At 40.0% G+C, this 288,358-nt stretch overlaps 1 protein-coding gene across 6 annotated transcripts; it reads right to left on the bottom strand.

Annotated features, from left to right (window-relative positions):
* Positions 1–46,545: 46,545 nt before the first annotated feature.
* On the bottom strand, positions 46,546–280,690 carry znf536 (zinc finger protein 536). Of its 6 annotated transcripts, none has more exons than XM_035952004.2 (8): positions 280,148–280,690; positions 254,611–254,692; positions 233,970–234,085; positions 199,705–199,804; positions 165,812–168,108; positions 127,841–127,999; positions 118,607–120,388; positions 46,546–50,090 (listed from the first exon to the last, which is right to left on the bottom strand). In XM_035952004.2, the coding sequence occupies exons 5-8, from the start codon at positions 168,105–168,107 to the stop codon at positions 49,813–49,815; spliced, it is 4,515 nt and encodes a 1,504-aa protein (XP_035807897.2). In that variant the 5' UTR covers position 168,108; positions 199,705–199,804; positions 233,970–234,085; positions 254,611–254,692; positions 280,148–280,690; the 3' UTR covers positions 46,546–49,812. The 6 variants fall into 6 exon arrangements, with proteins under 6 accessions (XP_035807897.2, XP_035807894.2, XP_035807895.2 ...); XM_035952001.2 differs by having other exon boundaries at positions 233,983–234,085; XM_035952002.2 differs by lacking the exon at positions 280,148–280,690 and adding an exon at positions 279,406–280,011 and having other exon boundaries at positions 233,983–234,085.
* Between the last annotated feature and the right edge of the window lie 7,668 nt (positions 280,691–288,358).

The raw sequence follows: 288,358 nt of genomic DNA, 5'->3' as shown, positions 1-288,358 counted from the left end.
TATTATTTATATATGGTATATTTATTTATTTCTGTCTTTCCTTGCTCGCTGCTGAAAGCCTGTAACCTTTTCAGTGCAATATCCGCCTGTGTTTTGAGGTTTTGATAATGATATCTGGTTGTATGTATGGAGGCTTACTGAGAGGACAGTCACCAGTGGGAAGGTCAGGGGATGGTGGTCGCTGAATTTGCTGTGGTGAGAGTATACTAATGCAGCAGTGGACAGGCAGTTAAAGACTGACAGCTATTGACAGCGGTGAGGGGAGGAAGCCTCAACACGGCCCCTAACAGTGGAAGGATGGCGCTTATTTTGCCTTTGACTGAGGCCAGTTCAGTCGATGGTTATCTCCTTCCTCTGCACCGCTCATTACTGCTCCAACCATCTCCACTGGCCTCCTCCCTCCCTCTTTTTTAGCATTCACACTTTAATCATTGCCGCTGAGATGTTGTTTGCTGTCACCTCCACCGAATTTACAACACCATCAACAGCATTTGCATATTGCCTAATATGGATATTTCCAATTGAGGCTGTCCCTCAGCTGATGCTGGCTTCTGTGTGACGCTGCTGTTATTTCCCCAGTACCACCATCTCCCCCATCACTGCAACAATGTCCAGATAAAAGCAATGAAGTTAATTCCTGACCACCCAGTTGATTGATAGTAATTTGCTTTGTATCAGCAGAGGTTACAACACAAACTGCATTGCTTGGCCCTTAACCACTGCAATGCACATCCAATCTGGAAAATGAATGCAGTTGCTTTTTCCAAACTTTAGTAATTTGTATTATAAATTAATTGTTGTTTAATTTGTTTTTTCAAATGGCTGCCAGAAAATGGTAAGCTTCACATAAAGAACAGAACCAGGGGGAAACAGCTAGTTGGTCCTCCTTTTAAAAAAATGCAAAAACTCACAGATTTACCTCTTAGGCCTTTCCCAGTACACCAAGTACTGGTTTGCATTCTTGGGTTTCTTGGAACTTGTTCAGCTTCAACTATTTGCAGTTATAGCAGTGTTTCTGTCACCAGCTCAGCTCAGTTCAAGGAGAGCAGCTTTTCTCACCTGGTAGGCAGAACTTCAAACCTTTGAAAATAGGCATTAAAGGACCACACACTTGAAATGTAGAAGGTTACGTTCTGCATTCCCTGAACAAATATCACAAATTTAATAAAGTAGTGACATAATAGCAGTTCTAGGATGAAAAACAGCTCTGTCTGCTTCAAAATGTCTGTCTAGCCATTGCCACTGATTGGTCTAAACTGCTTTCTGGTATTTGGCTCTCCCAGGTCCCCACAATTTGGCTCTTAAAGTATCCTTGTAAATGGTAGCACTTTTTTATTATCTAATCTGACCTTTGCTGAATGCAGACTCTGAAATTAAATAGAACATAGGCTGTTATCATGAACGTTATAAATGCAAGGGAAGTGGATGTTGGAACTTTTGCCCAAAACACGATTGTCATGCCACTTTTTTGTCGGAATAAATAAAACTAAACACAAAAATTATTCTAAACTGGGAGTTCTGTGTCTGCAAAGATGCGCACAGACAGACGTTAAGTTAGATTAATTAAACAGACATCTAGCCAATCAAGAAACTACACAGAGTGGGGTTAAATTAGGTCAGAACCCAACAGAGCTAAACTCCACCTCTTGATATTGAAATTGCATCCTGCAGAAGATCAATTTACTTTAAATATCACAGCATCAACAACTCATACCACTTTTGAAATCTCCTTTCTGACAGCAATTTCCACTGAACATGCAAATGTAGAATTTTGCATTCTTTTCTTCAAAAAAAAAAAGTTTGCATCAGGCAGAGATCGATCCATACTGTCTCCAAGCTGAGAGGGCCTGGATGCAATTTACGCAGGTGTATTTTCAGTTTTTGTGTCTTCTGAAGGGTCATTGTGATTGTCGTCAACCAATGAGGTCAAAAAATGACTGCCTACTCCAGCTTTAATTAAGATGGTATTACTCTCTCCCCCGAACCTGCAGCCTTTAAAAAGGTTATTTTCATCTGGCTATATTTCACAAGTCCAAAAACAAAGTTTAGATTTTATTTATTCTCATATCATTCTGTATACGGTATATGTAAGTTTAATCCGAAGTCAAAAATCTTCAGGTTGCGGTTTTACAAGGGACCCTGCAGTGATTTTCTGATGAATTATCACTTGTAAGACTTCAACCTATTGTTAGTTTCCCATGGATTAAACAAATAAGACACGACATGTTTATTAGTGAGCTCTCCACCTGCTTTCCCTCTTTATGCAAACCTAGTTGTACTCCTAGGCATTACAGCTAAAATATTACATCATATCTACATTCTTGATGAGAGTCAGAAGGAAAGAGTGATACCATTCTGCTGTCAATAGGGTCAATTTATAGCTGGAGCCATTAGCAATTCTCAATGGGCAAACAGCGTAATCAGCTCTGTCCAACAGTTACACACTAGCACTTTTATAGTCACTATATCACATAGCTTGTTTTGTTTCATGAATTCATACACCAATGTGTAAAAACTACAATTGCCATTTTACAAGAAGTTAGCTGGAACCTGTAACCCAGGTTGTTTGGGAAGGGCTAAGAAAAGTATAAAGTGTTAATGTACACGAACATTGAAAAGTTTGGAGTCACTTAGAAATGTCCTTATTTTTGAAAGAAAAGCAGTTTTTTTTCCAATGAAGATGACATTAAATTAATCAGAAATACAGTCTAGATGCTGTTAATGTGATAAATGACTATTCTAGCTGGCTAAATAGCTGATTTTTAATGGAATATCTGCATAGGGGTACAGAGGAACATTTCCAGCAACCATCACTCCTGTGTTCTAATGTTACATTGTGTTAGCTAATCGTGTTGAAAGGCTCATTGATGATTATAAAACCCTTGTGCTGTTATGGTAGCACATGAATAAAAGTGTGAGTTTTCATGCAAAACATGAAATTGTCTGGGTGACCCCAAACTTTTGAGTGGTAGTGTGGGTGTAGAGGTAGTGGAATGCAGATTTGGACAGAGGCAGAGTAGCTTTTCTGTTACAGTTTACAGACATGAATGTGTCTCTTAACTCACAGCAATAAAGCAAACACGCTCATTTTTCATGAGGTCAGAATATTCCTCTGATATATGTATACGCATATTGTATACATTTGTATTTTTATTGATTTATTTATTTCATTGTATCAGTATAATCATGTTCAGTGAGGTATATATATACCACTAAAGGATCTTTATCCTGCTCCAACACTCCTCTCCTCCTCTTGTCCTTAGCTGCATGTTGTTTTGATACACAGCTGCCATCTGTGTGAAATATTAATGCAGTGGGCTGATTTGGGGTGTCGAGCAGTGTCACTCATTTGGCTTTTAATCATGCGGCAGCTTGAGAAAAAAGGAGGGAAAATAACTTCCCTTCCTGGGTGGCTGTCAAAGTCTTCCCAAAGTCATCCAGCACGTAGGGCGTCATGCCTGTCGCCTGTCTCTCCTCTCATTGACAGCTGCATTTTTGGCTCATCTTTGAGTGGCTGAGCGCTTTCACGTCTAGCCCCTCTTTCACCCAAAACAAGGACGCCCCTCATGAAAATTTAAATACAAGCCCATCTTATTGCTTATCCCTTCCGTAGGCCTTCTGTCTTGAAAGGGACAAATTAACAAGATACTCAATTTTTCAGTGAGTTTTAGTGAGATCAGTTGCACTCGGAACAATATTTGTGATCTTGATGCATTACAGACTGCTGACGATGATAAACGAGTTTGTCTGATCCTGGGATGTTAAATGGCTACATTGTGGGTGTATACTATGTGAAGGTCACATCATGGGCTGTCTCACACAACTGGCAATGGAACATCATCCTGAGCTAAATACATTTCTCAAAACTCTATAAGTATTTTCAGTTTTTATGTAATATGTAATAAAAAAAAGTTCCGTGTACAGTATGTTGCTGCAATTTCCCTTATAGAAAATACTGCTTTAAAGGCACGAAGGGTCATATCTATGATTAATGTGATTGCATCTAGAATGCCGGTTAAAACAATAAGCATACTTTTCTATGTATAATCAGCAGACTCCATTGGAAGCATTAATGTTTTAATAATTTTAATGTGGTCAACTCCTAGGATGACTTTGTAGCTCTACATGTTTGTCCAAAGCAAACGACGGAGAAGCTTTTTGGGAAGCAGATACCTATTTAAAATGAAAAAGTGACAAGTGAGATTCATACATCTCACTTTTCTTTAAAATAAAACTTATCACCCCGATGGCCCATTATCTGGGTTTTTAACAAGGGCATCTAATTAATATTTATAGCCTAATTGCCTTCTACTTTATTTTCTTGAGAAAGAAGAAACAAGGCTAAAATACTGTTGTTGTTAATTAAGACAAATGCATTAATTATTAAAGACGCAAACATGTCAGGCAAGCATAACTAATTATTCTAGCGTGTTAACAGTTGTTTAATGTTAGCAGCAGCTGAATTATTTAGAGCACACGTGCCATATTTGGATTGTTTGAAATGTGGTGTGGTAAATGGGGTGAAGAAAGTCGCAGCAGGATTTCAGAGAAACTGAGAGGAAAAAAGAAACACACAGGAAAAAAAAAACTTTTACAGATGGGGCCTTCCTAACTGTAATTGCTCATTACAGGTGGAAGTGAACGGGATGAGGAGGTGGAAGGAAGTGTTGGTGTTAATTTAATGCGCTACGAACACCGTCAGGTTTTGACTGAGGTAATGCAGAAGATTTGTGTGTAGCATGTGTTTTGTGTGTGTGTTTCTTTTTTCGGATTGGAGGGAAATGCGTCAGGGAATGAAGGTAACTGGATGTGACAGCAGACAATTTATGTTGTTATGTCTTAATTGTCACCTGATGTGCATGCAATCTGGAACGCTGTCAAAAAAAGACTCTTCCTCACAGTGCAGTTCTAGGATGAGGAGCGAAGGCAAACAAGTTGGATCTGATCAAACCCGCAATGAAGTGGATTATATAAATGTATGCCTCATAACCAAGTCTGAACATGAGTCTGTCTGTTTAGTCTGTGACTTTAGAGTCACTGGACTGGACAACCTGTCACTGAAGTTATGCCACCTACATAACAGGATCATGCAACACATGACACCTCACACAAATACCTGCATCCGTACGCTCACAGATCTTAATGCAGAGTCCAATTAAGCCATTTTAATGGAAATCACTACCGTACTGATGATTTTAGCCCATAAAAACTGTCATATGGAAATTGTCAATTAGTTGAGAGCTGAAATAGTTGACAGGTTTAATCATTCTGTGGCTGTTGTTTAGCACTTCACTTCCATTCCAAACATTGTGATATCTGTCAAGTGTGATGATCTCTGTTAAAGTAATTAAACCAAACTCAATATAATCATAATTATATAAATCATGATATAAACCTCCATATGGTCTGCTCTCCACTAGGTACATATAAGACTGCACATTAAACCACACACAAAGAATAAAACATCTGAAATATCTCTGAAAAATGTTCGTCACTGCTTTAGATTTTTAGTGAGTCTATGATCACCAATGTATAAAGACCAAGGATTAACGTGACATATATACACTAGTAACCTGTACATGCCCAAGTCTGTATTTGTCAAAAAATGATGTGTATCAGGGTGTCCAACTTAACATCAACCCAAAAAATACCAAGATATTTACCTGGTTAGTTAAGGAGTTCATTGTATTTAAGTACAATAATTTGCAGAAATTGTAGTACTTGTTTTTTTTTTTTAAATGAGAAAAACTATTGACCTAATTTATTTTCTTAAGCTTTTCTTTGCTCTGCTTTAAATCAGTTCATGAGTTATCAGATACCATTACCTTTGAGAGGCAGGGACAATATGACGACTGGAATTTCGATGAATTCTATTGCATTAATTCAGCCTAAACTGAGACCCTTGGTTGTGCTTTTTTTAAGCCATGACACCTGATCATTTGCAATGATTTCCATCAGGACTAACAGGTTACTGACTGTTTGTGATTCATTTTTGTTTTAAAAAAAAAAAATGAAACTAAAAAAAACTACAAAAAAGCAACAACAAAAAAATATATTTATTTATATGTTTGCCTTCTTTTTTATTTCATCTGTGGATTATCTTGCTCCCATGCAATATTCCAAATTGCATTCACTAATCACCACTTAAAAGCAAAAAAACTAAAAAATACACTAACACACACACACACACACACACACACACTGCATCTTCTCTCTACTATGATTTATAAGCCGAGTCTGACATGTGGGCACATGACAGTTACTTTCATTTTCTTCTATATATATTTCCCCTTGTCACCAAGGTCGTTGGTGAGCAAACCCCTTCTCCAAGTTTTTCCAACATCCTCCTCTTTCACCTCCTTCCATCCTTCTGTCCCTCCCACCTCTTTGGCCTGATGGCCTCATGAATCATTCCGTCTTCCCCATCGAACTCTCCAACACCTCTTTCCCACCACAGCCACCCCAACTTCCCCAATCCTTCTTCATTCCAGCTAACAATTTGGTAATGAAATATTGATTTTTAGTTAGATTCAAATGGATGTTATTAACTTTGCATTGATAAATTGTTCTCTCTTTCTTCTTCGTCTCTTCCTCTCGGTATTTTGGATAGAGTGCTGGTAGTAACACCTGACTCACAATAAAGCCTGGAGGCCTGATTTGCTACATGACCTACATTGCTCTTTTTAGAGGCCACTCCCTGTTTATCTCCCATAGACATGCAGTCTTTTGCTCACATCCACAGTCTCCTTGCATTTGAAGTGCTGAATATATACTGATTACCTACCTTGGTCAATGGCAGTGGCTTATAGCATCTTTTACTGAATGTTGTGAACTCAGATGAAGTGCCCTTTTCAGAGCGAGTCATGCATGGCATTGGAGTGTCCTCTCTAGCTAAAGGCGAACATGATTACTCTATCAGTACACAATAAATTTCTTTGAAGAGGTGAAAGTCTATTAGTTTGACAACCAGTCTTGATCTTTTTCATTTTTTTGAAGTCGCAAACATTCTAGTGCAGTCTTATTTAGAAAAAAAGATAGATAGATAGATAGATAGCTAGATAGATAGATAGATAGATAGATAGATAGATAGATAGATAGATAGATAGATAGATAGATAGATAGATAGATAGATAGATAGATAGAGAGAGAGAGAAGGATGACTGTGGTGGTGATCTAGCTGGCTAGTCATGGCTGTATGTTGAGTATTAGAAATGCCAAGATCCAAAAATTTACTTTGCTATGTGGGTTTCGGTGCATCCAAGATGTTAAAGATGGAGGGCAAAAAATGCATTACAATAGCTTCAAATCAATGTCAGTGAACAGTAGCTGAATTTAACTTTCAAAAATTACATGGCAATCAGGTTTAATGTCTGTTGTACAGGGATAGACTTTGTGAGTGTTTTCTGAAGTGGACAAACATTGTGGCGTGTGTCTACTGTTCACCATGCGCAAAACAGAGTTAGTGCATCAGGTAGAGTCTCTGACAGACTTCCTCTCCTTCTTTGTTGTGAGGCAACACATAAAGGCCTTCAGAGAGAAGTCTCAGCCTAAAGGAGCTGTTCGTACTTTTAGGTGTAAAACAAGGATTTAACTGGACATTAACTGCACTACCGTCTTTCCCAAATTGTAATAGTCTCTTATGTCAAGGCTAAAAGGAGCACTGTTTTTAAATACAGCATCTCAAGAGATATTTGGGCTATCAGCTTGAACAGGGCTTTTGTCAAAATGTGCAGTACCAAGAGTAAATCCTATTGAAAAGAACATGACATGTCGTAGTCACCTGACTTCTTTTAGGAAATGCTTAAGCAAAGGATGTGCTACAGATCTCCCTCTAAGGCTTGAACAGGATGAGATGCTTGTGTCCATCAGAGATGGAGCCAGTGCCTTATCTTCCAATCGCTAGAGATGTGTCAGCTTGAGGTACAGAGGGCATAAAGTGGGGTCTGAGTCTGTCTCTGTGCACCAGTGCTGAATTGTGGATCATTTATTGACTGAGGCTAACGTAGGACCACTTGCCCTCTAGATAGTGTCAGATAGCAGCATAGGCATCATTTTTCCAGGTGCTACTCTTCAAAGGTCAAGCCCACAGCTGCTGACCTATCAACACTTACGCGCTGTGGAACTACCAGAAATGACTTGTAGATTCTCCTCTTAAATGCCTGCTTGGAGGTGAGGAATAAGGCTAACTGGATAAAAGTGTAAAGAAGATCTCTGGGCCCCAGCCTGATGAGGAAAAGTGTCCCTATCATGGACATAGTTCATTGACAAACACAGTGTGTGTTGCACCTTCGCTCATGAGATGTCCAGCTCCACCTATGCCTTCCTAAATCTGTCCCACAACAGGTGGATGAGTAGGGGGTTCAGCTTTCACTCGCTGTGGATGTGATTCCCTCCAGACATTGAGTCTGCTGCATGATTCTGCAGTACCAAGATTTACACCACTTTGATGGAAAACAGGTGTTTGTAAGACCACCGAGGGGAGGATCCTGGCTTTTTCCAGGAGCTGCACTAAGCACACTGCCGTGATGGTTGATATATGCTGCTGCTGCCGTGTGGTCTGTTACAACTACTACAGCATGTCTGTCAGTAGCAAACTGACGTGAAAAGCTTGTAGAGGAATACTTGTGTTCTCAATCTTACAGGATCAGAACATGCTGCCCTTGTGAAGGGTCAGAGCTCCTTGAAGCCACAGCAGAGGACCTGTGGCAGATAGGTCTTGGTTGTAGACATCTCCATCTAAGCGGCCACGAGCCTGCTTTGAAATGTTTCTGAAATCTGCCTCCTCTAAGACAATGTCCTATAGTTCCAGAAGTGCTTTTGTGGTGGTCATATGGCTAACAGACAGATGTGGAGATGGAGTAAGCTGCTTTTGTGGAGTTTTCAGCAGTGAGACCCCACAAAAGGACAGACTGAGCCATGAACGTGGGGCTCTAGATGCCTTTTCAACAAGCTCTCAACCAAGAAGGGGTAGAGAACTGAAGCAAACCTGAGATCAAGGGAACTAAGCCACCTGACTCAAAGGTCCTCTTCCACGATGAAACTTGTTTTTCACGAGACTCAGCTCTGCCTCTGGTGCACAATCTTCATGATCAGCCCAGCTGATGTCACTGCCTGCCTTGATATAGCACATTGTGAAGGCATCTATTCATCACTGGAGTTCCTCCCTAGAGAAATGAGCAAATAACTGACCCTACAAGGTGAGTGCTATCCCAACATGGACAGCACTTAGGCAAGCCTCCCATGGCAGGCGAAAATCTGACAGAAGGGTGTAGCTGGTCTTTCAGCAATTTCACAAGTGTCTGCCACTAGATGTCTTCATCTTCTTCTCTTCACATGCTGACTGATGGAAACTGAAGAAAAATGGGAGCAGGTCATACAGGTGTTGATACCTGCAGATGCAAACCCAAGCAGGGTCCGTGGTGGGCAAAAGAAGTGACAGAAAATCTTGTGGGGGGGGGAAATACAATAGCAACAGCATTCAGAGGGTATGGTCTCTATGAAATTGACCGGCTCTGATTTAGTCCAACATTAGTTGTGATTTTGTTTTATGAAATTTATAAGCCATAAATGGATGTGCAAAAGTCCTTGAATGTTTCCCTTCTGTCTTCTTTGTTATTATATGCATTTATTTGCATATTAGCACTAGCTAGATCTATTCTTCATTCATCGTTTTGAGTAAATTCAGGCATCAACAAGGTTTAGCACCAGAACAACTGTCATTACATGTAACCATATTTGACTGTAGCTTTTTATAACATCCATATCACTAATTCATTATATGTACATGTAAACCATCATCACAGTGAAATCTCTATGGTTAATTTATAGAGCACACAAGGAAAGTGAAAAGCCTAATTAAAGCTGGAAGTCAGAAATGCACTCTTGATTGACATACAGAATGATATGTACTGCAAAAATAACACAGTCAGGGAAGAAAAAAAATATATAGTGATTTTTACTCTTAATCAACCCTGACATATTGCACAAGTACTTTGAATTGTAACATTTCTCATTTATTTATTTCCAGACATCTCCTGTTTTTAAGCTTTTCTTTAGCACCTGACTAAAATCTCAGCGGCTGTAATTTGTTCCCTTTCAGTGATTGTTTTGTCTTACAGTATTTCTGAAATGAAACTGTCAGCAAAAAGACAGACTTTGAACATGAAAGCTGTCATTAACAATGGCTGTAGTTTGTGTTCCACATTGTCACTTTGCTAACACGTCTGATATGCTCATTGACTTTAGACACTTTCTTTTTGTTATACACAAAAAATGATGTTACTGATTATTATCATGAAGCCATTTCAATTATTTTTTTTTTACACATAAAAACATGCATAAATGTGTTTCCTCCATAGCCTGCTTGCTACACTGGACATCACTGCATAGTTTCACAGATTCATGCGCACACCAGCACACACACACATCCCACCCCCCATCCCAATCCGGTATTAAAACTAGCTATTTGACACAAGATGGACGTGGTGGACAGGCAGAGCCCTGGGGACACAACCAGGGTTGCATATGAGGCGTCCGTTACTGAGAGGGCCATTTACATTTCTCTCTGTGCATTTTCACTGACAGCGACACAATTTCCTGTTCCATCTGGCGAGCTTTTGACTGCGAGTCGGGGACTGAAATGTAATCTTTGGGGCTCACAGCGTGCTCGTCCTCCCCAGAGTATTTCCACACCAAAACCTTGAACTCTGCACGGGTAATCTTTTATTCCAGGGCCTCAGTGTTTTTTAGCCTGAGAGACAATGGAGCACTTTAAAACAGACTGACTAATATCTTGGCCATAAGATTACTTCACTAGCCCCGGGTTGAATTATACCTCCCTCAACACACACACACATGCGCATGCATACCAACAATCTATAGTACAAGTACTACTCTGCCTGACCATCTGTTTACCTATCTATTTTTTTTCCTTAGTGTGTCCATATTTGTATAAGTTTTAATATATTTCCAGTCATGCATGTACAGGAAGATTGAAGGAGAGAGAGAAAGCGAGAGCAGGGTATTATGTGTCTATGAGTCTCTATCATAGCCTGGAATGTGACTGGGGGATGTTGTGTTTGAGGTCATGTTGATTTCTCAGGAGAAAGGCTCTCTATAGGTTTTTAGTAACAAGGAAACATGATCTCTCTCCGCTGCCACTGTGATTTATGTTTAGACAACAGATCACTGTGCTAGACAGCATTATGGCACTGTGCACATGATAGACTTACTGCTGGGCTTGTTTGTGACAGTGAGTGACACAATTTAAATAGAAATGCAACTTATCTATCCCCTTAAAAAAGTAATAATGTATTTTTGTCAGAAAACTGTAGGCTGGTTTAGCTGTTTATTGGGGGGGGGTGTTACTTAAAATGTCTAATGTGGTTCATTACAAAAAAGTTTTGAGACATCCATTTCTGTGATTTCTATCACTAACATAATATAGGTCAAAACAATCGATTTATGTTTGTTGCTCAAAGCATTTTAAAAGCAGATGGAAGGCAACAATGATGTGAATCACTTGGCACAGTTGTTGACATCAGAAGGTCAGATTTCTCTGCATTTGAGTTCAGGAATCAGTGATGGAAGTGGTATCCAGATCTAAAATGCAAAATGTTATTAAAGTATTTAAGTAAAATTCCTGGTTAGGTCTCTGACTGATATTTTATTATGTCTGACCATATGGTCATTGAAACATCAGCGTGTAAACACCATGCTAGTGCTGAAGCTGCTGCAGGTGGATCTAGTTTGAAGTACTTCATATTTTATGTACACGGGCAGCAGATAAATCTGAGGGGTCATGGGATGATTAATAGCAGAAGAAAGAAGAAAAAACTAAGTTCTGATACATACATCTGTTTTCGGTTTATTTGGACTTTTTCCTGCAATCTTTGATTTTTGATGAGACATTAGATCATTTTACAATCTGCTGAAATGAAACCATGTGAGAAGTTGAGAGGGAAAAATATGTTTTTTTCTGGAGCTGTTACCAGCTGATAGATTTGAATGCATCTTTGACTACACACTTTTGTAACAAGTTTGCTAAAGATTAAATCAGTGGTTTCCAATGTTTTTGGTGTCTGACATTCTACACTATGTTGTAAGCCTGTATTCATTCATTCATCACTAAAGCTGTCAGATGAATGTAGTGGAATAGAGAATGCAATATTTCCTGGGAAATGTATTGAGGTGGAAGTAAAAAGTAGCAGAAAACATAACTACTCAAGTAAAAGTAAAGTAAAAATGTCAGTAAAAGTACTTGAAAGCTTTACTGAAGTAACATATTGTAAAACTCTAATTGGTTATTTTTGACCACTGGTGAGAAAAATATGACAGCAAGCTAACACAAGATTTTTTACAAAATATACTGCATCTTTTTTAAATTCATGTATTTGGCCTATTATACACATGCAATGTGGGTAGTGGCTTTATTTAGGGAAAAAAAATGTTGTTTTTGTATTTATGAGTCCGATGGCGAGCTTGTTGCACTGGAATTTCAGTCATAATGTGCACCAACTAGTGTATGTTTTGGCTGACAATAAAGTGGCTATTCTATTCTATTCTATTCTATTCTATTCTATTCTATTCTATTCTATTCTAGTCTATTCTTAAAATGACCCCTTTGATGTTTTATTGATTTCTTTTTCTCACAGAGATGTACTGTTTATATCACTTAGACATAAAGATTGTTCCACAGCCAAAAAATTCCCCTAGGTATCTTTTAAGTCACTTGCTATTGTACATGTTGTTCCCTCATGCTTTCATATGCTGAAAGTGAGCCCATCACAATATGCAACCAAGGTCTGTGAGAATCCAGTCATCACTGGAATTACTTTCTTTCAAAGCAGTAGTCTTACAAATACTGTTAACAGTCAGATCCTTTCATTGCGTTAACAAGGGTAAAGAGAAATAAAATGAACCTCTTTCAGTTCCATTCACCTATAGGCAGACTAACCATGAAACCAAAACTATCTGCATTCCATGATTTCTAGACACCCTATCTAATACATAGCATTTTAAATTGAGAATATGCTAAACATTTGTCTTGTAACTCACACAGCAAAGATGTTACTGTTTTTGATCTGACACTGTAAAGAATTCCGTAAATGTTTAAGACCACTGCCTCAGTGATCAATACAAGCAGTGGGAGACACCCAATGTAAGTGTGAAACAGAGCTATGATGGCACAGCATATAATCTAAGCGCTTCTCCGTAGATGGTTTTACGATAGTGTGACCTTTGTTAGGCTCTGGAAGATGCACACCCCTTCATTCTCTCCCTGGCTTAGTGCTATAAGGACATATTAAATCTAGATAGGATGGCTCTATTAAGTAGGGAGACTGTCTCATGCTATATGTAGATAACCTTGTGTTATTAACTCCCTGATGGCCAATCAATATGCCACTTCCTAGCAGCTGAGGATGAACCAAGTCCCTCACCTAGATAATCATCTCTCACTGTCTGATGCCGAATAATTGGTAGCCTCTCAATCCCAGGTTGGTTGACAAGGGTGGTTTGCATATTAAAAACACTGCACTAACAGTCTATCATTCTGAACAGAGAGAATAAACATGCATATACATAATATTTTGAGATAATTGAGCTGGGATGCATTACCAAACCCCAAGGAACAAAAATAGCTTGATAAAAAGAAGCTGGGGATGGGGTTGCTTAAAGTGTACTGTTGATCACTGCTGTAATGCTATGCATGGTGAGGAAAGGATGCTGTTTATGACTGTGTCAGGAAAAGAACTGCAGTAGAGAGTTGAGTCTCTGATGGCCATTTCTCTGTGGAGTGGAGACATCATCTTCCCACTGAGCAGCTGGTCCCCAGCGGATGGAATTGACATGGATGATGAGGATGGTGATGATGTTTAAACGAAAAATTCCCCGTCCATCTGTTTATATCCACACTTTTACTGCCGTCCTCGCTGCTGCTCTATTTCTTTCATTTGCCATTTTCTCTTCCACACATAAGCCAGGTCGAGGATTATTTCTTTTTTCTTCTAAATAACTATGTAGCCCAACTGTACATAGTGGCATTTTTGTTCACAAGCTACTTCATCTTATAATGCCAGATATTCAAACAAGTGAAGTGGTCTAAATGTCATTAGCGGTTCATGCAAGTGCCTTCAAAGCTGTCATATTTTACAGAAAAGAAAAAGAAGGGAGCAAGGTTTCTTAAAATAACTATTTAATTATAGCGTTCAATGAGGAGCTCATCAATGAGACGTTTCTTTCAAAAATATCCAGTAAATAAGGGAGATCTTTGCCAGCAGCCTCCGAGTGTTATATTAAATAAAACATATACGTACAAATAAAAATGTTGTAATGGATCTTGTTTATAATGGTTTTAGGAAAGGCATTTCAAATTTTTATACTTTAACCATAAACTCTTGAAGGATTCCACTAATTATTCAAACATATGATTTAAAGTAGGACAACACATGCATTCATTAAACACAACCTCTATGACATTTTATCTTGAGATTGTTGCTTATAAGATGAAACTCATAAAATTCAGTACTTACTCCACATTTAAGATTAGGACTCATTCTGTCATTAGGAAGTGGACAGTCACAGGCTATCAAAATACATTGCTCATCCAAAAAACAAAAACAGACAAAAAAAAAAAAGTGACACACTCTAATATTTTATTGGACTGCCTTTAGCTCTGAGAATGACACATATTCGCCATGGCATTGTTTCTATAAGCTTCTGCAATGTCACAGCATTTATTTCAGTCCAGAGTTGCATTCATTTTCTACCAAGATCTTATTTTGATGATGGGAGAGTCGGACTGCTACACCAAGTCTACTCCAGCACATCCCAAAGATTCTCAGTGGGGCTGAGGTCTGGACTCTGTGGAGGACAATCCATGTGTGAAAATGATGTCTCATGTTCCCTGATCCACTCATTCACAATGTGAGCTGATGAATCCTGGCATTGTCATCTTGGAACATGACCATGTCATCAGGGAAAAAAAACTCCATTGATGGAAATACCTGGTCATTCAATATATTCAGGTAGTCAGGTGACCTCATTTGTTGGGCACATAACGTTGCTGAACCTGACCAACCCCAGATCATAACCCTAACCCCCACAGGCTTGCAGGCACTAGCCATGATGAGTGCATCACATCTCGCACTGATGTGCCCATCACTTTGAAACAGGGTAAATCTGGACTCATCAGACCATATGACCTTCTTCCATTGCTCCAGAGTCCAATTTTTATGCTCCGTAGCAAATTGAAGCCTTTTTTTCTGATTAGCCTCACTGATCAGTGGTTTTCTTAGAGCTACACAGCTGTTTAGTCCAAATCCTTTGAGTTCCCTTTGCATTGTGCATGTAGAAATGCTCTTACTTTCACTATTAAACATATCCATGAGTTCTAGTGTTGATTTCCTACGATCATCTAAGAGTTTGTTCCGACCACATTTGTTCCTCAAAGATGATGAATCATCACTACCCTTCGAGGTTTTAATAATGCGTTCAGCGGTTCTTAACCCAGTTTTATTAGTTTCTGCAATCTGCTTAATTATTTTCTTTGCTTGATGCGGGCCAATAGTTTCCCCCTTCAGAAACTGATTAACATCTTTTCCACGACCACAAGGTATGTCTTCCAACATGTTTTTTTAAGAAATGAGAAGCTCCTCACTGCATCAACTAGGGTTAAATAAATTGTTGCCAGCTGAAACATATTCATCACTGCAGTAATTATCCAATGGAAGGCTCTTGCCTATTTACTTAGTTAAATCCCTCTGGCGACATGTTTTTTGGACAGGCAATATATTATAGCCTCTGGTGTTAATCACATGTACTACCATTGTCCTACACTTCTGACTGGTGTATAGTGAAGCTCTAGGTCTTCATACAGTACTGACACTTAAGGACCCCCGCTATGTATGGAAGGAATTATGTTGAGATGCTGCCCTCAACTTTTAGGAATTTAGAGAATTCCACAAGAGATTGGGAAGATTTTTCTAGTAGTTCACAACTTCCAGAGAGCTACAGCGAGGGAGCCGTAATGATCTTGAATAGACTGTTGCTGGCTACTCTTTGCTTTGCCAACTCTCCCTGACAAAAAAGTAAAGCTCTCCACAGCAAGGAGGAGAATTCAGTGAAGGTTATTAACCAACCTGCCAGGTTTCTGTATTCTTGCTTCACTATTTGGTTTTGACAGGTATCAGAAATATACAATGATGAAAAGGGCACAGCTCAGAGCCTCACAGGGAAAGAACAAGATATTACACAATGTCAATTATTAATTTGAATTGAAATTTAGTCATTGTGAATTTAGGTATGTACTGTATTCTCTGAGATACATAGCCTTAATAACTAGTACTGATCAGTCAATGGTGAAGACTCTAGCAGGTTAGTATTGCTCCTGACATTGGTTCTGTAAACCTCAACTCTCAAGAGCATTCTGTTCCAAATGTGGCCCAAATGTAGAAGTGAAAATTATATATTTTACTCAAAACCTGTCTGATCCTTCCTGCAGTATAGTACTCACTACTACTTTATGCTGTCCATGTATGTAATAAGTATGTACTTAAATGTTTGTCTCCATACAAGTTTGTTGCAATGTTTGTTCCACACAAGGACGTTAGCTTACATTGTTTGTGGATGAAAAATACATGAACTGCTATCTATTCTGAAGTGAAATGAAACAGCAGCTTTTAACCATACTTTAGCATCTTTACATGATAATGATTCAGCAAAGCATCTGCTGAATTAACTTTAAGCCATGAATTTGAATTCCAACCATCTCCAAAGGTTTTTAACTGTGAATGCACTCTTTGCTCCCCAAGAAAAAGTAAAACAAACAAACAGGACAGTAAAACACAAATGCACAAGTTCAATCACACAGTTTTCAAACTGTGAAGGACTGCAAAGCAACCCAGCACTGGCGCTGACCTCTTTTGTCTAGACGGGAGTTTCTTAAGGTCATTTGGTCATTCTCAGTGGAATCAGACAATGGCTGGCAGGGTAAACTTTATATAGCTGTCATCTCTTCGTCTTGGCCTCCCATGGTGGTACTGAGGGCATGGATGTTTGTGCCAGTCTTACAAGGGCAACATCAAGCCACAATGTGAGTGTCAAAGTGAGAGAAGGGCTGCTCTAATATCAAAACATATGGAGATAACTGCCAGAAGTGGCAGCACTTGTGCTTCCAGGATGGAAGCTGGATCGTGGATATTGTAGAAGCTGACAGTCAGCCAAGTGCCCACCCACAGGGGCTGATGTTCCTGGGGCATGAATGTGGCCAGGCACCAGGGGAGCACCACAAAAGCTGTAGACTAGAAGGGTTGGGGAGGGGCGCAGATGCTGTCATTGCTGGATCAGTGGAGGAGGCGGACGCCATGGACCCAGGTTCAGTACACAGCACTCAGGGGACCATTCAAATGGAGCACAGAAGCTGGGGGCGCTAACCTCTGCAATACAGTACAGACATTGTAAATCGCAAAATTAACTATTTTGTGAGTGTATGGATGAAGTAGGAATTCGAATTACAAGTTCAGGACAGCCTCCATAGAGTCCTAACCACCACCAAGTAATACATATTCATGTTTACTCAAGGCCAATTGCTTAAAAGCCAAGTCTTATTCAGTGACCTGCAAAACCACACACTATACACTGTGATGTGTGAAACGGATTCCTTATCTACCCAAAATATCTGACCTGTTGCACAAATGTAACAAAGATCTTGTATTGAGTAACATTATGTCTGTGTAAGTAATGCTGTCTGGTGTAAGTGGTTCTTGGACCAAACAGATTTATGGACTGAATTCATTTACAGTTCCAGTGGGAATCACACTGGAACAAAACAATTGGAATAAACTATTAAAGCATCCAGTCAAATTCATAGCTGTGGTAATGAGGACCAAGAGCAAGTGATCCAGAATTTGAAAACAATGATCAGGTTTGCTGAGGAGAATCATGCTATATTACTCTTACTGTACAGTTGTTGTCATTGATATCAGTTTAAGATTAATAAAAACTAAGAACAATCTGATGACTTTGACTAAAACTAATGCACCCCCCCCTCCAAAAAGACTAAAACACACACAGAGAGAAAAAAACCTTTAATTTCCTTGTTAAAACAATGCAGAGCAATAATGAAGTAAGAAAACATTCTGAATGTGTTCATATAGTTTTACATAATAGATCCAAAAAGTTGTGTAGTTACTGTCTTATTATTTCTAGGCTTCTCTGTAATTTTCTTTTAATTATGAAGTAAAGCAGACAGGTTTGATGTAAATCAAGAAGAATTTTCAACAAAACAGTGCTAATGATTAAAAAGAATTGTCATATATTTTCTGTCAATTAGTTCTGAATAAAAATACCTGTCAGGTTTAAACATCCGTGGCAAGCTGTTTGTATTCCATTTACATGCACATCATGATGATTTCTGTCAGGCTTGATTGTTGGTAAGTAGAAATAATTACATCAAGATGGTGCAGTCTGCCATTAAGTAAATATTCATATGTTTTGCCACCCACCAGTGATATTAAGAGACCTTAGCTGTGCATGAATATGCTACAAGAGCGAGTTCATTGAACATGCTCATGTTTTGGTTGAATGGTGATCATATCCATTACAACTGAAGAATGTGAAGGGTTAAGGCATTTAACCAATGTTTTAATGAAAGGTAATGTTTCATTACGTAACACCAGAAGAGTGATAAATCTGTGTTTACACTAGTTTGATCCTTTATGTGTTCCTATTTTGAACAGGAAAAAAATATATAGGGCGGGTTTGAAGTGTAACTACATGATTAAATTGAAATGGTATACACAACAGTCTTTGGTGATAACACTCCATTGGGAGGTCATGACTTTAAGATGATGGTAATGACATGAGCTGAATGGGAATATCCCCCCAATGGAGTGTAGACACCAGTTAGGTGTTGGGGCAGGGCTGAACATCTGGATGGAGGTGCTATATGGGCTCAGCAGAAGCACCCATGAACACTGGTTCTGATGGAAACTGGTGGTGAATAGGATGGAGAAGAGTTGCATTGATTTGATACTGAAATGGCTGACAGCAAAATGAATTAGTGTTTTTTTTTTGTTGTTGTTGGTTTGTTTGTTTTAGTTTTTTTTTTTTTTTTAAACAGCAAATCTGTGGCAAATCTGAGCATTTTAACAATAAGGGTAATGTCCTTGGTTAGATGTAATGACTTAGCTGAAGAAAAACCGATAGAGTGGGATAGAATGTAAACAGATGATATAAACATGGAATAGAGTCCTTGACTGAGTGTCCACTAAGCTTCATAATGAGGATGTACAGCTGGACATTATTGTCCAAAGTTAGTTATACAGGGGTTTGGAAAGAGTTTCCAAAACACATGATGCTGATTTTCTACTGATTTTAAATCTATTCAGCATTTTTAATATTGTCATTGGCTTTCAGAACCTATTTACCTTAAAGACATAATCTGTCCAAAGGAAAAATAAAATAAAAAATCCTCGACACCTATCCTTGTGTCAGTCATTAACTTGACATAATTTGATCAAACAAAGTTTTTCATCAGTGTTTCAATGTATTCCTTTAACCCTTACCAATGTAATCTACAACCCAGTTTACATAATCATTAATACACACTTACATAACACACAGCATGATAGTGAACAAAATTGTTTTCTAACTCCAAATTTTGATTCTTATTTTTCACCTTGATATTCAGTGCAATTTGTAATGCAATGCATACAAGTGTACCAGACATGGATAGTTGAAATGTATTTCTTTAAAGGTTTCTTGACATTATTAAATGTAAAATGTGTATTTTGTTAACTTGTGACTAATGTTTGACTCATATATGGCTGATCATCAGCAGTCAAAAGTTAAAAATCAGTCACCGATCACACCCATGCTGTCTGTGGGCCAGAATAAATGTTTGGGTCACTTGGTTTGATTGTTTGATTTCATTAATTTACATTTGTATTGGTAACTTCCATTAGCTAGCTAGCTAATTTTCATATTTGTAGTAAAACATACTGACACTGTTATTAACAGTGGCCCTGGCAGAATATTCAGCTCAAACTCACACAATAGCAACAAGCACTTTAATATTGTGAGAAAGATTTAAATGTAACATTAAAGTACCTCACCAGCCTTATAAATTAAGATTTACAGCAACTTATCACCCAGAGGTTGAAGTTTGAATGCACTTCATCTAAAGCCTTGGAGGCTTTCATACATCAACTGAAATGGTGAGCAGTTCTCTCACATCCCAGAATTGAGGCATTCGTTTACAATATTACAATGTGTTTTTGTAAAGATTTTTATGAGCATTTTAAATTTGAACTGTTGGCCCATTTTCTACAAACTTGCCTTTAGGATGATAACAGTTGTTCAGTTTATCTTAACTGTAACTCACTGTCAGAGGGCTGTCACTGTTCTTAAACACATAGTACATGTTGGCAATGGGCAGGTTCAACTGAACAGCTTCCATCGCATAATGTAAACAGTAACCTCTGGTTTTCACAAAGATCAGAGAGGGTTATGGATGTGTGTGATCGAGCGTGTGTGGTCAGTTATGTGTGTGTGTGTGTGTGTGTGTGTGTGTGTGTGTGTGTGTGTGTGTGTGTGTGTGTGTGTGTGTGTGTGTGTGTGTGTGGGTCCATGTCCACTTTCTGCCAGGATGATATTGACAGTATACTGACAGGATGTTGATTATCCAGCTTGCAGGAGGCTGAGGCTCATCTGGAAAGTCAGGTGGGAGTCACAGCACAGAGGAGTGATGAGACAATCAGACAGAGAGGGAGGGAGAGAGGAGGGCTGGTGTCAGGGTCAGAGGACGATGACATTAAGCTGTCTGTGTCAGCTGACGTGGAAACAGCACTATCCGAATCAGATTAGTTACAGCACCGCTCTGAAATGTGACACACACAAACAAACACACACACACGCACACACACACACACACACACACACACACAGGACATATATGAACTTCAAAGAACCTCTTCTTTACCACTCTTGGTCACTCTTATATTGTGCTAGATATAAGAGATATATGATATAATAATGACAGATATTTTGGTCAACTCTCACCTCTGTTCAGGGTCATTTCCTGACACAGCAGAGATATGCTGTCAGAGATAAAGTCCACTGTTCACAGACTGATGACAGGATCAGTCATTCTAGCACATCACATATATAATGGCATTTCTTGATTACCAGCATTAGTCTACAACAGACAGTAATGATGTTCCAAAGAGGTATATTTTACATAAATAAAAAAAAAGTACATGCAACTGGCCTAGCTCATGTGTAGTATATACATATATTAGACATCACAGGTGATCCTTATAGTAGTCTTCTTGATTTTCACTGTGATACACTTTGTTTAATCCTCTGGGTATGTTGAATAATATGTACAGTGAACCCCTTTATTGACTATAACTTGCATGTTCTGTATATCCATGCGTATGTTTTATTTTTTAATTTTTTTAGATTTTCCTCCATTGGATTAAAACTGCTAAATGAGCATCTTCCATTATTTGCACAATCTTTAATTATGCATTAGGCTTTGTTGTGTGCATTGAAAAAAGGTGCAACTAAAATCCTTATTAAATTTGCATGAGGAACAACATTTAAACTGAGTATAAATACAAATCGAGAGGTCCATTTACCACCCCAGAGATAAAAGGTCATGTAACACTAAAGGGGCCATGTTGTGCATTTTATTTCGCCTTTTTAAAAAATTCTTTCATCTCCACAATTCCACAACTTTCAGTGAGCATAAGTAAATACATAAACTAATAAATAAATAAATAAAAGCTCTATGCTGAACAGTCTGGTTTCAGTCTGCTCTAAAGGCTTCATTTCTTATTTTTTCCTATTTTCCAGAGGAAAAATCTATAAAATATCAAGGAGGTATAGCTTCTACAGCATATTTGTGGGAGTTCCTCTGGTTAAGCAATTATGTTTCAGAATAAACTACAAATGTTTAAAGAACCCATCAGCTTTTGGAAGTTATGACACTTCTACTTTTTTATTTTTTATTTTTTTTTACAATGGTGGTTCAGAAGCTGAGTGCAAACACATTCCACAACAGAGTATGTTTGCGGGATCTTCAACTTACCAAGTTTGAAATTTAAGTTTGAAAAAACTACTTGCGCATTTACAGGAGCAGGGTCAAGGCAGTTCAGCAGGTCTATGAGATTCCCTCATCAGTAGTACTCTTAGAGCGGCTAATTGGAGAATGCTCTAAATGGCTGTTTAATTGTCATGCTCTTCTTCAGCGTTAACTGATGTAATTCATGATTGGCACGAAAAACTAATTTCTCATCATCATTAGCCCCAGTTTCATCTTCATTTGCAGAGCTGTCATCAGAATCTTCCAGTATCAAGCAAAACGCTGCTTTGCACTAAACGCAGCAGCAGCATTACTGTGATTATAAGCCAAACTGACATGCTTCCGTTACTGTGTCTGGGTTGTAACATGGAGACAACACTTTCATTATGAGGTCAGAATAGAATAGAATCCATCTTTGGTTGCTAGAGATGTCTTTAAGGGTCCATTGCATACTCATTCCTGACAAAAAATAAATAAATTGAAATATGTGAAGTATTTACCTGAAGAAAATGTAGGAGCAACCAAAATCTTGGATATATACTCTACAAACAAATGTTGGAGCTTGATAAAAGTAGTAGTTGTTCCCTTTGGTGAGACTACTTCTACAAGACTTCGTGGTAATATCATAACTGTGAATATCCCTAAATTCATTAAAAAAAAAAAAAAAACTCACCTTGAAATACTCTTTGTGTCATCTGTGTCCTGCTGCAGGTTTCCTAACACACAAGTCTTAACTGTACTATATTGTCCGGGCATGTTTAGACGGTATAGGAGGGGACCTGAAATCTTTCAAAAGAAATTTAGTGTATCAAGCCAGTTCCACTAAGTTACTATAACTTGAATTTAGCTTTGTTGAAAATCACACACAATTGTAAGTTGGCACAATCACCAATAGTAGGTTAGGATATCTCATCAAAGTATTGTTTGCCGCTTAAATGATTTATCTAAAGTTTTATTACTCCGCCAAGGGATGTGGTAATGTGATGATTGGCGTATGTTTGTCCGTCTGTTTGTCTGTTAGCAACATTACTCAAAAATGGACTAACGGATTTGCATGAAATTTTCAGGGAAGGTCAGAAATGACACAAGGACCAAGTGATTCGATTTTTGCAGTGATGTGGCATATAGTCTGGATCCACAGATTTGTTAAAGATTTCTGAATCATTGCGAGATAGCGGGACGGTATCACTGTAACTATGACAAGTGAACACTACGTCAGCTGCCTGCTGACGATCACATGATTGCGATCCTACTACAAATCGACCGCTGCGGGCTTATCGGGAGTCATCCTTTGGAAAGGTCCCGATACATATTTAGGTCGTGCAATTCGGTATCATGTGTACAACGTACACGTGCAAAACACACGCCTGTGCTCAGCGCAAGCTCATTTTGTTTGTGGGTACATCTATACTAAATGGCCTCATTCTACAGTGCCGTGATTTCTGCCACAAATTTTTTCAACATTTCAGCCATCGGAAATGATACAACAACTGAGCAGCCTTGGTGGAGTACTGCACCCTCTGAGTGTTTTTCTTGTTAAATGTAGATTATTGTTAGCTACATATTTAGGTCATGCGATTCGGTATCCGTACATAACGTACACATGCAAAACACATGTCTATCCTCAGCGCAAGGTAATTTTTTATTAAAGATTTCATCCGTCGGAAATGATACAATGACTGAGCAGACTTGGCAGAGTACTGTGCTCTCTGAGTGCTTTTCTTGTTCTTTTCTTGAAACCATGTACGTAATTCAGATGTGGGAAATAGGAAGCCTGAATTACTTTTCTGAGTGTACAGATATTGCACTTTTTTTTTTCCCAACTCCCCCGGACTCCCTCTGGAACACATATGGTAGTAGTGATATTTGTGGTGCATGTACAATCTGCACCAACCTGTATTCATGACTTGGCTGCTGACACCAGGTGATTTGCATTTTGGCTAAAATATATATATGCTATGAGCTTTATGTAGCCTACAGCCTATTGCTTTGGATAATGAAGCATATTGCTCTGTTGTATGTACTGTCATCTCATGTTGGTGTGTCCTGCACTCTGTTGCCTGAAGGACGCACAAAACTGGCATGCATAGAACATCACAATAACCTGTATGTCAGGACCAAGTCAATACTGTAATTCTGAAAATATGAAGATAGTTATTTTCTATGGTGCCAAAGATACTTATAGTATCGCAGCTGTTGTAGGCAGGTTCATTGACACTTGTGAATAAACAATACAATTAAAAATTTTAAGAAGTTGTGTTTGAAGATAGTTCATTAGTGACCAGTTATAGATGGCCAAAAGTCAGAATATTAATGGTGTCACGTGGAAAAAAGTGAGGGAACACTTCACATGGATATATGGATTTATACACAGAATTCAAGGTGAGAGAGATTCAGCTGTCATTTATATTAATATGTTGCAACAATGTTACTGTTATAACTGTAACAACTACATCCGTTGTATTGTTCCACATACGATGCTTGAGGGCTAATGTTAACTTATTTAGGCTACCTCAGCAATAGCTTATAAGGTGAGCTGAGTGCTGCTGATAATGTTAGCAGACTACCAACATTACCATTCAGTCTGTCAACATATAGTGGGGTGTGTGTGGCTTTTATGTGTGTGTATGTGTTAGCACGCAGCCTCTGTGGTCTTTCCAAATGGTGTTTTCATGTCAGCATGAGGAGGATATTGAGGAGGACAGACAGGCGTAAAACAAACCAACACACACACAGCCAACTGTGTCTGAAGCTTTTCAGAGGCTTGAAAAATGTGACAAAAACTCACATCAAAGTCCATGAGGAAACTGGATGAGCGAGTTTTACAACACAGTATTGCTGCAGCTGCCATCACAAAAAGGTGGATTTTTTTTCTGGCACAATATTGATTTTATTAACAGTAGTTTAATTTTTATTCATTTGTTGTTATTTACACTTAAAAAAAACTTGCTGTTGAAACAAATGCGTCTCATAGGTTTACTTTTTTGCAGAAACAAAACAAAAAAACAAAGACTTGGTATTCATTGTAGTTACCGTTTTGGCAACAACAGCATATCTGACATATACAATATACTTTTTTCCTCTTTTTTCTGAACGTTACCTTACAAGATGGCAGTTGAATGTTTACAAGTTTCCATTTGGATCAGTAACATTTGGAACGTCTAGAAAAGGTTAAGATTAACATATTCCATTGTATTCATGTGTACTGGAAACCAAAAGGAGGTCAGTCAGCTTTACTGGTGTGAATCTTGCTCACACATGCTCTTGATGGGCATCGTCTACGAGTGAACATCTGCATGGAAGGAACTTGTAAAACATTTTATGGTGTATGTCTCAGTGAGCAACTCTGGTGTTGAATGGAGGAGTTTTGTAATCCCTTATTTAGTTCTCTTCAATAAATCCATGGTGAAATAAGGTGAAAATAGGATTTAAAAGCACTACAACATATAAACTTTTTCTTGTAAGAAAGGATAACATGTTCCCATTAAAAGGTGAGGCTATGTTTTGAGTTCATAGAAAAACACTAATCCTATGGTGCATTTGAAAGCAACTAGTAACTCCAATCTACAACTCGGAGAAATCAAACAAAAAGCCACCAGAAGTCTGATTTCGTTCTTAGTAATTCAGCATTTAATGTCATTCCCTAAAACAGCAGGCAGTCATCAATGTGTAAGTGCAGTTTCTCTGCTTAGAATGAGTTTATTGTTTACAAGTCCAAACATTTGACAATGTACCCTTGTGTATTTGTGTATTTGGTTGTTATGTAAAACCACATCTGTTGATGAGCGTTTGCTGATGATGGAAAAGCAACAAAGCCAACCTGGAAGCAGCCATGTTTTGTTTTTTGTTTTTTTTAACCACTTTATTCATTGAACATGAAGTCCAACTTTTGACTTTCAAGATACAATTCTGTATTAGTTAGTTGTAGTTCTCCAGCTAACTGACCTTTAATGAATCACCATGGTATGTAGACAAGCACAGACCTCAAGCAATAGGTGTTTTATATTGAACATCTGCTTTGTAGAAATAAGTGATCTTTTGAAGGTGGGTGTAAAAAGCTTTCACCATCTTGGACATAAAATATTTGAAATGAATATGTGAGTTAACTGAAGACGTATGGTGCAGGTTGGTAATAATTAAAAAAAAACAGATACAGATGAAGTTGAAGACTGTGAATGGAGTGACCACATGTCATAACCATTCTGTCCATGAAAGCTACAGTAGACATTAGAAACAGTGGTAAAACTGAAAGAGCAATAATTTATTTTTAGAGTCAAACTCAGTAATGGTAAAGTATTAAGGGCAGATAAATTATAGTGTGTCTTGACAACATAATGGTGACACAGATAGATCACATGGTTTGTAAAAGTTGGCAAATCTATTAGTGGATTTGTCCTTTAGCAATTGCCAAAAAGCCAAAATGTATTTGTTCTTTTTATTAAAGAAAAACACTGAGACTTTGTCCAAGTAAAATAAGAAAAATGGCTCTTTACAAAGGCCTTTAAACTTGTTATTGTCCAAAAATGTCACAACTGAAAGCAATCATAAAAATGATCATGGGCTCCAGAACCTGCAAATGGTCTTTAAGCAATGTTCGACTGCACTTTTTTGTTAATGCCACCATTCTTGAGTGACATTTGATATAAAATTACAAAAAAGGAAAATTAAACTAAAGACACAATACACAATAAGTCATTATTATGTTATAGACTTGCTAAGACACTTCCATGTGTCACCATTTGCTTAAAATTACCTTGATTTGTCTAAAGCGGAATCCTTACAACACCGAGATCACAGTATTCTGGTTTAAACTGATTATTCAACTTCTCCCCAACGTCCCAACTCTAAGCATTTGTCAGATCTACTCTGTAGCTTTGGAATCAAAACAACATGAAAATGACAAACTCATCTTTATGTTAAAAGTTTCTGTCAGAGGGGGTTTAGAAAAACATGTTAAAGTTGTATGTATGCATTACTACATGTATGTACATACACATGTGTTCTTCACTGAATATATGCCATGTAGGCCCTCTTTAATACACACAGTATAAAGATCCCATGGTAAATAACTACAGGACGTGGGTAGTTAAGGTGTGCTGGCAGATTATTGTGCGTGGGAGGTGTAATCAAGGATGAATGGGGAATTTTCAGACAGTGATCAAGGACAGACAGAGAGAGAGAGAGAGAATGTAGAAAAAGAGGATCGAGCAACAAACAGAAAAAGAGATAAAGAGGGGTGATGGACATGTCTCATCCTCTCTCTGACGGATTCATCTATAGCCTTAGGACACACATACACGTACATCCCTCTCCTGTGTGTGATTGACAGCTAGCAGGTGCTGGGTGAATGAAGTTGTCAGGCTGGCTGCTGATCAGCTGAGCGTCGCCGTAACAACAGCCGAAGGCTCAGCTTGATGCATCACTGCACTTGAAGGTGATCTCTTGTTTTGCCATAGAACATGCGTGTCTGTGTGTGTGTGGGTGTGTGTATATGCATGAGACTGACAATTTTACTTTGTATAATTTTATTTTCTGTCCTCTTTTGGGTTATTATAAATGTCAAGCTGAATCTGTGTTACTCCACATTTAGCATAAAAATAGATATGTCTTAAAGTTGATATTTAACAGTTCGAACCAGCCACGGTGATGTCATCCATTGCTTTGTGAGCTTAGTGAGTTTTGTGAGCTTGGTGAAGTGTGGTATTTTAGCTGTCACCAACTTGGGTGTACTTGACTAAGAATGGCCATAAGTCTTGCTTTGCAGTCCTTTCGTTGTACATCCGTCCATTCATATATCCATTGTCTATACACCATTTAATTCTCATTGGGTCTGCGGGGACTGGAGTCTATTCCAGCTGACTTAGGGTGAAGACAGGGGACATTCTGGACAGGTCACCAGTCTGTCACCAGGCTACACAGAGAGAAAGACAGATAGACAGACAGATTAGAACCACCAATTAACCTCAGCATGTTTTTGGACTGTGGGAGAAAACTGGAGAACCCAGTGAAAACCCATGTTGCACAGAGGGAACATGTAAACTCCAGACAAAAGGATCCTAGGCCTAGCTGTGGCCGACGATGCTAACAACTGAGCTACCATGCAGCCCGCTGGCATTTGCTTTGAGCAGAGCTAAGGAAGGAATGCAGCTTCAGTGTTTCCCCTGAAGAGTAAGGGGGGAATATGAAAAAAAAAAACCGCAGTGCGCCCCTTAAAACACATTCCAAAATCTCTGCAAAACTGGCAACTTTCAGTGTGCTAAACTGTCTTATTTTGTTTAAAATAAATGGATTAGTTTCACCTGTTTTTCTTTTCATCTCTCCTCACTTTTTTACATATAATTTACTGTCACCACCCTGCCTACACTCTTTCTTTACCCCATGTTGTAATACGCTATATACCTTTCTACTTTTCAGTCCTTCTTCTTATTCACGTACACTTCTTTATTTCTTCCTAACTTCCTCCATTCCTTCATTCCATTTATCCCCTTCCATATTTACCTTCCTTTTCATTTCATGATTCTCTTCTTCATTTTCTTCTCTATTTCTACTCATCGTTTTTACTTCCCCACTCTACCTCCCTCCATTATTTTCTTTCCTTTACTGCTCTGTCACAGGCTTTTGTCTACCATTTTCCTTTTTGTATTCATCCCTGTTTGTGTCATCTTTCTTTCAAGTCATCCACTTGCTCTGCGTATGTGCAGATAACTCCTCCCCTACTATCCCCTCCCTCCATGATTTCTCTTGATTGTTTTTGTCCACTAATTTCTTCTTTAATCCCTTCTTTGTTAGACCTTCCACTTTCTCCCTCTGAGTAGGCTTGGAAGAGTTAACACTGAGATGTGATATCCCTTTCTGTGTTGCCTCCAGATATCTGTTAAAAAGGCACAGGCAGCACTCTCTATCACAGCTTAGACACCAGATGTTACTTGGTGCTCCTCTCATTGCAGATGTAATGGGCCTGAATGCTGCAGTTTGTGCCTTCACTGGCATCATCCTGTGTGATGCACCACCAGAGGAAAAACAAGCAAGAGACATAGCAACAGAGAGAGAAAGAGAGAGAGATGTAATTATCCTCCATTATCACCAACTCTTTTATTTCCCCCAGCAGCAAAGAGAAATCTTGTGCAGAAATGACAACTATCAAAGTAAAGATGGGCGTTCTGTTTCATAGACTGACTGAAGATTTGCTGCAGTGTCACAGTTTAGATGTTTGTGTGAATTCTGGGATGTTGTTGTTTGTATGGGTGTGATTGCTGTGGAGTGCGTGCAGGTTTTCTGGGTATTGTTAGGTTTATGATAGTAAACACTGGTGTTTGAATTTTTAGACTGAACGTGGATAGACGATACCTGAAATATATCGGTTTGTATGAATTTTATTTGGATCTTATTCTTATTTCTGTGAAAATCCCTGAAACAGTAATGAAACAGAGATAAAGCACAAGAAAAATAACAGTGAGAATTCATATGATAATATGTACATCATGTATAAAATCTGATTAAAATCTAACATTGATTATGTACACCTGTATTTAATAAAATTAATAGTCAGTTCAGTGACCCTGGGACAAATGCACTGATTTTATACTAAAGTGACAAGTATGAGGACTGACCAAAAAGTTCTGAGACTGTCTCTTGAGTACTTGCACTGAGCACATTACAGGTAAACACATGCTACATGTGCAGGCAGTAACTATGACATGACAGCATGCCACATCACATCTCAGAGTCAAGAATGAACCTTGTGTTACAAGGGTATTTGTGGGCAGTGGGTAGTGTATGTCTGCCAAACTACCGTGGATTTCAAAATGAATCAGAGAGCCAACATCAAACTCAGAAAAATAAATAAAAAATGGCAGCAAATACTCTTCAAATGTTTCAAAAAACTTCATGAAGCAATGTATCAGCTAAGATGTAAATGACATACTCTTTTGAAAAGTGTAGAACAGCACTGGGTGAAGCCATCGGTGTGGTACAACACTCCATGAACAAAACCACAGAGGACATCTATTAACCAAAAAAAAAAAGTGTATGAGGAACATTGGATAACCATCAGAGAAAATTCTACACATTGAAGACTTTTGTCAACAGGCCCTGAATAACACAAACTTTATATCGAGGATCATCACTGTTGACAAGAATTGGGTTTACCGCTTCAACCTGGAGACTGCACAGGAAAAGAGTTGCCGGTGTCCAAGACCAACAAAAGTGCAGCATATGAGGAGCACAACCAAGAGCATATTCCAACCCCTTTTTTCATTTTTTTTTAAATTCACGTTTGTGAATTGTAAATTGGTCTTTGAAACGTCACACTGTTAATGCAAAGTTCTCCTGTAACATCCTGAGGTGTTCGATAGAGAACATTCAGTACAAAAGACCTGAGTTGTGGCACAATGGTGACTGGTTGCTCCATCATGACAACACACTTACTTATAGTGCATCGACAAAACGGGAATGTTGTTGTCAAATCAACACAATCATCATTCCCCATACCTTGTACCCACTAGATTTGGCTCCCTGTGACTTTTTCCTCTTACATAAAATGTAAATACTTCCAGGAAGCATTGCGAGCATGGCAGAAACACTGGGATTGTTGTATTGCTGCACAAGGAGGCGTTTTTAAAGTCAGGTGCAGTTTTTGATTTTTACTGCAACTGTCTGAGCTCAATGATCAACCCATGCAATAATAAATGGCAAGGTCAAATAGGCTTTAGCAAACATGTCTTCAGATTTTGAACAAACCTCTCCTCGTTGCACTGGTACCAAAAAGAGCCTCACTTCATTCATTCATTCATTCATTCATTCATTCATTCATTCATTCATTCATTCATTCATCATTTATGAGTAATTTTTTGTAAATCTTGAGACTAAAACACACCAGATCTCACAACATGAGTAATTATTGTAACTACTGAACTACTGTCACTGACAACAACAATATTTAAACAAGCTGATGTAATTATTCCCACACTTTTAATGTTGAACATATATTCTACACCTAACTCTAAGTAAAGACATAAATATAACCTTTGCCTGCCGCAAAATAATAATAACACTAATAATACTTCAGATGCCAATGTTTTATCTCATTTTAAGCACTCCACTAGTTCTGATGATGTTGCCTGTAATTAATACTCTACCATTAATACATAAATGTGCTTATGACAACCTAGAGTTGACAGAGTTAGCTGATAAACAGTTTAGTGGGTACAACTATCCAGGATTAGCGTCATCAGGATCAACTGCATGATAAAACTCGAAGAGTGACAAAGTTGAGTTTTGAAACACAGGTGTCAGTAAGGAAAAGAACAACATCATGGAAAGGAAGAGATTTACTCTCATCACAGAAGATCCCCATAAGTCAATTCAAATCTTGAAAAATGAAATATGTATTAATGAATACCTGAGGGACAAATGTCCAGGTTCTGTGCTCTAACCAAAACAAGTGAAACATACTATGGTAAGCTTACCTATCAGTGCTGTGGCCTAGCCTTGATCAGATAAGAGCTGGACATTACGCTAGGCCTATGTAAACCTATGACACCATTTTACAGTCTTTTGTATTTACAGCAAGGTATTTACAGTACGTGTACCTCCATAAATAATGATGCAAGTCGTGCATCTCATGTCTAAATTTTGTCAAGGTTTTATGCCTACAAACCTTGTCCAAGCATTCAGAATATCCTCTGTTTGTCATGCACAACCACAGCTATAGCAGACGACAAATAAATCTCTTCGTACACATTGCTGTTATTCTGCTTCACATTTGATCTTGGAGGATGTGGTCACAGACAATCAAAATTATAATTATGGATACTGTGCAGCTAGGGGGACATTTTAAAAATGGTTCTGAGGTGACCAGCGTTCATCTATTTATTTTTATAGGGGTTTCAATGCTAGCAACAAACTTGATTTATTTCCTTCTGCTTTTAAGGGTGCAAGACCCAGACATTCAGAAATGAAGTGGAACGCTGCTAAGAATTTCAAATGCAGTTTTAATACATCCCCCTCATATTGACGTTTAGGTGGGAATCCGTCTTTTTTATTTCTGTCATTTCTAGCACTGAAGCCGTTGGTATATTTGTGTGTGTGTGTGTGTGTGTGTGTGTGTGTGTGTGTGTGTGTGTGTGTGTGTGTGTGTGTGTGTGCGTGTGTATGTGTGTGGCAACATTTATTTCCCCTCATCGTCTGTTGAGAGTGAGAGGGGAGGCGTGGGGAGGGTGGAAGTGTAATGGTAATCATTTTTTTTGACTGCGCCCAGGGTCTGAAGTGGCTGTTGCAGAGGACTTTTAGATTGATCTTACAGCGTGCGTGCACACACACACACACACACACACACACACACACACACACACACACACACACACACACACACACACACACACACAAACCCTGAAGAAGATATGCTATATGGATCGCATCCATCCCCCTCTGCTTGCCCTCCCTCCATGCCGCCATTTGATTAATGATCCAAATATGTGAATAAAAATATCAAAACAACTCGTCAAACCCAGGGGTTCCAGAGACGGAACAGCTTAAGGATGAAACTACAGACTAACGAGTGGAACATACATATATATATATATATATATATATATATATATATATATATATATATATATATATATATATATATGTGTGTGTGTGTGTGTGTGTGTGTGTTTATGTGTGTACTGGAAATGGATATTACAATCAAATTTGAGAAAATAAAGAAATTGTAATAGAGCATTAGGTTTTCCTCATACTAGCATGACATGGTATTTAGATGTGTCTTCACTGTCAGTGTTTGGGGACGTATGTTGTTATGTATGTGAAGCACCCTGGTGAGCATGTAGATGCTTAATTCACAGTGGTGATGCTATCAGCCCCCTTCTAACATGGCAAACCACTAATTGACATTTTCATTAACAGCAAATTTATGTTCCTATTTCTGTCTGCGATAATGACCATTTCCCAAGCACTGCTATGGGTTCTGCTAATGGACATGGAATAAAGGCAGAAACTTGTTTAATTATGATGGAAGAAAGAGGCCATATTCGCTCTAGCCTCTCAACAGTGTAAGTGAGAAGGAGGTGGGGGCAGGGCTGCATGATGGCTAGAGGTGGCAGCTGTTTGAGGTGAGTGAAAGGATTGAAAAGACTGTGAAAAGACTGACATCACACCCCCAATTAACACATTTGATGAAGCACTAGATTCATATAACATACCAGTTTGAATGACCAGTTTGATTTGAATTTGGAGACCGTATATTTGCAGTGTCAACAAACCTCATAGATTTCACCACACAGTCGCTGTGTCTGAATATGCAGGGACAGTAGCAGGGGCTGACCATCTGGAACAGCAGGGATTCTCCCTGGTGGGCTGGTCAACCAGTGGTCACAACATCCAGGACAAGAGATATCAAGCTTATTTATATCTCTAGCCGTGCATTGGCCAACTGGTGTAATATACGTGGGTCATAAGTTCATCATATCCCACGGGTTAAACTTTCTCCCTGCAGCCAACTTTGCTTTGCCACTATCAGACTTTCATTGTTCAAAGACTGTTGAGCATTACTGTGACCTTTCAAATTAAAAGACTGAAAAAAAGGCTTCTTCTGTGCTCTCTTTACATATTCATTGTCATAGACTATCAATCAAATTAGCATGATACCATGGTGTGTGTTGCATCACCCCCATGCTCTATAGTGCCAGTAGTGGTCAAAAACCCCACAAGTACAAGCAGTGGGGTTAACAGTTAATTTATAGCCTCTTGGTCAAATATAGGCAAAGAAAAAAGTTACACCATGCTGACAGAAAGAGCTGAGAGAAAATTCAAGAATTTATACAGTATGTATCGCTCCTCTTGCACAGTTCCACATGTATGTCTATACACAGAGCACATATACAACAAAAAAAAAAAAGCACTCAGAGAGCCCAATGCTCCATCAAGGCTGTTCATTCCCACATTTGGCATTGTCAGAAATGCAGTATTTTTTTTTTGTGGAAATGCAGCAGTTGTTCATTAGTTACTGATGATCAGAAATCATGGCACTATAAAATGTGGCCATTTAATATAGATGTACCCACAAACAAAATGACCTTGCGCTGAACACCGGCATGTGTTATGCATGTGTACATTACGTACGATACCGAATCATGTGACCCAAATATGTAGCGGGGGGTGGGAATTGATGTTACTCAGAAACACCCACACAATTTAATCAATTGTTTCTTGTATCATTTCTGAGGGATAATTCCCGATAAGTCCTCAGTGGCCGATTTGTAGTAGGATCACAATCATGTGATCATCATCAGGCAGCTGACATAGCGTTCACTTGTCTTAGTTACAGTGACGCTGTGCCGTTATCTCGCAATGATAAAAATATCTTTAACAAATCTGTGGATCCAGACTATAAGCTGCATCACTGTCAAAATGTAATCACTTGTTCCTTACGTAATTTCTGACCTTCCCTGAAAATTTCATCCAAATCCTTTTGTCCGTTTTTGAGCAATGTTGCTAACAGACAGACAAACCAAGGCCGACACATAACTCCAACACGGCCCTTGGCAGAGTAATAATAGTGCAATTCAGCTAATTTTCAAATACTAGTCACTCATGCACGGTACAACTTTTGAGTCTTTCCATGGACTATCATGTATTGTGTCATAAAATATACTGTATACAATAGTCATTTTCTCACTTAAGATCAGACAAACAAGTGAACACGTTACCTCACAGCTTCCAGGTTTGTGAAACCACGTACTTGTCTGTGTCTCATCTGGATGCATAGCAACAGAACTTCACGATTGTTGAGGAGTTTTCCTCTTCTCTTTCACTTTATCATACAGGGCTGCAATGCTTTTTCAATAAATACTGTTGACTAGAAATTATGTCCCCTGGTTCCAGAGTTGGTTTATCTGTCATCTAAGTCCAGTATGTCTCAGCAAATTAACATATAGTTTTGGTTATTGCCTTCAACCAGGTGAATCACATAGTGCGTTTTAACAGTAACTGCACGAGCACTGTTATTTACCTCAAACAAACTTCTCAACAGCTCATCCCGTGCAGCTTTTTCATCTTTTTTTCTCAACATATAGTGTGAGCTTTACTAGTGAGTAGTGAATTTGGTGATACTTAGGGTGAGAGGGGAGTGAGTGGGGAAAGACACAAAAACAAAGAACAGAAGTACAAGAAAGAGACTAATAAAACACTCACTTGATACTTTGATTTTAAAATTAATTTTATGTACTCCTAGCAGCAAAGGCATATTAACAGCATTCTGCACTCAGGTTTAGCTTTTTATTTTTGGTTTTAGGCTGAAAGTAATTATTACGGTAAAGTGTAGTTCTGCACACGTTTACCTTCACAACAATGCAAGTTGCTCATCTGTGTGCCAAAGTGTTGGAGAAAAGAGAAGAATAATTTTTGGTTAATTTTATCTGGTTTACCAGTAGTTGTATATACACTATATTGCCAAAAGTATTCGCTCACCCATCCAAATAATCAGAATCAGGTGTTCCAATCAATTCCATGGCCACAGGTGTATAAAATCAAGCACCTAGGCCTGCAGACTGCTTTTACAAACATTTGTGAAAGAATGGGTCACTCTCAGGAGTTCAGTGAATTCCAGCGTGGAACTGTGATAGGATGCCACCTGTGCAACAAATCCAGTCGTGACATTTCCTCACTCCTAAATGTTCCACAGTCAACTGTCAGCTGTATTATAAGAAAGTAGAAGTGTGTGGGAACCACAGCAGCTCAGCCACAAAGTGGGAGGCCACGTAAACTGATGGAGCAGGGTCAGCAGATGCTGAGGCGCATAGTGCGAAGAGGTCACCCACTTTATGCAGAGTCAATCGCTACAGACCATCAAACTTCATGTGGCCTTCAGATTAGCTCAGGAACAGTGCTTCAGCAGAGAGCTTCATGGAATGGGTTTCCATGGCCCAGCAGCTGCATCCAAGCCATACATCACCAAGTGCAATGCAAAGCGTTGATGCAGTGGTGTAAAGCCACTGGACTCTAGAGCAGTGGAGACATGCTCTCTGGAGTGACGAATCTGCTTCTCCATCTGGCAATCTGATGGACGAGTCTGGGTTTGGTGGTTGCCAGGAGAACGATACTTGTCGGACTGCATTGTGCCAATGTAAAGTTTGGTGGAGGGGGGATTATGGTGTGGGGTTGTTTTTCAGGAGCTGGGCTTGGTCCCTTAGTTCCAGTGAAAGGAACTCTGAATGCTTCAGCATACCAAGACATTTTGGACAATTCCATGCTCCCAACTTTGTGGGAACAGTTTGGAGCTGGCCCCTTCCTCTTCCAACATGACTGTGCACCAGTGCACAAATCAAGGTCCATAAAGACATGGATAACAGAGTCTGGTGTGGATGAACTTGACTGGTCTGCACAGAGTCCTGACCTCAACCTGATAGAACACCTTTGGGATGAATCAGAGCGGAGACTGAGAGCCAGGCCTTCTCGTCCAACATCAGTGTGTGACCTCACAAATGTACTTCTGGAAGAATGGTCAAAAATTCCTATAAACACACTCCTAAACCTTGTGGACAGCCTTCCAGAAGAGTTGAAGCTGTTATAGCTGCAAAGGGTGGACCGACGTCACATTGAACCCTATGGATGGATCAGGAATGGGATGTCACTTACGTTCATATGCGAGTCAAGGCAGGTGAGCGAATACTTTTGGCAATATAGTGTACGTCTGTATCAGTTTCCACACCTATTACTCTTGTTTCACTTACTCTGAACTTGTCATTACATATATTTGGGTGAAAACAGATACAGAACATTAGATTTGCATTTTATTGCAAAACTTGTGGTCAAAAGAAGAGCAGTCACCTGGGTGCAAGTGTGCAGTGGTAGTGTTAGACCGTGGGGCACTTTTTTTCTTCTAATGCCTAAGTTATAATGTATCCTATCATTGAGGTTCTAATACTGCCAGACACTCTCCCCTGCACAGTTAAGAAGAGGATATCTCTACTGCCAGCATTACAAAAACATTACAATTTCATAATCTGGAATATTGTTTTTATTTCTTCTATATCGGGGCTAATATTAAAATAATAATAATAATCATCTTTTTTTGAAAAAGAAAGTCCAATTCTCAGTGTAATATCATGTCAAATGATGGACGACTTGCATAACCAAGACTGTTCTTGAAATTACTAAGATATGAGCTTCATAATAAAGTTATAAAAATTACCTTGAAAAGAGCCTCGAGTTCACAGAGTGAAACTGTCTGATCATGTGACTTCCTAGATTTCTTGTTCTCTTGTCTTGACTTCATTGTGCACTGATGTTGGGTTTCCAGATGTAAATACAATGTTTTTCTTGTAGCACACAACCAAAACAGTGAAACTACAAAAATAAGTTTAATAAACTATTAATATCTGTCAAAATTAAGGTATGTAAGAGGAGGTCATATTATGCTGTAGATATTTCTGTATATGCCATACATTTGAGCCTTGGCAAGAAAAAACAGGATGTGTCTTGCTCTCACGCACTCAGTTTACACACATGGACAAAATTGTTGGCACCCCTCGGTTAATGAAAGAAAAACCCACAATGGTCACAGAAATAATTTGAATCTGACTAAAGTAATAATAAATAAAAATTTTATGAAAATTAACCAATGAAAATCAGACATTGCTTTTGAACTGTGGTTTAACAGAATTATTTTTTTAAAAATAAACTCATGAAACAGGCCAGGACAAAAATGATGGTACCCCTAGAAAAGTCTGAAACTAATGTGACCATAGGGACATGTTCAATCAAGGTGTGTCCTCTAATTAGCATCACAGGTGTCTACAAACTTGTAATCAGTCAGTCGGCCTATTTATAGGGTTACAGTAGTCACTGTGCTGTTTGGTGACATGGTGTGTACCACACTAAACATGGACCAGAGGAAGCCAAGGAGAGAGTTGTCTCAGGAGATTAGAAAGAAAATTATATACAAGCATGTTAAAGATAAAGGCTATAAGACCATCTCCAAGCAGCTTGATGTTCCTGTGACTACAGTTGCACATATTATTCAGAAATTTAAGATCCATGGGACTGTAGCCAACCTCCCTGGATGTGGCCGCAGGAGGAAAATTGATGACAAATGGAAGAGACGGATAATACGAATGGTAACAAAAGAGCCCAGAACAACCTCTAAAGACATTAAAGGTGAACTCCAAGGTCAAGGTACATCAGTGTCAGATCGCACCATCCGTCGTTGTTTGAGCCAAAGTGGACTTCATGGGAGACGACCAAGGAGGACACCATTGTTGAAAACAAATCATAAAAAAGCCAGACTGGAATTTGCCAAACTGCATGTTGACGAGCCACAAAGCTTCTGGGAGAATGTCCTATGGACAAAACTGGAACTTTTTGCAAAGGCACATCAGCTCTATGTTCACAGACGCAAAAATGAAGCATATCAAGAAAAGAACACTATCCCTACTGTGAAACATGGAGGAGGCTCTGTTATGTTCTGGGGCTGCTTTGCTGCATCTGGCACAGGGTGTCTGGAATCTGTGCAGGGTACAATGAAATCTCATGACTATCAAGGTATTCTAGAGAGAAATGTGCTGCCCAGTGTCAGAAAGCTTGGTCTCAGTCGCAGGTCATGGGTCTTGCAACAGGATAATGATCCAAAACACTCAGCTAAAAACAGCCAAGAATGGCTAAGAGGAAAACATTGGACTATTGTGAAGTGGCCTTCTATGAGCCCTGATCTAAATCCTATTGAACATCTGTGGAAGGAGCTGAAACATGCCATCTGGAGAAGGAACCCTTCAAACCTGAGACAACTGGAGCAGTCTGCTGATGAGGAGTGGACCAGATTACCTGCTGAGAGGTGCAGAAATCTCATTGACAGTTACAGAAATGGTTTGATTGCAGTGATTGCCTCAAAAGGTTGTGCAACAAAATATTAAGTTAAGGGTGCCATCATTTTTGTCCAGGCCTGTTTCATGAGTTTATTTTTTAAAATAATTCTGTTGAAGCACAGTTCAAAATCAGCGTCTGATTTTCATTGGTTAATTTTCATAGAAGTTTTATTTATCATTACTTTAGTCAGATTCAAATTATTTCTGTGACCACTGTGGGTTTTTCTTTTTATTAACCGAGGGGTACCAACAATTTTGTCCATGTGTGTAAACTGAGTGCGTGAGAGCAAGACACATCCTGTTTTTGACTGAAAGTGGAGATGCACAAAGTGATGGCAGGACACTTTGTCTTTGAATATGAATTATCTGCTGTCTAATGCTTACCGATGGAGATACATGACTGTGTCCACAGCTCCAGCCTGTAAGTCTATTTGAGTCTCAATGATTACAACACTGGGGAGAGAAAAGTTTCCTGTTTTTGTTTTTTTTTTTGGATGTGTGTGTGTGTGTAGGTGTCTTTGTGTGTGTGTGTGTGTGTGTGTGTGTATTAATAGGAATGACTGTATAGGTATATGTGTATATATGCTTGAGTGAGTTCATGAACATTGTAGTGATGTTGTATGGTTGTGTTGCCTATTAGTGCAGTTTTTCTGTATGTGTGCATGTATGTGTGTGACAGCAGACTGACAGCAGACGGGGCTAAAATCCCACCTCAGAGGACAGTAATGGAGACATCAGCAGGATAACAGAGCCAGTACCGCTGACACACAGAAAGACACAACACCGCATCCTATAGTGAGACTGAATACACACAATGCTGCTGGTTCACACACGCAAGCGGAGTCTGACATGAACAGAGGCAGTGTATTAGATGAGCAGTATCCCCATTCATGCTGGAGATGATTCCATTTGCAGGACCACTCAGCCTTTTGATGGTCTTATCGCAAAGGGACACCGGAGAGAAAATACCTGACTGGATCGTGTGTGTGTGCGTGTGTGTGTGTGTGTGTGTGTGTCCATATATTCTTTCTATCTGCTCATCTATTTCAATCTAGAAATTCTATACAATGCAATATAAATATAGAATACAAGATATCTCAGAAATGTGACAACATAAACACTCACTTTATTAGGCAGACTGGGCTAAAACCACCGCTGCCCAATTCAAAAGTCCTGCAAAAAAATCTCCCCTCCTCAAGAGAATAGTTCGGTTTTTGTTGTAACTGTCTTAGCTCAGTGTGCCTAATAAATTCCAAATCAAGTGTATGATGACAATAGTTTCAACGTTGCGGCTGCTGATTGCAGAAGTTTTTGTTTTTTCCCTCCGTTGAAACAATGTCATCAATGGTACAAAACATAGAAAGTCAGAACTCCTGTGGATAAAATGACAGTATTCATGTCATGGTCGTTAATTTTAAAGCATCAGTTGATCATCTGGCAACTTGGTGGCAGTGGAACACGCTTTAAACGCAACATTCAGCACATTTACATGCACTTAGATGCAGGTTAGAGAAACCTGGTTTCAGCGGGCAGCACTTAAGAATGCTGATTGCTCAGCTATGTACAAGCAACTTCCATTCAGCTTTTTACAAGTATGCATGTGCCCAAATATATACATAGTAGGTTTCATCAATCTGATTCAGACTCAGGTGACTTTTTTTTTTCTTTATGGCTGTATTCAGACAAGAAAACACAATTACAGAGGCAGCCACAATGCTTATTTGGCACCTGGTGTATGAGAGGCTGCAGCGAGTGAGACAGAATGGTGTTTAGTTATTTTACTATCTGTATCACTGATGGCTTTTTAAACAGATTTTTCCATTGAAGCTCTAATTAATGTTCACTGTGAGCAAGAGGGATTCTCATCAAGCACTGATACAGTTTTGCATCAGTTTGACATTATTGCAAACACAATTTTCCTGGTTATTTTTATAATGAGTAATAAGACATTAAGTTGGGTCTCTCATTTAATTACTGTTAACTCGCATGCTGCATGAAACTTATAGCGTTTTTCCAGATAATAATAATTTATATATCAAGGCAGACCTTCATGAAACATGAGGAATAGAAAGATATTTTTGGTGAGCTTATTACTGTGGTTGTATGAGGGTTGTTTTTGTTAACAGCTTTTGGCCCGAAGGCATCATGGGTTATGGGATAGTTTTCAACTGATCTTAAAATTGGCTTTCAAAGTGTTTCCTTAATTATTCAATTGATTATATTTTGTGAATGAACTGGTTACATGTCAACACAGTGGCATAATATTATGATGTTATTGATGGTGAATGTGATAGCAGTTAGGTCCACACTTAAGCATCCGACACACTCCATGCAATATGAGCTGCTGAGTCATTTTGATTATGTGGGGAATTTTAATTCCTTTTAACTATATGTATGATCACCGTTCAGTCTAATCCAGTCTAACGTTTCTGGTTGGTGTTGGGCAGAGGCCTACAGCTGGGTTTTATGGCTTTTTTCTTGAAATAGAAGTCTGCTGTAACAAAAGCAATTGTGGAAAGTAAAAATAACGAAATTGAGAATGGCTTAAATGCTTTTTAAACCTGCAAAAAAACAGAAAGTCATGAGGTAATTCCTCCTGGTTATTCACTGTGACTTTTTTTTCATATTACACACCATGTTTTTTCATGTTTTTGATACAAAAATTACAAATTTAAATCTTGATTCTTTTTTTTTTTAACTCTCTTTCTACCATTAATTATATCAGGATAGCTTCCAATTCTATGAAACAGCATATGTTTGCACTTGATGAATGGCAATAAAAGTTAGTTAAACACATTTTGGAGGAAATAAATATCTCACTGTTTCTACCTATTGACCTGAAGTTTGCAGACATTCAAATTTAGCCCTTATGAGTTTGATGATTCTCTGACATGTCCTCTAATATGACCACAAGGCTGAGATTTTAGCTTTGGAGTTGCATTGGGGTAGGTTGTCATGACATATGCAGGGGGTCCTCCACACTGGGGGCTGTGTCCGGTCTGCTGCTGGGGGTGCTGTCCACGGGTCCCTTCGGCCCGGTTGGTTTGGGGTCTCCCCACCTCGGTGTGGGGGTCCCTCTGGCTGTCGGGGTCGGCCTGCGACTCCTCCCAGTGTGGATGACCCCAATGGAGGCGTTTTCCACGATCCTGAGTGCCACGCCATGTCTCCCTACAGTCCGTGGTGAGAGTGTGTGTGCGTCTGTGTGTGTGTATGTGAATGTGTGTGTGTGTGTGTGTGCGTGCGTGCATGTGTAGTTGTGTGCATATATGTATATATGGAGGGAGGGAGGGACAGGTTTTCTTATTTTTAATGTTTTTAAATGTTGTAAAACACTGTGTTGCATTTAAATAAAGTTTGATTGACGGACTGACTGACTGATTGACTGATTGATTGATTGATTGATTGATTGATTGATTCAGATACCTCAGAAAAGGGGAAGAGAGAGCTGTAAGATCCATTCATCCATTATCGATACACCGCTCAATCATCCTCAGGGCCTGGAGCATATCCCAGCTGAAGACAGGGGACAACCCTGGACAGGTCACCAGCCTATCACAGGGCTACACATGGAGACAAACAATCACACTGACATTCACACCTATGGAGAATTTAGAATCACCAATTAACCTGAGCATGTTTTTAGAGTGTGGGAGGAAGCCAGAGGGATCTTCTAGCTGCAAGGCAATGGTGCTAACCACCAACCACCATGCAGCCCTGAGCTGTAAGATGCAAAAAAAATCTATTAAAAAATACAAGATAAAATACATTTAGTATAAACAATGTGCTAAATGGCATCTTTGACCAGACACTCTGTTGCCTCTGTGGTGGTTGGAGCTTATTTCAGTTATGATTTGACATGTTGGCTGATTCTACTAATACAAGAGTTCCTGTGTGTTCAAGACCCATACAGTGAAGTTCCTACACTGCATGGGTGTAAGTGAAGCATTCTGGGACATGCCTGTGGTTTGTACCATTGTGTTAGCCTGTGACAACTGCTGTGTGACAATTGAGGTGAGTAAGTGGAAACGCTCCTGGAAACCCCTCATTTGCATCTTAGAAAGCTCACTGTCATTTGCCTGACCATTATAATTATTCTACTTAAAACCTTTCATTTTAGATTTTGGATTACAAAAAACCCCCCACTAGTTTTATCATCCTCAACGGTTTCAGTAATTTTTGTTGGATTGTGGATATTGTTTTTTCTTTTGTTTTTCTCTTTTAGCAGTTTTAATTGCTGTATATTTTAAAAGTATTGCATTTCTTTATCTCAGTAAATTATTTGGTTCATTGTGAACACCTTTCTGGTTTGTCTCAGTAATGAACCTCCATGCATCTGCATATTTTACCCAGAAGATGTTTTTGATGACGTTCTCATCTTCCTCTTATTTCCCAAATATCCTTAGAATGAATCCTAAAGACAGTAGTGATCTTCTGACCACTCTACCACCACCAGTCAGTCCCAGTTATTACCTATTGAAGTAAAAGCTTCTATATGGATTGGTACAACATTCTGTACAGTAGTGGTCCCAGATTAATGAATCAATACAAATTTTTAATTAATCCTTGTGACCTAATTGATGCTTTCAGGTTATCCTTACACCATTGCCATGAAATGTCCTGAGACACAAATGTCAAAGCTCATTGTCTTTGTCCTTTGCTTTGTCCTTTGTTGAAATGATTTCCCTGCATGTAGCATGCTTCTGAGGAGTTGCTGGATGTTTCCACTTGTCTCAGCTCTAATGAGAAAACAGATACTGAAAATTAGTCTGATTCTAGAGACAAGGACAGAAAAAAATGTTCCACTCTTTATTGCTGTCTTGTGGAGGCATCAGCCAGGCCAAAGCATTCATCTCACTTTATAAGAATGAGCTGGTTTCATGCCATGTACCTTATTCATGAAGCCACAATTATCCATAAATTAATAAAACCTGACTGGTTATTACTAGGAGAAAGAGGAAGAGAGAGGGGGAGAGACAGATGCAGAGAGAGGTAATATGAAGGGCTGTACAGTGAACAATCTCCGGATAATTAACAGGAAGATAAACAAAACATAAATTTGGATATTGCATTTATTTGGACTACCACTCAAATATGCGTGAACCACGTTATTTTAATTAAAAGATAAATCTATGTGACATGCTGCTTCCCAGTTAATTATTCAGTGCTGTACAATAAAAACAAAACCCATTAAATATGCCACGCACTCTATTTCTCCATTAACAGTAAAAAGCACCCATCCTGGGGACAACATTTCAAATTCAGCTACCGGTTTGGCTTTTTCACCTTTTTTTCCCGTCCTTTCATTGCAGAAATATATATATATATATATATATATATATATATATATATATATATATATATATATATATATATATATATATATATATATTTTTTTTTTTTTTTTTTTTTTTTTTTTCCATTTTCCCTCACTTTGCATTTCCATTGCTTCTCTGATATTACACTTACAAAATATTTCACATGAGCATCCGCTATTCTTGAAATGTATCAAAGATTTCCATGACACACAGAACTCTGCACATCTACTTAGTATTTTAAATCCTTGAGTTACTCATTTAACTCCTTAAGGCCCAAGGATTATTTTATTATTATTTTTTTTTTTTTGGTTTGTTTTTTGTTTTACCTTTTTAAAAAAATATTCTCCCAGAAAAAAAAGACCTTCAAACTGAATCAATAATATCTGAAAAACTCTAAGTCCAAGCAATGCATAATGCTAGCCTAAATGGATAAGAGAAGCTTTGGAGAATTTTAAAATACAATTTGTTTCCTTATTCTCACTGTACAGGAGAGAGTGCTTAACAGCCTCATACTAATAAGACATTCAAACTGATGGTAATGAGGCTCAAAAAAACAGCAGTTTTACAGAAATGAAGTACTACAAAGCTATAATGATTTTATCCATAGTTGAGATTTCACCCCAGATATGATCTGATCAGGGATCTCCAGAGTGGAAGATTGTGGTCAACAGACCCCTTTTTGATCAGGTAGATCTGGCGAAGCAAACACACAGTACAGCCACATCGCATGTAATGTAAAAGATGACCAAACAGATTGAAAAGTACAATTTTTTCAAGTCTATAGTTTGAAAGCTACTCAAACATAATGGATATATGGTTTGGGTTAGGGTTAGTAGGGGTTTCATGCTCACTGAAGGTCTCTTGGTCATCTTGTGCTTTTTTGTTTATAGAATTTAGCAGTTATTCTTGGTAGAGGAATAAGCTATAAATGGAACATTTATTTTAACAATCAAGAAGAAAATGTTTATTAAAAAAAAAAAAATGCAAATTCTTGCTTGTGATTTTTTCACCAAACTGTTCTGGAACTAGATGCTTTTCAATTTAGCCACAATTGCTAATTCAAGGTCTTAATCTGTTCCAAATGCTAAATTTGTTTTTAAAAACCCATCCTGAAGATTGACACAGTGACACTACATTAAAAACTGATATACTGTATATAAATTCAAGTGAAAGACCAAATCCACTTTGACTTATTTGCTTAAATCATGTCTTTTTTGACGCATTTCAGGAATTACTAAATAAGGTTTGTTTTGTTTTGATTAGGTATAGAATTTTTTTCTTAAATTGTGTATCTTTCTTAGTTTATTTTTGTTCAGGCAGAGGAATAGCCACCTGATTCAGATATTATCACCTAGGTAAATGGCCACACCATTTCCATATTTGCTGGCAAGCAGGGACCTCCCCCACCTTCCAGACGGCATGGAATGTGCATTTTTATCCATTTTTATCATTTATAAACAGACGGTAACCTTGATGTTGTAGGTGACTTCTTGCATTCAAGTGAATAAGTACATATTAAATCTCTTGTGGAGCTTCAAAACACAAAGGGTAGAATCATGGCATGAGCACTGGTAAAGCTGCTCTGTTGGTGGTTTGGTTGACCATTTTGGTCCAGATGGAAGTGGCCCATTTCAACAATCATTTGATGAATTGAAATCTGGTACAGAGATTCATATTGTTTTCAGGATGAGTTGAGATCTCAACTTTTATGTAGTACCACCACTAGATCAAGCTTTTAATTTGTCCAAGTGTTTGATTCATGATGGAAAACCCACTAAAATAATGATATCCCTAGCCTCCCTTGTGTTTTAAGTTTTGTGAACATGGTAAATGTTCCCTGCTCAACATTACCATGTTAACATTGTCCCTGTGAGATTTCAGCATTGAACTCAAAGCACCACTGCGCCTAAGTATATCCTCAAAGAGATGCTAGTGGGGTTGCAGGCTTGTTTTTAGTCTTTTCATCACCACCTCTCCCTTCTGTTTTTGGATCCCATGGGTTTCTTATTTACTCCCCTGTTGGGACTCCAAGTGTTTATTTCTACTGCTCTTGTGATTTTACATGTAAGTGTAATGATTGAGTTAATAAGACAAGGAAATGTCATTCTAAATTCATAAGTTTCCCTACATTTTCAGACACAAATTTGTGGATTATCACTTTGATCTGAGTGAAACCTTTCAGCATTTGGTGTCTGTTGTAATGAACGCAGTCAGAATGGATCATCTTTAGTGGAGCAATTGACGTCAATGATATGAATGAATCCAGACACAGACAAAGGGATTCCCAGAGGTAGAGGTTTTATTGCAGAAAAAACACCAGATAAATCTTAATGCTTCAAAGCACATCAGAACATCGAGAATGCAAAAAGAGTAAACAGTCGAATGTTTGATACACCTCTTTAATGAATTTTGTCTTCTGTCAAACAGATGTACAATAATAAATAATGACCAAGAATATATGTTTTTTTTTAAATACAAACTGTGAATATAAGCTTATAGTTTGCAACAAAATCCCTCTCCTCACTTTTCCTTCCCTAAGCTATAGAAATCTTTTTTTTTTTTTCAATTAGGAATGTGGACAGTACTGAGACAGGGACTGTATACTACAGAATTGCAGGCTGATATACAATAAATGGCCATGGATTCTTTTTTTTCCTTTTCTTTTTCTTTTTTTTTTCTAGCACCACCGATTATAACCGAGTAAACTGCATGTGCTACTTAAATAGGAAGCTTGACAAAGATCAAACAGCATGGGGACAATGGAATGGATTATTTTAGGATTACAGCAGTGGGAAAATGGTGTATCATTCTTAGGCATGACAAAAAGTCACAGAAGAATGATGAAAAAAATTGTTTTCCAGTGTTGAAACAAAAAAGGAAAAAGAAAAAAAATTATTTCAGAATTAAAGACATATTGCCTCATCTGAACATAATGATGAAAATGTACTGATTCACATGCTTTAGTAAGCTCAGAAAGCTAGAGTACTGGTGCCAAAAAGTGGAATGTGTACTTTTTCTGAAAACTTTCTCCCCCTGTTGACTTTTTGGTAATATATGTCACTATTTAGCACACACTCTCATCTGTACAAACATCCTGAAAAGCAAGCTACAACCATCGAGAACAAGTAGTGTTTTGAAAACCTAAAGCTTGTACTACATATCTTTTATGTCATAGGGTGAAGGTCAGTGGGGAAAGACTCCAGACTGTCAGTTATAAAGCAGTGACAACTACTGTCCTTTAGGATACCAAACAAGACAGAATAAGCATAAAAGAACTGTATATAAAACAATATTTTATGAACTGCAAATACTATAGGGCCAAAAAGCTAAAGTATTCTTGCCACAATTTAAACCACTATTACATCGGCATACCATAATATAAAATTGACTCTATTCTATCCTTGTTCTTTCTCTTTCATTTTTTTCCTCTTCTCTTCGACTTTACTTCTTTCTCTCTGCTGTTATCTTCATCTTTCCGTGGGGAACTGTATCACTGTTTTTGATGCTGTTGTCTGTGTGTTGTTGTGTATGTGTGTATTTGTATTACTCATGCTGTGGGGACATAACCTTGTTCAGACAGTCACTTTGTGGGGACCTGTGTCCCTTCTGGGCACAAAATGCAAATCCTCATCAAATAAATCATTCAATTTTAAGTTGGAGACTTGGTTAAGGGTTAGGGGAAGGTTGGATATAGGTTTAGATTCAGGTTAAGGCTAACGTTGAGGTTAAGTTTTAGATTAAAGTCAGGATAAGGGTAAGGCAAGTAGTAGTTGTGTTTAAGATTTTGATGTGTCCAGAAAATGAATCTATGAAGTCCATGTCATATCCTCTGAAGTGATTGAAACACCAAATGTGCATCTGTGTGTGTGTTTGTGTGTGTGTAGGTGTGTGTGTGTGTGTATGTGTGTGTGTGTGTGTGTGTGTGTGTGTGTGAGTGATTGTGTGTGTGTGTGTGTGTGTGTGTGTGTGTGTGTGTGTGTGTATGTGTGCCTTTAGGCAGAGCTGTGGCACTAAAACCCTTGGGTTTAGCCCTTCACACCACTGAATGTGTGTTTGTGCGGAAAGATATTGACTTTCTGAAAGTCCGGATCATTTCTCTTTATCAGAAAAACATTAACAACCCCCAGCCTTCAAGCACCAACCACCAACACAACACAAAGCAACATACTTCACTAATTCTCCTCGCCCAGTAGTGAGCAACAGCTGCCGGCACTAAAAAGTACAAAGTTGATACTTTTTCTTTTTGACTGTACAAGATCAAAACATTCTGTTCTCAATGTCTAACGTTGCTTCTTCCCCTTGAGGATTACCCCCTAAAATTTTTTTAAAAAACAAGACACAAAAAAACCACTATTTATACAGTGAACAAGGATGCCATCATGTTTTTTTCTAACAGAAAAAGTGTGATAATTAGACAGATAAGGCAGGGTACAATGAATGATTATCTAATATTTCATCTTTAAAAGAGCTTAAAAGAGGAGGACATCAGTCCTGCTATTTGTCTGAGTTGATGCCTTTGTTTCTGTCAGACTTTCTCTGTCAAACAAGTAGAATGCCATGGTTTTCTATGTACAGAACCAGTTGGTTATCCTTCCTTGTGAGGCACGTGTACCAACCTCCCCACAGCACAGGCCAGGGTCCTTACCAAAGTACCAAACTGTCATCTTTCATCATAAAGTCCAAAATTCTAAAAGAAATCAGCTTAGACTCCCTTCATCTGTCTCTGATGTGTAGCCTGTAAGCTGACCTCCAGATGTTGCATTGCCAAATCACAGCAGAACAAGACTTAACGTTCGCTAATGGATGCTTTAAATACATTGCTGATTGATTTGTCTTCTATTTTCAAGGCCATCTTACCAAACTGGGCATCTATTGGAGAGAAAGACTGAAGAGAAGGAAGCAGGAGAAAAGCGGGTGTCATGAGGGGCTCCGGCCAGCTGATGGGACTCAACTTGACCCCTCGCTGTACCATCCAGAGTCAGGTTACCGCTGTAAGACAGTGAGTGTGTGTTTGTGTGTTGTTGAATTGATTTCCTCTGCAATGACAGCTCCAGTCAGGCTGGCACCAATGCCTCCCCCACCGCTTTCCTCTCTATCCCCACTGACCCTGCAACACACACATACAGTGCTCATCACTCGCACTGGGAAAATGGCAGCCACTGGTGTTATGTTCTGGTCTGGGTGTGCATTCAAAAGCACTTCTCTTCCTCCTCCACCTTCGATACAGTAACTGTTCCACCAAATCATTTACATGGATCATTTTTCTTATAAAAGCATTATTTTTAGAGAAAAATCTCTCTAATGATTTTAGATTACTTCATCTGACTTGCCTCTTGCCTCCATCTGTGAGTTTTTAACTCTCTTCCCTGTACACTCTTAAGCATGCGCCACTGTGCTCACGTACAGCTGATTCGTCGCATCACAAATACGTAGATTAATAATATTTTCTAAGTAAATGTTCACAGACTTCTAATAACACACATGGAGAATGTTTAGTTTGTGTTGATAACATAAAAAGTGTAGTTTATCCACAGTGCTCCTGGTGACTTCACTCCTTCTTACGAGAGGTGGCCTCCATGGAAAATGGCACGTTATTTCCACGACCTCCGTCTGATCTTGTCACTGGTTTATTAAATGTAACACCACCAGTGGCATCATCAGACTTCTTCTCCGAGCTGTCAGACTCAGGTTGGGAGCGTTTGAATCGTCGATCCGGGTACTGGCTGTTGTCAAAAGGCATGCGGTGCACGCACAACACGTGAGTCTTCAGGTTGCCCTTCTGTGAGGCACTGTAGGGGCAGTAACTGCACTTGAATGGTCTCTGACCTGGAAAAAGAAACAGAAAAAGTACATATCGTGACCATTTTAGTCTGAATCAGTAACTCTAAAGGCAATGAGACTTTAGGCTTCTTATGTCACTTTAATCTAATTTTATATAAGTGTTATTTTTTTCTATCAGTACACTGTAGACGGATGAACACACAACAAAACATCCTGGCATACTGGCCATTGGGTCAATAGTTTGGAAGGTTGATGTATCTGTGGGTTCAGATTCTTAAAATGAGACCATTTCAAAGCACTGGTTTCAAACTACATGCAGTTGGAGTTGGGGGAAAAAATCACCGCATCAATCGCTTCTTGGAGATAAAGGCACAGGTATCTAACCAATACTGACAACACTTAGATGCTCCACACCTTTTAAAAGGGCATATTGGTGATACAGCTATGGATCGGAAATGCATCAGCAGTCTTTAGATAAGTTCAGTTTGACTGTTTGAAATGTAAGCTGTGGAGTTGTTTCATTTCCAGTGTTTTACACCAAAACATGTATCTGCTAGGGCAAGCAAAGCTTAGTTCCAATCTAAAATGCAGTAAAGATTCAAATACAAACATATTAAACTTTAACATTTTTTTGGAAAAACTCTTGACATAATGGCTTTCCAGACGGCTAAAACCCTTTCCTTTCCTGTAACCACTTGTTGTGTTTTGTTATGTCTCATATCTGCTGCCACATCACTCACTTGCAGTCTATTTTGTATTTATGCTATATTATACATAATAATCCATTTCACATACATTGGTTGTGCCGAAGGGCAGCACAGTGGCTTGGTAGTTAGCACTTTTGCCTTGCAGCTAAAAGATCCCCAGTTCACGTCAGGCCTTCCCAGGGTCTTTCTGCATGGAGTTTGCATGTTCTCCCAGTACATGCATGGGTTTTCACCAGGTACCACAGTCCAAAAACATGCTGAGGTTAATTGGTAACTAAATTGTCTGTAGGTGAGAATGCAAATGTGATTGCTTCTCTGTATATGTAGCCCTGTGATAGACTGGTGATCTGTCCAGGGTGAACCCTGCCTTCAACCGAAATTGAACCTGCATGATTTTGGACTGTGGAAAAGGAAACACACACTTCTGCCAAAAGCAGGACTAGTAGGTCCTAGATTGCCTAGAAGCGATCATTAGGCCTCTTTGCTGCCCCTCCATCATATCAGTCTATTAACCCTCCCACTGTATTAAGTTCAAATTTAAATGTGTGAGAGATTCACGGCTATTTTTTTTTCTCAGCAAAACAAGACTTCATTACATCTTCAAGATTGGCAATAGTAAGTACTATAAAACACATTTTTATAATTTTCCCATGTTTATAATGCTAATTAAAAAAGCTACATCTGTAATGTTAGAGGTCAAATTTCACCCATCAGTAAATATAGCCTGTTTATGCAGAGAAATAAATAGTAGATGTTGCCATAAGTCTTTCATCATGAGTTTCTCATTGTCTTATAACATAGTGTCCGTCTGTTCTGTTTATCAAAGTGACAAAGTAGATATACTGGGCCTATTTAAAAAAAAAAAAAACAAATGTTGCAAGTTAAAAGTAATCAAATGTACATAAAATACCAAAGCATGCATGTATAGATGCCATTTAATGTGTTTTTTTTTCAGTCCTTGTAAATGATTGGACCACGGTTGAAATCTGACTCACGAACACAAAGGGTGTAAAGATTTTTTTGACAATAACAGGAGGATTAAGTGACTGACTGATATTTGATAAAACAGCCTGATATTTGGTCCTCTGACCTGAGCCCCTACCTCTACCCCTCTACCCTTCTCACCACAAGTTGACTTCACAGTGCTTTCAGGCCCCCACTGGTTCTTACACGAATATGTTATGAATTTAAAATATTAGACTTAAGAGCAGACAGTGGAAGAGGAGGGTTAAGATGAGGACAAAGGAGAAGTGATATCCACATTCACACCACCCCAGCAACATTGCTGACCACCTTATTGAAACAAATGCATCCTCAAAACATTACCCAACACTTAATACTTACCTCACTTGGTGCAGGCAGTGAGCACCCACAAATTCATCTTAACTAAACTTTTGTAGCTCCCAGAGTCGATATGCATCTTTTGAAGAGGGTGCATACATTTAGTCCCCTGAACACAATAGCAAAGCTGAAGAAGGCAAAGTATTTTTCTCTATCTCCCCTCCTTGCACCGGCTCCAGCACAAAATGTTCTCCCTAGATTGAATCTGATCATCACTGCAGCAAACACAATGGCCCTTAATAGCACCAGCCGTTTGTTTGAGGGATGCCGATTACACCGCCATCATAACCCACTTCACTTAGCTCACTCACTCACAGACAGACAGAGGGGACAAAATGGAGAGGGAAGGAGGAAGGAAGTCGGAGGAGCAGAATAAAGGCAGAGAGTTAGAGTCCTCTCTAGTACTTTAGAATATTAATAACAGTACATTTGCTGTGACTCTCGTTTTCTCTTTTTTTTCTTTATTGCTTATTCAATTGGAGATGCTCTAAATCAAATTAACATATGGGGTTTAAAAGAGGTGCTGTGATAGGTGCACAGAATATCAATAGGTAAAAGGCCAGGAATTAAAAGGAAACAATCTATTTGAAACTTACACACTTGGAATATATGTGGAGTTAGCAAGGGTGAGTGCACAATCTGCTTATATTGTACAAAGATGGACATATGCACACTAAAGTGTAAACACACACCCTCAGGCATGATGTGAGGATACAATGAGGCAATGTGAGATGTGTGGAAGCAGCTACTTTGTGTTTGGCAATCTGACACAGGCTTTGGAGCCTCGCCAGCTTTCTGATATTACATTGTTTGCTTCAGAGGCAGACAAAGGGGATTGCTACAAGTTTGGAGGCTTTGGATGTTCCAGTTGTCTGAATTTCCAGATAAGCTAGTCGGCGGCACACAATGAAGGCCCCTTTTATTCATGTGCAGTTTAATTTCACACTCTCTTACATTACGTTAAGTCCGAGAGGCAGAATATCTCATCCCATTTTACACTTAGGGAGAGCGAAATATGCCCCCGAACAACTCAACTAGTTTTTTTTTTTTTTTTTTTTTTTTTAGCCCATCTCCCTGCTTATTTACTGTTTGTCTTCGTGGACTTTAAAAATAAATACAAATCAAGCTGGGTTTTATCTCTGGGGAGATGTTTACGTAAAAAAAAAAAAAAAAACGAGAGAGTGTGGTTGAATTGCATGGCTTAAAAAAAAGTTTAGATAGGATGTATAAACTTGAGTTAGTGTTGAGATTGAAATTGACTTCTGCAGAGCAACTTAGAGACACACAGGCTATACTTTGTTATGGATTAAAAATTAAAGAGGTGCTCTCTCTCACTCACGCCCACGCATATATTCAGGCATTCAACAATTAGCATGCCCGGCTACTGTGAAGGGCCAAAGTTGCCGTCATTAATCCATGTCTTTATGTCTGTGACTAAAACAGCCCACATGCAGCACCACTTAAGTCAAACTAGAAAAGTCCATTTTCTGAAAAACATTCGTGTGGTTGCCGACAGCTACTATAACTTCTTAAGCTAAATATGCTGAAGACTGAATTGACCAGCTGCCATTGCTCAGGCTGAAGATTCAAAAAGGTTGAATATAGGGGAGCTTTTGTGTCTTTCAAAATAGAAAGTCAAAACAAGAGACATGTTGTAAAGAAGGACCAGGAGGTGAGAGTTGGACAAGAAAACCAAAGTAGGAAGGAAAAGTTGTTTGAGTTAGAACTGATTGGGTTGTGCAGTGTAGTACATACTGACTGAACGATTGAAAGACTAGCATATGCAGGCGCTATAAATGGCACTAAAATACTACCTGTACAAAAGTCATAAGAGTTCAAAAAACTCACTTTGTTACTGTTGAAATCACTAAATATCACACACACAAGCAGGTACCACTTAACACTCACTCAGGACATCATGTAATTGAGGTTGTTATCAGTGAAATGTCATCTGTGTTTATTGATCGGGAGGTGTGATATTTGTACTTACACATTTTTACAAGGGACTTAATGTTTGTTTTTTTTATTTTCTTTTTATGTAATTATTTATTTGAATTCTGAGTAAGACTAAAGGGAAGCAAATGTGTCATTTTACCATATCACAGATTAAAAAAAAAAAAAAACTGCAACAACAAAAAACCCTAACAACTTCCATCTGATTTTCCAATTTCCTGTCGCTGAATAGAACACTCAGTTCTTTTCATTCCTTTCAGTGCTAGAACTGGACTCACTGTGCCTGAACATCACACCAGTCAGTGAAGAAGAAATCCTAAACGATCATTGATTGACCTTTTGAGCTTTTTGTTAGTTTGACCTTTTTTTTTTTCCCAGCACAATATTATCAATAGCAAGGTGGCATTATCAGCACTCTTGCCATAAGGGCTATTCCATTTAATTTCAACCAAAGTATTAATTGATTAATTTTTTTGTGTTTTGTTAATCCCAAACATTAGAGCCATGGGAGTCTATTTATCAACCTACAGCCACTTTTACAGATCTGCTGGTGGTTGCTGTATAATTTTCCCCAGTGGTTTATTCTGACAGAAAATGGCCTGTCAAGATGATCACAAAATGAAAATGTCAAATTCTGCAAACATTTTAAAACAAATAAATCCAAAAATAACATGATCAAACTTTTAAGTTTTCCTGTGACTTTTTTTTAATTTTTGTGTAAGCTTTATAGTTGGACAAAAAGTGCTGGGATTGCATAATCCTGCATTGCATCATGTACCATAGCTTGAGTCAACCTTTTGTAACCATCGATTTCTGGGTTGGAATTTTACTTGGGTTCCTACCATGTAAATAAGGCTAAGATGAAGAATCTGAGCACACCAGATAATCTGGCCTTGTAAAAGTAATTCTATGAAAGACAAACACTGACATGAGTCTGTTTTCATGTACCAAATCCAATCATGATTTTAATGATTGAATAGTGTATTCTCTCTGATAAATGCCAAAGTTTTAATTTGATAACTTATATTCTAATGGCTCTAAAATTGTGTTGGGAACCCCAGGATAAATTGACATCAAATTTTACATCAATAATTTTATAAATGCCTAAATGAATGACATGTCTGAGCATCACAAATTCAACTCCCTACCTCTAACTCCAACTTTAACTCAATCTGGACATAATCCTAACCCAGTAAACCCAGAAATTACACTGATATTGGAGGATTTTTCACATGAACGTGTATGTATGACACTAATGTGCACTGCGGATGTAGGGAGTAGTGTTACCATATGTAGTAATGTGGAATTAAGGGCTGCAGATGAAGCAGGTCTGACTTTAATGCTGTAAATAATGTTTGCAACGTGTGTTCTTTCCCCAGCTTATTATTGTCATAATTATTATTATTATTATTTTGCATAACCTTAACCAATTATTAACTCTACCTTAACATGATTTATTTTCTAACACTGTAATCGTTCCCCAACCTTAATTAATTGTAGTTGACAAGCAGAACAATTATGAAAAGTGAACATTAAAAAAAAAAGTGTTGGCTCTACATGTAACTGAACATAATCCAGGGTTTTCTGAAATCCTCCAACACTGAAATTCTTTCCTGGCAATGGGGTTCCACTAGTCTGACTCACCGGATGCAGTTTGCAAGTATATGTCTGCCAGTGACAGTATGTAACTCAGCTTTCACCTGCCTTTCCAATACTTACGTGTTACTATGTGAGCAGCAGCGTGCATGCCATTTTTTATTTTATTTTATTTTTTTAGGTTTTGCAGAAAATTTGCATTATGCAATAAAGTAGCCCTACTATTTTTTCCTTTTTTGGGGGGTCTTTTTTCTGTGGAATTCTCTTGTTAAATGATGTGCTCACCTCCCTGGATGCTAACTTTAAACCAAATCTCCCAAAGTGAACATTGTTGCTACACCCTGTTCTTAACCCCACCCAAGACAACTGTTTTTGGTTTAAAGAAGTATCAATATATTACAGCTTTTTGTCGCCTATTGCTCACTGATAATGAGGTGCAGCATGACCATTCCATGCGGTGCTGTGTCAGCACTAGAGAATAGTCTGGTTATGTGTTAGCAGGATTCCACAAACGTTTTGCAAACCTATATCTTTCCACACATATCCGTGTATTTTACTGTACTTTCTTAATTTGGTGAAGAGCATTTTACAATTTATGTATTAGATATTTGCAAGTTATTTATCCTTTTTTCGCATTGAAGCTAGGCTGGTTGAGATGCCAAAAGCCTGTATGACTGGAAAAAAAAATCAAGGGATAGAGACATATAGAGCAATAAATAGTGGGAAGAAAACAAGAAAGAGAGAGACAGGAAGAGAGAAGAGAAACAGTGGTCTTGTTTTCATTAGTGTGGCATTATCTAAGCCTGTTAATTAACCCCCTAAGGCCCTCTGCATGCAGATCAGAGGAAAAGGGGATGAGGAAGTGGAGAGGAGGGCAGCAAGACGGGATTCAGTGGGTGGTGTGTGTGTGTGTGTGTGTGTGTGTGTGTGTGTAGGTGTGTGTCTAGGTATGTGCGTGTGTGCGTGTATGTGTGTGTGTGTCTACGTGTGTGTGTGCGTGTATGTGTGTGTGTGCACGTGTGTGTGTGTGTGTGTGTATGTGTGTGTGTGTGTGTGTGTCTGTGTGTGCGTGTAGCAAAGATGTATCACAGCCTGCCACAAACATGCCCATGTTCACCTGCCATACATGCACATCTCCACTCCACTCCTTTACTCAGCCCCCCAGCCCACTGCAATTACTGCATCTCTACCCATAAACGCACATACAGACACACACGCACACTACTGCAGATAAAGTAAAGATTGACCTCTCTGCTGTGCTTATAAAATAATATAATTATATGTATATTATTGTGAGCTTACCTTTGCTTTCATATATCTCAACTTTATCCCAAGCTTCAACTACAACAGTTTTATTTTGTGTATGTGTGCGTGTTGTGTGTTGTGAAGTGAGAAGCGACAGAAAGTAACATATCCCAAACTGCTTATATTGAATGGTTCATGGCCATATGTGAAAAATACAGCACTGCTCTCGGAAAAGTGTTGTCTCGCTTGTGTCTTATGAGAAGAGCTATCTTAAGACTGCAACAGATGGCAGTGCTTGCATCAAATTGCATTTAAGGACGGTTGCTTTTGGTTGGATGCCAGCATGTTCTCGGTGTTAATATGCTCCTGTATATGTGTATGTATGGCAGTGTGTTTCTGTGAGCATGTTTGCACATTAATGTATGGTGTCTCTATATGTGAATTAATGCCTCTGCAGCGTATGTTTAGGTAAATATTTGTATGTTTAGGGGAAGTGTGGCTTAGAGGGTGTAACATGAAGGATGGAGGAGGAAAACAATCTAGGGGAAAAAGATTACAGGGAGAGAGATGACCGCATGTATTAGGACAGGGGGACATCTTTTTTGGTATTATGAATTTGAGATAAACACCAAGAGCTGATGTGTTCTATATACAGAAAGATGTGTTCACGCTTAATACTAAAGCAGTTTGCACATTTGAAAACAAAGTAGACAGCATTTGTTGAGAACAACCTTGAAATAAACTTTATGACTATTTAAGGAAACTAATAGTGTGAATAGCCGCCGAAAGAATACGAGGCAGAAAGGCGGTCTGTAGGCAGAGAGACAGAGACACACAGAAGGTGTGAGCAATTAAATGTGCTACCATCTGTCCAATAACCTGCATGCATACTGCAGCTCCCAGATTACTCAGCAAACTGCAGCAACACCTTCACACACACACACACACACCACACACACACACACACACACACACACACACACACACACACACACACACACACACACACACACACACAGATACAAGAATGATGCCAACCCATCCTCACTGAGAAGTAGTCTTAGGTGTTTCTTGCTGACATCGCTGACTGGACTTAACCAGGTTTTTTAAGTGTTGTGTTATGTTTTGTTTTTGTTTGTTTTTTTAGCTCACTAAATGTACAAAATAAGATATTAACCTTACATCTAAATCAATACAATTTAATTAATAATTTAACCTTTGAACATAACTACATGCTTTATAGTGCTGTTTGACCAAGAATCAGAGTAATAAAGTCCTGCATCAGATGACTCATTCGAGACTGTTGGAAATATGTGAAAGAATATACACTGCCTGGCCAAAACAAAGTCACACACTGTAATATTTTGTTGGACTGGCTTTAGCTTTGAGTATGGCACTCATTCACTGTAGCATGTGAAAATGATGTCTCATGCCCCTGATCCACTCATTCACAATGTGAGTCCCATGAATCCCGTCATCGTCATCTTGGAACATGACCATGCTATCAGGGAACAAAAACTCCATAGATGGAAAGACTTGGTCATTCAGTATATTTAGGTAGTCAGCTAACCTCACTCTTTGAGAACGTAACGTTGTCGAACCTGACCAAACCCAGATCATAACCCTAACCCCCACAGGATGGTAGACACTAGACATGATGAGTGCATCACTTCATCTGCCTCTATTCTTACCATGATGCACCCAACACTTTGGAACAGGGTAAATCTGGACTCATCAGACGACATGACCGACCACGTTTGTTCCTCAAAGATAATGGTTCACCACTATGCTTCCAGGTTTAAATGATGCGTTGGACGGTTCTTAACCTGGTTTTAGTAGTTTCAGAGATCTCCTTAGTTGTTTTCTTTGCATGATGCAGGCCAATAATTTGACCCTTCTGAAACAGATTAACATCTTTTGCACAACCACAGAATATGTCTTCCAACATGGTTGTTTATGAAATGAGAAGCTCCTCACTGCATCAGCTAGGGTTAAATAAATTGTTGCCAGCTGAAACATATTCATCACTGCAGTATATTATTCACTGGAATAGCTTACCTATTTGCTTAGTTAAATCCAGGTAGCGACTTTTTTTTGGCCAGACAGTGTATGTATGAATATAAACAATGTACATATCTAAGCCATCATTAACATCTTAGGTAACAGAAAAATAATTCACTGCTTGAGGCTGTAGTGTGCAAGGGTGCTGTAATGTGGCTGACCTTGCCCTCTGACCTGATATGCGAATAAGAGATAAGACAAGACAATAAAATCTTGTATATATCTTGTAATATATATATATTCCAAAATAAACACATTTGCATCATTTCAAACCTTCAAACAGCCTGAAGGGAATTTAGCCTTCTTTCCTTCTCTAGATTTCCTCTGATGAATTAAGAGTATTTCCCTCAGCGAGCGGGCTTGTTGATAGAAAATTGGCCTGAAGTTTGGGGAATAACGATTTGGTCTGTTTCCTAGCTTAACTAGAGAAAACCAACACGCAAATAACACCAGGGGAGGCACTTAAGGAGAAGAGAGGAACTGTGGGGGGGAGACGTGTGGAAGGGAAGGAGCTCTTTCAGCATCAAAGCCAGCTAAAACGTCTTCACCAGGGATTAGGTCCCATGTTAAACACCGAACTAGATTATTAATTGCTGTACCAGTAGGACCTGTTAATAAGAAACCAAAATAGCAGCTCCTTCCTTTCTGTCTTCATCTTCATTTTGTTTTCACATTTTATGAATCTTTCCTGGAGTCTACTCCTGTCCTGTTTTGTTGTTGTGCTCACTTTTCTTCACACACCCATTCACTTACATGGTAACTTAGACTCACTTTACAGTTCTGAATAAGGTGAATAACACCTATTTTCTCTTATTCAGTCAGTCACTTTTTCACTCATGCCTTCTTTCTCCAAGTCACTCAGCTGCTTACTCAGTGTCTCTGTCATTAGCACACTTAGTAACTGACATTTTCTTCCATTCATTCTGTCACTTTGACCCTCAATTTTTCAACTATTTACTCACTGATTTACTCATTGACTCATGTACATTTGCAATCATATTTTCAATTAGTCATTCCTTTCTTTAGTTATTTCACTTTCTCTCACACTTGTTCATTCTCGCCCTCTATTTTTCACCTTTTCGTCTCTGTTTTCTCAAACTTGTTTCCTAAAAATTACATTCTTGTATAACTAAATTGCATTCTCAGATATATTTTAAGGGAAACATATCTTCTGCTGGATTGTATTTGTTTGTGAAAGAGCACAATACACTCCGATGTATCAGCCATTTGCTATTGTCAGTGCTCTAAACCTCGCCCTGTTTCTTTGCTGCCCAAACATTTGCTAGAATTAAAAGTAGACAGTAAGTGAAGGTGAAACTTAAGTCTAAGAATATTGATCACAGACTGGATGTCAATGCTGGATTCTTTGTTGAAGAGCCTGTTGATGATTTGTGCCTCCATTCTTCTGTTTTACATCCTACTGTGGACTTTGTGGTGGTTTTAAATGTCTTTCCTACCAAATTCATACCTCTTAGTTCCACATACGTTTGTTTCAGTACTAAATTATGTTATATTATCTTTCAAAAAGTAAATGGGAGTGAATGCAGTAGTTGTACAGGAACTATTTTTGGGGGTAGCAGGGTTGGCTTCTCTCGCTATTTATTTACTTCTGTTTTCCTTTACTCACATAGTCAATCCCTTACGTATTCTCTCTCATGTTCATACACTTGTCCACTTACTGACTTTACTCAGATGTTAACGTACTTACACAGATCAGCCACAATAATTGAACCACTGACTGGTGGAATCAATAACTTTGACCATCTTGTTACAACAGCACCTTTCAAAGTGTGAGATATATTATGAACAAGTGAGAAATTGGTTCAGTCAATCAGAAATGGGCAAGTGAAAGGTTTTGAGCAAGTGTGATGAATGTTTTGCGAGGGAGGGAAGGTAACCTAACTGCTTTTAGGCAGGCGCTTTTAGTATTGTGGTTGTTTGGTATTCATTATCATGCAAACCAACAAACAACAACCTTTGTTTTCATATATATTACATACTTCAAAATTTAAAAAGTCTTTTTTTTCAGTCATTCACTTGTTTTTTACACTTTGAATATTGAATATTATCTTTCCACACTCCCAGTCATATTTTCAGTCAAACCAACAAATACTCTTCCAGTCAGTTTTTTCCCTCACTCATCCACTCTCATCTGTTTTCCGACTCAATCACTCCCTCTGCCAGTCATTTGTATCATTTTTCACAGTCACCATTTTTCGTAGGTGTTTACAGCTGGTATGTGCGTGTGTGTGTGTGTGTGCGTGCGTGTGTGTGTGTGTGTGTGTGTGTGTGTGTGTGTGTGTGTGTGTGTGTGTGTGTGTGTGTGCGTGCGTGTGTGCATGTGTTTGTGTGTGTATGCATGTTTGTAGATAGACACCCAACCTCTGAGTCCCTTCTGACCTGAGGAAGGTATAATCTGCTGCTGACCTGTCACTGTACACAGATAATGGATGCCCAACTGTGTGTGTGTGTGTGTGTGTGTGTGTGTGTGTGTGTGTGTGTGTGTATACGCTGTCATCCATGTTTCTCAGCAATGAAGAGAAAGAAAGGAGAGGAAAAAAAATGGAGGGCCGTGGGGGTTGATAGATATGCCGGCCACCTGCTTCTCACTCACATTCTGACACAAAGAGCATCGGCTGCTCTGCTGCATTAATCATCATGAACTTCCTTTGACCTCAACACAGAGCAATAACAGCTGAAAGTTAAGGAAACTGTTAGAAAACACAGAGCAACCAGCAAACACATTACATTAAAAAAATAAAGCTCAGGGACCCAATAACAGCTGGTGGAACTGGATGATGAAACTAAATTCTTTGCGCTCTTATAAGCTGAGCCACCGTTAGGTTACCACAGAGCAAAGAAACAACACTAGAACCCTTGATGAAGCAGCATAGTGATTGATAATCAGGTCTGCAGTGTTGAAGTTTATCTCAGCGACTACATTGTTGTCAATAACGGCGAGTTATTACAAAGTACCAGCGCAGTGCTCTGTTTCATTTACCCGGTGTAGTAAAGCTTGTAGAAATATTAACCATCAGTTAACTATATATCTGCCTTACTGTGTGTTTTTATTTGTTTAAAATACTTTTTAAATTGTATTTGGTTAATATCTGAGTGAACACGTCTACTTCCAGTGTGATGAGCACTAGCCAGCCAACTTGGAGTTTAGCAAGCAAGGGATTTGAGGCTAACATTTCAGACTTTCCCTCACATTTCCACATTTGTTGGTACTGTTTTGTCAGCAGTGTCACTCATCTACACCTACCAGTGTCCCGCCTCTTGCTCTACTTATTTGTTAGCAGACTGTTACTGAGAGACATTAGTTCAAGTAGAACTGTGGCGTTTCAGGTTTGGCTCTGCTATCGCAACGAAAGAAAATTAGGTTTGAGCTTTACAAAACCAATATTGTTGTTACTAATCCCAAATTAAACTCACATTCCCTGATTGCTGGTACCTAATAGTATTAATAGCATTCATCAATTCATGACCTAGGAACTGACGCTTCAGCACACCCTGCTGGTGATATTAACTGTCAAATTGAGTTCCAGCATTACTGATGGTGCATGAACATAATCTATTACACTGTCATTACAATGCTTGATTTAAACATAGAAGAGTAAATGTTTTGTAACATTTACACTGGGCACAACATTAAAATCTGGTAAGTAAATAATTGAATAATATTACAACATACACACGCATGTTTTTGGACTGTGGGAGGAAGCCGGAGTACCTAGAGAAAACCCACACATGCACATTGAGAACATGATAACTCCATGCAGAAATATCCTGGGAAGACTAGGAAGTGAACCGGGGATCTTCTAGCCGCAAGGCAACAGTGCTAACCACCGAGCCACTGTGCAGCCCCCCAATAATTTCCGTATCACTGAAATGCTTTAGGCTGGAATTTTTACTCACTTAAAAAGATTTTGTTCGTTACAACACCTGACAAGTGTGTGGTGAATGCTGGCATGAAAAAAAAAATCACGAAGATCAAATAAAGTATAAAAGTAATAATACAATGAAACATATGAACACAAACAACTTAAAAATAACATGGTAATGATATGTTGACTTCATCATTACAGAACCTGACAGACAGAGGTGCAGGAAGCCAACTCCACCACACATGCTGATCAGTTATGTTTGCTGGTAGAAGGTGTAAGGGAGACAAGCTGCAGCTACGAAAAAACAGCAAATGTTGTCAACAAGGCTTGAAAAGCTGTTGTCTGTCTGTGTGTGTGTGTGTGTGTGTGTGTGTGTGTGTGTGTGTGTGTGTGTGTGTGTGTGTGTGTGTGTGTGTGTGTGTGTGTGTGTGTGTGTGTGCGTGCGTGTGGGTGTTTCACGTTGCCTTGGCCAGGTGTTTTTCATAGACTTGCAATTTCTACAAAACAGGTGGAAGAGAATGGCTGAAAAGTCTATATTCATGTATATGCCCTTTTATGGAAGCGTGTCTGAGTGCATTTTTATATCTGTGTGTCTGCACATGCTTGTACATCTCTTGCTTGCAGTGGCTGGGCAACGGACTAAAACAGGAAACTCAAAAATAACCACCAAACAAACAACAAGACTTCGCTGTGCACCCTTCAAAATGATCTAAACTTATCTAATGTTCTTTGGATGCATTTTGCAAGGCAGGTAACATTAGCATTAAATAAAAATATCTCTTTCACAGTGATCAGCTTGTTAACATGATCAAGACTCGATCTGGTTTTGCATTTTTAAAGTTTGATCCTGCATACAGAATTATCCACCAAGAAGCTTAAATCCCTTTAGAACCGACCAATACCACATTTTTTAAACCTCACCCAGTAGAACTGTTGTTTACCCACTTCTGTAAGCTCTCCCCTCTGTCTTATCTCCCTCCGTCATTTCCTCTCCTCCATCTTCCTCCTCTCCTCTCTTTCCATTTTTTTTTTTGCCTTCCCTTCCCCGGTAGAGGGAAGCCTATTTGTCCGCTTTAAGCGAAATCACTCAATTCTTTCAGGAAGAGACTTTGGAGACCATTGGTAACCGAGAGAGAGGGAGAAAGAAAGTATGCGTGTGTGAGAGTCCACCTTCCAAATAAGTTCCATTAATCATGGGCCAGAGTCTAATGTAACTAATATTTTACAATTAGAGGAGACAAGATGGAGCTGGGGGCCATCTATCTCCCTTACACCACATGATCATCGATTCATAAGAGCTGAGGAGAGAGAAAGAGTGAGGCCATAGCACACCAGCCCTGCATGCAGCACACACTCACAAAGACACGCACACACACACTTTGCTGGGCACATGCTGACCCACATGCAGACAGAAACACACCCACATACATAAGCACAGATGCTTAGCAGGAAACAGAAGGATGCATGAGAACGAGGGGACAAGCTGTCACATTAGCATTTGTTACTACATATATGTTCTGCTTAAAATCAGGGCCGCAACTAATAGCTGATCATAATTGATGACCATTAGTTATCTATTGACTGACAAATCGCACCGGCACTATTTGCATTGTGTATTTTGTGTATCATAAAACAGCAATCAGCCGTGAAATTTATTTAATATAGAATAAATCATTTCCATTTGGTACTGGACTTTAAGTAGTATGAAATAAAATAGTTTCTTTGCACAACACATTTGATTTGCATGTAAGCATTAACTTTTTGTTGCAACCTGTAGAGATTCTCTAGAGGAATGGGAAAGGAACCGGTGTAAGCCAAGAGTAGTCTTACAATTTCAGTTAAATAATTTTTAAAAAGGGAAATCTGGAAACTAATGCAATGGTTTTATTCCACTGCTTTCTTTTTGTACAGTATCCCCAAGCCTTCACATGTTCCGGTCATGGAGAACATTAATTTAAAAATGATACACATAAACACAGAAAGAACAGGAAAAATAATCATGGGTGAAGCCACTTCTAGCAACCTTAAACAAAACTTAACTACCTGAAGGGAGCATCATTTTGGAGTAAAAAGACAATGCAGATGAAAAGAAAATCTAAGCATTCTATCTAGGACTTACACAAAACACAGACATCCACCTTTAAACCAGTATTAAACTATAACAAAATGTATGTACAGTGTAACAGGGTGCCCTCCAAGCGTACTTGATCCTTATTGCGAAAACTGAGCTTACTAAATGGCTAAAATCTTGCCTTTGCTGGTCAGGGAAGAGCACCTTGTTTTCTGTTCTCTTCTGAAGATACCACAGAATAGGCAGCAAAGACAGAAGAAGAATAGCATGCACAATAATCCACATATGTCCTTTTGGCTAAATTATTTTTGTCTTCAAGTATTCAATTAAATATCCATAAAATCAGTTTCAAAGTCCTGTATACAATGTCACAAATACAATTTTGATAGATCAGTAATGCATTATTTGTTTACTGATTATTTTGTTTATTGGTTTCAGTCACATTTAAACTGCATAAGACTGCTAAAAGACTCAAATTCTCAGAATACATTCAGTAACATCCAGTGTTTCTTCTTTCTGCAGTGCAACATGCCAGAGCAGTTCTGCACCAACACTTGGTTTACTGTGCCCTCTAGTGGTGGAAATGTGGAGCTGCAGAGAAACGCCCCGGCACTTCTAATGTAAAGGAAGGAGGGGGAATTAGAGGCAGCTGAACAAAAGCAGAAAGACGGGTTCATCTGCAGGTCACCATCTGCCCAGTGACCAACCAAACGCTGGCACAGCTGCAACCACTGCAGAGCGTCATCTTAAACGCTCTTGCAGACAATTATAAAACACGCCGGCATGCATGCACAAACGTGTCCTTACACACGGCTGCACAACATGTCATGGAGGAAAATGATTAGAAATAGATACTGAAGAGAAGAATGGAAAACAAGGGGAGGGGGAGACATTGTAAGAGAGTATGTTAAATGAAGGGCAAAGAGCGGTGTTCATCACGCTGTGAAAGAGGTTGCTTCAAATGTTAGAATTACTCAGCAACAATAAACACACACACACACACACTGACATACACACAGCAGGCCAGATGAAATGAAAGGTGATCTAATGTGTTCTTTAATCAGATATGCAGACATTGTGTAGGACAGACACATACCTACTCAAATGTATAGGGACGACATAATCAGACATGCACATCCAGATCTCCATGTACGTAACACTGATTCCTGCACGCACAGAATGTTAACACACACACACACACACACACACACACACACACACACAAAGTAGAAACAAGTAATATCCTGATTGTTCCTGCTCAGTCTCATATCCCGCCAACTAAAACCTTCTTCTTTTGGTGTCGTGTGTGCATGTGAGTCGATATAAACCAGTCAAACAGTTACTTTCCCCAGATGTGAGTTTTATTGGGAACAGACCTGGAAGATTTGTGTCAGGAGGCCCACAGCATCTGGTGCTTTGCAGCTGATCCGTATAAAAATTAGTCAGGCATTGACCTGGGCAGCCTTCCAGCGGTTCAGCAATGTTTGGGGTCCTGACGTTAGGTTACAGATTCCATTAAAGTGGTGCAGATCAGGTTTCAGACAACAGAGGGGGGCAATGAAACCAGGAAATATTTCTTCCTTTTGAAAAGCAGGGTCAGCTGAGCCAGCTGTGCTGTGCGGGGTGAAAAACTTTGTGTGGAGTTAACTTTTGATGTGTAGATTTGTTGTAATTTTTTCAGTCCTGACACAAGAACTGCTGTTCATTCTGTAACTGTACACTCACCAGCCACTTTATTGGATACACCTTGTTATTATGGGCTTAGACCCCCTTTTTGCTTACAGAACTGTCTTTATTCTTTGTGTCAAGTATTTAACAAGGTGCTGAAACATTGCTATGAGACTGTGATTCATGACGCATGCAGATTTGTGTGCAGAGATCTGTGGGGCAACTGTATTGTCCTGTGCAAGAAACCAGATTGAGATGAACTAAGCCATTAGAAGATGGTACACTGCAGTCACAAAGGGCTGAACATGGTCAGCAGCAATACTCAGCTAAGCTGTGGCATACAGCAAATACAAATGATGCTCACTTGGTATTAAGGGGCCCAAAGTGTGCCAAGATAAAAATCCCCACACCATTACACCACCATCTCCAGCCTGAATTGTTGATACAAGCAGGATGGATCCATGCTTTCATGTTGTTTATGCCAAATTCTGAGCCTACCATCTGAATGCCGCAGCAGAAATTGAGATTCATCAAGCCAGGCGACAATCTTCCATTGTTCAAGTTTGGTGAGCCTGTTCCCATTGTAACCTTAGTTTCCTGTTCTTAGCTGGTGCGCATTTATTTAGAGATGCTCTTCTACATACCTTGGTTGATAAAAAAAAAAAAAAATGTTATTTGAGTTGCTTTTGCCTTTCTGTCAATTCTAGCCACACCGTTATTCTCTGACCTCTGTCTTCAACTCATTTTTACCCAGAGAATCAGCATTCATTGGATTTGGGGTTTTTTTTGTTGTTGTTGTTGCTTGTTTTGTTATTTTTTTCTTCCTTGAACCTTTCTCTGCAAAGTCTACAGATGGTTGTGCCTTAAAAAAAACAGTAGTTTCAGTAGTTTCCCATCTGGCTCAAACAACCATGTTGTGTTCAAAGACACCTTCTTCCCCATTCTGATGTTTGGCTTGAACTTCAGCAGATTCTCTTGACCATGTCTATATGCCTAAATTTATTCAGTTTGTGACTCATGATTGCTGACTAGATAATTGCTTTAAAAAGCAGTTAAACAGGTGGAAGCCAGTAAGTGTATATTTACACAATTTTTGGGCACATTTTTGTGTTGCAATGGAATGCCTCTTGACTGTCTTTTTCTTTGTTATATTCATTTTATTTTTGCACAAGTAAGGGTAAACTGCAGACCATATTTACTACACTAATCTTGGTTATCATTCTTTGTGGCAAAAACAATATTTCCAAGTACTAGAAAAAAACAAAAACTAATTTTGGACTAGAAGTGTAAGAAAGCTGGTAATGTTGTGATTTCTTTTATTATGAGTGTTAGTTGGTAAACCCCCTAATATGGTCGCCACAGTATTGGAATATGTAAAGAAAGTGTTATAATTTGTTGAAGTGCTGAACACACATCACAGACAGAGCAACAGATACACTATTCAGCCACAATATTAAAACCACTGACAGGCAAAGTGAATAACATTGATCATCTCATTACAATGCAATGTTCTGCTGACAGCCCTCACATTCATGTGGACGTTGTTTTGACACATCTAGATACAGTTGTAGGCCAAGCACCATTACCCGATGGCAGGACTGGCTCGAGGAACATGATATAGAGCTCATGTTCAATCCATGTAGGCCTGAACCGAACAATCTACAGGACTTAAAGGATCCACTGTCAATGTCATAGTACAGGAAACTACAAGACAACTACAGAAACCCTGTGTCTATGCCCTGATGAATTAGACCTGTTGCGCTGGACACACACAGTATTTAGGCAGATGGTATTAATGTTGTGGCTGATCGGTGCATAGATTAACCAATGTAAGCTAACACGTGCAGTAGGTATGCAGAGAATAAATACCAACCAGATAAAACACACAATTTTACTTTGTATATTTCACAGTAACCTATGTTACCCTGATCTGCTCAGTGTACTAACATTGTGTTAGATTGCAACAAATTCAGTTTTAGGTTGCAGAACATGCCAGTATTCTGCTATAAGACGATTGTTTTATGGAACATATCCAAGTTGTTTTCTCCTGACTAGATCCTTGCTTGTCTTGTATCTACTCTCAGATGTGCATTGCTTTGGATAAAAGCGCCTGCTAAATGAAATTGTAGAACTGTAGAATTGCATCCAACAGCTGACTACGGTGACTGAGGTAAAATATACACAAATCTTCTGCACAATGCGTGTTTTTAGATTTAATTCAGACAGAATGAATATTATATATGCATTTGTACATAGTTATATTGCTATGTTGGTTTATAATGTGAACTGTTCTTCCACCAGCATACGTGCTATTTACATTTTTACATTTGCGTATGCAGGCAGATAGATGAGGTATCAGATTTCCACATGTGATAGTGAAGCATGTGACCAGTTGGTTCTTAATCTCAGTTTAAGGTTAATTCTACACTGGGTTAGGTTTTACAGTATGTGTTTAAGGTGTATGATTAAATCAATTTAATCTGCAAACAAAAGAAGTAAAAAGAGTTGGAACAGAGGCAGAGATGCATGATGCTCACTGCACGTCTCTGATCTGAAAGTGACTGTCTGTAATTTAAATGTATGAATCTTCCTTTTACATTGCCATGTGGGACACTCTGACTGCGCTCACGTATTTCCTGTCATTCCCATATTCTTTCACTAAAGCTACTTTACAAGCACCTTTGAGAGACAAAGTGGTGCAGACAGTAATTTAGTTGTGTGTATTCAACATCATGATCACAGCCTGTGAAGATTTGACATTAAATTGACTGAGAGATAATAACTTGTGTTTGAAGTGATGGACTACTCTCCAAGCAGTTTACCCACTTCTGATCACACAGTGACAGTCCGACGCAGCGCGTCGCCTTTCGGATTCAGACACCAGTTCCAGAAATGAAGAAATTAAAAAACATGAATCAGGCCCTTGCTCTGTGACAATCCTTTTTTTTTTTTTTTAGTTTGAATACATTTTATTTTTATTATAAGTACAGTTCAGTAGTTACAAAACGAAGCATCTGCCATGAGGGTACAGCAAAACATAAAGAGTGTTCAGCTCACAAGACAGGTTTTGTACATAATATGTAGGGGTGGAATGATCATTATAGCTGGTTCAGAGAAGGAGAGAGTCCAAGTTCAACTCTCACCATTTATCTCTCATCTTTATACCCCTGGAAACAGAGATGGGGTCAGAAGTCAAGCCATTGGTCAGTGCCTCCAGCAGGATACATCTTAGATGTTTACTTAGACCCCACTTCCAAACCCCTGAAAACCATTATTTCTCACTTTTCATATGTCTCACTTGTATTATTTTAATTTTAAATCCCCTCTTTGCCTGGCATATTGAAATTGCAAGAATGGTTAATTGCAATCTACATACAACAAATTAAAGTGGTTAAAAAAAAATTGAAGGTTGTACTGCAGCAAAGTCTTCTCAAGTTGGAATTTGAGCACTGAAAATCACCCAGGCTAAAGCAGTAACAGGCCTGCGCTGTAGGTCAGAAGGAGATTAGCATACAAAAGAAATCTGAGTAACAATTTGTCAAAGCCACATACAGTATAGAGGTTGATCAAACTAAAAAAAGAAGTATATTTGGACTGTACATACCGCATTAGACTTTTTCTCTGGGTTCACAAAAAATGACGTAGAAACATTTCACAATGCCAAGGGACACACAAACACACACCTTCATTTTAGTTAGTTAGCTAGTTTTGTACTGTATAGGTTGGATTTATAATACTATCACAGTGCAAAATACTTCTGAGAATCAAAACAAATGAAAGAAATAAGAAAGGATAAGTCCTTCTATGCATAATGGATTCTGTATATATGGGGGCAAATATGTTTGCAGCACAGGAGACGATTGTCATCTTTTTCCTCTTTTTTTTATCAGTAAATGGACAAGGCATTAATGTACAGTACATATAAAAATTAAAAATAAAATCAACCCTACGTCCTACGGTCTAGCACAGCTACATAGCTTTGTAGAAGCAATAACAGATGACTTGTATCTAAGGCTATACACAATATGTCTTTTTTCCAGTTTTATGTTATTTTTTTTCTCATCTTAAAGTAAATACATCAAACCATTTTCAGTAGTCAGTAACACTGTGCAACAATGATCGGTGGCAGTATTTTACAAACATTTGCAATGCTAGAGTCCTTGAGGTTGACATAAGAGATGAAGAGAAAGGGGTGTAGGGTTATAAAGAAAGAAACAGTTCCCGCTTTTTTGTTTTTGATATTTTTTCTCTTTTTTTTAATTCCTCTCTTTCAAACTGGAGAAGAATGCCTCACATTTGACAATGTGGCCATGTAAACTACTGTGACTTCTTTGCTTTTCCTCATCACAAATGTTTTAAAAGTTTTGTTTTCACTTTTTCAGCTACTGTATATCTCTCTATGTACATTAAGCATCTATGGGTGCTGTGTCGAATGATACAGAACAAGAAAAACGACAAAGGGATATACTGTAGAGGGGTGAACGCCTGGGGGTATAATATTATGAATACATTTAGGGCAGTTTGAATGTTCTGTCTTCTTCACAATCATTATTCACACCACCATCATCAAAAGTCAACTATAGGTATGTTTTCATACCAGCAATATCATACTATTTCTGGAAACAATATGTTGTAGATTATTAAGTGGTGTCCTGTCCTTTGTTAGCCATAATCAGAGTGATGCATGGCCGCGGGACATAACTAGTGGATCTGCGTGAGCCAGAAGTGGCTCCTTTGACAGCAATGTGCTTGGTCTCTGTCAACAGTCTGATAAAGTTCAGTTTCTATTCTGTAGTAGAATATATTCTACAAGGTACGATATAGCTGTGATCTGTGGCCTTGTGAAATGACTATCTTCTTCATTGAACAGGAGAGAAAATCATTTAATTAAGCACTACACTTTAGTCCTAATTTAAAAAGACATATCTTTCTAGCTCAAGGAATGTATCAGAAATTGCACGGCCAGTTACAAGAAGTGCTAATCAGACAGGTAGTTTCATCAAAAGAAAAAAAAAATGTGTAAGAGATAAGACAACAAAGACAAGGGGCATTCAGACCACAGGAGACAAAACAGGAAGGTTGCTGTCACTTTGTTTAGTGTCCAAGGATGCTTGCAAAAGTCATTAGGTCCATCTCGCAAATCCATCCCCAAAGGAAACTGTCCCAACCTTTCCATCGCATCGTTCTCACCTTCTCTTGACTCTGACGGTAGTATGTGTTTTTTTTCATCTTAAATAAAGTCTTTGTTATAGTGTATTCCTTCACTTAACCTTCATCCTCCTCCACATCATCATCATCATCATCATCGCCTTCATCATCATCATCCTCATCATTCTGCCTTGCTCCGGTGTGGGTCGTTAGTCTTTGTTTACAGCGTGGGCGTCCTGCCCCTTGGGGTTGCCTACGTTATGGTTGTTAGGGTGGTTAAGGTCGTTGTTAAGATGGTTGGGGTCGTGGGTCAACGCGGGGTCATGGGTCATGGGCTGGTCCTCCTCTCCTACCCACAGATGCACTAAGGCCAATGAGAGAACAAGAGGCAGATTAGCACCATGGACCCAACACACTGACCCAACACAGACAAACACACACTCAGCATTACATCATATGGTCAGTAGATGGATTAGATATTTTCAGACTGTCAAATTTGCACAACATGAACTTGTGTTGAATTTAACTTCATTTAATTTCAACAACTTTTAGTTAATTTGATGCAAATTACAAATAAAATATGTATTTTGTCATTTACATGGAATTATAGTTTACACTAAAGATAGCATAGATTTGTTTTGCCTCAGTTCTGGGTGTGGGTCTCCACCCACTACAACAGAAGTCAGTGGAATTCTGCTTGTGGTGCTCATAGCATTTACAAATTCAGCATTTACCTCATTTATTCATTTATCTATCTTTATTCTTTTTGAATAGGCAAACTCCTCAGAGACAATTCTGTGGTTAATCCAAATGGGACAACTGCTGGACAAATTAAATAATAAGTATAGGCATGGTGATAAATATAGATACTGATAGAAACCCTGATTCAGATACAATACATTATGTAAGCCGCACCCACTATACAAAAAAACCCCCAAACAAACAGTAAAACAAAGACAAACCAGAAACACACACACAGACACACAGACACACACACACACACACACACACACACACAGAAAAAAAACTTTCAGAATTTCACTGACATTACCTGCATTCCAATTCTAACATATTAATGCTACACTATGTGGTTAATGTAAAGGGTGGGCAAAGTCACAAGAGCACATGTAACACAAATGATAAAAATGCACAGAACACTACATGGCCATGTGGCTGAATTCACATGTAATCTCATTTTTTTTTTTTTTTTTTTTTTTTTTTTTGCATTGTATTCTACAGTGTTCTTGTTATTCTGTCCACCACTGTGCTCACCTGAAGGTAAAGTCAGCAAGCTAAGGAACTAACATGAGCAAAGTCATCATAATGTAATGAGATTGCTATATCTCTGGAACAAATCTACCACTTAGTTCATTGCATTTGTTGCATATTCTGTACACAGAGTTTGTGATGGAGACTATTATATTAGATGCTAACACATTATAGTTATGACAAGTGGAGTACTTGCTAGAAGCAAGTTGGTTGGCTCAGTTGTATGACAGAAAGTGTGACAGCGGGTGAGATGAGCAGTAATTCTAATAAAAAAAAATAAAAAAATAAAAAAGAGAACGAAAAAAGTTTTAAGTTTCTGTGAGACAGTAATAAATGCATAACTGTAATTAGGTCCCATAGCAGCGGCCACTAAATAATATAACCCCCCCTCCCCTTTTTTTCTGTACTTTCATTCCCTCAGCAACTTCTTTGAAAATTATTTTGCAATAAAACACCGCTGAGAACATTTGCATGTCATGTTCTTTTAAAGTGGTGTTATGAATCTGGCAAAACCAAATTAAAACACGGGTTTATTTGAGCTGTGCTTTCACAAGTGTGGAAATGGATATAAAAATGAAAGGAAGTGCCACCGTAACAGAGGGGAAATAAAGAGCTAATAACATGATAAAACATCTCTTAGATTCAATGCTGAGTAATAATTCTCTCTCACGCTATCTGTGCATGGAGCGAAGAGCAACAACAACACTGTGCAACAAACACTTACTTTACCTAATGTGCTTCTGCTTCTAATGCTCCTTGTTGCTTACTTAAGATGGTTCCATTGATACTAAAGGATAATGACAAAAATTTATATGTACACTACCATTCAAAAGTTTGTGGTCACCCAGACAATTTCATGTTTTCCTTGAAAACTCACACTTTTATTCATGTGCTAACACAATTGCACAAGGGTTTTCTAATCGTCAATTAGCCTTTCAATACCATTAGCTAACACAATGTAGCATTAGAACACAGGAGTGATGGTTACTGGAAATGTTTCTCTGTACCCCTATGGAGACATTCCATTACAAATCAAACATGCTTTTCTTTCTGAAATAAAATTTCTAAGTGACCCCAAATTTTTGAACAGTAGTGTATAGATATTATTCTAATAATACTGCTAGATTTGGTGACTGAAAAGAGGTATAAGTTAAAAATTAATTCCACATTCATGATCATCTGGATCACACTTTACATATCTATGAATATGCAGCTGTTTAAATTAAGAGATTGGTCAATTCCTAGTCAACTAACTGTTTACTCATCAAATTCCCATAACATAGTCAAGTTGCATGTATTTGCAATATTTATGATATTTATCCCTACACATATTTATACACAGGAAGTTTTTCAAAATTGAAAATCTGTGAAGATTAAGTTAAAAATCTGCATGTAAAATATTTATTCAGTTTGCGATGTGTGCTTTTGTAAAACTGTGTAACGTGCTGAAATTTGATTGGTATTTGTGTGTGGATTGGAATGTACATCTGCAAGTTCTGTTGTCCACATTTGTAAATCTTATTTTTTATTTGTGACCACTTCGAGACTAATTTCCCTCAATAGCTGCATTGGCAGGGCAGAGAGCAATGAAGGGATGTCAGGATCTTTTTTTAATTAAATTGTCGACATGTTTATTTTATTTTGGGAGCAAATTATCCCCCACAATTTGGATCAAAGAACAAACCTTGGCTTATGGTGAAGACATTTTCAGTGCATTGAAGAACAAAGACACTGAGATAGGAAGCCCAGTACAACGTGGAAGAAAGCTAAAAAAAAAAAAAAAAAAAAAAAAAAAAAACCTCGCAATCTTAGCTCACTGTCCTCATGCTAGAATGGAATCAATGATATGATTCTTTAGCAGGATGAGGATAAGATTTCATACCCAACTGTGACCACAAGATGGCAAACTAAGACAGTAAATGAGCTCTGAAGCATACGTATAGATATTCGAGCATACCTCAACATATAATACGGCCAGTCCCTTATAATGTGCATTCAGTTTCAGTATTTCTGTGAGAAGTTGCACCTAAATGAACAGCTGATTTTGCTTAAGGCTTCTGTAAACATCACTTGTTTCCTCGTGTGCTTTGGATTTACTGTCACATAATTCTTATTTTGTATTTAATGTACAAAAATCACCATAACTAAAATTAACACAAAAAAAATAAAGTTTCCTTGTTTTGAAGCATCAAAAAGTGTTGCTCCCCAAGGGCACTTCCTGCCTTTGACTTCCCTGTAAAGAAACTTCCTGTAACGAGCTCCAGATTAGGCCCCATATTTGATTTTCACTGTTCATTAACTAAGCCACCTGGAATGTTATTATTTAAGCATGGTGCTCCTTCTCCCCAAACAACTGCCGCTGTGAAGGGGGAGAGATTTCCTGGCCAACTTTATAGATTTAGCATAACTTCCCCTCACAGTTTTTAATTTCCCATTCGGGTAGATGGCAGATGCACCTCACAGACACAGAAAACCTGCCTGGCATTCATTTATCACATGAATGCAAGGCTTATCTGTTTGTTTCCTTCAAAGATTCAGCCCATCTTGGGGAGTGATGCAGTGTGCATACACAATTCAGATATAATACTGGTAAAAATCTAATGTCACTAAAAATGATCGAACCATCATTGTGTCGTATTTAATCCGAGAAACAGCAGAAAAGCGCCGATTTGGAGCACGTGCCAATATCGCCACATCGCTCCTAAAACACAATGTGAAGGTGTGAGTGTGCCCTCTTGTGGCGTGTTGTGAGATAGCAGATAACAAGAGATGGGGCTGGTTATTGTTGAGGAGAGGACCTGGGAAATCAAAACATATGGTGTGAGGACACACAGCTCCAGGATCCATCCACTGTTAATACATGTGTCATGCTTAACAGAATGGATAAATGTGAAGGAGGCTGGAACAGTGGCATATCGGTGCACTCTAAGCATGTGTCGGAGACCGATTTGAGAATACGCTGGACTAGGTGTGTGTGTGTGAGGAAGTGTGACTGTGTGAATGCCATCTCAGAGGAATCACCTGGCTTTAATAGCAGTCTGCGAAAACACCACACAACAGACGTGAAAGCGAAGACAAAATGACTAAGAAATGCCGGCAACTATTAGAATATTTCTGTGTTTGATGACCATTAGGGTTTAGCTAATATTGAATTTATCCTCTATAATTTAAAAAGCACTGAACCTGCCCTCAGCTTACATTTTAATGTCCAATTTCAATTCAAGTCAAATAATTCTGAAGCTTCCTAAACAGTCTGTTCATCCCAATTACTAAAATTTGCCGCTTGCCTCCTCGGACTGCTTTGGATTTATTCAGCCAGGGTGTGAGAAATCTGTCTTTAAGAAGTCTGTCTCCACTCCAACTGAACAAGGTGAATAGAATTTTGTTTGTGGTGCTCACAGCTTCGTTAATACAGTGTTCCTGTTACTTTGAATAATCAACAGAGTACACTGCCAGAGCATGGTGGAGTCACTGTCACTACCAGAGGAATCAGATTGTGTTGATTTTTCTTTCTTTCTTTCTTTTTTTTTTTTTTTTTTACGGAGCTGCAAACAAAAACTCTCAATTCTGCTACACCACGGGTGCATTAAGATGGAGGCAGTCACAGCTCTCCAAATGGGATTAAATAAAATTATCTGCATGGTTAGATTCTATGAGAGACCAACATGGGGGTCGGGGTCACAAGATGATTGAGAAAATAGGAACACACTAAAAAAAGCCATTTTGTTTTTACTTGCGAGTAGCTGGATGTTACCTCTTTAGGACTCTAACCCTTAGATGCATGAGTGTTTTATACTCATCCCTTAGTTGGTTAAAAAATGGCCAAAAAAATAATGAATCAATGTGTTTCTACACCATTTTTTGTCATTTTGGTTAAGAATAATCATTTGTATTATTGTTTGTATTATATTTTTGTCCACACAAGAATAATTTTGTGTTTGAAACATGTTTATTTTACATCTTATAACAGATTTCGAACATTTTGATAATTGAATGCGAAGAATATTACAGCAATAGAACAATGTCAACGTCCATTTTGTAGACGTTTTTCCACTCTTTTCTTCCATCTGTTGCTGCTCTCCATCCCTCCCAGTTCGTGCACTTCACCTCTTGTATGACATAATCAGTGATAAAGAGCTCGAGGTAGTAATACAAATATTACAATTTTTTTAAAAGTATAGAAGGTAACTTAAAAATTTAAATGGAATGAAAACAAAAACATGTTTTTTTGAGGAATATAAAATGATAAAAACTTTTCATTACAGAGATATTGCAAGAAAATGACCTCACCTGCTCATTTCTGACCCACTTACCCATCTAAGGGTTAAATCTATTCAGTTACAATGAGGGAGAGAAGAGAATTTTTACTTTGTTGTACTTATCACAACTAGTGACTTTGCTCTTGAGTCGGGAAACCTTACCAGAGGTATATGTGGGAAAATAACTTCTCCAGACAGGTTGAGGTCAGTTACTGCTCACCTTTGTTGAACTGGGATGCAGCTGAGTGCCTGAATGTTTATTAGAAATTATGTCACATCACACAGTCTTTCATGGCATCATACATTAAAAGTAGCCTCAGAGTTGTCTCATCTCTGTACATGTGAATATCCATATGAAGAGCGTAAGAAGAGCCGTGTGAGCCCTCTCCATGCCACTGAAGGTGGCTGTGGCTCCTTTGTTCCCTCTCCCAGGCATCCGGGCCCTACACTAGCAGAAACTGTTGTTCTTGGCACAGCCTCGTCTCATTGTACAGCCCAGTATTTATAAATATGTAAATACGAGCAGCACCAGGCATAACACAGCCCGCTTGTATACACCGAGGAGGAGCGGCGAGGAAGTGAGCGCACCCCTCGCGTTACACCCCCCCCCCCCTCCAAAATTGTATTTTTAGATGGTTTTAATGAATACAGGATGTTTATAGTTACCATTCCCTGTGATTCGCACAAAAGACTAGAAAAATCCACATCCACACTGCCACCCCTCCTCTTCACCCTTCCCACCCTGCTCCCTCCCCCCCAACCCTCCCTCCTCCCCCCGAATCCCTCAAAGCACTACTATAGAAGAAGAAGAAGGGGTGAGGGAGAAAAAAAAAAAAAAAAGAAAAGCAAATTTGTGGTGAAACGCAGCAGGATTGTTGTGCTCTCAGTCTGCTTTCGACTCAGATCCTTATTAGACAAACAGAGTATGGTGTTAAGGTGCAACAAAGAGTGACGGAAACTCCTGCGTGCGGGTGGAGAGTGGGGGGCATCCGCGAGAGAGAAGCAAGACAAGATGTGCGGCAGAACGGTTCCTCAAGAAGCGACTTCAAGGCGGCACGCAATTTGTGTGTTATTTCTGTTTTTTAAAGTTGCAAAAATAATACAAAAGCCAAATCAATATGTGCGAGAAGTGAGTAAAAAAGGTTACCTGTTTCCTGTGTTCTGTGATAATGTGTTTTTTGTGTGTGATGACTCCATGTCAAGTTGTTTTCTTTTTATAAACTCAGTTTTGTTTTGCTGCAAACTCTCGGGTCTAGCATGAGGTGACGCGTATGACAGGATGGAAAGATTCAGAGGAGGAAAAAGGAAAGCGAGTAAAATGTAAAAAGAATGATTGCGGTTGGGGAAACACAATGAAGTGAATGTTAGTGGCCTCTTTCTATCTTTCGCTGTCTGTCTCCAAAACTATTTCTGAGGCTAAAAGATTGCCGGCTTGATAATACCTCCGCTGAGCAATTTAAGCCCAAACACTCTGATGCTACAATCTGTCTTCTCTGCCTGATAGCGCTTTTCTCTCCTCTTCTCTCCAAATTACTTTCTTTCATATCTAATTATATTTGCTAATGATCTTATAAGAGAATAATGGAATGTGCTTGATCTATTACCTTTTTTTTCAATACATAAATACAATGCGGGGGAAATGACTATTGGAGACAGGAGGAAATGTTTTTTTTTTAATGTTTTTGATGAGAGGGAAAATGAAGCTGGGAGCTGCAGGGTCATTAATGGGCGATGAACACAGAGGTCATCTCTCACATTCACTTTGACATTTCTCTCATCTGACGTGCTGAAACAATCACAACCTCATCCACACTCTCCATTCTGCCCCTTTGCTCGGCTGTTTCTCTGTAATCTGCCTGATATCTACCTCGAGTCTCTGATCCTCAAATGGAAAGATTGAACTTTGTTAGGTGTCAGTTCAGCGTCTCTTGTTTATGGCCTGGTTTTTGTATTAAGCCTAAAACTTGGAGAGTTTAGATGAGAGGAGAAAATGAACAAGGAAGTGTCACAGGATATTAGTTTAAAATATGAATGTCATCAAAAAGGCATACAAGAAGAATACACTTCATCTAAACTGATGTTTCGAGGGCCTTTATTTAAAGGAGCGCTCCATTTATTTTATACATAAAGGTCAGTCGTGAGGAGTACTTCTCTGGCTGTGAACTTGTTGAAAAATGTCTCCTGTGGCTCTGGGGGAGGTTTATTTAGTCTGAGAGAATAACCCTGATGATATTGTGAGAAAGAGCTGGCGACTCCAAAATGGAGGCAACTATCTTAGATTATATGTCAGACTATAAACGGCTCCACAAAACAGGAATGGAGATTATTACGAGATAGGAGTCAATAGTACAAATACGTCATTGGATAAATTTGAAATCGAGCAACAACAATGACAAAAAAATAATAGTTCTAATTATCTTTCCCTGTTCAAATGATGGCTTTACTGGTCTTCAGCTTATACTCGCAAAATCCATTGGCCTTTTAACTGAATAGCTCTTCTCTGGTTCTGTTGCCAAACCTCTGTCCCGTCCTGTCCCTCCCTCACTCCCTTCCTCTTAAGCCTCTTCTCCATCCTCTATTCTTCCCTAGTTTCTCTTTTCCCCTGTTTATTTTTTCCCCTCTCTCTCTACAGGCCTTAGGACAAGCCAAGCCATGACAGGCACTCTAAACCCCCTGCATTAATGGAAGGAAATGGCATTCGATCCCTGTTTGATCTCCTAATCATTTCTGCTGAAATGATAATTAGTGCCCTTCCAATCTTCCCATAGAGGAGGAGAAAGAGGGGGATTGATGGGGGGAGTGGGTAAATACATAAATAGAAAAAAATCCTCTTGCTTTTTCGACCCCAAATGACATCTCTGTCACCAAGCCGGGCATGTTCATAACCAACAAGTGCTTTCCACTACTGCAAATTTCTCATCCTTTACACACAGAAGGGGATATACACACTAACACACACTCAGACACACAGAGACACAGTGCCTGGCGACTGCTGTCTGTGATTCTTTTCAGCTGACATAATCCTGATTGATTCGTTCAGCAGATAAAAACTGGGTCCACTTCTGCCCTTTTACTGGGGGGGCTGAAACATAATACGTCCTTTTATTCAGCAACAATGTAACATAATGGCATTGGAATGTGCAGGGGAAAAAAGGACACAACTTAAATGCTTGTGACACACTGTGCTTTGAAAAAGCCTGTAGTCTAATGCAAAAAAAAGGGTGGGAGGGTGGACTGAAAAATAAATAAATAAAAGTGAGAGAAAGAAATCATTAAGCTGCTAGATTACCCATGTGCACTGGTTCTATCAAGGTCAAATGAAGGCTGTTTTATTTCTTTTTTTTGATCTCTTCTGAGCATCGCTGCGTGTATTTACAACTTTGCATGTCTGTCATTCTGAAACTGTTAAATGTTCTAGGACTTGAGCTGTTGAGTTTCCTAACTATCACTACCGTCCATTCTTTTCTGAGAAGGAAGCTTTTGTTTCAGGGGCATGAATTGGTGAGGTCATCTCCACACATTGCAGGCACTATTATCTTTTTTTTTTTTTTTTTTAATTTTTGGAAAGCTCTGTGCTGACATGAACTAACATCCTGCCCTCATTCTCTGATGAAGACAAAGGCTAAAGGCTACACTGCTGCTGGATGTTTGTATCTGTGCTCTTTGCTGTGCTGGAATTTAAAAGTGTTTAGTAACAAACCGGGCTGGATTTTTTTATTTTTTTATAAGGGCTTGAGCTGCATATATGGCTGCAGCTGCTTTTAAAGTTTCACTTTAATGTGATCATCTCTTATTAAATGTGTTTCAACTTACAGCATAGTACTTACAGTACAACATATAACATTACAGTGCTTCTTTCTTTACCTCTCTTACAGTGGTGTAGTGTCTACTCTCTTTCTCCATAACTATATTTAAGAAAAACTGCCTGCAGTAATCTTTTATTACTTTACTATGAGTTATTGCTACTACAAATACTACGAAGAAGGAGAAGAGGGAGGTGATAACAATGACACATTGTGAAGTATTTAACTATGTCATGCCCTGACATTACCTTCAGAGCTGAAATTCAGTTTCTATCAGTTATGGCACCGACCAATCTCACCACACTTTCCAGGGTTCTTTGCAAACATCTTGGCTGTTACTTGGTCTTAAAGTGCAAAACTAATAGACTAGCAAACACGAGAAAACAGACGGGCTTCCTGCGAATTAACTATATTAGTTGTAGGCGATAATCTGCAAGCGATGGCCCTCCCAGAAGTGGACAGCATTTTCTGCACCAGCACGGTGGCGATGACATATCTGGTTACTAATTCGGTGTGGCATAAAGCCAGATGGGAGATGGGGAGGAAGAAAGAGTCTGTTGATCCGCCAACAAAATGTGTCCCCAAACCTCTCCATTTGACTGCAATAGAACAGGAGGACAGACAAAAGGAGTGCGATGACACACTATGGAAGATGTATGTAGATCACAGGGGGAGGAGAAAATGAACTAGAGACACAGCAGCAAATAGGACAATATTATATAGGGCAAAATGCATATATAGGGCAACAGAGAGTGCGTTGCTCTGCTAAAGTCTTTAATACTCACTCATAAAGACAGATACAGACAGGAAAATAGAGAGTCTGACTGGGGAGATAAATCTCAATATCAAATAACGAAACCAAAATATCAGGCCTTTCATTAAATATGGATACTGGTGAGTCAGTTTCTTCCACCTCTGGAGGCTCTCCCTTAAAACTCAGCTACCAGTGCCTTCAGCAGAATGGTATCACTTAAAATATTTCTATTAGCTGAACTCCAGTAGAAAGGCCAAGAGAGACAGACAGACAGGCAGACAGACAGACAGACAGACAGGTAAGCAATAGTAATGTGACAACACATCTATCTTTGTTATCATTTATAATCCCTGAGAACCTGTCGCTGGTGTTCCCATGACATGCTGGGAGTTCTCCCAAGCTTCCCAACACTACAGATAAATAAATGACAGCAGTTTAGAATGTGAAGATGGAGAAGGCTCTCAGGGCCTGCTGGTTGTTTGGAGTCAACAGTAAGTCAGAGGAGGAGGAGATACGGGCCTGGTGAACAACTTTAACATGTGCATCAATTTGGTATCATCAACGTGCAGGGATCTGCCATATGTTGCTGTTCATGGAGGCTCAAACAGTTCTCCATTACCTCTTACTGTCAGTGTTTCTTGCAGCAGTTTGAACCATCAGTCCAATGGTGCATTGTATCTTTTATAATCATTATTACAGTATTTTATGATGTTAAAAAAGAGAATAAAAGTGACTTAGAATGTATATTAAGCTCTATTTAAAAACTGTCAGTGCTGTTTTATAGACATGATGTGCTCTGTAAGATCAGAGGAACTAATTCTGGTTCATTTCTGGTGCTCACTGTCAAAGGACCCATTCCTACATTATTTTGTGTTCATATAGTGTTTATTTGTTTATTTGTCTGAATGCCGATCAACCATATTGACTCAAACTAACTGACAAATAGAACATTTTTTCATAATTTTTTTCAGTAGAGACATACTGACTAGTTTGAATGGGAGGGTGAAGGAGGATGGAGGCCGTGGAGAGATAAGATGGTGGCCAAGGCCCAACATTTTTTTTTAAATTTTTTATATTTTATTGCCTCAAGTCCCATCAACAGGTAAATTCAGCAGGTCGCTTTCTTTACCGAACTCTTTGGATGTCAAATCAAGAGATTAAATTTAATTGTTTCAATCAAATAATACTTAATTTATGTGCAAATGAGAACCACAAGTTTTACTGTCGATAACCGTAAGAACTGAAAAAAAATACAAAATTATTTCCCTTATATTGTTTGGAAAGAATGGCTTTTATCATATGGATTTAACTGAGGTATCATGCAGCCTTGATTTTGGATTTCAACACACTGCTCTTTCATGAAGCAACTTTACATGCTCATGAGTAAAGTTACTGTCAGTATTCATGTGACTTTTCATTGCTAAAAAAACCCCCCGAAGATTAGATAACTATATGATAGAAAGGATACCAGTAAAAGTAATGTCATTAATATTGAATGTACATTCATTTAAAAAAAAATATTCAATTACATGTAAATGAATTTAAAGCATATTTTTATATTATGAAATACATTTAAAGTGACTCGAGGTAAACTGAGAGCAATGTACCTACAGAGTGACAGCCTTCAGTATGGCTATTTGTTGTCTTAATCATGTTGTTATCCGTTGTTGGCCATCAGTTCTTGTTCTGTGTTTTAGTCGACTTTCCAGTCCGGTTTTTCTTTTCTCATGTCTTTGTTTTTATTTTGGCAGATACATGAAAATGGAGACACTTAACAACAGTTTAGCATTGCTAATAGCCCATATGTTTCTTGCTTCTCCTCTTTTTTCACTCCATACACACACTTTCACATCACCACTTCAGCTTTCCTTGATGTAAAAAGAGAAAAAAAGACAGAAAAAGTGAGAAATAAATGCATGTAGATCACCTGGCTTCTTTTTAACGTGGATTCACAGGCTTTCAGTGGTCTCTGATGATTCAACAGTTGCTGCTACAAACATCTGTTGGCTGCTCTTAGCAGATCTCAATTAAGACTCACACAGCCGAGCATGCCACCATATTTATGATTTATTTTTTCAACATGCCAAACAAGGGAAAGAGGCCAGAAGGTCTGAGAAATCCCTCTCAAAGAGGACATTATGAGGCAGAAAGACAGAGACGTTGAGGAGAGGTTGGAGGTGCTGGCAAGAGATTTCAAAAAAAGAGACATTCTTGCCAATACTGGCAGCACTTGTAAGAAAATAAGAGCAGGCAAAAAAAAGGAGCAACAACAACAAACACCGACAAGCAGCAGCCTGAAGCCCTCCCTCATCTGTTTTTTCCCTTTTTTTTTTTTGAAAAGGCACCCATAAGAAAGAGACGATGAAGACGAAGGAGTGAGTGTTGATATGATTATGTAAATGTAAACAGGATTTCCTGCCGACTGGAAGCCGTTTTTCTCTCTCTCTTTCTCTGACCCGTTCTCCTTACAAATCTTCCATTTAAGACAAATTCCCCCGGGGAGGCCGCTCTGCCGTTACTTAACGGGATAATTATGATATACGAAACCTTTCCAAGATCAACCCCCCCCCCCTTCCCCGCCCTTCCTTTCCCCCCCCTCGTCTTTTCCTTCTTCCCGAATCGCTCACACTCTCTCCATTTCTCTTTTTCTATGTTCCTCACACTCTGTCGTTTCCACTCAGGCCGTTGCTCTGTCCTCTGTCTGTCCTGGACAGTAGCACTGATTTGTCTCTGAGCTGTCTGAACGGCCACAAACTCAGGTTCAACCGATGGGCTTTGAAGGCCAGTTTTGATGTCGTTATCCGGGGTTTGAAGTTGTTAATATGAAATGGCTTCAGTTGCTACATTTGAAATTGAATAATTAGATGCTGAAAAGATGCAATAAAAATGTAGTTCACGTCAGTGTGGAAATACTTCTGACACACTGCTTGGTTCACCCACAGTCACAAAGGTTCATTTAAGTTATTTAAGACAAAACAGCTATCAGAGTGATATCTCATGACATTTATGCACTGGCAGCACATGTATTTATCTCTATTTAAATGTTCTGTCAAATGTGTGTTAATGGTGTTTTTTTATTGTATTTTAATTGCTGAAGAAGAATTAACTATACTCTGAAAAATCGGAATTTGTTTTCGCTTTTTAAGTGCATCCCTAATTACTCTACTTAGCAACTAAAGGCCTCAGTGAGATTAGAAATCTTTATCTTTGCAGAATAAGTTGGCTAATTCTCAAAAGGTTGCACTGAAAACTTAGAAGAATCTTTTCTACCTATTAACAGATCAGATTGTTTTGTATTATATATTCTGTGAAAAAAGGATACAGTTAAAAACCTTTTCCAATCTATTTTAAATCCTGCTGGAAATCTCAAAGTGCCAGAACATGCCACTTCTACTAAGTCGTATTTTAAGAAATATCTATATAATTATGCTGCAGACATGTACAATATTTCAAGTGAGGGATATGTATTATAATGTTATTGCTACTTACGGGGGGAATTAACTGCTAAAAAAGGAAGGGAAACTTGTCTCTAAATTCCATTACACTTCATTCAGTACGATTGTGGCATTTTCTCGACCATGTGTTAACGCTATATATTTTTGAATGTTAATATTTGACGTCTGTTCCGTTCAGCTGTGACTTTTTTTTTTTTCTCGCAAATACTCCATCTCATTTGGATGTTAACGCCATGACCTCACAGTGGAAGAATTGAGCAGCAATCGCATTATATTCCACATACGTATTCTTCCACCGTCCCACTGTGCACTGGGTCTGCATGTGTGTGCACTTGAGTGCTATCCATAATCTACTGTATTTCTCCTTTGTTCTCTCACAGCCAAAGAGTATTTCTGGAACAAGGAAACAGACACTTTTGATATCGGGCCTCATAAATGCAGTGAGCAGAAATCATGCTGGTCCAAACATTTCATAATGCAGGCGTACAACTTAATTGCAATTCTGCGTGATTGTTTGGTTCCTTATTTACTCCTACAACTTTGTTGCAGAGCCACACGTCAAACTATTTACAAGCTGGTGTAAGCACTTACGGCTACGACTCTTTTTGCTTGACAACGGCCATAAACAGAAGAGTGAGAGATCAAAACTGTTCATCAGAGAGTGTGACAGATGACAGATATGGCAAGAGATTTTCCATGATCTTCAGCACACATGGGAGGGGGGGGGGGGACTTCAGGGGATGGAAAGAAAAAAAAAAGGAGAAGGTTGGGGATACGGGATGAAAAAGACAAAGGAACTCAAAGAAAAGTCTGCTTTTTTTCCCCACATTTTTTTCCAATTTTGCCATTACTTGTGCAGCACAAGAAATGACAAAGACAGAAACTTTCCACTTCCAATAATGTGTCTAATCAATTATTTATTACCAAACAGTGTCTGTGGTGGGAGGATAAAATGTGTATTAGGCAAAGGTGAAACATTGTTTTTCACATTGTGGGCCAGACATCGGTTAGAATGCTCTGCTAATTGGTTATACAGATGTAACCGAAGCCGGGCTTCTTGGATCTCTGCTCTGACTTTGAAAAGGTGTAGACAGGACAGATGGCATTAAAAGTTTGTCAGAAAATAATATAAATTGGCCCATAAAGGCACCATCATATCTGAGTTTCGGTACCTATGCACCTTAAGGATTGCACTTTTTTTTTTTTATATTTCGTTGTACTGGTACAATGGCAATAAAGGAATTCTATTCTATTCTATTCTAGTTTTGACATCTAGTCGAAAAAAATTGTTAAACATAACCTGATTGAGCCGTTTCTAGTGCTCGATTAAAGTATGACAGAGTGGATTTAGCACAGTTTTAAAGAGCTTACTGAACAGAATGATGTCAGTGAATGACACACATTGCCGTGGAAAATGTTTTCTGTTTAAAACAATAACAATAATAATATTCTACATGATATATTTCTTGAATTATGTCAGTTTACCATTCATGACATTTTTTATTTTTTTTTAGACATAATGAGGCCGATCCAAGGTGATAGTTATGATATGGGTAATAATAATTCAATAAGCTCAAATTCAATGGTTACAGCTATGGGCATTGACAAACTCTCATGTCCATTAATATTCAGCAGAAAATGTCTAATCTATGTTGAAAGTCTAGTTTTACTGTAAATGGGCATCCTGATGGGCCATCTGGAAGAGGTTCATAGACTGTGACACAAAGATTGTCTGGTCAGTTGAAAAGAAAAACTAATATCGATCTTGTGTCAGCATCACAATAACAAACTATTTGATAAAGATAAATGCATTGCAATGCACTTCTGATTCTGATGTGTAGGGAACAATTAATAAACATTCTCTCTGTGTGCCTCTCTTCCTCCCTGAACCATTGTTTTGCTGTTGAAATCCATAACATTTCTTTTGTTCCCCTTCTTTCTGTAAGCCTGCTCTCTTATTTTCCCAAGGCCGAGAAACTTCAGACATGAGAACCCTGATATAAAACCAGGGAAATTTACCTGGGATTAGCAGCCATTGACAAATAACCTTGGTGATAGATGCACAGTAGATTTGGTTCAAAGCTCTCCCGGCAGCCTCAAAAGAGATTAGTTCACTTCTTATCAGGTCAGCCGCGTCGCCTGGGAAATGTGTTTAAAGTCACATTGATTTATTGAAAGATTCCCCAATAAGAAGATATCTCTAGTCTTAAGGAGTGCGCCTGTGTGTGTGCTCTACTATGTGTGTCATGTGAACGAGTGCCTAAAATAAATTACACTGCCTGTTCAAGCTTTAAGAAAAAGAAAAACTTCAGACAAAGACATTTTCAACAAACGAACGGTGCGTTTCAAACTAAAAAAGCACTTCTAGATAACTAGTGTTGAATACAGGCACTGGGGAGAGACACTCCCGTTCTCTCTCTACCTGTCTCTCTCACTCTCTCAGACTCTCTCTCCATTTACCCCATGCTGCTACTGCTGCTGAAAACAGTGATTGTACAGTGGTGAGACACAGAGCGACACTGACAGGGAGGTATAATAAGGCCTCTTTGTTCCCCAGAGAGAGCGAGGTAGAGAGACATATAGATAGAAGGGGGACGGGGAGGGGTAAAGGGGTGGGGGAGCTTTCATTTACACCATTACCTTCTTAAGCGTCATTATCAGGCCAAGGAGAGAGGAGTGTGGGAAAGCGGGTGGGGAAGCCAGTGAGGGAAACCAAAGATCTGACATGTCGCTCACCAGGTCCATCTGAAGGACGACATTCTCAATTCTCCTGCTCTCACTCTCTCTCTCTCTTTTTGAGCACACACATACATAATGCTGTCTATTAAGTCTGTCTTGTACACCTCTAGTTCACTTTTTCAACTCGCTTTACTTCTTCTATTTTTGGTTTCTACTTTTCATGTTTCTTCCTTTGTCAGTTATAATATGAAAAAAAAGTTGGTCTTGACTTTTTTTTACACCACAAATGTATGTGGACAGGTTACAGATACATGTCATTGTCATTCTGAAACCACAATCTTTACCACACGGCGATGTCAGTCCTCTTACAGCTTCAACTGGAGAGGGTGTCAGGTGGTCCAACAGCATCTGAAACTCTTTCTCTTCTGACTTCTGACGAATTCTAAAACCCCTACACCCACTTCATGCAGGTGCAGGCTGAAAGATCAGTTTGAACTTTCTTTATCAATTGTTCTTTTTCCATTCTCACACACAACTAGATATGCAACTTTTTGTACATGCACCCAAGTGCAAAACTATGAATGCCATCAAGGAGAAATGTTGTTGGATCGCATCATGCTAGTTTCCACATATCTTGTGCACATCCTTAAGGGATGCACTCTTTCATAGCCGAGAACATCGCTCTGACACTTCCTTGCTGAACTTGAAGTCTTGTTGGAACAGGCTGGTCATTCACCAACCATCCAGAACCCCACACGTCTGGAGAATTCCTCTGTGAGTAAAACTCCATCTGTTTCCAAGCCAACTACAAATGTTTCTTCCTTTGAACATTAGTTAGCAGTGGCCAAAATATAGCTTAATGCATAAGTCTGGAGGATCCTGCACTGATAGAGTAGTAGGACCAGCAGTTTAAAATACCTGTTCACTGCTCAACATTGACCTCCATAACCCCTAATAATAACCCCCCAACTCCTGACGCCCAACTTCAACACACTATTAACAAGACTTTCTGGCCAAATTCATATACTTTAAATCACTCTTACTTTTTTCCCACAATTCAATCCCTTCAGTTCACAAAATGTCAATAGTTTTCATGCATCTTGCCAAACATTTCACTATTCTATGCATTCTACCTTCAGAAAAACCTTTCTTTCCCCCTTATGGCATGAGAACTGTGACTGTGAGATTTATATCAGTTATCCAAAACCATGTATATAAGGTGATTTGGTCAGAATACACCCTGTTGTTTCATCACAAAGGTGTTGGATGTGCTTGATGTTCAGGCTGTGTTTATAATTTAAACTTGGAATACTCTTTCTTTGGTTACTTCACTGTGTGTAAAGGAACATTGTCATGGTAAAACAGGAAAATAAACAATAACTGTTGCCACAAAGTTGGGAGTTCTATGATTGCATGCTGTAGAATTAAGATTTTCCTTCATTGGAACAAATACATGAACCACAAATGACAGCCAAGAGTAATATTTTTGGTACTTTGGCATCCCCATTCTCTTTTTGCTCTCTCTGTCGCTATTTCTCCTGTAAATCTTTTCATGCCATCCTATATGTCATCTCAATGTACATATTTCTTAAGGGTTTTTATCAATGTGTTCTTTCCTCCCTCTCTCCAGTTTCTCTGTCTTTCTGCCTTTCTCCGATTCCACCAACCCTCCATCTCTCTTCCATCTCGTTCCCCCTCCCTGCCTTCATCCGCATACCTCCATCCCTCCTTTCTCTGTCTCTCTGTCAGTTTCCATGCTTCCTCCATGCCTTCGTCTATCTCTCCCGCTGGTTGCTTTTAACTCTTGAGGTCATGCGGGACCCCCGGGCATCTATCCCAGAATGCTGAGCCGGCTAACGTCCTGCGGAGCTGCCTTCTGGACAGAGCAGACAACTGAGCCAGGACTCGATCATTGCTCGGACTCAACCATGTATTCAGCTACACCCTGAAAAAACAGGGATCTTGAAAGGATTTTTTTTTTTTTTTTTTTTTTTGGTTAGGGTGGTGGTTTTATACTGAACTGCTAAAACTTCAGCAAACCTCTGACAGGCTGTACTTCTTGTAGTATTGTGGCTAAAGTAAATCAACACTGCCTTCATTTGAGGACTTTAATAAAATGACCACAAACAACCCATTAAAGAAAACTGACATCTTGAAGATGTTTTACATTGTCTGCTAGATTGCTTTATGGTAAAAAAATTGATTTCTTCAGACATAAAGGATTGTTTTTCCAGTAAAAAATGATGTAGAACTTTGGGATTTTCTGAAAGTCAGGTAGTAGGACACAAAAATAAATAGATTTAAAAAAAATCAAAAGACAAAAGAGGTGACTGAAATTATCATTGTGTTAAAAAGCAACAGAGTACAGAAGAATGAAAGAGCAATGGAGTGTAATTAAATACATTTACTCAAGGATTGTATTTGTGCTCTGTTTTGAAATACTTGTGTTGCACTTGACCATTTCAGATACAGTCAACTCGACACTAGTCATCTTTTAGGCAAGTTATAGTTACTAGTTACTTTCCAGATCATTTATAAAAACTCATATACTTAAATACTACCGCTCAGACATTTGGGGTCACCCAGGCAATTTCATGTTTTCCATGAAAACTCACAGTTTTATTTATGTGCTAACATGGCTTTCCTAATTATCAATTAGTCTTTCAATACGATTAGCTAACACAATGTACCATTAGAACACAGGAGTGATGGTTGATGGAAATGGGCCTCTGTATTCCTATGGAGATATTCCATTAAAATCTGCCGTTTCCAGCTAGAATGGTCATTTATCACATTTGCAATGTCTAGACTGTATTTCTGATTAATTTAATGTTATCTTCATTGAAAAAAAAATGCTTTTCTTTAAAAAATAAGGACATTTTAAGTGACTCCATTTATAGACATAGGCCCCGATGCCGCAATATTGTTTTTACTACTAATATACTAATGTATATATATATATATATATATATATATATATATATATATATATATATATATATATATATATATATATATATATATATATATATATTATTTTCCTTTTTATTTTTTTTCAAAATTGAATATACACATTCAGAAATTAAAATGTCTGCTATGTAAAATAATAGTGATGATATGAAAAATAAATTGAGAATTTTGAGCATAATGCCACTGGCTGCCATTCTAACATGCTTTTTTTTTGGAGGGGGGAAAGTAACAAAATCAAATTTAACTTCCATCACATCTGTAGTGTGAGGCATTAAAATAATAACTGCGGTGTTTCTGTAGCCACACCACCCACTGTGCATAAATAGAAATGTTTAAATTTAAAACTCTGAATTTTGCCGTACTCCAGAGCAGATATAACTACAGTTTGTTCTGTTTCCACGAGTGTCAGCTGTCACACAGTCCAACAAGTTACTGCATACAAACTCCCTCTCCAAGTAAGTGAAACACTAAAATTACAAGGTTGAACACAATGCAGAAATGTGTATATCTGAAAACCACAACGCTGTTGAGTTCCAGAGAAGTTAACACAAGGGCTCATGTCTCTGTGTCACCGCTCAAGTGGAAAGCTATAATTAGCGATGGAGTCGTTGCCTGAGTAGTTCAACTACGCACGAAAACATGCAACAACAACATGGTGCTTCCATGTAGAGTGGAGGGGTAATAATAAAATGACACGGAATCAGTAGTCAGACATCAATGCTTGAAACCCCCTCCCCAAACACACACACACACACTCCTTCACTGCAATGTGGCAGCAGCAATGATGTCTTGCTCAAATGAAAGGCCACGAGTGTATGCGCCTATATTCATGTGTGTGCATGTATTCATCTATAAGTTTCCACCCAAAGCAGATAAACAGGCAAGCCAGTGATCAATACATAACAGAGGGAGTCAAAAACAATATTGCGGCATCAGGGCCTATGTCTATAAAATGCCTGCGTTTATTCAATAACGAGGGGAAAGAAAGGCTGAGGACAGACTAGACCTGCTTGACCAAAGATGGATGAAGAAATCAATCCGTGTGTCTCTCCTTTCAAACAAATGAGAAATATATTGAGACAAATAGTTCTTGCTTAATACACAAACATGATCACATGAATATCTTGCATGCACCTGCAAAGACAGCCTGCCAGTTTGAAAATTAAATGACACTGTTTTTATCACTATTACTTACTATATTAATCAGTTAACAGAGATAAAACTGGTATCAACGCATTTCTGCTGACAAGTCACTGGAAATTGCACTGCGTAAATGTGAGACATGTTAAGGTGATGCCGAAACAGTGTCACCATTTCTAAATATATCAATATGACAAGTTTATATTTGCACTTTTAATATGGAATGATGTTTGACACAGCAATAGTCGTATAACTACCCATAGGCGTGGTTAGAGTAAATGAGAGATGTTCATACATCCAACCCTGTTGCAAGATAGTAAGAACTATGCAAGATTGACTAGAAATGAGTTAATCACTGTATATATAGGGAATCTTTAAGAATTTTGAGACTTACTATAACACAGGGTATATTCTTTTTACTTTTCAAATGTTGTCCAAAAAGTTTATCCTTTACGACCCACCCTTCACTTTCTGGTATAATGTTTGAATGTGAGGCTGACAGTGCCTTGTCGACATGCTTCTCCTTCTGCGTATGAAACCCATCTGTCTGGGCTGCCAGTTATCGCAGAGGGACAGCAATGAGGTCTGAAAGAGGACAACAAGTAAGAGGGATAGAAACACAGAGAAAGGGCGAGGGAGACAGAGAGATGGTTGCATTGGTCTTGGAACAAAGTGTCTGTGTGCACGTCAAAGAGCGGCGGCCAACGTCAGTCAAGAGCCCCATCAAACACACTGGTGCTTTTGGACACAATGATATCGACAGAATGTCAAGAACAACAGCAACTGACAGGGAGTGTGCGCCTGCGTGTTTGTGTGTCTGCACGGCTCGGTATGTGTGTAGCATGATTACACCAGTGCATCTTTCTGTGTTTGTGTGTGTGTGTGTGTGTGTGTGCGCACGCGCACGTGCGTGTGTGTGTGTGTGCCTCATCAAAAACAAAGGAATCCAAATACACACTCGTGCAGAAGCATAAATATCACTGGCTGTCAGTCAATTTCAAACAATGCAGCTGTAATCTATGATAACACAAATACAAGCAGCTGTGGGAAGCCTGAAAAACTGTCACAGGAAAGAGCATTGAGCGAACCTGGTCGTGGTCTGACCATTAAAGACAACACCCAGCCTTTACTGACACTGGAATCTGAGTGAAGTTTGAAAGCTGGGAAAAGTTGCTGGTTGAATTCCAGCTCAGCCTGCGCCTCATTTGGTTTGAGCCGATGAGAGCCGGTGGCCTGCAAGACTGTCAGGACATGTAAACACCACAAGGACTCCAAATCCCAGAGGTCTGTGCTGTGCTTGGAGTCCAACAGGGTTCTGCCTCTCATCAATAATCCCAGTTGTCAGACCTCCCTGTCGACAAGGAGCAGATCTACATGTACACCCCCCTCACCGCCCTTCTTCTCCCACACACACACACACGCAGTCTTTGATCTCTCCCCAGTGGATATATTCTATTTCCTATTTCCGTCATCACCTGGTTCTAATTTACAGGTCAGGAGAGGGAGTGCTGGATCAAGCTAGGCTAAATAGCTGTCACTCAAATCATCAGCACTGCTAACTATCTGCCTCTCTCCTGCTGAAATTTCCTTCTCCAGCTCATTTCCGCACCTCCACCGAACGTGCTCCTACCTCTAAGAACATGTTGTTTGTTCAACAAATGTTGTCATAATCCACAGGCTGTGCACTTGTGGTAACAAACACCCTTTTCTCAGTAAACGCCTTTAAGGAAACAATCATTTGGTGTGCAGCAAATCATGGTGTGGGAAACATTTCTCAATGCTTTTTCCAAAGAAGGAAGGCACGTAAACGCTTTAACACAGCACTGAGTGGAGGAACAATATCTGATTCTTACCTCTAGATGGTGCTGATCTTTTAGATGTGTGACTCTCAGATGTGTGTGGATCTGCATATAAGCGCTTGTGTGACAGACACAGGAGTGTGTGCAAACAACGCGTGTGTTGTTGTATTGCGTTTTGAGCTCAATGGCCATGTGTACACAAGAATGTCGACATACATGTGTAAGAGATATCCTGTGCTGTTTATGTGGATGTGATTTTTTTTCTCTTTCTCTTTTTTTTATTTTCACAGGACAATAAAAACATTAATTTGCCCTGAAATCATTTCTGACGTAAATGTAGAGCGGTGCCCATTGGAACCCAGTAATGAAGCATGCGGCATCTCGGCGGCTCCTAATTTGACTAGTTAAATGACTCCATTACGTGTCTAACAGACAGAGGCAAATCATTTCTGGTCAGTTGAGGCTCACTTACCCGCATCCTGGTGTTGGGGAAATGTCTATGTCTCTGGCTGACTGGCTGAGTGGCTGGCTGGATCTGGCTCATTCTCTCTGCCACTACCTTCTTTCAGTCTTTTGATTGGTCTTTTCTAAAATGGAGTGTTGTTTAAAATACATGCGACGAGGGCAGCGAATACACATTGGCAGAAAACTGAGCATTGTTTTATTTCTGCACATGCTCCTAGTTTGCATTTATGTCTCTGTTAGGTTTATTATAATCTGAGATAATCACACCAAAGAATAGAATTTATTTAGGTATGTGAGCGTATGCGAGGAAAATTTTGAAAAAAAAAGAAAATGTGTTCACTGTTTTCATAATTGCTCCACATCAAATTCTATTTTTTGATACCAATTTGTGTAATCATATCCTTGTCAACAGTGTTATCTGGCTTCTGACGGAGAGACAGATATAGCGAGACAGAGAAAGAGGAGAGAAGATTAAAATATATTGAATTATTAAAAGGACTACCTGCTGTCCATCACTGTCACTTAACACATGTAGAATGTGAAGTGCCTTCCCAGCAGCCACTGGGTGGACATCTGTTACCACACAAACACACACATGGGTACACTACACACACATGCACAGAGCGACACCTCAAATTTCTACGTTCAAAGAAGAAAATAATTAATTTGTTTTGTTGCTGACAATAGCATGCATATTCCGATGTATATGCACACACAGTGCAGATCACCTGCCATATTTAACCAATTCCCTCGAGAGCGTAACACTTGAAGTTGGATCAAAATGAACATGTTCTTTTTTTTGTGGATTTTGGTGTTGCTTTTTTCCTGTATCCCTGCCGCTCAACAGAAAGAAAACTTTCTCAACTCTTTAACATCAGCACGAATCTTACAGCTCTGATTAGAGGCCTGACATGACAACCAATAAATTATCGACGATTCCAAAACCAGGCCTTACTCCTTCCTACATTTCTAAATTGTTTTTACCATGATTGATTTGAACTTTGTTAGAAAAAATTCGTTCTTTAGATTCACACTAAAAGGCCCATTACAGTTGTTATGATATCACTATGGACATGCATTTTTTATACTGAACTTAAGGGGGAGAAATTAAATGTCAAAATGTGCTTCTAGTAAAACATGATAAATTCATAGACTTGGAAATGGGACACACGATGAGCATAAACAATGAAAAAACTGTGGTGAATAAAACAGAATACAACAGAACAGACTGAGCAGAGATTTTGCTCATTTTAAAATGACTGTGTATCCAATCAGTTTAAACTTTTTTTTTTTTTTTTCTGCTTTTCAAGTGTGTGACATGCTGCAGTCAGTAATCTACAGTCCACCTGTGGGATCATCCCTTTTGTTCTTGATGTTACAATAAGACACACACACAGACTGCCAGATTAGCAGTGTCCACTCTGGTACAATCTTCCATTACACTATGTACCGTACTAATACATAAGACGCACAGCGATTAGCTTTGGAGACATTCAACCTTCTGAACCTTGGACTTGCAGCTTGGCAGATGCATACATGTCCATGAGGCCTGACACAAAATCCTGCCGATTATTCTGTTGGATGTGATGGGGTGATGAGTGACAAGCCTGCATCGCTGATAGCAGTCTGTCTGAACAGATTCATGCAATGTGTGCTCAGGAAGTTGGGGTATGCTCGTTGTGTGTGGGGGTCAATTAAACAAAACTGCTTTGAAGTCAGTCATCTACGCTAACATAGACTCTCCTTCAAATCGCATATTCATCTTCTCCCCATTTAAACCCCCCCCCATCCACCCCGCCACCACGCACACACACTCACACACCTCGGTGCACTGTGCATCAGTAATACTACCAGCTGCTCCACTGCTGCTGCTCTGTGTGTGTGTGAGAGAGTGTGAGACGGACAGAGAGACAGGTAGAGAGACAGCGAGCAAGAGAGAGGCCTAAGTCTGGTGGACATAAAGGGCTTAATGTGATAGGTAATTATGTATTCTGATCTCACATACAGGATTAAAGAACTAACTATACCAGCCGTCTGCCAAAGACACACAGAGTGATGTCTATAAATAACTGTCATATGACACTAAGATAGACAGATGGATGGCTAAATAGATTGATAGATACATGGATAGATACGGGCCTATTAGTCTATTCTGGGCACTAATATTTCATGACGTAGTGACAAATAAAAAGCTGTATAAGCTGTAACTTATTCACAAACATGTCAGCAGTTTAGAACTGATAAAACATCATTTTTAAAAATGATATCCCCTACTTGTACATGGGACTGCAACTGTGTGACTACTGTTTTCATTATCAATTTATTTATTGTTTAGTTTACAAAATGGAGAATTAAGAAATAGATAAAGAAAAAAAGAAAGAAATCTGTGAAAATGCCTAAGATTCCCCAAGAAAAGAAACAGAAAAAAAAACTGTAATGTACATTTAATTTAATAATAACAAAGACAAGAATTAAATAAGAAATCCTCACAAAAAGAAACTGAAATCAACAATTTGGGCTGAAAAATTATTTCAGTTAATATCATTAAGCCATTATCAGAATTAATTTTAAGAATTTAAAAAAAAAATATTGACAAATTTGACAAATCTTGCAATTAACAGTGCTGAAACAGTACTTCTTGGTGTCTTAATCCTATATTTTAACCATGAGTTATTCACATAAAGATGGATGTTACATTTTCCTAAAGAGCGGTTTTGAAGCCGGCCTGTACCTGACTTTTCCTAATCTTAATAATCAAAAAATTAGCAAACTGTTGGAGTGGAGCTGAAGCAAGCCAGACAAATGTGTTTGGGCCACAGATGGATCACTTTCCACTTCATGTGGCCACGCATTTAATTAATTCTAATTTTAAATTTGATACAGTTAAAACTGTTGAGTATATATATATATTTAAAATCCCACTGAGCACAGAAAGTAGCTCTAGAAACCAAAGCTGTTTCATGTATTTGTGTACTAGGATGCAAACACATTTATTTCTGCTGTAAAGTTGGGCATTTTATCATGGGGATCAGTTGGGATTAACTCATATTTAGAGCCAGCCCCAAGAGGACATTCAAGGAACTGCAATTTTTGGCACTTGGCTAACTTTTCAGCCCTTTAGGTTGCCGCTTAATTTTAATATGATTTAAGTTTGATAGACTTGCTCTTTGGTTAATTGTTGTTGTTGGATTAGCACCACACTCAGATGTTTTTTTTAAATTTAAAAATCATTATGTCACCAATGTTGTTTCCTACTGTTTCTTTATATATAACATTATTTTAAAAAAGCATGACCAGTGAGGAAAAAGTGAAGATAATAAAGAAACAAAAATGAATTTAATGACTGAAATACCAAGTGACATTTTTTTTCTCTGTAGATGTGGGACCCACTCAGGTATTAATAATGTTAAAGTAGAAGAACATGAGTTCACATTATGAAGTCCAGTAGGTGTCATTTTTTTTTAGTTTTATTTCTTTACTCCCTCATTACACTAATCCTCATTTGCCTCTCCCACCACCACCCTCCTCCTGCCCTCCCACTTCCTCTTCCTCCCTCCTCCTTCCTCCTCCTTTTGCAACGCCGGGGCGCCCCTGTCATTTGTGTGACTGTTGATCCTTGCAAAGAGGACAGATCAAATATTTCTCCTCCAGTGTATAAGGCTTTCCGCTGGGGCCTTGCAGATATGATGATTGGGGCTGACGGATGGACGGGGGCCCCGGGTTTTGAAGTCTGAAACAGACAGCGGTGGCTTTGATAGCCCCCGCTCCTCTCGCACTGGATCACCAAAGAGACCGGGCGAAAAGAGAGGAGTAGCGGAGGAGGGGGGTTAAGGAGAGGAGGGTGCAAGTGAGAGTGAGTGGGGAACAAAAGCATCTGTAGAGTGGTCAGGGCTGGCGGCGGCAGCAACAACTGCCGTCAGAGGCTTTTTGAAGTTTACACACTGCTCTCCCCTCCACTCCTTTCCCTCTCTTTTCCACTTCCACTTCTTCCTTCCCCAAAAGCCTTCTGCCTCCCTTGTCCTCAAATGTCTTGCTCTCTTTCTTACTCCTTGGTGATATCCCATCCATGTCTGTGTGCTGGACATGAGCAAACAGCAGCTCAGTTTATCTCACCTGCCTCCATTCCCTGGAGACTCCCAAAACTAATCATTACCCATCATCAGTTTGGTTTGAAGTGTTTCACTTTGACCACAGCGAGCAAGGAACTCTGAAACTTTGCTGAAACCGCCGAAGTTAATAGAAGTAATCAATCAATTATCTATTATCTTTGACCCCACTGACAAAACAGGGGTTTATCCAAAGCCGGTTAAATTCTATCAGAGGACTAAAAGTTTCAAAAAATATTAAATAAGATGTATTTGGGAGACAGATGGAACCGTCTGTGTTTAATTATACGAAGAAGTGTACTTTTTGTCATAACTCATAAGTTTATCATTCCAGTTTTACATGACTTTGTCAGTCATTTTGCTCCTAATGACTTCATATTATTATTTTAATTATTGTTTTTGAAAAATGCAGGGGGCAACAAAACAGGGAGCAGAAGATTTAAAGATGTTTGCTCTGTTTCTCTGAGCTCCAACATGTGTTTGGCTGTGAAAAAAACAAAACAACAACAAAAAAAAAAAAAACACAAGCAAAACAAATCTGGAAAATATATTACTAGTATAGTTGTGGAAGACATCTGGGTTGGTTTTTAAGGCAACAATGGCAAACAGATCAAGAACGGTCAGACTTGACGTTGCTCAAATTAGGAGGCATATAACACACATAATCTTCTCTTGAAATAACTGAAAACCAGAATGCTTGTGCATTATGCTTGGATAAAAGCTGCAATTTGTATTAAAGTACTTTGAACAATATGGAAATTAAGTATAACTTTCCTAAAATAATAATAATCTTTTGTTTTCACATGGACATAATTATACAAATTGAAATGTTTTGAGAAGAAAACCGTTAATATTTTCCTATTGGGATTCTATTTTGTATTTGTTTAGTTTAGCATATAAAGTACACATGTGTATAGGTAAGATGAGGATTAGGTTTGCCTTGCACTCTTGCTTGTCAGGAGTAAAGTCCATGTGAATTAACCGATCGTGCTGTTTAGCTTGGAGGATCCGTATACCAAAATAATAATGTAGCCGCCTCACAAGCAATCACAAGTCATAAAATCACTCCAATGAATCAGCAATGTCAGCTATATATCAATAAACATTATATCATTAAACTAAATAGCCCTAGAATTTGCTGACACTCAGCATGATAAGTTCTGTCATGTCATAAAAAGAGGGATTGTATCAGCAAAACTAGCAAGTGCAGTGAGCTCATGAATGTAAGTTCGATTTTCAGTAGATAAAATGTATAATTTGTCATTCTAAAAGTTTTGCTCTAAGTCTGGCTACAAAATAACTTAAAAGGCAGAAGAGGGAATGTGTGGATCTTGACAAACCACCTCTAAAACAGCTTAAACCCGTTTTTCTACCAACAGAAACTTTACTTTTTTTCTGTGCGTCTCCTCTATACAATACAGTGTGTACAGTGATAGTAGTTGATACCCGACAGATGGCTTTTGTCAGGCCTGGAGAGCAAGAGTTAACCCAATCCCCCACTCACCCTCCCTTCATCCCTCTCTTCTTTTTAAATGTCTCCCATATAAACAGATTTTGTTGCTGCTTAAAGTGGGCTCAAAATTAAAGCGTATCGTTTTACACACATATTGCATGCATATTACGGAGCCCCAGCTGGTGGCAGGCTGCTCTTAAGAGCCATATGATTAAGTTAGAGGTTGGGGTATCCGATAAGATTTGAGCTCTCTGCCTCACTCTCTATCTCGCTGCCTATTTTACTGCAAACTTATTAAATGGAGGAAACGACATTATTTTTTTCTGAGTGTATGTGTAATTATTGTCACACACCTGTGACTCCCTGCCATCCACGACAGGGAAGAAGAGAAGGGAAGGAGGGATGATGAGGAGGGGGGGTGGAATGAGGAGAAATGTCGTTGGGAGCAGCGGGAGTCCTCATTTCAGGAAAAAGGGAGGAGGATAAAGAGGAGAGGAAAAACAAGAGAGCTTGTTAATCAGGCGCTTTCTGTCACTGGCTGAACACTGATATCCTAATGATTCATGCCGAGATAGTGACATCACAAGGGAGAATGACGGAGAGACATAGAGTGAGAGAAGGAAAACAAGAGGGAGGTTGCAAATGAAGGAAGGGGAGATGACAGCCCCAAAAAGGACAACTAGTTTTGCACAGACAAGATGACAGAAAGCAAGAAATATCCAAAAAAAAGACATAAACTGGGAAATGTCCCTCTGAATCTGTCGTCGCATTCCTCACAAACAGGCGCTTGTTTAATTTGAACAGAATGTTTCTCAAGGAACGGCGTTGTGAAAGTTTTCCAGCCAAGTTTCAATCTGTAATTTTTTTCCCTCTCTCTTTCATTCGCCATTTCCCTCAGCAGACCACCCCGTTGAAGGCAACATGTGATATGATCCTCAGAAGACAAAGGAAATTACCTATTAAGAGGGAGAGATGATCTTCCTTTAGCCATGCTCCAAGAAAGTGACTCACGATGTTGTAATTGTTTACCTTTGACTCGGCCCATAAGTCTCTCCTCCCATCTCTCTCTGTTCACTTGTAACATAATATTTTGCAGCGCTGCTTTCAGAAGCCCAGCTCTCACTCTTTTTTTCCCTCTCTCTCTCTATCTGTTCTAACAGGACAGATGTCATCGCCCCAAACAGTCTGAGTCATTGTACGCCTCCACACCCCTGAGTAACCCAAGGACATCAGGGAAGAGAGGACTGTAATTTTACATTTTAGACATTTAGCTGATGCTCTTAGTCATGGCAACTTGAGGGTTCAGTGTCTTGCTCAAGGACATACGGATTGTACCAGTAATGTAATGAAATAAATCAAAAGGAGGGTTACGTATGTGACCTCCGGTTATTATTAATCATAGGGAAAATACGATAGTAAAAGAAAAAAATATATTTTCAGATAAAAAGGCCTTAAGACATGTGAACAAACATCACTATGATATGCTATTGATTTTGGTGGGGAAGATTTATCTCAGTCTAAACAGGTGGTAGATTGTCTCTTGTGAACTCTGTTGCACTGAAGACAGGATTGCTTAAAACTTGTGAACCTGTGACCTCACGTGTTTTTTGATCTGTCAGCATCCTGTGGTATTTAATGTTAGCTGCTTGATATTAAAGATTGTACAACAACTTGAGCAGATATTCAGGAACTGGTTTTTGTTCAGTGTTTCCAGTCAGCTGGAGGAGTTCGGCAGAATTCAAAAGGTTGTTTGTCTGCACCAGTGCAGTTTCCCCCAGACTGAACAGATCTGGAAGAAGAAGAAAAAAAAAAAAGGCTGGAAATAGCATCGCCAAGCGAGCGGGCCGCGTGTGCTTTTTTTGGGTGTAATGTTTTAATAGAAAGCAGATGGTTACAGATGCAGGGGCCGAGTGCCGGTGATGACATATCTTTAATATTTTAGAGTGGTCTTTGCTGTAAATGTTGCAGCAGCTGTTTCCCAACACAGTAAATTTACAGCGTTTTTTAATCCCTTTTTTTTTCTTTTGTGTGTTTGTGTTCGTGTCTGACTGACAGCTATTGGATTTACTGTAAATTACAGAAATGAATATGGAAAAGTGATGAAAAGGCAGCCAAAGGGGAGGAGGCTGTGCATGAGTATGTGTGTGTGTGTGAAAGTGTGTATGCACCCCGACTGTTTGTCGCTGAATCAATTCCTCCTCATTTTGAACCCTGCTGATTATTCTCTTATTTTAGTTTGTTAGAGGCGGCTCACACACTGTTGCCCTGCAAGTATAAGAACTGATATTCAAATGTAAAGTGATATTAAAATAATGAGATGGAGGGCAAGAAAAAGCAAGAGAAAAGTTGATGGAAGAGGAAGGGAGGTGGCAAAGCATAAATATATATTTGTTTTGTATTTGTATTGCGGCTGTTAGTTTAGCTTTAATGTCAGTGGCGAGGATAGAAGGTTTGCGCCGATGCTGTTGAGCCGAGGTGATTGTCATCAATTCGCGTCTTGGCATTTAAACCACCCTCTTCAAATATGAGTATTTGAAATGCAAATACAGCTGCATATGCCCAGACAAATTAAAAGACACACAAAGGAGTGAAAAAAAAACGCTTCTGAAGACATAACTTTTCTTTTTCTTTATCAACAGAGTTTGCATTGTCAGACACTCCTGTCTTTTCCTCTATTCACAGAGAGCACCAACGTGAACAGATATCGGCCATAAAACGGCATACTAACCAAACGTATATTTATTTGTAGTTTTGTTCACCCAGCAGAGAGAAGGAGAAAAGACAGAGAAGTGCTGTTTTTATCTTGCCCTTGACTTCACTGTTTGCGCCTCGTGGGATGTGTTCGATTAAGTGCTTTTTTTTCCACAAGACACAGTGAGAAAATATGATTCACATTTTTCCCCCTCTCTCCATCTCTCTGACGCTACAGTTATTTAAACATCAATAGCCATGCGTCTTCTTTAGCACACACTCTTTCTCATATTGATATTTGTATATGATCATTACTTTTGGCCCTGCATGCTTTGTTATACTGTGTCAGCTTCAATAGGAGTAAGATCCAATACTGCAACCTCTGCATTCCCCAAAAAACCAATAGACCAGACTTCATTGTATAAGGGAATCTACTGTAGGACCATACTAGATAGATTCAATATTACTAAGTAACTCAAAAACACCGCCCCTCCAAAAAAAAAAAAGGTCTGAAATTGCATGGGATGTAGTGAGCTTTCTGCAGTTTCTTTGTAAAAGTTTAATATTTAATGGAAATAAGTAGACAACACCCTCCAAAAAAGCACTGCAGTGTGTTAAAGTTAACAGCCTGGAAGAAAGATGTGTTCCCCTAAAACCTCAGGTAAGCTGACAGCATTCTTCCACAAAGAAGCAAAACAGCAACGAGTAAAAAAAACGTATAAAAAAAAGAAACAAGTTGTCTGCTGCCTCACTTGTGATAAAGTTGCTGAATATTTGTTTCCTTAATTAACAAGCTGAGCTTTGTTTTTTTTTTTTTTTGTCAGCTGATGAGCAGGAAGAGGAGGTGGAGGAAGGGGGGCCGGGGGTACCAGTGATGGACGGATGGTGTTGATCACAGGATGGATGCGTTAGTGAAGGAGGACGAAAAGACCAACATTTTTTATTTTTTTTAATTCTGTGTTTAAAATGATTGCCTGAAGTTTTAGAAGAATGTGTCTTTCTTCCAGGCTGGTGACTCAAACAATTTTTTTTTTAAAAAAAAGAAAAAGTCTTAGAAAATGACAAAATGATACCGCTTCATACCGATGATCCATTTTTGCAAAAGATAAAAGCGATGGAGTAAAGTTTATCAGAGGACCAATGAGTGAGGAGAATGAGGAAAACTGTGTGTGTGTGTGTGTGTGTGTGTGTGTGTGTGTGTGTGTGTGTGTGTGTGTGTGCGTGCGTGTGCGTGTGTGTAAATGTGAGGAAGAGGAGGATGGATATGATGGGAGGTGGAGGGGGTTGACTACCTGCAGAGAGCCAGCGTCCAAATGAGAACATAATAACAACATCAGAGAGCGAGAAGAAGGATTGTCTGCAATATGACAACGGTATTAGAGAGAAGTCAGATAATTAAGAAATGCACTGAGTGTTTTGTCAAAAGTGGCCGTCACTGCTGGAGATGGAATTTAGCTCTGTATGTGCACGCATGTTTTTTTTTTTCCCCGTACTCCATACTGCAGATAATGAGCTTGGAAAAACAAGAAGAGAAAAAAAAGATGAAGGGAAGAAGGAGAAAAAAAAGGAAAATATCAAAAAATCTATCAAATAATTTAAATGAAAAGTTTGTTCTGTCCATGCAAAGACTGAGTTCTTTTGGGCATTTCTGACGTGGGTGTCCAGTCGGGGAAAATGAGACACATTTTGGATCACAAGCAAACAAGAGGGGTGGCAGAGGATGGGAGGTATTGATGGATGGATAGAGGGGAGTTGGGGGGTGGGCCACAGAAATAAACCCAACTCCCATCTGATGAGCAGCTTGTCCATAATACTGAATCCCCATCTCTTGCCAAGTCTGCTTCCTGATACAGAAACACGATAAGTGCAGATTTTTTGAAAAGATTGCCTTCTTGTTCATTTGCCCCCATACCCCAATCCAACCACTTCCACCACCCCCCCGCTCCTCATTTGCTTTTGGCCTGGAAGCACTTCTGGTTGGTGCCATAGATAATCAGGTGGATTTTTTTTCTTTGTTTTTCCTTTCTTTTTTTTGCTCTGCCCCCCCACCCCCCCCCATGACTTCATAATAAAATTAAAGAAGTGCAGAAGAATAAAGGAGACAGAATAGATGTGTGCATTCATCTCTTTTGCAGCCAACAACTACAGGACAGATGATGTGGCCATCTTGAGATCGTTTGTCATCTGTCGGGCAGAGTTGACCTTGCAACGAATGCCGACCGTTGGAGAAAAAAAGAGATATGGAAAGATAGAGGGAGACAGAAAGAGAGAGGGCTGTTGTTTTTGGTAATAAAGACAACATTTATGCCTTCCCTTCGCACTGCCAGTTAAAAGAGACACAAACATGGAAATCCATTATGGAACGCTTCTTAAAAGTGTGACCAATCCTTGTTCAGTCAATTAGAGTCTGGAGACTGAGAATATGATGTTTGTCTGTTTAGCCCCCGATGCATACAGATCAGCCTGGATTTGATAATGGAAAGGGAGACTTTTTTCCACAAAGATAGAGAGAGAGAGAGAGAGAGAAAACAGCGAGGGATGGAGGGATGGAGGGGCAGCGCAGCCAAGCTCTGCTTATCTCTTTTCTTCTCCTCTGCTTTCCTGCTTTTTTCCTCTCCCATATACAAAAGCATTAATGTGCGCAGCAATGTGCTTTGCCATTGTTCTGTGTTTAAATGCTTAAAAAGGGACGTTGTTTGTGTAACTGGCAGAGTTAGCGGTGTGCGGCCGTGTCCAAAAGCCTGTACTTAAAGTTGCTCAGCGAAAAAATAGGCCACATAAAAGGGAGTGATAGAGAAGCAGTTAATAAGAGTGGTTACCCCAGAATGAGCGGGGATGAGGTTTCACATTGAAAAAGATTTATCTTAAAGTATGGTGCTAATCCCTTTAGTTTTAATCCTCCCCCTGCCCCCCTCCCACCCCCTGGACCATCCACTTACGGCAACCTTTTCATTCCTAGCAAGGCATAATAAAAAACTATAAACCATAAAGTACTTACAATTTCTGGAAACTGGCAAATGCATGGCGCCCTGATTTTACAAGGATTCCTGGCTAGTGAATCACAGAACTCGAAGGACTCATCTTTCTCACAACGGATTATTAAAAGAAAGACAAACTTGTTGGGTACAATGGAGGGCAACAAGGACACAGGAAAAGGAGAAGATATGCTATGACCTATTTGATGAGTATCGCGATGGCAGCGGTTGTGGTGATAGGTGGCGGAGGGGTGTTGTCATGCTCTCTGTCACACTCAGCTGTGTCATACAAGCTGGATGGATGCCTCTGTCCACTGCAAGCTGCTTGAATGAGGAAGCATATGGGTGTATGAGAACCTCAGCCCACTTCATGAATATTTGATTCATATTTCCTGTGTGTATGTGTGTGTGTGTGTGTGTGAGAGAGAGAGAGAGAGAGAAAGCAAAGGAAAGAAAGGGAGGAAAGATATTTTTTTCTCTCTCTTTCACTCGTCATTGCAAAAACTCACAAGGCTTACTTTGTGGCATTCTAATCATAATTGCCAATCCTGAATACAAATCTCTCAGCGCTAAACACATTGAGTGAAAATGAAATGACAAAATGAAGCTCATATAACGGTGTAATCAAAGATACATTCAGGGGGAAAAAGATGAAGAAAAAAAAGCTGAATGTTCTTCCGTAACCAGTAAGAGATGAGGATCAGGGGCCAGTTATTAGCTTGGCCAGGAACAAAGAGCCCCACTGTTGGAGGGCAGCTTAACGCTGAGCCAGTTACTGTACCTTTCAAAACTAATATGTAACCATATCTGTTTTAAAAGGACAATTCACATTACTGTGAATGCATGAGAAAAGTTGTTCCCATCTCCGCAACCCGGGAAACTCGAATCCTACTCGTAATAACCGAGCCCACCAGAAACACACACACTCACACACACACTTACACACACTCAATTTCAGGCCTGGCCTTTTGTGGAAAGTATCCCATTTAAAAAGATGGGGACAATAAATTTTTGTTATGATGTAAAACATCTTTAGCTTTTTTGACAGAACAATGGTGCTTATTGTGCTTTATTGTTACTGTGGCAACTGCAAAGGTCAGCGTGGGTGTGGCCGGACAGACAAGGACGGCACTGAATGAAAATTGGGTTATATGTGATCAACTAAGTTATTAATCAGATTAAAATGGATTCCCTCTGCCTGCTGTTTAACTAGGCGGGGGGGTGGGGGGTGGGGAGGATAAAGATAGAGAGAAGAGGGAAAGAGAGGCAGAACAAATAGGCCAGTGTTTACTAAAGCAAGAGTAAAGGAAGTCATTGTTTTAGAAGCTGAAGTCATTGTCGCACATGAGTTTCTATAAGGACCAGCTCTGTGAAACATCCCTCTGCATGCAACCAGTCTGTCTAAAAGTATGTGCCCTTGCCATGGATGCCCCCTAGCTTCATCCAGGTAACCTCTCTAATCCTGATTAAATCACTGTAATTAGAATAAGCAGTGTTCCTCCACCCCCATATTTCCCTAATAAAACAATGCAGCAGTTTAAATCCGGTCGCTGGGATTTGCAACGCAACAATGCAGTTTATATCCATCTCTGCTGAGGAATTAAGTGTATTTTCTAACTGCTAATGTTATAATGTTGCTGGCTTATTTGTCTCGATGCTCGCTATTCTTATTCTATTCCCCCCGCGGTTTGTGCTCTGTCTCTCTCACAACTTTGTTTATTTGAGTCTTATTTATTTGTTTCTTGGCGGTTTTTGATGTTTAAATCAAACATGTTTTTAGCGAGTGGTTGGGATCATTCTTCACTACGGGAAATAATGCAAGTTATTTGTCCTTAATTGCCACAGAGCTTTTCAAACACGGCAGCTTGCTGCCTATGTGTCTATACCTGTGTATATTTTTTTGTTTTTATTAGTATCACTGCATGCCTCCATTGATGTGGAATAACAGAGGAAATAAAAGTTGACATAGTTTCTTCTTTTTTTATTTTTTTTACCCCCACAACCCCGTTTTCCTCTCTCTCTGCCTTGCTCTCTGTTGTTTTTTATATATCTGTGTTTTTCCTTGAAGTTGCTGCAGCATTGTCTCATTATGTGTCGACTAGCTGTGTAAGTGTAGTTATTATGCCTGTGTCTTTGCCTGGCGGTACTGTTCTCTCTCTCTCTCTCTGTCTGCTGTCTCTCCCTGTCTCTCCCTCGGAGGATGAGGAGCTTTATGAGTACAACTCCTCTGAGGCGTCCTCTTCACATCTCCAGGGCGCCTGGGGAAGGGAACGTTGCATTCTTAAGAGGAGCAACTCAAACCGAACAAAGTCTACAGGAGTCAGGGAAGAAAAGAAACAAACAGCAAACTAACGAGATGGGAAGCAGAGATCATGTCAAATATATCGGGTTGGAAGGCCAATTTATAACCCATTGTTTCATGTTTTGCAATATCGAATACAATGCACACTAACGTAGCTATGAGTGCACAGGGGGAAAGGGTATACAGACTCGCATATATACATAAAATCACTTGATTTGCACGTGAACACACACACACACACACACACACACACACACACACACACACACACACACACACACACACACACACAGTCATATGTAGTTTATGAATGTGATCTTAAGCTCTCTGCAACCTCCAAGCTCCCACGCTGTCTTTTCTCCTGGTTCCCCATCCTGTTTCTAAAATAATGAATAGAATAATTGTCATGTAACTTTGCAATCATCCAGCATTCGTCTCCATTTCCTTATCAAGTGCAACTTGATACAGCCTTTCATTCACTGAACTGTACTTCCACGAAACGTGATGTGGCCAATATTATTGGTGGTATTAGTGTAGATGCCTGAGAGAAAGCCGCATGGGAAGAATATGAAGCCTTTTCAGAAAGGACCTTTCAGCAAGCTCAGCCATTTATATATGGGGAATTAGTGAGGGGAAAGTATTTTTATAGTTATCACATCTGTTGAGGAGAAAAGAGAAGGAGACAGTGAGCAACAGGTACCATCCTTTGGGTTTGACAGCAGCTATTACACTTAATTGCTCTCTGAAAACAACACTATTTGCACTTTTGGGTGACAAGGTGATAATGCACCTCTGCACAAGTCAAACTAGTAATATTGTTGCACGTGGGAAAAAGCACCTCGCCTTCACCAGCCGTCAAAGCTGTCATCTCGGCATGGCGGAGGCACACAATGAGAGCCTGGGGAAGTGTATCACCAACAGTCATCTTCTTCTTCTCAGTAAAAGACAGACAGACAGGCCTCCAGATGGCTTAATCACTGGAGGAGCCTGTGCCCTCCAGCAACAAGGAGAGAAAGAAAGAGAGTGAGAGATAAAGAAAAAGGAAGGATCCTGGAGTGTGGGAAAGTGAAACGGAGAGATCTAAGAAAGAGGAAGGGGTGCTAGTGAACTTGCTTTGGACTGAACAGAGTAACATCAGTGGCTGCCATGTAGTCACTCAGATATTGGTCAAACTCTGGTTGAAGTTCTAATCAGGTTAAGCTGTTTACAAGAAGCCTCAAATTGAATTTGCCATGAATAAACGATTTAGCCCAACAGTCTGGTCCAGTGGCACAACCAGGATTTTGACTGTGAGCTTTGAGACTGACATTGTCTGACTCAAAACCATATTTTTCATCAGCAATTATATTATTACTATTATTATTATTATTATTATTATTATTATTATTATTATTATTATTATTATTATTATTATTATTATTATTAGAATTGCTGAGATTTGGGAATTCAGCATTATTGCTATAACTGTGTCAGTAATAAACTCAGTCAGATGGTTAGACAAGTTTGAAAGCATGACTATGTAATGTTAATGTCAAAATAACACAGCCTTAAAATAGTAAATTTAGCAAGCTTCAGATAAGTGAAATTACTAAATCAATTCCTTATTTAAGGACTTTCCTCTTCTTGTGTTTTGGTTAAACTTAAAGGTTTTACCTGAATTTTTTGATGGTTGCCTGTCCCTGGACGTTGTAATCTTGTATCAGCTTTCGTAAGTGATACTTGCTTTTTTCAACTTGTGTGTGGCACTGTGCATTTGGTTTGTTCATTTATATTGTTGTGCATTTTTATTCATACACTACAATCTGCCCAAAACTGGACCCAGTAGACACTAAACTTTCCCTGGAGGAACTTGTGCCACCAATTGCAATGATTTCATCTCATGAAGCAGTTAAGTTGTTGGTTTTCATCTTTTTTTTCCGTTTTCTTTCTTTTTTAAAAATAATGAGTTACACTTGAAAAACTAGTGAATTAAAAAATAACACACACACACATATATATATATATATATATGTATATATGTATATATGTATATATATATATATATATATATATATATATATGTATATATGTATATATGTATATATATATATATATATATACACATATATATAAAAATAAATAAACAGAGTCTACAAAAACTAACAACAAAATAACAATCATTTCAGCCTGCAATAATTTTTCATCTTTTAGCTCACAACAGTCTCTATGCATTTTTCTAGTCTATTTATCAAACGTTGCTAGCTCACGGCATAATGAAGTGCTTCTCAAAAGACATCTGAACAATCAGCTTTCTTGCAACTCAGCATTCTTATCCAGGACTGATAATGTAAGGAGTACCTTGCTGACCATTATTAATTCCTCAGGTTACTAGAGACTAGACTAGCAAAAAAAAAAAAAAAAACTTTCTCCTAGACCAGCCTCCTGTTCTATCCTAGTTGGCTAGGTTAGCAGACTAATTCTGGTTGCTTCATCTTTAGAAACAGCTAGCATTTTGGGTGCTATAGTTCTGTTCAAGGGACCTACACAAGTCTACCCCTTCCTTGTCTTGGAACTACTGATCAAGATCCCATTATTCTTGCACCAATTAGTTTTTACCCATGATAAACACTGGGTTATAAAAGTTTAGTAAACTTTAGTAGCCAAGATGTGCTTGTAGGTGTCTTCAACAGGGATTATCAGCTAATTATGTGGATCACTTGAAGTTCATGGACAATGCAGTATTCCTTTAACTTCTCTAAGGCCCTGTCTAAGATCATGGGCCTGCCCTCAGGTAGGTTGTTGGATGTTGTAAGTGGTCATGTCTGGACCTGTCTGGAGCTCTCACTAAGGTATTGTTTGTGGACTTCACCAAGTATGGAGTGGGAATGACAGTGGCCATAAAGCATGTCAAACCAGAAAAAAATTCTGTTCAGTAGACACCCAGATAGCTCCTAAACCGGCCTATGCAGAGTCGGCTAACATATTGCCCACACGTGAATTGCAAGATGTCTTATCTCTTACTATGTCTGTTCCTGAGTTGGCTGATACCTTCCCTGCTCTAGAGTCAGTCCTCACCAAGCCTGTTCCTAAGTTGGCCGAAGCTTTCCTTGCCCTGGAATCAACTAAGATCTCCAGCTCAAGTCAGTTGACGCCCAGCCTTCTCTGGTACTCCTAGCCACTCTCCAGCCTGTTCCTTAGTTGACCCTCCCATCTGATCTCCTGCCAGATCTGTTTACCCTACCTGCAGGTGTCAGACAGGTGTCCAAGTGCTCTGGTGTCTAGGCATCTGCCTGACAAGCATCTTACCCTAAACCCCAGCTTTCTGTTTGCCATCCGTGCTTCCATCTCTGAGGAGTTTGATCTCTGGTTCATTTACTCTCCAATCCCTGGGCCATCCACCTAAGGTTTCCGGCTGATCTGCCCTTTAGCTATCAGACTGTCCTCCCAAAGTCTCCGACTCATTCGCTCTCAGTTACCTAGACAACTGTCCCTTTTTTGGACACCATTCACTAGCATGATTTGGACTTCAGTGGCTATTATGAATGGACGTCTGGGAGCCATAGCTTGGGGCTTGTTTTAATTTGAAATCTCTTATCTTATCTGCCCCAGTTTGTTTTTCTTTCTCACTTTGTTCTCTTTCCTGACAGTATACTGAACCATCTGTGTCCTATTGTCCAATCAGTCCCCTCAGTATGTCTACTTCTAGCATTCCACCATTTATTTGCTCGATGGTCCTCGTACTACTTAGTAATCAAGCTTTTCAGCCTCTCCTGTTTATTTTCCTTGCAGTTTCCTGTTTATAGTTTGTTTTCCTCCAGTATGACATTTCCCTGTTCCTGGTTGTTTGCTCCTATCTGGCAAACACTTAGCAAGCTTTAGATTACTGAAGTAACTGAGTCGGTTTCCTCGTTTAATGACATTTCTCTACTTATGCTACTGGTAAACTTATATGGTTCATCTGCATGTCAGGTTTTGGCCTGTAACTGGATTATGCCTTTTTGCCTGCTCCTCACTTGTGTTGCTTTGTACCATAACTTTATGTATTTTGTTTCTCAATTCATGGCTTGCTTTGTTATTAAATTAAAACTTGTTTCTTTGTTTCTGCGACAACTTTCTTCCTGCATTTGTTTGCTAGCCAGGTTATTGTAACTTCGTACCACTTTTTGTAAGTAGAACTCACCTTTTGTTTCTTGCTGTTTGTTTTTAACCTGTCTCCTGTCGTTTTACAAAAAACCCTACATCCAGTGGTTTTCAACATGTCAAAGCAATTTTGTGTTTTTGTGTTAATGTTTATATATGTGAGTACATGTTGGTCAGTCACAAACCATCCAAAATCATGGTAACTGTACTAGTAAGTACAGTACTTTTTGCAATTCTCAGATTTTGCATTATCTAAGTTTTATGTTTGGGTATTTCTGTTGAAAAGGTTGTTACATCAGCATGTAGTCTAGTGAAAAGCAATACTCCACATCACCAACACTGTATGCAACTTATGGTGATCTGTGGAGATTATTTTGTGTATACTATACATATACTATATACAACTCAAGAAGAGATCTAACCACTGAGCTACACTATAAATGTCCTAAATTTGACTCTGATTCTCAGCCCAGTTTTGTGTGTGTGTGTTTGACCTGCTTCTCCAGTTTCTGCTCAAATACTAGATTAGGATGTCTCCAGTATATGTGCCATTACTTAAAAAAAAATACATAAATAAAAAAATCCTTACATTTATTTGAGGTTTTATTTTTTTAAGTGAATTTTTGTGGTATCCTTAACATCTTGAGTCTGAAAAAGTCAATCCTGATAATTATGGGATATGCACATGGATTGGTAGAGTTATGAAAACCAGACAATGGCACATGGCTACACTGGCAGAAAACTAGCTCTTGTGTTTGCATTGTGAGCAAGCCAGTTACCATTACAATCCATTACATATTGCATGTTGTTTTACAGAAGCATTATCTTTGTGCAAATCAATATGTGGTGCCTATCATCACTAAGTGGACCAATCAGAGTTGCGATCTGCTGTGCTACAACATGTCATTACATTTCTGGGATCAGGCTACGTCAGAGGGTACAACACTTATGCCATATCTGTGGGTTAGATCAAACGCAGAGTATTAATCAAGCTTTTTTTGCAGTTTTACAAATAAAGGCCTAGGTGTGTAATTGGGTAATTTTAAAAAATGTATTTATTACATTTTTTGTATGTGTACACATTAAAAAAAGCATTTTTTGTATTTTTTTATTTATTTATTTATTTATTTTTTTTTACTGCATCTGTATTATACAGACACCAGCTTGTGTGGGTCTACATGTACTCTGTGTGTATATGTGTGCATGTATGTGTGGGTGTGCGTGAAGCATTTGTTATTGCCTACCTTTCCTCCACTTAAACCACAGAAAATGAAAACTACACTAGTAATGCCAAGTGTGATCCACTACATCTGCTCTTCACAGCGAGTCCACCAATCCTGCCATATGTTTTTAATTACCATCAGTACATTACAGAACCTGTTACACACACGCATGCACACACACGCATGCACGCACGCGCACACACACACACACACACACACACACACACACACACACACACACACACACACACACACACACACACACACAGCCATATCCACAAACCCAGACACACATATTAGCCTTTTATTATAATGGCCTACACTTTACTCTACGTACATGTGTTTGAGTGTTTGTTTTCCCCTCCATGAAATGTACTGTTTGTATGTCTCCTGCACAGTGTTCCAATGTGACATGAGCACTTGTGGGTTAAAATCCTTCACATGCATGCAACCAGTGTTGTATTTCTGATGTAGAAAAAAAAAAAAAAAACTATATACAAACACACTTGCACACTTAAGACAGATATTTTACAAGACTACATGGGGAGAAAATAAAGTAAAATCTGTGCTGGCTAATAATTTCTAATTTAAATTTTGAGATTTTTCCATTTTTGGCAGAAGCAAAGGCATCAACATTACGTCTAAAATGTTTGCTTTTTGTCTGCAAAAGGGGGGTAAAGGCTATTATGTGATTCATTACTGCTCATGATATCTTCATTTCAATCATCCCTTCAATGTCTCCGTCTCAGCGTCATAGTTTTGCAGCTTTTGTTGAGAGATTTTCCCTTTCACTTGAGCTAAAAAAAAAAAAAATAACAGACATGCTAAGACTGTTCTGCATCATTCCAAATTTTCAGTGCATTTGAGGTGTTAGTTTGTAATTAATGATGAAGTAATTAATTAAGCTTTTCTTCTATATTTCCATGAATGCCTTTTGAAAAACACTTGAGAAGTGGTGTAAACTATTTGCTTTCAGTCAGAGGTGATTATGGTATCTCATTAACCTTTCCAGTTCAGAATCAGGACCTCCATTATTAGAATCAAGCAGTCAAAAATCAGATGTTAAAGTCACTATGTTCCAGCTGTTAATACAATGTGCATTAACAATAAATATCAAACAGTATTTACCATTTTGGATCTTCTGCTGCTGATCTTATTGTCAGGTTGTAGCAACAGGTTTGAAAAGTGAAGGCTAACCTAGGTAATGTTGATATTGATGTGTTTAGCAGCTACCGCTAAACGCAGTATTTCATGACAAGCTTCATGACAAGTGATCACAGATCGAGTCTTTGCTGCAGTTACTTGTAACTTAAGTTACATGTGAACATTGAAAGACAAACTTGACAATTTGAATAATTAGGTTTGATTAGTTTATGATTTAGTGGGGGAAATTGGTGTGTGGCAATTGTACTCACATTCTTTCTTAAAACAGCTTGTAACTAAGCTGCATTCCTTTTCACTAAAGCCAGTGTTTATGGAAAATGTGGTATTTATGATGGATTTCTCCCTTTAGAGTTGTGAGATGCTGTTGCAAAGAGTCACAACAGAAGTAAGAGGTGGAATAGATAGGAGCAAGAAAAAGTTGGCTATTTTCAGCTTTTCTCAGTTCTTGCTTGTCAGGCTTAAGATGAAGGCAGCAAAGTGTATGTTTCTGACTAAATTTCAGGGTCTACTTACTACTACCACTGATAATAACAATAATAATAATAATAGTAGCAGCCTCTTTAGTGTCATCTAATGTGTGTGTAGGAGGTGACTCTCTCAGAGAGTTTCTATCAGCAACAATCACAAACAAGCCACAACACTTATGAAGAGAACTATAGAGCACAATGTGAGAGTACTTGTAAATTGGGAGTGATGGGTGTTAGTGAGAATATACGGCATTTTCCTCTCTTCTTTTTCCACTAACTCACTGTTTTTGTAGCCTACTTCTCAAACTGTAAGAGGTGCTCAGCTATGAGCTCTGCCATTTTCTTCTCTGACATCCTCAGAACGTTCATCCAAGTCCTACACTTCTTTCAACACTTCCTCTCCAGCTTGTCAATCTCAACCTTCTAAAGTCCTCGTCCACATCTAATATATTAAATGAACAAGGGGGTTGAGGTAATGTAAGTAATACGATGTGAGGAGCAATGTTCGCAAGCAGTCATGGCATGTACAGCACTGTTTGAATAATGTAATACTTCATGTTTGATAATGCATGGCTATAGATAGGTCTCCACTGCAGCCAAGTATTGATTGTGTTAAGCACATCTACAGTACAGCAAATGGTGTGGGTTCATATCAATCTTTACACAGTGTACTGTACCTCAGTAACCAGATACCTTGTCTGATTACAGAGACCTCAGGGCCACTGCTGCTGTTAATGACATTTATTGATAAATCCAATTCCTGGGCCAGTTTAGGGAGGTGTGGTTTAATACTACAGACATGTGACTATGTGTGTGTAGATCCTTATATGTGTGCATCTGTTATGTGTCAGAGTGCTGGTGGATTCATGTGCATTGTAGCCCTTTTCCCCTCCTCCGGGCATACTAATGAAGAGATGGCCACTCCAGACGTGCAACGCATGCCCTACAACAGCTCCCGCAGATCCAGGGGAGAATTTCGATATTAATGATTTATGCTGTATTTGCATACAAACCTAATGCAAACCCACTCCAGATAATCACATTTTGCCAGGTCTGAATTGAGTTTTACAGACGTCTTTGCTACCCCCACCTTCTCCACCCACCAATAACAGTGGAATGTGTGGCTCTTGCTCTTCAGGCTGCGGGTGACCCCCCCACACAAGGGGTTTACAAGTGGACACATAAAGAAGGACTGTAATAGTGCATTTTACTATGAAACAAGTGTGTCTATTATTTCTGATCTATTCTCACATCTGTAGTGCATGAAGCTGAACCAGCATGAACAGTCACCAAAGCCGTATGAAAGTGAGAGGAGTGTAAACAATGGCGTTAGAAATGTATTGTATAACTAAACTTTATTAGAGTTTTAAAGGACAAATTTTTTTGTGCTTTTTATTTTTTCTTGTTTGTACCTCTACCACATTTCAGAGACAAAAACATTCGGTACTCCATCACATATATTTGGTATCACTATTTTCGTGCATCACAATTTTATTTTGAAAAATCTGTCATCCCTTCATCATAAATGAGGCCTTCTTGCAGAATAACCTACACATCAGAAAGCTCCATTATGGCCTGCTACAACACAGAATGCACACTCACATCTAAATTTTACTCACACGTGTCTAAATGCAGGACTTTTACGTGTAATGGAGTATTTTTACATGTGTAGTATAAGATCAGGAAACTACTTTTAGTCTTTCTGTGAATAGTGGTTGTATTGTAAGTATATGTAGAAACAATGGTAGTAGTGGTGCTGTAATAGTAGTAGGACTCATCATCAGCAGCATCTCTGTAGTATTAATACCTCTTCCAGTCATATGAGTAACCGTGTAAGTGGTAATATTAATTGTTGTTACAGTAACAGTAAGTGTAGTGGTTATATTTTAAGCAGTTTTAATGAATGTAATAAACAATAAAAAGTAAAAAAGCAATACTTCTTGTTGCAGGGGAAATTGTAATAGCAGTAATCATCCTATCACAGCATATAATACTAGTAGTACTTATTGACTCCATTGTGCATTTCATCACAGAATAAACACTAACAAACACATTCACTTTTATACTAATATGCAGCCAACAGCCTCAATTTCAATTACTTATATGTCTTTGGACTTTGTGAAGAAGTCCGAGCTGCCACAGTGTGTATTAAGAATGAGACCTCTCGTTACTCCACTATTGCTGCACCCATATGAAAATATCAAGCTTCTGAAATCAGTAAGAGAAGCCATAAGGTTCTTGTTTGTACAATTGGATACAGTGGTGTGTTATCTGATACATACAGTATATCAGTGTAACAGTACACACAGATAGCTGCTGACTGGAAGAGTAGTTGGGCAGGAAATATCACCTCAAGTAAGGTCACACTTCGTACAACAGTTCACTCATTCACATTCAAGCACACTACAACATGTCTTGATTTTACTCATGTTTCCTCTAACTATTCATATTTTTCTATGCTATCTTATGTGCCATCCAAGAGACCTGCCAGGAAGTTAGATACATAATAACTTGTTTTTTGTTGTTGTATTTTTTTTTTTTTTTATTACAATGAATGCCTGACTCTGACTACGACATGTAAGAAAGGCCTTTGTTCCACAGAGAAAGCCTTATCTATAAAGGTCAAGCATTCCTAGTTGCAAAAGGAACTGCCCACATTACATAGTTTGGTTTTACAAACTTTCGAGCTGAACAATATGTAGGGCATTTTTGCATTTTCCCACACAAAGGCATGTCTGTATTTAATGAAATCAACATTGTTAAACTGCCTTGTTCCTTGACAATAATATTTTGTCAAATGAAAATGTCAGATGATACAAGAGACTGCATTGCTTAAATGTATGCCTGTAAAGATGTGCTCTACATTTTATAGGTAAATTATTTAACATTTTATTAATAAAAGAAATACAAGAAAATGTTTATGATCGTTAGTGTTTTTCTAATTAGACATGGTCAACAGCTAACTAATTCAATTTTCAGTCTGAAGGATTTCTTGCTGACAGGCTGTCACTAACATCAGAGCTAAGTCATCTGTCTCTTTTCCACATTTGCTGTCTCTGTAGTGTGTATAAGTCAGTGTTTCGAAGCTCAGCACTAACACTGGCTTTTACTTTCTTTCTATAGAGACACTTAGCAACTAGCAACCAACCCTAAAAAGCAAAAGAGCATTGTAAAAAAGAGGGGGGAAAAAAGAGTTCCTTCTTCAGTCTCAAGCAGCAGCTATAACCTTAGCAGAATCATGAAAGTTGACAGTTCATTTTTCACAGGGTCATAGATCGACGAGTCTTATAAAGTAATGGGCTTTTGGGAGCCGACTTTATGAGAGCTAAGATAGTTAAGAGACATGTGGTGGAGATGGCACAGGGAGCTGAGGTCCTGCTCTGACTCATCCAGGGTTATTCCCCCCATGCTGTGGAGCGGGAGGGAGGCACTGCACTCCCAGTAATATAAACGTGTAATAAAGATTAATCTGTTGCTAGTCACCAAGCTGATAGCTTCTAAACTTGCTTGAAATAAGGCTGAAATCACTTCAGAGCAAATCGTGGGACATTTAGTGAGTGTCTGAGACTCCTTTGTGGGTGTCAGGCAAAAATGTATATGTTTTTTTTTTTGTTTGTGTGTTTATGTGTGGTGGGAAAATTTAATTCAAGTTTCAATTTGTGTGGGTTTTTTGTTTTTTTGTTTTTTTTCTGGGAGTGGTTTTCTATTGGCATACCTCACTGTGAATATGTGTGTGTACGTGTGTGTACTTTACAGCGGATATAGTGCTAGTAGGGGTCAAACTCACTCACCAGGTGCATCTGATCTCTTCATGCCCCCGAGGGGTGCGCCTCCTGCTCCACCGCCCAGGCCGTTGAACGCAGGGAGGTTGTCATTGCTGTAGGCTCTGAGGACAGACAGCATGTTCATTTGCTGCTCTGGGTGGGTCTGCTGCTCAGCCTTCAACAGTCCTGGAGGACCTCCGGGAGACAGGATGCCCAGGCCCTGCTGCCACTGCTTCTCCAAAGTTTGGTTCTGTGGTTGGGGAACCAGAGAAAGTGGTGCCATGGTGGAGGAAGAGGCCGCCAAGCCAGCTCCACTCCTTGGGGGCAGGCAGGAGTCGTCTTGGAGCTGTTTGGGGTGACTCTGGAGATGGTCTGAAGCTGGACTTCCTCCTTCCTCTCTCTCCATGTCCATTTGCTCATCCTCATGTCTTTCCTCCTCTTCTTCTGCCACTCCTCCCTCATCTTCCTCTTCATCAGAATTATTCTGTTGTTGTTGTCTCTTGGGAGTGGTTGAGGGGGTCTCATTGGCACTGTGCACCCCAGCCTTTATAGCCTCATCATCTGACCCAACGTGATCGTCTTCAGCATCTCCACAGGATCCCCTCGAACCAATATGGTCATCTCCCGCTGAAGATGCTCCTGTGAAGGCCTGGCTAGGTAGGTCCAGGACCTGCTCTGCTTGGGCTATATACCCTTGAATTCCCTGATTCACCCTAGGGGATCCATCATACAAGCCACCAAACCTCCTGTAGAAGTCACTCTGGAAGGGATTATATGGCTGGTCCATGTGGTTGTTCCAGCCTCCCTGGCTTTTATCTCCATCTCGGTCCCCATCTCTATCAAGGGCCACACCTGAGGTCTTGGTGTTGGAGGAGTGAATAGTAGAGGTGGTGGGAGAACCCTCTCTTTGAAGCTCCTTGCCCGTATCAGACCGCTGCAGCTGGGCCTTACCCAAATGATTGGCCTGGAGATGCAGAGCCATGAGCTCCAATGAGGAAGTAGAGAAGGAGCAGAAGAGGCAACCATGCCATGCCACATTATCATGAATGGTGACTGAAGAGCCAGGGAGAGATCCAGATGCAGACTCAGGCCGAACTGATACAGACAGATCAAGTGGTTCATACTGGGATCCAGGCTTGCCAGACCCAGAGTTCGGTTTGACCTCAGTCTTGTCTTCTCTGTCTTGGCCACCGGAGATTGCGCGCTTGGCTTTGGGCTCGCCATTATCATGATAGCGCTGAGCCTGGAGTTGGCCTGAGCTCTGGCTGTCCTTTACATCTTTCTTCAAGGAGCTGAGGACAAAGCTGTCCATGAAAGCCTGGAGGGAACCTTGAAAGTGAACTCCATTTCCCATCATGCTTTGGTAAGCCCTGCTTAGGTCGGAGAAGCTGGCGGCACTATCAGTTGCTGTTGGGACCATGGAGGATGGGCCATCAGCAGTCTTCATGTTATCAGCTGAAGAGGAAGAGTCAAAGCGGCGGTCCCCGCGATCACGCTCTCGATCTCGGTCATGTGATGACATCATACCAGCTGACGCCCACTGATGTGGCAGCAATGGACCTGCCCTGAAGTCGAGGTTAGGAGGCATGCCCTTGAAAACATTACGGAGGACATCTGGTCTGGCAAAGATGCCACCACTCGTCTTCCCATGATCTTCTTTGTGATCAGAAGAAGTGGTGTGGCCAGAGGATGGGCCTGATGTAGTGGAGCCATTTTGACGTTCGCGATGGTGGCGCTCCAGGTGGTATTTCAGACTCGCAGACTGGGTGCCAGCATAATCACAATGAGGGCACCGGTAGGGTTTCTCTCCTAGGAAGCCAAGAAAGGAACGGAGAAACAGAAAGGGGAAAGACAAAGAAAACAGTGAATAATTAACCTGATTATTACATTGACTGGATATCAAAATCTATTTATTGGAGCAGGGAATGTGGACCCTAGGGTCATGTAACCTCCATGAACAAAGAAAATTAGGTCAAATGAAATCACAAAAAAAATGTGTATTTCATTATGTATCAGAAAAAAAGAGGGTAGCAATTGCCTCACTTTTAGTTGGCATCAAAACGCGACTAATTTTTAATTCCTCAAAATTAAAGATAGGGTTGAGAGAAGAAATGAAATGATCAAGTAAAATAAAAGAAGTGGCAGTTTAGTAAGAAAAATGAGCACAGAATGAAATAAACTGCAACACAAAGTGATAATGAGTAAGATCGTGCATTCAACCAACAATTCCATGTCTTTTCTCTTCCAGTCATCGGCTCAGCTCCACTTGATGCGTGTATGTGTGTGTATTGGGACGGGAGTGGGGGGTGTGGAGTAGGCATCTGAATATGGGTCGATCCAGCTCCGCCAAGTGAGCCATCACTCACATCAACACCATAAAAACATTTCACCATATGGTGCTTTCAGTCCACTACAAGAGATAATATTTTCAACTGACAACAAAACTGTCTCGATGCTATCTGTGTTTGCATGGGGCTGAGGGTGCGGCTGGGTCTCGGTGCGTGTTTCTGTGTATCTGTTCAAGAATGTGTGTGTGATTGCAGTGGGGTCATCATGCCTCTGTTCTGGCCTTGTTTGCTGTCAGGCCTGTGCCTTGGCGATGAGAGTGTAATTTCTCGGACATTCCCTATTTGCAGTGTATCTTGAGAAGCATAAATCAGCCAAGGCATAGTATCACCCCGACCACTGCCACACTGCAGTGGACTGAGAACAAAATATGGATGATACACTACAACGCAAAAATAAGAAACGGAGAAAAGAAAAATGCAGGCGACATATGTGAGCCACATGCTTGTTGCAGTGAAGCCCTATGATAAAGAACAATATGATTCACAACAGGATACACAGATCAAAGTGATTTATATTATGGTAAAAGAGGGGTGAATCTGTTGTGTAACATTTACATATGTTTATTTATGCTGCACATCCATATTCATGAATATTCTTGATAATGGTATAACACCAGCATTATTCTGCCAGAAGTGGATCTTCCATTGGAGTGATACTTATGTTAAAATAGAACACATCCTGCTAGCAATTATAATAGCCTTGGAGTCTGAGCCAGATTTGGATTCATTAAACAATGAACAGAGAGGGAAAATGCTAAGCTTGATTTTTTTTAAACATACACATAAAAAGTTCCAAGAGTGGAATTTTCTGATAGAGGGATAACAACGGCTGAGTGAAAAGAGAGGTGGATTTGTGGAAAAAGAAATAAAAGGGGATCAGATGGTTGTAGTGTTTTGTGTGCACATTCTATATATACCGTATATGCCAATAAAATGTTTAGATTATACACATGGAAACCATTTTATAAAGGAAAAAAAGGCATTGTTACGCAAGGCTGGTTTGAATGATTTAAGTCGGGCTGTGTAGTAAATCATGGATATAATTAGCAAATGGCATACTGCTCAAGTAATTTATCATTATTTAGAGGGCACCATTCCAGAAAAAGACTCTGCGATCTGCAGACCTACTGCAGAGTTCTCAAATAAAGGGCCACAAACACCAACTCAATAGAATATTGATACAGCGGAGAAAAGAATAGGAGGCTATACAAAAGAAAATTGAAGGTGGAAATGTTGAAGAGAGTAGAGAGAAAGAATAAGAGAGAAACAAAAAAGAGAAAGAGAGCATGCAGCGATACAGATAACCCTGCCCATAGACAGAAAGGCAGTGATTTGATATCTTTTCTCTTACACCAGAGTGGCTGTGAAGAGTATATTTAAAATAAACCATACGAGATGAGCTTTTAACCCAATAAGTGCTTCTCCTGTGAGCTGCCGAACAGAGGCTCAGTGCTGATTTAATAAGGAAACGTCCCTGATGCAAATGATCATTCTCAATTCCTCTAACTGGAAAAAATGATATTCTAGGAGCCAAATTAGACAGAAATTAGACTGATCAGATATTTTTTTTTCATTCTCTGCCTTTTCTTTCCTTATAAGAGGTTGTTAATGTTCATGTGGGGAAAATAAAGATTAATGTACTATCTACATATCTAAAATGAGAATGAAAAGCACAGACGACTGTACGCTTGACACTGTCCTTTGATGTTTACAGAGTAAGGCAAACTGAAAATAAATAAAAATGCACTCCGAAGTCGATCAGTTTATGACAGTTTTCCATTAAAATTAAGCATTTAAATATTTGGAGCAGTGAGACAGACGACATGCGCATTTCTGCATCTCCTTGTGTTTATGTACGTGTGTGTGTGTGTGTGTGTGTGTGCACCATTTGGAATGTGTGTGAACACATGTTTATGCATGCGTGTCAGCCTGAGCCTGTGTGTATATGTGTGTGTGCGAGTGTGTGTGTGTGTGTTTGTGTCTTAGAGGGCCATTTGGACTGGCTAAGACATCTGCTCCATCATACGTCAGGGGCCTGGTGTGACATCTGGGGAATATACTGTATCCTGCCTTGCAACATTACACACAATTTACTGCTAAAGGTCATTATGTACCCGTTAATCCACTTTTAATTGATATCAGTGCAAACAGCACAACCTCCCAGCCACATGACAGATCACTGCCGCCACAAAACCAGGAAATTGCTATATGAGAGTTAAAAATAGAATGGTAAACTTTTTGCTGCTTTTTGTCTGTCTTTGTTGCACTACTTTGGACATTTTGACCCGGACAAACAGTGACTGGTAGTTGGATAAGAAATACACCACTGTGACTTTCTTAGCTTTGACTTGAAAAACTAGAGCACATAAACATTTAAGTTACACCTTTGTGGCTATAAATCATCCTTCTCCTGATTGCTGTACTGAGATCTGCGTCTCCGCAGCATGTTTGCACTTTATGTTGCATGTAGGGATTTCATCTGGCTTTTTGTGAATTGTGACAGCGCCATAGAAACAATTAAAGATAAATACTCCAGACCTGTACAGAGGGGCTGTTAAAATGGCTTAATAGATATGACATACTGGAAGATGAATTTCTGTTTGGCTGGAAGGATGGAAATAAATCTCAAAAACACTGGCTGGGATGTTAGAGAGCCAGAATAACAGAGGAAGCTGTTTTAAGCATATATGCTTAGGTAAGTGAGTAGTAGCGACTTGGGCATGCATCTAATACTGCCTGGGTTAACAGTTCAATCACCTGCAAAGTGACACCATATAAGAATGTCTGCTAAAACAGCTGTGCACTGTATTTTTATTTATTTTTCAAATGTTACTGAAAGGAGCAAATAACACATTTGTTAGAGAGCTTTTAGCTGTGAAATAACACACATCGGGTGTTCTAGTAAGTATTTACAGCACTAATGATATACCAATGAGATTTAATCAAAATACATTGCAGTGACTGTGTCACCCAATGCAGCACTTTAACTCATTGGTGTGTTTTAAATATTTTTGTTTTAGACAACAATGAAGCTCGGTGGTACAAAGAAGTAAGACATATCAGGTTTTATTGCCTGTTTAAAGCATCAATTCATTGTTTGTCTTTTCATGGGAGTAGCCGCCAACAAAATTATATCTAATATCGTAGCTCTTTTCCTTTAACTAAGAAGTTAGTAGTGAATTGACACAATGCTAATCCTGCACAGAACGAATAGTTGACTTGCCAGAGAAGTGAAATCATGGGATAAATGCATAGTATAAGTACAGGAGTCCTCTGTATATTAAGTGTTCAGCAAATGGCAAAAAAAAAAAAAAAAATAAACCTAGCACTGTGACTGTATTGAAGACACTGTATGGAGAAAAAAACATAGCAAATACACTGAGAAAACGTTTTCAAGAGAGAGATACTAGCAGATAGAAGAAGGGGGGGCCCAAAGGAGTGAGAGGAATGGAGAGGGAGATCACAGGTCCCTCTTGATTCATCCTGATTACAAGGTTAGGTTAAGGTTAAGTGACATGGGCAAGTCCTGCCTCTCCTCTTTCCCTTTCTCCCTCTCTTTGTCTCCCTCTCTGCTGATTTAAAGGTGAGCAGGGACTCTTATTGGTTATGCGGCCCTGCCTGAAGTTATGTGTGGCTATTGTCAAGAGCGAGGACCTTTTTATTTTTTACACACAGCTGCTTACTGCTAAATAGTGCCTTGTCCAGAAGGGGACAATCTGGGCCTCTAATTGCTGTCACTGAAGCCTAGATTCATTATGTGACTTTCCCATTAAAATGTGAGCATTAATTTGTATAATGAAATATCACCCTCTGCAGTGTGTTCATTAGCTCTGGCCCCACACTGTAGTGCCACAGCCGCACAATGTTAGCTACCTAGAAAACTGTGGTTAATTTTGCTAATGGATATTTTCCCACTCACTGTTCAAGAGGAAATTAATACTGTAACATTAGCTCTTTAACTTTTGGAGAAATTTAAATTCACTTCATTCCTTTCAAGCTGGTGTTAGTCGCTCATTAATCTTTGCGTTGCGTTGCACAATGCTGCCTCGACCGGCTTGGTAAGCAACTCCATTGTGTCACTCACATTACATTAGGATGAGAGAGAGCTCGGCTGTCATCAGTGAATTTCTCTGCATTGTCACCAGAGCACAGAGAGGATCTTTAGCCGCTGTAAAAGTCATCTTGTGGATGTAATCAGGATGTCACAGTGGAGCTGGTATGATTAGGTTATAGGAATGATTTAAAGGCCACATGTTGGGGATGCATCAACTTTTTTTTTTTTCTCCCCACGTGTAAAAGTCTATGGTGGAGCTGTGCTTAGATAGGCCCACATCCAAAGATACATTCCTTTCCATAAGACAACATCCTTGCTCACTTTTGCTCCGTTTGAAGAGGTCTCCAGATAAAGCCTTTTTATTTTACTGTATTTTTGAGATATGAACGAACTAATAAAATAAAAACAGCAAAATGTAGTGTGGATGAAATTAGATCAGCCTTCTAGTTGCCGAATGAGTTAACGCCAGGCCTGCGTTGAGGTCTCCACTTCCTCTATGCTAAAGTATGGCCCTCATGGGTATCCTTAGTACTACTCAGCTCTCTCACCACCAGATAACATATGCCCCCCTCAAAAAAACATCACCAGCTACTGTAGTGTTGCTGGGGATGGCCTAGTTGTGACCTGGATATTGTGAGTATACATCAGATGTGTTGCGATGCTACAGAAGCATTTCCTCTAATTTCATTCCAGATCCAAACTACAATATGTGCCTTTTGTTAAGGAAAGCACGAGGGGGTTCATTCTGCCTTTTAAGTACATGAAGAAGGAAAAAAATAAAGCAAATGAGACAGAGAAGAAGAATGAGAGGAAAATGAGTTTTTTTTCCCCCTCAGTTGTAAGGGATTCCCCTTTTTCAGTTTGAGCATTTTCACCTTGACGTCTCCACTGGCACTCAATAATTACTTCTCTGTGAGGTATACAGAAGAAACTAACAGAATGATTGAAGCATCTGGACTCCGATTTTGAAGAACATCTTGAGGAAATCAAGGAAAAAAATATTCGATTGACAAATGGGTAACCACTATTTTTTCTGTATTTGTGGTCACATGATTCATAATCACAATTTTAGGTCTTTTTTAACAGGCAATATGTGCATTTATATAAAACAGAAGCCACAAAGACACCAAAGAAAGCTGGGAATAATTATTAAAATGTTATAAGATGCAGATATCCCTCTGTACTCATAACCCTCCAGCTGATCCAGGTGAGGATCTCAATGCCTTGCCTAGTAGTGCTTTGACAAGACAAATATTGGATACTTCCCTGCAATTGTTTAGTTGCAGAATCTACAACTATGTAAAGACCCTGCATTTGATTTGATTTGATTAAATTATGATGTGACGCTTGAGTCGGTCTTGAAGACAGTCAATGGTGAGTGCCACCACAGAAAGCAGACAGCCCTTCATGTACTGAGGTGGAAAGCGGAAGACTGGGTGACGTACACTACCATATTTATGTTTCATAATCATCATATTTCTTCACAATAATACAGGGTTAATCAGAAATACAAAATATTAACATTTTTATCGGATGTTTGTTGAGAAAATAACTGTTCAATTCACCAATAAAATGACAGATTAATAGATCACAAATTAACCTGCCTTAATAGCATTAATAAATGTTCTCCACTAGTTCGATGGCAATGTGTCCAAGTATCACTTGTTCCGGTTAGGAAACACTAACTCTCTTTGAGATGGACAGAGGGATGGGGAATTTGTAACTTTACACACAAGGCCCACCAACTAAAACCAGGTGTCCTTGTTGTAAGGTGTCCTCTGCATAGTCTAATTGTGACTTTAACCTGGATAGTCAGTGGGGCGTTCGTACCTTGCAGAGAGTTAGAACCCTGGCTACTGTCCACAGCCCACATCATTACTCTGACTGCAGACTCCCAGCAACAACCAGGGGACGGGTTATCACAGAACTGCCTGAGCGCTGATTGGTGAGATGTCAGAATCAGCATCGTCTTTATTGCCAACAATGTTTGGCTGGGTAGAGAGAGCACAGCTCAGAGAGTGAGGACGCTTGACTGAAAAAATAAAGCTAAATCTATTAAGCACACCATCTCACGCATATCCCTAAATTGTGGACAGGCCAGCTTTGTTTTGCCTTGAAAGTTATTGAGAGTTAGAGAGTGTGAAATTGCCCTCTGAGTGATGTCATTGGAGGACACTGAACCCTTGTTGTGTTAATTAGAGCTCAATGAAATGATGAGTAGGAAAAAAACTGAATAACAATGGCCTTAAGCCTAAATGAGGGACACTGTTAGGAAAATGCATATTCCTACTTGTGAGTAGTTTTCTTAATTTGGCATTATGTCAATTTGAAGAAAATGCATTTCATTGTAACAGCTGATTAGACTGCACAGAAAATATCTCTAGGATTACATTTAGTGGAATAAACAAGATTATGACTTAGGTGAGAATTGCAGTATGTGTTACTGTTGAACTAGGATCACTGGGTTTTTATGGTACTGTTTAATTTCAGGACATTGTGATGCTGTGATTTAGAAACTGTGACCATCTGTGCTCTTAATTTTGATGGAGGTAGTTTGTACTGTACGACTTTCTTTCTTTCTTCTTTTTTTCAGCACCATCCAATGCAGTATTCTCTTAGACAAAACTAATATGGAATCAACTAATCTTCCATCATATACGTCATAGCAGAGGCGGTTTGACACCAATATCTGATTAGGCCAATATTCATAAACCAATATGTCAGTCTAACCCCAGAAGAAATGTCAGTACAAGTAGTAAAGTAAATTTTGCATGAAGTACAATAAATGTTTAATTGTGGAAGAAATGCAGTCTATGCCAGCACTTTGCGAGTGAGAGAAGTAACAGTGGATGTACTCACCTGTGTGTATTCGCAGATGGACTTTGAGATGATGGGAGGTGCGGAAGGACTTGCCACAGTACGGGCAATCCTTGGAGGATGTGCCTAGACACCGCTCACGATGCTGGGACAGAGGCGGCTGAATGCTCCCCGCTGCCTTCCCCAAGTCCTCCCCAACATCTGGAGTGTACACAGAGACATCACAGGGAGGGAGAGACAAATGGAAGGTGTGTTGAGTGTCACTTCAAACCAGCCCTCCACACATCATAACACAACTCATTTTTTTTTCTTTGTCCTCTGTCTGTCTCTCATTGTCCCTCGTTTCCCGTGCTCAAATGTGCAAACGCCACACAAAGTCAAACACATCAAACGAGTTCACGGGCCACGCTATTTTCCTCCCTGACAGAACGCTGACAGTTCATAAGCTTTTCAGTTTCTTTAGAAACACCATGGTTCTGAGATACACCCCCCTCCCCTTAACTCAAGCATCCACACCCTCAACACCACCACCTCCGCTGCCTTTCTCCTCCTGTTTTTCTTTTTTTATCCTTGCTATCATCATCATTCCTATTACGCATATGCTGGATTGCAGTGAAAATTAACAATGCAAAAATAAGACAGGCAGAAAGAAAGAAAAAAAAAGACAGCGATAGATTTGGCTTTGTCAGCATCGCAGGATATCCTTGCATCTCTTCCTGCGACCTGATTTTGACAGGTAGCTGTCAGAGATATGATAGGGTGATAACAGTTTTGACCCAGCCCTCCGCCACTTCCTCCGCATGCCAAAAAACGATGATGCACAGTTTAGTGCAACAGCAGTCTGTTATCAACACAATCACCTTCTGAATATGAATCTAAAGATGAGTGATGACAACCTGGGAATCTGTTGACAGCAGCATAATCTGAGGTGAGGGTGTCATCATCAGATTGTATACGCTGGCCTTGTTGTACTAATAGTTAAGAGCCTGTGATGTGCAGCATTTAAAGGCCTGCAAAACACTGTTAACATCAAAACACAGGGAAAGAACATGAAAGACACAAACCAAAAACAAACAAAAAAAGGAATATATAACAAATATTTTATATGTCTTTGTATCTTGAAGCTGTAAACTTAAAATATCTGTACTAGTTCCAGTAACATTTGATGGCTGTCACTTTGCAGGAGGTTCAACATCAACCCACACAACATACAACTGTCATGACAGATTTACAGACTTCATAGCAAAGTAAAAGATTCTTTATTTCTTTCTTTTATTGTGGTTCTCTTTTATTTTTCTAGTTTCTTTTTTTTCTGTGGGACCGCTGCCACATGTGTATTAAGATTTATCCGTGTGATATGTGCACTAGTAGGCAAAGGAACTGGGCACTGTGGAAATTTCTCAACTTTGTGGTCATGAGCAACAGTATTTTTGTTCAATATGTAGCATGTCAGTCTGCGTGTGACCCAAAGACGCATAAATATAGTTAAAAACGTTATTTATTTCCTAATCTGGGACATGATTTGGTTTGTGTATAGGGAAAAGGGGAGGGGGCCAGAAAAGGAAAAAAAAAGAATCAAAATCGAGCAACCCACTTCGGCAACCGCCGCGCACAATAAGGAGCATTTTTAACAGTAGCCTAATCTTTTCTTTTCTGACGCTCCCCGCCCCATTCCACCCTCCTCTGTTGGGGAGTCAAATAAGGTTTACAGAATGGAAAGACCCAAGTCAGCAAGTCCTCTTCCATGCTGACACTAAACACACAACTCCATCTAGCAATGCTGCTATCAGGCTGAAGGCTATTTATCACCGCTGAAACTGAAAGGCAACTTAAATGTAAGTCTGTGACAATACGCAGATACTAAATACCAGCTGCTTCTACTTGGGCTTGGCAACTGTATTGTTTAATTCTGTGTACTGTACTAGCAAGGAGAAAGAACCAAGGAGGGGGTGGTGGGGGGCAGGTTTTAAAAGCAGACGAGGATATTGGTTCAAATCTCATGCGGAAGGGTATTTAATGTGGTTGTCCATTATTTCCACCTTTACAGAAACACACACTGGGAATTGTCTCTCCAAAATGTCAATTAAATGATAACTAATAAAATCTGTTGGGGGAAAAGGAAATTGAAAAAAAAAAAAAGAGTCATTATATTTACCTAAATCCACTTAAAAATAGCTAACATTTTAAGGAAACTTGACAATTACACTAAACACAAAATGATACGTACAATATCACAGGTAAAAATATCATTTCCTGCATAATTTGAGTACTGTGTGAGCATGTCAGCTGCAGCCCCCCCCCCCCCCCAACCCCCCTATTTTGCATTTTCATTTGAATGCATTTAAACATGTCCCGTGGATAGAAAATAATTAAATAAAAACAAATACAATTCCCCCAGTACTTGGTCCAGGACTGCACCATACTGTAGCCATAGTTGCATCCTCATAAACATATTTTGAGTGGTCTACTGTACAGATCCCTTTTTGGCAATGATTCCCCGCATCGTGTAACAGACATTGGCCCACCTGCCCACCCCAGATGGGGCTAAAATTAAAAAATCCAAAACACAGATTAGAAGCAGGACAAACACCAGACCACACACACACACACACACATTCACACACAGACACACACACACATACACAAGCTATGCATATCTCTCTCTCCCTGTCACACGCACACACACTCACACAGACATGTCCTTGTGTGTCAGGGTTAATAGTGCTCCTGTAAGAGGAAGACACACTACTGAGAGGATGAGTGTGAGCTCTCCTGGCATATAACAGCCCTTCAATAATAAATGGGCTTCACACATTTCAGACACACACACATAGTGCACAGTACAATGAAAGGTAAAACAGAACTTTGGGCGTGCTTCCTTGCTTTTCCCGTTGAGCGTGTAGGCATGCGATGTGAGCGTATACGCGCACGTGAGGAAGCGCACGTCATTCCTAGACACTAGCCGAGTGTCCAGCATGCATGTCTTTAATCAGTTGACTGATCCGTAGCTTTAATGTGGCTGTTCCAATTACTGTAAAAGTCATCCTGCTCCATATAACCACAAATATTGACACTTTATTGCACAACACATTTATGACATTTTGAAGGTCACACCGTATATTAGGCATCATCGTTCACAGTGGGGTGTGCGATGTGTGGAGAGAGGCTCGAATCGCCTGTTGACATGCAGCCGTAACTATCCTCTGAGTATTGATTTTGGTTCCCTATGTTCCTTTTTTTTATGCAAAGATTTGCTGTAGAAGACAGAGCATTAAGTGAAGACCAGTGACTATTACTCTCTACCTTTGCTTACAGTGCTATGCAGTTAGGAAGACCCCACATTCCTGTATGTAATCTTTGGATCTGTTCATTTGTATGATGGCAAATTGATAGAATTTTGAATTAAAACAGAAAAAAATATGCCATTGGTCATCATTTTAGGTACTAAAAATATACTAACTTATGGCCAATGAAGGCCCAGGTGTGTTTAAAATTAAATCCGTTCATTAAAAAAAACTAGATAAAATTAACATGTTTACCAGATGTTTTTTCCCCTATAGCTGAAGGAAGCAAACTCATAAATTTATCACAGGTAACTACAACACCGTCTAGAATAATTTCCTGTTGAATTTTTGATATTTTATAAAAGATCAGTATTTACTAGCTATTGCTTGTCTCTTGTCTAAATTTGTTTCGAGTGTCAGAGGTCCCTGCTGAGATGACATGTTTTATTTCAGCCAAACCTTATTTTCTGGCATTAATCTCCTCAAACGATTATAATTTGTATCAAGAATAAAATCACTAAGGGATATCTTTTAATTAAACATTCAAACGACTACTACTCCTTCTTTGCCAAATTCAACTGAAACATTCAGTTTTTTTTTCTATTGTCTATGAACTCCTCTCTTGCCTCTACCCCAGGAAAAACATGACAAACGCAGAACTGTGCCTGTGCTGGTACAAGAATATCACAGAGGGGGGAAAAAAAGAGAAATACATGTATAATTCAGCTGTATCTGATCTGAGACCAGCTCCTCTCCCCTCTGCCTTTACTGGTGTCACGGCGGCGTAATGGAACATGCCAGAACAAAGGCTCTGAGATCAGATTGGAGCAGAGTTGAGCAGGCCATCTGGGAGGCAGGCTGAGTATCAGTCACTCTGCCTGCTGTCTGCTGCACTCACTCTCATATACACACACTTCCCCTCTGACTAACTGTGTACGAGAGTGCAAATGCATGTGTAAGTGTTTGTGTGCGTAAGACACCTCACTCCCTTCTGACCGCACGTCACCAGAATGTTGCAACGGAGCGACCGATGCATCGCCACCGTGGGGATACGCCACCAAGGCAGCCTCCACAACTGACTGACAAATATATAAATTGATACGGATCCTTCTCTCTCTCTGTGTGTGTGTGTGTGTGTGTGTGTGTGTGTGTGTGTGTGTGTGTGTGTGTGTGTGTGTGTGTGTGTGTGTGTGTGTGTCAGTCTTCACGTGGGTACCCCTGGGATAGGGCATGCTGCCTACTCCTTTACAGCGACCACACCCAGTTCCCATTAATGGAGGACAAAAAAAAAGAGAAAAAAAAGGACAACGAAAGAGGAAAAAAAAAATCATCAACAACAACAACGGCAAAAATAAACAGCAAAGCGAATGATTGTGTGTGCATATATGGTGCCAGGGGTGCAGGTTGGTGGGCAGGGGGAGTTGCCAGTTCCTTAATGGTGCTCTTTCAATCACACTTTGCACTCTAAACGCTCTGTGGTTTTGATTAGTATGATATCACTTTCAGGAAATAAAACTAGGGGGGAAAAAGCACATCAGTCATAAAAACACAAGATGTTTTGCTTTTTGCTTGGCCATTATTCTAATGTGTCACGTGACTCCTGTCGAAGCCCATCGGCCTCTCCCTGTAGCCAAATAACTGATTGTGGAGAGTGTGTGCGTGTTTGTGCATGTGTGTGTGTGTGTGTGTGTGTGTGTGTGTGTGGGTTGGTGGGGTGGGGGGCAGAAACAGTTTGAAAGGGGGAAAGATATTAAGAGAGATTGGGTGAGAGGGAGGGTGGTAGGGGAAAGAGAGAAAGAGTAAAACGTGATGACATCATTTGAAAGGCATTAGGCTTTTAAAAATGCGCCCGGGGGGACTTGATTTCTTTACACCAGAGCAACACAACACCATCCGGCCTGATGCTTGCTTGTGCTCCCTCTCTTTCTGTCTTCTCTCTCTCTCTCTCTGTCTCTCTCTCTTACACACACACACACACACACACACACACACACACACACACACACACACACACACACACACACACGCCTCCCAACACCCCCTTCCCTTCACTCTTTTTTTGATTTGGACCATTGCCATCTTTGTGAACGTCTGGTTCATGCGAGTTAATCAATTTGAGGTTTAGTTACACTGCTGATGCTAGCATTCCAGCCACTGCTAGAACGTAATCTGAACTTGCAGAATTTATTAACCAAACACCAATTATCATTAAACACCACTGCATTATCCCCCTCCTTTTACTACCTGACAAGGACTACTAAATGAAATTTTAGATTAAAGTTATTTGGCCCATGATTTATGGGCAGTGAGAAAGTGCTAATGCAGGGCTCTGTTAATGTGCAGATGCTTTCTTTTTTTAAAATTTTATTTTATTTTTCTTTTTTTCTTCTTTTTTTTCCCCCTCTGGGAATACATCAGGGATTTGAGAAGTCTCTGAGGTATTAAAGCAACCAGCCTAGATCAAGAAGAAGAACAAGACGAAAAAAGGATGGGAGGACCAGAAAAGAGCAACTGTGCTCTAAATTTTATACAGCATCCTCACGCTCATACTTTTTATTTTATTACTGACCCCACTGAGTAACAGAAATAAGACCAAAGCACAACTAAATTGTGAGAACATGAAAAAAAAAACCTAAAAAATCTAAATAAAGGAAACGCAAGCTTTTGTTTACCCCTGCAATGTTTGTAAGATTAAAACAGCAGCAGAATGTGTTACATATAAGGCGGTGGGGTAAACAGGGGCACCAGATGTTCTTTGATGTTAATAATGGCATTTATTATTAATATTAATTAGACCGCATTCAGCAATACATTTGGGCCATTTCCAAGTCAATTAAGCAAAATGGCATTCGGGAGATGTTGAAACGACATTTTAAGGCAGGTGTTCATTGGTCCCCTAATAAAACATTTTTGCAGCTCCTGAAAAACAACCCATTTTGAGGCAGATTTTATTTATTTTCTCTTTGTTTACTCTTCCTCAGTATTTTCTCTCTTCTGTTGTGAATGTTACAGTTGCAACTGTATCTCAAAAAACACATATTGAGGATAGTTTCTAGATTTAGAATGCATTATCTAATTAAAATATACAGCATGCCATTAATTCTGATAATGCACAAGTGGTGTCCGCTCCCAAGCAAATTTGCTCACAGAGGCAGAGGGGTGGCAAAGGGGGTTAATCCACATATGAAACCATGATCACGACCCTCGTGGTGAGAGTAAAAAGAATACTTTGAGGATTACCAACCGTGCTTTCCAAATGACTGCTTCACGCAGGGCAGGGACAAACCCAAACAAACTCACTTTTACAGCAAAATGTTTTTTTCTCCCCTTTATCTGCAAGGCCCGATCTACATACCTGAGTAAGCCAACACACACTTACGCTGGGTCACAAGGTTCCTAGCTCTTTCGCTACTAGTAGATACCAGTTCTACCCAATCTAATTAGACAACAGAAGCCAGAGGCCTCATACCAGGGGGTGTCTTTTCTATATAATCAAAATAATCCTTGGCTATAAGGATAAAAAAAAAAAAAAAAACACCCGTTCTAAAGCTCTATTCAGTTTAATCTAGACCTCTGAATAGGGTCCTGCCACACCTCTCAGATTGTGTGTGTGTGTTTATGCCGGTGTGTGCGCTCAGCCCTGCTTTTGGCAGCAGGCCCCTTTTTTTTCAAAGCTGGTAGAGGGAGCAGCCTTACAATGGTACATTAACAATCTGTGCGTTCATTTATCAGTGTGTGCGATTTGGACTCTCCGTTCATGGCGCACTGCACTTTTCATGGCTGAAAATTAATGAACAAGCCTCCCCTCGCAACAAACATGCACCTGTGCTGCAGAGATGCTAATCACAAACATTTATATTTATTAGTGAACACCCGCACTAAGACTAGAGTTGTGGAGGAGAAAAGAAGAGAGAGAGAGAGAGAGAGAGAGAGAGAGAGAGAGAGAGAGAGAGAGGACAGGAGGAGGAGAGATAGTTCTCTTTCTCAATGTGGGTAATGAAAGGGTAGTGTTTTCTATTGTACAGAATTGTGCTAAAGCTATTTGTCTGATGCACTTTCTTGAATGATATGGGTACTGAGGTGCAGGATATCTATTCATGGAGTGTGATCTTCATGCTGCAAAGATTATTCCTCCTAAACTATTAGGTGAAGGACATCGTGTGCTTATTCAAAATGCTCGCAAAATCTGTAAGAAATCATGTCACTCCTGAAGGGGCCAAACCTCGAAGATGTTGAAGCGAGCCTTTACTGTTTAGCATGCTTTTCCTTGCCCACTTTCTTCTTCCATTCCTCTCAATCCAAATCTCTCCACCCCCCACCCCCTACCTCCCCCAGCCCCCTCCACCCCTTCCCAAACTGACAGAAGGTGGCTCTCTCCCTCAGTAAAGACTATGCCTCTGCCCGGCTAGGAGAAGAGGAATGGTGCCATAAGTTTCTCCCTGGCACTGGCCCACCTTTGTTTTCCCCCCTACTCAACTCTGTTTCAGGCTTCAAAGAGCATTGGAAAAAGACATACACACACAGAGATGCACACACATGCACATAGAAATGTCTGAGGGAGCACTGATGTCTCACTAACTTTATCATTCTAGCAGGGTGATCATAGCCCCGTTGAGAGGCTGTGGATGATGCTTGAGGGTCTATGAGTGTATGTGTGTGTGTCTGTGTGTGTGTCTGTGCGTTTATGGTTGTGTGTTGTCCACCACTGTCTGCATGCATGCATGAGAGCACAAAAGGCAGATGGGGACAGAGGTAGGTGTCTTTTAGGACATGAAGACAAAAGCAATTACTAATGTGTTTGTCTGTGTGTTTGTGTGTACACACACTTGCCAATGTGTGTGTGTGAGTGTGTGTGTGTGTATGTGTGTGTGTGTGCGTTTGTGTGTGTAATGCTATAATAATCAGGGTGTATATTCATCATGCCCCCTCTCAGTCTGTGTTGGCAGGAAGTGGTGTGGTTACCATTAGTGAAGGATGACTAGGTCGCTGTCTCTTTACCTGGGATACTGCTGGAAGTGGAGGGAAAGGAAAGGAAAGGAAAGGAAAGACAAAATAAATGATGGGAAAATGGAAAGGACATGATGTGACAGTGGTGAAAATGCTGGATAAAGTAAATGAAACTAAATGATTAAATGGAAGAAAAAAAAACAAAAAAGGGAATGACATAAAAGGAAAAAATAAGTAAATAATCAAAATAATGATTTAAAATGGAACTATGAGATAAACAGAAAAAAGGAGCAAGGAGAAAAGGAAAATAATGATAGGACAGGATAGTGCAATGTTTAGAAGTAGAGGGAAAAAGAACGGGACTTAGACAAGAATCAGTGTAAAGGTGTCAAGATGGAAAACCGGAAAAGGAGAGAGAGAAAAAAAAGGCCAGACAAAACATGACACTGGGCATGAAAAAGAGCCAAACCCTAACAAAATTAAATGAAGTTAAGAGGCAAGAAAGAGAAGAAGAGATTAAGACATAACACAGTATAGGAAAAATAAAAGGAAGGACTGTAACGATGAGGAAAAGGAAACAAGTAAAGGTGATTCTGTCAGTCCTCTCAGCCTACTGTACACACTGCCACCTAAAGATGACAACCACCCTGTTGCTCTGTCTCTTTAACGCTGAATAAAGTAGAACTCCTCCCTAAGCCACCATTGATTTCCTATTCATTCCTGAGCATGCTAAATCAACAGCAAGCACAATAGGCCAATCATCACTGAGCTACAGTAGCACCACTTCCATCCCACCCTCAATCCATCTGGCACTGGTCAGAGTCTATACTGTACATGGCATCAATGCTCTGCACACCGCAGCCATTAGTGGCGTTATTCTCCATCAATGAAAATGAATCAATTAAGCCTCATTAAGGATGCATATTAAGGTGGAGTAATTATCTGGTGAGGAATGTACAGTGATCGATAGCTCGGGAGCATAAATGCGCACTTAAAGACATATATTACCACACGGGATGAACACTTTTAACAAGGTCTCTTTGGAAGGGGAGCTACGGTGGGTAAATCTGCTTCATGTCATGCATACATACTGCGTGCGTGTTTGTGTGTGAGTCACCGAGAGTCACATAGTCTGGTCAGGCAATAAATCCCGAGACCAAGGACGTGTCCCGTTTTCCTCTTCTATGAACTTGTCCAGTGTCTCAGAAAATGAAATAAAAAGATTTATACTGTAGCTGCAAACACCCTGTCAAACGTGCGTATGAGTGTGTGTGTGTTTGTGTGTGGACACGAGACAATGACCACAAGAGATAGAGCCACACTTTAAGAATAAATGAGAGGAAGGACCCAGTTGTTAGCGAGGGGAGGGGACTTTTTAAATGCTAGAGGCCTTCACCCACCGGCTACCAGCATACAAAACACACACACATTTGCATGCACAAAGTAACATGCACACACACAACCCCATGCATAACGCCTATTAAAGAGCACACTCTGTCCCAGTCGCATAATTTTAATTTGTTATGAAGGTCATTGACAGCAAGTAATAATCACCATTGGGGATCTAACAATTTGCCATTTCGGAACATTGAGGCACTGATGACTCAACTATTAATAGACCGAAGCCCCCCCACCCCCACCCCACCCTCACCCCCTGCCTACATCCCCTGTGCTCTTAAATGACTAAAATCTATTGTAATATATTTTTTAACATTTATACCGCACACACATGCTGGTGAAAAAAAAGCCAATATGACTTTATCCACATTCATCTCTTACTATCTGTGGAGGGATATGTGACATTTGAAGGTAAATTAATGAGTTTAAAAGGAACCCACACAGAGGGCATCTCACGGTGAGACACTTGCATTGTAAAAATGTAAAGCAGACAACTTTTTAATTCTCCCTTTTTGCTTCTCACTTCATGCTTTTTACAGAGATGTCTTGTGCTGAGAAAACACCAGGGCTGCCTGTGCTGAGCTGATGAATTGTTAAGCATTTTTCCCCCTTTTTTACAAATAAACACGCAGAGAGACACAATGACAAGTTTTATTATAGACCAACTCATTTATTCTCTGCTCGAGCATCACCCAAGCCATTCAGACATATGTGTCTGGCATTTGTCGCCAAACAAATAAGTCCAAGCTTAAGCTATTTTTATCAAGTGCGAGAGCGTTTGTTCTTTTTAAGTGATCGTCAGTGTTTGGGGCGAATAGAATGGGAGTTGGAATCCTTTATCTTTCAGAGGCTCAACAACTCAAGACTAATTACAAATTAATCTGGATCTGGATATCTGCAATGAGAGGGCCCCAGTAAGAACTTGTGGTGTGCTAAGAGGAACTAGTTGTTATATATTTATAGGGGAGCTCAATGCATGGAGAAGCAGAGGCAGGCCGGAGATGGAGGCAGCCAAAACCCAAAAGACAGAGTAGCACATAATTGCCTGCTTTTCTATATCCAAGCAGCCACATCAAGGCTGAGGATTGTGGATATTAATAATTGATCATTAGCTTGATAGGGCAGAGAGTGCTGAAGTTTTTAGTGGTGGAAGTTTGACATGGATGTTTTAGGTTTCTCCTCGGGGTCTCGAGCACTATCGCCGTACTTGTGGAGAAGGTCAAGTGGACTTATAGTTGTAGACTGCTACTGTCCTAACACAAAATGAGATCATTTCAGTGTTTTCTGATGTGTATTCAACCGCACAGCACTGTGTTGTTCAATTTAAGTTGGATTTTTCATTTGTAGAATTTTTTTTTACAAAATCCACATGATGTTTCCAGATTCAGAACTTCAGTTAATATTAATGAAACAGTAACTTAAATAACTGTTCATTTCAAACAAAGTATGCAGAAGAGCATCTTTAAATGCACAACAAAATCCTAGAGCAGATGGGCTACAGCAATACAAGATCACACTGTGCCGCTCCTGTCAGCTAAGAACAGGAAACCAAGGCTACAGCCAGTGGGCACGGGCTCATTGAAATTGGACAATGCAAGATTGGATAAACGCTGCCTGGTCTAGTCAGTCTCCATTTCTGCTGCAACATTCAGATGGTAGGGTCAGAATTTGGTGTAAACAACACAAAAACATGGATCTATTCCACCTTGGATAAATAACAACGGCTGGTCAAACCCTGTATTAGTGAGGTGTGTCTAGTAAAGTGGACAATGTATTCCAAAATACTGTTTATGTACTGGATGCATGAAATGCAACCACTTCTTCTGGTGGCTGTTGAAAGCATGACGACACCAAGTGATTTCCAACACTTGATCACAAAATAACTCCTGGAATGCACTGAACATCTGACTTGAGACTATGGTGGATGGTTGTTAACTTCCTGCTGGGGGAATGGACTTTGATTTGCTGCCTGGTAGCCAGGGTTTGTCGCTCTGAATTACTCACTCTGTCGCTACAGCTAGTGTACTCTGTACTCCCCCCGGCCCTATGGTACGGGACCTCTGGGCATCTTGACTGTCTTTTAACTGCTTGTGGCATGAGGCAGCTGAGGAAATGGGTCATTAAATCCAACAAGCTAGGGCCAACCCACCCAGTGCCCCAGATCTGTTTTCAATCAGATAGCCTTCCTTTACAGGAGTGACGGAAAGAAGCCTTGCACAGCAGCCCAAAGCAGACATCAGTGTCACTGCAGCTCGACACTAGTAATAGCAGCAGCTAACAAGGGCTGGGGCATTTATTTATTTATGTACTGTCATCCCAAAGGTATCTTGGCTGTGAGATCCTTCCTGTCCCTATGCGGGTAACATGGGAAATTTTCTCCTCACCTGGTCTCATGCAAAGTCCTTACAAATACTGGAAGTATGCACATATAAAATATTAACGGCATCCATAGTTGAAAGAGATTGCAAAATTCATGGAATATAATAGAAAATACAGGCAGTATTTCTCAACCCATACTTAGTCAGAACTATAATAATAACTTCATTTATATAGCATTTTTCCAAAAGAAGTGACAACTGACAAGCTACAAATTCCAAAAGATACAGGTAGAGTAGTTTTATAGGAGGGACCAGTTGAAATTTGGATATGTCTGTTTGGTTAACCCTCCTGTTAGATTTGCTTCTCAGGAACAGCAAACCAAAAAATTCCCCCAAAATCATTGTATGTATCTCATTATTGACTCCACTACTTACCATTTCACTTACTATTTATTGTAGTGGTGTTCTTTACCTCTCACAGATCATGGTTCAATGAGTAATATTCACTCATTTTTCATTTTTAAAAATGCACGTTAAAACCTTTTTAAATGTACATTTGAAAATCCTACATATAAAATACAATAGTTTTACATGACATTGATTTTTGTAAATTTATTTTTTTCTTATTTTAAATTTTGAATATTTTTCTTTTTATGAGGTAATGCTGATAAATCAACACATCTCCTCTGTTCGGGATGGGTTTGCAAATATGTGAAATGAACCATTTTCACTTTGTATGTTGATTACATTTATTAAGCCAAGCATAAGAAGTTTCATATACTGACAAAACACTTCCATTTTTTTTTAAAGATTTGTTTTTACTTAAAAATGGGTCTACTTGACCCGCAACAAAACAGCTGTATTGCTGGTTAAGGCAGGAATACAGCGAGTTACAGGAATCTCACTGGAATGTAAGTACAGTCTACTACAGCATCTAACAGCTTCCAAGTTCTTTGCGGATTAAAACCGATCCAATTGCTGATATATTTCAAGGAAAACTATTGGATGACAAACTTGACCTGGTTATCAAACTGAAGCTCTTTGTCAAAGATAATACCTAAATTCTTGCGTTGAATTTTAATGCAGGAGGACAGACAGCCTAAGTGGGAAATGTGCTCATTGGCAGACTCTGAATCAATGATAATAACCCATTAGTTTAATTAAAGGTAGTTTTGATAAAAGTGGGTTTTAACAACGACAAGGCAGTTTTCTATTCCGTCCAATCATGTTGTGTTATTCAAATAACCCTGGAGGATTTCAACTCGAGGTAACGTGAATAGAAAATAGTAGAGGGCCAGAGACTGATTCTTGAGGAACTCCATGACTGCATGCCAAACTCTTTTCTCTTTTTCTTTTAGAAGAAACAGCTCAGAATTCAGTAGTTTCCAAATAAAAAGATGATTTATTCCTGTTTAAATAAAGAAAAAAAATTTCCCTCTGTGAAGTGGTGAGAGGTCATAGCTTTACGTAGTGGCTCAATGACTGCAGGTACAAACAAATCTCTGTACCATTTTGTTCTTCTCCAAGGGGCCACGCACCAGCAGCCAGAGTGAAGGAGCTGAAATTCACTGTATAATGGATGGAAACAGTTCTAAAGAAGTGGGCTCACCTAAAGCTGTGTGGAGTAAGATGCGATGAGTAAAGAACTGAAACAATGCACTGAAATTCACCTATAAGCTTCCTGGCCCTCTTGACAATTAGGTTTAGATCATTTTTGGTTGTCCAAACCATGATACGGGGGGGGGGGGGGGGGGGGGGGGGGGGCATGACTGATTTAGTAAGAGCCCAATAAAACAGGATTGTCACGGTTTTATCAATGTGAAAACAGAGCAGTTTTCTGAAACAAAACAAGCACTGATGTCCCCTTTTACACACTGATTAACAATTCTTCTCAAAGATCAATTTTGAGTCTATGACTGTCCCAAGATACTTGTAGCTTTCTACGCTGTCCACAGCCTGGTTTTTAATGATCATAGTTTCATAGATCAAAGCATGAGTTCTGAAATCTACAATTATATCCTTTCTCCTGGATATGTTTAGCTCCAAGAATGATTCGTCACACCAAGTGACAAACTCATCAGTGACTGGGCCATGACTGTACTCACTGGCATGTAGCAGACTGACAATGACTGAATCATCAGCACATTTCAATATTGTAGCTTTCTCATGGTTACATTGGATCATGTTTGTTTACAGAATATAAAGGAAAGGTGAAAGAGCGCAGCCTGAGGGTGTGGCAGTAAAAGAGCATAATTAATCTGATAAATTCAGTTTTACTTTTACAGTTTGTACTCTGTCAAGAAAAAAAATCCAATATTCAACCCACCAGAATGTGACAACTCAAAATGCTCTGTCAGCCTCATGGCTAAAATGTGGGGTTGGATAGTATTAAAGGCTGAAGAAAAATCAATAATAAACAATCCAGTATGGGTTTTACTCCCCTGTAGGTGTTTAAACAAAAGGTTAAGCAGGGTGACTCTGGTATCCTCAACTCCTCTATGTGCCCTATAGGGAAGCTGCATAGGCTCCAGTGCATGCTTGGTTTCCCTTGTAAGCTCTGTCCTCACAGAGGGTGACCAGCCTGAAGTCATTAAAAGCTTTGGGGCTCCTGACTTTAGGAACAGGGGTGAACAGAGCCTGATTCCATGAGTTAGGTACATGCTGTAGGTTCAGAGACATGTGGAAGATATTACAGAAGATACAACCTTGCACAAGACATAATTGAGAGCCTTGGACCAGATAATATTAGCGAGAAATTATTGTTCTTCAGAGAAAGGAGCGACTTTTCAACATTGTTCTGTTCCAGGACTAAGTGCTGACTATATTTAAGGTTACATTTAAATCTTTCAACTTCATCTCTAAAGTCAAACTGACAAAATCTCAGGTAGAATTTAGGATGAAAATTTGCTACCCAACCTAAAACCTGCCATATTAATGTTAGTTGTGCTCTTGAATTGCTGTAAATCTGTGATTTTTTTTTTATGCCTGACCAAGCTGTATGAGGTTTTTCTCAGTCAGTGCACTCTCTACTTTGTTTTGGTAGTTTTTTTTTAGCAATGTGGATTTCCACTTTTACCTCCCCTTGGCAGCATGCATTCCAAAGTCCTTCCTTGACTGAAGGACAGGTTCTTCCTCTGTAGACTAGACCTACCTCAGACAGACAAGGTTTGCTATTAGGGTAATCCTTAATCTTTTTAGTTGGAATAATCAGATTCTCACAAAAGGTAACATAAGAGCAGATTACATCAGTGAGTTCAGCAATGCCATTACAAGAGTCTTTAACCGTCTCCCAGTTGGTGCAGTCAAAGTAGCCCTGGAGACAAGCAGTGGATTCTTCCTCAGGCCACAATTTAACCTCTCTGGTCTGTTTTTTTTCTAGTCAAGACAGTTTTATATGTAGAGGTGTAGGAGCACACAGCTGTGGTCCAAAGAACTGAAGGGAGGAAGGTGGATTAGTTTAAACGCTCCCTTAACTGTACCAAAAGAGACATCTTATTCTGCCTGGCTGGATAAGTTTCATATGGGTTTGTCAGAGAATTTTTTGGGACACATGATTAAAATATCCAGGAATGAGGTTAATCTAAAAGTATAATTAAAATTATTCAGAATGGTTGCAGTGTTCATTGTGGAGAAGGACTGAAAATTATGAGGCAAAGTACTGGCAACATTTGCTTGCTATGAATGCATTAAAATATGATTGTAAGTGTCTTGTCTTTGAAAATTATTGTTACTAAAAAAATGGCATTAAATGAAATATGTTCTGATCAGTAATTCCAAGTGGTCTATATGAGACAATATTAAACAAAAAGCTAGTAGATAAGACTAGGTTGTTGCAATACGTTTTGCTTTCATTACAGTGAGACTAACAAGATGAAATGGTCTGCCTCACTTATAAAGGCTTTTCTCAGAAAGGTTTTTCTCAAGGCAATATAACTTTACATTAAAATGATTTTAAAGAAATATTTGGCAACCGCGACAGAGAAGAATTACAGGATTTGGTTGGGCTGTATAAACATTGAAAAATTTAAAATTTAACAGGCAAATATTCTATTTCCTCACAAATAAAGTGGCGGGTTGTTGTTCTGGCATGCAGCACTACATCAATGAGTGGCTCTAGAAAGGACTTTTTTGCATTTTTATACTGAAGTGGAGCCACCCTAGAGTCCTCCTATATTTGAGAATGGAGAAATGAAGGAGGCTTATTCAGCTGGTTGCAAAAATTTCCACTACATACCACTAAATCCTACACACTGGTCCTTTAACCTTTAAAACCCGAGTGAAGCACTTTGTGACCAAATTCACGTACCATCTTCCTGGTTAAACTTCTTTATTCTTGAAGTATTTATTACAGTGAAGTGTAGTGCATATCGAATGAAACCACATGACTTGATCTTTCCCATGATGCCAGTTGCTTGTCTGTGCGACTAAGTGTTGGTGGGAAAAATTATTTAGAATTTACATAAAATTGAATCATAGTTGCAATCTGCATACAGCTTTGTGTCCATCTCACACCCATTAGTCGTGGTCGAATTACTCTTGGACTCATCATTGCAAAGATATAGAACACAGATCACAAGTAAAAGCCAGAATGGAGCTTTGTAGCGATGCTTGTCACATATTTGCACAAACCGAAGTAATCATATTATGAATACAGATCAAACTTCTAATATCTTTACTCATTGCTTCATCCATGTTCACATTCCTGCTTCTCAGCTGAATAGGTCATGAAGTCCCTGGTGTTTGACATAGCAAAATAAGCAGCGAAACACACTCTTTTAATAAACTTATGCATTGTGTCCAATGTAATCCCATTTTGTAGGAAAAAATCAAACATAAGAAAATCGAATTGTTTTTCATTGCAATAATTCAAAAGTTGTGGTCAAAAGAAAAACATAATGACACAAAATTAGTGACAGACGATAGAGCAAAAACACAGTTTTTAGACAAACCCCCTTATTAAATGTAGCCCACCCTCCTCTCCCTCACACACCAATGCACACACAATCGTTTTCTTTTGAGAACCCTCTATGAAAATTTTTGGTACAAATTCTTAGTCAGACACTGAAAAAAGCTAATTACACAGACACTGATTACTCCCATTTTGATATAAGGTCTTCAGTTGGATGTCGATGACTTTCCAAGAATGGCTGATCTCATCTACAAAGGAAAAGGGCAGCCGTTTTGCAGGAAGGTAAATACTTTGAATGTTAGCGTGGGGAGTGTCTTCGATTTGTCCTTTAGGAAGATGCTAACATGTGATACACCGTGCCCTCCCTCCTTCCCTCACCTCCTCCTTTCTCATTCATCTGCCTGACAAACTCTTTTTCCTCTTTTCTTGGCTTCTTCTGTCACTGCAAAATGCAGGGCCAGCAATATGAAAAAAAAAGAAAAGAAATACTACACACACTTGTTGCCCGGACTTTATCTCTACATTATTCTCACCGCTCCTTCCGTTCATTTCAGAGAATAAGATAAATGAACGACGTACATTTCGTGCACCTGTCCTCCCCTCCCCACCTTCCTCTTCCCCTAACGATAAGGGATTTCATTAACGTGAGAATGCTTGGGCTGAAAGAAACATAATTGCTTCAGTGTTGTTGTCCTCTCTGCTGCCGACGCCCTAATTTCCTCCTTGCCTTACTCTTGACTGTTAAGTGATCATTATATCAACACGGGGAATGGGCCAAGGGTAAAATATTGACAAACTGCGGTCATGTTTATGCAAAACATTGAGGAGAGGTGAGTGGTTGTGTGTGGTAGAGGTTGACGAAATATTTTTGTTAAAAATTAAAAAAAGAATGAGGAAGAAAGAAAAGACGTGGGTGGGGAGTAGAGGTAAGGAATGGGGAGGAAAGAAAGGTGCTAACAGAGTGACAGCAAGGACGTAAAGTGAGTGATATGATCAATCGAGAAAGATCACAGAGTCCGGTAATAATTTAAAAACCGGGCCCAATCTGTCACCCACCACCTCCTCCCTGTCCCTGATGGATAACTGTATGTAAAAGATACATAATTTTGGAAAGCCACGGGGCATAATAGAGAGTTTAAAATGACAGGGAAGTAAGAGTAAGAGTAAGTAAGAGAGATAGGTCGACCGGCAGAATCTTAATTAGAACAGCTCCATCTAATGGCAACGGTTTTCTAGACTGGCTGACGATGAGAGGAGTGTCTAGCAGACACACACGCACATATATGAGCCGACATAAAAACATATGCGCACATAAATACACACAGGCCTACTGACACATATACTTCAGCAGACAAATGTGCACATGAACACACAAACACATTTACATGGCTGCAAAGATACATTTTGTTTCTCTGCATCCATTTAAATAATTCAAATTGCATAAGAGAAAACAGTCGGACATGCAGGGAAATTCACAAACCTATGAGTGTGCGCACACACTCCACTCCCTGCGCACAGCAATTTTAACATCAGTGCAATTAGCAAAAGATCCCCCTATTCAACCTTAATTTTATGCCTACAGCTGACCAGTCAATGACCAAATCTATCTAGTTATGGCAGAGCATCACAAGAATGTTCAGTGGTAGTCTGGAAATGCATGTATAGGATTTACCTATCTATCCCTGAGCAGACCTGGCTGTTGAGCCTGAGCCAGCGCCACATGATTGTGTTAATTAATCTGCCATTGTGAGCATGGGGAACAGCTGCATGGGCTCTCGTGGCTGCGTTGTCAAAGCAAAACAATGCAATGTTAAGCTTCCCCCACTGAATCTTCCATTACAAAGGAGCCCCAACAACGGGGCTAAATTCATAAATCCACAGATCAATTTTTACCAGCACTAATGTCTGACCTTTAAAGCGAAAAAAGGGATTTTTTTTAACATGCTTCATTTGGGCTTGAAATATGGTCAGATATGTGATACCTAGGATTTGGGCCAAATTAACCCCCTCCTCCTCCACCTACCCCTCCCTCCAGGCTAGAAAACAAACACAGTGAGTTGCAGAGAGAGAGAAAAAGACAGGAGTAAGGATGGATGGATGGATGGATGGATGATGGATGGATGGATGGATGGATGGATGGATGGATGGATGGATGGATGGATGGATGGATGGATGGAGAGGTAGAAAATGAGCAACAGAGAAGCAGAGAAGGGAGAAAGAGAGACAGAGATCAGTACAACGGAGACAAACAGATGAGTGCTAGGAGTCACCAGCTGGGCACTGGTATTTTAAAACAAAACATCTAACACTATTAGCAGGGATCCATCGATCAGTGTTGTGTGGTGTTAATTTAGACCAGGGAGAGGGGGAAGGCAGGGAGGAAAAGCAGAAAACCAAGTTGAATTAAGCTTTACATGTGCTTTACAAGTTAATTCACTGAAGAAAAAAAGCTGTTAAGACATTTGAAATTAAGATTCAGAACTTCTGACAATTTATCAGTATACAGAATTTAAGCAGACAGTTTAATTTGCGCTTACTATGGATGTTTTTTATTTGACTAGTATTCATGGAAACAGTAAACTGAATGGATTAGTTAATACACAGCAGACACTTGCATGTGCCTCAATTTTTTTTCTCCTTTTTTTTTATAAAATCATAGCGATAGCGCACGATAATAAGACAAAAATCTCACATTCATTTAGAAACAACATTGACCAAGGGAATACATAAATAAAATTAGGTAAACTGTGCTGCCACCACAAATTATGTCTGCAATAACAGACTTCACAAATAAATGGTTTAGCACCTCTAATCGAGTTCACAAAATGTTTCACTAGACAACCATTTCACTGCATTCATTACAGCTTCACTGAATTACAATTTTATTGCTAGCAGAAATCACAGCATTTGTCTTTAATGTGGCAACCAGATTCATCTTCGTTTTAGAAACTATGAGATGCCTGGAAGAGATAGAAGATGGCGTGCCCCTATCACACACTCTCTACAGTGAATGGCATGGCCTTGGTGCATACTTGGCACTTCCAGAGAGATGGTGATGCACCCCGAAAAAATCATCAAGATGCCTGGCTCTCACCCCACTCTGCAGCCGAGCCCTTCTGTCTAACAGAAAGCCCTCCAGCAGCCCACTGAGCACGCAAGACACTGGGAGAGGAGTCGTACACGCACTGAAATGTACTGATACATCTGACAGAGCCTGTCAGTTGTCACTGGCTTTATATATAGCAGGAGCTGAATATGACTGATCATTTCTTTCAGGTTTGAATAAAAGAAAAAAGTTTAGGAGAGCAATAAATGGAGGCAATCTAAATGGCAGATGAAGGAGGCAAGACATTTCCTTCTCCCTGTGACACTGTCTCTCAATCTGCACCCTGTTTTAGTCTGCCAAACACCAAGTCAAATAGTGACACTGAATATAGCAGTGAATTCCAAATCTGTTGTTTAGTTGCCATATTCTTGATAGACTGCACAAATGTTCTTTTTTTTAACAAGAGTTTTTAATACAGTTCTTGGACACACAGTGTATAACACCAGTCTGAATTACTTCTGACGCCCTGAAACATGCGAACACACACACACACACAAGTGCACACACCGAACATACAATCTTGAAAGCGTACAGATGGGGAAGGGTGACATGGTGCTAACTCACATCTCAAAAGTGATGCTCGCTGCAGCATCTCACCTGTCCAACATGCTGGATTTCAGAAAGCCATCAGATGTTGCATTTACCGCAACACTGAACAGTGGAGAGCATCTGATCAGAAGATGTGCGCAGCCTGAGGTTTGGTGCACTTACACTTGACAACTCAACAGGACACGCAGTTGAGCTAGAATGGGAATTTGTGAAGCCAGAAAAGAAGGTTGATATCTTGTCATTATATTTTCCCTCATGGGTTTGTTATTATTTACTGCTAAAATGTTACAGAGTGTGTATCGAATTGGAAGAAGGACTTTTTTTTTTCCTCCTGTGGTACTGTGCTGTCGGCTCCCTGATTGTTGGAGTATAAAAATAATCGTCATGGAAATAGATCTCATTGACAACGTGCCATGTTCACACTGTGAGCAGCTTGTGCCTTGTGAACATAATCCAGAAACGTCCTCCAAAAACTTTCCTCCACAAACTTTCAATCCCTCATCCTCTTTTTGCCCTTCTCTCCAAAAGATGAAAAAAGGCAATGCCAGGGAAGACAAAAGACAAAATCCTGTCTTGTCAAGTACCAGAGAAACAGGTAGAAATGTGAAATATGGGGTGGGCTCAAGGATCAGGAAGGGAGAGAAGGGGAACAAAAGAGACAGAGAACATGAGCTAAAAGGACTATGATACTGAGAAAGAGGGAGGATTGACCAAAACAGCTTTCCCATCCTGTTCACTAAAATCCACTCCTCATCTCTGTGTCTAATAGGAAATTCTGGCTCTGAGAGTACTGCAACGGCACAATTACACCTTACCTACGAGCCCTGCCAGGAGAGGTGGCATTTGGTCGATCCGTCCTCCCATGAGGGTGGTTTGTGGCTTAGCCCCGACTTAGCTCCATGTCTTAAGACAGAGGATAGAAGGAATGGGGGGGGGACCATTGGAGAAAATGCGAGTGTCTCTATGAAAGCCCAGGATAAACCTGTGTTCTCTGGAGGGAAGGCGCTAACTTCTGGTAGCTGGATGGAGTCCCACAGACTAAATGTGGCTACACTGAACTTTCCAGAAATCCTTAACTTGGGAGCCTCTGTGTCCCCGATTAGTACATTTGGTGAGGGAAAACTGAGTGAATGTGTTGGCTTAGTTGAAAGATAGAAGTACAGCTGTCGAAACATCACTTGTGATGTTCTTAACACCATAGAAAGCCTGTCGGAATGCCCTTGAAAAGCGCGTGCTCCAGTAAAACCCTTTGTTTAAGAGGTTTCTGATTTAGGAAGATCTAGATCTCCATGTGTACTATGCAAGAGAATTCAAGACCTAATCTAGGTCTGGGAATGACTTCTTCTAAGATCCTCACATAGAGGTTTATGCTTTACATGCCAACACTGAGTGGATAAGAAACTTCACTTGCTATAACAACCTTATCATCAGCATAAACATATGCTCACTGCGTGGGACATTCGGAAATGTTAACTTGAGGGCAGATGCAAAAAAATATAAGGGAGTCAGTAGAGATGATGAGACTTGGGTTCATTAGAGGAGCTGTAAATGAAAGTGAGGAAGGCATCTCATCTAGCACATGTTCAACACTTGGTCCATAAGGGAGCTATACCTGGGGCTGTCGCATTTAGAAGGTGTTACTGTAATAAGACAACAGTCGCTTTTATTTACAACAAGCACAAGATGACATGAAAAACACTTTAACACATCTTCCGTTATGCCTTTGGTGAAATAAACACCTTTGTTATTTTGTAAACAGAACGTCTAACAAACAGCCACTTTTGCGAGCCAAAGATACATTCAAATAACATATGCTCTAGACTAAAAAAAAAATAAAAAAAAACACACCCGCACACACAATAGGTGTAAACTGTCTAAATTGCAATTGCACTGTATCTTGGAAAACAAACACTTTGCTTTGTTACCAAGACAACTGAGATAATGTGATTCCTGTGGCACTGTCAGGACTGCAACTTGCAACATTTTGTGTGACAAGCTCCAGGGTACATCTAGGGGCTTGAATAAGCAAATTCAGGCTCCTGTGTATTGCAGATTAAAGATCTGTCAATTAGTCAATCAAACATTATTTGTGTGGCAACCTTTCATACAGGTCAGTGCAGTTCAAAATGTTTCACAGATCAGGTTAGCAAAAGTGTATGTTGCGGTGGAGTGAACTTTAAACTAGATAAGATCAATTAAAAAGACAACACATAAGAATAAAATAAGATGATTAAAACTCTATAAAATTGACTGACATAGTCCAGCATATCTTATTCACCATGTATAATCTTGCAAAATAGTTAAACTCAGTGAACATTGTTTCCGTGCTTGCAAAGCCCCGGTTTGAAGTCAGTACTGCTGTGCAACACTCTGTAATGCTTGCTGTGATTTCATAGTTTGTGTTACTGTTACTTCCCATTCTAATACTTTTCCAAGTGAACTAATGCGGTTCCATTCTGCTGGAGGATTTAAATGTGATGAGCGCCAGCATTTGTTTTTAATACACCTATCTGGACAAATAGCAAATTCATAATAGAGCCTATAACCCATATCCTCCTCTTTCCTCTTTCTCTCTTTTCTTTCCATGGCGACAAAATGAATTCAGCTCTGAACCTAATTAATCCACAAAGGTTTCATGTCTTAATCCCCAAAGTCAAGGGGGTTATTGTCCTCACAAATGAGGTCAGTGTTCCTCCCAGTGGAAATAAGCGAAAGACGGAGCAAAACACAGGGAGTAAAGGGAGGGACCATGGATGCTTACAGAGTGGCTTTCTTTCTCTCCAGCTCTCCTGTTGAATAGGGATGTGTTACGATGGCAGGAGGCCCTGCAAACAGAGACTGGAGTTGCCTGCTATCTGTACAGGCATGGCTACATGCATATCATGATCAGACAAGGATGGCTAACATGCCATAACAAAAGACAAGCTGATAGAAACATATACAGACCAGTGAAATAACCACATGACAGCAGTGGGAGAGGGGAAAATAAAAGCGCCTGCCAATCTTCAGCACACAGACCTTTTGAACCAGGTGGATAAGAAAGCTGGTTCTGATGGGAACTGTCACTAAGGCAAGTCACTGTCAAACTCGGAGGCGAACAAGCATCATCCAAGTGTGAAAGGACGATAGCCATGATACAGCCCTCCGTCTGGTGGATGACAAGGGGGGATGTGACACACATGGCCACACCATGCTGCCTGAAGCACTGTCACCACCAGCGGCCCACACAGGGTCTCTGTGGGGGACAAACCCTGGGAATAGGACCGAGCCAGCCAAATGCTCGTCCAGCATCGACACACTCTGGGCACATTGCGAGCCCTGTCTCTGAGGACCAAATGGAAAAGCGTGGACAATTGACCACGATAGTCTACATCTATACTCATTTAGACCATCCTTTCCAGAGATCATCCAATCAAGGCTTGGCTCAAGACAGTGGGGGTGGGGTTCCTGGCCAATGATAACTTGGTTAAACAGAGGGTCAGCCAATAGCAGGCATGTTCAAGGGAGGGTCAGCCAAGAAGGCTAGCTAGAAGAATAAAGTCCAAGATGACACAATCAACAGCTTGCTGAAATCTGTTGCAGTCAGAAGTCCGGCCACTGGACAGCATACAGCAGACATGGCGGATGAGTTTAAACCTGATGCCTAAAAAACAGAATGAGTACAGCAAAAATGTTTAATCAGTCTGCATTATCTTATAATAAAAGTCACCGGTGTGACAATATGTCATCATCTGCAGCTGTTGTATCAAAGATAATTACTTTTACTCGCTATCTATGGAATATACTGTATCGTGTCTAAAGTGGATTTACAAAAGTATGTTAGGCAAAAGCTCATTTTCCACAAATTGCTTGCTTTCTATGTGACTGATGATGTGGCGACACACAATGTCATGCATAAATCAAAAGTATCAGCAGAAAAACCTGCGCTGTTTTTGATCACTGATAATTACTGTACCCGCTCTCCAAGAAGAGTAAACAAACTGAGAAGTTGGAAAACGAGGGAGAAATAGAAAATAGGGTGGGCCTAGCTGCAGACATTCTAATTTCCAACTTCTCTGCGACTGGAGGAATCAAAAGAAGTTGTCATCTCCCCACGGCTGAGTTTGAAATATGAGTTTAAACTGACAAAGGGAATTAAAATCTGTAAACGCCACATTTTTTGATGCCTAATCTGAGAATCAGCTATCAGAGTTGGTGTTTGTTGATTTTTATCAGCTCAAGGGTTATTACATTTCAAGAATGTGACAATTAAAAATCCCCCAATCACTCCCTGGAGCTTTCTTCAACTACAGCAACTTGAGAAGTGATATGAAGAAACAAAAGAAGGTGAAGCGCTGGCATGGGGTCAAAATACAAATTACAAATATCTGATCATGAAATTGTGCATTAAATGTACAATTTCCCATGACCAGGTTTAAGCGCAAATGACATAACTGAGGGTCAGAACCAGGTCGATGAAGCGGAGAAGCAGACACAAAGCAAAGAGGGAAGGATGGGTTACTGAGCTGCTTTTGTTGCTTCTTTTTTTCCTTTCACTCTTTTTTTTCTTCCCTCTGCGCTTTCCACACTGCCGCTTGCATGCTTCCCCTTCATCTCAGAGGATATATAGAGGAGAAAAAGATTTAAAAGGACTGGAAAAAAGCTCAATTGTTTATTGATTTTATAATAGGCTTAGTGCAAGAGAAATAAAGTGGGGGGTTGGCGGAGTAGCGTGGTCAACCAGAGGCGATGGCGTGACAAACACGCGGCTTACGCGCAGGTAACAGCAGCTTGAGCCCAAATGCCAGGATATTGGCTTGAGCCCTTTTCTGTTTCTCCAAATGCCCGTTCATGGCATTGTTATCCTGATTTTAAACCAGTGTAGACATAATCGCTTGTCGTGCAAACAGGGCACGGCCTTATGGGTTGGAAAGTGTGTGTTTTTTATAGGAGGAAGAGATGGGGGGGTGGCTCACTTCAGGATAAAATAGCTCTGTGACAGAGTGTGACTGCATAGGTCGACATAATCAAATTCAAAGAGGAATGGAGTGAATCAGTGATGATTAAATGTTGTCCTTTGAGGGGAACTCAATATCATCAAGTTGTTGTACGGAAGAGTAACATGTAAAACAAGCAGTAAAAAGCTCTGGATTGTTTGAGCAGACTTTTTGCGAGTATGTACAGCACAGTGTGTATGTGTCTTCCTAAGAACGCATGGGTGTGTGTAGGGTCTGATATATGGATGATAACACTAATTAGCTCATTTTGTTTGGGGCACAACACTCATTAAAAACCCAGTGGGGCCATTAAAGTTACCATCCCTCCAAACCATTGCTGTCACCATATCCATCTAGGTTGATATCTCATCCAGCTCTCCCTGCTTTTAATGGCCTCTGCTTCAGGTTGTTGGGTTGAGCAAAGATTTGTGGGACTTGGATCAGCCCCCTTCTTCCCCTCTTTCCCCCCGCCGCCCCCAATCCAAATCTCCTGATTTCTATTTTAATCTCTCTCCGCTTCTCCTTCTCACGCAGTCTCTTTTCCTCCACATCACTCACTGTCTCTGTCATTGTCTCCATATAGCTTGCTTTCCCACGCATGCCAATTTCCACATCCACTACCTCTAGCCCATGTTACACGCTCCATCCATACACTAATAGCTGTCTGCTGTTTGAAAAAGAAACTGGGGAGGGGTTCACACTTTTCAATCCCAACAAGGAGGGGGCACTGGTTGTTTCCAAGCTTTACACAGCGTTGTCACTGTAATACCAACAAACCTCCTCTTGATTCAGTGCGGCTTGCTGTGCCATAAGGCACATGTTACTCTGCAGCCGGAGAAACTAGAGGCAGAGGCCTGCCAGGATTAGATGAGCAGGTGTAGCATCCCGCTATCAGATACAACACAAAGCCATATTCAAGCCCATTCTCTCTGGGGCTAGCAATTCTAAAGCTAACAGCTTCTGCTCAGCTAAAAGGAGGGTTCAAGTCAATCCACTGCACATATTACTGATATTGTTTCAGATGGGAGAAGACCAGATAAATGTGCAGCAAACTGGTGTGGTTTGGGAAGACTGCATGAGATTAGGTCAGCTTGAATCTTTAGGTCATTTAATAAAATAGCAAACAACTGGAGGGAGAATTTTACATTTCTGTCACTGTGAACATCAACTAAAACAATTAAATAAATACAATAAAAACTATTAGTTTACCCTCGTAAGATACATGAAAAACTATGAAGTGTTTCAACAATATTGTGCCCCACCTGCTGCCATAAATGCTCGCTAGTTTGACAAAGCTAGTGTATTAATCTGCTGCTGACAATAGCCCAACAAATGCCCTATTCTTTCCTGTTGGCGGAATGGTTGCTATAAGCTACAGTACCCAGCTGTTTCAGAAAATTATTTGTTTTTTGTTTTTTTGTTTTTTTTTACAAACAATATTTATGTTAATTTATCTTTTTTTTTTCTAAAATTGCATCTTCAGTCGGAGCCAATGAGCTCGAGGCTAAGAGTCACAGTCAGAGTGAGGAACATTAACACATTGCTGAGCCTTTAAGATCAGCATAAGCGGTCATATATATACACAGTTCTCCTCTGTAACCTGTGTGTGGTGCTTTGTAAAGCTCACATAACACAACTGACACATATCCTAAGTGCCCGGTCATATCCCTTATAGCTCCCCTTTGCCATGTTGTTGAAAGGCAAGACTGTGAAAATATCCTTGGTCTCAGGTCTGGATATTAAGAGTGTTGATTAGATATATGAGTTTGCCATTTGCCCACGGAGCGTGGAGTGTCTCTGACAGAACTGGGGACCATATGGCTGGTGAGAGATTTCCCCCCTCTCTTCCTCTTCGCGCAGCCTGACAGCTGGATGGCTGCTAACTGGGGACGAGGAAGCTTGGCAGCTGCAGCTGAGAGCAACGCTTTGATGCCGCTCACCCTTTTTCACTCTCACTCTTTCTCTCTCTCTCATCCTCCTCCTCTCTCTTTCTGTAACACGTGCGCGCACACATACACACACACACACACACACACACACACACACACACACACACACACACACACACACACACACACACACACACACTAAGAAGAACTCACTACCAGCCAGTGTTAACTTAAGCAAACTTTCTACAGGTTGGGCGACAGAAACGGGAAAAGAGATATGAGAGGTGGAACTGACCATGTATCAAACAGTCTAAAATCAGCTGATTTTGCTCAAGGAATTTAGTAGAATTCTCCTTTTTATTAAAATTCTGTATAACTACTTTACTTTGTTAGTTTTATCACCTTTTAGTTGCAATCGCTGTCGAAAAACCTCACAGGTGCGTTGTATTAAACGGAAAAAAAGAATTGCAACTAAAAGGTCCTCCTTCCCAGGATGTAAATCTCCTGTCGAAGAGATGTTGGTGTGAGGGATGGAAGAGGGGAGGGCACCCATGGGTGGGTGGTGGTGGAGGTAGTGGCAGGGGTACAGTAAGGAGGAGAAAAGACGAGGAGGAGGGTGAATAGGCCTCTGGGAACACATTAAGATGTACAACCGACAGAATGTACTAAAAAAAAAAAAGTCAGAAATTTTAGATTTTCTTCCTTCTCTTTTTTTTTGTACTTTTGTACAAAGGGATCTTTCATCATTTCTTAAACAAACAAAAAAAAAAAAACAAAGAACAAAAAGAAAGACGCCTTTGGATGTTCAGATGCAGATACCTGGATGGTTTGAAAGAGAACTCAATTCTTTTGAACAAAACTGTAACAGCAGGCAGGCATTTTTTTGTTTGTTTGTTTTAAAAATAATTAATAACTCTCATCTTGCTTGATATTCTCTGCGCTCTAAGGTGCAGCAATATGCATGCAGGGCATTTCTCTTTAATGAAAATAGCTTTGAATGTAAAACTGCATAATATTTTTAATTGAGATAATTTGAGAAGATAATGTCTTTCTTTGAAAGAATGTTATGGGTTAATGAACTTTCTCGATACAAAAACACTGTTTATGCCAACTTTTCTCTGCATTCCTGACAAAGTGTTTTAAATCACTCAGATTGCAAAACCCATCAGCTTACATTAAGTACTGCACAAGAGGGTAAAACGCAGCACCACATGTTACTGTTAGTATCACTAACGACCCATTTGGCTTTTCCTTTAAAACAAATGCTTTTATTTGGAAACACTGATCTTTTATCTGTTCCTTCTATGATTCTTAATGTGTTCATCACTTGAAAAGACTTCTCTTTTTCTGTCTATCTACCCTTCCTCTTTTACCTCTTTCATGCTCCCTCTTGTGTTCAGTCGCCACCTGATCTGAGCCTGCCCACTCCTCCATGCTGCTTTCCCTATGCCCTTCTCTGTTTGTTGTTGTTGTTCTCCTCACTTACCTCCTCCACCTCCTCCTCCCACCCATTTGCCTTTACTGTATCCCACTACTCTTGCTTTACATCCGTCTCACTTGCTCTTCCTTTCTTTCCGCCCGCCATCTCCTCCCATCCCTCCTCTTGTTGTGGAGGTCCCCTGTTGCTGCCTGCTATCAACCAGCTCTGAACTGGTGAACACAGTGCAGGGAGGGTGGGGAGGCGGAGGGTGTAGGGTGGGGTGAGGGTGAGGAAGGGGAGAGAGAGAGAGATGATGTATAAGAGCGAGAGGGGAAAAAGGAGAGAGGAGAGCGGAGTTTGGCTGGAGCCAAGAGGAGAGCAGCTGGGCACGGCTAACAGGGAATGATAATGACCTCAGAAATCTGCTGTTCGCTCCACAACAATAGGGTGCTCAGTCGCCTGGAAAATTGTGTTCATCAGCTAGCTCTGCTCACTTACTAATTGACATTGCCAAATATTTTAAGAACAATTGGAATGTGGCAGGGGGAGAGAGTGAAAAAAAAAAAAAAACGAAAGCTCAGAGATCTTAATCTCTGGACTTAATTCCTCTCTCATTTTTTGCCTCTCCCTCTCTTTCTCCGTTTTTTCCCGTCTCCCTCTCTCCCTTCTTTTCTCAACCCCGTCACTCTTCTTTTACGATGAGGAGATAGCTACAGCTAGAAGAAAAAAAAAAGAAGTAATTTTTCATGTAGCTTTTTGCTCTCATGTCAGCACCCTGATGTTGACACAAAAGTGTTTTTATGTGACCTGTCAGTGGGGTTAAGAGGAGGAGACTGAGAGGGGAGGGAGGAGGGGAAGGAGGAGGGAGACCGGTGCAGCAAAATTAGAGAATGATAAAGTGGGGGAAAAAGAAAGAAAGAAAGAGAAAAAGAGAAAGAAGCAAAAAAAAAGTGGGCAGGATGAGGGAAAAAAGAGCAAGCGAGAGATTCCTCAGTCATGGTATCACATGGCTGGCCCTCCATTTTTAATAAGGCAAAGGTCAATGTATTCTTCTGCTTTTTCACACACAGGAGGAAACCCAATCATGCCCAAGTTAACTTGTTCAAACAAAGCTCCCCTCACCCACCGCCACCCACTCCATACCCTAATACTGCCGCTCCACCATCCAGTGCCATCATTTGCATTCCCTGACTGAGAGCCCTGCCTCATTTCACAGGAATCCCACATTGACGGAGTCAGACAGCTGTCACCAGACGGAGAGAAAAAGGAACTTGGCATTCACCCTCATTCAACTTTGCCCTCCCCTCCATCCCTCCAACCCTCTGTTAAGCACACACATAAACAATCAAAGAAGAGAAACTTTTTTAGCCAGTGTAGTTGAGCTTTTTTTTAGTTTTCACTGACTGAAGGGCAAATGTTTATTTACTCTAAATCTTTGCAGTTTTATATGCATTTTAATGCCGAGACGAGGCGAACGCAGCTCTACTATGAGCAGGAGTTGGAACTGTGATGTTAATTTTTGTCTATCTTTCTTGGCTGCTTTCCTTTTCAGGGCCCCCACCCCCCACCCTCACTTTGAGGCTCTTCTCTTGCATGGTCAATCAAGTTAAGTTTCTCCCGCATTTCAAAACTGTAGTAAAGAGCTGCATTTGTGAGTCAGCTTCTCTTTCTCTATTCTTGCTCAGTTTTGACACTAGAGGAGATAGCTTGTTGATGTATTAAGAATATTAATATGCAAACAGTCTACCTGACAGTGTAAGGCAGCCTTCTGTTGTGGAAAGATAAATATTATGTTTTAATTATAAAAACATAAAACAGAAATGGGGAAGACAGAAGAAGAAGGAGGGTGTGTGTGTGCGCGTGTGTGTGTGCGTGTGTGTGTGTGTGTGTGTGTGAGTGAGCCAAGTAAGCTTATTCCAGGGGAAAGGTAAGCTATGTTTTGGCAAAGATTTGGAGTTGAAAAGAGTGAATGGCATAATGCAACGCTGTTTACTGAGGAATCTGTTGCCCCGTCATCTCTCCTTCCTTTTTTTCACTCCACTCTCTCTCCCTTCTGGATTGCCCATGTAATTTTTTCATCTCTTCTCTTTCCCTGTCTCAACAGTCCATTTTTTTTTTTCTGTCCTGGCTTCATAACCAAGCGGGGAATCCTAACGTGATCATTAAGACATAAAACGGGCTGATAAATGTTTCATAAGGACAAGGCTAGCCACTGATAGCCACCCAGGAATACTGAGGAGCAAACCGAGTCTCACAGTCCTTCCCTCGATCAAACACGCTCGTTGGAATACAATTGAAATTTTTAAATATCTAAAAAGCCTGGGCTAATTCCCACCATGGGTAATATTTACAAATTGAGTCTGAGAGATGGGGTAGGGGAGAGAGGCAGAGAGCAAAAAAAAAAAGGAAGAAAGAAATCAAATGAACTGTGCAAGGAAAAAGAGAAAGAAGAACGGAGAAATAAATTGGCCTTTTATATTGTGCAAGCGTGTACAAAAATACTAAGTCTGCATTTATCCGAGACATGTCAATCAGAGCAGCACACTGACAATTAGTGCGTTTGAATAGAACTTTTATCATTTACCAGACACCAGAGTCCTGACCTACTGTACAAAAATACAGCTCAGGGAATGAATGTGTCTGTAACACAATGACTGTCTATTTAAGTTTAGTGACACATAAAAAATACAGATATGACAGGCCAGACTTCTTCAAATGAGTGGGGGGTAGAAAGCTCAGGTTTTGTAACCACTGAGTTCTCTGATTATAGAGAAAAGAACAGTGCGAGGAGGGAAGTAGTAGAGGAACGGATGTCAATTACAAAGACAAAGTAATTTGCGCAGATGAGAGAAATGGGGAAAAAAAAGGGAAACGCAATTTATTATTTTTTGTGCACATAATTTTACACACATATATTATGGTGCGCACATTCACGGAGAACTGTCCTCGTTTCAAAGTCGGTTGGGCGATGTAGAAGCAACGTAGCATACAGTTACAAGGTATATGTCAGTCATTCTGGCTTTTCATAGTGAGATATCATAAGCTCAATGTGGCTGACTTTTGACAACGAATTGACTTTGCGCTCTGTTTATTTGCTAAAAATTCAGTGTACATATTCAGTTGTTCAGTTGTTTTTTGTTCCGTTTTTTTTTTTTTCAAGTACTTGGTCAAGAATCTGGTATCTATTCGTAAACATATGACCATTTTGTTTTTTATCTGTTCAATTATGGAAATAACATGGCTGGAATAATCCTCTGGGGGTGCGAGTTGCGTCGTTTCACAACCTATTCCCTTAATTCATTTTTACCGAAAGCCCCACAAACCAAATCAGTTGTCTGATACTGTAGTGTTGCCCAGCTCCAGGTTTAACATGTGTAGTTTCTGTTGATTATAATAAACAAAAAATCATTTAGGAATATTCCCCTACACAGATCTGATATTAGTTCAAATATTAAATATAATTAGGTATTGCTCCTCTAGAATCTCCTTTTAAAAGGCAGTAGTCACATTATTAGGCTTTATACTGCAAATATTCCTTAAAAACTGCAACTGCCACATGGCAAAATATAGACACCCCACAGTGAACATGGACTATCAAGGCTGGGACAGTTATGTACTTTGTCCAGGTGGTAATCAAGCCCTGTACATAACTACAAAGAGACAAGGAGTGTTTTTATTTGGACACACACTTCTTTGCGATTCATTTATAGCTTAGAACATCCACTAGGATAATCACCTAATCGAGATAAAACAAAAAGATTGTTTCTTTGTTCTTGACTTGTATTTACCTATTCTCTTAGTTTGTAACTAATTCACTGGCTCACAACCCAGATTTAATGAGTTGATCAGACTGTGTGGATTGCCAAGCTCCCCTTCCAATAGAAATTTTGACTGGACTTTTTCAAATAATATATATCTCCAACTCCACCAGCTGAGGCTCAGTGTATTCAGTGCAGCCCCGGCTACAGGATATTTTGCCAAATTAAAATATTATTTAATCTAGATTGTTATGTGTATGCAATTTGGCAAGCAACTGACTAGAGGCTCAAGACCATCAGTGGCACTGTATGCCTAAGGACTGATTTATACTCCTGCGTTGAATCTGCACAGAACATGTTTAGCCTACACAAGCGGCCTACGCCATTGTGAGCACTTATACATGGGCACTGGTGTGTCTGTGGCTCTCTGCAAGTATGCCACCAAAATATTAGCTAACGGTGAGGTTTCTATGCCCCTCTGTTGAGTTTCTTCATGTTGGAATTAGAGCTAATACTAGCTACAACTAGATAGTTGCTTTTATTGAAGTTGCTGCAACACAGGAAAGAGAGAAGCCTTAAGGACCAGATGAGTCTATAAATGGATCCATAGAGCAATGAAAACAAGAAAGTTGTATATAGCTACATTGGTACAATACTTATCAGTGTACCATGACAAAGCCATATACAATTACAACTCATTGTATATTATGTAATAATGCTTTTAATGAAGCATTATTTTTGTGCAAATCAATATGTCACGCAAACACAACAAATTAACACTTTCGGCTTTGCCATACCAATGGTGTCGATTCAATGCAGAAGTATAAATCGATCTTTAGAATAACTGCAACTTCATCAATTACTTATTTATTAGGAAAGTTGCACTAGTGTAGCACAATATCTAAAACCTTTGTATTTTAGTTTCTACTGTACCAAACAACACTTGCCAAATGACACTTTTAAAAATTGGCCTAATAGTTTTACTCCAGCACAAGAATACTGGACTGTAACTGTATGTATAGTCAGGATGGTAGTGAATGTCAGACTTTTTTGCACAGTAACATTGATTTATATGAAATGTAGTTATAGAACTTTTCTTTGAATCCATTTAATCTTTACATACAGTATATTCTCCTATATTACAGTGGGCCGGGTTCAATCTCAGCTGATAGTGAGTGAAAGATGGGTTACACCATATACAGGTCAGCACTTAGGGCTGACACATAGAAACTCATACCCACTGACACCTACGGCTAATTTAGAGTTACCACATAATCCAATTTTAATGACTTCAAAATGTGGAACTGAGTCAAAACACCCAGCAAACTCCAGGATGCTCTTGCTGTAAGGTAGCAGTGCTAACCTCTGCAAAGATGTGCTGCCTAAAACGCTCGAATGCTCCTTTTTTTTTTTTTTTTTTAAATTTCTATTTCGCATTCTGGCTATAGTTGATCTACATCAAGGAAAGTCACAGAGAGGAAAAAGGTACTCCTCTTTTATATTAACAGTTTTGGCAACACCTTGACTAATGCTAGCTGAAAAATAGCTAGCTAGATCAGGTTTGTCACCATTTATATTCATACTAGTCTGGATCTTGTTCAATTCTACTTTGTTCCTGTTTTAATGACACAGTAATTACACTGTAACAGTTTGTCTGCATGTGTAATTACGCCCCCATTGTACTGTCGCAATTAGATGAATATCCACGCTTTATAACCTAAGGCGTCAAGTTGGCAAATCCAATTTCAATTTGTATGGAGCAAGCATTTTGCCTGCTTGTTTGAGCCGTGGTAAGACCAGGGATATGCAGGCTAATCCCTGCCATGTTAAAACGCAAAAAAAAAAAAAAAAATGTAGACATGGTGGATTCTCTGGAGAGAGAGAAAGAGAAAGAAAGAGCCAGAGGGAGTGTATAGTCTTTTACAGCCAGGAGCAAAGAGGTGGGAGTGGGGTTTAGGGGTAGTGGGAAGGTTGTGGAGATACATTCAAGGAGGACTTTTGCCGCTTTAGGCCTTACATGCACGCAGTAAAGCCAATTTTTTACAGATTCAGCTGCTTTTTCCCTATAATGTGGCAGCAAAATGGGATGATGCTATTGTGCTAAATGCGAATTTTCTATGGTGGTTTATTTGCATGTAACAGGAAGAAAAGGAAGAAACGCTTTTTGTAGTATTACCATGTAGAAGAAGATAACTTCCACTCGTGTCAGGCCTACCTGTTGATTAGCCTTCCTAACATGACTGCTGTGTTTTCTCCCAACACAGCTTCTCTGAGGCCTGATCATCACAGAAAACAATGATGTGAAGTCAATCCAAGGGTAACCTCACAAAAAAGAGATAGTGATAGGCATATATGTAATTACCTCTTTGTTTTCTTAAAAAAAATTCAATAAAAAACATGCTCAAGGTTAGCTGCAGAGCTATGTTTTTAAAGGAAGGTCTTTAAAGGACATATCTGACAAAGGCCTTTGTTTTTCTGCCCTTTTTCTTCCTCGCTTCTCCTTTTTTTTCACTCATTGCTTTTAAACAAGTGCCGTCTCAAAGACAAAAGTGCCAGAGCTGACCTTCTTTCACAGTTGAGATGTTATTGTTGATTACTATAATTTAAGTTTAACTCAAAATTGCTGTGGAGGGCCAGAGGCTCACACATACACAAGAACATGCTTGCAGGTACACTGACTGGGAGAGAATTACAAGCTCTCCTTTTAAAACCTGAGATATTAAGATAAATACAATGGTGCAGTAGTCACGTCCTGCTCACTACAGAAGAGAATGATATGCATACATACTATAAAGCACAACCCCCCCCCCACACACACACACACACACCTACACACACACACACACACACACAACAAACATTTATGCAGAGGAAAAGCATGACACCTTTCTCCACATGAGACTCAGACACATTTTTCTCACACATCAAAGCTTCTAATTTGAGAGTCCCTGAGCTCCAAATGTGATTCACATTGTGTAAGTTGTGAAGAACGACAAGTCAAGTTTTGCTACTCCTGATTAAAAAACAGGAAGTGGCACAAGTAGCATTGTTAAGATTTCAATGTCAAATATGTTTACTTTTGAAATTTAGCTTCAATAAAACTGCATTCCAATCTATTCATATCAGGGCATCCTTAATCATTTTATGCTATTCTTCTTTACACATTTAATTTCTTCCTTTGCCGTGCACTGTGGCAGTAAGCTATTGTTTGAGATCCTATTTTGGCACATACACTCACAAAGCTCGGCAACAACAATGTAAGGACAGCCTTTCAGATATGACAGTGGCAGTGTGACAAAAAGCTTGCATACTGCCAACGTATCTGACTGAGCACTGGGCAAAGGGTGAGAAACACAATCTAAACACAAACCACACGTACCCACAAATAGCGGCATTAAGGCCTTGCGGAAACTAGCAAGGTTGCAGATGCGCTATTTTAATTTATTTCTCTACTTATATTTCTGTCTTTAATCCTACCCTCCTTCTCCAAAGGTGGTGCCCCGAGGGCGAGATTTAATAACTCAAGTAAATCTAATGCAATCCATTGTTCTTTGCTGCCACTTGGTATGAAATACTATCAGTTTTATTTCTCACTTAATATTTCAATGTACTTATTTGTTTATTTGGTATACAGTACCTCTTAAGTTCTTGAAATGCCACAAGCTTTACCCATCAGATTCAAAGTGCTTGAGTCAAAGGAGACAGAGAGAGAGGGAGAGAGAGCGATATGAAGGGAGAAACTTCCAGCATTAAAATTCAGAAGATAATTACATCCGCTACACCCCCACCCTGTTGAGAAAGTGTTATGTTTAATAGTCTCTATAAAGAAAATAGGTTTTTATCTCACTCTCATTTTCATTAATTCCTAATTGGGGTGGGGGGTTGTCTGTTATTATTTCTTAGATTAAAATAAACATAGCCTGTCCCATGTTCAAACCCATCACACTACACGGGCATGATAAGGACTTCATGCCTCTGTGAATAAATAAACAATTTTGTCTCCACTGGTGGAATTAAGTTGCTTACAGCCTTAAGCTAAGCCACTCTGATTTATATTTATATATATTTATATTTTTTCTCAAAAGACTTAAAAGCACATCCTCGCTTTGCAAATGAAGTTCACTAATTTTTTTGACCTGCTTTATATGTATATCTTTAATTAGTGTCTTGTTAGCTTAAACCGACTGATTATCGCGTATTCGTGACCTAATTACTGCACACGCTTCTTAACGCGAGCATAGTGCCCTGAGGAGCAACCAAAAGTTACCTTTAAAAACTTGTGTAATCATTAGCAATGAGTCTCCCTTAATCCCACTAAACATACACTTATCTAGCCCAGGCCGGCCTGTGTTTGCTGGGTAGGGAGAAGGGAGGGGTTTGCTTGTCTCCAACGTGTTTATTAAAGACATTTATTAATCACTGTGGTTAAAATGAGTTCGTCCCTATGCTCCCAGTCTTTACTCATGTTCCACAGGGATCTATACTGCTAAACTGCAAATGAGGATGCAATGGTGAAGCAGGTCTCCTTCTGAATTGTGTTCTCTGGAGTATTCCTTGGCTTAAAGGTTTTGTTCTGCTGTTTGTTTTATATGGGGTTGTATGGAGTACTTATCCATAGTCAGTGTAATACCTACTGTTGATGGTGATCGGCATGCCCACAGTGTGGAGAAACAGACAGGAGGACTGACACAGAAGCTAAGCAATGTATTGCTGTGGAAGAGGTCAGGTGTGAAATGTATTTTAACATTGCTCATTTCTTAACCTTGCTATCAGATAGGCCTTTACAGCAGCAAACTAAATGTGTTATATCACTTTATTCAAAGCCATCAGACGCCTTTGACAAAAACTGTAATTTCCTTGAAGGACATGAGAGTTGCTGGCCAATCGCTGCCTGTATCAGCTAGTTTGTGTTACTGTGTGACAAGCATACAGACACTTGAACTGATCAATGTAGTGGATGACCTGCAACTTCCTTATTCCTTACGTAATTTATTTACTTATTCATTCTATTTTTTCAGTGTCTGCTGGCTTTGAAGAGAGAGATAAAAACGACTTCAGATTCCCATTTGGATCAGAACTTTGTCTGTGCATGTGTCTCTGTGTGTGTCTGTAGTGTATCGTCTGTATGCAAACCAGTCTGTGAGGATGTGTGATTGTGTAGGGATATTTAAAAATACATATATATATTTTTTTTATTTTTCAGGACTTTGGGGGGGTTCTATTTTGAAGAGAGGGACTCAATTCATTGATATATATACACACACCCATACAATTAAAGTGAGTCTTGTGGGAAACTGTGGCTAGAATTTAAGGGAGTAAGTGAGTACCACTGAAATAAATAAGTGAACATCATTCTTGAATGAATGTCAGTAACTGAAGTTTTGAGCAATTTATAAGACTCAGACCAAAAAAAAAAAAAAAAAAAATCTAAGTTAGAATTCTTTAATTTGTTCTCTTACCCGAGGAAGGTGAGGAGGGATGTGGGCTGTCATCCTGGATGCTTCCTGTCTGGGACTGTCCTCCTCCAGCTCCGCTCTCTTCTGTCACATTGGATGAACCAGGAGTGGTGGAGCGGCTGATGGACTGGGACTCAGGGTCACTGGCTGATCCACGGCGTTCATCCAGACCTTGCTGAAGTGCTTCCTCAATGCCTCTCCTGTCTTTACCATGGATTCGAGAGTGGACTACCATTTGATGGTAGGTTCTGAAGACCCGGCCACAGTCAGGGCACTCTGAGGGCTTGTCCTTCAGGCTGGACAGACTTGAAAGGCTGTAATCAATATTTGGGATTCCCAAGCCAGCCAAGGCTCCAGGAGCCTCGGTACTACCATGGTGAGACATTAGGTCACGATTACTATCAAAGCCTCTTCCATCCTCTTTCATGGACATCATGGCTCCACTAGAGGGCTTCGATCCCTGCAAGGCCTCAGAGAGCTGCTTCTGCTTGGAGCAATCACTGGAAGCAATCAAGGAGTAGTCTTGTTTATCCTTTGAGAAGGATGCCAAAGCTCCTGCACCACCAATCTCATCTTCTTGCCCTGGGGGTATATGATGCTGGTGCTGCTGCTGATCCTTCGGCATGAAAGCCCTGTCCATAGCCATGCCACGAGCCATTATCTGCCAGGCTTGGTAGCTATTGAGGGAGTCCATCTCTGCCACTTTTGCAGCTGCCTGGAGACGCTCCATACAGCTCGACTTGAGTGGGGGTACAAGGCTGAGACAACCAAGGATTGAGCGCTTCTCGTTTTCACCCAGCCCATGGCCCATACCTCCTGCCATTGGTCCTAGCAGCTTCCCTAACATCTCCTTTTCCTTCATGGCTATCCCTGCTTTAGCCAACATCTGGTGCTGCTCACTCATGCCCTGTTTGTCTGGTGAAAGGAAGCCTCCCTGAAGACAGGAGATGTAGCGGGAGTAAAGGTTGGCATGAGCTTCCTGAGCCAGATTGCTCATGCTATTGACAGCAGCCATGTCCTGCTCACTGGGCTGGGGTGGCTTGCTCTTGATGGCCAGCTTGTTCAGATGCACCTTCATATGATTCTTGAGAAACCAGGGTTCCTTGAAGCGTCGGCCGCAAATTTGGCAGCAGTGTTCAAAGGAGTCCTTGTGTTTTCGCATGTGGCCCTTGAGGAACCAAGCTTGGCTGAATACCTGGCCACACACATCACAACGAAATTCAGTGGCCACCTGCGTGCCACCAGATCCACCACCACCCTGGCCCTGTGTGCTCTCGGCTGTGATGTGGGCCTTCTCCACATGACTTATCAGTTCCTCTTCATGAGAAGCAGCAAACTCACATAGAGTGCATTTGTAGGGCTTGTGGAGTATGCGGATGTGGCGGTCCAGCTCCTCACGCTTCTTGAACTTCCCTTTGCAGAAGGTACAACGGAAGCCTGTAGTCGGGTTAAGGGACTGTTCATCTTGGGTGCCAGTTGGCTTGGGTGAAGAAGAAGGTTGGGAAATTGGGTCTGGAGTGGCAAGACCAGAAGGTGGAGGGGGGCCACAAGCTGAACCCAGTTGCTGTTGATGGGTGTTTGAGCTGCTATTGAGGCCCAGATGGGGTGTTTGAGCTGTCTGGAGGAGGCTACCACTTCCTCTCATTTGTTTATCCCTCAGGATGGCCCTCTCCTCAAGTTCATGCAGCAGCCTGTTCTCCTCTCGGACGCGACCACGGCCCTTACCAAGATTTCCCAGTTTGTGGGTGCGGAGATGGATCTTCAAGTTGCCCTTTTGAGCTGCTCTGTGGTCACAGTAGGGACACTTGAATGGCTTCTCTCCTGTGTGTGTACGCATGTGCAGTGACAGGATGCTGTTAAAACGGAAGCGCTTACCACACAATGGACAGGGATATTTCCTATTCTTGCGTGCATCATCTTCGATATCATTCATCTGGGACATGATGCCCAAGTTCTGCCCATTAAGAAACTGCTGCAGGTCAACTCGCCCGTTCAACCCACTTAGTGCCCCTGCATCGATGTCTCGATTGAGCTGATTGGCTAGCAGGGCCATCTGACTGCTGATAGGCTGACTGGCCAGGGCTGCGTGATGTGTCTTCTCATCCAAAGGTGTTGCTGCTTTTTCTTCAGGAATCTGTTGTGGGCGATGAAGATCCGGAAAGGCGTGTCCTAGCTGGGCAGTGAGCTGATGAAGCTTTTGACTGATCGGATAACGGCCATTTAACACTGCGCTGCTCAGATGGGCATCGGCGTCAGGTACCACTGACGACACACCGAGACACAAACTAGAGTCCTCCATCCTGTTGAACAAATCAGACATATAGAAGGAACAATATTAGAAACATTTAAATTGTTAGATTTGAACTGTTGTGACATAGCAAAGGTTTCAGTATCGATAAGAAAAAAACAAACAAACAAAAAAACCATTGCCTTTTAAGGATACAATGCCAGAGTGGGTGCTGATTATCCAACCACATTTTCAGGACTAACGTGTTACTTAATTTGGGGAAATGACACCTGTGGAGCATCGCCCAGTACAGGAAAATAAAATTTATTGTCTTTGATGCACAAAGAACCACATGGATTGTCAGCACCAAGGGCCTGGAGGGGTGCTGTGACTCCTTAGAACTTTTTCAAAATGTAAAACCATTTTGGATGTAATAATTACTGTGTAAACACAGTGAGCAGAGTATAATTAAGCTACTTGTGCCCATCCTATCAGAATTCCTCCAATTACACGCCTTAATGAAATGGAGCAACCACATTGTCAGAAAGCCACCGCAATACTACAATTATGATATTAACAATAGCACTTAAAACCAAGGGGTTACTCCAGGAAACACAACATTCTTATCTTGGTGCCACGACACTTGTCTTGGCGCAATATTCCATTAAAGAGCCGTATTACATTTGATGTGAATCACTTTGCTCTCCCTCTGCGTCTTTGTATTTTCAAAGCTCTCTCTCTGTCTGTCTTCTCTCTACCTATCTCTTTCACAGTTTCCAGGATGTAGAAAACAACATTTGAAACAACATTTATTGAAATGGTTTGCAATGCATTGGATTATACACCACTGAAAGAAGTAGATAAAAAAGTACACTCACTAAGGTAGCATAACGTTGTTCCACTCTTTCTACCCACTGCTTGACATAGAATCATGTTGTAGTCTTGGATTGCTGTAAAGCTACTGAAATACAATGTATTTTGATTTTCAGACCATGTTGTACTATCATGGAAAGTGTTTTTTTCCATATGTGTAACATCAGTGAATAAATAATTTAAAAAAAGAATAACATTGGTTTTATGCAGATCCATCTGTTCTCCAGATGGAGAGGTATAAACATCTATCTGCACACTTCCTGGCTGCTTGCAGGGATCAAACCCTCAGAAACAATAACCGTGGTTCTGCTTTGGTCAACAAAATATTGTATAATATCTCATTAAGCTGATTAGTATGCTGCCTGGTAACAGTGGCAGCCACTGGGCTGTAATGTATGATTATAATCATCAAAAAATCCTCTCATGGAGAGGCAGTGTAAAGAACTGGCAATAGGTGAGTGCACTTTCAGAAAAAAAAGTGGTATCATTTTAGAAAGCTTAGAGACCCAGTCTGGCAGCAATGCAGCTCACAGACAGCAAATATGTGCACACATGTTCAGTATACACTTTTAGACTTATAGATTAGAAGGACGTTTAAGATTCTGCCACACTCTTTCTTTCTTTTTCTCTCTCTCCACCTACTTTAAGTTTCTGAAGCATGGCGCTCTCTACATTGTGCTTGGGTCATTTGTTGTCTTGTTCATTTAAAAATTTTCTCTCTTTCTCCCTCTCTCTCCCTTTAGTAGGAGGTTAGCAGACATAAGGGGTGCCTGTTCTTGTAGTCAGTGGCCCCTCCAACACACTGTTGACGGTGGATTCTTATCTTGTGGACATGAATTAAGACACTGTGACCAGTTTCCACTTGTGTGTAAAGGAATGTGACACTTGTGGGCTGCCCTTTGAATTCTCCTTATTTCTCCCCACAAGTATCATAAAGCAAGTCTACTGAATTCATCAAGAATAGAATGGGTATGCTATGTTCTGCAGACTTATGTGTAACAGTTAGATATGCTTCAGTCAAAGCCTACTTAAATTTACAACAGATCTCGATTGTGTTCTCGTGACTAGAATAATGAGAATAATGCTGTACTCATCAAAGAAATAAAAATAAAAACATGCACATGCATGTGTATATATATATATATATATATATATATATATATATATGTGTGTGTGTGTGTGTGTGTGTGTGTGTGTGTATGTATAACTTTGTTCAACTGCTTTAAATTATTTAGGTTTTAAATTGTATTTATGTGACACCCCAGCTTCCATCACAAGGCAGTATTGCAGAAGACCTTATTTGAATGGGCCCTTTTTACAGAAGCGGCTGCCTTTTGGAATAGAAATCTGTGATTTAAACTAGGCTGATGAGCTGTTGCTCATTTGGGGAGATAGCAGCTTGCCCTTTTCTTCAATTTGATTTCTGCCTTTATCTTTAACATATAACAAAGGCAGATAGACAATGGAATAATGTGAAATGAACTGACGAATCCAGTTTGTGTTTTTTATAAACGTATCCTGGCTGACGAGCGTATGCAAATGAGGCACATTAATATGCTTGCCTTGCTCCCGAGTCATTTTATATTTTTTCCCCTGATTAAAAAGGACATTTCTTATGTGACATCTCCCCTCTGCTCACATCAACACACACATGCAAGGGAATTTGAGGGTGGTGTACAACTAGGAACACGTAGACACACAGGCAAAGACGCACACTCAAACACAACCCTTTGACTTGAGACAACAGTTCAATATGCGAATGCCCTCTGAAAGACACGGTGAGTACGCTGCAACTCACCCAGCGCTATCAAATGGCTGCCCACAGAAATCACATTAACAAATCTTTCCATTTTGACCATATCCTGTTATTCTTACAAGTCGCATGCACAATATGTGTCACCTACAGAAGCACAGTAGTATATGCAGTAATAATATACATAACAGCAATATGTTTTTCAAAGATCAAGGCTCAGGTTTGTCATTCTTACCAGTCATTTTAAGAAAAGACTTGGAGCCACTTTGTCCCTAATAGTGTCTCTGCCATTGCTGTGTACTCTGTGAAGACTCCGCTATGAAGAACAGATGTACTCTGTACCTTTATAGTGGTACAGTATCTGTCTGCCGTTATTCTAACCTGTACAACCTTATCATTTCCTGGCAAGTGCAGCAATGCTGCCTCATTAAAACTATTGGCTCCTGTTATACCTCTAAAACCACAGAGACTTCCTTTAGCATTTTCTCACGACGGTTCAGTTGTTGTCTTTTTAGTTTGTGGTTTAATATTCAGTAAAGCACCACGTGCACCCGTAAACACACCAAATCCTCTGCACATTTATACACACAGAGAAACTGATTTCACTTGGTTTCTCTTCAATCCTCAGCTTAATTATAAGTGGTATCTGTAACACAATGGAAGTATATTTCAGTCACCATTTGAATGTGCTCAGTTCATTTCTGTCTTATCAATAGTAGAGTGCATCACAAATGCATTTGGGATTTAAATGTGCTCCTCGCTAATTGTAACTATATAAATTACTGTACATGAAAGGCAGTTTCAATATTAGGAATTGCTACCTATTATAAATTCCTATTAAAATAAACAGTCTCAAATATAATTCACAGTATACTTCCTGAATTCCATGTCAGGCTTGAGTTTTGTCATAAAAGTTTTCCCTGACATTTAAGACAAGATTGGGGGGGACTAAAGAATCGAAAAGCCATTAGTTGGACTTTACTTTGTTATTTTGGCATGTATCGACACAAACCCATCGACTAATCACAATGCAATGCCTCATTAAGTCCTAATGAACAAATTCATTGCATTAAACAAATCAATCATTATTCACAATGTGCTGAATTCAATCATATTTGCACCAAATCATTAATGAGACAAGGGGGCTGCAGCAACAGCATTCTGATGTTGAAGGGACAATGTGGGCATTTGCCATATGTTCCATGTACTGAGATTTGAATGCTAAATATTTAGTGATTAGACAAGCAGCAGGGACATATAAATTCATTGAAAAGCTGTAAGTTTGTTTTCAAAGTACAAATTGAGCTTCCTCATCATTTCAAAGATCATTTACCTCTTGGCAAAACATGGTTTAGTTAGAGTTAGTGCTTTGGTAGGTAGAACACACCAGATATGAGTTACTTCCCATCTTGTGTGTGTGTGTGAGAGTGTGTGTGAGTGTGTGTGGTTTTTTTTTTTTTCTTTTGCAGGTGGTCTTTGCAAGACGTCTAATTAATCCAATAAAAAAGCTGCCTTGTTTTCCTTCCTCTCTATCGCACTTTGACTTCACTGCATTATTACTTTCTGTAATGAGGCGAAAACACTCTGCACTGAACTGCACATGGAAAACAGTCACACAACACCTGCCAGATTCAATCCTAACTCCATCCCATGCCTAGAGCCTCTTGATCAAAACTCATAACTCTGAACTATCAAAAAGGTGTGAGGCTTCAAAACTGGATTGTACTATTTTAAAATGAAAAAGTCGCATGGCTAAACACAGATCTCACCAAAATTGTATTTATTTATTTATTTTTATTTTCTTACAAATATGAGTAAACACTGCAAGGGAACATTTAAAAGGATACAGCTACATTAATAATAAAATATGTGCCATTTCTCCCAAAAGGCACATGATTTTAGGGCAGCGTTTCCAGTAGTCTGAACAAACTAGAGCTCTGATTGGCTGGCCAAAAACACCAATCACACACCAACTGCATTCTTTTGGTCTGATTTGTGGTTGGTACATATTACCTTTTAAAGCACAATGCTGAAAAAAACAAAAAAGAGGCTTTTTCCACACTGAAGATTCAACAGTTACTCGTAGGAATAGTAGTATTAACATAACCCCTGCTCCACTTAAATGCAGAGAAAATAACAGCAAGGGAGCGAGCGTTTGATGAGAGCACAGACTCAATAGATCTGTGACAAATATGAATGAACAGGATTCTCTGCCTTCCCCTCTCTCTCTTGCACAATATGTCATTGAGGGCTGTTTAAGAAGTCCTGTCAACAGGTAGTTCAACTTTCAGCTCATCCCCACTGATCAGTGGGAGCCCTCCTGACAGCAAGAAAAGAAAGACACCGGGAGGGAGCGAGAGAGGGAGAAAGAAAAATGTTGTGGGTCTTTTTATCCGTCCGTCGCTCTGACAGCCTTGCAGGGGATGCCATGGGAGAAAGATCAATGCAGGACAAGCGGATTCCCACAGTTCATTGTTCCGGGCCAGCCAAATCATCTTCCCAAGACGGCCGGGAGCTCAAAGCTTCCCTTTATGATAACCATCCCTGGTATTATTCCCACCATGATGATGATGACCTGCAGATGTCTCTGTCTCTATGTGTGTGCACGAGTGTGTGCGTGCATGTACATCTGTGAACACCTCTCCCCTCCTGAGTGTGCTACAATAGAGGTCACAGTGGCATGGTCAGACCCCTGCAGCAGTGAATAAAGCAGAGCAATGAGCACAGGATTAACAGTGTCAAACATTTGTTAAGCAGCCCGTCGCAGTTTAGTCAAGTACAGTTACGGGAGAGAAAAACAAAAAATAAATAGAAAATTATAGCAATTGATGTGATAATGATAGTGAGTGTCTCATATTGGACTGCATACACTGTATCAGTCCTGTTTTAACACCGCGACCACTGCAGCTTATTCTGTTTTCTTGGTAAATGTTGTTAGAATTTTTTTTGGTTTGTTTTTTCCTTGTCCTCTGATAGTGTCGTTTTGGGAAACTGTTGAATATCAGACTTTCAAAGTGGTTATGAAGGAAATGTCAGCATGTACAGCTTGCATTGAAACTTGTTTTATGAAACTTTAAGCAGCTGCTGTGTTGCTACATGCTGTTTCCTTTGACAAAAATACAGATAATTGAATGCAGTGCTGTTGGTTAAGGATCATATTAACCAAACCAAAGTTGTATTTGTTACCTATTTACAACATATCACGTTTACTGCACTTTTGATTGAAAACTTGAATCAGTTCTCTTTATAAATATCTATTTTTCATGCTTCGTTTCTGGCTCCGTATGGATTGATTTAAGGTTTTATTTGCACTTCCAAACTCCTCAAAACACAACTGAGGCCTCTCAGCTCAACTTGGTCCTCAACTCATGTCTAAAATGTGGCTATTATGTTCTCTAATGTACCTGTGTGGTTTGTTCTGCTCTGTGTCTGGTTACTAAACCTTCCTTCCTGTTAAATCAGACAGAAAACTAGGGCACAATCCTGTGTGTGCGTGAGCATGTGTGTGACAGTGTTTGTGTTAGACAACAAACATAACAGTGTAGAGTGCTCATGCATGGTTAGGCTATGGGAAGAAAGAGGCCAGAAAGACAATGGCCATAGTGTATCTGTCATAGCTTACATCACCGGTCACTCGCTGTGCTGCATGTCAATGCAAGAGGGAGGGCGAGTAAGAGAGAGAGAGAGAGACAGCGAAATCTGTAGGTCACATTTTAGGGCACTGCAACAATGACCCCCAAGAAGCAAGATTGAGACTAATAGAAAGGGTAGTTCAGCCTCACTCTGATTTTCAGGTGATGGCGGGGAGAAAGACGCAAACAGAGAGAAAGGGAAAGTAGTTGAATGTCAATACGGCCTAAATAACAGAATATCAGAAATAATTGCTGTTTTCTTCCACTCATGCTGGGCGCTTTCTGGTAGACTTTTGCATAATGACTACAGTCGAGGCAGGGGTGGTTGTGGAGGTAATAGTGGTGGGTGTGTGGCAGCGGTGGAGGTGGTGGTAAAGGGAGGGGTTGTTGTGACAGGTGCTCAAATCCAACTAGGGAGGCAAGGGAGACAAAGGTTCAATTTACTAAGAGGAGACTTTAATTGTTACACAGCTAATTAAGAGAAGAAGGATCTTTTTTGCACTCTCGACTATTTACTGAGAGCTGTGTGTGCATACATTGGGAGGGTAAATTGTGCCTTCAAGCCAAGTGAGCCTATAGTAAAGAGTCACAGTGTCTGTTGTGTGTGTGTGCGTGTGTGTGTGTTTAGAAAAAGGATGAGGCGCTACCTCAACATACAACATATCTTTTCACAGCTTCTCTGCTGTTGGGAGTTTGGGACTCTGTCTTTTTTCAACTAAAACAAAAGTCTATGGCTAATTAGCAGCACTCATTACAGGAAGCGAGTCAGGTAATTATTTTACATCATGCTGCCGATAATTGAATGATTCTTCAATGTCTGAATGTCTGTTTGAAAGTATTCCCCCCACCACCCACCACCCTCCTTCTTATTCTTTTTCTTTGAGGAAGATAAGACAGAGGCTGGATACAGGTACTGCTGCCATATGCTCTTGAATGAAAAAGCTCTTCTGTCGAAGCAAATGGGATTTTTAAATATTGAAACTGCTGCATGTCTTTTTAATATGACCGTGTTAAATCTCTCTTTATTCCATCACTTTGATAAACTCTCCCTTTCTATCTCTCTCCTCTCCCATTTTCTCTATGTCGTCTTTTTTGTTCATCTGAAGAGTTTGAAGGGAACTCTGGCTCTCTAAGAAGAAGTTAAACTTCTTTTGCAACCATGCTGGCTCTTTTTTTTCTTTCTTTAAGCAGCACGTTTCCTGTTTAAGAAAGCAAACTAATCTTATCAAAGCCATCAGGAAGCTGAGACTAGAGTGGAAATGCTTGCAATTCTCTGCATATGTTACAATATCTCTTAGTGGCCCTATAACTGCTATTATTCTCACATGCTTTTGGTGTGACTGGGGAACAAGAGAAAGATAAAAAGCAGCGCACTTTCTGCTTTCTCTCATTTCGCTTCAAAGTCAGATACGTACAGTGAGCTAATGTGGCACTTAATATAAAAAGGAAAGGAAGAGAGGGGGAGAGTGAGAGAGTATTTTCTACTTTAAGGCCAGGGTGTATTTATTACAGACTAATTGTAGTAGAGGAAGTGCTTTAGAGGGGTGTGCTCTCGGGAGAGAGGGTGGAGGGCCTCGGGGACATAAGAGAGCATGTTTATCTATCAGACTTTATCAGAAAAACAAAGTGGTGACTGCTCTTAAGATTAGAGATGGGGTTTGGGGGGAGTTGAGAGGGATGAAAAGGTTTACGAATGTAAATAAAAGAAATGAAAGCCTGATAAAGAAAAAAAGTGAAAGGGGGAAGAGAGATGCCAGCGAAGCAGCGTTTGCATCGATGCCAATGACAAGGCAGCCGTGATTAAAGCAGGAAGTTGGGTGAAACCTCAGAGGACTTTTTTTTTTCTGTAGGCCTCTGTGAACTGGACTACAAAACACAGTTACACACACATACACAGAACTCATGCAGACACACCTGGGTGCTCACAACCGCACAAAATGTATACTGTGCATGGACACAATTTCTACATGTGCAAAATGGATAGCAACCACAATCTAAAGCTGAATCTCAACAGTCTGTCTCAGTGTTTGGGTCTGTATGAACATGTGTTTCTCACAATACTTCAAAGACACATCCTTTATAGGCTTGATTTCTAACCAACAGCACTGCTACAGTTGCCAGAATCCAGAAATAGCAGGTGTAGTCTGCAGCGGCAGATAGTTTAAATTAGTAGCAGAAATAGATAACCAAATGCCATTACTAAAAGTTAGGTTTATTAGTTAAAGAGTTACAATAGTCAGCTATACATGATTTTCCCAACTCAAACTAAATAAATAAATGTAGGAACAGATAGCTAGTAGGAGTTGACAAATGATTGGAAGAGATAGCTGGATAAAATGTTTGTCAGCTAAAACCATTGAATAAATGATGCAGTGTATGAGTCATAAATTTTGCTTCAGATAATCAAAATTGTAGCTTTTATTCAAATTCAGTTCAAATGAACATATAGTTTTGAGTGTATGTCAAACTCAGTGAGAATATTTTGCCAGCCCTCACTTATACAAAGAGACAATTAAGATTAAGATTTAAGGTTAAGATTTCGAAATTTATGCCAAATTAATCCAATCAGTAGTGAGCAAAAAGGCACAAACTGTTGAGCAGGAACCGGTTACTGAGCACCTGTTTTATCATATTGCTCAATAAGGAATCATCAGCCACTATCCCCATACATACAGGCCAGTGGGAGCCTCTTCCCTATTCTAGTAGGCTCAGTAGGCTGTTATCACCCCATTTAATGGTGTGCCATTATCACGTCATTTAATGGCAGTGAAGTCATGATTTAACACTCGCAAAGAAGAACAAAAATCTGCGTCGGAGACTGGAGCGGATGAAGAAGGCATAAGGCACAGTACTTTCACCCAGGAGACTTGAGGTAAAGTCCCATTCTGGAAAAAATAATAATTCTATATAGTATGACTTAAGTCTAATTTTGTCATTGGCTTCTATTCTGTTTTTGTTCTGTTGGAGTTCACTTGCAATGTCAGTGTTTGGTCAGTGTGTATGCATCAAAACTACTTGGTTAGCTTTAAAAAAGTTTCACGGTTTTCGCTAAAATACACTCTCTCGCTCCATTTATCACATCTTACAGAGCTCCATCTTGTATTTTTCCTGGATGACAACTCCACCGAATGTTTTATATGGACTTATTTACACGATCAAAATGCTAATGACACTACCGATGATCAAAATGGGTTAGAATGGATAATGTGCACATTGACCCTACTAGAGGGTGGAGGTCCCTGCTGGCCTACATGTATGGGGATACTCCTCTACAACAGCAGCATTTAATGGGCTGATAATGGCCCAAATGGATGTACAGTTACTAGCTAATGATTTTTAGCACTGTTTTCTGAATCAAAAAGGTCTTTAAAATAAAAATAAGAATCGGTACATGATGCTATCACCTAATATGTAGACACTCCCCACTGCTCACAAGTGTGTGTGGCATCCATGTATCAGTCTGTCAATGTATCTGTCCCAGGATTCCTTGCATCTGTCTACACCAGCTTCAGCCTGGTGCTGTCTTTCCTGGCCAACACTGCATTTTCCTCATTCTTGTCTGCCCTGCCTGACCTTCAGCATTGTCACCGACTTATCCTCCACAACAAAGACTACAATACACACACTCATTAAAAAAGACACAGCACACGCACACACACACACACACACACCACACACAAACACACACTTTTTTTTTTCTTTGTGAGTGCGCTCTGGTGGGGGGCTAAGTTCATTAAGGCAGTGGATGTTTATGAAAAATGACCTCTCGGTGGTACAAAGTATTAACAGTATGAACACAGTTTCCGTATTCACACACACAAAAAAAGCCTCTTCTGTAACTCTACCTACTGTCTACATGGAGAAAAAGCACATCAAAGTCCTGCATAGATATATAATTTGCTTTTTTTGTCTATCTGATAACATGCTAACTTATACAAACGCTACTAAATTACTAAAATCTAACAGCTGTTACTGTCAAGAAGGAAGGATTTTAATGTGATTTTTCTGTGATATTGAAAAATGCAGTTTCATTAATGTCTAAATGCTTGCAAGGAGTTACTTGGACCTTGCATTTTTTATCATATATGACAGAAATGTCCTGACATCTTCAGCAGCATTCTGAAAAGGCCTGACAGTATCTGTCTCACCACAACGAGCAAGCATATTAGTCGGCTGCAACAACCCTATCAGCCAAAAAAGTAATTTTCAGTTATGTTTTGAGAGAAATGTTTGAATCTTTTTCTTTTTAAATCTTTAAGTCTGGCTTCCAAACTTAAGCCTTCAAAACGCTCGTCTTCAAACCGCTGTGTGACATCTATGTTCGGGTTGTATATACAGTCTATGGCTGAGAAGGAGCGACACAACAGGAGCAACGCAATAAATGCCAAAGACATGTTGACTGTAAATGTATTTGTGTTCATTCACCAACAAGAAAAATCAGAAATAAAATGCATTTCCCTCAAATTGTGAATGCAGTTTCGCTGTATAGGAATGTAATTTTTCAGAGACAGGGCTCGTTGCTAACTGCCTGTGCCTGCCACTTGATGGGGTGCTGAAGAGGCTGTATCAGTTTGCCTCAGATTTCCTCTCCTCACACAAACACACACACACAAGCGCACAGTGTCTTCTCCATGAGTTCCGGAGCAGCCTCGGGGTGTTGGATGTGGGCAGTGGTGGGAGGTGGAGCTGGGGTTCGGGTGGTTATAATCTGTGTGCCCTCTGCCGTCTCCCATCACTGCAAAAGCCCTCTTCCTTTCTGCCTCACCTCTCTGGCAATTCCTCCCTCTCCCCTCATCCCCACCACACTCCTTCCATCCCTCTCCATATTTTCTCCCCCTGCATCTGATTAAGTTAACAATGTGGTGTTATTTGCATGCTGATTTTGCAGACCCCACCACCCCCACCTACTCTCTCTCTCTCTCTCTCTCTCTCTCCCTCTCTCTCTCTCAATTCTCTGACAAACAAGAGAGGCAGGATCAGAGTAATGTGATAGCACAGCAGCCAGCCAACGCAATCTGCCTCAAAGACCAGGTGTTCGCAATCCACCTCCCTCTTAATTCCTGCCTCCATCATTTCTCTTGTTTTTATTCCTGTTATTCTTCTCTTTTATTCCCTCCCCTAGCTCTTCTTCTTCGTCTCCTCTCATCTATCCCTGGTGTGTTTATAAGGTTGTATTATAATCAAATCTAGAGCAAGGGAGGCCTGTCTTTTTTTATTAATTATAGGCCACAGCTGATGTGAATGTATTCCGAAAGCATCTTCAAAATAGGTCGGCGGTACAGTTTGCTATTCTTATCACATTTAAATGTCAACATGGTGCAAAGCCCTACAAATTAGTTCAGGCAGGCTTCAACCCCCATTTAACATTTAAAGCGCCATTCTGTAGGACTCAAAGAGCGATTTAAATCAGTTTACACACATACGCATATACTGTATACAGAGATAGCACTTCGTCTTTCAAACTTCTCATTTCGGCACAGACATTTAACTGCCAACCTTTGCCTGAGAGAATTCAGTTCACCATCTAGATGGGGTGGGGGGGTGTCAGACTAACAGAACAAAAAAGAGATATAAAGCAGAAACAATGCATTAGCTTTTATGAATAATAAATTTGCTTATTGTTCCGTGCAGGAAAAATCCTGGTTTTCAGCCTCTCTGCACTAAATCCACCATCCCTGTGAATAAATCAGAACAGGGAGACATTTTCTTGAGTTGTAGCTTATCACTGGTAAATAACAACAATGATGTGAAGTACATCTGTTCATACGCGGTGCCAACTAACCCCTATAGAGCAGCACAAGACAATAGAAGCCTAGACTGTTGTTCTACATATTGGTGGCTGGGCATACCAAACAGAGTTTACCTATCTTACTCACAAACAACAGCAGTCACACACACACACACATCCGTGGATACAAACACAATCAACAAATAGGAATCACGTACAATTCACCATAAAACAGTCTACATTAGTGCCCTCAACAAAACACAACTGTATTATCCCTCTTTCAATAGAAAATCTGAGATGGCTTGCAGTGAATTTAAAGCTTGATCCGTCGGCTGTGACAGCAGCACATAACGGAAGGAATACAATATTAGTGAAGTTAAGAACCATGGCTTGAACCTCAGCAACAAAAAAAAAGAAAAAAAATCTTTAAACTTTTTTTTAAAACTATGAACCACTAAACAACAATTCGAAGACTGTCTAAGCATATTTGCAGCAGTTTTGTTGACTACCAAAAATAGATCAATGCTCCATTGGCTTGATTTATTTGACCAGGTCATTTTGATGAATACATGTGTGGTGGCACAACACGATCATATTCTCAGACTTCTGTGGTGTAGCTCACAAAGGATGAAAGCATAATATACAACCTTATTGCCAGACAGAATGGATGATTCCTCAAAACCTCATTACATTAACTGAAAAATAAAAAAAAGTTTAATGTTCACTGGCAAAAAACTTTAAACATTTCATTTGTTTAAAAATAGTTCACTGACAAATACATTGGGCTTAAAGTAAGCAAAAGATTTTGGTTACATAAAGTATTGTTAGGATTCGGGGTTGAGGTATGCTTAAGTTTAGAAGAACCAGCGTTATTCATTTGCAATATTTGTGAAACATAATTCCATCTGGAAGACATCTTAACACATTTTACTGTGAGTGCATGTGTTTTAATATGTTTTTGTTATTTAGACACTCAAAGCACTTATTAAGTTTAAAGAACCACTTCATTTGCAAAATTGTACTTCATTCCCTTGAAAAACAATAGTTGCCTGTGGACATAACCCATGCAGTGATTATGTTTTTCAACATAATGGGGGAAACAAATTTCTACTACGTAAATAGAACTTTTTTTTAAAGTAGAGTTGGTCGTGAATGCTGAGCTTAATATTTATTGTGTGTGTCTGTTTTTTGTATTTAGTTACTCCCTTGTTGTTTATTTGCAGGTTGCACCCTGTGTATCTGCTCAGCTTCAGTTTTAAGTCACCACCCTTTAAGAGTGTTAAATCATTAAATAGACTATGATACAACCGTTAAACCACTGCCTCCAGTGAACACTTTCGACCTAACTGGGTATGGAAGAGCCTTCCAGAAAAGCATGTCAAATGCGCAGTTACACACACACACACACACACACACACACACACACACTCGCACACAACTAAGAGCTCTCTAGTCAGGAGGGGGCTATGACAAGCGAAAGGGGTGATGTTTAGCCTTAAGGAAAAGTTGGCCATGTCAAGCTGTTTCATGCCATTCGGATGCAGGATCAACTACTAGCCTCGGAGACACATATACAAGCACACAGAGCCCCGCAGCAGAAGGCCTGTTATGAGACTGCATCATTACACTGCTGACCCCAGTTGTTCCAATGACTGTATGAATGTCTAGGAGGGACCGACTCAAGCAAACAAAGCAGACAATCACACATTTAGATAAGACAGAAGATAACCTCGAAGGGCATTCTGAAAATTTAAGAAGCCTAATTGGTGATCCACAACTCTAATATACTCCTCTATTGAGTTAAGTCCATTTTAGTTGTATATTAGTTAGTCTATCGTTACACTATATACGACTTAGTATATAATAGGTATCCTAATATGAGAACCAGAGCCAGTGTAGGGGTCACAGAGAGACTTGAGTATCAGCTTACAATTGCCCTATTACATCAGCATAAGTAACTGAATCCAAAGAGCTAACTAGCTTATAAGAGATCCAATCCCTCTGACTGGCTTTCCTCTACCTCTAGGCTTGGCTGTGACTCTTTCCCATCCAGCCCAAAGCAGAATGCTCTATGGGTGTGCCTAATGTGGACTCGCTGAAATGTCAAAGCATTATATATCCTTTTACGCACAGAGGGGCCCCTAAGGGTTTAATTGACTATGCTGTAAAGTGAGTTTGAGAGCCACGAGAGAGCGTGATGAAGATGAATATGTTTCATTAGAGGGCAAACAGAGCCTGATGGCTGGAATTGGCATTGAGAGAGGAGGAAGAGTCCGACGCAGATGAAAAATATATTCATCCTTTCACAATTCACAATGACGTGCAGGCATAGTTGTCCACTCATTGGTAAATCACCTTCAGTGAACTTGCTAGGTTAGTTATTTACATTTACATGTGTTTTTCTCCTCTTTCTTTTTTTTTCTTTCTCTCTCGGTCGGCCTCTGTCTTTCTCTGAACTAAACAAGAAAGGAATGAGCTTGCAACAACTGCCTGGTGACTTCAAAAAGAACCGAGCAGAAAAGACAGAGAGAAGAGAAGGGGCCCCACTACTATCCCGCGGCCTTCGTTTACCAATTATACTGAGTACCTGCTGACAGGTGGGTTGTCACAGTGTCTGCTTAGCCACCCAACTCCCCTCATCACCCCCCTCCTTCAACATCCCATCACTTTCCATCCCACCCTGTTACATTTCACTACATGCTCTGCAGAGGAAGCTCATTGCATCTCCAGGCAAACAGATGAGACAAAAGGGAAGGAGGATGAGGAGAAAAGGTAGGGGAGAGTTTAGCTTCAAGATGCAGGCTTTGACTTTGGAAACATTTAAGAGCAACACAAGCTGAAGGAGCTGTTCACTGCTCTCTTGAAGGGCTAGTTCAATAGTTTTGTAAGGCCACTGGTGACAGATATTACCAGTATTTTCTTCAAAGTGGAATTTTGGTCATAATGGGACAGTAAGAGACTACTTACTACATCTAGCCACTATGTGTGGTCAAAATATGCACCATTGCCAGGGCATTTTTAATGTATAATATCCTGATCCTGTTTTTTTTTTTTTTTTTTTTAATATTCCAATATATTGGCGCAAACTTCTTGAGGTTTCTTCTCTCACTTTTTCGCTTCTCCATGTGTCTCTCCAACAGCTTCTCTTTCCTGAAGGGAGGTTTAAAGATCCCCACCACCACCCCCTTCCCACTTTCCCTCAGTCTTGCTGTCTCAGAAACTCAGCCAGCCAACGAACACGACTGAGACAAAACATAACCATAATGGCTCATTAAAGGGAATGGAGACGACTTAGGAAAACAAAGCAGCCTTCACTGGGCTGTCACAGAAACTCCTGTGGTGGTACGTCCAAACTCCAGCTGGTGACAAGGAAGTAAAAATGTCTTCCTCCCACCGAAACTCACGTCGGTTTGGAGTGTTTTGACTGTACTTGACATGTCTCTATTTGTTCGGTGACAAATCTAATGTGTTCTCAGCAGAGTGACAGACCACTGTGCTCCAGAGAGAGGAGGAAAGTATGCGCTCACCTTTTGTTTTTCTTCTGACTTGAAGGGAAGGTATATTTCAATAGGTATGAGTCAGATATGATAGATCTGCAAAAACGTCCCCTTCCTCAAAGTTGTGAAAGAATAAGGTAAAGCATATTGCTTAGCTTGAAATTAGAAAGGGTAACAGCTTGGAGATGTGGTAAAATTCACATTTTGGGTTTAGATTTAGAGTTTTTTAAAAAAAGAAGAAAAAACAGAAACACTATGTTTCAGTTTCTTATTATGGTGTTGAATCCCCACAAACTTCAATAACAACTTCAATGCTCCCTGTCATACATTCTTGAAGTTTCTGAAATTCACAGAAAGGATGGACGTCATTCTTCTAAAGGGGATTAGGGCGCTGGAGAAAACTAACCATAGGGTTCAGGATCGCACCCCAAAAAGTAAGACAAGGTCTATGTAACTATCCAATGTTAGAACTTCTACCATAGATCAACATCGCCATCATACACCACATGTCCACAAGCTTTCTTCTGGCTCCATCATTCTTCTCATCTATAAAACACTTTGGCTATCTAGCTTTAGAAGGAGGAAGGAGATGAATTGATAGACCAAAAGGCCAATCATCAACACGGACTCATGATACCCAGCAGGATCTAAGACTGTCACGGTTCAAATTACATGAAGCTGATGCTGAATCCACCTGCCAGGGTCATTTATGTCGCATCTGCAGGTTCATGCAGAGGTTTGCTAAAGGTGGTGCAGAAACAGTGCTGCATCTTCCATAGCTGTCAAATAGGGTTACAATTTGGACAGTGAAGATAGCAAAAGAAAATTTTACACTTTAATACTCGGACAGTTCAAACCATTCAGTGACCCCTAGTGCTGGTGCAGTTTTGTTTGTATATTCTAGTCATATGATAAACACTGAAGACCAGGTGTTTTGTCTGTGGCATCCAAAAGTCTTTTTGGAAGGAAAAAAAAAAAAACATGTCTGTACTATAACCAGCAAAAGTGCTAAAGCAAGTTTTTGGAGATGCAAGGCCCACTGCAGTTCACTATACTTACAGTTGGAAAGAATATATTGAGAAAAACCATGTGTTTCTCCCCAAATTTATGACGATGGATAAATTAGTAACAATCAATCAATACTCAGTAAAATGGTACATTCTGTAAACTCCATCCTTTTGTCTTCCACTCTACTGAAGCTCTTCATCTTCTTTTGAAATATGTTTCTCACTTTTCCTGACTGAAGCTACTGTGTACAGCTAATCCCATAGGCCGCCACTGACCCAGCAACTATTGCAGTGAAAGCACAGTCGTATCTGCTTAGCAATCCCCCAGTAATTAAGGAAGGCCCGTACCATGCCTAAACCTCTGCCTGACACGGTGTTGTGTCTGCACTGCATGGAGACAAGTCATAAGAGGCTTAAGGCTCATGTACCTGCCACTCTCTCTGTGTATGTTTCAAGAATAGATGGACAGAAGATTAAAAAAGTGATTGGAAAAGTAGAATTAACCACCTTTACTGCTTTCTTAATTACTGCAAATTCCACCTCTGTATGAGCTGCACTATAAATACCCTCCAACTCCCAAGGGGCCCTGAAATCCAACTTGTAAATGGACGAACACACACACACGCACACACACACACACACACACACACACACACACACACACACACACACACACACACACACACACACACACACACACACACACACACACACACACACACACACATCCTTTTTACAGAGTGACCAAAACCTGAACCTGACACTTCTCAGAAACTGGGCCAAACCATATGTCCTGCATATTTTGGGATCAGACTAATTGATTTTGATGATAGCATTTAAAAAAAAAAAAAATTACATCTCAAAAAAAAAAAAAAGAAAAAAAACAGACCTTAACACACCGAGCAAAGCAACGACTGGAGGGAAGGCCGCAGGGAATACATGATCAGTCCAGGTTTTTGGGGGAGTTTTGGCATAGAGCAACATTATAGTTGATAAGATAAATAAATTATCACAACTATATATAACTATATATATAACTATATATATATATGTGTGTGTGTGTGTGTGTGTGTGTGTGTGTGTGTGTGTGTGTGTGTATGAAAATCTGCCAATGTCAAGAAAAGCAGACAAGACAACAGGGGCAGAAGAAGAAAGAGGGAGAAAAAAGAAAAACGAGAAAGATGAGTGTCACAAAGCATACCCCCTGCAGGAATGAGCTGTGATCCATCATAAGGAAAGGCATGAAAAAAAAAAAACATTTAAAAGCTCATAACAAGTGGTCGTAACAGACGGCCGCCCACCCTGAATCTGCTTCTGTTGGAGGTTTTTCTCCTGTTAAAATGGAGCTTGTCCCACCAAGTGCTGTTCAAGAGAGAATTGTTGGATTTCTCTCTCTCTATTGTATTGCAAAGTCCTGACCTTACTTTATCAAACACCCTGAAATGACATATGTTGTGATTTGACACTATATACATACAACTAAATTTGAAATTAGAGTGTTCACTAACACTTCACCCTTCATAAAGAAAAGCAAAGTGACCTCTTTTGTCCCTGTCATGGACAATAGATGGGTTTAGGCCTTTAATAAATCCAAAGGCTAGTAAACTGGGTTGAAAAGAAACCCAGTTAGCCTTAGGAAGATAGACAGAAAACCATGAAAACAAAGCTTTTAAAAAACTGGATATGGGGCAAGCTTTATAAAGGACATGACATAAATCAGATGTGAGATGATTGTGGGGAGCTTGGTTTCATAAATGCGGTTTGAAGGAGAGACATTTAAACATGGCAATTACACACATTCTGGTTCTATGTGTTCTCTCCATATGTGTTGAGACAGCAATTTAAAAAAAAAAGTGACCACATGCATCATAATTGCAAAATAGATAAACATGGTTGTTTAATAAATTAGAATAAAATTAATGAAATCATGACTTTGCACCAAGTCAACTTTTGTCATTTGTATATATGCCATAATAGGACAGTGAAGTTCTGTTTTCATGTAGCACTGAATTCATAGGCTGTGACATTCAGGTTCTCAAAAGGGAAAATCAAAACTCATCAGTAACGTACTGATTTTGTTCTAATAATTGTTGTAATAGATGTAATGAAGGGTGTGGGGCAAAGCACTGAATGTTGAAGAGGTTGTGTCGTTTGAACAAATTCTGGAAAAAAAAAGAAGCTGAGTATAATTTTGAAGTGTGTTTGAGGTACATCTAACGGCACATATTCTTAGGCCACTGAATACAATATATTGTTTCTGATAAAACAGCACAGCAAAACAAAGTAGAAAACTAAAATTAGGTCCATCTCTTCCAGTTTCAGCAAAAGATATCTTGCATATTAAGACATCACCTAGTAATGCAACATCTAAAACATATTGCAAGAAGCAACCCTATGAACAACGTGCAAACAGTGAATCATTTTCACAATTAAACACTACTAAAGGCAAAAAAAAATTGTAAAAATCAAATAAAGACACCAGGCGGATTTGAACTACGGATTCATTTTGCGTCTAATTCAGTCTTCTCCAACCTCAGTTCCACCATGTCAGAAAACATAGCATAATTGTCTTTCGGTTGACAAGAACTATAAATACACAGACAATAGCTTTGAGATGAGCAATGGCAAAAAAGAAGAGAAAATGTTTTGTCCTTCAGCTGTGTTTTCATTCCACTTTCCCACCCCATGCCAGTGACTGCAGAATAAACGGATACGTGAATTAAACCCCATTGTTTAAAAAAAAAAATCTGCTTCTAAATTTAGGTGCTGCTCTTGTTCTCCGTCAGTGTGAAAGAATTTGCCAGTTATCTTTGTGTGTTTTATTTTCTTCCGTTCCTTCAGCCCTCGTTGTCATCTTGGCTACATACAACTCATATTGTTTGAACAAGTGTGAGTGGTGAATCTATGCATGTGTCAAGGCAAGAGAAAGAAAAAAACACACACACACACATATAGTTCAGCCATGCGATTTTTGCAATTAGAAAAGACACAAAAATAATTATTCTGCAGCGCAGTCAGTCGACATATCCTGAGTCGATGATGCACGGATCACGTGTTTAATAAAAAAGGTTAATCAGTTGTTAATCAGAGGATTAATAACGTGTTATTTTCTTTACAAAACCATTAATATTATGCCATAAATATTTAACATTGATAGGTCTTTCTTTTTTTTTTTTTTTTTTTTTTTTTTGGTGGCAGAGACAGCATGGGGGTTGGGGTGATATGTGCTTGGTGATGCAGGGCAGAGTGAGCAATATCCAGACATTAATGTGCATTAATCATGCTTTGGCGAAGACAAATAAATTCATTCATGTTTATTAATACAACCTTGGAGAAAACAATACTCTTTACATTATTCACTGAGTTATTAATAAAGCATTTATGAACAGGAGGACCACGAAACAGAGAAGGGGGGATTGGGCAGAAATGCAAGGCAGATAAAATAAAACGGGGAAAGAAATAAGAAAAAGAGAGCAGAAGAGGGAGGTCAGAGTCACAAAGCCAGGAGCAAAAGTTGTGTGTTTAGGATGGAGGGGGACGTTTAGGGAAGGATGAAGTGCGTGTCTGTATGTGAGCGTGAGTGAAGCAGAGTGAGAGCAGTTCACCACTGGAGAGCTGGGGGTTAAACTGAGATTTTCTGCCCTCACTCTTTTTCTCCTTGACAAATTACCCTTCCCGTTTGTTAATCAAAGCAAAACAAATATTGCTTTTCATTCGCTCCATTTGTTTGAATGAACATACAGACATTCCCAAAATACTCATTCCCAGCTCAAATGTAATTAAATTGTGCCTTTAGTGAAAACATGCAGTGGTACTCCAATTAGTTGTGTTTTTGTCATTGGGTAAAGACGGAGAATGGCAGTGGGTGCGCCCGGGGCACCTCGGTGTCCCGACATAGAAGTGCGTCTTAGCAGGCCGGGTGGGGTTGGGGAGAGTGTGTTTGCTAGACAGTGTTTGGGTGCATGAGGCTGAATGCAATGACGAGAGGAGGTGTTTGCAGAGTTGGTTGATGATTTGGTGATCTAATGGTATTTTATTAGTTGTATGACAGTTTTCAATTGTCATATGTAGGGTGTAGAGAGAACAGACCAAGGAAACTTAGAAATTGCAGCATGAAATTTTAGGTTAAGTGCTTAAAATGGGTTGGATTCTTTAACACTAATGGTGTTTTCTTGGCACCTTATGCCCCATTTAGAGAGCAGACAGTAGAGACCTAGTGGGAGACAGGGAGGCCAAAGGTCAATCCCTAAAACCAAAGCAGTTGTTTTTTAACTCAAATCCATAATCTTTCCCTTTATCCAAATCAACTAGTATTTGTGCCTGGAGCAATCTCTTAGAGAATTTATTTATTTATTTATTTTAATTTTGTCAACGCTTCTTTTACTGATAACAAATATTAGCCTTAACACTTAATTTCTTTAAAGGCTTGAATAGAGTGGTTAAGTCTCTGCTTCTCTAATAATAAGCTACAGATATTGATGGAGTGAGGAATGCAGAGACAGCTTCCCTTGTGTGAGGTCTTGATTAGCTACTCAGCCAATCACTCATAAATCCCAGCGTTTTATTGCTCTTAGGGTGCCGTCTTCTTCTCCCCTTTTACACCTGTTTGCTTGTAATAGACTGAGGTGGGAACGGAACAAAGCTAATGTTGAAATAGTATTGGATGGCTGGAATGGTGCCCATTAGAAAAGAGAAAGCAAAACAGGTCTGTTTCTGCACTTAATTCCATATTGTTTCTTTTGAAGTAATATTACAATGCTATAAAAAAAATTTTGTTCGTTTTTTTTAATATAAAAAGAAAGAAAGAAAATAACAATTTGCTAATTTAAAAAATTCAATAATATGTTAAGCTTGCTGCTGCTGAAATAAGCTTTGTGGCCGATGGGGCAGCTCATATGTGCTGATCAGTTTCTGTTGGGTTATGGTATGATTAGAGTTAAGCAACAAAAACACTGGTTTAGGTTAGGGAAACATTGTGATGGCTCTTAATAAAAGGTGAACATTGACTACTCATGAGTGACTGGGGTAAAACCTGCAGACCCATACATCCATCAACCACCTTGGCGTCCACAACCTACTGTCACGTTCAGTCTGGCTATATGTAGGACAAAGGACTTCCTATGTTGGCAGTGAATGTTGTTTTGAAACCCATTCCAGATTCATATTATGCCCTCATATCATGTTGTCGGTAAAACTCAAAGACAAAGCACGGGTTGCGTGTTTTATACGCAACCCGTGCTTTATATTAAGTGTGTCCATCCTGCACTGTGTCCACCTATGCATCCATCTTTTAATCATTGTCTTTCTCTGTATCTCGACCATAGCTGCCTTGTTTTTTTTTTCTTTGTCTCCAAATTGTATTTTTATTGAAGGGTTGTATGGATCGCTTGGTAAAATGCCATCCGTCAAGCTGTCAATGAATCCATCCTTTCATTTAATGATCAGCCTACTTGATATGCATTTTACATGGCTCCATATACCTTTAATGGGAATCAATGGAAAGCAAATAATGCTGGAAGCCTGTGAGATGCATGTCTGACGGATGGACGTGGTTATTTGTTGATACGTACAACTGTTCTTAGCTGTGTGGCTTTGTACTGTATACACCTGGATGAATGTGGCTACAAACATGGCTCATTGTGGGTTAGAGACTGGCTTACACATGAGTCTGTACAATCCTGCTGCTTCATTCTCCCACTTGCCTTGTCTTCATAAACTGGGGGAGAGGAGAGGAGGGAGAAGAAGAGATTGAGTGAAAGAGACAGAAAGAAGGGAGAAGGTGGAAATGATGGATGAAGAAAGAGAGGAAAAAGACAATTAATGGAAGAGGAGGAAGAAGAGATGGAGAGCAGGAGGCTTAAAAAAGGATGATGTGAAACAGCTAAGAAGGAAGAGGCAAGGGAGGGACGGCCATTTGACATGGCTTCAGTTAAATAGTGATTTCATCATGTGATTTTGGGGGTGGGGGTGTCTGTGGCAGCTCTAAAACACATAACTTTTTACGAAGTGAAAATCAAATATTAAAAATGACAGGCCTTATAAGTGTGCTGAGTGAGCTCGGGTCACGGAGGGAGGGAGGCGCGGGCGGCTTGTCAGCTACTATCTGTCAGGGTGAATTAGAAACAATCAGGGCCGAGTGAAAGGGAAGGTGATTGTTATTAAGCGGCGGGGCCCTGCGAGCGGGCTCCCCAGATGTGGCTGTGCATATAAAAGAACAGGAAGCCGGCAGTTTAATTCAGGAAACTTGCCGAGGCAAGCGAGCAACGCCACAAAGGAGGAGAGGGAGGCGGTGGGTGCTGGGAGGAAGGACAGAGGATACGAGGGGGATGGGGCTTCTTGTTGCTAATATGCTGGAAGTTACTTTGATAACACATTTGGCCTTTTGTGGAAATCTGAAATGACGCACGTTGTTTTGGGGTTTTTTTTCTCTGTCCATCCATCTCTGTCCATCTTGCATCAAGAAGTAGCTGGCAGCCCAGACAGAGGGCAAAAGGGAAAAAAACAGGTGAAATCTAGATAAACCAATCTTAACACACACCAACACACACACAAGAGCTTCTGTCTCCCTGCCCAACCGCCCTGAACACTCTCCCTGTCGCTCCCTGAGTTGCTGTCAATGCTTTGTTTGGTACGTGTACACACTTTCTCTCAGGCGCTTGTGAACAAGCACATTCATGGACATGGACATGACTCTGTTTTGACTCCTCTGGTAGTTCTGTTATCTGTCAAGTTGCCCCCCTAGACCTCTAAAACTCCTGGATGACAGTTAACACGCACAGATCCCTATCAGGGAGAAGGGGAATGACTGGGGTGCATTGGAGGTTGCTGGGTAAGGTGGGGGCTGGTTGATGCGTACAATGTGTTAGTCAGGGTATTTGAATGACAGGGAGCGACATCTGCCAAGAGCCTGTAGCCTCAAAGACACAATGGCCATTGTGACAGTTTGAAAACTACACTGCAATGCAAACTGGCAACAACTCAAAGGGAGAAAAAAATTATAATAACTTCATGTCTCAATTTAACTATTATTCCTTTGGATGTATAATAAACAAAGTCTGATCATTATGAGAGGTTTTGTTTGACCATAGGGAGCCAATCACCACCCATCTATTAGACAGAAAGTCAAGTGAATCCATTGTGAGTCAAATAGTTTCACTTAACACTAGTTACATGAAATCAATGGGAAGTACAGAAGGAAAAAAGAGCACAAATGAGGGAGGTTGTTAAGATAGTTTCTTTCATATAGTGCTTCTGTCTCGGAGCGTGAAGGGCTTTGATTTCTGTTTACTTTGTAGTGAGAGATATCGCAAGAAATTATCCCTCCCCTTCAGACTCACTGATCATCCAATAGGTTGAAATAAAGCAGACTTGTTACATGCTCTCTCTCTCTCTCCCTCCTGTCGTCTTTATTGTGGTGATCAGTCGAATGCTCGCCTAACACGAGCCGTCTCTGGTTTCCACCTCCCGGGTTTTTCTACTCTGTTGCCACTGCTGATGTAGCAGAGGTTATGGTGTTAAACACGGAGCTGCTAAACGTTCCCCAAGGTAATAACAGTCAGAGTATATACAGTACTGTGCTGTACGGCGACGGGAAGTTGCTGCCAAGTGTGGAAGCAATGTACATGGAGGGAAGAAGGCGAGAGAGGGGGTGAAAGTGGGGAAAAAAAGACAGGAAATAGAAAAAGTAGCAGACAAAGTGTTGAAACAGAAAGAAGTGAGGGGTGCAATAAGAATGATGTGGATGGTGTTATTGCTAAAGCAGAGGTATAAATAAAGACAATGTGAAGTGATAATGATGTTACATTGTTGGGACACTGACGGTGAGTGAGAACTGCATGCTGATTCAGTGTGGTTGTGATTAAGTTTATTGACTAAAGTTTTCATCTCCTCAAGAATTCTTAGATACTGCCTAATGTGTGCCTAATATGTAACTCTGACATGTATAAATACATTAATATGTGAAAAACGCATTCTTGATCTTTGGATATATTTTTATTTTTTAAAAAAGTAACTTTTTACTGATGTTTTCAGTCAAATTTCAGGGTTTTTATCAGTGAATTGAAATTGGTTCTTGGGGTGACAGTTGTCAGGAAGTTCCTGTGAGTGTTCAGTAATGTTGTCAAGAGTCAGTGAATGGCTGAAAAAACATTGCCCTTAAAGAAATCCAGGGGTTGGAATTGAAAGCTCTGCAAAAAAATAAATAAATAAAAAAAATCACAACACCTGAAGGTGAGCGGATTTTAAACGATTTCCTTAAAATGGCCTCTACATGCTGTACAGTCTTATGCAGATGATATGTTTACATGACGACACTTTTCTCCTTCAAATTGGTCATTCAGTTTTTATGAATTTCTTACATGGGCCACAAAACAATCCTCTAAGTCATAAACTATAGAAACATTCCCATCTTCATTTTTTTATAAATGAGGAGTTGGCATGTTGAGAAAGGAGTAGTTAATGGATGGTATCAAAAAATAGGGTTTCCTGCATCTCCCATCACTGACTAAGTGGGTTTTAAAACACTCAGTACAATTCAGATTTCTTTCTTTCTTCAGTTGTAATTTTTGCATGAACAGAACATATAAACACACACACACACGCACACACACACAATTAAAGTTTAAGTATTAATGTGTTACATGTACCAATCTCTAACATTACCACCTCTCTTAAACATTGAACTTACAGGTCAATGTATAATTCCTGTCTGTATTTCATTTGAGGACACCAGTGATGCCTCGCAGAGCTGCGGTTTCAAGGTATACTTTCATCCAGTCTTATTTTTGAGCCTCCTTTTAAGGATGCTCAACAGGTTTTCAATAGGGCTGAGGTTAGGGGATGATGGTGATCATCATGATCAGTGCTTTGCTGCACTTTGGTGCATGAAAATGATTTCCTATTATTTTTAGAACATGAGGTGGATGGTCAGGAAAACTACCATTTAAATACTATACATTTTTCTAATGAAAACTTTCTCTATTGGACTATTGGACCAAATTTGTCTGTAGTTCAAATCATTCACAAATCTTTTTACAAAATGATTTTGCTTCAGTTTTCACAAAAAGAAAGTTTTGATGCTTCTGCAAAAACATTGCACTATTCCACACTTTTCATCTTCAGAAAGATCTTTCTTCATCCCCATATTGCATGAGAATTGTGACTTGCTTAATGTGGAACAACCTCTAAAAGTAGGTTTCCTTTCAATTAAGATCATCCGTCAAACTAATTAAAAGCCCTATCAGAGACAGATAGAAGTTGTCTAAAAAACATAAGAAGTAAAACAAGCAGAAATTTTGATTGAAAAGCTATCAACTAAATGTTTATTTTAGAATCACACTATATTTTAGATTGCACATACATATATGTATACATGTCTATAATAATTTGGAACACAGTGTAAATAGACTTAAACGTAGATGTAACCTTATTATAAAATAGTTTAATGATTCATCAGTGATATCATGTGATTGTTTACATATTATCTTTAAAATTGATATTATAGGTCAATGTATGTCAGCTCTCCACACAACTTTATGAAGAACCTACCTATATATTTTTCAATCTTATTATGTCATTTTTTTATTTATTCATTTATTTATTTTTGAATGAAAAGATAATTCTACTGGTCCATTTTCAAAAAAAAAAAACAAAAACACAATGTAAGATATTCATTTCATAATACTCCAAATAGACAACACGTGAACTGTGGTTTACAACAAATAGTTTTCTAAAGTGCTACCAACTATAATTGGACTGCACCTTGCTACTGTACCTCCCCCGACCGACTGACCTAATTTTCTTTTGATGAACACAGAATAAAGGTACGAAACTATGAGCTATTTTAAAGTATGTAAAGAAAGGAATTGAAAGGTATGAATGCTTTGAAAACTTGAAACCATTTCCAATCCAATCCCACTTTTTCTGTTTGAACCCAAATCCAGGCCATGTCCAAGATTTGACCACGATTAGCGAGGGAAGGATGAGGAGGGATATAAAGATGTACTAGAGCAGCATTAGCCATTAATCACCAAAGGTGGAGTGAAAGGGATGGAGAGAGAGAGCGATAAAGAAAGAGTACTGACCTAGTATGGCCCTGCATGGGACTTGTGCTTTTGTTGTCAGGACCAACAATCTTGTGTTTGACTGCAGAGCAGTGCCTTAGTAACTATTTTCCATCAACAGCATATTTTGTTTGTTCCCTGGCTTTTTCTAAAACTTTACTTATTTTCAAAACCTGAGTCAAAGTGTTCCCAATTTCCAAATGTAGGCTTAAAGGGGTCTCAGTTCTTTGAAGCACGCAATCACCTCAAAATGACTGTTATTTTATGTCCAACCCAAATTCACATAAAATGCCCACACAATACCCTTGCTCTGGTATTAAAATGTGCAAATCTAACACATCATCTTCTAAAAGCCTCGATTAAGTGTCTTTCTTGTCCACATGTGCCAACTGCATATGCAGAATGTTACCATTGCCCCTCATTTCTGTTTCATGACAATCATCTCTGGACACGATGGCTGGGCTGCGTTTATTCGTCATGTTGTAGCCTTTTCAATTATGGTACTGTTGACAGTTGACCTACAACTTTTCACTCACTTTATTAACAACAGGGAACAGCAAATCATGCTGCAACCAGAACAATAACAATGGGAGGAATTAGGAGGAGAACATGTTGGACAGAAGGAACATAGAGACAAAGGTAAAAGACCTGGTCCAGACAACACATACAGATGTCGAAGAGTTGACATTAGCTGTATTTCTATTTTCCAAGGCAGGAATTAAGGGCACCCCATGTGGGTGTAGTGTTGTATGTTTCAGTAATATGTGGCTATAAGACAATACTTGCAATCCCACTGTTACCATCTAAAGCTTTAACATGGTTTGGGCAGACATGGATGAATCCAAGATGAATCAAGATAAGAAGTAGAGGACTTTCTGCTTTTAATAACATGGTGCCATCCTGGTCACATTGTAAGCAAGGGAATGTTTTTGCAGCCTGGACATTGAACAGTTAGCAGTGAGCCAATGTGCATCTGCCATACCCAGAGAATTGTATTATGCCATCTTGGTTGCTGTTAACATCCCTCAACTAACCCGACATCGACGTGTGGCGTCACCCACTTTGTTCCTGTGAGACTCCAGACTCTGCTTGGTCACACTTTCTTCATCATCTCTGGGAACTTAAATCTCTTGACAATAGGTAAAAGTATCCCCATTTGTGGCTCGCCCTGCCACTGTTGACAAGTTTCTGGATCTGATGTATGCTAATGTCAAAGAGGCTTACAATACCACTGGCCCCCTTGCCTTTGAGAGATCAAACCACAACTTTGTCCACATTCATTCAATGTACAGATCATCTGCCATGCATCAGTCCACCACCATCAAGGCTGTGAGGAAGTGGTCTGAGGAGATGAGGAGTTCTTGGCTAGGTTGCTTTCAGCACACCAACTGGGATGTTTTTCTCCTGTCAAATGTAACAGACATGGATGGATTGACAGATCATTGGGCCAAGTATATTATCTTCTTTCTTCTCTGTTTCAGTCAGAAGTATACGCTGTTTTAACAACAAGCAGCCCTAGGTCACCAAAAACATCAAAGCACTCGTGGATGCAGAAAACAGGGTGTTCGGGCCAAGGAACGGACAGGCAATAAACAGGGTCCAAGACAACGGTCAGTGTAAATCCGAGAGAGAAAGCAGACTTATCAGAGAAAGCTGGAGCAGAAACTGCACCAGAAAGACACCAGGAAGGTCTGTAGGCGTGAAGATCATCACTGGTTACACAGAAAAGGCTCTTGATCAGAATGAGCCCAAGGATGCTCAAGGTACGTTATGTCAGGAGTGTGTCATCCAGCAACTCTTGTATCTCATCTTTTGTCTGGATACTTGATTCCTGTACCCAAGAAGACCCATACCGGTGCCACCAATGAATACAGGGGGATAGTGTTAATATGTCCATGGCTTTTGAAAGATTGGTCCTAGTTTTCCTCCAACCACTGGTCAAGCCTCCATTGGAATTCCTCCCGTTCATCTGTCAACTGGATGTAGGAGTTGACGATGCCATCACACACCTACTTCATCATGCCTACACCCATCTGGACAAGCCGGACGCTGGCATCAGAATCATGTTATCTTTATTTTTATTATTTATTCAATTTCCCTTTATCATAGACACCATTGAGCCTGCCCTGCTGAAGAAGAAGATGACCACCATGCAGGCTGATGCTCCATTGATGTCCTGATCATTCACCCACAGTTTGTGACTTATGTCTGCCACAGTGGTGAGCAGCACTGAAGCTGAATGGAGGACTGTCCCTCCCTCTTTTATCTTGACCTTGTACACTGGTGGTAGACTTCAGGGTACTCTGTGTCCTCTTTCCATTAGGGGAGAGTTGGTGGATGTGGTAGAGGATTACAAATACCTCAGGGTTCACTTGGGTAGAAAACTAAACTGGATCAGAAACTCTGTGGCTCTCCACAGGAAGGGCCAAAGTTGGCACTTTTCCTGCAGAGACTCTGGCTGTTCATGTATTTGCCACCGTACTGCTAGTGTGTTGTGAGTCTGTGATGGGCGGAGCCATTTTCTGATGGCACAAAAGCCTGACATAGATGACACCAAAATACTCAATAACCATATTCACAAGGCCAGCTCTGTCCTGGGAGTGGATCTGAACATTCTATATGCAGTAGCATGTTGTCAATTCTCCTGTCCATCATGGAAGTGTCCCTCCCTCTACACAGTGTTCTGACAAGCTTGTTTCAAGATTCCACTGTATTTTAGACTCAGTGACCCACTGATCATCACAGCAGGTCATTAATTACTGTGGTCATCCAATACTTTGCTTCCTCTTGTGCCTAAAATATTTTATTTTCATTTTTAAAATGTAATGAAATGTTTGAACTTTTACAGCGAATTAGAGTACAATAAAAAAATGAAAGTTATTTCCAGGAGGAGGTAAACACATATTTGTTTCTATACTATTAGCATTTTAAATACTATTTTAAGTATTTTAATAATGCTGACTAAATGATTTGTGAGGCTTGTATAAATTGTAATAAACATAACATAGCTAAATGGACCACATATTTGTAAGACTTTGCTAATGGTAAAGAGTTACTTTGCAAATAATTTATAAACAGTATTTGTATCACTATTATCAAGTTACAGCTGTTGATTATAATTCTTCTTGATTTGTGAAATCATCTGTAAATAGTGTGGAAGGCATTTATAAAAAATAAATAAATAAAATTTGATTGATAGTTTGAAGTAGTAGTTGGAGTAGACTGATTTGCAAACTGTGGCTATAATGAAGTTCTAATTAATGTTTGTAGTAATTAACCTTAAATAATCGGTTTATAAAGCACCAACTAACATTAATTAGACCCCATTAACTCTATATAAGCATCTGGCCATCATATTGAACAAACTTAAGAATAGAAATCATCTGACAAACCATCATTCAGTTGTTTTAAAATAATAAAGGATACAAACTGCATGAAAAATAGGTTGTTTTTCATTATAATCTAAAACAATCCTTAAGTTTTATGATCTAACTCATATATCAGCAAGACATTATTGTCTAAACAAATGCAATTAATACATGCAACAGTTTTCATGTCTATTATCTTATGGTTTGCTAAAAAACATCTTAGTTGAAGTTGGGAAAATAAATAAATAATGTCTTGATAACCACAGCCTGCCAGAGGTTTTGTTTCTGAAGTAAAAAAGTTATTATTCACACAACTGTTAGAATTTGCTCATAGGGAAGATTGTAATATAAGTGTGACAAGACATTTTCTAACATTAAGACTGACGATTATTATACAGATTTTCAGCACTAGCACAAGACATCATATTGTTTTAACATAGTTCACATTTAAAAATCAGCCTGGCTATTGTGCTACATACACATTCACTAATCTAGACTTTCCATGAGTAGATAAAAGTAGTCTTGCTAGACAACAGTTTCCACTTGTGTGTGGTGTTATCAGTACTACCAGCTTTGTCATATTCTACTCTGAGGCAGACATATAACACACACACACACACGCACACACGCACGCACGCACACGTGCTCGCGCGCGCACACACACACACACACACACATACATATGCACACGCACACTGATCACTGTGGTGGGAGGCAAAGTGAAACAGGGTGACCATAAAACCAGAATGGCCTTCACTTAGTGTTCCCTGCATCACCCACCCTCATCCCTACACCCATTCCTCTTTTTTGTATTTTTTTATTATTTTTTTTCTGTACTATGAATAAATTTAGTCTGTCCCGGACATGAAAATGTCAAATACCTAAAATACACCTAGGCTAAATAGCATATTAATTTTTAATGCCTGCTCATCCTATGCTGCTATTCTCATATCAGGCCTGTCTGCCAACAGCTGTTGCTGGCTCTGTAGCTGGGAATTTATCATCCATCTAGCTAAAGGAGGGGGGAGAGGGGAGGAAAAAAAAAGAAATGGGAGACATTGTTCAAGAGACAAGGAAAAGGGGAGGGACAGATCTGTGTTTTCATGGATCCCTACCTTGCATTTATATCACCCACACCTCGCAACTTTCTTACTTTGATATACGAGTGGGATTCAATTACACTAATGCCAAACATAAATTGTTCAAGATTCGTTCCTTTTTCCCCCTTCACTGTGTGTTATAGTGCGAGCCTCCTCATACATAAAAGAGAAATAAGGAGCTGAGTGGTGACATTGACGCTGGAGGTAGTGACATTGAGGAGAGTGGCAGAGGGAGACGAGATACACTGAAGCAATGTGCCAGTGTGGGTGTTGAATGCCACCCATGTGCGTTTTTAGGTGGCATGTGGTGGATGATTATCATAGATTATCACAATCCAGATTGTTACAAGTTCTGTCTGCGCACATAGCAGCAGTGTACTGTAGCTGTTTGAGTGTGTGTGTGCGTGAGTGTGTATGTGCTTTGGTTTAAGACAGAGTGCCTTTGGGGATAAGACTAAATGGTGAGTGAATGACGAACAGTTGGAATGTGTGAGTGCATGTGTGCATTTATTTGTGTGTGTATATGTGTCTTTTTATTTTATCCTTACAGTGAGAGAAGCAAATATCGTACAGGGTTTTGGAAAATGTGAAAAATCATCGGTTGAGGACATTTTGCTCCGAGCTAAGTTATGATTAGTGTGTGAACTTACCTTAATACACCAACTGCATACTGGTGCGCAACCTGTCTGGTAAGATCAAGAGACCTCTCACTGCTGCTCCTCACTGACTACCGCTTACTGGAATGGCCACCTAGAGGGAGACAACAGAGGAGGGGAAGGATTAGAACAGGAGGTGATAATGAAATATAGACCTGAGAGGTGAAGAGGAAAATGGACAGGGGATGCAGCATTAAGAAGACAGTGACGGGTGGAAAGGAAGACGAGCATGAGGTGGGGGAAGGGTCGATGTCAAGATGGAAATCTAACAAATTCAGTAAGCGCTGCTTCAGAGGTCAAGGGAACGCAGCTGAAAAAGGTTAAAGATGAAATCAAAGCCGGGGCGCTGCGGTGCCCGGAGGCACAGCTGAAAATCTATCCCTCCAAGGCAAGGCCACCGCTGACGCGAGGCAGACAAGAAGCTAAATACTGCACGCCACTCGGGGATCTTTCATTTTCAACCGATCAATAAGGGCTTATATTTATCAGGGCCTCCAAGCAGCTGCCACGTCTGACAACCTCCACTTCATTTTTGCACTCCTCCTCTGTTCTTTTTTCCTACAGCTCCTCCTCTTCTCTTCCTCCTCCTCCTCGCCCTCACACGCTAAATTGAGACCCATCGACCATGAAAAGGGGCAGAGACCCTGGATTGCCATTAACCCCCATCGTGTCACTAGACTGTCGAATACACACAGACGCACACACACACACACACACACACACACACACACACAAATGCCCTGGAGATACAATTCTGCAAAAGGTCTGCCTCCCCCATCTTTGAAGAAACATGCCTTATCATTATGGCCTTGGCAGAGACACCAGCACCAGTGTCTTTTGTTTCTCAAGCTGCCCATGCCACCCAAACACATACACACACATACAGCATCGCTCTTAAACACACATGCACACAGACAAACAAACATGTAGACACACATTGCCCTGGCACAACCTGATTTCACTTTTAATTTTCACCATTTTGTACATCTGTTTTCTGCCAAATTTATTTCAAATAACAAAAATGTCAAATCCCAAATTACTACTATAAATCTGAGGAGCATTAGGAGAAGCGGAAGATTGGGTTTAGGGGTCTGAGTTAAAATAACTAGCTGTCTAATCATTTGCACAACAATATTTGCTGTGAGGCATTCTAAATAGATTATCGCTAGTCCATCTGTGTCATCATTGATTTATAAGGCATTAAGCTGCTTGGGGAAGAGATAGGGCCTCGCCTTCTCTGCTGTTAAAGGGGCTTCTTGTCGAAATCAGGGGCATGGCAATGGAACAACTGTGGCACTCGTCTAACCTCCCCTTTAATCGTTAGGCGAGAGGAAGTGAAAATAGGACGGGCGTATCTGTTTTTTTTTCAAAAAAGGAAGTATGAATCAGAATTTTCAGCATCTCTTTTTGTTTGGCGATACAAAGAGACTTGGAGGAGGGGAGGAAGTACAGGAAAAAAGAGAGAAACAAATAGCACACACAAACACACATGCACATACACACAGGGATACACAGAAAAAAAAAAAACAAGGGACATCATTAACATATGAATGCTATATGCAAATGGTAGGGAGAGAGCAGATGTTGTTGCATTTAATTGACCTATATGTGAATTGCATCCAAACCTTTCAGTGTGTTTTCTGGGCCCACTGAGTACAGTTTTAACTGGCTTTCTAGTACCACTCAACATATGAGCAGGGAGCACTGCGATTTTATCAGTGTTTAAACATAAAGAAGAAGATGACTAAACGTAGAACACAGAGGAAGAGAAAATAGGGGAAAAGATTGGTGAAAAAACTGTGAAAACTCATTGTTTGTCCCGGTTCTTTCTGTTACACCTCACAGATGACACCTGTCAAAACTGACTTCCTTTTCCTATAAACAGGTGGTGGTGGAAAGTAACTAATTACACTCAAGTAATGTAGTTGAGTATCTTTATCTGATGCTAATGTGAAGGGAAATACTGTATGTTTTGCTTACTTTACTAATTATAGCTACAATTTGCCCTGGAGTTGTATTTTACAAAAAGATCTTTTGATGAGCTTAAAAAATGTATATTGTTATAGACTAAGCTGCTGAACAGTAGATACAGTAGCTAAAAGAGTAAAAATTTGACACTTAAGCTTTATGGCTGGTGGAAAGCTGTATGTGCGCCTTCTATTGACCGTCTTCCATTGAGACCCATAAAAATGTTAATCGTATTTTCCAGGAGTGGTCTTACAGATCTGTTGAGTGTGAGCATTCTTCAGCTTTGCAGACACAGTCACTGAATGTTTCCTTATTGTGCTTTTTTTTCTGCATTTTTTTTTTCAACTTATTTTCTTTGACTACATTTGCTATTGCAAATATATACAAACTTGTTGGGTGTGAGTGTTCTGTTCAAAATTAGATGTTTTCCACATTGTAGGTAAAATGTGCAGATGAACCAGCTTTTGCCTTCATGCACATGCACGATTTATGTACTGTACATCTCTTGTGTATTGTTATGTGAAACTTGCATGTGAATGACCGGTAATAATGAAACATGTACATACAGAATGTAAATACAGTGAAGGGTGCTAAAATAATACCTTAAATAGTATCAAAATGAGGTGTAATATTAAGATTTTTTTTAACAGTTGTCCCTTTCTGACTTTGTGACTAAGATCATAATTTAAGAAACAAAACAAAACAAAAAAATATTTTTGACAGATTAGAACACCTTAGTTAGCCTAGAAAGGTCTCAAAAGGATTTTAAAAGTGATATTGAGGAGGCAAAGTCATGTGTTTTACACTGCAATATTTGCATTGGTGAGCCATGAAAAACAGAGGCTGTTTTAATCTAAGCCTCTGCCTTTCTGTTTTTTTTTTTATTTTTATTTTCTCCTTCTCCTTTCCCTCCTTCTTGCTTTTATTCTCTTGCACCAACAGCCCTAACCCCTATCCTCCCCCCATCCCCATACACACATATACACACACACAAATTCTTCGGAATGTCATTAAATTGTATTAAATAGCCTTTTGTCCAGGGGGCAAGGACCACCCGATATATGATAACACATTAAGGCCCCGGTGTAGCAGCCACTGAGCCGCGACCATGGTGTGTGTGCCATTGTGTGTGTGCATGCGTGCATGTGCATGACATGCTAAAGAAATGGATGCCAGTGTGGAGAGAGGGAAAAAAAAGGTGGAGAAGGGAGGATGAGGCAAGTTGGCGGAGAGTAATAGAATGAGTGAGATATAGAGAAAGAGAAGGGAAGGGAGGGAGAGAACAAGGTGGTGTGGCTGCCTGCCTGTGCATGTGGCTCTCTAACAACTGTGACACATACTAATAGAAACATACCTAATAAATTACAAGCTTTCAGGGTCTGGCAAGCTGACATTTTCTCTGTACGCAGGACAATTTCATATTTGCGGCGCAAAGTCGAGGGGCTGCTGGACCAAATTGCATCAGACAGAGATGCCAGAGGATTAGCATAAAAATTAACACTTAAATTTCAGCTTATTGTCAACCCCATTCCTGCACCGGCTGCCTCACAACAATCAATTCCTCTTAGAAATCTGATTAGATTCCATGACGCTTATTATCCCAGTCATGTCTGCCTGCCCCCTTCACTACCACCACACACACACACACACACACACACACACACACACACACACACACACACACCATTGGCATAGTCAGAACACTGGCTGCCATAACTGCCCAGACCATTTGTTTAAATGGAATTAATTAGAAAATAAATCTAAAGATGTGGCATTTCTTTTGACAGATGATGCTTCATTTCCTCTCTAGTTGTTTATGTACTGATTTTGTGTCTTTAGTCCGCATATAGCAAGTAGGTGTTGCACCTTTTGCAGTTAAGTCAAGTTAAAGTTCATTTAAACACTCTTACATTCCTTGCTGACATAACGGCTGAAGGTCAGACACAGAATATGAGATGCTATTGTTCACCATTTTCCATTTTCGAGTGAAACGAATAAGCACTGAAATTATATATTTAGATTAGAATCTCACTGACTTGCCCCAGTCGTATTTATTAAAAAAAGAAGCGGCTCATTTTGAGATCCCATGAGGCTGTTGCAATGAAATATTTGTCAGGAGGCTATCCCTTTCTGTTCAAGCACATTGCACAAGTATGTACTAAAAGCACAGCGCGCATTGGGTGGCTTTGGTAAGACTCTTGATTGTTTAGACAAATGGCATTTCATCGCATCCAGATGTCTTTAAGCAACCACCATCGTTGCTTTCCAAGGCGCAGGCTGAATGTATACAAACATCTTCTCATAACTGCATTCCTCATCTGGGCCTGCAAGCGTCAGAGCCCTCGTCACTGCGCTTGGATGGCAGCCAGGAGAATTAACATTTGATATTTTGAATTTTTAGGTAATCCTCACATGGGACAAAATCTTCAGACTGAAGTTTAGCTTAGTTGGAGGTAAAACACATCAACTTGCCAATCAACTAGAACACAACACATCAGTTATGATGCTTTTGCATGGTGAAACCAGGAAGCAACACGTCATTTTAAAAGCTCTTTTTTTTCTGAATTTAAAAAGAAAAAAATCCAAACAGGACAAGCATACAAGTGGCAGGGAATGAGGTACACCCTGGACAGGCATTACAAAATAACACTGGTACAAAGGGTCCCGAATAAAGACGCCCACAGGGTTGAGAGAAGGAGAGAAGAGGGAGAGAGAAGGAACAAATCGTCTGATGTTCTAAGTGGATAACAACAGCTCCTGCTATGCAGCAGTGGAGGCACAGAATAATTTAAACCAGCTACCCAGCTACCCAGCCCCTCCTTCCCCTCCCTCACCACTCTATTCTTATGTTAACACGGCTAAAGCGGAGTGGGCCACCCAGCAGCACAGAGCACAAACTTAAGTCCACACTTCAGGAAAAATAATCCATCTCTCTGCCTCTCTCTTTGCAATGTAACTTTACTCACTTACACACACAGACATAGTGCTTGGTAAGGGAAAGGCTGAAACAGATACAGGGGGGAGCACACCAGTACATTTACTGTGCCTTTAAAGCATATTACTTTTCAGACAAGAGTTTGAAGAATAATAAACCCGACGCTTAACTGGGCTATTTCCCCTTTCAGTTAATGCCATGCAGTGGCAAGGCGGGGGCGAGAAGAATTCATAAGTCTTTAAATGTAGAATAAACACTGCTTTCTTTGTTGATTGTAGAGCTCTGTTGTGTTTTTTTGCAGATCTTGCCCCCCTTCCCCTCTTTCTCTTTCTTTGTCTGTCTAGCTCTCTTTTCCAATTTCCAACCAGAAGAGCGGCTGTTGTGTTTGGTCTCCAAACAGCACATCTGAGGTACACACCTCACTGATATTTTATAGGTTCAAATCCCCAAGAATGGGAGAGGGAGAGAGTCATATTTTATACCGGCAGTTTATTTTAACGGGGGCTTGTAATTAACGCAGCATGTCCTCTATCTCCCAGCCATCTATGCCAAGGCATTTATTTAAACAACTTTATTGTGAAATGTTTGCGTTCTCAGTGTTCGGCCAGGGCCCACACACAGAATATTATTTCATACTTCAAGGAGAGGGTAGGGGCGTGTGGAGGGGGGGTTTGGAAGAGTTTACGCTTAGAGCAGTTATTGTTTTTGATTACAGCAAGACTTTTTAAAATGGATCAAGCCCAGTAACCTTGCGCACGCACACACATACACACACACACACACACACACACACACACACAAGCAAACATAGTCTCACACATCACACACCGACTCATACTGAGGATGTGAGAGGCTGAAGGAGAACCTGTTTACAGAAGGGGTGTGCGAACCTGAAGCCTTTGCTGGGGCCAAATGTACAATCTCAGCATGATTTATGGGAGTAAGATCACACTATTTATGTCCAAATGAGAGCACTTGTTTAATGCCACTGCTTGGGGGCTTCTTTTTGGAGTTTGTGTTTGTGTTCTTACAGGGTTTAATGGAATTTGATGGGGAGATTGAGTGTTTACATTTTGTCAAAATGACCCTGAGTTAAAACAGCTCTCAACATACACAGGCTGTTCTTGCAGGCTATCAATGCTACTTAGAAGATCAAACTGTGAGATATGTGCATCCTGTTAAGACCCACATGTGTTGAGCGTACTGCTATTACATGTGATTGTTTCAAGATCATCTATATTCTTGATTAATGGCGATTTCACAACATTTCCTTATCAAGATATCAACTTTGAACTTCTTAGATGTGCCTGGCCGACATGGTATAAGCTCATAGAATATTAGCTACATTTACACACATTTCTAATTTGCCCTTGTTGTTGTTTATATGTGACTGCAACTGCCAAACTGAACATAGTATGAAAGACAAAAAAAGCTAATGCTCTTCTTATCTTCACTGTGTGGTCTTTTGCACATTTTGTTTAAAGTGTTCCTCATAAAAAAAAATAAAATAACAAACCCTAAGTGCATATTAAAATGACATTTAGGTTACATAATGGGTTTTAAAATAAGAATGCAAGTAATGTGATGATATATGCAAAGCAGTCTAGGTCAGCATTGAAATATCTGAGTCAATTCTTTGACCTTCATAAAACACTCACAGCAGATATTCTACTCTTACCGTCTAATAATAGAGCATCCATGCTTATAATACAATATTTTACAGTGCCAGTGCATTACCATGCCTGCTGTCCAGCAGATCAGATGGATCACAGATTGCCTTGGGGATGCTAAGTTTAGTATATTCTGCTGTTAACACACATAGGAGATTGACAGGGGGAAAAAATTGTGAGAGAGGGAGAGAATGACTCATGACAAAGGTTGTGAGCAAATATAGCTGCGTTGCTGCAGCCTGCTGAGCCACCGAAAACACTTCAACAAATGGATTTCAATAGAGAGTTAGTACAAGTGATGTCGTGGGCACTGCTGCGTACAAAGACTCCACACACCACAGCCTATTCTAGTAGACGTACACACACAGTCTGAAGGATTGAAGGCTAAACATGTTGCTTTTCTCACAACAGCAGCCTGATCCCACCTTTTATGTCGTCTGACATCAGCTACTAGTTTCTTTTTTAATACAGGAATCGCAAAGGCCTCAGTCTCAGTTCCCAAGAATCAATGAGTAACGTCGGGAGGTTTGGTCAACACTTTCTTGTGGTTATTAGAGTTTCCAAAAGTAGAATGAGAGGTAGAGCTTTCAGCAATCAGGCTCCTCTGTTGTAGAGTCAGCTCCCTTTAGGGGTTCAGGATGCAGAAGCAGTCTCTATTTTTTAAGGCCAGGCTTAAAACTTTCCTTTTTAATAAAGGTTATAGTTAGGGCTGGTTCTAGTGACCCTGAACATCCCTTAGTTATGCTGCTATAGACCCAGGCTGCTGGGGGACCTCCCATGTTGCACTAAACACCTCCTTTCCATTCTCCCACACTTCCCTTCTCACTCCTCATCTTTTGCCCTTACCCCAACAGGTTGAGACAGATGGCTGCCTACCCTGTCTGGTTCTGTTTAAGGTATCTTTCTGTTAACAGGGAATTTTTTTTCCTTCCCATGTTTGTCAAGTGCTTGCCCATAGGGGGATTGTCAGATTTCTCTCTATAATGTTGTCAAGTCTTGACCTTACTATGTAAAGAGATGAGATGACTTCAATGTGTTCTTTTTTGACATATACAAATATATTTAACTGAACTGGGGAAAAAAGAAAAGATTACTAGTCCTGCAAACATTGTCAATACAACATAATACAAACACTCACTAAGGCATGCACTCTAAACTGGAGTGTCAATGTTTTAACCACAGAAAAAGTCACAGTTTATATTCTAGCTGTGCTACTACCAGTGAGTTATATCTGAGCTGTTTTCTGAGCTGTTTAGGATACCTTCTTTCCCCATGTATAATGATGCAAACTTCTACATATAACAGGCCTCCTTGAACAAGTTCAATATTATAATGTTCAGTGTTTCATTTCCTTACAAATTACAATATGCAGGATGCAGCAATGAGTCTTACTCAGGTTCAAAATTTCAAAATTTAACTGACTGAGTATTGCAGAACAATTTTGTTACATAGGTGTTTGTCTTTGGGAAATGTTGATGTCTGATCCTATTTGCATTCATAAATGAAATAGGGCCAAGTTGTACGTATGGATAGAAAACAAGTAACATGTTGTTGCCTTTCAGATTAAATTAGAATTAAAATAGTACCTTCACAAAACCACTTTTTGATGGTTGTGAAAATATATACACTAAGAGGAGACAAGACTTTACTCTGCCAAGAGAAAAAGCTGCACTGTATTAAATGCTTGGTGATATCATCATGATGAGAAACACATATGAAAAAAACATTCTTATTTTCCCTGTGGATTCAAGTGAGAAAGAATGGATCTGCAGAATCATTTTATTCTAAAAGGAAGCCACAAGCCTGAGCCACACTGACTGTTGAGGTTTAGTGTGTGTGCTGCTTCAACGAGCTGCGCTCATTTGTTTTCACATGTGAATGCACTACAACTACCTTAAACCTAGTTTCTGACCTTGCAGACCAAAGTATACGAGCAGGTGGAAAATGTGTGTCTTGACTAAAGTGTTTCTTTTAATAGGAGTTGCTGGGAATGCAGAAATAGTGTCACTTGTGAAGGCTGAGGTCAACAGTCTGCTATATATATATATATATATATATATATATTTTATATATATATATATATTTTTATTTTTATATATATATATATATATATATATATATATATATATATATATATATATATATATATATATATAATATATATTTTATATATATATATATATATTTATTTTTTTATTTATTTATATATATATATATATATATATATATATATATATATATATATATATATATATATATATATATATATAATATGGATTGTTTTTTTTTATTGTCACTGAAGTTCATATTTTGCAGTTCAAGTTTGCATCCCAGCTAACATCCAATGTTAAAACACAGGTCTCTCTTGGTGAAACACTGTTAATCTTCCTGGTTCACTCCATTCCTTCCTTCTTATTTCCTTCTTGCGACTATTTCTTACTCCTTGCCTCTCCTTCCTCTACTTTGTCTCCATCCAGCACTGCCTCAGTCTCCTGCTTACCTCCTCCATATGGAGGTGAGAGGCTATAAGGGGATAAAGTGAGGTGTAGACACTTCTTTAGTCTGGCAGAGGCCAAACAGATCGAAGACAGAGAGCACCTGGCTGCTGGGTAAACCGCGAGCTAAGAACCTCTGTCCGCTCCATCCTTTCTTATCATCTTTCCTTCTCGTATTTACCATCACTGCTTCTCTTCTGCTTTTGATTTTACACATGTACCATTTCTCTCAATTAATCAGATGTCCGGTTGGCGTTTTCTTTACTATTAAAGATAGAAAGCAGCAACAAGGCCCTACAAAATTCCAGATATAACACTGTGGAAAGGAAACATAATAAAAAAAGGGAGAAATTGCTGTAAAATAATCTCTATCTAAAATGTAAGTGGTTTGCTAACTGTTAAATGGCATAATTTACACACCCCACACATGCTTACACACAAATACACTCCCAAGTGCTCTCCAGCCCAACAGGCAGGGATAGTAGCCATTCACCAGAGCTCCATCGATCGTACCTGGATCCCCCAAACTCTGGACTGTGTCATTCAAACCTTTTCAATTTTTAATCACCAGCTCCAACATCAGAACAAGTCCCTGTACTGTCAAATACACACAACCAAACACACACACTCAAGAAAAGAATGCAAATGCCACTAACTCACACACACACACACACACACACACACACACACACACACACACACACACACACACACACACACACACACATATACATACACCTACAAATTCACACAATACAGTGTACACTATTACCACCCACAGCACTTCAAACACTCTCATCCCTCCATCCCTGCACACACAAGTACGTGGACACACACATCTCCCTCCATCACAGACAAATGATACAGATGCGCATAAGCTACAAAGCATATTTCTGCAGACAACAATTTAAAGCCAAGGATTATTCTCTCAATGCCAGCTGACAAATAATATTAAGATCTACATGCATGCTGAGACTGTGTGCTTCTGTGACTGTGTGTGAGTGTGAGAAAGAGAGGGAGGCATATTAAACCATGTGTTATCATCTGGCCCCGTCTTGTGCCCAGGCCCAGACTGTAGCCAGTTTTGACCTTGGGCTCCGCCATATTCATTACATCATTAAGTTACCTCTTCATTAACTTTTCATTGTTTATGGAGGAGGCATTGGAAAGAGAATAGATGGAGGTGAGGTGGTGGTGGGGGCTCTTCATCAAAAAGCCTTATCCATGGCTGGGCATCTGGGCCCTGCCTGCCTGACTGTTCTTTTCCAGCAGTGTTTGGCGAACGTATTCTGGAGATTGGACGAGAGGTTTTGTGGAAGGTTGCTTGTTGATTTACCAAACTAAAAGAAACAGAAATATATGTACTGTGGGACTTTTGTCCATGATTTTTCGCTTGTGAAAATAAGCACTTAAAATTAAAAAGTAACCACAGTGACTATTTATGATCCGCTATCATACAACATCATCTATCCCTCTATGTGAGATCTAATTGTGAACATATTTGTGAGGGCTGGCCTTGTAGCCACCAGGCGCTGTTGTGCTTCCACACCACTCTTGCTTTCTGTCATTAGCGATGCATCACCCCGACAGCAGACACAGATTGTGTTCAAAAAAAAAAAAAAAAAAAACGGTCCTTGCCAGCCACCACCATGTACTATTGCAGGCGATTTCTAAATGGCAACACAGGATTACTCACTCATTCTACACTCTTTTAAACAGTCCTGTCTGGCCAGACTCCACTGCTTCTCTTCAATAATATGAGTGAATATCACTTAGTGTAACTAATTTTTTTAAGTCTTATTAAGTCACAGGGTTTCACAAAGAGAGTCCGGAAGGAGAAAAGGAGATATTTACATGTTTCTTATTGTGAGCTCAGATGAAAAGTGTAATTCTCTGTTTTTTTTTTTTTGTTTTTTTTTTTGTTTTTTTTTTTATGAGCTGAGGTCCAATCATGGTTTTGTGCAAGTCTGCAGGTAATAATAAACGATAAAATTATGATCCTGATACTCTGAGTACCAAGTTGACTCTAAAAATCACATACTAATTACTGAACCTTAATTCATTACAGGAAATTAATCGTGTTTCCCTTGTTCTCCTTGTGCCTGTATGAGTTTTCTTCTATAGTCCAAAAATCTGCAACTTATGTTAATTGGTGACTTGCTTGTAGGTGTGAATGTGGGTTGTCTGTCTGAATGCACCTGCCCTGTGGTTGACTGGCAACCTTTCCAGCCCTAACGGGAAAGGCAGGTATAGCTAATGGATGGAATTCTACCAATTTTAAGGAAAAAAGGCATACAGAAAATGCAAACAAAGCTGGGAATTATTTCCTAGTATTTTTATTTTATTTTATTTTATTGAGGCCAATCAGTGCACTGCTTTTCTTTGAAAGGTTCAATAAATCATCAACACATTTCTACATGAATTTCTAATGTAAGACGGGTATTTGCTACCACTTGAAATGTGCCTTTTAAAATATCCCCATGTCAGATAACAGATTGTTAGCTGATAGTGGCTAGATGGACTTTATAAAAGAAGAGGATATAACCACTGGTTCGTGGACTGTCATTCTGAAGCTTCAGGTTTGGTAGTTTGGCCATTGCCACCTTGTTTTTGTGGAGCCAGAAGTGACCATATTATGGCATGAGGGTGGAGGTGGTGTGGAACAAGGGGTACATGTGACTGACAACTTACTACAGTATAGTTGTGCATAGTATCCTTGGGTTCTCAGTGACAATCTACACTCTAAACTGCTTGATTATTGATTTAACTCTGAATAGAACTATCATTTTCAAAATGAACATCATACTGTATTGAAGAATATTAGAAACTATAAATTAAGACCATCAATTCAGTATCAAAATGTTTACTGAGGTAATGATTCAAGCGAGAAGTTGGTTGATGATTGGGTCTTCTACAAAATCAAACTTCTTTGTTAGCCAGTGGAGTCGCTCCCCGTTGGCCACTAGCCTGATGCAGGTTAAGGCACTTCTGCATTAGCTTTTATTTCCATCCTAAAGGTTTCAATTAAAGTTCACTTCTTTTACTTTTATAAAGTCCATGCTGCCCCCCCTCTTTCTGTCTGGCTGTTGTAGCCTTGTGTTTTCACACATGCACTGCATTCCTGAAATTTTGTAGATATTATTCTTTGTGGAGCTGTGTATGAGAACACAGATGATCAAATTAGTTGGTCCAGACATTAAACAGACTTTACCCTGCCAGCTCCCTAGCACAAAGTCTGTGTAATGTCCGACTGGGCTCATGTGTGAACGGAGCAGGTCATTGTCTGGAGAATTCACAGCAAGCGAGTGGGTGTGTTGATCATGTTTCATGCAACTGACGTGAAACCAGGAGGATACAAACATCTGACAACAAATAAAAAAGGTAATTTACTCAAAGATAACAAAAATGTCTAACTTGAGATATAAGACAAATTTGTGTTTGGGAATGGCGCAACAAAGGATGGAGCTGCAAGACATGCAGTTGTTTGTGACTAAATTCTAAACCGGCTACTTAACCACTGTGTATTTGGAACCAAGGCAAAGGTGAACAGTAAACAAAAAGCACTCAAAAGGAAGTGCCATGAGGTCATTTATTGCAAAGGCTGGAGTGAAAACAATCACAAAACATGGCTCTATTTTACCGTTGTCACTTGATGAGCCATGTGACTTTGGTTGGGAACATGCAGCCGATCTCCACTTAAAGAGGCCTGGAGACGCTTTCAGCTTAAGTTTCCCAGAGCAGTGCAATACCATTGGATTGCTCATAAATAGCATGCAAAGTCAAACACATTTCACATGTAGTGTCTATACATTTGAAATTTTTTGTCATTTATGGCATTTATGTTAGTCATATCCAATCTCATGTTACCAGGCTGTCTTGAGATGCCATACAGCAAACAAGTCTATGCAAGATTATATCTGACCCTTGCCTTTGTAATTTGTCAGTTAGCCAGGACATGGTAATCCTAACAGCTTCAGTAAAAAAACAAAAAAACTAAAAACAAAACTGGACTTGCTATTTTTGGTTCCTGAAGACCAGCCATTTGCAAAAATGAGGGACCTGTTCATCACGTTGGACAAGAACTTTGACAAGCAAGAATGGCTTCCTTGGGTTGCTGGAACAATGGCAGTTCGAGGAACAGGTGGAAAAGACGCAGGAAATGTCTTTCTGGTGGGCTCTTCGTGCATGGAGTGTAGCTGCTTTGTACTCTTTTCTGCTCAATTGTTTTTTTTATGAGTTCTTTCACTGATATCCGGTTACAACCAAAGCTGTATAAAAACAGTTGTTTCATATTAGTCAGTAGTCTCATTTCCCATCTTCTGTGTGTTGCAAACAAAACACTGTAATTTCTACAGTATATTTCTAGTGCCATGTTCTGTCTTCTGTATGCTCTACACAGGTGTCAGCAGTCACCTAAACTGAGCTTGTCTATTAATGAGAATGTGCCTAACACAGACATTCTCCAATTGTGTGAAAGGCCAACTTCTGGCATTGTCCAGACCTGAATATTATCAGGCCTTATCTTTCTCTCTGTGTTACATATAATTTAAAACGATACATGGTGTACACTTTTAATTTAGCTTCACATCAAATTGTATTTTTACACTCACACCCTAAAACAATCTCTTTAGATTCTCCAGCTTTAGACTTCTTCTTTTACATGAGTTTGCTATAATTTGTAAATCTAAGACAGAGGTGGAGACCCAAGATGTGTAGTCCCTAACATCCACAGACTGATGTGCAATTTGTAACTTGAACTGAAATTAAATTGATAGTTGAGAGAGTAGGATACTCCCTCTACAAAATCCAATCATTATGGTAAACAACAGCAAAGGACACAAAACCTTACACAGTAGATAATAAGGGAAGAAGCAAGGAAAAAATTAGACCTTGTCCTCCACTCCACCAGAGCCTCAGCTATGAAATTACATAAACCATGTTTCCGGCACTGTACATGCCTATGAGAGAGTGAGAGAAAAAAACAGAGGATGATTGCAACAGCAACATGTACATGTAGGGATACCACATTCCTGTTCAGTTGATGTAATTTTGCAGGACTTGTTTTCCAGCAAGTGACACTGCTGAAAAAAAAGTAGCGTGCCAGTCCACCAGGTTTTGAGTATGGTTTATTGTGGCAGCAAATGAGAAGTGGAATACTCGGTGCTCACACCTGAGGTTTGAAAATATTTTGCCTCTCGTTCAAACCATTTCCCCCCCATATATGCAAATACAGATGTGATAGAATCAGAAAGGGGGGGTACCTGAATACCTGAATTTAAACCGACAAATTATTATTATTATTATTATTATTATTATTATTATTATTATTATTATTATTATTATTATTATTATTATTATCATCAGGATTGCCTAAATTTTAGGATCCAAAATTGTTGCGCAGAACTGTACATACAAGGTACTTCTCCCAACAGCAGCATGAAAGGAGGAAGTGAGGCAGAGCATCAGAGAGAATGTGAGTTGTGAGATGTTTTTTGTCTATTTGACAGGTAACATCCAACCTGTTTTCTTCTCTGTCTCAGAGACAGTTGTGTCTGCCTCAAAGCATTACTGTCAAGGTGATCTATGATTAAACCACCTTAACCCTCCTTCTCCATGTAGCCTTGTGGCCATTTCGAAACCAGTTTTGAATTCTAGAGACACATATTTTACACTTGCTTTTGCTATAAATCCAGTAATAAAAAAAGTACAAAATCAAGGATGATTATCATTCATTCTAAGTATAAAGAAACTGTCATAATGAGATTCTTGCTTTCGTGTACACTCCTGTATTGCCCTCTTCAGCCTTCTATTGCTGCTTTGCTGCTCCCCTAACGACACCCTGGCACTACAGTGTAAGCATTTCATTATTTGGTCATTGACTCTGTTCTAACGTGCAAGTTGGCAAAATTTGCTAATCAGCTTATCTCATTGTATCTATTATTTGTCCTCTCTCTTTCTCATCAGTTAACAGACATTCAAGAAGTGTTTTTTTTTTTTTTTTTTCATTTTAGCTCACTTTTTAAATGGAACTGTCACAATTGTTGCTAATTCCATAGTTAACTTGATGACTGGCCAAAATACAACTTGCCTTTGGGTATAGGCAGTCCGTACTCTGCAAAACAATAAAAGCATCACCTTTTTGTGGCCAGTTTCATCAGGTCAGTCTCGGGGGTCACAGTCTTGCAATTAATATTTTGTTATAGCACAAAAAGTTTAAGCTTGTCAGCTAAATGGTTTTCAACCAGGGCCTTCAGTCTTTCAATCAAGCAGGTCATGAAAAACAGGCTAGGCAAAATTGCTTTTGGAAGCCTTTAACTGTTTTGTTTGATCTATCTGACACTGAAAAGATCTGTTGTAAGCAACATTTAGATAGACTAGATCAGTGCCCATTCAGAGGCTCACATTATAACTTGACACTGCACTCCCTCGGGTCCATAGGAATACATCCGCCAAATCTGAAGAGGATCGGATGTACGGTTGTCGAGATACACAATGAACAGACACACACACACACACATACACACACACACACAGACACACACACACAGAGAGAGAGAGAGAGAGAGAGATAGATCTTAGTGTCAAATCAGACTCAGTGACAGAAAGACCCAATACTGAAGGATTGATTAGGTCCCCAAATAATCTTGAGTTTGACATCCTTATAATTGAGGCCTATAAAGAAAATACAGCACATTTGTGAGACCATCTCTCAAACAAATGATTAATGTGCGGAAATGATCAAAAGGAGTTGCTTTCTGAAATAATAAGTAAGTCTGGTTGAGTTTTTCAGAGATGACGTTTGTAAATTTCATTATCATATGATTGTACATCTGAGTTTTCTGTATATTCGGCTGTGGTTTCCTAGTTTAGCGTGATGCACGGCACAGCAGTAACTGACTCCAAGTGATTTAACTCAACTTTGCAAATGCAACCAGCATTCAAAACATTTCAAAACAGATGTAGATGGTTATTACAACTGGAAATATGAGTTGTGTATAAAATACAGAGGTGATGACTTGGATGAATAGCGTTAATGCTAACGCTGTGTACAGTGTGTCGTCATTAGACCACACACAGACCTCACACGCACCCACAGCAATCAGAGTGCAGCCTTTGCTATCTGACAGAGAGCACCACTTGGGAAATGAGGCACCGTGTGTGTGTGTGTGTGTGTGTGTGTGTGTGTGTGAGTGTGTGTGTTGTGCACATGTGTGTGAGGGAGAGAAAGACCTCAGAGCCCTAGGGATAGTGTGTCACATAAGCTCCATCACAAGGCTGCTTTATTGAGCCTGGCATGGGTCAGACCCCTACTGTCATCTTCAAATATGCCTGCCACCTGCTCACACACACACACGGGTACACACATGAACACTGCACTCACATACATGCTCACACATCCAGATCTGTACGCGCTCACCATACACAACACACTCATGCATACACAAACCAGCACACATGGCTTGAAAAGAATTCATCTGGTGTTTTGTGGTAATTGCAACAAAAACACCAAATCTGGACGTGTCACGTTCATTTCCCAAGACCCCAGAGTGGAGGGCTAATTTCAAACAGCCTCCCCCTCTCACTCCACAGACTTCTGTCCTTTTTCTTTTTTTCTGCATCCTCTCATTTCAGGGGGAAAAAAAGGGCAGATTTTTTTTTTTTTTTTTTTTTTTAACACAATGGCCATTTTCGCAGACGGTTATTTGCTCAAGAGATATTAAACTGACTCAAATTCTTTATTTCTTTATCTGGTTAACGTGCATATCACTCATAAATTATCAGTGATAAAATGTGCAACTTTTGTGTAAATGCACTTGCCCTACACTCTTCATTACCACAAAATGAGCTCATGTGAGTAACAGTGAGTGTGTGTACGTGAGCATCTAGTATGGACAAGCTTTTTTTTTCATTTTTTTTTTCCTCAAAGCACAAGTACGGTTGTGTGCATGGCTGCATGAATCGGTGTGTGCATGCGCCTGTTTTATGTGACGGTGCTCGTCTGCTTGTACAGATCTTGTGTGTTTGTGTGTGCGTGTGTGGTTGTGTGTGTGTGTGTGTTCCCTGATGGAGATAAGTCTGAGTGGTTAGGAGGGAACAGATGTCAGCTGGTGTCGGCTGCCAGGAAGATTGAACAAAGCCAATCACATTGCCTTCTTGTCCAAAACGCATGGCAGAGGGAGACCTGCATCTAACAACAATTTGTGGCATTAACTCTGAGCATGCCACCCTGCCTGCAACTCTCATCTCACACACACACGCATACACACACACACACACACACACACACTCATCAGTACACACACCACCATCATCCTGTTTGGAATAAATATGGTAAACAAATGGTGAAGATATAAAAGATTGCAGGGGGAACTAACAAAATGGCGTCTGTAATATGATCTGCCCTTGTTGCCACAGTAGCTTAATCATTCATAAGCCTGTACAGTGGGAGAACTCGCAGGCATTACTGAATCTCTACCTGTTTCAGAGGTCTGAATGCTGTAAAGTGTGCATTGTTTTGTTTAGTTTTTTTTCCCTTCATCTCCAGCAGTATAAGCTCATCAAAAAGGCATTTGAATCTTAACTGACTCACTGCTTCAAATAACTAATGTTCTTTTCTTTCCTCATCCTTTAGCATCCCTCTGTCTCTTTTTCAATTGCTACCACTTGTTCTTCCTCCATCGCACACAATCATATTAGCAGTAAGTTCTTTCATGCACCAGGATAAAAGTGTAAAAGCTAATTTGGGAGGAAAACAGTGAGATCTTAATTCTTTTGGAAGAAGAGAGTGAGTCGTGCAGAAAAGCATATTTACCGTGTATCCTAAACAATAGGGAGTAGTGAGAGAGAGATTAACGTACCCACACATGCACCCATACAGACACAAAAAATGTAAAAATATCTCCACTACGATGTAAATAAAGACATATGTCAAAAATGTCCACTACGATTGTATTTGAGAAACTGCGTGTGACGAGTTCCTTTTTCTCTCAAGCAATAGTTTGATCTCAATAATAGCCAGAGCTTCTGTTTTGACGAGCAGTACAGTCGTCCCAGTAGGGAAGGCGGAGAGAAACACATATCCCTGTTGGGCGGCACATTCAAGGGCTGAGATGTTACAGCTGGTCCGATGGGCAGAGGGTTAAAACGGATAGTTCTGGGACCAAGATGTCCCATTTGGGCTAAATGCACACAAGTCCAAAACTGACTGAACCAGCTCTAAAGTCAAGTGGGCTGCATCTGATCCTGTCCAGCTTGTTCGGCCAGACTTCATCAAATTCTTCCATCTTTGCAGGGACAGCTGAAACAGCAAAATGGCAAAGCAGACACTTCGAGGCAACTGAGAAGTATCCACTTATATGTGTGTGTGTGTGTGTGTGTGTGTGTGTGTGTGTGTGTGTGTGTGTGTTTGTGTGTGCGTGCAGTAGTCACCATGGCATCTTAGCCTTGACTGACAGATCCTTAGAGATTGTCTGTTACAAATCTGTTGACCCTTGACCTCCCCACTGAGTTGTAAAAACCACTCTCCATTTCCCTTAAGACGTTAACAGCCTGCCCAAATGGTGTGTGTATGCGCATTTGCTTATGCCTTTGTGTGTGCATGGCTTGTTTGTGTGTGTGTGCGGTGTAACCCTGAGGTTAAAGAGCAATCTGCAGCCAATTAAGCGCTTCACTAGGAGGGCCCTGCTTCCATGAATGAGAGGAATGCTCTGCGAGCTTAAGAAAGAGGGACTTGACTGAGCGCTTTGAAAGGAGCGTGTGTGTGTGTGTGTGTGTGTGTGTGTGTGTGTGTGCGTGTGCGAGTGTGTGTGTGATAGTGTGGTGTCATGACTGCGACGTTTACAGTGCAGGTTTGTGTGCTGGTAACAATTAAGTGTCAGGGAGCTAATGTAAGAGTTTAAAAGTTCACCACTTACAGAAGAGTAATTCTGAGCAGGGTAGAGAGGTTGAATGCAGAATGCATGACCAAAAATTTATAGCCTGTTGAAGCAGTTACAGACTCCCAAACCTCTAAAGAACAACAGGTATGGGAGGTTTAAAATTCACTAAATACTCGTGTGTTGATTTGTTTTCTCTAAATTACATGTGGGGGGGGGGAGATGTGCATTCCAATGATAATTAAAAGAGTGTTTGCATTCTGTCACTTGGTTTTTAGTTAGATCTTATGGTCTTGATTAATGTGGATTACAGTTTGTGATGCTCTGAGTGGATCGGACTGAAGAGTTCATGCACAGTTTGACATGCTTTGTGCTAAAAAAAAATGGTTTCATCAGCAGTTATTTGTAACAATCATTCTTTTTTCTTTTTTTTCTTTTTTTTTTTTTTTACCAAAACAGACATGGATCATGTGTATTTATTCAAACTAATCGAAAAGTGGATGGAAGACAGTGAGGGACAGGATGTGTAAGGATCGAGGAGAGTGAAGGGTGGAGGGAGGCATGAAGGAGTGTATGGTCAATGTCCGTCCCGATCTCCTTCACCTCCCCCCACCTGCACCTCCTCCGAGCAGCTCCGGCCATCCATCAGTGGGCGAGCAGAGAGGATCAGAGCCCAGAGTAATGAGCCGTAAGCCCCCTTACACGTGTTGATGCGCCACTAAATAAGATCCATTTACCTAGACTACCACCACTGCACCACTGGAGGAGTCGCCCTCCATCAGGCCTCAGACACACACCTCTTTGTCAGACAAACTTGTGCAAACTGTCTGTTTCTGTGTGTGAGCTCACTTCCGCTTCTCTCTCGTTAGCGGCGTTTATCTGTCCGCTTGTGTGTGTCTTAGTGATAGACTATCTGTGTGTATGCGCTGGTAGTGTGTGAGTGTGTATACATTAATGCGTGATTGTGATGATGATGATGATGTGTGCGTGTGTGTGTGTGTGTGTGTGTGTGTGTGTGTGTGTGTGTGTGTGTGCCTGTGGGCAGGGAGGACAGTAGAGTGATCCAGTTACTCAAGACAGACAGAAGCAATTGTTCTCCAGTTACAGAGTTTTCTCTGAGACTTGAGGGCATCACTGTCGAGTGTTGAGGCCATCAGGGAAGTCTCGCTTTAGACGATTACACTTGATCTGCCTGGTGTGTGTGTGTTCGTGTGTGTGTCATGGCACGGAGACCACAGTGTGACCTCCACTGCTCTAGATAGGCTACAGTGAGGGTCGCACATTTCCTTTATCAGGAATTGTATTTTATTTTTTTCACTATTCAAAACCATGAAGAAAAGTTGTCACAGCTGCTTTTCAGTTTCAACTAGGATTATAGCAGATAGATAAAGAAACTGCAGTCCAACATAATAAGGGCCTGATGAAGTGAAGCCATTAGCTAATATTTAAAATATCAAACTGTCTATCCACTTAAAACTTTCGAAAAAAAAAAAAAAAAACATCCTCAACACAAAACATCACAATCCAGAAACTTAAAAGGTGACAGACAAGGTCTGTATTCAGGCCTCTATGTGAAAACCACCCACATTATGGGGGGAAACACTGGTGACACACAGCATCCCAAAACAAAGGAGAGGGATGTAGCGAGAGAAAGGCAGGAAAGGAAAGAAAACCAGAACAAATGTTCAAATCATAGTAAAAGGTAGACATAAAAAGTGAGACAAAGAGAGAGAAAGCTACAGGAAGAAAGAAAACAGACAGAAAAGGAGACAGATTAGTGAACAAGGCTTTAGTAGCGCTGTTGGGGTGAAAGAGAATGCCACTAATAATGAGATGTCTATTTTACCCACCAGCTCTCTGTCTCTCTCACTGCTATGCCTGTTTTCCTCTGCCCCCCATTATCAGTGCACTTGAACCCGGGGATAACAATGAGTTCACAGAGATTGAGAAGTGCCGAGGCCTTAATTGTATGTATTTAGTCACGCAAACAGAGGCAATGGCCTGAGAACGCCTAGTTAGCCAATGACATCATTTAGCCACACAGCCACTTTAACTCAATGGGGCTGCTGTGGCATACAGCTCTCTGACACTTTACGCTACCCCTGCTACCATTTCTCTGTGTCTCTATCTGCCTTTCACCATGGGAAGATTCTGTAAAATGCTACTCTGCACAATATCTTCGACATCATTATCTTTTGTTGTCTGTTTTCTTTCTCTTTCATTCACAAGGTCATTCTACATATGACCATTTTCATATCTAGTTTGTGTTTGATTTTAAACTTTAATCTTATGTGTTCAGTGCACATTTAACAAATAATACAATACAATCGGTTGAATATAAATACTTAACATTGAAAAATTGTGTGTGTGTTTCTGGTTGTTTTCTTTTGGCACACACTACATTTTTTTTTAGGTTGAAATGTTATTAATTAGTCTGATGATTGTGACAGTCTCCTTGATTAATTTAAATATTCGTTCAAAACATTTTTTAAAAAATGTTGTGTTGGTCTTGTTCATTGTGTGAAAATTGTTTATTCAAACACTAAAATTTGCTTGTAAAACTTTCCAAGAGAGGAGAATAATAGTTTTAAATTGCTTGCTTTGTACAGAGCACACAGTCCAAAACAAAATTAAAATCAATACACAATGATAGAAAAAAAAAAAATCAGCTCTCACTTTTGAGGGACTGGAACCAGTGATTGTTTGGCATTTCTTGCTTCATAAACATTCAAAAAATTGATTTTTTTAATTATTAAAAACTGTTGATTAACATTCTGTCAATCAGCTAAACAGTTTATTAACTAACAGTTTCAAATTCATTTGTGCAAAAGCAGATTGTCTTTCGGATTTTTATATGTCATTTGACTGCCTTTACATGTTTGGATTTTTAAAGCAGCATCTGTAAACAAGGGCAGAGTGGAAATGACCTCTTGCTCTGTGCTTGTGTGTTTGGATGACTGTGTGTGTGTGTGTGTGTGTGTGTGTGTGTGTGTGTGTGTGTGTGTGTGTGTGTGTGTATTTGTTTGCATGCATACTTTTGTCAATCAATGGTGGTTGCTGGCAGTCACAAAGATGATGATGGCACTGAGATGTTAGTGTGCCTGACTTGCTCGGCACAAAGAAGGGTATGTGTGTGCATGTGTGTGTGTGTGTGTGTGTCTGTGTGTGTGCGTGTGTGTGTGTCTGAGTGTGTGTCTGTGTGTGTGTGCGTGTGTGTGTGTGCATGTCTGTGTGAGTGTGTGTGTAGAATGGAGGGGTGCTTCTCAAGCAGGGATGTCAGCACTTGAAAAATCAATCACCATCTGGGCTCATTTCATACAAAGGACAGAGGGAGGGGAAGAAAACTCACAAACACACACACACACACACACATACTTCTTGCATCTTTCATTTCATGCAAAGACAACAGAGGGCAAAACTGTACGGCAGCTCGGTGCCCCTCTTGTCTCCTGCCTTTCTGTTTTAAGTGAACACTTAACTCCTTGCCTGGATCCTGCTGGTATAAAAGCAGGTGCAATTTTCTCCTCTGCCCCGCACCTCCGCCTGGCCATTTTCAAATCAGAGGTTGCAGTGGTTGTAGCGAACAGCAAGTGTACCACTGACGAGGGAAAGGGTCGAACATCGAGGGGTGTTTTCAGTGGAAAGTACTGGCCACATTGAGGCCTATCTAAGCCATTAGGGCAGTGCTATGTGAACACACTGCATCAGAGCTGGTGTGCAAGGTCACCCAAAGCAAACAGGGATAAGAGGTAAGAAAAGCAAAGATTCATCTGCTTGAGTTAGCACCTCAGGTCAGTGGGTTTACCTCGTATTCACCAAAGCACGGTCCTCATTTACAGATGCTGCTCTGGCTGGCTTTGAAAAGCAGTTTTCAGCTTCACATTGGGAACCTTTATATGAGAAGAGTGAATGTTTTACACAAACAAGAATTTTAAAGTGTACACAAAAAAGCGTCAGAGGTTGAAAGCATGTGTGTGCATGTGCATGAGTGTGACATGATTTTTGCTGCGGCGCTGCCTCCTTTCAGTTGCACAGCTGTGTGAGAAATACCAGTGGCAGAGGCTGCTGATGCAGCGAAAGCATTTAATACTCGACAAACAGTTATCTAAGCCCATGTCCAATAGCTAGACACCACTGTAATGTGACCTACATACTAAGTGAATAAGAATTTTTTTGTATGTCGGTTGGGGTGCGGTGGGAGTATGGGGTGGGGGTTTAGGAGTGGATGCGAACAGAACTCATTCAAATGTCAGTAATAAGGTGGCAAAATATTCCTTTTTGCTCGCCTTTTGCCTCCTTCACTTCCACTCTTTTTCTCCTTCCAGAGCAATAGAAAAAGTAGAGTATAATGTAACAGAACATATTGTGCCCTCCTAGACATTGAACTCTCCTTCCTTTGTTCATTTCTACCCTCTGGAAAGAGGACTCACACTCTTTTTTCAAAGAAGAATTACTGAAATGGTGGGAAGAGCGGTCCCATATTTTGCTTTTAATTTTTTTTTTCATTGGTATAAACACGGTCTAAGATTTTGACTCAGGACTATGGCAGAAAAGTGTTTTCATGGACAGAATTTGGACATACTACATATGAATCTATTTTGAATCATCATTATGAATAGAGCTGAATGATTTAAATTAAAGATGATGATTTGGTATTTAAAAAATAAATAAATAAAATGAAAAAAACATCTTTTCTAGCATTGATGTTTGTCTTTCTGTTCTGCTTATGAAACCTCACCGTGTAGCACTGCTTTGATTTTCTTACTACTTTGGTGGCTTAAGGGCACTGCTGCAGTCAATTCTGGATTTAAAGCCCATTATGCTGAATCTGAAGCAGAATTGAACAGATTCACTTCAGAATAATTTTTGATGGGTCTGGTCCCTGTCTCAGCTTAAAAATTGATGAATGAATAAAAAGCACAAACACACACACACTAACACTCAAACACACAGTCAATCTGCCTGGCCACGTCAACAGAGCAGGTGTCCTTAGTAATGCACCACTGCGCACTTGGATCTCTGCATCTCAGAACAGAGGGGAAAGAGGGAGGAGGGAAAAGCAGAGAAAGAAATAAAGGACAGTTAGAGGAAAGAAAAGAAAAAGGTCTTTTTTTCCCCAAAAGTTAGAAATGTGTCTTTTTTCTGACTAAAGGGGACACAAGTGTCAGTGGTAATGGTAATATTTTTTCTATTTTTGTTTATTTGTAAGTTTGCTAGCTGCTGGAATTTGAAGGAATGATGAGGATCTGTCACCAAACCAGAGGTAACCGAAGCTATGCGCGTCTGTCTGCCTCCGACTTGATTGTCACAACACACCAGTGAAACTTGTTTGAATGAACCTAATTTCTTTGCTCAAGAACAGCAGACTCCTACACTCGTTATTTTGGGGATGATCAAAAACGCTGAGATGATATCAGAAAGACAGGCCGCGAGCCCAACTGAGGAGAAACTAAGCAGAAAAAGATGTACTTAGTAAAGACCATGCCTTTGCTCCCCGCTGAGTTTCAGCTACATGGTACATAAATAACCATTATGAATCACACTGTTTGGTCTCACCCTGCCGTTTCTCAAACAAGATCCAGTTTCCATTTAGCCGCAGTGGCGATGAGCAAACCTCCTGCAATGTTTGAAGAATGCAACAAAATAAAATAAGTTATGTGTTTATTTAGGGTTTTAATTTGCTAAAATGTACCCAGAAAATTCTGGGAATTTTATCCAGTTTGGAGAATCACATGTTTTAGCTGCTTGGTGTTTACATTTCAACTCAGCTACCTAATAGGCTCGTGTCTAGTCTAAACCTACAAGAGGCCAGAGGGCGAACTAGCAACAAAACAGCCACGCAGCTCAGCTGAAAAGACAAACTTCTATTCAAATAAGACCATTGGTTTGCACAAGAGATGAAGTCTGAGAGTTCAATTATTAAAAAGAATAAGACTCTGACAATGTGAAAGTTTGCCGAGGTCACATTTGATAACAATGGCATGGAAATATCCAGTATGCAGAGTGAGAATGCTCACTTACATGCAGTGTCACAGGTGCATGTCTGCGTTGAAGCTTGTTGCTTTTCCTCTTCTGCACCAGTTCAGAGACAAAGTCTCCTCAGCCCCTGTGGCCTGAGAGATTACCCTACACAAACTTTATCAAGTGGCAAATCTATCCTTAGACCACACATTTTAAACCTTGTAGCAAAAATCAGGCCTCCATTCAGGGACTCTCCTTTGTAGAACTTAAATACATCCCAATGTGTCCATCAACAAAGGCCTCTATCCTTCCTCCTCACTCTCTGTGACACTTTAAGTTTAGGATTGTTCAGTGGGCCTGTGGGTGGGTTTTTCATTCTTTCCCATTCTTCCTTTATTTTGCTCCTTCTTTAGAGCATTAGGGCGACCAGCCATTGAACTACAACCGCTACTATAAAAATTAATCAGGATTAAAATGACCTCACACACAAAATTAAAGTTCCCCAATGTACACAATAAGGGCCTGTATCTTTTTTAAGACATTCTCAGCTTCCTTGGGAACAGGATTGTTTCTTGACAAAGTGGTCTCTACTCAACAATGAGCACCTTTCAGACGCACACAGGGACTGCCTTTAGAGCTGCAGAGGGAGACGGATTTCACATATCAATCAAAAGAGGGAGGGGGGGAAGCTCGTTTGGTGAGAGTGGTCCTTCAGAAACCATGAACACATTTGAATGGGTTATAAGCATTTCTCTCTTACTACTATTCATAATAACAGAGGACACAGGAGTCGTGTAGAGGGAGGGGATTCCTCTTAACACCTTTTTTTGCCGCCTTGTCTTTCCCTGTATGGAGACTGAAGCATGGTTCCTCAGCATAGCCCTGAAATAATAAGACTGTAATGTATGCATTCATGTTCTTAAGTTTGTACATGTGAGAGCTGGTATCTGTTTGTGTGTGTGTGGTGTGTGTGTATGTGTGTGTAGGGGAAGAGAAGGCGGGTGCACTTGGCCACTGCCACCCACTGCGCTAGCCATGCACACCATCGCTGCTAATCACGTTGAAAATGAATAAGGTGCCAGAACAGTAATTCTCAACTGTATTAAAGCACCTCAACCCAGATATGAGGTACATAACAAATTAAATAGATTGTAGTATTCTATTAAAGTCTAAAGTAGTAGTGTTTTTGACAGCTAAGTTTATAGGCGCTCGCTGCATGTTTCACCCTTTTTACCTTTGAAGCCTGGGGTATTCAGATCATCTCTAACTCACAGTTCACAGAACACAGAAAGTGTAAAGCTGACTGAAAGCTACAGCTATAGACAGCAAGATACCAAACTGTAAAAATTTAAAACAATATCAGAAGGCTATTTTACATGTGTACCTCAGCAATAAAAACAATTATGTTCTAATATATATTACTATGGCTACTGTGGCTTAAAGTCAGTTTACTGTATAAGTTGCATCATCAACAGAAAACATGTACAACAAACCAGAGACCACTCTACTGCTTCTCAGCGATACTAAAGCAGCATGTTTTTAAAATAACTGCTGATTCAAACACCCTCTACAGCCAGTTCATCAAAGCTTTTATTTATTTTCCAGAGTAACACTTACATATGAATGTGCAGTACAGTATGGTATAAAAAATATGTTTTTTTTTTTTTTTTTAATTCAATAACTTATTTCTCTTTGATGGATTGCCACAGTGCCTTCATGCATCTACATGAGAGGGGAAACCTGGGAGGTTACCCCACACTTGTTCAACGGCTTGTGAATTACATCATTTCTCTTTGCTTAGACCTCACTCTGACATTAAAGTAGATCTCAGTGTAACTGGAAAAAAAAAGTATTAGTATTCATGTGGTGCATGTGTGCTATTTTTAAATAGGGGTGCTGTGAAAGTGTGGAATTGGGGACAAGGCAGCCTTGCACCGGGCCGTGACACAGACTTATGTTAAACCTAATTAGATCATGATAATAGCTTTAGGGCCCCAGTGATCAATGCTAGAGGTCTGTGGAGATGAACTTTCCTTAAGTTTCATGCTGCGTTCATGCTGGTTGTACTCATTTTTTTTTTTTTTTGCCACACACACATGCACGCACACACGCGTGCACACACACACACACACACACACACACACACACACACACAGAGTCATGTTTCCATCACTCCTGAGGATATTACATTGACTTGCCCCAACCTTAACCTAAACTTAACCTTATCCTCACCTAAAACCAAGTTTCCACCCTTAGATTAAATGATTTAGGTAAAAAAAAAGCCTGGTCCTTGCAATGTGACTATATAAACAGATTTTTGTCCCCACAACACACATGCACACACACTCACACACACTCTCACACATAGCCGAGTGGTTTGAAGACACTGTGTTCTCGAGTGGCATTATTTTAAATCTGTGTTTGCATATCCTCTGTCTGTTTCCCAATCAATTATAGCCAGTGCATCATGTATAGTGTAAATCTGTCAACATATATATACAGTTCAGTGGATATATATGGTGATTGTTGGACTAATTAAAGTTTGAAATAGACTGCATCCGTTCTACAATCACCACCACTGTGATGGGTGTGATTCCTTAGCATCGGAGATTCATGAAGCCTCTTTGACATCACCGTGAATCATCCAAGCCTCTCCTATAATGCAATGCACTCCTAATGTGTCCAAATCCCAAAAAAAGCACTTCCTGATTGTGAGCTGCTTTCAATCAGCAACCCTATGGAGGAGTCTAGTTTACAGCTTACAGACAGCTCGGATCACTCTCACTGAAGACAAACAGGATTCCTTATGCCTCCATTACTAACTAATGTAATTTGTGTAATGTAATATTTTAACATGTCTGCGTCTACCGACATGCTAGCTAGCTTGTGATTAGTCTTGATACTGGATGCTGTGGGAATCCCTGTACACATCAGCTAAGGCCGTATCAGTTGATGAATCTTAACACCCCACCCCCCCACCCCCCCTTCTGTCTAAGTACTTCTGCCTATCCTAACTCAGGAAGGGGTGCAGGCAGTATATTCCGGAAAAAACACAGATGCTGGCTGTCCAAACAACAGTGGATGAAATTTGCTTGTATTATGCTTGTGTTTTGCACACCGTAATTACCTACAGACATGATTTAGTTTGAAATCTGGCCTTTTGAAAGCTCACCCACCCATTTAATTTCACTACTTTTAACTGTTCAGATTCGTATACACTCACTGAAGTCCTGTAAATTTGTGCTTGATCAAGACGCACAAACTATTTGAATTTTCTCTTCACAATATAGTGCCACACCCTCAGGTCAGGTCTGGGGTTTCAGAGAAAATTAGATGATGCCAACTTGTCTTTTTAAACTTCTGCCATTACTCAATTTTGTATAATTGCTATACCAGTGTTTAAACCCTTTAAACCAAATAGGCTTTAATGTGATATTTTGATCAAATTCCGCATGATCTAAGGGCAGTTTCAGAGATTCATTTTATTCTGACAAGGTTACACATCCAGGGAAACCCAATAAACAAAATACTTAAAGGGATCGTCATTATTAAAAAACTCAATATTAAGTCTAGCATTGACAGAAGAGATTACTGTGTTAAAAAGTTTGTTAACCACAAGTCTGTGGCTCTGCCTTTGTTAGCTTGTTTATTTTGGCTTCCATTGGGCTAGGTAGGTTACATAAACAGGAGTAGCATCAAGATTTCTCACTGGGGCTGTTTGTGGTGTCTAAGGACATTGATTCCTTTATTCTGGATACAACTATACCTGAAGAGACTCTGGGCAAGGATCTCAATGGTGCATCTAGGCAAAATGACAACACTGCGGATTTACCTAGTCTGTTGGTACCATGACCCAGACTTGGTTACGCTTGACAGACATAATTTTTAACACCATTGACAAATTGATTTTAATTTTGCTCTAGTGTACAGTGGCATATGATTCTATGGGTGAACATGCATTTTTGGAAAAACCTGTACTGCATGGATGGATGTTTGTTCTGCCCTCTGGTCTCAACACTCAGGCTTCATCGCCCTTTATTCATTACTATTTGCCAGAGGTCAAGTTCAGTTATAATCTGTCACACTGTGGATATTAAACATGTAGCATATGCGGGATGTCCGTGGAGCGAAATGAATCTTCTTACTGACTACACCAGCAGCACATGTACAGCATGACATTTGTGCAAAACAATTATCATTTTGCAAAATCATTTTGGGATTATGTCTCTGATTTCTGTAACTACCGCAGTGCTATGAGACTTTACGTTTTTCAACGAGTTTATGTAATATGGGTAAGTTGACAGCTACAGACTACAGTAGACGCTGTAAGTGATAAAGTTACTAAGCAACAGACAGCTAATAATGGCAATGAAATGCCTATGGGGTGATTATGAAGTGGAATCCTTGTTTGGTATAAAGTGGCAAAGTAGTCATTTCTTTTTTAGCAGTAATTTAGCTTTAATTTTTGGCACTTTATGACCCAGTTCTGTGTAAGAGGGCCACGCATACCTTGAGCAAAAAATAGAAGACTGGTCTATTTTTGCATTTGCGTCGTACATTGCTGCTCTCATGCCACTGGTGTTGCCAGTATCACAGATTTTAGTGGAAGCCTGGTGTAGCAGCAGCAACTCTGCCAACCGTCCACATACATTACACTTTCAGTGTCACCACGTGATTAGCACTGGGGTAGTTTGTTATTTTAGTGGCGGTGCCGGGGAACCTTCTGATATGGCGTTCTAGTGCTGCCTAGCACTGAAACGATGAGTGGTATTTCAAAACTGCCATATCTGTTCAAATGTGATTGATATAATTATTTAAAAGTGGTGAAATAGCACATGGTCAATTGTGTGTTTGTTTTATATGCTGTAGTTGTGGTTAGAAAGGAGTTCATCATATGGGAAATGGACAGAGAATGAATAATTTACTAAATGGCCAAACTAGACCGCAGACATATCTGTCTTTTAATAAAACAAGCTGTCTAGACAAAGGTGCGCTGGATGATAAAACGACCCCTTAAAATCCTCTAACAAATAAAAGGATACCATGATTTAGAATGCAAACTCCCTGGAAGAAAGAGGCATCCTTTGGCTTGGTGCTGAATGGTGAGGTGTTAAGCTTTCCATGGCGACATCTATCTCTCGCCACCACCTTGAGGGCATCTTTTAAGCAGAGGAATTTAGACATTACATGGCATTAACCTCATTAGAAAACACTCTTTAGCTGCTCCAAGATAAAATTGATTTACAGCTGCCATTTCCACCACTGCTCTCGATCAATGGTTAAACTATCCCTTTTATGGCCCTGTGCACACTCTGCTCTTTTCTCCAGTTTTCTTTAACTGCTCTTTAATTTCATTCCTCTCTCCACTCTTGTCCTTGTGCCAGGTATGTAGTCACAGAGTGGAAGAGAGCTTGTCTATATTCCCCAATGGTCAAATGTGAGACTTTTTGAAGGTGGATAAACACAATGGAATCACTGGCAGATTCCTCGAACCAATTAAGCGCAATGTTGCTGTCTTAGTATTTTCTAGATGCAAGTGTCAGCTAATTTTGCATGGATGGTCTTAAGTGAGGTTATATCTTCACAAAACATTGCAATGTATTATTATTTATTTTCTGAGGTGCTGTATTTTAGAAATGAGATAATACTAGGCAGCTGCAGATGCATGACAACGTTTATGGGATTATGGTTTTCATTGATCTTGCAGAAATGACAAGTTATGTTTTAAGCATTTAAAATGCGAGGAGGGGGCGCCATTTTGAGAGGTCATCGAGCGTGCTCAGCCATTTTGAAAAGGTCACAAGTTGAGGTTTCTAAACATGCCATCAGAACAAGTGTAGCATAAGGTATGCCTGACTAGTAATGGTTTGAGTTTCAGTGTTCTATAATGTCTATGTTTCCAATGTGAGGCGCAGTTTCATGACTATACATACTATTTCTCATGCCACTACATGGTCAGCATCATATGATATACACTTTGTCACTCATGTTTGATTTGAGTAGTTCTGGGGAATAACTTCAAATTTGTCCTATTTTTCACTTCATTGTCTTTGTTGCCAGTGTTTTTCACTGTAAAAGATGGTGTAAAGGAAAAGGGAGACTGGTATTTCGCTTCCAAAGCATGTTGCAATTTTGAAACTGACTTATTTTATAGCCTTTCAGGCCATGTTGTATTCATGTGCTTACTTAGAGATAATCATTTTCCAAATAGTTTTACGTAATGTATAACTGTGTGCTGCTACCCACAGTACAACAATGAATCTGTCTGTAAATTGTTTTAAAAGTGTGTCATTCTTTGGCCTTTGTGTGGTGTCATAGTTTCAATGTGACTACTCAGAGGGGATACTTTTGTGATTTTCTAAGAAAGTTGCTTGCAATGAGAAATAGTCATTTGGGGGTAAATTAAAAAAAAAAAGCCATATTATTTTATCAAGGCATTGTGTGCAAAGAGACACAAGTATCATGAAAATTCTGCAAATAAATTGCTTGTCAGGAGACAGACAGGTTACATGACACATTTTCTTTCCAAACGGCTAAAATGTAGTGGCCTCCTGGTAACACTATGACTGATATGGGTTGAATGTGTGTGTGCTTCATTTCTGTTGCGTTATTTGGTAGAGCTGCTAACCAGAATTTTCAGGAGCTGCAATAGAAACAGCGCCAGTGACTCATTGTTATAAAGCTGGTATACACTCTCTAACTTATAATTTTGAAAGACAAATGTTAAAATTTTGTTCTTGAGTTTGTTTTGACCTGGTAAGGGATACAGAGACTTAGAGCATTTCAAAATTTCAAAGGTGTCCATTACCCTTACAAAAATGGTTTATTGTGACCTTTCAGTTGTGGACTGATTGGATTTTGGGTGTGTATTTCCAAATACAACAGTCACAATTCAGAAGGCAAAAGATCGGATTAGATGGAGAGAAATGATCGCCTACGCTGAATGACGTGGCACTTGATTGATTTCCAAATTAAAAAATAGCCAGGGACTGAAGTGGTTAAATTAGGCTTAGAATGTTGGAGGTGTTACTGGATTGAAATGCGTTTCTTGGAATTTGGCCCACCAGTGAACTTAAGCTTAACAGTGAGCCTTGTAAGCATAGGCACCTGGAATCCCTGGAAGGTCAGTGCTCCATTCTTCTCATGAATCATGTATGCTGCACTCGTATTTCATTCAGCTTCACTTGGTTTCATTCATTTTTTTTTTGTGATAGTGCACTTTATGATACCATAAAATAGTAAATGTAAGCCGTAGTAAAATTGTAATGTAGCAGCTAAATATGAAATCCACAGAGCATTTCTCAATCATATGTGTTGAAGAATATTGAGAGACGTAGTTGAAAGAGCCACAAAAAAGCCACCAAGTGGACTTTAAGTTAAATTTTTTGTAAGCAGTTTGTAGCGATTGGGCAATTTGACTAATTAAGGGAGTTTTTGGAGGAAGATTAGGGAGTTTAGATACACGGTACTCTGCAAAGCACATTCATGAGAAAACAAGGGCCACTTTGGCTGTTTCGACATGAAGCCAGCGGGTAAGACTGTGTATAGCTCAGCCAAACAGAAAATCCACAATCCATGTCTGTGTGGCCAAATGTCAATATATGCACGCCCACCTCTGACAGCTCAGGTTTATGTGGACGTTTAAGCAAATCACGCAATGCTGTATTTCTTTGACAAATCAATATGACCACCATTTCAGCTTTCCTTTCTTTCCTCCCTCCTTCTTGTGCTCGCTCCTTTCCCGTCTCCCTCTGTCTGCTAGAATGGATCCGCATGGATGGAATGATATCAGATGGAGTGATACGCCCTGCAACCTCCTTCCTACCCTCCTTTCACTACACATTTGACACATAAATAAAATATGTGGCCTTTTTGTTTCGATTCACCATGGTGTTAGTTCTGAGAAGGAATATGGTGCACGGGGCTCACATGGAGCTGTTGGTAGACAAGAGGGAGCTGAGAGTCGGCTGGTTGCCATCACTCACTGTTCACAGGCACTCTACAAAATCCCCTGAACTTTCCGACATACGCATTTGTTAGAGTGACGCAGTCAGATTCTAAAGAATGGCATTCGAAAAATAATGTGAGTGTTAAATTATTCATGCATTTTTTGCCATAATGCCTGATTTTACAATGACACACAGCTGCAGACACATTCACACCCAGACACGCATGCACACACACACACACACACACACACACATATATGTATATATCCTCCCACTCACATCTGAATTATTGCAGATCCATTTACTGTCGGCTTCCAAAATTGGGAAAGGAAAGCATGAGAGAAGGTGACGTGAGAAGAGTTCACTAACTTTGTCATGCTACTGCATTGAGATGCCAAACCAGCCTCGCAGTCAGTCCTCACTTTAATATCAACTGAAATAAATCTCTACCAAGGCTACATGTATTCGGCCTGCTATTAACAGATGAATGCAACTTGTTCATCCGCACCTTGGCTAGATATTCCCAATATGATGGCAAAGGCAATTCCACAGTTGGACAAGAAATAGCTGCTAGGTGAACTAACCTTGCATCCTTGGAGCATGCCAGAGTGTCAGGCCACACAGGCCTGCTGGGTTTCCATTTCAGTCACAGACAATGATGTGGAGGTTTCAAAGCTTCTCTGTGTATTCTCCTAGGCTTGACATACATTTTTTTCCCCCACTTTCCTCCCTGTATCTGAAGCTTTCAGACATAGGTCAAGTCACAGACACATGCATATTAATATTACATAATCTAGGCCATGAACAATACACAGCTACTGGTCTGGACAGCAGGGAGAGGACTGACCAAGGTGGTGAGACACGGTCAGCTTGGACTTAAAGATAGAGTAACCCTACTATACCGGATAACTAATTGGATTAAATCTGAATTATCTGTTGATATGCTCATGCGGTCCCTCTGTATGTCCACTCCCAGCCAACTGCTGTGTGTGTGTGTGTGTGTGTGTGTGTGTGTGTGTGTGTGTGTGTGTGTGTGTGTGTGTGTGTGTGTGTGTGTGTGTGTGAATGAATACCTGTGAATATGTGCGTATATGTCACGTTTTCATAACATGGTGACCGTCATCAATACCCCACAAAGTGTGTGAATAACATTCTGCATTGGCTCAGACATTTTTCCTCTTCACCCCATCTTTTTGCTCTCTTTTCACCCTCTATCTTCCTTCCTGCCCGCTGCACTTGAGTTTCACCCATTCATGCAACACTTCTGTGACTAATAAATACCCAAATGAGTCCACGGTTATTCCCACTATCTTACTCGCCACTCAAATTTGCCCCCCACCCAACTTTCCCCCTTCCCTTTCCTCCCACCCTCCCACACTTCCTCTTCCCTGAAAGCCCTGAGTCACCTCAGACAGTCACCTCAGACGGTGGGTGGGGGTGGCTTCTTAGACAGCGTGACAGTGTGCTTAGCCCCGTTAAGCCAGCTTCAGCTCCGCTTCTGGTCGGCACTGATCAGGGATCCCTGGGAGAGAGAGAGAGAGAGAGAGAGAGAGAGAGAGAGGGAGAAGATAAGGAAAATGCTGAGTTCACTGCCACCACTGCCCCCCCTCCCTTCTCTCTCTGCTTCTAGCATCCCCTCCTCAGGAAGGGGTTTCCCCCCTGGAAAGAGGAGGGGAAGGTGAATCGACTGATGCACTGCTGACTGTGCTGCAATAACCTCTGACTACCTCCAGCTCTGTGTTCATTCAACTCCTCCTGTTAGTCCATTTTTCTTCACCCTGCTCTGTAAACCCTTAAACATTTAATTTTTTTTCTACGTTTCATAATTTTCACCAATAATACATAGGAATATATCATGCCAGAACCAAACATCCAAGTTGTTTTTTTGTTTAAAATAAAAATACTGAATTTACCATTTTAAAGTTTTGAAAAGGATTTACGTTATTGATTGAACATAACAACCAATGCAATGACATGGCTCATACATGGTGCATTACATCATCCCACAAATAGAAAATACTCGATCAGTAAATTGCAGATTCCCTTGTGTATAAAATAACAATAAACACTGGGTATTTGTAAAATTCCAAGTACTATCCTTTAAAAATGCATTACAAAACATCTATAGTTTGCAGTCCAGTTCATCAAAAGTAAAAAGATCAGCCTGCATCATTGGAGATGGCCACTAATGGAGATTACTATTTTTTTGGTTGTTTGTTTTGTCTATATTTGCATGCCGATAAGACTAACAACAATCATAAACAAAAGGTACAGATTTCTAAAATGTATACAGTTTACAAAACTTTACATCCTTATGGATCAAGACAAAGTGGCTTAACATAAACCCAAGAAACCATGACAGATAAAAGTTGACAGATGAAGTATTTTAACCCCAATGCACAATATATTGAAAACCCTTTTTAATGCACAATTTTCTTTCTTGCTATATAGGAAGAAAACTTTTTTTTTTACTTGAAGAGAATATTTTTTCCTAAAAACAAGAAAAACTCAAAACCTAATCGTATATATTTTTTAATTTATTATTATACAAAAACATTTAATGTTAGAAATGAATTTATTCTAAGTAATGCACAACAAGTCAGCACTATGAATAAGACAGAATACTGTACAATACAATAGTTTCAACATTTCCAATTTTGGTTCTATTTGTAACTTTTGCTTGTTTAGTAGAAAACAATAGGTCGACAGCTTCCTGCCGGTCATTATTGAGTATTAAAATGTGTGACATGCAAAGATACGAAACACAAAATCACATCAAAAGGTTACTTTTGACCAATCGTGTGTGTCATAGGGTTAAAACTGCACCTACACATTAATATCCTGTGCTAATTTCGGTGGATAACTCCCATGGTTTTTCAGTGCAGATTCAGTTATAAAAACATATTCAATTAAATTAACAAAAAATGCATTGTATATTAAACAAATTTTCTATATTTTTTACATTGTATATTTGATTCATATTATTTCCTCATGAAAAAAATGATTATACACTTGACATGAACAATGTGAATAACATTAAGTGCTTCATCTGTCTTCTGCGAAGAAAACCTGTAAAGCAAACTTGCTTTTCACTCACAGTAAGCTTGTTTTAAAGATCTGAACTCCCCCTACACATTAAGGCATTAAAGGAAAAAAAAAACTGCAGCTCCTGCATAGATCTGCAGATACATATTTCATGCAGTAGATATCCAGGTCATTAAGCAACATTTTGACACCTCTGTTATTTACTACCCCAAGCGGTTTCCTACCTCGTTTAATCAGACTTTACTAAAACACGCTGACTCAGAGAGAAACCTTCTTTCCCTTCTTTCTCTCTGCTGTTTATGTTTATCTCATCAGCTCCATTCTGCTCTTTGCCTTTCTCTCTTTGCTTACTTGCTGATATTTTTCAAAATGTCTATTTCACATGCGTCTGGAGTTCAGATGGGCTGAGACATAGATCACAAACGAATAAATGAGTAAAGCAGAGTGAATCAAAGACAGAGAAGGTCTCAGCTATGTGTTGTAAACAGATGCTGAGAGTAACTTATCACAGCGGTCAAGTGATAAACATAACTTTGTGTTCTTGACGTTTTTCGCTGAAGCAACTTGCGTCTCCTCCTCCGTCAGGGAGTGATATTTAAAACATCCAAAGTGGAGTGCACCTTTTTTGCCTCAGAAGAGGTTTACCTTCGATTTTCTCTGCTGGGAAGGGATCACTTGAGACAGGAGCGAGAGGCAGATTGAAGGGAATAAGAAGCGGCTCAATACAAGTTATCTTTAATGGAAGGATCCTGGATGCAGGGATTCGAGAAAAGACATTTTGGAAAAAAGAAAAGCAGGACAGAAGGGGAAAAAACATAGATGTAAAGTGTTGACAGCTGTGTTTGGTGCAGTCAGATTCTGGGGTCAGGTGCCGATGAACACACACACAAACAAATGTTCACACGGCACACATATATTAGCTGTCCCTTGCTAAATGAAACTTGGATGTAATATTGTTCTTGTCACGATGGCCATCTGATGTCAATTTCACACAGCAGCGGGACCCTCCGCAAGCTGCTCTGTACACCAGACACCCTGATACCAAACAAATCCAACACATATACAAAAGGTGTACTAAAGCTACGCCGTCATGTGGACACCCCCATCCCCACCCATGTCTACCCCTCCCTCCTCACGCACACACAAACATTCACACACTAGGATAAGTCATGGGGAAATGGATGCCCATGTTTTGTGGGACCACCTGTTCATCCTGGATACAAGTCTAAGAACCCAGTAAGGGTTAACCCTCTTTGTGGGAGGGAGCCAGGATGGTGTGTGTTTTGTGTGCACGACTTTAGTCGTGTGTGTGTGTGTGTGTTTGTGTGTGTGCGTGCGCGAGCGCGAGCATTGGCACCGCCCCATCTGAAACGTGCCCCATGAGTGGCAGACTGGCTCAGGCTGTCCGGCTGGGAAGGAACAGAGCCCACTGCTGGACCACCTCCCCAGCAACACACACACACACACACACACACACACACACACACACACACTTATACAGACACACACACACACACACACCTATAATCCTATGCACATTCTGTGTGAAGCATCTTTGCTCTCCATCTCCCATTCCAAAAATACCTGCTTTAAAAGAAAAAAAAAGAATGAACAAATGAAAATTTTAAAATCAATTGTGGTCAAGCTTTTGGACAGTTAAATATATGAGGTGAACAGAATTTCCCTCAAAATCAACGATTATGGACTAAAATTACGGCTAATGGCATGTTTATTCAAGATAGTGTGGACTAAACAAAATAATGTGCAAAACTTGTACAAAGCAATGTGAATATGCAATGAACGTAAGCTCGTTTGAGGTATGTTTCGCTTTCCTGAAATAAATGATGCTCCTACTCACCTGAGGCTATTCCCAACCACTGCACCATACCACTTAGCAAGGCACATCACTGCTATGCTATCAGCGTGAGGACCGCACAATCATCCTGACCTGCAGACACGCTTCCACGCACGCACACACACACACACACACACACACACACACACACACACACACACACACACACACACACACACACACGCATTCACACAAACCACCTTGAATCGTGGTACCACCTTTGAATCATGAATCTCATCATCCTCGTAAGTGGCTGAAAAAAGGGGAAGTGCCATCACTAACCCACCAGCACCCCATCCCCCACACCAACAAATAATCACCTCCTAGGAGGAAACGAGGAGGAGAAAAAAAAACAGCAATCTTGTCTTTCAAACGAAAAGGGGAAAATATTTTAAGGGGCAATGAATTTCGTGGAGCTGAATAGGATGTTGGTACATGTTTTACTAAAGGAAATATAATGGCAGACTATTATTAGATCACATTAATCACGAGTGTGCCAAAGGCAGTGACAGCCGTGCTGAAAAGGATTGAAAACGCTGGTAATGGATATAAATTACCCATTGTGTGATAAAAGGATTTTTTCTTCTCTAAGAAGGTAAAAAGGAATAAAACACTAAGAGAGCCACTAAACGTTGTGTGTACATATTTGCATGTGTATGTGTACGTATGTGTGAGCGTCCTGCTGCCTGTGTGTGTGTAATATGTAATAATACAGGGTTATCAGTGCAGGATTAAATTTTAAGGGAATCAGATAGTGACAGTGAGGCCTAGCATTAAAGGCGCCAGAGACAGAAAAGAGGGAAGGATTAAAAACAGATTAAATTGGTTTGTAGTGATGGAGATGAAAGGAAGGAAGAAAAGAGGGGGGAAGGAGAGTGTGCTTTGACAGAGGTCTGTCGGGCTTTTGGCACGGTGATAATGAGTCACATCTCCCATGCACTGTTATTTATCGCCGACTTGGCTCACAAACAAAAGATCAATAATTTTGAGCAAATCTAATGTTGTCTTCAATGCTAATGTGCTCGTCCATCTCATCTGCCATCTTCACCAAGGAGATGGACTGATTCCCTGTTTATTTGGAGATCAAATGCAATTGTATCACATGTCTCTAATAACAGAAGAAACCCCCCCTACACCCATGTAAATATGTGTGGGGCCTTGGATCATGTCCATGCATATGTATATACAGTTATACAGTTATGCACAAAAGTGTCATGTATGTGTAAATGATAATATATGGATCGAAAGGGCAACGAGTTGCAGCACCATTTTTCTGCATCAATCTTCATTTCTTCCTCAGACCTTGCTTTTGAAATATGAAGTGTGTCAACGGCCTGTCCCCCCACAACACAGGAGGCACATGAACATCCGTCAAAGCAACACACCCGATGTTCACCAGTTAGCCCTGCAGCACAGAGAGATGAGAAGACAGCAGATCCTTCACTGACAACTAGCCCTGGGTGAGACACTTCCCAGCCACCTGAACTCAATCAGGCCCCAGTGGAGGCAGCATTTGGGTATTTCATTTCATCTCTGTCCCCTTACTCACTCAAGGTACGTTTGATTTATCTCTCAATGCTGCATGTAGGAACGCAAATCGCATTTGGAATCTAGTGTCACTTTTGTTATGGTTATCTACATAGGAGCTGCTTGTTTTGGTTCTTTTCAACCTGGTCAGGTGAAGATTAGAGCAGACACTAATACAAGCGCTCAGAGGTTCAATCCACTGTATCCCCAGTCTACACGACTTCCGCTCACTCTCGAAGGTGCCTTGTATCTCCCAACTGTTGGCCATGTGTACAGATCATTAGGGACCTTCTCTACTTGCCTTGGCACACCAGTGTCACCCCACGTTGCACCAATATCCAGCATGATGATGGTAAAGTCAGTGGCAGGTGTAATACACTAAGCTCCTTCCCCTTCTCCCTGGGTGAGGTGTGAGGAGCAAAACAATGACAGACAAAGGTCACCTGGCCCACAACGCCCCACCTGCTGAGGTGTTGACCTGCCAAACACATCCCTGAGGCAAGAGGAAGAAAGGAAGGAAATAATGAAAGAGTGTGCGTGCAAAAAGAAACATTTGAAGAAAAAGACTATTTTATCAAGCAAGAAAGTCACCAACACCAACCAAAATAATGAGAAGAGCTTGTCCAAGTAGGATTTGATTGGTAGTCAGAAAGTTTTATTAGCTGTGGAACCTTTCTCAAAGTGATATCAGGAAGGTTTCTTTGTCAAATCTCATTTTCACCAAATAATGCAAGAATACTTCAAGTAACTGTTTCTTTCACCTACAGTGACATGAAAAAATATGTACATCTCATGCAATTTTTTTTGCCTTTTTTTGGTCATATTAGGATAAGACACCATTTCATCCTTTAGTGTTTCAACATGTACAGATAGAGGTAGTAACTTTTTTCACATGATTGCATGTTTTTGTACAGTAACTTTGGTAAATACAATTTTGGAGAATTGTAAAATATGCAAATTAAAATGTCCACAGCTCAAAGTGAAACTGTCTCAACTGATTTCTTTTTAAACTTGTTGTGAATGTGCTTTTAAATGTTCTAATACACTGTTTTATCGTGTGTAAATCACTCTGAATTGCCTTTGTATCCACAAGTGCTTCACAAATAGACGTGCATTGCCTTCAATTTACCATTGCGAGAGAGAAAATATTTGGCATTTTGTCTTGGTGAAGGACTTAAATAATTCTTTAATTATCTCTTCAATTGATCCTTTCAACATCAAAATGCAGTGTGCGATGTGTGAATCTGTTGGGCTTCCTGCATTAACACAAGTTTTCAAAAGGCGGTTGTATCAATGTCTGCTTTCTCGAAGTGTGAGAAAGAAGGATCCTTGATAGAGCAGGTCAGGACCTTGGCAGGTGAAATAATAAAGCCTTGACATAAGGCTGAGAGTAGGGAGGCACACCACGACCCAGTGCAACCCAAGGCACCTCCCAACTGCACCTAATTCTCTCTCTCACTGTGTCTTTCTTCCCCACTGTTTACATACCCAGACACCTACAAGCATGGCAGACTTCCTAGATGTTCAGAGCATTGTCAGGGCACAACTAAAGGTCAATATGCCTGGAAGCCATGCAGGCACTAGTAACAGTATGCTGTGTTTACACTACTGTTTTCTTCCCCTTTAATTAAATGTCCTTAACGCAATCAACAAAGCAAATGCTATGCATGAAAAAGACATGTCATATATTGTTTTCAAAGAGCAAACCTCAAAAATCAGGGAGCAGCTCTTAAATGGCATACGAATGTGTGCAGGGATCGTCAGTTAAACTGTTTTTCCTTCACCCTGCTTAATTGCCATTCATATATCAGTAGTAAAAATGCTAATACACAAGGACAAATGTGATGTTAATGACACAGCCACATAGACTCATCAGTGTGAAGGAACAAGATTGAGACTGACACAAGCACACAAAATAACAGGTCAGTGTCTGATTCAGCAGAGACACATGCTATGTGCACTCATCTCGAATAGTCTGTTGGAATATATTTTACACCAACAGAGGAAACACGTCAGAGCTGTCAAAGTTAGGTGTATCTCAGCTGGATATTTACCAGAGAGGAAAGATCCTGAGTATCACTGTAATGACCACCTTCCATATTGTCGTAATCATTATTGTCATTGACAGTATCACTATCATCATCAACACCGTCATCTGTAATCATCAAGCCAATCAGAAGCCAGATTTTATTACAGTGAATGTGGCATGGGTAGTCAGTGGTGATGAAGTGGTGTTAGGATGCGTTCACACAAGCACGTCTGTTTTTTTGGTTTGGTTTTGTATTTTTTCTGCCCAAATGGTAACAGATGCAAACAATGCTGATCCAAGTCCAGAACCAGAGCGACACGGTTTGGTGTACAGTGCCATGCGTATGATGCATTTGACTTTGATGATGCTACCTAGCAACAAGGGCAACTTAGGCTCCACCCACAGGCAGCCAAAAGCCCACTGAGGACCTCAAAACGACCACAAACACAATCACTGTTCATTCAATCTACTTCATTTGACACTGCACTTCCTTGCATCCCCAGCAATACACCCACAAAATTGGAAGTGGACCGGATATATGGTTGTCCAGATATGTGAAGAAGAGAGACACACACACACACACACAAAGGCAGACAGAGATTTCTTCATTTATTAGTGAAATTTTGACTGAACTGCCCTCAAAAAATTAAATACAAACTCTATATGTGATTCAATGAATGCATCACTTGCTGCACTGTCACTGATTTAGGTTCTCAGGCTGGGAAAACCCAGGGGCCTCTGTGGGAGAAACCGCTAAATTTCACCTATACTAACAATCAAAGTCCTAAACAGGCCACCCAGGTGCTAAATCATGCTATTTGAAGTTCTTTCCCACCTTGTTTAACGATATGTTGACAAAGTTCAGGAACTGAGCTCTTGATTTTCCAGTTCAAATGGAAATTACAGTTTGTTGTCTTTATCCTCATGTAAAACACCTCCTACAGTTGGCTCCTTGTTTCACGTACCAGACAAAGAGCTTGAACATATTATCACCCCCAGATTGATTGATAGGTCTTTATACTGACAAACACTAGACAAGAGCTAAATCAGAAAGTAATCAGTGTTGTTTGGTATTGTTAAAGAGTTGTTTATACATTAATCTTTTTCCCCAAAAAGAAATATACATTCAGTTTAGTGCCAGATAGCAGCATTTAGTGTGGAGGAAAAACATCTAATCTAATCTAATCACTGTATATGGCAGGTATAATGTACTTCAGACTGACACCAGCCAGTGTTGCTATCAGTGCATCCCTATCTCTCTGAGCAGACTGTGTACATGAACCAGTCTAAGAGCCAGGCGAGACTGACATTGCAACAGCAGCTTTTGGTTCCCAGCACCTAACACTCCGTTCGTAGCCCGAATATTGCCTGTGGGATTTCACCGCACTAAAGAGTCATGTCAAAGATCTTGACAACGCATGACGTCTCCCTCAGCCACTGCTGTCATGTTCCCTCTGCTACTCATTTCCACCCCCAACCCTCCCTTTTTTCCCCAAGCCTCTCTTGACTTGAGCAGGAGACTTTCTCCCTGAGTGTTTTGTCATTTTTTTAAACACACATATCAAAGCCGAGAGTAAAGCGTTGGGAAAAAAAGACAGATGTTTCTCTTATGCCTTTCTACTCAAGTACAATGAAGCTATGCAAAGGAAAGAGGGAGAGAGGGAGAGTGAAAAGAGTGAAAAGACATTTGCAGAAATCTTTTTGCAATCCACATCCTTTCTCCCGACGACTGGCAATACATCATTTGTATTGATGCAATATTAAATTTCAATATCGCATGTCAGAAGGTACAAAATGATAGATCATAGCCTAACTAAATGAATTATTAAAGGCCTAAGCTGGCTATGCTATCGGCTTCTTTTACAATCAGCTGTGTCAGAAGAGTGCAGTTGGTGATACTGGCAGCATTTCAAAGCTTTGTCGTTTTTCTTTCTAGTCGCATCCCAGCTTTCTTAATCTAGCTTTCTGTCACTTATTAATGTTCCCAAGGAACTAAAAACCACAGATCTTTCCCACCCAATAAGCAGAGGCTTAACTCACGTCCTTTTATTTCTCCAGAAAAAAAAAAATTCTTTAAAAAATGAATGAATAAAGTCATAATTAAATATTCAATATTGAACATAAGATAAGCATAAGAAAATATGTTCAGTTTTGTTAGATATGTTAAGCACAGAGAAGAGAATGCAGCCATGGGTGAGGCGCTGACTCTGTGTGGTATGATTTATATGCTCTTTATGTGCTCTGCGACCCTGTAAGTTTATCTCTATATTCCCTGTCTGATAGAGTGACTCCTTGATTGTCTCTATGTCTTGCCACAATAACACTATTTACCGGACTCAGTGGTTGATTCTAATTTACGACCCAAGTCAAAGGTTGCATCTTTGAAGCCTTGTCAATTTGTGGTTGATGGGAAAAGAAAGGAGAAACAAAGAGAACGGAGGAGATGCTTTTCCTTCATGAACAATTAGATTTGACAAGCACCTGGTGTTTGCTTGAAAGTGACACACATAGAGTGCTTCTTTTTCTTAAAATCCTGATTTCTGCCATTACCTCGTGCCACATTTCCTCAAGTTTATCTCAAGCTGATGATTGTAAGCACCATCTTGTAAACCTTCTGAACCTTAAGAGGTGTTTCCCAGAAGCATTCTAATTGAAGACACTCTTAGAAGTGGCCGATGAGTAACCCCTGTCTAATTCTAGGAGGATAAGATCATCTTAAGAAGCTCTAAAACCTACAGAACCTTTGGAATAGTAGAATATCATTTACACTATAACATGCATGTTATTTATAATGCAAATGAACTGATGCTCTTTATCTTAGGTTGTATATGCGGTTAAGGGTAATATCTGGTTTTAGCTCCATTTTCAACCTGACCAATTCCAAGTCTAAAATGTACTTTTGTGTGTGTGTGTGTGTGTGTGTGTGCGTGTGTGTGTGTGTGTATGTGTGTGTGTGTGTGTGTGTCATTCACAACACTTATGCATTGTGATTTATGCATTTTTAATGCTCAGCATGACTTACAGACAGTTACTAATGCAAAGTTACTTTAAAGTGTATTCAGCATCATCTTCAGCGCCACAGACAGATGATGGTAAGGAGCTCTTAATGGCATCTACATGCACTCATTATTAAGTACTGCTTTGGGAAACACGTGGAAATTTAAGAAAGAAAACGCAATTAACTTCAAAGATCAATCGGGAAATAGGACCGCAGAGTCTTTTGAAAGGCAATTATTGGAGTTCTTTTATCAAAATCTCAGAATGAAACCGAATGATACTGAACCAAATTTGGAGGAACAAACATGCTAAGAATTTTATGTATTTCATAGATTTTTATTTTTTTTATTTCTTTCCCTGTTCTGTTGTGTATGCACTGCTGTTACAGAACAACCAACTGTTGTCACATTGATTTTGGGTTCTTAAAGCTGTTTACACAGAATCCAATGTGAGGCTGTTATTTCATGTATAGTTTGGCAGAGTTGAGCAAGGATTCAACCAGATGCCATCCCAAATAAGGGAACAACCACCTCTATTTGGAATTCTAATTAGGGGTTACATACATCTAAATCTCTCCTCTACCTTGATGTTTTTTGATGTAAGTCACTTAGACTTAGATATTATATGTTTTGTAGCAAGGATTCAATATAGTGCTTACAGGAATAGCTCAATATTTTGGGGAAATATATTTGTTTTCTTAGCATGAGTTAGATTAGACTATTGATATGACTGTAATGCCAGTATGCTACATATAACACTGGGGCCAGATGGTGGGCTTAAGCTAACCATAAAGACTGAAAGAAGAATCTGGAAGCAAAACAAATCTCCCGGTGGTTCTTATATGAACCCTATGAGCCCAAAGCGGTTTTCAGGCAAATTTTATTTCACTACCTTCACTTTTAAACTTTTATCTTGGTCATTATGAGAGCTAGCCATAGATGCTGCATCTTATTTGTTTATTCATTTATTAATTAATTTTTATATATATATATATATACCATTTCAGGATATCCAGAGCTTCATTTGATATGATAATACGTCCAGATTTTTCATATAAGCCCTTACATGAAGAAAAAAATAAATTCCCATATTATGAAACTGTTTTTACTCGCAATATCTCTCCATATTTATGTGGATCAGAACCATGGTGGTGGAAGATAAAAATATGTGCTGAGTGATTGAGGGAAATAAATGTCACCAATTTTCTCATTGAAGTGTTCACATACAGCAACCCCCCTACACCAGCGCCAAACACATGATTTCATTAAACTGCTTATACATAACATGCCACTTAAGGCACATTTTGCATGTCTTTTCTACACTTTTCAGCTTTTTACATGTCATTTTACGATGCTAAAATAACACATCAGATGGTTGAGTTTAGGGTAAGGGTACAGTGGGGTTAATTTCTGTCATAGTTTTCTTCAAATGTTACACAGCTTTATCATAATATATTAAAATCTGTGTTGATTTCATCAGTTAAAACTGTGACAATGGCAAAAAAAAAATTGTTTGTCAAAAAGAGATTTCTGAAGAACTTGACATTTTTCTTCAAACAAATCAAAGCTAAATGATAATTTGAGATGGATGAATGGAAGATGTTTAAATTCAAGATATTCTTCAGTACACCTGAGGAATCATACACTGTCGCTCTATTAAAACAGTTTTATCCAGCTCCAAGAAATATCTCCTGTTCAGAAACAGATTTATCTAGTTGACCTGTTGCACCCACATATGACATAGCATTGCTAAAAGTAACAGGTTTTCCGTGAACACGTGAGTGAATCTTCCTCTGAATGAGTTGTTGGGGAGACTTCAGTGAAGAGAACAGGGAAATAATGATAAAGTTAATGCGAGTACAACATAGAGACAAATTGGTTCTGTTCAAACAGAAATTACGACACAATTATTATATTAGAATTAAATTAAAATAGGTTTTCATCAGTAGATTTAACCTAAGCTAGTTCAGGTGCCAAAATGAACACTGACAGAAGTAAAATCATGACTGGACATATTCTAGCCACATTTTCTAAGTCTATTTCACTTACGGGCTCAAATCCTGTATAGTCATTTTGTAGTAAAAGTGATATACTTGTTAGAATGAAGCTTGTTGACATATATGCAGAGCAGGACGGCCTTGCTTTATGCTTATTTCTGTGTGCATTTGGCCTGTGCGACTGCTAATTCTCCTGTGCTTGTGTGATGTCCTCAATCCTTAACCCCCATGAGGTTTTAATTGCAGGGTCCAGATTGCCAGGGCTGGTCAGGGCCTGGCGACCCCCATGAGAAGTCACAGCCTCCATTTAGCTTCCAGATCCCATGCAAACGAACACAGGGCCCCCGTGTTATCGTGCGAGCACTGGCTGGCAAAATGGCAAAAATTCAATTTTCATCCCCCTTTTGTATCCATGCCTTCTGTCTTGCCCTAACGATGCCCCTCCACCCCCTCCCACACACACACACACACACACACACACACAAATACACACATGCACACAGCGTGCACACACATACACAAAAACACACACACACACACACCCCTTCTCTTTCCTTCTCCCTTCAACAACAGAACACAGTGGAGTCGTTAGGACCCTCTCTTCATTACTTCAAAAAACCAATCATTAGACACCAGAGTATATACGTAATTAGAAAATCACTTCCTTTGCAATCCCGGCTAAGTAGTTTACATACTGTAATTACAGGGACAAAATCAATTTTTAATCATTTCACTGATTGGGCTCATCAGCTCAGTAGGAACATTGTATCCTGCTTGTTGTGCGAAAGCAACATCTGGGCTAAAACAATTACCCTTTTGTGTTCTAGAGCGGCTCTGAAAATGCCTTGCTGCCACTTCCCCACGTCGTGGACACTCTCTTTCTATCTCTATCCGTCTCCAGACGCCTTTCTCCCTTTGCCTTCATCTTCCTTTCTTTCTCCGTCTCCCTTTCTTTTTCTCTCCCTCCCTCTCTTCTTCTCACTCTTTCTCTTTCACTCCCTGCCCTTGACTTGGACATGGAGGATCACATTTAAAGCTTTATAAATCAATACGCTATAATAAGCTGCTCTTGACAGAGCGAGAGAGAACGGAGGGGAAGGGAAAAAAACCCAACATATTGCTTTTTTAACACCTCTTGTGTTTTTGTTTTTTCATGCCCCTGCTATTGTCATCGATGTTTTTTGAGTATTTTATATTTACATTGTTGTAAAGCAAATTCAGTTTGGCCTCGCTCAAATATCACTTTACACTATGTGTCGGAGAGGGGATGTGACAATGTCAGTACCAAATATGTAAAAACAGAAGTCTCTCTGTGTGCAATTCTCTGTCTTCTTGTCGAAGTGAGACATAAATACATAATCCAACTTCAAACTGCTTTGTATTCTTGTCTGAGAGAGGACCAATCGATCCACATTAGGCTGAACTCCCTCTCTCTCACTTTGAAAACTCAGGAAATCAGATTTCAGAGGGGGGAGAAAAAAAATCGGTTAATGCATTGATCACCCGCGCTGTATGCAAATCACATTTGCCTTTATTTTTTTGCTGATCAATAGCATTAATTAACGGCTTCGTTTTAACAGCACCCCACAATCCCGTTAGACACCACTGTCGACCTCAGAAATCATCTTTCCCCCCGTCCCTCAGTAGCCATGGAAATGAACGGCGCGTGGCAAGGGCCATAAATCAGGAAATCCAATTTGACCATGAGCTCCAGTAGTAACAGTAAAATATGAGTGCTAACACAGCACACAGGTAGATCATCCCTTACTGGGCATTCAATTGCTTATTTTATGACAAAAAAAAAGAAAAGAAAAGGAAAGAACGTTCACATCAAAATTCATGGAACTGTTAAAGGAATTCCTCATGAGGAGAACTATACAGCCTGTGTAAACTGTTCAAATCTCTTCTGTTGCTCTGGAGGAGCTTTTCAAAGTCAGAAAAAATAACCCAGATTATGTTGCAGTGATGTCATCAGGGTTGTCTTGATTTAAAACTGAGAGTTCAAATTCATAATAGAAAACTAGTATTAAAAATGGAGGCGTGAAATTAGATGTGGAAAGTTACAATGCAGGGAGGACCTAATATAAAATGCTATCAAGTTGCATTTGGAAAAGTGGCAGATTCAGGGGTTTTCGAGCTTGGTAAAACTCGAAGTCAGGATATCTCAGCTGCTTTGATTTTGATGATACTTAGTTTAATCTGCTTCTCCCAGACTCCAGTTTTCCAACTTTTACTACTATTGGTGTAGGATCATACATTTCAGGGAAAAAAAGATGATTTCTCCAACTGTTCACATTTTATAACTTTGCACTATTACACAACCAACAAATAGCTAACTACTGTATGTCATCAGAAGCACGCACATGTGTGTGTGTGTGTGTGTGTGTGTGTGTGTGTGTGTGTGTGTGTGTGTGTGTGTGTGTGTGTGTGTGTGTGTGTGTGTGTGTGGTTTCGGGGGGGGGCGGGGGGGTGGGGGGGGGTGGGGGGGTGCTGTCTGTACTAACCAGCCTAGCTGCTGCCAGGGATGCTAGTGTGTGGGATTAATAATGGACTCTTTTTGAAATTATTATTATTCCCAAAATGCTCTTTTGTGATTTGCTTTAAAGGGCATGCATGTGTGTGTGTGAGCGGGCGGGGGGTGGTGAGGGTGTTAAGTGAGTAGGGGGTGGATGGTGAGGAGGGGTTTGAGGGATGGCTTGCTTGCTCATTTAGAGAGCTTTTCCAATTATACAATTAGTCAGGAATGTAGGCCAGCAGCCTTAGTGTTCCTCCTGCTCCCGACCCTGGATAGCAAGTGCCCTCACCTCACTACGTATTCATCTGTGTCTTTCTCACTTGTCACGAAATGTATAAATAGACGTACAAACTGCAAAAAAAAAAATGCAACTGTGGATAAGTGAAAGTGACATCGGCGAGTCCATGAGGTGGGTGAAGCAGCCGTTGTCCCAGTGGTGCAAAGCTAACAAATGCTGACCTTCTTTGTGAATTGGGTTACATGTGAACAACGATGGCAGAACACTGGGGTGCTAATAAAGTCACAGGGTTGAGGCTTCTCTGGTCAAAAACTGCTTGTTGTGTGGAAGTGCTTTTTTTTTTTTTTTTTTTTGGAAACCCCCCACCAATTCCCAGCATGCTGACAAAACCCCACCACGTAGTGGAGGAAGAGCATGTGAGCGGGATTGAGGGTTTGGGATGGAACGCACAATGCTAGCTGCTGTTGATTCCTTTTTTCCTCTAAGATGAAGTGATATGATAAATGGATTTATGATGAAGAACAAATTGTTTTATAATTTGGCCCCTTTCTGATTGTCCCCTCACTTTTGCCTGGCTGCTACCAAGTGTGCCGTACTGGGTTTAATATGAAGCAACAACAACAGCCAAGTGCCATCTGTTGGCATGCGGATTTTCTGTAATCTCTCTTTACTGATTACAACAATGACTACACAAACCTCTTAAATAATTATCCCACAATGTAAAAAAAGCTAAATAATTATAATCATTAACTCCCACCAAGTCTGCCACTCCTCCAGCAAATGAAGGCTGTCAGAGAGAGAGATAAAAAAGAGAGACTGAGTATGAGAGAGAGAGAGATTTTTTTTTTTTTTCTGCTGTGATGCCAATCATGTCTTATTTATACCAGCGGGGTAGAGTACCACACAGTAGTGACAATCTTAACCCAACAACATTCAAGAGGAAACTGTGGCAAAATTGACCTTTCTCCACACACACCACCCCTGCACCTTATGTTGTTCTTTTTTTTCTGTTTGCTCAAAGGAAGAAAAAAAATTGGAGTGCAGGTTACATTTTGTACTTTGTTGGACAGAATTCATTGTTCATCACACCAAATAAAAAGAACAATGGAAAAAAAGCAACTTTGCAACTTATATGAAAAGATAATAATTTCAGTGCAAGTGACACCTTCTGTTGTTTCTTTGCAGTGAGTATAATGAACAGTCCAAAACTGTTGTTTAGATGAAAGTGAAGGATACGAAGCAACCCACTGCTCTTAAATGGTGGTTAAAAAATGCAAAAAAAACTAATTAGATTTTTTACCTGATCATTCTGACAAATGTAGAAAATGACTAAAAATAATAAGAAAGTAAGGTTTGGCTGTGTGGGTATATGGTACATCCTCCTTGGACTGCACAGAAACCATTACAATTAGATTTTTTTTCTTGATTTCTCAATGCAAGATTTAAACCAAACCTTTTCACTCAGTTCCAGCGTTTAGGATTCAGTCAAAGTAGTAAGTAAAAAATAAATAAAATAAAATAGATCCAATGAGGTGTTAAAATTGTGTTTGCACAGTAGGATGACTTGTGAGTGTTGTAATCCCCTATACTACTTTACAATATGTTGTATATTACATTGCAATATGGTGGAAACAACATTTTGATACTGTAATGAATAGTGGCTGATCATATGTTTGTTTTGTAAAATCAATGAAACTCATTATTTACTTTTGACATGCAAACAGTAGCATATGAAGTGACATTAAAATGAAAGCACTCAAGTAATCTACAAGTGGTTCAAAGTTGTTAAGTACAGTCCTTACATCGCTGCTACAAAGTGATGTGTTTCAGAAGTTGTTACCCTGCTTTCATCCGCAGGTTTTTCTTCCCGTAAGTGTATGTAAATCCTCATGACTGTTTGTGTGTGTGTGTGTGTGTGTGTGTGTGTGTGTGTGTGTGTGTGTGTGTGTGTGTGTGTGTGTGTGTGTGTGTGAGTGTGTTCAGGTCTGTTTGTGCATTGCTATCTATATAAGTCATCTGTGAGTGTAAGTGTCTGCAAGTTTGTGTGCAAGTGCTTTGTGTGAGAAATGGTGTGAGAATACGTCAAGGGTAGCATGTGTTAGCTCTGCTTCCAATATGAGGGAAATCTGTGGCACATACCTCCAATATGACACAAGCCAAAATGACGTGACTCACCCATGCTATATTTGATTAATAAAATTACAGCCGGCAAAATGTGTTCCTAAACAGCACATCATTACCAAGGCCCAGTCTGAATGAAGAAATGTGTTACTATCACATACTATTATTACAATTATTAGTCGTACCAGTATGAAGATAGAATATTAGTGTATGGACCATGCGATCTGATTTGATAAATAAGAAAAACATTTTTTTCAATATTTGTCATTTGCAGCCAAATCTGTCATTTTTTCACTTTAGGGCTGGGCAATTTTATCGATTAATTCGACTTTGTACTTAATGTCGATTTGCATTTAAAATCGATTTGCTCATCAACATCCACCACCCACACCTGCCTGCTGGGCTCCCGTAGTTCAGAGTGCGCGCCTCACTCCCCCTTGATACACAAACAACAGGGCAGCGAGCGGTGCAGATCTAAAGGCGCTTGTCCACTAGATGCGATTTTCCCACACAGCAAAGCACCGCATCTGAAAATCGCATGGACGGCGGGCGGTCACTAGCGGACCACAACATGGTCACATGACAGCTCTGAGCAACAGCAGGCCGCTACGTGGTCACATGACCCAGCTTTCAGCTGGACAGTCCGGGAGACGAGTCGGATAAACACAGCGGCTCTGCCGCAAATTTTCCCTTTTATTTCAAAAAACACATCAGTGAAAAATATTTCTGAAAGCATCTGAGGCAGAAATAATCTGTGCAGCAGCTGAATCTGTCCTCGTTTTAGGTCACCGATGCCTAGTTTAGAAGTTTGAGGACAGTTTCACGATGCGTGGAATCTCCGCACGCTGCATCCAATTTGCATAAAGTAGAAGTCAGTCTACTTTATGCAAATGAGCTGCAGCCCTCTCCGGGTAAACACATCGGATCGCAGCGGGAAAAACACCGCAACCGGACCAGCATGCCACATGCGGCGCATTTCCAGCTGCAGTCCGGTGTGTTTACCTGGAGAGGGCTGCAGCTCATTTACCTAGAGTAGACTGGACTCCGGCGTGCGGAGATTAGGTAGGGAGTAAAAAAAAAAAAAAATCAGATAAATCGTAAATTGGGATTTTTTGTGAAAAAATTGGAGATTTTTTTTTTAGGCCATATCGCCCACCTAGTAATACATGTAAATGCAGGGACGTGAAGACTGGCAACGTGACCAGCCAATCCTGAAGAAGACAGGTGCCATACATGTTTAATACCTGCTCTACTGAATCTCTTAATAAATGTTAGAACATGATTTTTTTTTCCAGCTTCAAGAGAAAAAGGTTTCCATTGATTAGCACTTTACAAGCAATCAATTTTTACAAACTGGCCTGACCCACTCATCTCTTTCTCTGTTTCTCAGGATGCCATCTCCCAGGACGATGGTCTTTCTACGAATTAAAAGAATACAGAGACGTGAGAGTGGATGAGCGATTATGAGGAGAGGAATGACGGAAGAGGAGGGACGAGTATAGATCGAATGTATGCAAAGATGAATGTGAGCTTACTGAGAAAGTAAGAAGGGAAAGAGAGAGGAAGTCTTGTTTCTGTCAGGTGAGCACGATGACAGTAATGATGATGATGATGATATGCTGAAAACAGACATACAAGTAAGATGAAGTATTCTAACCTCACAGAGTAGACGTATACCCTGACTTCTCGTATGATCTCATCAGTGATATACACGACACACTACAACTGCCCATCACTGTGAGAGGCAGGGTGGCCTCGCCTAATGATGGCTTGCACCTGTTTACTGTGTCACCTCCGTTTGCTTGTCTCCCTCAGCTACATGGAGAGGAAATGACAGAGCTGCGATTCTTTTTTTTTTTTTTTTTTTTTTACAGATTGCGTGTGTGCCTTTGTGTGTGTGTGGTAAAATGTAATCAAGAGACTGTTGCCAAACTTGTTTTGTGTTGAAAATCTCTGTCCAGAGTTGTTCGACTATTGCTTTAGATGGTCAGCGTTATCCAAAAAAGTTAGACAACAAGAACTGGAGCAGTAAGTTGCAAAACAGTTTTCACTCTGTGTAACCAGTACAAAGATTGGCCCAAGGCATGATTACCCTCGCTTAGCATTGGGGACTGAGAGGGTTCGCCCAGCTCCATTGATGCCAAGACTTACAAAACTTACATGATGCATCCAGTTTGGAGGTTATCATACAATTCAAAAGGTGTTTTCAATGGGCATTATTCCTAAACATATGGACAGGTAGGGAGCTCTTCCACCTTCTAGTATGCTCAGTAGGCTGTTGTGCCCCATTTAATGGCACTCCATTATTACCTCATTTAATTGTGGTGTAGACATGGTTTACTACTTACAAAGAGAAACAAAAGTCCACTCTTGGAGATCAGAGAGGACGGAGGATGCGAAAGTCAGCAGACTGTGTCACGTCTGAGTACTGAGCATGAGTCTTATTCTTGGATCATAATTATAGCTTAATTTTTTCACTCAATGTTTTTTGTTTTGTGTTTGATTAAGCTTAGGCAGCAAAACTACAAGTTTGTTGTTTTAGAAAAGGATCTTGGTTTGGGGGTAAAATTCACCCTGTTGCTAAGTTTACCACATGTTACAAAGCTTTTTTTTTTTTTTCCAATTATTTACAGGACGACAAGAAGTTGCCTACATTATTGGGGTTACTTTCTGGTTGTTGGTGATCAGAATAAATGACACGGCCACTGAGCCTACTGACCCCATGTATGTGTTTACTTGAGGCTAGCTCTTCTTCTGGATTGAAAAACAAAAGAAAATATTGGTCATTTTCAAAAACATTATAAAAAAATTACTATTAATTTCCCCAATGTTTAAAGTGTTTCAAAGTGGTACATAAACTGAATGAACCTCTTATGTCTTTGCTGCCCATTTCATTTTTAGGTTGAAGCTACAATTCATAGACAATAATTTGGCTCTTCAGTTACCTTTTCATCTCGCAAAACATAATCCTATGTCTTCTATTTTTAGATTTTATTTTTTTAATAAATCGAGTTACTTGAAAATGTTGAAAGCTAAACTTAGCCAGATTCAATAGAGGACTTAAAAGTAATCAGATCCAAAAGCAGATTTAACAGTGGCTTTGAATGTGATAAAATGCTTTTAAATCCCAGCCCTGACTTGCGCTAGCAGCAGTAACATGAGCCAAAGGTGTCTCTCTAAGTGTCCATTTGTGACGTCACCAACATACCCTGCTGGTCCCTCTGCTGCTAAGATGAAAACATCCTGTATGTGCTTTAATGCCCATCGATAGATAAAAATGTTCTCAACTATTGCCACCTTTTACAGTCCTTGTCCCAAACGGTATTGAGCTGTCAAATCACAATCCTTCTACATGCACATGAGAATACATCCATGAATATTTGTGATGGAGGCCTAATGGGTTTGTGGCTGGAATGTTGTCAATTCAAGTTATTTGTCTGGCTGGAAAAAACTGAGGTGACGATTGTGAATAACTGTCCTATAACTTGATGCACTCCAGAATGAGCCCCTCTCCCACCAACAGATACAATAATGGGAAACTCCCAGGTATGAATGTCTCGGCAGTGGGACCGAGAAGTGTAGCGCTGCCTGAAAAGTGCATGCCTAACTGACTTTGCGCAGATAAAGATTTAAATGAAAACAAAACATAAGTGCATGGGGCTGTAAATGTGACAGACACCTTTAATATCCTCCCCTTTCCCATGATCAATTGGTGTGATCGTACCTGCGTGACTGCCACCTCTCCAACGAACGCCGGATGTGAGAAGGAGCGCCGACAGCTTCACAGAAGGTGGGACGACAAGAGCCTGTAAACAAAGCACACACACCAGGAAATTCACAGTCACCTGCATTTGAAGCTTGACAAGTTTGCAACACCGGCGACAGAAGAGAAATACCCATTAAAAAATTGTCTGCTGATCCCCTTCCCCACGTAACCCCCCACATCTTTATTTTTCCTCAGGATTTCCTGTGAAGACGTAATGTCATTTACACATTCATGAATAATCTAACAAATATATGAACTGTAATTGCTTGTGTATATCAATCTTTTACATTTTTCATTTTCTTCTTATTATTATACCTTATAATTTGACAGTGTAATATCCAGTTGAAGACGAAAGGGTATCACACTGGGACACATACTAAGATGCACATGGTTCGTCATTTGAGAAATAAAACACAAAGTTGGAGCAAAAATAAAGAAAAACAGGAAGCCTTTCTCTCATAAGCAGAAAAATGTGAGAGAAGCCTGTGAAGCTCAGCAGAGGATGTTATCTGATCCAGCCTTGAAGCCTCACTGCTTAACGCCAGAAAAATAATCAGGCTGACATAAAGTATATTAAGTAAAGACCACTGCTCTCCTTTAACGTACCATGTCACTTGATGAATAGTATTTGAGTTGAGACCTCACAGAGACAGACTGACTTTAACTTCTGGTGAAATAAAATCACAAAGAATATATTCACTAAACTCTGCAAAAAAGTTGCTATGTTCCTTCGAGGAGGAAAACCTCAAAAAGTTTTATAGCTTTGTTCTTTGGTGAAGAAGCTAATTTATCCATTTCTACGCAGCTGACTAAACTGCTCCTGATTTACATTTCATTTTTTTGTGACATTTCAAACGTTTGCCTAGATCTGCTGAAGTTTGCTTAGATGGTAATCTGCGAGATTTTGGTTTTGTATATTTACCTTCAATCTAAGAACTAAATGCTCAATGCTGCCTTGTTTCTGAACTCCAAAGATCACCTGTCAGTCACAGTCTGATCTGTACTGTCGTCGTTTTTTTGATGTTTTTTTTTTTGTTTTTTTTTTAATATAGGTGACACACTCTTCCATTAATATGTAAATCCTGTATTATTACTGAAAATTTTGACTCTCAAAGAAGGTCCTAAAGAGGGTCCAACTAATTCTCATGGCTATTCCGAATGTGGGGAGGCAGCCAGGCATGAACGCATGAAGCTGGCTCAGTCCTACAACAGTGGGATAGTGGGGGGGGGGCACAGATGTGGAGGGTCTGCAGGAGGGCCACCCAGATTTACCCACCACTACTGTTTCAATGGAGCATCAAGAGTAAAACTCACACTCGCATGCAGCGAACACACACACACACACACACCCACACACACTCACAGCCACGACGTTGCCTTAAGTCACAATCTAAATTGGCTCCCAAGGGCATACCGACTACCTTGTTCACCAAAGGCATTGTGTATGTTTTCTGAGTGCTTAGCATATGCTGCCGTAACCTGAGATCTCTCTCTCTCTCTCTCTTTCGTTCTCCCTTTTCCGCTGCCTCTCTTGTACACACATACACATGTATACAAGCACACTATGTTGCAAGAAGTTGCTCTGTTTTCTTCTTTTGCGTATTTCCCATCAGGAGATTAATTAAATTCAAAATAGTTCACATCTACCTATTAAACCATGTTGCACCAGCCGCCCACCAGACAAACATCGACAGAGACATAACTACAGGCAGGGCGACTGGGTGGGGGTGAGCCGGGGGGGTTTGTACAAGGGGAGAAAGTGGTAAAAAAAAAAAAAAAAGAGGAGTAACTACAGGGAGTTCCGCTCAGATCACAAACAATAAGGAGTGTCAAGTCTGCTTTATATACTGCTGTATGATACTGGAATACTGATGTATGACGGTAAACACACTGGTTCTCTCTGTCATATCTAACTTACATGAATATGTCATGTATCGAGTGTAAATTAATCAGTTAAAAAGCTCAAAATCTATCAGGTTGATTTCCTGGATACACTGCAGAGACTTTTGCAATGTAAATTCAAACAATTATTGTCTAAATCACACTTTATTGCTGTTTTCATGATCAAAATGGTATACAGACTCAGAAGAAGGTCTTCCAAACTACATTCAAAAGCAGATGTACTAGGCCGGTTATTGTTTTGCCGGAGTGAAATACCACAGCAAAAGCTACTAACACTTGATTGAATCTGCTACATCTGTGATTTGATATAAAGCGCACTGCAGAGTAATGAAAATAGCTAACATTTTAAGACAGTCTAACCTTTCCTGTGTTTACCTTATTAAAGAGTGTGTACCTTAACTGGTAGAGCAATACACACAGGGGGGAAAAACAATGTGTATAAAGCTGGCAGTGTTTAAGCAGGCGAGCGGTAAAGTAATAGGCAAGAGCAGTGAAGTGTTGATTCTACAAAAGATGCGGGGGAAAAATTGCACCTTAGTGCGCACACACATACACACACACATGCACGTACACACACACACACGTACAAGCAATCACACATACATGCACATACACACACACACGTACACATTCCCTCCCCCTACTCAATATACTCCCACAACACGGCCGGCTGCCTGGCAGCCGAAGTTAACATTTTCAGAGAAAATATTCCTTGCCTCCAATAGTCCGATGTAATTCATTTTCCATCTCTGTTCATTAATCATTGTTAAAATTAGTGATCCATTTCTTCCACTCTGCCATCTGCACTCAGCTTCCTAACAAACATGACACCTCAGCGCATAATAAAAGCTGACAGCTACGAGGAGGCCTTTCCAAATAGCTTTCTGCATATGTGCACCTCCATGTCTTGATGCTGTTGTCAGACAAAAGTAGGTTATTTAGACCAGTGGCTGGAGAGAACTGCATATGAGTACATGCATATGAGTACAGATGTGCATGCTCAAACATATATGAACATATATGTAAACTGCACGACTGTTTGTGTGTGAATACACTCATTAGTCCCAAGACTATGCAAATACAGTAAGTGTTAAATAACAAAAATAAAATTCTACAAAAATCATTTCAGAAATTTCCACACCTTCGTACCAGCATATACACAGAACTGCAAATGGTCCTAATCCTAAATGGACCATACTAATATCATGGTAAAGTAAATTTCCCTCCATATTTAAAAGCAAAGGAGTAAAACAGGGAAAGTGAGAAAAAGAGAAACATTCAAGATATGAGCAATCATGAAACTGAAAAGAGCAAAAGAAGCAGCGCGAGAGAGGCCCTAAAAGTTTTAAGTATCCTGTTTACCCCAACAAGGGTTTTGCTTTAACTTCAGCTGGAACATTGTTGTACTTTTCCATTCGCATTTGCTTCCCACAGCTGTGGCATTTGTGTGTATTTGTTGTGATACTGTATATCAGCTCAGCTACACCCTGATCTCACTCAGCTAAACTCGGAGCTACTTCAGCAGATAGAAAGAAATAATGAGTTTGTTGGAAAGACGACACCCCTTCTCACTGGCCTCATAAATATACCTCTAATTTATTATTTTTTTTAAAGACAACCTTGATAGTACCTGGTACCTACATGACCCCATGACACCTTCATCTCCGGGCCTGAACACATTCGATTTAGATGGTTAAAGGTATCTCATTTAACACTCTTGAATACACAAAAATTAGGTGAATAGTGATGTCACCTGTGTTTTTCCAGTGCATCGATTGCTCACACGCTCATAGTTTAATGATGCGTAAAGCAAGATCACACTCTAAAAACTGTGAATTCTGTTGCATTTCTGGAAGTGAACAGGTACGTCTACATCACCCAGGCTACAAATAAAATCTTTCTGCTTTACACTCTATCATTACTTATTAATGTAACACAAGTGTGTTGATCATTGCATCATTTCTATTATAAATGAGCAACTTTTGCACCTTAAACGAACGTTAAATCATCTTTCTAAACTGTACCAAGTGATTGTGAACACCACTGAAGCCTCTTTCTCTCTTTTGTGCTCTCTGTTGCTCTCAAACATGCACAGCTTACTCAGAGCACCTTCAGCGTGTCTCTTGTTAACACCAAACTGTCCCTTCTCACATCCACACACACACATATGCACGCAATCACAAGTGCGCGCACACACACACACACACTTGTACGCACACTTAAATTCAACAATCCAATGCCACTGTAGTCCTCTGATTCTCTTCTGTACACACTCAAACACACACACAGGCAGGATCCCTCCCTGGCAAGGTGTGTGTGTGTCTCTGCCCGAGGCACAGCACATTAATCTATATAATGCCCTCAAAGAGAAGGCTTTTTCACACCGCTAACTGCCAAGGACTACGAGGGGCAGCGGCTGAGCCATGATTCAGCTGTTAGCCCAACTGGCGTCCCTGCGCACACGCACAACGTGCACCCCTTCACCACTCTCACATCCCACTCAGCGCACACACACACACACACACACACACACACAATATGTGTGCAGGAGTATACACATGCATCCTTCACTGGCAAGAAAGACAACACACACAAGTCAACTCACAGGACACATCAATCAATACTAAAGCTGGGTATCAAACCTCAACACTTTTATGGTATAGAATGAATCGTGTTGGAAGGGATAAAAAAAAAACCTGCCTCAGATTTACACTGCCCTTTACTTATTCCTTGATCAGATAGTTTGTGATTTAAATCATAATGTTGCTGACTTTACATTTGCATTGACATTAGATTTTATTAGACAAGTTATTATTCTTATCCACAGCTGCTTGATTATGAAAAACATAACATTCAGCAGCCCTGGTCAGCATGGGTATGTTGTCTGTATGAGGTAAAGCTCAATGGTTTTAATTACATACATAATAGTGGCTGCTGAAGTCAAGAGCACCCTGTAGAATTTTTAAAATTCCACCAATTAAATTCAAAGAGCTCCCAAGCAAATAAAACCAGAATCTGTTTCCCGAGACTGTACCTACTCCACTATTAGCAGACACTACAGACACTTTACTGATGTTACCTTGCAGGATTTCTGGACTTCACCGTTCTCATATTTCAAACCGTAACCTCCTGCCATTGTGTGAAGTTGCCCAGTGTAGATTTAATATTCATTTGTTGCATGGAGGGCCACAAAACAGACAGCCCAGAGCGGTGATTGGAGGACCAGTGCTCAGAGACAGACGGCGAGCAGAAGAGCAGTTAAATCATCTTGACATTCACCAAGAAGTAGCCACAAAGAAAGCTACTGCTGCTGTTACTTCTCCCGTCGACTAATTTGGTTCTACTTAACCCCTAAACACCCCTCATGCACACACACAGAAGTAGATGCAATGCAAAACTGAGGCTGGCAGGCACGGGCACGCGCACAAGAGCACACACAGTGACACATTTAATTCCAGGTTCTCAGCACATCTGAATTACAGCAGCCTGATGAGGGAGAGAGGGCCAGGCCCCTCTGGACTGATTAGCATCATTTAAGAAAGTCTTCCTTTTCCTCCCTCAATGACCTCTCACTCTGACACCCACCTCGCAGCCTACAAGATGGGTGGCTTCCCCGGCAGCACGAGTCAATATGGAGCACACGTATATACATCTAACAGAGGAGAGCAGCTCCAATGCATGTGCCTCTGGGGCTGTTATCTCTTCAAGTTTTCATAGACAGCTGCTTGTTACCTTTAGATTCAGATTTCTAAAGGAACAGAAAGGCACGGCGCTTATATACATATATATATTTATATACGTCAGAGGCCATATGATGCAGTTTTTTCTGCGTGTGTAAAGTAAATAAGACAGAGCCTGTTTTATTTGTGCATATTTCCCCCCTTCTAAATTATATAAGCCTTGCACATGGCTTAAAATTTTGTAAAGCTTTTCTCAAAATCCTACTTATGGTTGCCATTCTGTGCCAAAAAGTTCATCTGGCCTGTAAATTTAAGCATGGATTACAAATATTCAAATCATGAGCTTACTGTTCAAATAAACATTTCCAACAGGGAGGGGAAAAGTTGCAAGGCATACACTTTCAGCATAATTCCTTCTCTGGCACCTCCCCTCCCCTCTCTCCTAATAAAACAACCACAAAAAAAAAGCAGGGAAGAGAACGGGGGGGGGAGGCTGGGGTGGGAAGGGGGAGAAAAACAAGAAATGCAAAAACAAAAGACTGAGTTAAAAGTTTGGCGTCTTCATTTACCGTGCGGCTGGATAAACAGTGTTGATGAAATATGTAATTAATGTAATTGTAACCACCTATGCAATTACAGTCAGCCGGGTGGGCTCGACTGTGGCCCCGGTACTCTTTGCCATAGGACAATAGGGCACCTTATTACAGTTTTAAAAGGGGGAGGGAGGGAGAGGGGGATGAAAAACGGGGGGAGGCTTAAGCTGGTCAGCTGCTCACCACATGGTAGAAATAATAGGGACTGAAGTCACAATCATTTCAGCTTTGGTTTAGCTTCGCTAATCACTGCACTTTATACTGGACAATATAAATAACTGACAAACTCCTGAGCTGAATTATTCGTGACATACACATGAAGTGACTGAACACAGTGTGTGATGCCGATCTGCACTGGTGGCGGAAGAATTTATACCCTCGAATAAAATGCAAAGTGTACTTAAAGTAATACTAAAAGTAAGAAATGGACTTTGAAATGTTTGTGCTATATATATATCCTATATTTTCCACATGTGGTAATATCTATCTTGACTTGATCGTATGCATTTAGAGTTGTATTTGAACATTTTTATATTGGTAGTGCACACGATGACCTCCTGTTTCGAGTCTAACTGGCAATGCCACTATCTGAAACCACAAAAAAAAAGAAAAAAAAAAACACTCAAAATAGAACCAGCCCTGGTCTTATACAGAAAGCTACAAATTATGGATAAAGAAAAATGTATCATTGATATAGATAAGCATATTGTCACCAGAGCAAAGACAAGTCAACATTTGGCTTAAGGTGCAGACCACTGCCAAGGCCCATTCATACTGACAGCCGGTGTTATCCCAGGGATTAAAATAGCCTCTTCTCTGCTACCCGCCCCTGCCCAGCATTAAAGTCTTCCACATTTGCAAAATTGCAAACAGATGCAACTCAAGTACCTGCAAATAATCTGCCAAGACCAATTTCAAAAGGGAGATTTCAGAATATGCGTGAGTCATTAAAGGGAGTATTATTTCAGCGATGAGCGCGAGAGGGCCAGCAGTGGATCACCCAACCAGATGGGTTCTGCTGCCTTTTATTCAGGAAGAAAGGAGCCGACGTGTTCTTCATCTCCCCCATTCCCCCCAAATGAAGATATATAACGTGTATGAAACAATTACGGCAGAATATTGGAAGTTTCAGAAGAAACCAAAGAATGTCAAATTTCCTTTCGAGTTTCTCAAAACAATCTTTTCATCTTTTTCCCAGTGAGGATGCTTTGGGATGGGGGCTGATGAGGGGAGAGCTGGGGGGATTTTCGATGTAAACGAGGATACAGACACAGAGATCTGAGGGTTTTATTGTTTTGTATTGAGTGTTAAATATGAAAAAGAATTAAAAGGTAGATGCCTTAAAAGGGGCCTGTGGCGTATGTAAATGAAATATGTTTCAGAGCCATAATTTGCAACTGCTGCTGTTGTTATTTTTCAGACAGTTATCTGAAGTTTTTCCGCGTGCCTCTGTGCAACTTTAAAGCGATGCACAACAAAGCATTCACCAATTAAAGACGATTTAACACCAAGAACTGCACCAAACTTCATTAGATACTCCATCCAGCTGCTGACAAAAAGCCATTCAGAGTGCGTCTTTAAGCGTCCGTTATGAATAATGTATAATCAAAACACGTTTTTTTTTTTCTCACAGTAGCCATTCACAACATTGACCAGCCTTTATAACAAATGAAATGTTTATATCAAATAGAATTTGATTAGGTGACTGGTTATTATTTCTCGTGGGGAAGCAGAATAACAATCTAAGGCACTTAAAAAAATGATCAAAATCACCAAGCCCTTGAAACAATACACATTCAATCAAATTCTTCATAATTGTAACAGTAGGAAGCATTTTAGGCATTCCACCCACAACAAACAGGCTTTGTTCTCCTGTTATGAGAGGCAGCGAGGGGACACAATCAAGTGCGTGAGAAAGTCAGGAACGCAGGATTTCAAGCAATTCCTCCCTCTTTCTCTTTCTCTCTTTCTATTCACCCCCTCTCTCTTTTTTTTTCAGGGTCGCCCATATTATTTGCTTCCTGTTTCATTGTAGTTGGCAAAAAGAGAATTTGGTAATTGAGTGGTACAGAACACGTGCCCTCCCTGCTCGCAGATGACAGATGGATTATAAAAACTTCAAAGGCAAGCATTTGGAGCACCAGGGGAGAGATGCTAGGTATTTGAACTATCATTCTTTACCCAGGAGACAATGACTGCCTGACATGGTGCATACATCAAGGAATAGTGCAACAGCACAGACATAATCCAACACACACATGCAACACACACCCCTCCTTTTACTCCTTTTCCATCTCTCTTCCTTCCCTTCTCCCTCCTCGTGCTATATATTTAACATCCTGTTCTGAACAACTTTGCGCCAAGCTCAGGAACATAACAAGTGAGGGGGGTAATGCTGATGATGAGAGTCTGGAGCAGAGAGAGGAGGGCGGCACTGAATCTTATCTTCGCTTTTTTCTTTTCTTGACTTGTCATCTTTGTTGGCTTTTTGCCGCTTTCTTGGTTCAAACTGTGGCGTCTCCTTTCCCTTCCCTTGGTCAGTAAAATAATCAGAGCTTTAGTGGTGGCTTTGTGTTTTAAAAATACAGTCAGATTAGCCGGCCTTGAGGAAAACTGTAAGCACTACTGTACTGTATGTGAAGGGGAGAATGGTGGGCGGCGATGCCTATAATCATCTTATAAGCATGATTTATGAAAAGGGCCATCTGCTTTGCCTTACTTAAGCACGGAGGCAACCTTTAATAATATAAGGACATGGGGAAAGGAGGGGATCGAGGGGTGTGAGTACAAACAAGAGGAGGGAGACTGTTAGACACAATGACACACAATGATTTCAAGAAACTGGAAACCCAAAAGCAAGGACCCTTCTCCCCTCCCACTTCTCCTCTTCTTCTTCTCCTCCTCAGCATCCAGCCATTAGTTCAGATGGCAGCTAATCACCGTTGACCTCCCCTGTCACAGTATTTAACCCCGGCCCCTCCTCTTGACCCTGAAGGAATTAGCAGCATGACTGTAATACACACACACTTAGACAAAAACACTCGTATATAACTCACAAACTACCTTTGCAGACAGAAGAAAGTCCCACTACATATAGTCTCCACACTGATTCACACAATGAGTTTGCAACTTCAGTTTTCATCACCACACTCTGTGACTCGTGAAGTGAATCCAAAGAAAAAGAACTGAAAAGAATTGCAGTGTGTGATTGTTACACAAGTCATAGATCCATAAATGGAGTCACACCCAATTGATTATTTGGTAAAAATTTTACATAATGTTCAAAATATGCCCAAGTTGATATATTAAATTGATGTCTTTTGTCCATCAAACATATATTCACTCGAAAGCTCATACTTTCTTTTGCTTTTTTCTTTCAAAAATGTCTAGCTCTCAGGCATGCAATCCCCAGACTTGTCGCAAAATTACTTGTCAGATAATCAGCAAATTATTCAACTTGTCTTATTGATTGATTGATTCAACTTTCAATTTATTCATTTATTTATTTAGTGTGGGGGAATTAATTGTCTACCATAAAGTGTAAGAAAAAAATTAAAAAAAATCCCACAAAAAACTTTCAAACAACAATTTTGATGTCATCAAATGGCCTTTTTTTTACCCACACTAACATTTCCAAACCCAAAGAAATTCCATTTGCAATGCCTTAAAACAGAAAAGAGCCATAAAATTTCATATTTTAGACACTAAACCCAGACAAAAAAGTAGACAATTTTACTCAATAATTGCATTAAATATTGATTACGAAAACTGCGCGGCTTAATCTTATTTGTCAGCATTGGTTTTTGCTGTTGTTCACAAGGAGTGTAAAGCTGCCAAATTCTGTTGAAAGCAAGCAACAAACTGAATTAAAGTGGTTTCAAACTGCACTTCACACATTAGAGCATCTGACAGCCAAGCAGCTCTGCACTTGATTGACATCCATGCCCCAGCCGCCCTGTGACCTCACTGTGACCTGGAAATAGCCCTCATACGGGGGGGCGTCATAATGTAACCATACGGCATATGCTATTGTGCTACAAGTCCCTGACACACACATTTCCACATGTCGACATACGCACACGCCCCTCCCCGTGTGGTCACCTTTTCAGTGTCCATCAGGATTGTTGGCCTAATCCTCGGCAGATCATCTCATCAATGCCTAGGCTGTTTATGTGTAATGGATCCCATCTAAAACCCTCTCTCTCTAATGCCCAGTGCCCCCCGTTGCCCTCTCTCTCACACCATTTGACCCCTTCCCCCAAAAGGCTTCCTGAAACCCACTTCTTAACCATTATCACACCTTTTCTATCATTGTTTTATTTTATTTTCACAAATAGCCTTTACAGATCGTGTTCCAAATTTTGTGCAGTGAGAAGAGACGGACATTGTGGCTGTTGTTGTGTGGTGTAAGTGGTCTAAAAGTAAGAACAAGATATATATATTTATATATATATCTTGTTCCAGTTTTCATGGTTTTTCCACCCTTCCACATGCAGAAGTCAAACAGATTTTCTAATTCGGATTTTTTTAAAAATCTACACATCCTGCATATCTATCCTGAAATGATTTATTCAAAAATATTTTGCTTTTTATTGTTGTAATCGTGGTAACTAAATTCAAACCACACTTTTTACGCTACTCCTTTTTGGGCTACGGGAGAAATGAAAGTAAATGTGGGATTTCCGCAAAATTTTCATGACAAACCTGTCACAGAAGCGGTACGATCTGTCCGCTCTTCCCATCCTTCCTCACTTCTCCTCTTCCTCCTCTTTCTCCTCCTCCTCGAAGCCTCGCAGCATGTGTAAGCAGAAGCGCACGTGCTCCCTTCGCCCTCATTATGAGCTAACTACGCTGTTTGATTAAAAGCGTGTACAGAGAGGAAGAGAGAAAAAGAGAGAGAGACGAGGAAGAGGTGGGGTGAAGAGAGGAACAGGCCGAACCTCCATAATTAAGATCACTTCACAGATTACCTCCGGCAACAAAAGCGCGGCAAGCGGCCGCCCGCAGCCTCAGAAATTGGATGAAAAAGGGGTGTTGAGGAGGAGACTGACCTCTGCCGGGCTCCACATGAACACAAGTAATGGCTAAATCAAATGCCCCCCCACCCTAACCCCCCCAAACCCACTCCTCCCAAGAGTAACACACAGACACAGGTACTGGTACGTACCATAGTCACACAGACGGCAAACTGTGGAACAGCGCATTTCTTACAGACAGGCCGACGCACACGGTCCATTCGACATTCAAAGGCTTTCATTACATGTCATGTCTGCTAAGTACACTGCCTGGAGAGGAGATTCATCCACTGGTGACTATGAAACCTCTTCAGCTTTTTTTAAAGAGAAGGACACGATTGCCAAAATAGCGATTAGTTATCAGTTTATTTTTCTCTTCAATATGTAAAAATAACGGGCTGCGTTTCATACAGTGAAACGGACATATTTGCTGGCATGTTCTATTCTTGTGGGACACACGACCACACGCTGAACAGGAAACAGTGGCGTGACAAAAATCTCAAAATATCCTACTTAAAATTACCATGACAGGAAGATGATAGTCTTTTTTTTTCTCATTCTGAAGCTAGTTTTAAATCATAAATCTGAGTACATCTACCAAGGATCAAGTCACTAACGAGCTAACGTTTAAAGTCCATGTAAAGGATATTGAGAAAAGTGCTTTAAAGGAAGGCAATTGGAACCAACGAAGAAGATCTATTGCCTTCTACTGATGTACTTATGATCACAATCATGTGGATGAGTGAGAATCTACACAGATAATTCAGAGATTTCTTACAAAACATATTTTACATGACAGTAATTAATTTCTGAAAAGCTGTCAAAAAAAGAACTATGTGTTCTATAGCTATAATTCTCCCGCTTGATCGCAACTTACTATGCCGACTACAGTCTACAGTTTGCTAGCTAGCTATACAATCATCTCAAAGAGCTTGATTTTCTTATTTAAATTTTCTTTTGAATGATGAGGTGAGGCAGGTGGATTGATTTGCAAAGAGCCACTTGATGGAGACCGAAGGAAAACCACCAATACCCGCCTCCACAGTGACCATTTTACACTGGGTAGGTTTACAAAATGGGATCACTGATAATCCGTCACTGGTGAATGGGACCAAACTGAATATCTCCCTGCCAGGACTTCATCCTCCCATCCTGCCACATCTGCTGCCATCCCTGCTCCATACCCACCAATGAGTGTAAACGGCCTTGTGTGCTTAGTTCATTATAGTAGGTATCTTAGCCCACAGTCGTAATAAAAATATTGTGAGTCTACAGTGTGTGTTTGTGACTTCGCAGCTAACCCTTTTAGCTCGGTCTGTTTGCACGGTTGAGTTGCGCTGCTGTAAAAGCTGTTGATCAGTGCCTTCAGCAAATGCACATCCAGCGTTAGCATTGTATTTTTTTTTTTTTTTTTTTTTAAGATTTTCAAACCAAATATTACACCTTTGCCATTTTTTTTTTTTAAATTCCTCTAAGTTTGACTGAGTGGTTAGTTAAACAGTTTTCTCTGGTGTGACAAAACCTCAGCCTTTATTACACCTTTCTTCTTTTGCTCCCTGTACTCTTCGCCTTTCCTCCATCACTTCCCACATCCTACCTCTCAGTGTACTTTCGCGCTGTTCACCTCACCCTCCTCAGTCCACCTCTCTCCTGCCCTGCAAACCAATTCTGATCTCTAGCGTAAAGGGGGGGAGGCCATTTACTCTAATCACAGGGATCTAGCAAGAGCGCCTCAAAGCCCTCAGGGGCTGATCGGCAATCAGAGAGATGGAGGCTACAAGAGGGAGAGAGAGAAATAAACTCTACCTCAACTTCAGATTTGTAGAGCAAACCACTTCTATCCCTAATCCAAAGCAGCTCTGCCATGAGATTGTCCTGTTGGGGGGATATGAGCACAGAGCTAAAGGACTTCCTTGTGACAGTGGAAGTTCTGGTTAAGGTGGTCACAGGCAACACAAAGTGTGGAAGCATTCAGTCAGGACAGCATAGGGGATTTTAGTGTATAAATGACTGCGATAGTATTTGTGTGGCTTTTTACGAGGCCTCTTAGCAATTTCAGCGATTTAAGAACTCCTCCACCAGGTTCACTTTCTGTCTGAACGTCTGGTTTACTTCAACGTGGATCTCATTTTACAGTTGTGGCCTTCAATTCTACTCATTAAGACGACATTTTACTCAGCAAGGTAATTGCTGAGATTAGAGAACATGGTGGCATTGCATCAAATAAGTCAGACAGTAATAAATGAGGCGAAACAAGTGGTGGGATGATCAAACGTGTTCTAAATAAGACAAAATTTTAGCAAGATTATGTAAACCACTTCATTTGAGCAAAAAGCTACAAAGGAGCACACCTGATGTGGTGGGTAGATCCTCTCAAACTGTGTATGCATACAACTTCTAGAACAAGAACTAGGAAGTTTTGGTAGAGATGGATACTGCACTGTCATATAATTCCAGTTTATGAAGTTTTATAAGATTTTAAAAGAAATGACTATGCCAATATGTTGATGTCAAGCAGGTATTATGTTCATTTTCCCCCCTTAAAACATAAACTAATGCAATTCCTCCCAATGGAAATGGAATGTGGATACCAAATTACATGTCAAGACTTACGAAAAGCCAAAAGTGTAGTGTTGTCAATCTGACGGTGGTCCTACACAAAACTCATTGAAGTTGTTAACCCACTGGGGACCATGAATGTCAGTATTTCACCTGAACTCATCATCAGCTTATTGAGATTCTTGACAGCAACAGTAGATGGATAAACCATGGCTAAAATTTAATAATACAATAGTGATGATTATTTAATTAGTTAAAACTCTGAAGTGTCCTGACAACATTGGTTCAGGTGTCTTTTATAATGGTTGTGTGTAGAGAAAATACATTATTGATCTACTAGAGATGTATCTGTTTGCTCGGTTACTGAAAAAATCTGGTGGCAAGCCTGATTCACTGTGCTGTTGGTGAGAGCACTGTTATCATGTTCTATAGAAATGACCCAACCAACATTTAATCACAATTAACTTTTACTATGTATTGAAAATAATTTTCCTGCAGTGGTTTGGTACGAAATACCTTCTACAATGCAGCATTCAGAATAAACACTGCACAGTCCAAAGGGAGAAATCATGAAACGCCTGCCTTTTTCTTTTCTTTTAATGAGTCCCACAGACTGATAGATTTTTCGAAACAGCAAATCTGTTGAAAATGACCTCCCAGTTTCAGTGACACGCATTGTCAGTGGTGAGCAAACTTAAAGTTTGAATTTGCTCTCACCCTTTGAGCCTATCAGTGTTATCACCCACAACACGGATGCAAATGTTTCAAATGTTTATTCTCTCCCCTCTCGATCACATGTGACAGTCCTATTTACCAAAGCAGCCGAAAGACAAGCTGAACAAGGGCCCGAGCCCCGGCACTTCCACACAACTCTCCCCATTACGACAAATGGTGGCAACAACACAACAAAAGAGCGAAAATGCAGTTCTGAGGCGAAGAAAACAAACCGCAGCTCACGATCTGGAATAACAATAATAAGATAAAAGACATGGATGAAAACTAAAGAGGAAGATGAGTAGGAGGTGGTGGTGGAGGTGGGGGGCTGGAGATGATGAGGTGGGCCATTTGAAAATAAAAACAAATAAAGTGAATTGAGAAAACTGTCGGAAATTGTGGGAGATCTGTTAAGGTTTCTTTTACAACAGAGGTGGGAGCGCATCGTATGACTTGAAAAGAAGTATTAAAGCGGAGAACCAGTCTCCAGGGGAATTCTCCCACATCAGAGAGCTTTCTTTTTAACTTCAACCCCAGTAATAACGCAGATAAATAATAGATAAATACTATTTAGTTCCCATCTTGAACAACATTTTTTAAAGTAGTTCATGAAAGACTGACGGCTCCTGGTGGGCAAATGCACTTACAACAAACACACATGCTCGCATGCGTGCGCCCACACACATGTAATGTGTGTTTTACCTAATTAAATAAAACACTAGGTGGGATCAAGTGATTGTGAGTGTTTGCATGTGTGTATGAGTGCATGGACAAGGGAAAAAACAGAGATGCAAGAAAAATAAGGAGAGATAAAATGTTTTGAGAGAATTTCAATAAGTGCATGTCTATCGTTAGTGGTTTCATGTGCAGCCAATGGTTGGTTTAGGTGCAGAAACAGTAGAGGACAGACGCTGGTAGGACCAATATATCAGTGTCATCAGTATATCATTTAGAGTTAATTAGTGATACCTGATTGAACATTATCTCTATCAAAGCATGCTTCGTTTTTCTTTTTTCTTTTTCTAAACCTATACACTCGTTTCATATTCTGTACTGTAACAGAAACCAAACTCAATAGTATTTAAATGTTTCATGTAAACTTGATAACATTACGACGCATTTGCTTACAGCTTCAACATCGAATTTCGATTATCTGGGATCCAGGCTGGTTTTTAAACGTTGCGGTGCCCGAGCTCTTCAGCACCCACAAAGCTGCTGCCTGTTCCTTGTTCACACATTCCAGGGCTCTAACAACTGTGTACTTACCAGCTTTTCACTCAGAAACTTAGAGTTGTTGCATTTCCACCACTAATGTTGTCTTAAGTAGGTTGTTTGGAGATGTTTGCAAAAAGGGTGTTGCAGCTTTGTTGATGACAACAGGGAGTTTTTGTTGTGTTTTTTTTTTGTAATAAAATGAACAGAAGATTTAACCTCCTGCTCAGACTAATACTTTCTGCACAGCCCCTAAGCTCGTCTAATACAGTCTGATATTTAACAGAGGCCTTTTGCTGTCTTTGGGTAATGATGATAATATAAAAAGCACAGAAAAGGGACTTGTTTTGGAATACCCCGTGCTCAAATAAGGGCAAAAATAAACAAGTACACACATATTTACCTTTTGAAAAAAGAAAAAAAAACGAAATCCTCCGTCTCTGAGCAGCTACGCCTCGGAGACGTGGTTGCGGCTGCACCAGGCGTTTACAGAAGACTGCGTGTTTAAAGCCTGGAATGCTCATTTGCCTTTTGGGTTTACTTATTTACTTTTGCATAAACAGTAATGTGGTATTAAAGGGCTTCTCAGGGGGAAGGCTGTGTGTTTTCTTTTAAATGCAGCCTTTTTTTAAATGCTCCCTCAGTTTGCTATATTAAGGAATGTTGATGATTAATGCAGCACAGATCTAATTTCTCTTGATTAATAATAATAATAATAATAAATTAGAAAAATAAAGCCAGACATGAGATGAGCTCAACCCCAACAGCACCCCCCCACCTCCCTCCCACACACACACACACACACACACACACACACACACACACACACACACACACACACACACACACACACACACACACACACACACACACACACTACACCCACAATATGCTCCCCCCTCCCGTTCTCAAAGTCATCAGATACAAAATGAGCATCCACGGTAAAATGAGAAGCAAATAATCACAAAATTCCCAACAGACAAATATAAAATGTAAAACGACTGCCTTGATCAACTGGAGCCCAGTAATCTTTAGCACCAGCCACAGCTGTACCACCACTACTGTCACTTGAAATAAAAACTTAAACCTTTCACAGCTTTCGATTGAGTCTTTAATTCAGCCTGATGTGACATTAAAACCCTTTGGTTGACTTCCACTGGCTGTGACAAATGTACCAGCGCTTAATAGAGGTGTGCAGACAGGCCGGCATTTCAGTGACTTTTATCAAACTGAATTTATCAATGCAGGCTCCCAGGATCTGTGGCAGCCGCTTGTTCAGAAGGAAGCCTACAGATACCGTTAAGTACATCATCCTTCCTCTCTGTCTCTCTGTCTCTCTGTCTCGCTCCTTCCCTCCTTCTGCTCACTGTGTTTCTCACTAAGTGTTTTTTCCCACTCGGTCCTGTCATCACTCTCCCTATTGTATATTTAACTTGCTCTTCGCTGAATCTACCATTGTGTGGATGTGATATTTTAGAGACTAAAAGGAATGTTTTCTGAGTGCCAATTGCAACAGTATAGGTAAGCATTTTTATATCTAACCAATTAAAAAACAAAACAAAAAGAAAACATCTTTTTACCCTTTTTTAAATTTAAACATCACTCATACTATTGTGGGACATTTTAATAATTGTTTCACATGGCTGAACAGCAACTTGCCAGGTCGAAAAAACACATTGTGATTGGCTGATCTTTTTAAAGCTTGATGTATCCTCATCCAAAACAGCTCGTGTCTGTCGCTTACAGAAGTTGGAGACACCGACCCAACTGTAAGAAAAGATCACACCAGTTCCTCCCTTCAGATTTGCGCTGACAGCGTCTTAGCTCCCACTAACACCGTTTGACTGGGAGATAGTCGATTCGAGGAAAATCTACTGCACCGACTTCAACTGCATCAGCTGATCTCATAATTAGACTACCATTTACCAAAAGTGGCAGAAAAGTTGTCTCTCCCTGTGAAGTATTTCTTCATCTATAATTGTATCCTGTGAACGGACGAGTCTCTGGATTCACGACCGTTTAAAGATGAAGCTGTTCTATCAATAAGTAACTTATTGTCATTTTCAGAAGCAGGTCCAGTGATGGTAAAAAATCCTAAATAGCGTGACAGACCGTATAAATGAGAAGTGAGGAAAAAAAGGAGGTATGAAAGGATGATGAGAGATAGGAAAAATGAGGGTTAAGATTCGGAAAGGATGGAGAGATGACGGGGCTGCGGCAGAGAGGCGGAAAAAAAAGAGAGAAATGGTGTAGTGAGGAGAGCGATAAGGAGGCTTTTGAAGGGTCCTCTCAGATGCTGGGATTGCTCAGTTCAGTGCGATCACAGCCTCTGAGGTACTTGAACCTTGCCTGCCATCCCTTCACCTCTCTATAGAGCTTCTGCCCTGCAAACCACCTGTAAACCGCTTTGACACATGATCCACTCCCACAGATGTGGAGAGGAAACACATTCACACACACACATGCACACACACACACACACAAACGCACACGCACACACAGAATGAGAGAAATCGTTGCTTGCAGGCAGCTAAGCTCGCACAAATGCTTTAACGCACCATCAACATTTGGTTGTTTTTTAACATTAGCACTTGATTAACAACTAGCTGTCCCACTTTGAAGTGGAGGGGCACTCATAGCAGAAACAAGAGAGCAACCTCATAGTCTCTATCATGACATGTTGATTAAAATGTGAATTTTTTTTCTTTTTTTCCCATCTATGACTGTCAGTTTTGAAGCAACAGACCCTTCAGCGAGACAGGACAAATAACCTGCTATTATTCACGGCCCTCACGTTGGCATGAAAGTGGCACTAGCAGGATTTTAACCTTCACCTCCCGAAGGCCGGGAGAAACAGGACTTGTTGAAATTTGGTTAAGCAATTACACAGATGCCTGCCACAACAACGAATAAGTGGCAGGGAAGCAGAACTTTTCGGCAAACACACATAAATGCAATGTTTAAAATTATAAATCAGAGAAAAATGTTACTAGATATGCAAGGGGTTCCTAATCAAGATAAAACGTACAAATGCATATGTAATAAAAGTGCCACTCAGTCACTGCAAGAAGACTACGCAACCTCCCCACGCCCCCAGAAAATGGCTCCTGATTAGTCTTTGTCAAAATATTTGCAACAGAGGAATTCCACCAGGCAAGCGTGGAATCGGCTCTTCTACAAAAGAGCCATCTTCCCTGAGTAACAAGTTGGTGCAATGAGTGTCGACAGAAGAGGAGCTGAAATCCCCCCTGGGCTAGAGAATATCCCGCTATTGTAGTCTTAACCCGCGAGACCTGGCTGGGAATGTACAGCTTTCACAGTCACTTCTCATCCTATTTGTAGCACTGCTGCTGATGTGCGAGCGCCTGGGCCAGAGCAGGTCACTTTTCTCCCTCTTTTTATCTCTCTGTCTTCCTTACGCTGTCAGCAACCGCCACCTTTTTCCCTTTTCTCACCTCTTCAAAACTCTTTTCAAAAACAAGTCAACAAATATTTGAAGGAGCATTCATCTATATGTAAACCCCCCACCACCACCACCACCACCACGCCAAACCACTTTTTTTCATCTTTCTTTTTGTATTTTTTGTTCCACAAGGCAAGTTTCATTAAAGATCCAATTATGCAAATCAGGTGCTGGAGAGGCAGTTGAATATGCACTATAATGGTGTACAGTAATCGTTCGACACAATATACGGCATCCGGGGCCAGATTTACGAGTGCAACAGAACTGGAACGCCTCCGTCCTTTGGTGAAAACCTCTTGATCATAATTAAAGGTGCAGGAGTTCTCTCCAGCATTCTCACACCCTCCCTTTTCTGCCTCTTTTTTCCCTACTGTTTCTCCCTTTTTCCTCTCCCTCCATCTTGTGCTACTTTGGCGTGCTCATTAGCAGAGGTCTGGAAGTTTACAGAGGTCACATCCAAGACGAAGAGCAGCTAAAGAGCAGACATGACATGTGCCTTGCAGTCAGTGATGGTATGTGAAGTGGGTAATAGACATGACCTGCCTCGCACACACGCGCACATATAACCTTCCATCTCATGAACACTTGAGATATTTACCACTGTCTTAGCTGAGCGCAGCTGAATGCTAAGCAGCAACAATTCTCTGCTTCAGGACCTCTGATTGATGTGTGCTTGCCTGTTTGTGTTAAGCTGTTGTCTGTGGAAATGACACGGCTGAAAACACAGTGCCGTTCGACACATCAAAAGGGAAAACAGCCCTGACATTGCATGACCCATCCTTAAATCCAAAATGCTAACGAACTTCGAGGAAAAAAAAAAAAGAAGAAAATACCAAACTAAAGCCAAACTCAATAATGCCTTAATGCCAAGGAGGCTCAGCAGGGAAGCCGGGGCAAACAAAGGAGGAATATCACGGGTTGTGAGGATAAGGTGTTTTCCTTTTTTTTTTTTTTTCAGGACACATTCCTTGTTTTTGATATGAGTGCCTGCTGATTGCGACGGGAGAGAGAAAGGGCAAGGCCAGAGCACCGGCTGCACTTGTGAACATATACACACTGTTGCAAATGCGAACTCCCACGTGCGCTGACCTGCGTGCACGCACATTCTCAGGGTTATTTAACAAAGCTTGGGACTCTTCTGATAAGGAGATTGCGATGAAATAAGCGATTTCAGGGAAAAAAAAGATCCTTCTTGCACCCACCTCCATGCCCAGCTCTCCCTCTCTGAGACCACTTCTTCTTTCCCTCTCTTACCATCCAGACCTCACCAGCCCTTGCCCCCCCCCACCCCAACTCCCTCGGCTGCCCAGACAGGCAGACGCTCCTTGTGATGGCACCCCGGCATGAGAGGACTGAGTCAAGCCTATCTGTCAGCGCCTCATCTGCCCCACACTCTTTATTCTTAGATCAAACTGACGTCCATGATTACCCCCTCACCACCTCCACCACCCCAATCCATCCAACCCCACGGCTCCTCCAACGCTCAACCTTCCCCTCCACTGCCCCCAATTCTTATCAAGCTCTCAGGGCAAAGAACATACCAGGAAAAAATATACACTCACACTGGCTTTCACCTAGCGCAGTACGCCACACATGTACACAACAGCAAAAACTGTACATTAACTCTCGCTCAAAAAATGATTCAATAAGACTGATCATTTACACAGCTAGACTCAAATTGATAGCACATTTATTTCGAGCTAATGGCATCTTCCACATAACAAATTGCTTTCAGTATTCACTAACTGAGACAGAGGTAAAACGCTTTCCTTGAGATTCTTTTAAAGTCTTTTTTCATTTCAATCCGAATATTTAAAAAACTATTTAAATTTATTGTTGATTAAGAAATAACTTGAACATGACAGGCTTTGAGACATCAACACTCACTATCGGTTCAAAAAAAATCATTCATTACAAATTGATTGTGCAAAATGAATTCCTTAAAAGGCCTGATCAGAAGCAAAGGTCAGTGGCACGAACGTCTTTAAACGTCACTCATGTCCGCTTCGATTTATCACTACAGTGGAATAAATCATAACTCCTGTTCCTTATAAAAGTTCGGCATCACACCATGCGGGCTGGTAGAGGGGAGCAAAAAAAAATCATTTAACATTTTCACTTACAGAAATTCAAACAAATGTGATGAAAATCGTATTGTTTGAGATTTCTGTCTAATGTGTGTAATCTAGCGTGTGATGTTTCTGGTCAGAGCAATCTCTTCTTGACTTCACATCCCAGATTTGATTCATATTTGATTGTGTGCGCGTGTGTGCGCGCTTGTCATATTAGCCTCACACGGCAACTGTAAGCCCAGCTCGCCAACATCTTCCCTTCTCTGGCTTGAACTCTGGGGATCAAGGTCATGGAGCTACAAGGCTCGACCCAGCCTAACGCCTGTGTGTTACAGGACCTACAGCACCATCCTTTCCCCCCATGGGACACACACACACACACACACAAACACACACATATACACAGACATACTGGAATACATGTGCATTGCCATCTTGCCCTATTGGGAGAGTGAATAAGGCAGAACCAGACTGGAAATGGAAATAACACAGTCAGTCTCCACAGTCTTCACCCAGTAGGTAACAGAGAGGAGGGGGTGGGGGTTGCTTTCACAATGACTGCACATATCAATTAATGGCTGGCTGATGAGCAGAGCTGGCCTGATCTTGCCTGCCCACCACCGCCCTGATCCCAGCGGACTGGGAACCCTGGCCTTGCAGTCTGTACAGCTGGAGCCCTCTCCCCATAATTACACGAGAATGGGATCAAGTAGCCACAGTGAGGGTGCCTGTCTGACAGTGGACTGCACTGTGTTGCAGATGCATACATCACAGGATACAGGATAACTTGAATTATGTGTTGTCCAATTGATTATACACACATATTTTCCGTATTGCTCGATTATGTAATTTGTGCGACCACTTCACTGCGGGTTTGCGTGTTTGTGCGATGGCACTGGGGTGTCTGCTCATGCGCTGCCTCCTTTATGTGCATTTGTTAAACGAGAGTGTGATTTTTCGATATTGTTTTTTTTTTTTCCTTTTTCCCTTTTCAAAAATCTGAATGTGTACATGTCAGCGTGCGAATAATTCACCATGTGTCGGACTGACAACACAGCGGCTTCAGTCGAGTGGGTCTACTCCACGGTGAACTGAGGGACTGACTGACTGACTGACAGCCTGGTGAAAAGAGGACTGATTTGATACCATCCTTTGCATGCCATGTTCTCTCTCCGTCTCTCTCCCCCCGTCTCTCTCATCACTCCCTTCTCCCTCGTTTGCAGCTTAGAGATGTGTATCGGCGCAGTCAGTCACGGCCCATGGCCCCCTTAGCAGTGCTGACATGGGCACAGGTGGGAAAGCAACTAATACAAGATCAACGGCGAGCGCTACACACCGACTCCAAAGAACAGATTGTGAGCCCCGTCGGTCAGAAAGTTGCAGCACAGGAAAATGTCAAATTTCTTGTACTGTTTGTGTGTGGTATTTTGCTGTCATAAATCTCCCACTGTCTCCAAAATATCTCAGCCTCAGACAAGAATTTATCAATTTCATTTGCCATGAAGTGAAGATAAATAATGTTTGCATATTTGATAAGAATTATTTTAACGACAACAACACACAATTAATTGCATAATTAATTAATAAGTAGCATGCAATATGCAATATAGTTTGCAACATAAATTGACAGGTATATTAATTTAAAAAAATTGAAGCAGTTTCAGTGAATTTTAAATAAATTGCTCAAACAAACCACTCAGGCCTTGATAACAAATTCACTGCATAAATTCCTCCAACAGGCCAGTCTGCAGAGCAAGTCCTTTTCTTAAACAGTGTCTCTTCCCAAATATTTCACCCGAAAAGAATGACAACATTTCAACTTGTAGCAGCGCAGAGAGGAGCAGGAAAGGGCAAACAGGTCTGTGAGGCAGCCTGTACTGTCAGAGGAGCGGGGACAGTTATCCATTTGATATTTCTTCTCCAATACAGGATTGAAAGGAGCTGACAAAAGGGGTTTACGCCCAGACACTATTTCAGACATAATATCCGCCCTGTGCATACCATTACACAATGACAGCATCTCAACTCGCACAGTACCTCTATTTATTCGTTTTCCTTGCACAATGAATCTGAGGAAGAAGCAACTTTTTTTTTTCTGGCTCCAGACAACTTTAGGAAAGGTTAGAGAAACAGTGGGAAACAATGTGATAGACATTGTGGAGTATTTTAAGAAAGATGCTATGTGTCCTCACAGTCATTATGCAGTGCTGGTGGCTGTTGGAAGTGGGTGGATATCCCAGGTCAGATCACTCAGGGGTCAACTCCACTTGCAAGAAAAGGTCTTCCCCACCCAAGAAGCACGGTGAGACAGAGGCTTTAAATGGGATTACAACCCTCGATCATCCCTGGTGCCACTTGGAATTTATTTTTTTGAAAAAAAAAAACAAACACTAAATTCTGAACATTCATAAAAGCAGATATTCTAACATGTGTGTCTTGATGTGGGAATTCAGCAAGCGCTTGGAGATCTTTTAAAGCATGGTGAGGCTGCTGGATATTTAAAAATAAATACCCTCATAATAATAAATTCACGTTGATTCTTTAAAGAATATATCACAGAAACTACAAAAAGCTCAGTGCCCTACACCCGACCTCTTCCATCCCAAGGAAAAATGTGAGCTTATGGGCTCCGTCATTTTATATTTACACAGTAACGGATGCTCATCGCTCTCCTGTAGCCTTTTACGACTCGCTCTAACTTTCCCCTCTTTCTCTTAAAAGAAACCCAAATCTCATAACCTCGACCCCGTTCACAGCAAAAAGTGACAGCGGTTCCCAAAAAAATGTCAATTTCACCGCCGCTAATATGCCCGTTGTCTCCACATATGACATTTACCCCCCTCATCTGAATGCCATCAAAACGTCTCCTCAAAGCATAATGCAGAGGCTGCTTATTCATAAGAGAGGTCGATCACTGCACAAAATGGCAGGTCTCACCGGCTCTTCTTCCATCTCACAAGTTTTCACACGTGGTGGCAAACGCACCGGTAAACTTTAATCGCCCTCATACGCATTCTTTCAGCCCCAAGTGCGGTTATCGGTAGAAAGTTTGCAGTGCACACTCCAAACGGGAACACGGCTGGACTTCTCCAAAAGTCTCAGGACTGTCTCGCTGCTCTGTATGTGCAATATTGCAAAAAGAGGAAAAAACAAGCCGTGCGCCCGGACGCCTTTTACGCACACGCAGTGTTGTTAGAGCAAAACATGCAACGACAAACAAAACATATAAGAATTAATTTTTCTCCCGGAATTAAAAAAAAATAGTTCATTACGCGCTGAGTTGCAAGGTGTCGAGCACGGCAGCCCACGTCTTGGTCCCAGCTGCTATTTTGTCGTCGCTTTTTTTTACGATCGTTACTCGCTACGGATAATTACACTGTTATTTTCTAATCATGATTGGGGAGACATCAGGGACCCCCGCTGCGATGCTCCCACACAAACAACCCCAATCCTTCCCAAAACTGACTTCCCAGCGAGTAATACACTCCAAGCCCCCGGTAAGACCCCACTTGCGTACTAGCCTATAAGCTCCATACTTCTTACCTTTTAAATTTGGCGAAGCGCCGGCTAACTCCTGCGCGTAAACGATGCGTTGTGAGAAACAGTGTTCATTGAATAATGAGGCATGTCCATATGATTTGACCGGATCATATTCTTGTCGGAGGACGGGGGTGTTGAAAAGTGCGCTTAGGACCTGTTAAAGATTGTCCACTCCTCGACCCTCTCTCTACAACTGCTCCCTGCCGCGCATCATGAGTTTGAAATGAAAAATGCGGCTTTATTACTTGTCTCTCTCTTTCTGTCCCCCTGCCTGCGAACAGTAAACGTTTGAATTGATGCCGATGGCCAGGCATCAGCGTATCCCCTTCATCTTTCAGCTTGGACTCCCTCTATCTGGTAGGTGAAACGCATTGTACCGTTAAAAAGGCACTCCATTGTAGAAAGCAGAGCCGACTGGTCTTGCGGTATTCGCCGTTAACGGGGGATAAAAGGCAGCTGATGAGCCCAGCGGTGATCAGAACCCCGTTTAAAGAAATAATCTCCCCGCCGTTACATTTCCTCAGGTATCGTGGCAAGAAAGAAAAAGCAGATTCACAAGCACCTTAGTTTGTTTCTGACCTTGAACTGCCCATAAACACTCTTTTATTTAAAAATCTGCCCTCTTTACATAGCCATTGAGACGCAGCCGGCTTAAGCACCGAGCGTTAAAAATTGGCTGGGACAACAGCCCTCCGTTTAAAGACACCCAGATCACCGAAATACTCCAAAAAGTAGAATTTCTTACCTTTCCAGAAAACTGTTTTCTTTTCCCTCTTCTCCTCGCCTTAGAAACTCCAGGATAAATGAGTGTTTCCTCCTCTGCGTCCTGAGCGTCAGTCACCGCTTAAGAGAAGTAATGAGTGATAAAAATGACGCTCATCTATCTGCACTGTAACCTTGTGGCGTATTTAATGTAAATAAGCCTCGTTGTGCTGCCAATCCCCATGCATACAAACGCAAAACCGCTCCTCGGGGACTCGCTTTTGCCTTTTTTTTTACTCCCCCCTAAATGTTTTAACGATTTATTCTTACTGCCTGAAAGCGCAAAAAGGGTATTAACATAATTATTAGAAAATATGATATATCAATATTGCGACTCGTCCAATCTGCGAATGCATGAATTTCTACACAGGTTTTAGGAAGAAAAAAAATCTTTCTGTAAAAAAGAAAGTTTTCTTTTTGGGGGGGTTATTTCAAACAGGAGCCCTGAACTTGGAGTTGTTGGCACAACTTTTTTTGTGGTGCGTAAAAAAAGACAGCAGAAAGACGTCCCGCATAGGCTGAACACTTTCTTGCAACTAAAACCTTCCTTTGCACGATGGTTTTGATATATTATGCTTCTATAGGGGGGTGGAAGAGACTGAATAATGCAATTATAGATTCAGTGTCCCAGCGTTGACAAAAGACAGGGCTTCAATGGAGGCTTTGTTAAAGGATTATATAATGATTATGGGGTTATTATGGGAACGGTTTGGTAATAATAAAAAAGTATCAAGTGCTCTCTCGCACGGACAGCTTGTTTCCTATAATGTAAGTGCATGAGTAGAGGAGTGTGATAAAACAGACAGACAGACGGTGCTGCTGACAGCTAGTGGCGGGATGACGGCAGACAGCCTCGATTATTCAAAATGTCGAACCGAGAGACACATTAATGCCACTGACTGAGATGCTATCAAATGTCCGCAGAACCGGACATGGGCCCACAATGGAATATCTCGGGGTCATATTCATAACAGCCCCCTGTGCGTAACCCAGTCCCCCACCACCGCCCACCCCCACCCCGTAACCCACACACACACACACACACACACACACACACACACACACACACACACACACACACACACACACACACACACACACTCACACTCGTTCTCATGATCCTCTCCCCTCTCCATGCTGCCTGTGCCATGCTGTATGTGTCAGAGAGAGAGAGGCAGCTACATGTAAATGGTCACTCCGAGAGCACATGACACTCCATCTGTGGCCGAGCGTAATCCGCACCTGACAGCATATTAGAATCAGAATTATTTTAATTGCATTCAGGAATTTACTGGAGCCTCCTTATAAAACTTTATTTAACCCCAAAACCCTGGCAAAAAAAAAAAAATCATAACCATTCCTTTTGCGCATGTAATTATTATCAGGTTCAACATGATCTGCCTCGTTGTTCTGCTCTTTATTGATACTTGTAGTAAGTTTTTTTTTTTTAAGACGCTTTCACATTGGTGAGTCAGTTCATGTGCATGTGTGTGACAGACATTAATAGATATCCTAAATATCAGCTTTCATCCCCTTCCCAGACAAAACATATTTCTTCTCTTTAAAAGATACTCCACATTCATTATGCACTATGAAAATCAGATTCCCATGCTGTTCCTTTAAATGGTTATATGGAATTCAGTTTGATGAGTATGAAATTCTTTTTCTTTTCTTCATTTTTTTTGTGCATTTTCCAACATAAAAAAAAAGTTTTCCTCCCCTAAAGAAATTAGCATAACCATTCCCCATCAATAATATGGCTATCTCTATGGGAGTGATAGCAGCAAGCAGTAGGGGTGTTTCTTTTACCGATTCTCCATGGATCAACAGCGCGTCATCAGCTCTTTTTGAACTTGTTATAGCAAGTCAAGTGATTCTTTATCGGCTGACAGCCCTGACAATCCATCGGGGATGGGAAAGCAGGTCAAATGGAAGTTGCCATATGGACTTAAGCATGCAAATTTCTAACAATACATGGCACTGAGTGTTGTACTCTCACAGACACACCACCATATATGTGTAAGCAGCCACGCAAAACTGTTTGCCAGGTGTATTGTACAGACTGACATGGATCTCAGTGGCTTAAACTAACTGTTTGCAGTCCAAGTACTTCAATTTAGTTCAGTTTTGTTTGTACAGCACCAAATCATAACATAAATCATCACTATACATATCAGCTACATGAGGATGTGTCCTTTTGAAATGATAAAAAAGTAAAATTACCTGCATTTTATGAAATTAAAATTGATTGTCTTATGTTAGTTTTCAATTTTACATAATGAACACTAACATGAAACTAAACCCACTTTAATTTTAACTATTAGGATCAGTTTTAGACAAATGAATTAGATTTATCTGCATTTGCAAACAAATATGCACTTTTATTTGACATATAACATGTTGTTCAAACCCAGTCTGTCGTTTAAATTTTGATGTCCTTTAGGCTGCCTTAAGAAACGTACTGTAACTGCAGTGACGCAATTATGATATTTATAAATATATTGTTTTATAAATCACTGCATTTAAGTGATGGACTCTGTAAAGAGTGATTGTGATGTGCTTGAATTTGTATTGCAACAGGTGCAACAGCTTCACATTGGTTTGCTTCAGCCCTGAGTACAGTTTAATTTCTTCATTTGCATTACGGCTTATAAATTATGATGAGAAGTCATATGCTTGTGTTGCTCTCAATGAGTATACTTCAGTGAATAAATTAATGCCATACATTTAATGGGTTTTTTTTGTTGTTTTTTGGGGTCTATACAGTGCAGCACAAAACAATGTGGCCCTCGTTTTAATCTACTGACAGTCTTGCTGTGCTTTTCAGCGTGCTAATAGGTTTCATTTAAAATAAATGGAAATTGGTAAGCAAGCAGAGAAGACAATATATCACACAGAGAGAAGTTTGGTGCTGTTCAGCATTATCTGTTCAATTGCACAGCCTGTGTTTTTGTGTGTGTATTTGTGCTGAAGGGATAGGAGGCAGAGGGAGTGCTGGCCGGCAGTCCTGGGAGGGTCATCACTGCCTTATTACTGCCATGTTAGTGACTAGCAGCTGAAGATGGCTCCGCTCCCTGCCCCTCTGCTTGGGAGTCATCCAAGACAGCATGCTCCAAAAACAGACCGGCCACTGTTCTCTTCTCAGATAGATTAAGATGTTATTCCACTGCTCTGGCCATCTCTCTCTGACTCTCTGTCTTTCTTTACCCCTTACCAAGCCCAGATTTACAACATGCCCTCCTGTTCCTCAACATCTCCAGAGGCCTGATCGCCAATTTCAACTGAGAGTAGACACAACAATCTAAGAGCATGGGTGCAATATGATAGCAAGGTTTTCATGCTGTTGCCTGTACCGGTTTAGAGGGAACTACCAAATTATGGAGTTGAGGGCGAGTATGTGCATATGGCAAGTGCAGTGTGTGTCTCCATGTGTGTGTCTGTATGATGACTGCATGCATCTTTAAAGCCAGATATTGTGCCCAGTTTATATTTAAATGCAAACACAGCCAAGACTTTGGCTTCCCCCAGAGGAAAAGAACTGCTTTTCTTTACTTCAAATTGAGTTTCTCAAAGTCTAATTTGTAGCAACCCTTTGATGAACAAATGTTTTCAGACTATCCTGCTATAATGAAAAGGGAGTGAGTGCAATTTTAAACAATCTGAAGCTCTGAACCCTCTGTGACTGTAAACTTTAAAAATTAAACTTTAGAATTTGTATCAATTACACTTTCAAGTTCTGACAGGGCCTTAAATAACAGCCAGGAGCGCTGGCTATGGAAAATGTTTACCACACCAGATTCATTTCCATTGCAATCGTCTCCTCTGCTGGTGACATCAATTCCTCAAGTGAGGCATTTACATTTTCAACAAATACACACTAAATACACACTACTGTCTCAGGCTCTCCCCTGATGACTGGGGTCAATGAGTGTGCATGTTTGTCAGCTCTGATCGTTAATGAAACGCTCACACAAATACAGCACAGGCAAATATTTAGAGCCCAGCTCGGAGATTTCAAATCTGCGATTCTTCAGGGAGCGCTGTATTTCTTTATTTGCCAGGATAGAGCATATACTCAAGATCAAACTTGTTTGGGCTTGATGGATGTGGAGGAGCAGGAAGTATACTGCCTTCGACTGATAACCAGTGTGATTTTAATTTAAATCATATGAATCAATGTCTGCCCAGAGCAGAAATAAAATACATTTAAATGAAAACATCTGACTCTAATTGATTAAGAACAATGTCCTGCATAGTAGGTCTAGAATATCCGTGTTTTGATACTGATTTGATTTCAGTGTGTTCATGTATCTCTGCTGTGCCCCAGTTTGGGCCTCTCATGTGTTGCCACTACATTTAAGTTACAACACAAAGCACTCAACACTCACACATTATATAAATATACTGAAATCTCTGAAAAACCAAAGATTATTGAACAACACAAAGTATTTCTAGAATCCTAAAAAAACAAGAAAATATAGTCATTGTCCATTCACAGTTTGTACATGAACCATACCTAAACATGTTAATAAGCCTTCTATCATGTTAAGAGTCAGTTTGACACCGTATTCCATGTATGAGTTGTCTAAAATACTGATTATATTATCTTCTCCCCCCTTAAAGCCTTTGGCATTTTCTTTTCTGGAGTCATGATCTTATGTGGAAAATTCAGACGCAGTGACGTGTTGGAATGTCTGTCCTGAATTTGAAGGATTATGTTTACAGGTTAGTTTGATCCACATGTTTCCGTGTACAGTACTTGTATAGTTGCACATATACAGCCATAGACAAAAGACATAAAAGTTTATCTTTGCTGTTGGAACAAATTCTGTTCACTGCCTCTGATTGGCTTATGAGGGTAAAAATGAGCTGTCCCACACTTCACAGTCCTGGAGGAGATTATGCCAAAGACAGAAGCCACAAAATGAGCTGCAAAGGACTGAAGGATGAAACATGACTCTGTTTGTAGGCAGACCTGTAAGAACAGTCATTTAGAGACATTGTTTCTTTCGCACTTGTATGTTTTATAATAATGTGCAACTTGTCATGTGAGTTGTGTGGTTCTATGAATGGCAGTGTTTGTCTCTCAGTCCACCACTGTGGTCAGGGTTAGGGTTTGGTTAGGGTTAGGGTTGTTCCACACTAACCAACAGGGTAGATGGAATTTGTGTTGGACATTCCTGGTAGCCAGAAGACGAACCCTGTTGACTTTAGTGATCCCCTAACTCTTGCTCTAGTGCCACCCGGAGGCTTTTAGTCAAAGGTCTTAAGAAATTTTCTGTAAATGGCTACTAAAATTGACCATTCATGCAACATCCATGATGTCATTTATTACAAAATATCTCAACGGCTACATGATAGATTCCCAAGGAGTTTAGTGCGCATTCTCATGGTTCAAAGAAAATGAATCCTAATGATGTTGGTGACACTTCCTTTAGTACCACTATGAGGTTCTCATTTGTTGGTCAGATAAAAACATTTAAACAGCCATTGGAAGTATTGGTATGAAATTTGGTTCAGACATCCATCTTCCCTCTACAGACTGCATATGAAGATAGATCTGGGACATCATATATAAAAGTTGTTTATTAGTGGTTTTGCAGTTCAGTGTGGTAGCTCTGGCTGATGCCATTTTGCCAGTGCATGACTCCTCGTAACCCCAAGACCATCCAAAAATGAGCAAAGAGGTGAGGTGTGCATGGAGTTGAGACTGGCCATTTAAAATCTTTGGACCATTCCCGTGGGTCCTGTGAAGGCACCCACCTGTCTCTCCAAGTGGCCACACTTTTCATTGTGCATAACTTCTAAACTTAATAAAATGTAAATGGGGGAGTTACATAAAAAATTAGCAGTGAGTGACAACACAACAAAACAGCAGAGCCAGACAAGACTGAAACCTCAGTCTCCTGGGTGAAAGTTCTGTGACGTATGCCTCCTTATGCAGACTTTGTTGTTGTTCATTTGTGGCTCATAGGATATGGCACTTGAAAGTCATGTTACAAGGATGCAGGCCAATTGAAAAGATTACGTGCAAAGAAAAAAAGAAAAACAAACATCTCACAATGGCCTTCATGGCAAAACTAATATGTTTTTAGCTATTAAACGCTTTGGTGTGACACTATGTTGAATGGCAGACACATAGTCAAGTTTGCTAGATATCGCAGCACCAAAACACAGCCAAAACGGTGCAGATCTAACTCCCTGCTTGACTGTTCATTTTCTCATAAAGACCTTGCTATTCTCATGAATGGCATACTGCTGATCCATGGGTGAAAACATCCCCTGTTTAGTCTCATGACTTCATAAAGAACACTATCTGATCTCCACAGGCCTATTCACATTTGAAATATTTATGACATTTAATGAATATCATAAAAGTCTTTTTGGGTTAAAATAAATCTGCAGATCTACTTTTTTGGAGATAATTTTATCTAATTTAAATAATTTTATTTTCCTCTAGTACTATTTATAAGCTCAACATCATAACCCAACAATTGGTGTGCGAGTGTGTGTGTGTGTGTCTGTCTGTCTGTGTGTGTGTGTGTGTGTCTGTGTCTGCGTGTGTGTCTATGTATGTGTGTGTATTTGTGAATGGGTGAAACAGAAGCACATTCTAGAGCACTTTGAAGCACTTAAGGTTAAAAAGGTTCCATGTAAGTATAGGCCAGTTGCAAAATACCATTTATTCTCTCAAAAAACAGTCAAATATGCATGATTAACCTTGACTGTATGCCAATGTTTTCATTAAATATCCCTAAGTAATATGTCCTGCAGGTTAAGGAGGTTGAAAATTTTTGATTGCACCTATATGGCATTTTTGCCTAACTAGGCAAGAAATTTGGCAAATTAATAAATGGTTTGAAATTGTGTCTAACGCAGAGCAGGCAAAACATTGTTTTTCTTTTTGAGTCTTTGAGGATTTTAGGAATTCCCTCAGAACAGCAGTAAGTAATGAAATACTGCTTTCAAGGTTTGTCAAAGAAGAAAATTTTATTTGGGCGAAACCATACTTAGCCCTGGAATCTAATGTCAGCACAACGTAAGCGCAAACTGACTATAATCATTACTTAGGTGTAAGTGTATAAATGTAACTTGCTGTCTTTCTGAAAAATAAAAACAATCAGAGGTAGAAGTACGTAAATCCAAATGGGAAACTAATCAATGATTAATTAAGTACTTAGAGCCATGAAATGACAATTAGAAAATCACTCAAAGCTCCATGCATTCAGCTCATCCATCGTGACGGCATTTGAACATTCGTCCTTTGGGGGATCTCAGTGTGGTCTCAGAATTGACAAAACTTTTCAATCAGTCGATTGTTGCTCTAAGCTTTCGAGGAAATTCTGTTTTCCTCAACGGAGTAGATGGACACTCTCATACCGTACAACTCACTGTCTCCTGTCCTCTCACCTTTCCACTGGAGTCCATATTTCCTGGATAGTGTGCTATCATATTTTACTATTACCTATCAATTGGTTTCTAATCGCAGTAACGAGGCAGCTAGCTGGCTGGTGACAGAGCGCTAACGGCCTCGTAGGGAACATTAAGGAGGCCGGGTTATGCTGTGGGCCGTTAACTACCTACAGGCACTGGCTAATGGCTCCAAATGACCTCCTCAGTGGCTATTAGCACATAATTAGAACCTGCAGACCAGTGGTGACCTCCGCCGGACACACGTGATTACTCTTCTCCCCATGTCTCCCATATTCTCACCTCCTTCCCTTTCTTTTTCATTCCTTCTCCTTTCCATTCCTCGTCTGTTCACTTCTTACTTGTCTGTTCCTCCTCCTTCTCATCTCCCTTTCTCTAATGCTATAGGATTACATTGACTCCCTGGTGGGAAGACGACCACTAAAATTAATCTCTTTATGGTGCCCCAGCACAAAAAAATACTCAAACCTACTCAAGGTGCTGAGAAATTGCATTAAAAGAGAATTTTCACTGCTATATTCACACAAGGACTGAAAACTGTTATAAAAATTGTTTCCATGTCAGAGAAAATGCAGCCTTTTTTAAACCTTTTCAATGAGCATCGGTTCTTAAGGCCCTTTTTACCTTGCTGACAATTGCCAGCACCTCCTTGACCTGATTCAGCAGCACTTCCTTAAATCAGCAGATAATGTGGCTCTGCACTGAAAAGAGAAGCTAAACAGCAGCTAAAGTGCACTGTGTTGCCACACCACAAAAGAGCTCA

This window comes from Amphiprion ocellaris, chromosome 1 (assembly GCF_022539595.1).
Source record: "Amphiprion ocellaris isolate individual 3 ecotype Okinawa chromosome 1, ASM2253959v1, whole genome shotgun sequence".
NCBI lineage: Eukaryota > Metazoa > Chordata > Actinopteri > Pomacentridae > Amphiprion > Amphiprion ocellaris.
This window is presented reverse-complemented; position numbering and strand designations above follow the sequence as displayed.

Bases quoted from the DNA above. Each gene is read 5' to 3' on its own strand.
- znf536 (XM_035952004.2), bottom strand. From the start codon at position 168,107: ATGGAGGACTCTAGTTTGTGTCTCGGTGTGTCGTCAGTGGTACCTGAC. The intron at 128,000-165,811 runs GTAAGAGAACAA...TGTACACTCCAG, and splicing joins TCCCTCCTCACCTTCCTCGG to ATGTTGGGGAGGACTTGGGG. The intron at 50,091-118,606 runs GTGAGTGAGTTT...TTCTTTTTCCAG, and splicing joins GAAGAGATCAGATGCACCTG to GTCAGAGACCATTCAAGTGC.